The 288,358-nt window shown below is 42.8% G+C and overlaps 1 protein-coding gene across 1 annotated transcript; it reads left to right on the top strand.

Annotated features, from left to right (window-relative positions):
* The first annotated feature begins 135,296 nt into the window (after nucleotides 1–135,296).
* Nucleotides 135,297–222,129, top strand: LOC126416869 (muscarinic acetylcholine receptor M4-like). Its single transcript, XM_050084753.1, has 2 exons — nucleotides 135,297–135,431; nucleotides 221,779–222,129. Exons 1-2 carry the CDS (start codon nucleotides 135,297–135,299, stop codon nucleotides 222,127–222,129), a joined length of 486 nt encoding a protein of 161 aa, XP_049940710.1.
* Nucleotides 222,130–288,358: the final 66,229 nt, after the last annotated feature.

The following is a 288,358-nucleotide window of genomic DNA, read 5'->3' as shown; positions in this document are numbered from 1 at the left end:
GTAATTCGCAGCTTGTTTCTGGCTGTTACTTTTTGTTGCCTCTATTCAGCTGAGCATGATACGAGGAAGTAATAATGAGCAACCATAAGAACTCTATATTTCTCTTTGCCTAATTTAGTTTTTCATTCTCATGTCATTGTCCTTGCTCATCGTGAAACAATGAGATATGCGCTGCGATCTCGATACAAAACATTGTTACCATCAGTACCGCTCACTCTAAAAGAAACATGGTTTCAGAAAGGAAGTATGTTGCCATATTTTGTAACGTCTCTCCGAGTATACGCTGGAGTAATCCGTGCCGCCTCATCTGCATAGAAAGCGCCAAAGCACTTGATCGGCTCCTGAAAGCGGTACCGCAGCGTGAAAATATAGCTCACCGTATTGTTCACAGAGTGGTGAAACAAATACACAATGTTTCATTAAAGTTCAGCGCCGGAATACCGCATGAATTTTCGCTCGTATCCTCGGAAACTCACTTTCGCACGCACGCTGATTGTTTTCGAGTCGGTCATCCGCAGTGTTCGAGAGCCCATTAAGCAACTCTTCCCGCCACACAGCCGTGCTTTCCTCGTCGCTATCGCCGTGGCACGACTTTTTCGCTGAGACAATGGCTTCTCTTTTCTAAACACCCTGCCAGTACTGCGGACAATCTTCTAGCTCTCGACGGATGCTCGTATTGTTACTCAGGGGAGCTGAATGTACTATAGAGAAGTCAAGCGTAATTGAAAATCTGGTCGCGCCGTTGCGAATGCTCGTATCTTATTATTCAAATATGGAAAATCTAATCGACGGAACAAAAGTATTGCTGAATTAATAGTCAGAGTTGCTGCGATATTTTTCCTTGTCAGCCTTTGCAGGTGACGTCACTGGAAACCCCACGTCCAGTCGTATCTGTTGGACAAGAATCTACGCTAGCTCAGTAGTTCAGTCAGAAACTTTTGAAAGGTAATATTGTAGACGAATGTTGAAGATTAGATGAGTAGATTGAGTAACAAACTGAAGAGGTAATTGTTTATTTGTATTTGTTTTACGTTTAATCTAACATAATACAACGCATTTCGAACATGTTCTGTCAATCATCGCCGGCCGGGGTGGCCGAGCGGTTGTAGGCGCTACAGTCTGGAACCGCGCGACCGCTACAGTTAAGTCCCATAGTGCTCAGAGCCATTTGAACCCTTTTTTTATTTTTTTTTTATCATCAGGCGTTTATACATACATACAGAAAAATGTTACTTAAATATAAATTATCTTAAACTAAGTTAACCTAGAAGATTTTGTACATTGTTCGTTACTGTAGTCGCTTGTGTGACATTTGGAGGGGGGGGGGGGGGGGGGGGGCAGTGGATGGCCAGAAATCGATGTCAGTGACGGACGAACTGGTATCATTGGGAACTGGAATTACTCAAAAATGGGCGAGGACTGATGCGAGCACTGCTGAGCCATGATTAGCTGAGTTCGTGTGTCTCGACAAACAGGCAGGGTCCTGGTAGGTTGCTATAGCTTACCATGCATGGTGTTATTGGATTCAGTTTTGAGAACATGGTGCTCCTGCAACGTCAGTATTGACTACCGAGTGAAAGAATGTTTGGGCTAGTGTACTGGGGGAAGGAGGCGGCTTTGTGGCTGAACGGTTCTAGGCGCTTCAGTCTGGAAACGCGCGACCGCTACGGTCGCAGGTTCGAATCCTGCCTCGGGCATGGTTGTGTGTGATGCCCTTAGGTTAGTTAGGTTTAAGTAGTTCTAAGTTCTATGATGACCTCAGATGTTAAGTCCCATAGTACTCAGAGCCATTTGAACCATTTTTTTTTTTTTTTTTCGTGGGGAAACTCAAGCAATGGTTTTAGGCCATGGGACACTCAAAGTTTTGCGCCTGCACCTTGCTTCGCTAACTTCATCTTTGTACAGTAGTTATCTGGACCACCGAAATCCAAATGCTTATAATTTTTATTTATTTACAAATATTAATCTGCATGACTGTAGGCACCGAATATGAGTTACTGGAGAGAGATGAGCGGTTAAATATCTTCAAACCGTATACAGTAGATTTATCATAGATGTAGGGAAAGACCTATACGACCACGGTTCACAAACGTAGCCATTATAGCCGAAAATAAAAATGAAGAGGTGTGATCTCTCAGGTTATCTCGGTGCAATTGGTTAATGATGTATTTCAGGGTGTTCTACGAGTTGTTGTTTACATTATATGGACAATATTTCGCCGACCGATCCACTCATCTTCTTCATGTGCTGCGAGTTCTGCTGTTATATTTACTTACTACTATTACTCCAAATAGACTCCACAGTATTGTGAACCAACCCTGTCGTAAGCCCTTCACATCTGCGCTTTCCATCCGAGAAAAAGTAATGGACTTCACGGTACGTTCCCTGTCATCCCGAACCACTGGTCGAAATTAACAGTAGCTGCAGTAGTGAACTGCCGTCGCATGCATAGCCTCCTGTTAACACTGCAACTGGCAGAGATGTCGCTACCGTGAAGCATGGACTGCTGACGGCTCGCCTCGCACTATGTTCAACGATGTACTGTGGTTCTGCACTACGCCAGTCAACCATAGTCTACATCTACATATCTACATCTACATATATACTTCGCTAGCCACCAAGCGGTGTGTGGCGGAGGGCACAATTCGTTCCAAAATCATTCCTCCCCCCCCCCCCCCACCCCCCACCCCACTGATCCACCCACGGATCGCGCGAGGGAAAAACGACTGTCTGAACGCCTCAGTATGAGCTCTCATTTCCCTTATCTTTGAATGGTGACCATTACACGATTTGACAGTTGGTGGTAATAATATATGCTCTACATCCTCGGTGAAGACCGGATTTCGGAATTTAGCGAGCAGCCCCTTCTGTTTAGCGCGCAGTCTATCTGCAAGTGTGTCCCACTTCAAACTTTCTTTGAGATTTGTAACGCTGTCGCGATGGCTAAATGTACCAGTCACGAATCTTGCCGCTCTTCTTTGGACCTTCTCAATCTCTTGAATCAGACCCAACTGGTAAGGGTCCCATACAGACGAACAATACTGCAAGACTGGACGAACTAAAGTATTGTAAATTATTTCCTTTGTTGAAGGACTGCATCGCTTCAGGATTCTACCAATAAACCGCAATCTAGAGTTCGCCTTACCCGTTACTTGTGTAATCTAATCATTCCATTTGAGATCGTTTCGAATAGTCACACCCAGATACTTGACGCACGTTACCGCTTACAAAAACTGGGCATTTATTTTGTACTCGTACATTAATGGGGGATTTTCGCCTTGTTACACGCAGTAGATTACACTTACTAATATTGAGAGGAAACTGCCAGTTATTACAAATGGTTCAAATGGCTCTGAGCACTATGGGACTTAACTTCTGAGGTCATCAGTCCCCTAGAACGTAGAACTACTTAAACCTAACTAACCTAAGGACATCACACACATCCATGCCCGAGGCAGGATTCGAAACTGCGACCGTAGCGGTCGCGCGGTTCCAGACTTAAGTGCCTAGAACCGCTCGGCCACTCTGGCCGGCGACTGTTATTACACGACAAATTTATTTTATGCCAATCCTCATTGATTTGTTCACAACTTTCGTGTGATAAAACTTTCCTGTAGACCACAGCATCATTGGCAAACAGTCTCAGGCCGCTGTCAACACCATCAACCAGATCGTTTATGTAAATAATAACAATCAGATGACCTGTTACGCTGCCCTGGGGCACTCCTGACAAATGTGGCAGCTCCGTAGGGACAGGTTCCATTCTTTTTACGGAGGAACACAGTGATGTCACTCCTGGAGTCATGGTGTAGGAATTCATCGGGTATGATTTCATGTCACGGTTGGTAGTTAATTTAGGAACTCTGATGGTACCTCTCGTGTTGCTTCTCATCAGACAGTATAGTAACTCCATTTTTCAAAAGGACAGTGTTCGTCCACTCATGGCACTTGTCTCTATGAACTGTCAGCATGATGTTGAGATACTTCCCTGGACAGCATGGCCTCATAACTATCCTCGACAAAATATGTGGCCGACCAGTTCAGTCGTCAACTCCATCCCAATGCCAGTATCCAAGACATAAAGGACCACTTACACTGACGTGACAAAAGTCATGGGACAGCTCCTAATATCGTGTCGGACCTCCTAAGGCCCAGCGTAGTGCAGAAACTCGACGTGACATGGACTCGGTAAGTCGTTGGAAGCCCCCTTGTGCCATGCTGCCTCTACAGCCGTCCATAACTGCGAAAGTATTGACGGTGCACAATTTTGTGCACGAACGGACTTATCGATTATGTCCCATAAATGATCGATGGGATTCATGTCGGGCGGCCGGCGTGGCCAGGCCATACGCCCGAATTATCCAGAATGTTCTTCAAACCAATCGCGGCAATTGTCCCCTATTACATGGCTCACTGTCATCCATAAAAATTAAATCGTTTTTGGGAACACGAAGCCCATGAATAGCGACAAATGGTCACCAAGTAACCGAACATTATTTTCAGTCAACGATCATTTCAGTTGGGCCAAAGGACTCAGTCCATTCCGTGTAAACACAACCAACACCATTACCCAACCACAATCGGCTTTCACAGTGCCTTGTTAAAAACTTGGATTCTGGGCTTCAAGAAAATGCAGTCACGTTTTAGAGTTACTTAAACAGATTACTCTTCATGGCATGATTTCGCATGTCACTGTATAATGGAAGTACGTCTTTTCTGTTTTGTGTGCAGTACTGACTTGAATATGGTGATGCTGAACAAGCTATGAAATCTGATCCATACCTGGAAAAAAGATAAAAGTACCTAAGACCCTAAAATCAAATAGTAAGAAATATTCACAGCAATGTATGTCATTGCTAGATTAAACGATGCTTAACATTTAGCTTCCTTACAGTTTACAGCAGGTAGAGAGGACACTTTGAAACGTCCCCTTTGAAAAATTAAACATGACTGTCCTTAAATTGTCACACAATATTTTTTAGCGCAACGCAATCTGACTTTCAAAAATCCCTACAAAAGAGTTGCCCTGACTAACATTAACCTATACGTTTCACAAATCACTTACCTCACAAAAATCTTCGTTACTCAAGCTAATGCAATACAGCGAGGGCCACTACTGCCAGCTAAATAAAAGATTCAAACTACTGAAGGCACTAACTACTATAGGCATAGTAACAAATGAAAGATTCTGAGAGAACAAACAATGTATTTACCTTAATAGTGTTGAAAAATCATAATATACATAGCAGTTCATGACATCCAGTCTTGCAAATTTCAAAACTCCGCCATTTCTCCCCCACATCCACCACTGCTGGCGGCTCACCTCCAACTGCGCAACGCTACGCGCTGTTCACATCCAGCTGCCCAACACTACAATGGCAGACAACAATGCAAACTAGCCACAGACTGCACACAGCACAGCCAGTGATTTTCATACAGAGCGCTACATGGCGTTACCAATATAAAAACGTAAACAGCCTACTTACAACTTGTATGTGATCCACAACTGTATAACGACGATGAGTGATCAGCATTACCCATCGGCCCAGATAGTTTTCAATCTGAGATGTTATGTTTTCAGTCTGAGATGTCATGTGATTATCTTTCACTAATCACAAAACCAAGTCAAATTTATGCAACTTGACAGTACTAGCTCAGTTATCAGTATGACACAGCCCTCTCTCTAGGTTGGATGCTTAAACTGACTCTGCTGGGAACCCATTGTGTCCTCTCCTGAGGCACAGTAGCTCGTAACTGCTGTCAATGATTCTTAGTATCAGCTTTTTACCAACTGAAATCGGAACTCATCTAACCAGCCCATGGTTTTCCAGACTAGGATCAAACCGATATGGTCACGAGCCCAGGAGAGGTCCTGCAGGCGATGTCGTGCTGTTAGGAAAGGCATTCACGTCGGTCGTCTGCTCCGTAGCCCATTAACGCCAAATCTCGCCACACTAACGGGTTCTTTCATCGTACACCCCACATGAACATCTGCGCTTATTACACGCAGTGTTGCTTATCTGTTAGCACTGACAAATCTACGCAAACGCCTCTACTCCCTCCTGTCGTTAAGTGAAGGCGTTTAACTACTGAGTTGCCCATGTGTTAGGTGGCTATAATTTCGCACATTACAAGGACTCATCTACATACTTTGCCGTGATTTACAATCGGAATTAGATATCATTTGATACGTTATACATCCTATATATGAATATTTAACGAAGACTGACACTGTCACGTACACCTGGTAGATAGTTGTTAACACTTATTGCATGAAAGGTAATGGACTGTCTTTATTATCAAAGTGATGTAATGAATGATTGCCTATACTAGCAGAGGTTGGAATGCCAGTGCAAAGGAAAAGGCAGGAGTAACTCAGGCCCTGGGTGGAAAAGCCCACACAGGTGTGTTGGTCCTGCTTAACACAGGAAATAGCCCAAGATGGACGGTCGGGGCATCTGAGCGCTGAAGCACAATAGAGCGGCGGCCGGCCAGAACTGTAGCGGGGCCGGAAGGATAACCGGAAAATACATCGAAAACTCTGAAAAATCTTGGATGCGACAGAGAGGAACGAGTAAGTGTTACCTTGGAATTTACGGAGGTTGGGTTGTTTCCGAGGATTTTTACTGTGAGAAGTGTACCATTCCATGAATTCCTAACTAACAGCAATAGGTATTTCCTCGCAAACTTTCCGCACTGGGCGACAAACGTCTAAAATATGGTTGGCCGGCATTCGGAAGAGTCTGTAGAGAGGGAGAATATTCCATGTTTTCGAGAATGTGATTCGCCTTCTGCAGTTACAAGGGAGGGGAGCCGAGCTTTGCTGGGAATCCAGCGGTGGAGAGAAAGAGATCTTCCGTTTTGAGCGCCCGTATTGGTACAGACGGTCTTGCTGTCTTTGCTCTCAGGAGATTTTATAGTTAGTGAACGGTTAGGAACTATACTCCTGCGAACTTATACAATTCTTGACTTCACCTCCAGTTAGGGAGTCGTCGTTAAATATGCAGTTTTCATTGATTGAGTGCATTTCTTCTGTTTATACTCACGTTGAGACTCCGTTCTTGTGGCTGGGAGTTAGCGTTTCTCGTCTGTAGAACACAGAGAGAAGAAGACAGTATTAGGTTATGCAAGTCAGAGGTATATATATATATATATATATATATATATATATATATATATATATATATATATATATATATATAAACGCTAGGGCGGCAGAAGGCGGACCTCTGACTTGTACCATATATATATATATATTGTAGCCAGAGTTCTTCCGTCGTCAAAGACGTGTACGAGAAACATCACTCCGATGCACCGGACGCAGTACTTACGGTGATATTGCTAACTGCTTCGGATTTTAGGGCTATAAAGCTAAATGGCTGTGATCACTAAAATCTGGTGTTCTAGACACTGTGAATCAGGAAATGTTGAATTCCTTAACGATTTTCGAAACGAAATGTCCCTTGCTTTTAGCTCCAACTACGAGGCGTGTTTTTTAAGTAAGTACAGTTTTGAAATTTAAAAAAAGACGTGCTAAGATATCTCAATAATTTTATTTTTACATGAAAGCCTGTACCTTAATCTACTTTTCTACATAATTTCCATAAATATTGAGGCACTTGTCATAACGTTGTACCAGTTTTTGAATAACCTCTGCATCACCACTGTTTTGTCTTCGTCATCGTCTTGAAGACGCTGACCGCCCAAGTGTTTCTTCAAGTGCTGGAACAGATGGTAGTCACTGGGCTCTACGGAGGATCATCTAGACTTTCCCATCGAAAATATGTGATGCGAGCTTTGGTCTGATTCGCCACATGCGGACGGGCATTGTCTTGCAGCCAAGCGATGGCCTTGCTCAACTTGCCACATCTTTTGTTCTCAATTGAACGGCGCAGATTGTGCAGTGTCTTACAGAAAGCTGTTGCATTGACTGTCTCATTACGAGGCAGAAATTCCACAAGCAATACTCCTCTTATGTCCCAAAAAACTGTGCCTATGAGTTTCCGGGCAGAGATTGTTTGCTTACTTCACTTTTCTGGGTGAATCTGAATGCCCCCATTGCATGGACTGTTGCTTTTATTCTGGTGTGACGTAGGCTACCCATGTTTTATGAGCCGCAACAATTTGGCTTCAAGGCGATGACTAAGTCAAAACAGTGGTGATGCAGTGGTTAACAAGTCAGGCGGCAGACTTCTATGAGCAGGGTATTCAACAAATGTTACAACGTTATGACAAATGCCGCAATATTGACGGAAATTATGTAGAAATGTAGATTAAGGAACAGGCTTTCATGTAAAAATAAAATGATTGAGATATTTTAGCATGTCTTTTTTTTAAATTTCAAAACGGCACTTACTTAAAAAAACACGCCTCGTACCACTACGCGTTGCGCTGTTTATTCCCATGGTATCATATAATCACTTCGGAAACCTATTCACGTGAAACACCGGAGCACAAACGCCAGCTCCGCCAATGCACTGTCCTTTTACACCTTGTGTACGCGATGCTACCGCCATCTGTATATGTGCATCGCTATCCCATGACTTTTGTCACCTCATTATACTCTCTATCCATATTCTGTATTCATTAAACTGCTCGTTTCATTCACCAAGTTCTTCAGTTCTTCTTTTAGACAGTGTACAACAGTTGTGAGCTAGCTTGCCTCAGGAAAGGATGCAACGGCCGTATGACAGCCTTCCCAACCGAATCAGTGGACGCATGCAGGTCAGAGGTGGAGCATGGGAGGGGGTGGGTTACAACATAATTATAGTGATAAGCGATCTCATACTGCCAACTTCTTTGTAATTATTAAAAGGGGTGCTGAGAGTAGTAATCTGGCTTTGGTCTTATTTCTGAAGATTTTATCTACTATAGTCGGCTTATATTTTCAGAACGGTCTCCCCTCCAGAACTCAGGAATCTATAAAATCAGTTGTCACATATGTAAAGCCTATTACATAGGCCAAACAGGTCGTGCTTTCTCTGCTAGATCCAAGAGGCATCTTTTAGAGGAATATGGTTCTAACATTCATAAACTTTGCCGTCCACCTGTTGATCACAGGCCACAAATCTGTGGAAATTCATGACATCGGAATTTTGCACTGTGAAAGAAAAGGTTTTAGACTAAACGTTATGGAAGAGTTACAAATCTTCAAACATCTTTCTCTGAATGGTGGCCTCATATTAAATGAACAACTGCAGTCGCGTAATAAAAGTTTTTTCAGTGGCTTAAAGCCGTTATTAAAGATGTCTGATAGCTTATGTTGGTTATCCGCATCCCTGTTAAGCCATTAAATACTGTTTTCCTCTGCCTTGCTTTTATGATTTACATCCTGGCAATTTGTCAATCACTATTACATTGATTTCGTATAGGTGTTGTTAAACCTTTGTAAATTTGTAAGTAGTCTGTTTAGGCTTTTATGTTGGTAGCATCACCTAGCGCTCTGTATGAAAATCACTGACTGTGCTGTGTGCAGTCTGTGGCTGGTTGGTATTGTTGAAATATTCACTATTGGGGTGTTGGGCAATTGGATGTGAACAGCGCGTGGCGTTGCGCAGTTGGAGGTGAGCCGCCAACAGTGGTGGATGTATGGAGAGAAATGGCAGAGCTTTGAGAGCGGATGATCTGGACGTGTGTCCATCAGAGAGAGTAAATTTGTAAGGCTGGATGTCATGGACTGATATATATATATATATAATGACTTTTGAACACTATGAAGGTAAATAACTTGTTTGTTCTCTATCAAAATCTTATGCCTATCAGTAGTTAGTGCCTTCAGTAGTTAGAATCTATTATTTAGCTGGTAGTATTGGCGCTCGCTGTATTGCAGTAGTTCGAGTAACGAAGATTTTTGTGAGGTAAGTGATTCATGAAAGGTATAGGTTATTGTTAGTCAGGGCCATTCTTTTGTAGGGATTATTGAAAGTCAGATTGCGTTGTGCTAAAAATATTGTGTGTCAGTTTATTGATGATCAGAATGAGTAAAGAGAAAAATGTCTGTGCACCTTCAGTTTTGCTCAGCTGTTTGAAAATCAAATAACGTAAGAGGTTTATCAGCACAGTAATTCACTAATTTTTCTAAGGGGATGTCTCAAATTCTGCTACTAGATGGCGCGAGCTGTATCACGTTCACGTCGTCATTTGCTACGGTCCGCTCACGCAGCCGCTGTTACTCACTCGTGTCCTATACCACTGTAGTGCCCTTAGTGGCATATTTACATATTGTTTTAAATTTTGGCTATACCTCTTTAGTATTCAGGTGGAAAATGCTTTAATTGTGGTTTTAATGTTTTTTCTAGAGCTATGGCGCCCAAATTTCCTTTTAAACACATGTAAGTATTTTTATGCAATTTAATTTGTAGAAATTAAGTTTTTGTTCTAATGCTCACCTGCTATTAATGTACGTTCCTGTGGTATTGTTAGGTAAGAAAGCAGTTTCTTCTGAAGAAGGCGCCCTAGTTGGCGTTGAAAACTAGTTACAGAATTTTAAGTTCTGTTTGCAACCGGTTGGCTGGAAATTTATGATATTGTAATTAATTAAGGTTGCTGATCACAGCCATGTTCAAAACACTGAAATAACATTCCATATCCACCCAACCTATGAGCCGCGCTGGGCAGCAGCGCTGTCTGAGGCGTCTTGTCACGGTCTGGGCAGCCCACCCCGTCGGAGGTTCGGGTGCTCCCTCGGGCATGGGTGTGTCTGTTGTCCTTAGCGTAAGTTAGTTAAGTTGGAGTAAGTTGTTGTGACTTGGCGAGACAGCCAAGCCACTACGAGGTAGCCGAAAGGCACGCGTTTAAGCTCACGCAGGATGGCGTGAGGTCTGGAAAATGACAAGGTCTTTATAGTAGCAAAAATAGTACGTAGTTTCTGGAATACTTAACTTTAATCCATAATTGGTGAACATCGGTCTGACGGTACATGCATCACAAGATAAATAGCAATTGATAATGGCGCCTTGCTAGGTCGTAGCAAATGACGTAGCTGAAGGCTATGCTAACTATCGTCTCGGCAAATGAGATAATATAGCAAGTCCATAACCACCACTTGTGCACTCACAAAGTTTTTGGAATTGTCCTTAGAACCAGCAATGCTGTTATCCAGTCCCTTGCAGAATTATTATAGCAAATATCCTTCAACTTTCCCCGCAGAAAGAAATCCGGGGACGTCAGCTTCGGTGAACGTGCGGGCCATGGTATGGTGCTTCGAGGACCAATCCACCTGTCATGAAATATGCTATTCAATACCTCTGCAACCGCACGCGAGCACAGGACGGTGTGGCCGAGCGGTTCTAGGCGCTTCAGTCTGGAACCACGCGACCGCTACGGTCACAGTGTAAGTAGGCTGTTTAGGTTTCTTTATTGGTAACGCCACCTCTGTATGAAAATCACTGGCTGAGCCGTGTGCAGTCTGTGGCTGCTTTGCATTGTTGTAATACTCGCCATTGTAGTGTCGGGCAGCTGGGCTGTTAACAGCGCGTAGCGTTGCGCAGTTGGAGGTGAGCCGCCAGCAGTGGTGGATGTGGGGAGAGAGATGGCGGAGTTTTGTAATTTGTCATGAACTGCTATATATATTATGACTATTAAGGTAAATACATTGTTTGTTCTCTATTAATATCTTTCATTTGCTAACTATCCCTATCAGTAGTTAGTGCCTTCCGTAGTTTGAATCTTTTATTTAGCTGGCAGTAGTGGTGCTTGCTGTATTGCAGTAGTTCGAGTAACCAAGATTTTTGTGAGGTAAGTGATTTGTAAAACGTATAGGTTAATGTTAGTCAGGGCCATTCTTTTATAGGGATTTTTGAAAGTCAGATTGCGTTGCGCTAAAAATATTGTATGTCAGTTTAAGCACAGTCATGTATAAATTGTTCAAAGGGGACGTTTCAAAGGCTACCACCTAGCAAGTGTGGTGTCTGGCGGTGACACCACGTAAGTAGTGTGTAAGCTTAGCCACCGACGACCTCAGCAGTTTGGTCCCATAAAACCTTACCACACAATTTCCAAAATTTGTCCTCTCAACCTATGAATTTTCGTTTTCTTCTCCCCTTTTGGGAATCCATTATTTGTTTGGCGCCGTATAAAATAGAAGAGTACAAGCAAAAAGTAGACACCTTTAGTTAAGCTGTACTCGGTGTGCCCTGGGAAACATTACATGTACAGCACCACACTGGTTAGACAATCTGTGGCTCTCATGACTGAGCTACATTTCAACAAAACTTAGAAGATGTTAACATAATTTAGGTATTAGATTTTATTTTATTGGTGAAACATTTTTTTTACAGGACATTACTTGAGTGGAGTCAGAAACCATAAGCTAAAACAGGAACACGCTTTAAAATGTTCTTCCCCATTAAAAAAGAGTTTAATGTCCAGTCAAAGATGAAGTTTAACAGTCAGCGCACAAGTCTGGATAGGTCAAAGCTGCGGTATTCATTTTAATTAGTGTGCAAAATTTAAGGAAAATTTTAATCCGAGGAGGATTTGAACCCCGGTCTTCCCGAACGCCGTTTCTGTGTCTTAGCCATAGCTGACGGTTGATTGTCGACGACACTGTTGACGCTGCTGCAACAGTCTCAGAGACTGAACAATTGTTACGAATGCTTATCCACACCGCTTTCTTGTGAATCTGCGGCGTCAAAGAAATAAAGAAGACAATGCGACGCCGTAACTATATTAAAGAATGGCGTGTTGTGCCGGTAACTACGTAGTTCGTGCCCACAGGTCGTTTCCATTAAAAGTCGGCGTAATAAAACCGGGCACCACATAGAAGTAACGATAATAGACACCCCAGTCGAGTGAAGATGAAACGGCTCGTTCAAAAATAGAGCTCGCTTCGCAACTGGGGTTCCTCGATATCATCGGCTCCTGACCACGAAAGCTGTTAGTTCACGCACTGCGCATTACTGTATTAAATTTTTAATGTCATTGCCGCCTTTCCACAGATAGTAAGTATTTTAGGTTCTGTCATGTATCAGCTGATTGTGAATAAAGAGCAACCAGTCAAAGAGGTCCAGTTTGGGCTGTAACTATCGTATGATATAACTACAAAGAGTTTTTAATATCACTGGCGTCTTCCCTCAGATAATACGTATTTCAGCTTGCATAATATACCATATGGTTATAAATAAAGTGCAACTACTGACAGAAGTCCTGTGTGGGCTGTAACTATCGTATGGTAGCGAAATATTATATTCTAATGAGTTAATGCGGAAACGATTTACACTGGGGAAAAAAATAGTTCAAAAATGGTTCAAATGGCTCTGAGCACTATGGGATTCAACATCCATGGTCATCAGTCCCCTAGAACTTAGAACTACTTAAACCTAACTAACCTAAGGACAGCACACAACACCCAGTCATCAGGAGGCAGAGAAAATCCCTGACCCCGCCGGGAATCGAACCCGGGAACCCGGGCGTGGGAAGCGAGAACGCTACCGCACGACCACGAGCTCCGGACAAAAAAATAGTTCCAGTTTTGGCCACCTTTGTAAATCCGGCGCAGTGTATGCAAGATAGACGTATAGATATGTTTCCGTATGTAACGGATTAGGAATGAGACGTGGGCAGAAAAAGTCAAGTAAGCCGTAATGTTACTTTTATTATTATCTGCCGTTTTCACAACTTGTTCAATATGAGCACCGGTGACGTCGACGAGAGGTTGTTCATCGCCATATTTGCACCTAGCGACCAAAATTTAAACTATTTTTTTTTTCAGCGTGAATCGGTTCCAAATTAACGCATTAGCATATCTACCAAGTTTCGTTGCCATACGAAGATTAGAGCTCACACTGACCTCCATGAATATCTGCACTTTAATTGTAATCAGGCGGTATATCACAGAAGTTTTCAGTCGAATTAAGAAGAAAATATTACGAGGATCCTACCCTCTTTGGTTATGTATTTTGTTAAGACATGACCTGCTCTGCCAAGAGTATGAGCAGCGTGGGGGGGGGGGGGGGGGGGGGAGAGTGAAGCTGCCGCAATCCCTGAAGGAAAATGTCCCGGATCGGCCCCTTGGAAGTGTGCGACTAGTACCTTCCTCCAATCCCATCTTGTGCTACGTCTCTGATTACCTCGTCGTCAACGTGAAGCGAAACTTATCTTCCTTCTCCGATCTTTGCACTACTCGAAACATTTCCGCTTAACGTTTCCCGACTTCCCGCGGACCGTCAGATCGTGTCTGTAATTAACTACTCAGCTACTGCCTCATATCTGACCGATTTTGACAAAACATTCTTACAGCCAAAAAACACTGTTCACAGTCAAATAAAGTCGGAAACTAGTACGTCGCAGCGAATACTTCTAAAGGGAAGTGAACAATCTCGTTTCTTTGACGTCAAAAAAGTGTGGTACTCCTATATAGTTATCCTGCGGCATTTAATACTTAAAAATGCGGTTTCAGAGTGAAACCGTTCCTAGAAAATAACCGGGGTTGAAGTCAAAACGAAAATCTGTTGTAAGGTACGTATCTGCAACACCAGAACGTATTACTGATGTTAATAAGTGACGATATTTTACGCCAGCTGACAACAGAACATATCGTCCTAATTTGTACTTTTTATAATGCATCTGTGCTTTTTAATATCTCAAAATGATTCCTAATTGAGTGTGAATAAAAAACTACTAGTTAATTAGCAGCTGGGGTGTCTGATTTTAATAATTCTACTCACTGATCTTTATTTTATTTTCCAGATTTTTCCTTAGTTCTCTTTACTATGTGTCCAGATTAAATAATCTTGAGAGTAGGCTTGATACTGATCTACCCATAAAAGATAGCCGTTTCTGATAGGGAGGTAACATGGAGCAGCAGAAATGAGATTGACATTTTGCTTAACATAAAAGCTGAAAGTGAAACATTAGAAGAAGAAGTTCCTATCTGTGGAGGAACATTTTATAGGAACTTCTAAGAAAGAAAGAAGTCGAAAATTAGTGTCAAATATTGGTACAGAATTGAGAGAGATGTTCTTGATAGTATGTATCTGGCACACTGCAATCATAGAAAAGAAACTTAGATCAGGGGAAATCCGAAGGAGATGAAACTACAAGCATTTGAAATGTGATGCTCCGACGAGTGTTGAAACTCGTGAAATCAGATACTGTTAGATGAAGACATGCTAAAAAGAGTAGGTAATGAAAAATTCTGTGTAAAAGCAATATCAGAAATACGGCCGAATTAGTGGTACATGAGCTCCGGTATGCAGGGATAGTTATCTTGGTGCTAGATGCATTGGTAGATGTGGAACATTGTAGGAGCGGAAGAAACGAGAAATGTGCAAAACGGTTTTTTAGGGTGTTGGGCGTAATAGTTACACTAAGGTGAAAATTTTAGTATTAGATATGAGAAATATAGGACAGCATAAAAGCAGTTATGATAATCTTTATTACTGCTACCACTTTAAATCGTTACTAATCATCAATAGGCACAATAAGTTTTTCAATTCCAGTATATAGTACATGACGCTCCATCCTACTATAGCAACACCAAAAACACGAACTAGACATCAGAACTCAATACATAGCATTTAAACATTATTCGGAGGATCTGATGAGTCAGTATTTCACTGCCGTGTAATGTGTTCTGATGCTCAGGGCACATTTAACGTTATGTAGAACGGGGTAGAGCGTCTTGTACGTAGAAGGTACTATTCGTCAAACCTAGAAGGAAAGCTCCTATAATTATGTGTCCTGAAAGCAATAAGTTTCGAGACATGGGCCGATTTGCTTGTGACAAATAACGAGTGGTAGTAGCCCATCACAAGAGACGGCATAGTGAACTACCACAACACGCACCTGGGGGCAGATACAGATCCTCGAGGCAATCAGAAGTGTGGAGCATCTGGTTCGCTTACGTATGAACGTATGGACAGGAAGTGCTGCTGATAGATTCATAGGACTATATCCTTTACCATACAGATTAACGGATGCTACGCGTTACTGATTTCTGTGCGATGGATTACCAGCGCTGTCAGAGAACGGTTGTCCTTGCAGAGCGGTTCCTGTGGTATTTGTGCTCGACGGGGCATTGCACCGTTTTCTACGGCTTGTGCGACGGTACCTCACAACTACGTTTCATGGGTGGCGGATTGGTCAAGGAGGTCCGGTTGAACGGCCACGCCTTTCTCTGGACCTAAATTCGTTGGGTTTCTGGCTGTGGGGACATTTAAAGTCAGTGGTGGATGTCCAGATCATCGAAAATCTGCAGGCGTTACTGGAGAGTGTGGGCAACATATGTGACGTAGTCCGAATGGAGCCAGGTGTATTGGCGAGTTTGCGTGATTCACTGAGAAGAAGAGCTGAAAGATAGGTCAGGATGCGTGATACACACAAGCAACACTGTCTGTAGTGTCTACTCGTACGCAAAAGATGGAAATTAAAGCTTAGATTACGCCATATCTCATCGGGTATTCGTTTCCTGACCAATTTTTCTGTAGAAACATCCTCGACAGACTTCGTAACAGAAAGCATTGTCCATTGTAGGAAGTAACATTTGTTGTATCGTATAGTAAGTTTTACAGCCTACAAGGGACACTAGACTGTAGCGATATATGATACTTTTATTAAAAGCACTGCATATTGATACAGATATCAGGATAACAGGAAAACCGGTAGCATCAACCAAGATCACTAACAGCTCCTAATGGTAGTACGTCATGATGCACGATAATATCTGCAGTTGTGCGGCAGGAACTGGGACGATTATTTTTTGATGAATTCTGATTAACACCAAGGATGGGTAGTGTGTATGTTACTGGAACTTTAATGGAAGGCATGTTTACGTATACCATTAGCTGCTGTACACTTAGGTGACAATAGTCATGCGATAGCAATATGGAGATTTACAGAAGGCGGCAGTGTCGGGTGCACAAGACATAAAAGAAAAATTGTCATTTGTACTCTGGTGATTCCTGTGAATAAGTTAACGAACGTGAGCAGTGGCGTTTGCATAGAGTTGTCAGTGCTAACACACAAGCAACACTGCGTGTCTAACCGTGAAAATCAATGTAGGACGTGCGACGAACGCATCCGTTAGGACAGTGCGGTGAAATCTGACGTTAATGCGCTATGGCAGCAACGTCCGACAAGAGTGCCTTTGCTAACAGAACGACACAGCCTGCAGCACCTTTCCCGGGCACGTGACGACATCTGTTCGATCCCAGACGACTTGAGAAACCGTGACCTGCACAGATGAGTCCTGATTTTATTTGGCAAGAGCTAATGGTAGGGTTAGAGTGTGGCGCACACTTTACAAAGCCATGGATACAAGTTTTCAACAAGGCACTGTGAGCTGTATTTACGTGGAATGGAATGGGTCCTCTGCTGCAACTGAAATGATCATTGACTGGAATTGGTTATGTTTGGATGGTTGGAGGCTATTTGCATTAATGGACCTCATGTTCCCAAACAACGATGTTATCAGACTACAATTGTTCGCGAGTGGTTTGAAAAGTATTCTGAACAATTCGAGCGAAAGATTTGGCCATCCACATTGCTCGAAATGAATCCACTCGGACGTTTATGGGACATAATAGAGAGGTTATTTCGTGCACAATATATTGCACCGGCAATACTTTCGCAATTACGCCGAGCAAAAAGAGGTCGGACACCATATTAGGAGGTCTAACTTGACTTTTGTCGCCTCAGTGTAGAAGCATCAAAATAATTGTTAACACACTGTGCACATGTAACGGAGCAGCTCAGAGTATTGTCCATTTGCTTCTAGCGTGCATCATTTAAGCAAATAGCTAGAAAAGGACGATGGTCCATCAGTACACCACACTGAGTTCTTAAATTCATTCATTAAAAATACACTACTGGCCATGAAAATTGCTACACCACGAAGATGTCGTGCTACAGACGCGAAATTTAACCGACAGGAAGAAGATGCTCTGATATGCAAATGATCAGCTTTTCGGAGCATTCACACAAGGTTGGCGCCGGTGGTGACACCTACAATGTGCTGACATGAGGAAAGTTTCCAATCGATTTCTCATACACAAACAGCAGTTGACCAGCGTTGCCTGGTGAAACGTTGTTGTGATGCCTCGTGTAAGGAGGAGAAATGCGTACCATCATGTTTCCGACTTTGATAAAGGTCGTATTGTAGCCTATCGCGATTGCGGTTTATCGTATCGCGACATTGCTGCTCGCATTGGTCGAGATCCAATGACTGTTAGCGGAATATGGAATCGGTTGGTTCAAGAGGGAAATACGGAACGCCATGCCGGATTCCAATGGCCTCGTATCACTAGCAGTCGAGATGGCAGGCATCTTATCCACATGGCTGTAACGGATCGTGCAGTCACGTCTCGATCCCTGAGTCAACAGATTGGGACATTTGCAAGAGAACAACCATCTGCACGAACAGTTCGACGACGTTTGCCGCAGCATGAACTATCAGCTCGGAGACCATGGCTGAGGTTACCCTTGACGCTGCATCACAGACAGGAGCCCCTGCATTGGTGTACTCAACAACGAACCTGAGTGCATGAATGGCAAAACGTCATTTTTTCGGATGAATCCAGGTTCTATTTACAGTATTACGATGGTCGCATCCGTGTTTGGCGACATCGCGGTGAACGCACATTGGAAGCGTGTATTCGTCATCGCCATACTGGCGTATCACCCGGCGTGATGGTATAGGATGCCATTGGTTACACGTCTCTGTCACCTCTTCTACGCATTGACGGCACTTTGAACAGTGGACGTTACATTCAGATGTGTTTCGACCCGTGGGTCTACCCTTCATTCAGTCTCTGCGAAACCCTACATTTCAGCAGGATAGTGAACGATCGCATGTTGCAGGTCCTGTACGGGCCTTTCTGCATACAGAAAATGTTCGAATGCAGCCCCGGCCAGCACTTTCTCCAGATCTCTCACCAATTGAAAACTGGCTCGTCACAATAGGCCAGTCACTACTCTTGATGAACTGTGGTATCGTGTTGAAGCGGCATGGGCAGTTGTACCTGTACACGCCATCCAAGCTCTGTTTGACTCGATGCCCAGGCATATCAAGGCCGTTATTACCGACAGATCTATGCAGACAAATTGGGTGAAAATGTAATCACATGTCAGTTCTAGTATATTTGTCCAATGAATCCCGTTTATCATCTGCATTTCTACTTGGTGTAGCAATTTTAATGGCCAGTAGTGTATCACACCTGTGGAGCATCACTTTGCAAAAATATTTTAACGGAATTTCGTTGCTCTAAATGTACTTCATACACTGGACAGATTTATCAGTCAATCAGAAATTATAACACAAGTACGGGACGATGTGTCGTTGCGTCTGTAGTGCTTTTGTGAAGAGCACATATTGTTTTCTTGGAACTGCTAGCCGTAATCACACTCTCAAAGCTGTACCGCACTTTTATTTTTCTGTACCAGCGGCGTTTTCGAGTTCTATCAGACTTCCTTAAGTTACTGGACGTGACTAATCGATATTGCCCGAATCGATCGGAGCGTCTCTTAATTTAGGAAGGGGTGCCGGCAATATGGCGCGGACTCAAATAAGAAAAGCAGCGGCGCTTTTGAGGCTGGCGCGGGAACAATTAATGCTGGCTGCGGCCTCGCCGGGTCCCCTCCGCCGGTGCTGTTGTGGTCTATGCCGCCCCCACGCCGCTCACACCGGGTGAATGTCGGGGACAATAGGCCACGGGAGACGTCGAGGGTCACGACGCTCGCCGGCTCGGGCGCCGTCTCCGGGAAGGAGTTAACAAACCAGAACACCGATTCTGTATAATTACACGGGTTTTACTCAATGGCTGGAATACGACGGTGCGGAAATGCGAAGGAGGTGGGAAAAAGTCGGGTGAGGCAGAGAAGCAGTATCCGGTGAGAATACAATGCTGATCGGTGAATGCTTTGTTGGAGCTAATAATGGGCGTTTATATCGTTGCAGCAAAAATCAATCAAGTCCACTTCCTCAGCTAAAGACGGCATGATGAGGCACAATGTTAAGACGGCCGAGATGCACTCAAAACCGCTACTATTCGTAATCGCGCGAATTCTTGCTGGTCATCAGTGGTTGGTAGCAAGTACTCAGTAATAGAAGCCTACGGACTGGACATGTTCTCAGCGTGGATTGACACTGTGCGAGACTTAACCTCGCAGAATTGTTGTGCGAGACCGCGCGACGTCTGTCCCTCCCTTTCAGTTGCACAGAGAGAAATACTGCACGAACCGGGCACGTAAGGCATTTGTCAGCAGTTCGGAAGAGATAACCATTTTTTCATGCTATAATAAACGCGTTGAATGTGCTGTATTTGAAATCCCAGGGCTAGCAGGACAGAGCGCATGAAGTTATATATGTAGAAAGGGACCAAAATAAGTTACTGTCAGTTGCACTCAACATACAAACTTTATTTGTTAAAACACACAATTACACAAGCAAGAATCAAAAACTTTCAAGGTTTTAACGAAAGACCTCCTTTGATTTAACTTAGATCGGCTGAAGGCCACATCGAAAATCGAGGGTACAAGGCCTAAGCAAGGAATTGAGTACAGAAGTTGTTCTGGAGATTTCACTTCTCTAAAAAGAAAACAAAAGAAAAATTCGGAGTAGGTATTAAAATCCATGGAGAAGAAATAAAAACGTTGAGGTTCGCCGATGACATTGTAATTCTGTCAGAGACAGCAAAGGACTAGGAAGAGCAGTTGAACGGAATGGATAGTGTCTTGAAAGGAGCATATAAGATGAACATCAACAAAAGCAAAACGAGGCTAATGGAATGTAGTCGAATTAAGTCGGGTGATGCTGAGGGAGTTAGATTAGGAAATGAGACACTTAAAGTAGTAAAGGAGTGTTGCTATTTGGGGAGCAAAATAACTGATAACGGTCGAAGTAGAATGGATATAAAATGTAGACTGGCAATGGCAAGGAAAGCGTTTCTGAAGAAGAGAAATTTGTTAACATCGAGTATAAATTTAAGTGTCAGGAAGTCATTTTTGAATGTATTTGTATGGAGTGTAGCCATGTATGGTGAAACACGTATGTAACGCAGCAGCGATGGCGAGGCATTGTAGCATCTGTGACCAGAGTATGCGCTTGACCGCGCGAGTGTTGCGAGCGGTTCTCAGTCAGTCAGTAGTCGTTGCTCAGTCTGTTAGTAGCTGTAGGCCAGTGCAGTAGTAGTCCTTGAGAGTTAGTTGTCGCTAAGTAGCAGCCCAGTGCGGTTGTGTGATGTAGGCGGTCGGCAACAATGGTCAAGATGAGGAATAAGGTATACTGATAATTAATATAATCATTAGATAATGAAAAATTTTATTTATTGTAATTATTCTCCAACAAGTCTCCCAATAATAATTTTTTATTTCAAAAGCATTTTCTCAAAAGTTTAATTTTTTTTAACTAAAGATCTCGTTGCACTTCCCATTTCATTCCACTTCCTTTTGAAGAAAAATTTCACTAGAATCAAAAGAAAAAAAAAAGGGAGAAGTTATTATTTGCAATGCAGTTCCTCCAAGCGGTGCGCAACAACAAGAGCAGATATGTGACATCGATTTATTCTGAGGTAAGACTTTAATTCTGATTGTTTTACACAGGGCCAAAGACCGATATTTCGGTTTAATTGAATTTTCTTGTCACTGAATGGGCTTTAATTTTTGTGAAGAATTTAGATTTGAGTCAGATTGCGTATTTTCACATTTTTGTTGCCATTTTCAGTACATTTCATTGTGGGCAGGTTACGCATAGAGCCATGTCCATCAGCATTTCTAATTAGTATCGTTATTTTCTTTTAAAATTTTTTGTAGGGAGGTTACACTTGGCTCCCATTTCTATTAAGTATTGCTATATTTATTTTCTTTTCTTTTAAAAATTGCGGTGGGGAGGTTACACTTGGCGACACCCAGTCCAGGATCGTATTTCGTTGAGAGTCTTTTGAGCGACAGTCAGATATCTGCTCTTATTTGCTTAGATAATTAGGATTTGGCGCAACGCTTTTAATAATATTGTGACTTTCTTTCTACAGGTCAACGGCAATTTGCTGCTTTGTTGTATTTGTGTGTTGCTTTTGCATTGTGCTTATTTGTTTTGTGAAAAATTTTGACTATTGTAAAAATGCCGCGAAAGACTGTGAATAGTGTATCGCGAGGTATTACGAACGAAACTACCGATTTAAACAATTTTACCGATAGGACATGTGACACGCAGTGTAATCATGACATTCCTGCGTTCACTAACAATCAATGCATTACAACCACTAATGATGACTTTTACCTTGATAATGAACAAACGAACTCAATTGTCTCGTCTGTTAACTTGACGACAATTGATGACGCGGGACGCTCTATTGTAATGAGCGCTGCCGAGCTTAACTCACCCGATTCGGAAAACTCAAGTAAAGTACAGACAAATTTGTCTAATGAAAATGAACAGATCACACAAAGTAGGGCGTATTTATTTAATTCCGAAACAATGACTGATAATGTACATTTGACTGGTAAACCTTTTTCTAAAATACAGAATGACCAAATGGTCACACAGAACGTGATAATGGCAGATACACCGTCAAACAGTACAGAGAATAGAGCAGGTAAGGCTACTGAAGCTCAAATTATGGCATTTTTGCGGGAAAATTTCAAACAGCTTAATGAAAGATTTGATAAACAGGACAACAATTTCAAACAACTTAATGAAAAACTTGATAAACAGCACAAACAACTTAGCGAAATGATTAATGAAAGTTTCAAACTGACGAACGAAAAACAAGACGATCTTAAAGAACAGAACAAACAAGTTAGTGAGCAGATTACAGCTGTTACCGTGCAATGTCGGGACAATAAAGTACATTTACGTGAGGATACTGAGGCTTGTGCTAAAAACAGTAATAAAGAAGTTGGCACTGTTGCACAAAAATTAAATAGTACACATGTAAGCACAACAGAATTACATAAAGACGAAGTTAAAGCAGTCACTGAACAATGTTCAGCAAACGCAACAGTGATACACGAAATTAATGCAGTCACTGAAGAATGCCCTAAAAACGCAGTACAGATTCGCGACAAAATTAACTTAGAGTCAGTGGAAGTTTCACACACTCCGAATACGGAAGATGACGAGAAATTTGCACGACACAACAACCAGATTGACGAAAGTATTAAAGTAACAGAATTAAAAACTATTTCAGTCACCAATACGTCACAGAAACCGCCACGTTGCGAGCATTTGTCAGAGTCACGCAGCGCGTATAATGTGAGCAATTTACAGAGACTACGCGAATTAAAATCTGAAAAGCTACGTAACTTGAAATCCGAGATGACACAGACGAACGGATTCACACACAAACCTGAACGTGTTTTTAAATTCAATGACGAGTACGTAGATTTCGAGCAATTTGCATTTGTAAGAAAATGTAAAGAATTTAATAATGACAGCGTACAGGTACACGCTTTGCACTGTATACGACAATTTATCTTTGTACATTCACCGCTATTGCCTGTAACACAAAAGCTAAAATTTATTTGCAGTGCGTAAATGACCTCAGGGGATTCATTACGCTTTAATGAATATGTGCCGTAGCGAGCATAGGGCCCCGAGCTGTAGTAGTGCTGTTTCATCTTTAGTTTTCTGCACTGCTGCCTTTTCTTCTACTATCCTTTATATCTATCAAAACTGCTCTTTAACTATTGCTCTACCTAGAATTAAGAAAAATGACAAAGAAAACCCGATGTGACAAACTTTTACCGAATGTGACAATTTTCATTAGGCACTCCAGAATCACGAGAACTTTATTAACAGATAAAAATCGTAATCATCAGTATGTGTAAAATTAACAGCAAACGCATGTTTTGGTAACAATAGACGTTTTCCACCACTATAGCATGAAAGTCAGCCGCTTAGCATACCTAACCAACAATGCAGTCTACAAGGTCAACCAAGCTTTAATGTTCCGCCGCGTGCACATATAGTCCCAGCCCCAACAAATAGTAACGCATGGCAGCAAAGAAATAACTACGTACAGACAACACACTATTTCAACTCGTATCGCAATGCGCCGTATAGAAATTACTATCATGACCAACGTAAAAATAATGAGCACAATTTTCAGCGTACATTTAATAACAGTCGATCTTTTCAGCCGCAAGAACATCAGCAACAACAAATAATCATGAATGGAACAGACAATAGGTGTCATCCATAGCGTAACACGTCAGTAAGAAATAACAGAACAGTTCATATAGTGGATATGCCACAGCATCCTCCCGTAAATAACAGGACGAACGATAGAATTTAACCAGATACAGCACAGATTGCATACTACAGTAACGCAAACATTACTTTTGACACGCAGATTTTTGTTCACGAGAATGTTATTTGAAACATGCTTTGTTGAATGCTCTACTTTTATCGCACCCAGATCTCACCAGAAATTTTTCCATTGCCACTGACAGCGCTAACACCGCTTTAGGTGTACACATTTTCCAGGAAATAGAAGAAGATGGTTCTACAGTAATTAAAAACATCGCATTTGCAAGTCGCATTTTGTCACCTGCTGAACGAAATTATTCCGTCACAGAACTTGAAACATTATGTGTTGTATGGGCTTTCACGAGATTTAGGCACTTTCTTTACGGCAGACATACCACCGTCTACACAGACCATAGAGCGATACAATTTTTACTTTCAGCTAAATTCACTCACGACAGGTTAAGCAGATGGAAACTATATTTACAGGAATTTAATTTTACAATAGTTCACATTCCCGGTACACAAAATGTTATAGCAGACGCACTATCGCGTTCTCTCGGCAACAATCAGCAAGACGTAGCAACCAACTTCTGCAAAACAAATTTCAGTGTCATGTACATTCAGCAAGTTGCATTTGAAAACTTTATTTCATCGTCATTACAGGACATAGCACAAGAACAAAATACAGACAACGTGTGGAAAGAAATTAAACACCTTTGGCTAGATATGAATAATGTAACGATTAGGAACCACTACACTGTACGCAATGACATTCTGTTTCGCCGCTCTCATCCTGACAGCAACAATTGGTTATTATGCATTCCTGATGAACTGGTTAACAAATTAATCTGGTACACTCATTTAAGTTACGCGCATTACGGAGCACGAAAATGTTTTCTTATACTGAGACAGAACTGTTATTTTACTAACATGGAGAAACGTATACGACGAGTTTTAGCGTCCTGTAAAATTTGCCAGAAAGCTAAATCAGACACCACTTCACATATTCCTCCTTTATATCCCATTATACCTGTTAAATTAAGACATATGGCCGCAGTAGATATTTTTGGTCCGATTCCGAGAACTAACAGAGGTTTTTGCTACATTTTTGTCGCTGTTGAGCTCACTTCAAAATTTGTTACTTTCACTCCGTTACGCAAAGCTACTGCTAAAACTGTTTCGAAAGCATTTGTAAAACATTTTCTATCTCATGTAGGGCATGTAATGAAAGTAATTTCTGATAATGGATCTCAATTTCGTAGTAGTGTATGGACACGCATGTTACGAGCTAGAAACATTTCTCCGATCTATATATCCAAGTACCACGCTTCTTCGAACCCTTGTGAAAGATTAATGAAGGAAATTGGTAAGCTGTGCAGAATATACTGCCACAAAAGACATATTGATTGGGATACACACATACTCTCATTCCAAGGTGTAATTAATTCCATTCCAAATGAATCCACTATGCTATCTCCGACTGTTATACTGAAAAACGTTGAACCACCGAACAAAATTAAAGAATTAATAGACTTCCCCAAAAATCGTCGCCTACGACACCACGAAATAATTGACATTGCGCTGAACAACATCAAACGTGCCGCAGAGCGCCGGAGAAGACAGCAAAAACAGGTTTGTACACGCCGCGACTTTCACGTTGGACAGAAGATATTAGTACGTACACACTATTTATCCAGCAAATTAAAAGGTAAGTGCAGTAAATTTGAACTTCTATACGCAGGTCCGTATCGGATTCGCAGCATCCCTCACCCCAATGTTGTACACGTCGAAACTTTGAGAACCAGAAAATCGAAAGGCAATCACCATATCTCAAACATTAAACCGTTTATTGAGTGAAACCACTGTATGATTCAACACACTATGATGCCATTTACTAATGGAATTATTTCACGTGACTAATTACTGATGATTATCGTATTTTTTCTTGGCAAGTGCCCGGCAAGGTAAGGTTAGCAGGTCGCTTTTCTTGTCGTTACACATCAGACCGTGCACATTTTCCATTTTTTGTGTATATGACTGTACTCCAGTTTTGTTTGTATGCACTATGAAATAGTTAAGATATAACACACACCAGTCGACTTTGACATTTTTTTTTTGCCTTATGACATCTCAACATCGTGACTGTTTCACATTTTTTTTGCTACTGCATTGTATTATTCTGTGTACATTTTTTGCATCTGAACACTGTCAATGTCTTGGACATATTACGTTTTCTGTCATGTTATGCTGTATGGTTAATTGTGTCACCATAAACCAGTCATTATTTAGTGGGTATAAGATTTAAATGCAAGACATTAATCTTTGTTCATCAATTTCAGAAAGGAATGATGATTCTAAGAAATAAATTTAACATAAATGGGAATTTCACCTACGGAATAAACGAAAGGAGATGCAATAACTTTATGAGGAAGAGTAAATGGATCAGGATTAACAAACATTAACAAGAATATACTATACTCATCACAGAATAGCAGTCTTAACTAATTTTTTTCTTTCAGAATACAAGGTGATTGATGCAGGCTGTCAGACTGAACTACACATCTTAGTTTTAGTGATGAAATATGCTAGTGATAAGGAATAGTTATGTAATGAGTAATGAAGTGATTTTTTGCAGATGATAGTGAATACTGATGAATAATGATGAAGGATATGCTGTTATGAATAATGAAGTTTTTCTTTACAGGTGATGATAATAATGAAGTTATGATAATGTGGATAATGAAGTGATTGATAATGAAGTTTTCTTTACAGATGAGGATAATGTTGAAGTTATGTATTTATGCTACGTAGTTATTTAAGTATTTGTTGCGGTTTGCTTTGACAGCAGGTGTTACATTGCATAGTAGGATGACGGAAAGTTTTGGAAAGGACAGCTATGGAACACATTTTATACACATTTCACTACTTGTTAATTCGAAGTTCACTACTTTTCAGCATAGTGTGCGTTTCTTCTTTCAGGTCAATAATCCGTTTTTGTATTTTTTTTCAGGAGAAGTTTTTCATGACACTTACTAAACCTGTTACTTATTGTACCTGTTCTAGTACTTGCATTTTTATATTTTTTACCCATTTGTGTTTATCATTTATAAATGTGATCACATGTACTGCCTTGTTACATAATCTTGCTACAGCTGACTCATGACGAATGACGTTACCTATCCTCATTTGCAGCAATAGGTCAAAAGCAAAAAGTATTATGCCTCAGCAATTAATTATCGATCCCAACGCAATGCATTGCTACCAAAAAAATGTATTACCAGTCCCACATAATGTCACTAGTTTATGATAATTCTGAATAATACTGATCAACTCTGAATAGCATGTCACTCGAGTAATGACCTCTTAATGAGACTATATTCAAAATAATGCTTTGTCACTAGCTAATAACTGCCACTGTTTATTGTAATGCCTGTGATTACTAATGATTTGACTGTAATTAACTGATTTTTAATAATGACTTTGTAATGATGTGAATAATACTGAATGATGAACTATGTTTTATTCTATTCAATACTTGATGGCCACTGAGTGCCAATAATTAATGTCACTCCACAAATTGTTATTAATTATGCCATTAATTAACTCTTGTTTTCAATGTTCATACTTTGTATTTGGAAATGAATGTGACTGTTTCATAATGCTTTGTAATTAGGAAAAGACTAATGATTCTTAATAGATTGGAATGACACATAATTAATTAACTGTGGTACTGTTTAATAATGCTTTGTAATTAATTAAGGCTAATAATTCTTAGTATATTGAAATGACAAATGATTAATTAATTAACTGTAATTAGACAAATGATTAATTAACGACAATTGATTAATTAACTGTAATTAGACAAATGATTAATTAACGACAAATGATTAATTAACTGTAATTATACAAATGATTAATTAACTGTAATTAGACAAATGATTAATTAATGACAAATGATTAATTAACTGTAATTAGGAGAAGGTTAATGATTCTTGATTATACTCTGTAACTGAAAAGAATGCGATTATTTCATAATGCTTTGTAACCAGGAAAAGAAGGCTACTGATTCTATGTAAAACAATTAATGAACATTTTTCTGTAATACTACATACTTGGTACAGAAATGTTCAATAACTGGGCTATGAATGCCACGAACTATCAATGAAGACTGTAATTGTCAATATTATGTGACTTGATGTCCTTCACCTCATAAGCTGACTACCCTGAATTACTGCAATGTCCATTTGTCCTGTTTATCCCAGTGATCATGGAGCACTATATTTGGTTTTGCACTAATTCTACGTTGGTGTGCCTTGTAAGAGTGTGGTGTTGACACGACATGCTGTCCACCACCATGAGCGATGAAGACATTATTATGGTCCCACTGTTTGGTGTACCTAATGTACTGCCAAAATGAAAACATGGAACATTACTACGACAGTTCAGTGTCTTGGCTACACTGATAAATTCTGATGGGAAAAGAACTTCAAGTTGTGTCACTTGGTGTTGTACTACTGTGGAAAGATATGGACTTTCAGAGCAGCTGTGTGCAATCTAAAGTGCTACAACCATGATGCAATCCTTCCCTTTCCTATCCTGATTCTTGTCACATAAAGAAAAAATTTTTTTTGGTAACATCATTTATGTTCATAGGTTATACATTTTTCGATTCGCTAAACTCCAGTGTGAGTACGCTTATGTCACTGGTCGACATGATGTTTGCCATTATGTTTATTTGTTGTGAAAATACTAAAGACATTTTTCAGTGCATGTGCACTTTGGACATGAATTTTTTTTTGCCATTATGTTTATTTGTTGTGAAAATGCTAAAGACATTTTTTAGTGCATGTACACTTGTCAACATAATATTTTTTTGCCAGTCTGTTTATTTGTTCTGAATATGCTAAAGAATTTTTTTCAGTGCCTGTGCACTTTGTTATCTGTCAAATAATTTGTATATACTTTTCTGATTTGCTACTATGTTTTGTACTCACATTTTGTCTTTGTCTGATATATTTTGTACTTAGTGCGTGTGCACAACATTTACTTTATGTACTACATCTAATTATTCTTGCCAGTCTGTTTATTTGTTCTGAACATGCTAAAGAATTTTTTCAGTGCCTGTGCACTTTATCTGTCAAATAATTTGTATATACTGTTTTCTGATTTGCTACTATGTTTAGTATCCACATTTTGTCCTTGTCTGATATATTTTGTACTTAGTGCGTGTGCACAACATTTAAATATTCTGTAAGTTGTAGGATTTTGTTTATTAAAGAAAAATTTTGCCGCGCTTGGCAAGTCCAAATGACTCACCATCGCTGCCAAATTTTTCCCCCCCGAGTGGAGGGTTATGAAACACGTATGTAACGCAGCAGCGATGGCGAGGCATTGTAGCATCTGTGACCAGAGTATGCGCTTGACCGCGCGAGTGTTGCGAGCGGTTCTCAGTCAGTCAGTAGTCGTTGCTCAGTCTGTTAGTAGCTGTAGGCCAGTGCAGTAGTAGTCCTTGAGAGTTAGTTGTCGCTAAGTAGCAGCCCAGTGCGGTTGTGTGATGTAGGCGGTCGGCAACAATGGTCAAGATGAGGAATAAGGTATACTGATAATTAATATAATCATTAGATAATGAAAAATTTTATTTATTGTAATTATTCTCCAACAAGTCTCCCAATAATAATTTTTTATTTCAAAAGCATTTTCTCAAAAGTTTAATTTTTTTTAACTAAAGATCTCGTTGCACTTCCCATTTCATTCCACTTCCTTTTGAAGAAAAATTTCACTAGAATCAAAAGAAAAAAAAAAGGGAGAAGTTATTATTTGCAATGCAGTTCCTCCAAGCGGTGCGCAACAACAAGAGCAGATATGTGACATCGATTTATTCTGAGGTAAGACTTTAATTCTGATTGTTTTACACAGGGCCAAAGACCGATATTTCGGTTTAATTGAATTTTCTTGTCACTGAATGGGCTTTAATTTTTGTGAAGAATTTAGATTTGAGTCAGATTGCGTATTTTCACATTTTTGTTGCCATTTTCAGTACATTTCATTGTGGGCAGGTTACGCATAGAGCCATGTCCATCAGCATTTCTAATTAGTATCGTTATTTTCTTTTAAAATTTTTTGTAGGGAGGTTACACTTGGCTCCCATTTCTATTAAGTATTGCTATATTTATTTTCTTTTCTTTTAAAAATTGCGGTGGGGAGGTTACAATGGAAGTGAAACATGGACGATAAATAGTTTGGACAAGAAGAGCATAGAAGCTTTTGAAATGTGGAGCTACAGAAGAATGCTGAAGATTAGATGGGTAGATCACATAACTAATGAGGAAGTATTGAATAGAATTGGGGAGAAGAGGAGCTTGTGGCACAACTTGACTAGAAGAAGGGATCGGTTGGTAGGACATGTTCTGAGGCATCAAGGGATCACCAATTTAGCATTGGAGGGCAGCGTGGAGGGTAAAAATCGTAGAGGGAGACCAAGAGATGAATACACTAAGCAGATTCAGAAGGATGTAGGTTGCGGTAGGTACTGGGAGATGAAGAAGCTTGCACAGGATAGAGTAGCATGGAGAGCTGCATCAAACCAGTCTCAGGACTGAAGACCACAACAACAACAACATAAATACGCTGAAGGCTTTAGCTTAAATCTTTGCCATAGAACTCGGCTGAAGGCCACACGTTAATCAAGAACAGGCCGAGACAAAGATTTTCAATGTTTAAGCTAAATAGGCTTAAAACTCGGTTGAAGGTCGCATATTAACAAACAATTTAACGGCTTAAGGCCTAGTAAGAAGAGCTTTCAATTTGAAAAGGCTGAAGGCCTTATCTTAAAACATTTCGTGTAAAACTCGGCTGAAGGCCTCATACTAAAGAATAACAATCTTATGATTTAAGGGCAAGACAAGGATTTTGAATTTTTAATTTAAGAGAGATTAAAACTCGGCTGAAGGCCACACAGCATGCAGAAAACCATTTTACGTCTTAAGAGCTTCTAAATCTCAACTAAAGTAGGATGAAAGCTTTATCCTAAAATGCTTCACATGAAACTCGATGAAGGCCACATACGAAACCCCAACCTTCTCACGGCTTAAATCCCAGACCAAGAAATTTCCAATTTTTAATTTGAGCTGGAAAACTCGGCTGAAGGCCACATACAAACTAGAAAATATTTCTCATGGCGTAAGGCCTAGTCAAAATTTTCCAACTTTTGATTTGAAAAGGCTGAAAACTCGGCTGGAGGCCACATACCTACTTGAAAGAAATTTACGGCTTAAGGCCTACGCACAAGGAATTTTCAATTTTAATTTTGAAAGGCTGGAACTGGGCCGAAAGCCACAAACCAAACAAGAAACAATTTTTTCTATGGCTTAAGGTCTAAGAAGAAAAGCCTTGCAATTTTAATAAGCTAAAACTCTGCTGAAGGTCACACAGGGTACTTAAGACTAAAAAGGAAATCACTATGTAAAACACAAGCAGCAGCGCTCAGAAGGTTCCAAGGGTCGGCCTGGGAAGGCAACACTGACGCAAGTTTAGGTGACACAGACAGCCAGACCGGCAACCTCTTAATCGGAAGGCAACCCAACCGAAAGATAATCGACAAACCAACCAACAAGATCAGTTCTGCTCCGACCGACCAGCAAAACGAAAACAAGATGTCAATAGCACAACGTTCTGGATACTGCTACACGATTCAGACAAGTCAGAATAAACGCCCAAAACTACCAACAACACCTTAGCTGTCGAACTACACGCCGTGCTGGGCAGCATCCACACGACGACGAAAATACACTGCCGAAAACTACGTCAACGACCAGGGCAGGTCACCGGAACGTCAATGGCCAGAAGGCAGAAGATACCACTGGTACACTTCATTAATGAAGGAATGAATAAAATTAAGTTAAACACCACACAGAAAGACGGCTGCAATTCTAGCCAAGTTCAATGCACACACGTTGTTGTTCGTGGGAAATCTCACAGAAAGCGACAACCAGGATCAAACGAAGAGATGTGATAGCAGTTGAGGCTCGATAGTAGGTTTAGTGAGCACTCAACTATAGTATCCAGGATCGGTGGGCGACGAATTTTGTAACCCTCGCAAGAAGCGCCTCACAACTCCAACCGAGCGTACACGCCGGCAGCGGCTCCAGCCTGACCGCGTGTCACGGAGACTTCCTCGCTGCTCTGCCCCAACCGACCGACTCGCATACACAGCACACCCGGAAAATATATCCGCCACACCAAAGATAGTGCAGCAGTACTACACTACTGTCCATTAAAATTGCCACACCAAGAAGTAATGCAGGGTCAGGGCAGCAGTCGAACATTTTCTGTATCCAGAAAGGCACGTAAAGGACCTGCAACATGCGGTCGTGCATTATCCTGCTGAAATATAGGGTTTCGCAGGGATCGAATGAAGGGTAGAGCCACGGGTGGTAACACATCTGAAATGTAACGCTCGCTGTTCAAAGTGCAGTCAATGCGAACAAGAGGTGTAACCAGTGGCACTCCATACCATCACACCGGGTGATACGCCAGTATGGCGATGACGAATACACGATCCGTTACAGCCATGCGGATAAGATGCCTGTCATCTCGACTGCTAGTGATACGAGGCCGTTGGGATCCAGCACGGCGTTCCGTATTACCCTCCTGAACCCACCGATTCCATATTCTGCTAACAGTCATTGGATCTCGACCAACGCGACCAGCAATGTCGCGATACGATAAACCGCAATCGCGATAGGCTACAATCCGACCTTTACCAAAGTCGGAAACGTGATGGTACGCATTTCTCCTCCTTACACGAGGCATCGCAACAACGTTTCACCAAGCAACGCCGGTCAACCGCTGTTTGTGTATGAGAAATTGGTTGGAAACTTTCCTCATGTCAGCACGTTGTAGGTGTCGCCACCGGCTCCAGTCTTGTGTGAATGTTCTGGAAAGCTAACCATTTGCATATCAGAGCATCTTCTTCCTGTCTGTTAAATTTCGCGTCTGTAGCACGTCATCTTCGTGGTGTAGCAATTTTAATGGCCAGTAGTGTAGTATCGATAGACGATGCTGCTGCCACTCACGGAGAGAAGACCGCAACGTTATGGCGATAACCGAAGAAGAAATAAGACACCACTGAACTGCAAACAATGATAAAAAAACAAGGCATGACGCGAGCCAGCCACGGCTCAGTATTTTAAAAAGAAAAGAAAACAAAACGACGTCGCCGCTGGTTGTGACACGACAGAAATGATGTAGACTGAAGAAATTACTTACTTCGCTTTACTGTGTTCATGGCTACACCAATCGACAGCTTGAATAACGACGAAGATTTGTGTGTATAATTTACTAACGCTACGGCAGACAAGTCGCCCGCTCGTAGATACTTGGCAGTACTCGTGCGAACCCGGGGAGGGAAGAAGGAAGAATAGTGTCTAACATCGCGTCGTCGTAGAGGTCATTGCGTAACCAGAATGGGTTGCTCGTTTTCCTATAAACATATAAAAAATTTTGTTTTGTTTAAACAACTACGACAAAAACTGCGAAAATGTGCGCTTTGAAAAGACCACACTGTTATGGACGCATATACAGAATGTATAGCAACAGATCAACCAAGCGGATCTTCAGTTCACTAAACAGCAACAAATCCAAAAGGCTTCCGGCATAAGACGTCACGCTCATTCTGGCAACGTTGTCAAAGAGGACGGTGGGGCGGACAGAGGTTCAGGGCACTCTCTTACCTTAGGGGTGGGAAACTGCACCTAAGGGTGGAGCAATGAGCAGTCATCAACGACGTAAGGATGCAGGAGGCTAAGGAAGCCACTGCATTAAACACATAATGTATATCCACGGGACATGTCGTCTACAACTCAAAATGTATCATTATGATCCCTCCATTGGCAAAAGATTCCTGCCTAGTCCCCCATTCGGATCTCCAGCAGATGATTGGCGAGTGGGAACTGACTATGAGAAAAATATTTAATAATCAACGAAAGGTTGGGGCGTGGAATGCCAGACGTTTGAACGTCTTAGGGAAGCTAGAAAATATGAAATGGGAAATACCCTGGACAGAATGTGGGTCAGCGAGGTGAAATGGAATAAAGACAAGGATTTCTGGTCAGCAGAGTATATGATATCAGCAGCAGCCGAAAACGGCATAACGGGAGTAGGATTCGTTGTGAATAGGAAGGTAGGGCAAAGAGTGAGTTTCTGTAAACAGCTCAATGGTAGGATTGTTCTCATCAGAATCGACAGCAAACCGACACCGAAAGCGATAGTTCAGGTATACATTACGACATCGCAGCCTGAAGATGAAGAAATAGAGAAAGTATATGAGGGTACTTAGGGGGTAAGCAGTACGTCAAGCGAGATGAAAATCTAATAATCACGGGGGACTGGAATGAGCTAGTGGGGGAAGGAGTAGAAGAACGGCTTACAGGAGAACATGAGTTTGAGAGCTGGAATGAGAGAAGAGAAAGACTAACTGAGTTCTACAATAAATTTCAGTTTTACTGCGTTTTCTGTGGTGGGACGTAATACCTGAAATTTTTTATTCTCTGCGCACTGTTGACACTGTGGGCCTCGGAAAACTCAATTGCCGAACGATTTTCGAAATGGAATGTCTCATGTGGCTAGCTCCAAATCCCATTCCGTGTTTAAAGCCTGTTAGTTCCCATAGTGCGGTCACATTCACGTCGTAACCTTTTTCACATCATTCGCCTGAGTACCAAATGGCAGCCGGCCGGTTCTAGGCGCTTCATTCTGGAACCACGCGACCGCTACGGTCGCAGGTTCGAATCCTGCCTCGGGCATGGATTGGTGTTATGTCCTTAGTCAGGTTCAAGTAGTTCTAAGTTCTAGGGGACTGATGACCTCAGATGTTGTCCCATTGTGCTCAGGGCCATTTGAACCAAATGGCAGCACCGCCATTTCCTTGCCCTTTTATATCTTGTGTGCGCGATATCTGTGTACCGTCATCTCTATATGTGTGCATCGTTATCCCATGAGTTTTGTCACCTCGGTGTACGCATCATGCGGGGATTATCTGCAAGAATACCTGCATACCGCGACATGTTTCTAACGACGGCTTTTTTCTACACACTGCTGCGTGGTCTGCGAGCAACCTTTTAGGGATAAAGTGTTCTGCCAGTTTATTTGCTCGTATATACATCGCTAGCAGTAGCGTTGGAATCGTATTATCTTGAATTCGGCCAGGCCTACTCTCGATTGCAATGTATTCCTGCTCAGAATTCAAATGGTTCAAATGGCTCTGAGCAGTATGGGACTTAACATCTGAGGTCATCAGTCCCCTAGAACTTAGATCTACTTAAACCTAACTAACGTAAGGACATCACACACATCCATGCCCGAGGCAGGATTCGAACCTGCGACCGTTGCGGTCGCGCGGTTCCAGACTGAAGCGCCTAGAAACGCTCGGCCACACCGGCCGGCTGGTAAGAATTAATCAGTTAGTTGTGAAAAGAGAAATACTCACGTAGAACGTTTTCGGTACTATTAGCGTTCTCCTGAGGGCATACTCGTTTACAGTTATTGTTGAATATTGTAATGTCTGCTGCATACACACGGACTATTGCAACAAAGAGGCCGTAGAGACAGTAATGTCGAAAAATTTCTTTAACTGTCACAGCTGCCATGACCTACGTTGAGAGGCTGCGGAGAAATGCCTGAGTTGTCTGGAAGGCATTAACATTGCAGTAGTCACCACGACCGCTCACAGCATAATGTCACGAAACTTGGGTAACCAATCATAGGCTTGTTATAGAGTCATCTCAATGGCAGTTATTCCTCTTCGACAGCATGAGATTTTATTCTAATTTGCGCCAACAGTATCGAGAATATTTTATACACAGATTTCGTCCCTAGAAACTTGGCTCCCAGTGAGGTCCGTACTCCAAAAATAGGCACCCGCTACATAGAATCTTCTAACGAAACGACAGAAGTTTCCGTTAATCACAATTCAGGGCACATGTTCCGTCCCATGAGGATTCACGGATATCTGGACGCCAGGAATGGCGCTATTTAGCTGTTATTATTTTGTAAGCCCTGTTGGCCCTCGAAGTTTGGAAAAGTGATCCGTATCAAAGCTGCTGTTCCGTTATACTAGGAAAACACTGTTTCCTACCGTCAAATAGGCGCGTACGAAAGTTTGTATCCCATTTGGAGCGAAAAAGGGGAATATGTTTTTTTGCAGCAACGTAAATTTAATTGTAACCGCTGGGGGAGACGCAGCGGTGTCAGCTTTTTACGAGCAAGTAGCGCATGAATGAAAGGGTTTGGGGTTACGAGGGGTGGGGAGGGTGGAGGGGGTGGGAGTGAGGCAGGGAGAGGGGAGGCAAGGACGCGCCATACTGTTGCCGTGCGTCCGCGTCGCGTTTTTGTGATCAGGGGACTCGAACAAGTCGCTCAGGACGAGAGGACGTCGACACGTGCCGTCAGGAAAACCGCTTTCGGTTGAACCTAGCAGTGGGAAAAGTAAAGCCCGCTACGTTTCTCTTTAACTCACAACTTGTTAATATCATAGGCATTTACTGTCCCTTAGTCTCCAGCTGTGTTACACTTCTTTCAATTCTATACCAATCTTCAGTATGACAAGTGTTTGTATCATTTTTAAAGATTTGTGGACGTAGTAACTGAATGCTACTTACACTGAAGCGCCAAAGAAACTGGCATAGGCATGCGTATCCAAATACAAAGATACGTAAACAGGCAGAACACAACAAGTTCAAATGGTTCAAATGGCTCTGAGCACTATGGGACTAAACTTCTAAGGTCATCAGTCCCCTAGAACTTAGAACTACTTAAACCTAACTAACCTAAGGACATCACACACATCTATGCCTGAGGCAGGATTCGAACCTGCGACCGTAGCAGTCGTGCGGTTCCAGACTGTGGCGCCTAGAACCGCTCGGCCACGCCGGCCGGCAACACAACAAGTATCTGGCGCAGTTGTCGTATCGGTTACTGCTGCTACAGTAGCGAGTTATCAAGATTTAAGTGAGTTTGAACGTGGTGATATAGTCGGCGACTGAGCGATGAGACACAGCATCTCCGAGGTATCGATGAAATGGGAATTTCCCCGCACGACCATTTCACGAGTTTACAGTGAATGTCAGGAATCAGGTAAAACATCCAATTTCACTGCTGCCGGAAACAGATCCTGGAAGAAAACGGGACCAACGACGACAAAATATAAAAGAGTAGCTGTCATTTGTACTCAGTTGATTGGAGTGAAGCGGTTTCCAACATCATTATGGCCGCACGACGCGAATTAAGAGACTTTAAACGCGGAATGGTGATTGGAGCTACACACATTTCGAAAAACGTTAGGGAATTGAACAGTCCGAGATTCACAGCGTTATGTTCGGCCACTTGCAGACCTTTTTCAGCCATTTATGGACTTCATTTCGCTAACAACGACGGAATATTTATGGATGACAGCGCGCATGTCACCGAGTTACTACTGTTCGCGATTGGTTTAAAGAACAAACTGGAGAATTCGAGCGATTGATTTGACCACATATCGAACATTATGGGTTCAGTTCGTGCACAAAATCCTGCACCGGCAACACTTTCGCAATTATGGACGGCAATAGAGGCAGCATGGCTCAATATTTCTGCAGGGGAATTCCAAAGAGTTGTTGAGTCCATGTCACGTCATGTTGCTGCACTAATCCGGGCAGAAGGACGTCCGCCACGATATTAGCAGGTACCCCATGACTTTCATCACCTCAGCGTATGGCCGCTGCAGGTTTGGCACCCTCCGATAGGAGTAAACTGCGGTCGTAGTGTCCTGTCATATCGATACTTCGGCTAGGCGGTTAATAAAAATCACTGTCGGATACTAAACACACAGCTCTGTAACACTACTGCGTAGCAGGTACGCTTTTTGCGCCGGCTAAGGGAATTTTTGGAGATTTTACTAAAGGTGCAGTTGCCATCAGGAGACCAAGCCGGCTCTGGACGGAACAGTTAGACGCTACTGGCAAAGTGTTTCCCAGGACAGGGGTGACAGAATAACCGGCGTTAAGTAAGACGCAAGTGTAGCAGCATTAGCTAATGCAGGGACTAAGGGGAAAAACGGACTACTTTCGGGAAAGGCGATAGAAATCTCTTGGAATAGGTGATAAACTTATTTATGATTTTAAAATGTCAAAAACTAGTTGCCGCTGTCGTGAAAAATGCATTAAAAATTCATTTACGTAGATGTGTCAGTTCATGTTCCTTAACGAGAAGAAAGTGCAACTCAAATATATACGACGAGCTATGAACAGACAGGATGCAGCTCGGTGTCTGAAGCTGCCGAATACTGTTAATGTCAGTAGTGAGCGCTTCGAGATGGACGTCAGACTGTTTGGACTTACGAGTATCTCTTTCAGTAGCCCAACTTTCATGGAACAAAGTGTTTGTGTTGTATTTAGAACTATGCAGGGTGCATTGTAAAAGCGTTTTAGGAACCATTTCTGTTTTTGGTGCATTATGGTTAATGCCTAGTTACGATTCCCGGCCAAGTGGGAACTTTCCTTTTCTCGAGGACTGAGTGTTTCTGTTGTCCTCATTTACCTCTTCTTCTTCGACGCACAAGTCACCAAAGTGGCGCCAGGCTGCAGAACTATTCCTAACAGGGTCTTCTGGCCAATAATGGCGCACGATAATTTCATTTCCTTCATTAATGAAAGCACCCAAAGAATCGAACTTTGTAGTAGCATTGAACTACTGCTACGTTCTCGAGCTTATTCCACGGAGCTCTCGAAGATTCAACAGCCAAGGTTTTCTCTGTGCAACGGGACGACGAGTTACCAGATCCTCTATAGCAGGTGTCAGATTGGTGCTGACCTTCCAGTGCATGTTGAGATTCCTTATGGTGGTTACCAAGGTAACGGGCGTGCAGCCACTACAGTGACATTATAGTTACGACGACCGGCGGCAATCCCGAAATCTCTTTGAACAATTGATTCACCTGGAAAATTTTAAATTTTACATCAAACGCCCTTACGGGGAGGAGATGGCCTAAAATGTAAGAAGTTTCGACAAGCTACGTGGTAAGAGAGCAAAACTTTTAAGTTCTTTAACTTTTTTAATGAGATGTCGGGACCATGGCATAATACCCAAATTTGCCAGAGTGACACATTTTATTAAGACGACCACTGCATGGAAAATAATGGAGAAGGTGAGTCGTGCTATTGTGAAGGAGAGAAATTGTTATACGAGACGAAGTTTGGACGCCGTCTCAGAAGAACTGTCCCACCTGCACTTGAAGATTGCAGAACTTCTTTCTCCTATAGCAAGGGACTGGGTGGATGGAGTGACTTCAGCCAAGTTCGATTTGGTACATAAGGCTGCTACTTCCCGGCAGATGTTGAAATTTGATCGCTTGGTGCCACAACAGCCGACGCCACAGGAAATAACTGCACGACGCTCCGTTGTTAATTTTAGATTATGCGAAACTGTCAGTTTTGGGCAAAGGTCTTAATTTTCCACCTACACAAAGTGCAGTATCTCTTATAAGTTTCGTAAGCGGTATTGATCAAGCTGGACGTCGCCTTCCTCTGGCCGCTGCTGAAGAAATAAGAAGGGAAACTTGTCGGGCTCTCCTAAAAACTCCTCCCCAACGCAGTAATATAACCGCTGAAGAAAGTGCTCCACTACGAAACCTTCGAGAAGATTCGGAAATAGTGGTGCTGAAGGTTGGTAAAGGTAATTCCACCGTTTTGTTTCCTCGTAGGTTGTATTTGGAGAAGATGTATAGTCAACTTAGTGATACTATGTACAGGAAGATTGATCAAGACCCAACAGCACGTATGCAACGGAAGACGTGTGCATTTTTGAACTCTTCCTCGTTAGCTCCAGAGACCATCAAGCGGTTAAGACCACATGGCAGCGCACCACCAAGACTGTATGGTCTTCCTCAAGTACATAAAGAAGGTCTTCCTTTACGGCCTATAGTGAGTAATACCGACGCACCTACATATGATTTAGCCAAACATCTAGCTTCTTTGCTGAGACCATTGGTTTGCAAATGTTCATATTATATATGGAACTCTGCTGATTTTATCAACAGGCTGGGGGCTCTCCACTTAAGTAGTTCGGACCTTCTAGTGAGTTTTGATGTAGTTCCCTTTCCGCAAATGTACCTCTTTCGGATTCCTTGATGCTAATTGGTCAACAGTTTGAATCGGATATCACTGCTTTGTTTCGACATGCTCTTTTCTCACGTATTTTATGTTTGACCAGGAATATTTTGAACAGTCTGACGGTGTCGCCATGCGCAGCCCTCTGTCTCCTCTGATGGCTAACTTTTTCATGGAGGATTTTGAGGAAAGAGCACCTGAATCAGCGGTTTGTAAACCAACTATTTTTGGAGATACGTCGATGATGCTTCCATAGTGTGGCCCCACGGAGAAGAAAAGTTAATGGAGTTTCTTCATTATTTTAACTCCATCCATGAGAATATTCGATTTACTATAGAACTAGAGAAAGATGGTTGCCTTCCATTCCTGGATGTTTTGGTTAAACGGAAGAGTGACGGCTCGGTGGGACACACTGTTTATCGTAACCCCACTCACACTGATTTGTACTTGCATTCTTCAAGTTGCCATCACCCATCCCAACCCATGAGTGTGCTTACAACCCTTGTGCACAGGGCATATTCGGTGTCACATGCAGAGAATTTGCCTAAGGAACTTGCACATTTAAGGACAGTGTTCACAGACAATGGATACTCGATGCGGCAAATTAACAGGTCTTTCTCAACTAAAGCCAGGAACCGGGAAGTGGATAAAGAGGAGAACGCGCCAGCCAAGTCCCTAGCTTTTCTTCCCTGTGTTGGAAATATATCCTTCAAAATAGTGAGGATTCTTAATAATTTTCATGTGGAAGTGGTTTTTCGTCCACCTTCTAAAATTTAGGATCTGCTGGGATCGGTGAAGGATGATTTGTTACTGCCGAAGGCGGGAATTTACAAGATACAGTGTCAATGTGGTATGGCCTATGTAAGACAGACAACGCGTACAGTGGAAGAGCGTTGTAGGAACATCAACGTTGCACTCGCCTACTGCAACTCAGTAAGTCTGCAGTAGCAGAACATTGTATTTCCAGCGGACATTCAATGAAGTATGACAAAACTTCGATTTTGGCCACAGCAACAACCTTTTGGGACTCCATTATCAAAGCATCCGTTGAAATACGCATCGCGGAAAATCTAATAAACCTGCCAATGGCTAGCAGTTGAATAATGCGTGGAATCCCACCATCTCCGAAATACGAAGACTCCAGAAGACTTCGATAGCTGCGGCCAGCGACAATACCGACGGCAGCTGAGTCTTGCAGTTCCACCAGCGAAAGCGCTGCCGCTGGTAGGTGTGTTTCAAAAATGTTCAAATGTGTGTAAAATCTTATGGGACTTAACTGCTAAGGTCATCATTCCCTAAGCTTACACACTACTTAATCTAAATTATTCTAAGGACAAACACACACACCCATGCCCGAGGAGGACTCGAACCTTCACCGGGACCAGCCGCACAGTCCATGACTGCAGCGCCCCAGACCACTCGGCTAATCCCGCGCGGCAGGAGGTGTGGTCCTTCTGTCTCGCGACTGCAACGCATGGGCGGTTGTACCATCAGCGCACTATATAAGACGGAGCGGAGAACGAGGACACTACTAGCTAGGGCATAGCCACCTATGGGAAGTTAACATACACCAACAAGTGACAAACGTCGGCAAGCCCTGCATATCAGAAACGTTGACTGGAAACACCAGCTGCTATTAAAGCCGACCAACAGGCTACAGCAGGGAAACCGACGAGCTCGCCCACTGACGCACAAACAAATCGCCAACAGCACGCTACACTGTGCATCTAATATACGACCTACCGCACACAAAACGATGATAAACCTAACTGGTGTAGGTTGCTGACGCTGACCGAGAGTTCAACACCGGCACCCAGCGGCAGCCGCCGAGCAACAGCACCCCACAACGTCAGAAGTATCGACATGCATGATACCCAATACTAACAAAGCCTACCCTTGCATGACCTGTCGCAGGCAGCAAGACATCCGCTACTGCTCTTACCGCCATACCAAACTATCGCAGAGGTGTATATCCCTTGGCTCTTGCCTTGGCTCTTTCTTTCCTTTGTCCTTCAAACTGCTACCCTTCGTTCGACTTTCGACCCAATCTATCTCTAGATGAGCGCGTATTAATGGTTAATCTTAACCAGACGTAGGCAAACATCGCAGTACCCATATGCTGCGACACCTCACTTTAGTGAAAACTAACCCTTATGCAGAGATGGCAGTAGATCTTTTGAGTTGGCCATCATGGCGGTGTGGGCGTGGAGGGGCGCAAAAAAAAAAAAAAAAAAAATAAATAAATAAAAATAAAATAAAATAAAAAAAAAAATAAAAAAAAATCGTTGAATGAAGTTTACGACGACCGGCTGCAATCCAGAAATCTCTTTGAATAGCTACCATCACTTATCAACCCTAAAGTGGATGGATTGTAAATGAGAGGCATTTCACAACGCTACCACAATGATGGGACTCAAATATATGCTCGTATACACCAGATATTACTCGACAAAGCAAACGACATTCTCGTCCGTAGAGGGTAGTCACGTAAATAAATGTCGCCAGTTTTCAGTTCGAAGTAGTGAGAGAAGTGCAAAAATGGAAAGCGATTGCGGGAAATGTGGTGATGGCTGGGTACGAGGGCTTTGCTGTTACTGTTATTACATTAACTGATGAGGAGAAAGGTGCTACAGTGCTGACAGAGAAGGCCACGGAAGTGTAAACAAATAGTGACAAACAAAAGCTGAGTCAATCGATATTGTGAATTAAAGAAATGGAAACACGTTAACGAGCGGAGTAGCGAAGAAGCAGAAGCCAAGTTCATTCAATAAGTATTTTATTGATGATATGGATAAACGCGTTACTAGGAACACATTTCTGCAATATTATGAGCAATATAAGGAATTAGCATTTTTGGAGAAACTTCACGGTTTTTGTCACACAGATCTGGACTTCAAGAAAATTTTAAAAAAAGTTCGAGAAAAATTATTCCGTCTATGGAATTTGGTTTTAAGAGGTGCCTGAATAAACGAATCAGCGTCTGCGAACGAGAGGACACACTTGCAAGAAAAGCGTACTACTTTATATTCGTATGATAAAAATCAAACATCAGACATAGATCGGCAAGTGTTTTATTGGAAAGATACACAGGTTCATACACATACATTCACATCACTGGGAATAAGTGTTGCAAAGATGACAGTGTGAGAGGAGTATTCTCAGACAATAATGGCGACCAGTAACTGATTGTCCTACATGCATAAGAATTTCGTTTCGGGTTAGCTTCTCTCATATGAGTAGAAAATAAAAATTTCTATCATACAGAAATGGACAACAAAAATTTAAAAAATACTTACCACGTACAAGTATAGACACTTTTGATAACGCTCTTTGTCAGAACATGCAAGAGATTAACCACCTTCCTTTAGAAGTTAAAAAGTGAAATACAGTACTGGCTGCAGTTACTATATACATTCTGTGTCAGGTCTGACCGAAGTCAAACCTTTGATATTAATTAAGGTGCACCCGCCTTCTCCTGTTGTAAGTGAAGTTTCAGTGTCACTACTTACAACATTCACTGATTATTACGACAGCTGTTTCGGAAGATTTCCATTTTCAAGTGCCTGAGTTTACAAAGATTGAGAATTACAATGTGCTATAGTTCTCTAGGAATTTTGGACTTAATTTTTTATAAGTGAAGAATTTCGTGAGTTATTGAGGTATAATTTTCATTATGAAGAATTACGCATACAACTATGCTATAATTAATTTTATTATATCTGAATTATGTAAATAAGAGGGAGACTTATGTCTACGTTTTACTGGCATATAGCTGTTTGTGTACTTCTTGATAAGGTAAATTATGACTGCAATTTCTGTTATAGCTCACGAAATTCTTCACTTATAAAAAATTAAGTCTATAATTCCAATAGAACTATTGCACGTTGTAGTTCTCAAACTTTGCATACCCAGGTACTTGAAAACGGAAATCTTCGGAAACAGCTGTCGTAGTAATCAACAAACGTTTTAAGCAGAGATACTGGAACCTAACTTACAATGTCCTTTCAAGACGTATACTTCATTGCAGGCCAATCATCAAGAAACTTCTTACGTTGGTTCCACTGACGGAATTTTGCAGAAAATTAGTTTGCTACCAATCTACTGTCGCCAACCCATACATGCATGCTATGAAACGTATTTGGAAACGTTATGCAGAATGGAATGCGTAAGGGTAATTGATCAAGCATGTTGCTGACCGAGATGGAAAAATAACATCCAGTACTTTTGCTGCTTTGACTCTACAGTACTGGAAAGAAGCAATATGTTACTTTGGATAAAAGAGTGTGTAATTACAGGATAGATAATTTTGTGGACGAGAAAACTGAAAATACATTAAAATTTATCAACGTGGATTGGAACAAAGACTCGCCAGCATCGTTCGCTACTGTGACATCGTGAGCCGTCCGGAGTGGCCGAGCGGTTCTAGGCGCTTGAGTCGTCTGGAAGAGCGCGACCGCTACGGTCGCAGGTTCGAATCCTGCCTCGGGCACGGATGTGTGTGATGTCCTTAGGTTAGTTAGGTTTAAGTAGTTCTAAGTTCTAGGGGACTTATGACCACAGCAGTTAAGTCCCATAGAGCTCAGAGCCATTTGAACCATTTGAACGTGCAGAGTTTCCTTCTATACAGCATCTCTCTTATGATTTTTATCAGCTATCCTTTATTTCGTGACTAAATAAAGACGTGAGAGCTCTTAGGATGCGATTACGCGTACCGCCGTTCGCGCCTCGAGGCCAGCACCGGGTGACGCGGACCCCATATGCGCGGCAGTGTTTGCTGCGACCCGTCATAACGTCTGTGGCGGCCATTAACGCCATGATTCATGGTGACCCAGTCGCCCCGTAGGCGACGCCGACATCTGTTTCTACAGCGTCTTTATTTAGGACCTCATAATCAGCTGCGAAAAAGATATCGTGCGCACTCGTTTTATTAGACAGCCTTAGAGTGTAAGTATTAATGCGGCACAGTCAGCAGAGTGGATCAGATGATAAATAGCTCAGTGGGTATGGTGCGCATCTAGTCTGTGTGAAGACCCATGTCGAGTATATTGGGTATTGAGAGTGCATATCCGAAGATGACTCAGCAGCAGTCTGTGTTTCAGCTAAGATCTACGAATTCAGCCTTAAAGGCTTAGTTGGGATTCTTATACTGTGACTGCGGAATGTAAGATCTTAACTACGTCATACTTGGATGTCGACGATTATAAAGAATGACAGACACAGATAAGGAGATTTGGACATAGCGGACATTTTGACGTGGAACTCTGGCCGTAACTAGCTGTTCCATAGCAGAGAGACAAGACCGTAACTACTTTTACACTCTGCAAACCACAGCTATGTGCATGGCTGCGGGTACTTCCTACGGTACCAGTAATTAGGGCTTCTTCCAATATCATTGACGTATCGATCGCGAGAAGATGGCGTTATCGTCACTTACTAAGTAAATAACGCAAACCTAACGACCCGTAGGGAGTTGAAGTATATCCATACAGTCATCATTAGGGCCACTTCTCGAAGCTGTGCACGTAGGATTTCTCAGGACAATAAGGCGACCGTCTTCAAGTTGTAAGTAGGATGTTTAGGTTTTTATGTTGGTAACGCCACGTAGCGCTCTCTATGAAAATCACTGACTGTGATGTGTGCAGTCTGTGGCTGGTTGGCATTGTTGGGATATTCGCTATTGTAGTGTTAGGCAGTTGTATGTGAACAGCGCGTAGCGTTGTGCAGTTGGAGGTGAGCCACTAGCAGTGGTGGATGTGGAGAGAGAGATGCCAGAGTTTTGAGAGATTACTATGTGAGCACGATCTGGACGTGTGTCCGCCAGAAAATGGAAATTTGTAAAAATGTATGTCATGACTTTTGAATATTATTAAAGTAAATATATTGTTTGTTCTCTATCAACATCTTTCATTTGCTTACCATGACTATCAGTAGTTAGTGCCTTCAGTTGTTAGAATCTTTTATTTAGCTGGCAGTATTGGCGCTCGCTGTATTGCAGTAGTTCGAGTAACGAAGATTTTTGTGAGGTAAGTGATTCATGAAAGGTATAGGTGATTGTTAGTCAGGGCCATTCGTTTGTAGGGATTATTGAAAGTCAGATTGCGTTGCGCTAAAAATATTGTGTGTCAGTTTAGTGATGACCAGAATAAGTGAAGAGAAAACTGTTTGAGTACTTCTACATCTACATCTATACTCCGCAAGCCACTTGACGGTGTGTTGCGGGGGTCCCTTGAGTACCTCATATTGTTCGTGGAAAGAAAGATTGTCGGTATGCCTCTCTGTGGGCTCTAATCTCTCTGATTTTATCCTCATGGTCTCTTCGTGAGATATACGTAGGAGGGAGCAATATACAGCTTGATTCCTCGGTGAATGTATGTTCTCGAAACTTCAACAAAAGCTCGTACCGAGCTACTGAGCGTCTCTCTTGCAGAGTCTTCCACTGGAGTCTATCTATAATATCCGTAACGCTTTCGCGATTACTAAATGATGCTGTAACGAAGGGCGCTGCTCTCCGTTGGATCTTCTCTATCTGTTCTATCAACGCCATCTGGTACAGATCCCACACCGGTGAGCAGTATTCAAGCAGTGGGCGAACAAGTGTACTGTAACCTACGTCCTTTGTTTTCGGACTGCATTTTCTTAGGATTCTTCCAATAAATCTCAGTCTGGCATCTGCTTTACCGACGATTAAATTTATATGGTCATTCCATTTTAGATCACTGTTGATGCCTACTCCCAGATAATTTATGGAATTAACTGTTTCTAGTTGCTGACCTGCTATATTCTAGCTAAATGATAAAGGGGCTTTCTACCATCACATTAATTCATAATCATTCTAAGGGGACGTAACAAAGTGTCTGGCAGTTCAATTTCTTCAGCATCTCTGTGACACCCTCCCAGGGATCAAGCACGCCCCTGACCATTCGCCCTGACCATTCGTGCTGTCCTTCTCGGTACACGTTCAGTGTCCTCTGTTGGTCTTAGTGGGTACGAGTTCTACACACTTGAACAGCGCTTTAAGGTGGCTCGCACGAGAGATTTGTAATTAGTCTCCTTTGTAGACTGGTTTCATTTCCGTAGTATTCTGCCAATGAACCTAAGTAAGCCACCTACTTTACTTATAACGGCTCCTATGTTATTATGCCATTCCAGACTCGTACTAACTGGTATCCTTACAAACCTAGGTATATCTATGAGCTGACCGATTCCGGCTGGAACTCGTCGATATCATAGTCATAGGATAATATATATATATATATATATATATATATATATATATATATATATATATATATATGTATGTATATGGTTTGTGTACAGTTTCACGTCTTTGAAATTTAATGCAAGTTGCCAATTTTTCCACCTTTTCAAAATCTTATCTAGGTCTGACTCAATAACAGGGCAGCTGTACTCAGACAGTATCTTGTTATAGGCAGCTGAAACATCTCCGGAAAGTCTGAGGTTGCTATTCATATAGTCTGGAGGGTCACTAACATATAATATGACACAGATCCTCCTTTATTAATTCATTGCCTATGTGAATGATATTGTATATTTTTATAATTTTCATGTGTGGTCATACTTGCACGAGACGTCAAGAACGTAGCCAGAGATCCACAAGTACATCATGGGAATCTCGCTTCTGAATTCATGACTGTAACGATGAATATGACTTGAATACGTCATACTAAGATGTTTGCGTAAATTAGGACATTTTCCATAAGTTTTAAATGGTATCTGACTACAAAAATCTAAGCCAGTAACGTTATTTGAAAATAGGTTCTTTACATAACAGCATGAACTGCCAATAAAGGAACATTTCTTTGTTTCCAATCTGTATCATCGACAGATAACATAACACATAATTACTGCAGTATAAATAGCGTCATCTCTGATGTGGGGTCAATAATAAAGGATCTTTATAATTGTAGTTTTGTTGTTAACGCCACAGCTGTAACGGTTGCATTTTTAAGTCATCAATTCTTCAATCTGGTTTAATGCTACCCTCTGGTTTTTGCAGTCTTGTGCCAGCATTCAGCTCATAATTTTGTGTACGTGTCCCTCATATGAAGCTCCATTCGAAGAAATTTTGAAGAGTTTCAAAAACTTTAATTTTATTTTCGACTTTTAAAGATACGCACTATAAGACTGAAAGCCTTGGCTTCACTTTGCACGTGCTTATTGTTGCGACTTCCGGCCGCTGCGAAAGTAAGTCTAAGCAGCCTTAGCACTGTGGAAGTCTGCTGTTATGAGTACAATTTATTTGGCTTATTAACTGGTACAGTAGAAACAAACTGCAAGTACAAGTTCGATGACACACACACACACACACACACACACACACACACACAGGCGCACACAGCTTAAGTTGTCTACATGTACAGACCAGCACAGAGAACATTCATCGAGAGAGAAAACAAAAGGCTCTGCGCGGCAGGCGCTCGGTTATAGCCGGTCAGAGGACACGGGGTCCTGTCGAGGCCTACGAGAAAGACAGGCCGCGGCGCGTCCGTCACGAAGGTAGGACGAACTCACACGCTCAAGACGGCAGAAAAAATGCGTTTCTACACCTGTTAACTCGTAACTTGGTGTGTATGTACAAACGAGGATTGCATCTTCTACTGGAATCCATAATTATGAAAGCTTACTGTTATTAGTCCTACAATGATACAGAGTGTATAGGCCTACTAATAATTTGTTACGGCTATACTGCAGTATAATAAAATTAAAATCACGTGAAAAAGATTATGAGTTGCATAAGGCACCACATTTTGTATGAAACGAGGACTGCTGCGCGGAAGAAACGAAATTCAAAAATGGTTCAAATGCCCCTGAGCACTATGGGACTTAACTTCTGAGGTCATCAGTCCCCTAGAACTTAGAACTACTTAAACCTAACTAACCTAAGGACATCGCACACATACATGCCCGAGGAAGGACTCGAACCTGCGACCGTAGCGGTCGTGTGGTTCCAGACTGTAGCGCCTAGAACCGCTCTGCCACCCGGACGGCAGAAACTAAATGCTACAAACAAGCCTTATACTTTTTACGTCGAGAATTGATCTTGAATTTTGTTATGCGGCTAGTAATCAGTAAGACTTTATAATATCAGATTCCAGTAAAAGATGCAATTCTCGTTAGTACGTACACACCTAGCTGCGAGGTTGAGAAACTCATTTTGTCTGCTGATTAAAGCGAGCGAGCGAGTTCAGGCCTACCTTCGTGACGTACGCGCCGCGGCCTGTCATTCTCGTGGGCCTCGGGTCCCGTCATGTGACGTCACGTGAGCTCCGGAGGCGAAGCGTCTTCGCGGATTGCTTCCTGTGAAGTCACCTTGTAGATTGCGGCACCATCGGCGGTGAGAGCAGGAGGCAGGGATCGATCTCCGACTATTGTGACAGTTCCATGTCACTATCGAGGCCGTTACTACTGGCACGGAGCGGAAAATTACCTACCTATTTTTCTGTAAAAATTTCACTGTCAAACTCGATAAACGTTAAATCCATAAACAAATTCCGAACGTCGTTAAAAGAAGTATATAGTTTCACTGAATAATAAATTGTTTCAGTATCATTTGCTCGAGCCTTTGGTTGTATACACGATATCGTGTTACGAAACATTCTGATTCAACCTGTAGACAGAGTGAAATGATGAAGGGGGTCGTCTTTCAAATACACACACACTATTTAAAAGAGGATCAATTATTCAAAAACAGTCTCAATCGCATTTATTATTATTATACCGCCAACCGGTTTCAACCCGACGTATGGGTCATCTTCCGGGCGTTTACACCATTGGTCGACTGCTGGTGGTGTCACTCCTGTCTACATAGTTTCCTGCCGTCAGCTTTGCTGCCAGCGCCTGTAACTCCGACGCTCTGTAGTGCTGTTGGATGACGTTTCCGTTCAAAGGTTCCTATCCTCGATTTTTTCCCCAAGTTCTACAAGTCCTCGATGTTTCTGGGACGCCCTGTAGAGAAATATTCTATAGATTGTCAAGAATTTTCATATCAGCGCACACTCCGCTGCAGAGTGAAAATCTGATTCTAGAGACATCGCCTAGGCTGTGGCTAAGCCATGTCTCCGCAAAATCCTTTCTTTCAGCAGTGCTAGTTCTGCAAGGTTCGCAGGAGATCTTCTGTGAAGTACGGAAGGTAGGAGACGGGTACTGCCAGAATTGTAGCTGTGAGGACGGGGCGTGAGTCGTGCTTGTGTAGCTTAACCGGTAGAGCACTTGCCCGCGAAAGGCAAAGGTCCCGAGTTCGAATCTCGGTCCGGCACGCAGTTTTAATCTGTCAGGAAGTTTCATTGCTGAAGCTGTTCAACAGAAGGACAATCATGTCCAGAAAAAACAGAACACCTAGAACGGCAAGATAAAGGACCTTCATATTCACAGGATATGTTCTGGAGGAATGGTGAACATTTGAAAAATGTCGACCCGCGGGTTCAAGCTCAACATCGACATCGCGGTGTAACACAATATATTGGAAATATGTGCCTGCGGCTCTAGTTGTCAGTATAAACAGATCAGAATAACCTGAGCAGACGGGCAGGATGTCTCGCAGACGTATGTGCGAACCCTACCGTCAAGTCATTGAGTTTGAAAGAGGACGCATTATTGGCATGAGAGAATGTGATGCATCCATACGGGAAATTGCTGCTCGTGTGGGACCAAGTGTTTCGGCAGTAGAACACAACGACATGGAACAGGTCGCATCACCTAGACCACCCCCCGAGAAGAAGATCGACACCTCATCCGAATGGCATTGCAGGATAAATCTGCGTCCTCTTTTCCTCTGGCGCAACAGCTGAACAGTGTAACAAATCGTACACTATCTGAGGTGACAGTCAGTCGCCGTTTAGTATGGCATGGGTTACGGGCGTGTCGTCCACTTCTCCACCTACCTTTGACGAAGGTGCAGAAACATCAACGTCAATGGGTACAGAAATGGCATAAGATAGTATTTGCAGACGAATCCAAATTCCGTTCGTTTGAAAATGAATGTCGCATTTTGGTTCGCCGCAGAAAGCGAGAGCGGTATAAAAGTGACTGCATTCGCACAGGACATACAGCGAAAGCTCAAGGCCTTATGGTGTGGGGTACTATTGGGTACAACCGCAAATCACAGTTGGTGCGTGTCCAGAGCACCGATGAGTGTGACCTACGTGAATAACGGTCCTGCGACCCGCAGCCATATTCTTTCTGCACAACACCCCAGACGCCAAGACAATGAACGACCACATGTTGCTGCACGAAGACGTGACTTCTTGGCGCCACAGGATGTCAGCTTTTTGCCCTGGACCTCCAGATCACCAGATCTGCACCATGGGTGCAGGACCGTAACCCAGTGCCATCCACCACAGATGAACTTTGGAACCAGGTGAATGCAGCATGAAGCGCTGTACCACAGGACATTAGTTGCTCCTTGTACCCGTCAATGTCATACACATAGAACAAGTTATCAGGGCCCATGTCCGATCCTGTGCCTGCTAGGCAACAGGACACTTGCTGAACTGAGGTGATTGAAATGCTAATAATCGCTGTAGGACATAGAAACGCACATGTCCTGTGAATATGAAAGTCCTATCTCTAGTCGTTCAGGGTGTTCTGTCTTTTCTGAACGCAGGTGTATGTACCCGTAGGTGGGACATGGTTGTGGCAACAATGTTGCAAACACTGTTCTCCTCTAAACTCAACATGGTTACCGCCCGCAGGGTCAAAACAGAGGGGTGCACAGACAGCCTCTCGACCGCGATCTGCTCACCTATGGCACTGGCAAATGAATCACCAACGCTACAACCTCTCAGTATTCACGTATTATGCCGAGGTGTCATTGAACATTCTCCTTGAGGGTGTTAAGTTTTTCTCCCGGCTGTGCATTTCCAACTGTTACTAGTGCCCAGAAGTTGGGACATTTGGCGTCCCACGAAAGCTTGTTTGTTTATCAAAACACTGAGAAAATGTTATCGCGAAACTTCCCATCGCCGACTTTCACACTCACGCGAGTGAGTGCAGCATTACTCGGACGCAACGGCTTCCATTCTTACCATCGCCGCTTGAAAGATCCCTGTCAAAGGAAAATAATGACTCGTCATAGATAGAAAGTGCAGTTTTCTGGCAACAGTTTAGTAATGTTTTCAAATTTTCAGATAATTTCTCGGGTGTATTCTTTGAAGACATTGTGGCGACGCTAACAATGAATAATAGCATTCCGATGAATTCAGTTTCACAATGCGGAACTGTTTTTGGTCTAATTAACGGCAGCAATGTAAAAGACGGAATTTCTTGCACGAAAGACCTTTAACAAGCTATTTTCTAAACGTCTCGCATTTTACCTCCTGTTTTGCATGCGAAAAGGTGCAGAAAACGGGCTGGCTAACGATTGCTAATATACATCAGAAAACGCGAGTATCAGTTTTCTCCATCGCCTTGTTATGCTGCTGTAATGAAAGGGTTAGTAGGAGAAAACTACGAAATTAATGTCTCTGCTCACACCTCTACACTGATACCGTAGTAGAACTCGCCCTGCAAAGCGTATTATGTCACGATTATTTGCGTTACAAATGCGAGCGTAGTGGTCAAAGTGCGATCGCAGATTGCAGTGGGTATCTGAGATCTCGAGTTGCTGGAGGACGATTTTCCCCGACTATATCTAATTAGTCTAACCTCCAAATAAGCTGGAAATGATGCCCATTACGGTCTTCCGCCACTATCTGACGAATTCCGGTAATTACAGTTGTTAATCGCGTCCTGCGGTGCTCGTAAATCATTTCCTGATGAAGAGAACATAAATAGTGTGCGGCTTGTGTTTACTTTACCATCTAGCCCTGTCTCATCCCTGCACGTCTCGCGCGCCTACAGTGGCTCATTACAGGATCGGTTCGAGCTTTCCCGCAGATCGTACCCGAACGCCGCTCTCACCCTTAAACGCTGAGTTGGACAAATATGCGAAAGCTCAGAGCTTACTGGAAAACGTAGAACTGCTGGTTGTTGTCAGAAGATGTGTCTTATACCTCAATGAGGGTACTGCTTGAAAACGAAAAAAAAAATGGAAAGAAAGATTAGTGTTTAAAGTCACGTCGAGAGCGAGGTCATTAGAGGCGAAGCATGAGTTTGCGTTATGGAAGGATGGGAAAGGAAACTAGCCGTGCTCTTTCAAAGGAACCATACTGGCGTTTGTCTGCAGCAATTTAGCAAAATCACGGAAGACCTATATCTGGAAACCGAAAGGGGATTTAAACCGTCGTCCTCCGGAATGAGAGTCTAGTTTACTGAGCACCGCGCCACCTCGCTCGGTGGTATTGCTTGAGAGGAGAATATCGTGTATTTTTTATGTAATAATAGGACAATATGATACTGCGAGAACAGTTTAACAGAGCACCTAAAGACCTAAGTCGAAACAAGGCACTAGGGACTAAAACACATTCCCTCAAAATTATTGAGATCCTTCGAAGTAGCTGCTGACACATGTGACTATTACCATACTGTTACTTTCATAAGTCATGACTGTAATATACTGTAATGGGTTATTTACAGAAGAATAATTCGTAGAAACTGTACTCAGGAAAGAGCAGTTTGGGCTCCCTAAAATGTAGCAAAAAGTGAACCAATACTGCCGCTACAACTTATAACACGTAATACACGAGAGTAAGGCAAACCTACGCGTATAGCATTTGTGAATTTAGAGAAAGCTTTTGACAAAGTTGACTTAAATTCACTCTATGAAATTCTGAAGACAGCACCCATAAAACACAGGGAATGAAAGCTTATTTACAATTTGTACAGAAACCAGACTGCAGTTATAAGAGTCGAGGGGCACGAAACAGAAGCACTGGTTGAGAAGAGAGTGAGATATCGGTGTAGCCTTTTCGTGATGTTATTGAATCTCTACACTGATCGTGCACTAAAGCAAACCGAGGATAAATTTGGTAAGGGAGAATAAATAACAACTCTAAGGAGTTCCTATGACACTGTAATTCTCTCAGAAAAGGAAAAGTAATTGGAATAGCAGCTGAAACGAAAAACCTTGAAAAGACGCTATCAAAAGTAAAACAAGTGTAATGGAATGCAGTCGAATTAGGGGGTGCCTTGAGACTTGGACGTGTTTTGTTATGTCGGTAGCAGAATAACTGATGATGGCCGAACGAGAGTGGATATAAAACGCAGACTAGCAACAGCAACAAAATAATTTCCAAAAAAGAGTAATTTGCTAATGTTGAATATAAAATTGACTTCTAGAAAGTCGTTACAAAAGAGAAATAGTTCGTTAAACTATTCTGACAAGAAGATGATACGACCTTTTGAAACGACTCTGCAGACATATCGTGGATACCGGAGAGCGGCCAGTCAGATACTTGCCGAAGAAAAATCACCATACAGTCATGTGTTTTCATTAGTTGTTATTTTATTTACACGACAACACAAAGGAAGTATGTTACAGTAGACTTGTTCGCCCACTCTTTGAATACTGTTCACCGGTGTGGGATCAGTACTACATAGGGTTGATAGAAGAGATAGAGAAGATCGGAGAGCAGCGCGCTTCGTTACAGGATCATTTAGTAATCGCGAGAGCGTTACGGGGATGATAGATAAACTCCAGTGGAAGTCTCTGCAAAAGAGACGCTCAGTAACTCGGTACGGGTTTTTGTTGAAGTTTCGAAAGCATTCCTTCACCGAGGGGTCAAGCAGTATATTGCTCCCTCCAACGTATATCTCGCGAAGAGACCATGAGGATAAGATCAGAGAGATTAGAGCCCACACAGAGTTATACAGACAATCTTTCTTTCCATGAACAATACAGGACTGGAATAGAAGGGGGAAGCGATAGAAGTACTCAAGGTACCCTCCACCACACACCGTCAGGTGACTTGCGGAGTATGGATGTAGATGTAGATCTAGACTCGCTTCGGCATCCCCTTAATGTCCTCTTCAGGCCCCTATATCCTCTATGTATAGAGAATCAGTTACATCGATGCTTGCGTATCCGGAGCATATCAATACCTGGATTCCCTGAATTGTTTGTGGAGTGTGTACTTCGAAGACTTGATTTGACAAGTCTTCGATTCACACACTCCACAAAAGATTCACGGGCTCCAAGTATTGATGGGTTCGGATATGCAGGCATCGGCGTTTCTGATTCTTTTATTTGAAGTCCGTTGGGGTATGAAGAAGGCCTTCATGAGATGCCGAAACTGGTCGTGTAAATAAAATAAAAACTTCTGAAAACATACGGCTGTATGGTGATTTTTCCTTGGCAACTTCATGAAATGTCGTGCTACAGAAGATTGCTGAAGATTAGACGGGTAGATCGAATGAAGGGATGTGCTGAATCGAACTGGAGAAAAAGAAATTTTTGGCCCAACTTGGGATCGATTCGTAGGACGCAGTCTGAACAATCAAATACTTTCTTTGGAATGGACGGAAGTGCGGGGAGCAAAATTTCTTGAGGGAGACTGAGGGGTGAGAATAATAAGCTGGTTCATGTAGTTGTAAATTGAAGTATGATATTTGACGCCTCAACGCAAAATTAATTTGACAAATACACCTTTACCTATTCTTTACGCTCATACTTTAGGGTCATAACCTGCATTCTTCTAAGGAAACAATGGTCGCAAACGAATGTTTTGGGCCGGCCGCTGTGGAAGAGCGGTTCTAGGCGCTTCAGTCCGGAACCGCAGGTTCGAATCCTGCCTCGGGCATAGATGTGTGTGATGTCCTTAGGTTAGTTAGGTTTAAGTAGTTCCAAGTTCTAGGGGACTGATGACTTCCGATGTTAAGTCCCATAGTGCTCAGAGCCATTTGAACCATTTTTGAATATTTCGGTTGGTACAAAGACTAGAATGGACAACTCGTGTTTGTAAGCTGCTCCCACTGCATAACAAGCAACTACTCATCGCACTGACTTTGGTGACACTGCCTTGAAAAAACAAAACTGTGCAGAACAGTCTGCGATTTGTCTGCTGTTGAAATTAACATTGGTTAAGGACGTGTTACAGAGCGTGACTCGTCGTCGAAAATGGTCTCTGTGATGGACAGCTGGTTACTGCTGTACAGTGTGAGTAGACACACTAATTTCGTTGTTAGCAGTCTTGCAAGAAGCATCCCACTTGTTCTGAACCTCCAGAAATGTCTCAGTTTACCCAATTAGTCCGTGGAGGATGGTATCAGAGGAATTCAGTGCGACTGGCTGCGCTTTTCCATCTGAATTTTGCGGAGATTAAGACAATCCGTCTTTGCATTTTCTTAGTGAGTCGTCGTGTAGGATTCTTTCTACCTATTTTGCCAAGAAGCTCTCGATGTTTATGACCTTCACAGAAGCACTATCAACAGCGTCGGGTTCTCTGTAAAGTGCAATTTTACTTCACGTGATTCTAAGTGATGAACCAAGAAGCTATATTATTCAGAATAACGTCAAAAATGGTGCACAGCCTGTACCTCGTATTTACACTGGTTATATTTCATAGCCATTCGTACATATTCGTTAGCTTAAACATAATTCATCTTTTTATTAAGGGTGATGAATATCTTTCTCATATTGCTGTAAGAAAGTAGGCCTACTTATGAACTGTGGGCTTCTAATAATATCTGTGTTGGAAACAGCGATTTTTATTAGCAAATATTTATTGAACAAGATTACTTGCTTAGGGATAGAATACTCTGTTTTCCCTGCGTTCTCTCTCTTGACATAACGGGCGTTCGTATGTCTAGCCACAGCGCCTGACACCGTAGTCCACTAGCAAAGCCGTATGATCCACCGGCTCCTTCAACCAGCGTAGGAACTAAAATTTTACTTCCGTCTATGAGCGCTCTGCAGTACCGCCTCACTCACTGAATGCTACATGATATCTGCAGATGCGTCGCAAAATTGTGAAACTGGTAAATAAGGATACAAAATGTGTCTTGAACGGAATGGGTACCTTATAATCATCTGCATGTCCCGTGGAACACTGCGAGGCACAAGAATGAAATTCTGTACTTAACAGCTGCATCACGAAAATATTTTCATGAAATATGGCAGACATGGCAAACAGTAAGATATTTGGTGTAATCATCCGGTTACATTAGCATCTTTATTCCTTCCTAAAGTTGTAACTTATAACGTAAAGCTACGATATTTATTGAAAATGTTTTCTGAGTCAAGAGATAGTATACAAGAGAGAAATTTTGTAACTCTTTTTGGAAAATCTGTTGCGTGTTAAGGAGGTCCGCGTCGCCATCCAGGTGCGCACTCTATGGAAGGTGTAACCTGGACGAACTTTGTTCACGCGTCTTTCAGTTGTGTAAAATTCTGTTCCTGTTCTACTAACAAGGGAACCTCCCCATCGCACCCCCCTCAGATTTAGTTATAAGTTGGCACAGTGGATAGGCCTTGAAAAACTGAACATAGATCAATCGAGAAAACAGGAAGAAGTTGTGTGGAACTATGAAAAAAATAAGCGAAATATACAAACTGAGCAGTCCAACATATGCAACATCAAGGTTAATCTGAAGACGTAAGTGCCGTGGTCCCGTGGTTAGCTTTTGCAGCTGCGGAACGATAGGTCCTTAGTTCAAGTCCACCCTCGAGTGAAAATTTTAATTTCTTATTTTCGCAAAGTTATGATCTGTCCGTTCGTTCATTGACGTCTCTGTTCACTGTAAGAAGTTTAGTGTCTGCGTTTCACGACCGCACCGCAAAACCGTGCGATTAGTAGACGAAAGAACGTGCCTCTCCAATGGGAACCGAAAACATTTGATCGCAAGGTCATAAGTTAACCGATTCCTCCACAGGAAAACACGTCTGATATATTCTATACGGCACTGGTGACGACATGTGCGTCACATGACAGGAATATGTTGTCGACCCACCTAACTTGTACACTTCGCGAATGGGTAAAAAGATTCTTCTACCTTGCCCGATTTAGGTTTTCTTGTGGATGTGATAATCACTCCCAAAAAAGTGATGAAAATAAGAGTTTGTCACATAAACTGCAACAAATGAATGCAACAGTTTCACAGTCGCACAGTTTTCCCTGTGCTCTGTCAAAACATATGTTTTTAACGTTTTCAAGTTTTTCCGTTTAGGTGTACCGTCCCCATATTACGGCGCAGTTACCTCGCATCGGACGGACGGACGGACAGATAATAATTGTCTGAAAATAAAAAATTAAACTTTTCATTTGAGGGAAAACTTGAACCAAGGACCCCTCGTTCCGCAGCTGCTCACGCTAACCACGAGACCACGGCGCTCATGGGCTTAGACTAACCTTGGTGTTCCCTATCTTGCGCATGATCTACTCAGTTTGTATATTTTGCTTATTTTTTTCATAGTTCCACACAACTTCTTCCTGTTTTCTCGATTGATCTGTGTTCAGTTTTTCAAGGTCTATCCACTGTGCCAACTTATAACTAAATCTGAGGGGGATGCGATGGGGAGGTTCCCTTGTAAGGTACAGGATGTTTCAAAGTCTTTAGGACAACTGTCTTGAGGTGATAGATATAGTCATGGGGAACAACGTTTGCGTCCAAACGACTCTTCTGTTCATCAGTACTTCCTGGCCACGTGACGACGAGATTTCACCCTGCTAGTAGGGTGTACACACCATCCGTGCAGCCCCAGTAACTGATAGAATGGTTTTCAAAAAACCTTAAGGGTGAGTATATCTTAGCAGAGAAAGGTATTTTGGAAGCGAATCAGAAATTAAATCCACTTGGTCTGCTGCATTTCATTAGGAAAAGATGACTGGATTATAGGCAACACACATGGCATACGAACGCTGCAGACTGCCTACAGCCTGCTGTCTCTCAGGGGCATAGCCGGTCTTAAGCGACAGCTAGTGTCGGCGGGAAGTGTCAGCAAAAATTTTGTCTCCAAGGAAAATGGTTCCTCATTATGTGACCCCTAGAAGTTTGTCGAAAAGACTGTGAAACACCGTGTGCGTAAGTGCTAGTAATATTGAAATTTACACTGATTACCTTCCATTCAGAGAGCGTTAGTAAGCTATTCCAACAGGCAGCAGTTGAAGTTTTTTCTTGGACAATATACTGCTGTACTTGTTTTCTGTATTTCACCGTTTTTCTTTTATAACATGAGCACATGTGAGTGACTGTGTATTGACAGGTGGGAAGTTTCTCGTTTATTGGTAACTGCTACGTGAAACTGAGAACTATTTAATTCTCGATTATGGGACACTGCTCCACATAATTATTTCCACTCCGGGAGTGGAGCAACTGTCATAAAAAAGGACAAGATTAAAAACGCAGTTATACCGCATATGTTAGAGTCCCAGTATGGATTACTGAGACACATAATGGCAGGAGATTTTTATGTTAGGTCCCTAACAGGCAGGTTCACCTTAGCAATAAAACATTTGAACTGTTTTACGATACGTTCGGGAACTGATGGTTGGCCTGTTGCATTTCCATCCATTCAGTCAATAAAATACCTGATCCGCCACAACAGGCCGACATCGCGACTGGGAGTAATAATTATAGGAGCAAGACGTTGTCATTTGTATTGTAGGTCCATGAAAACAAGTAAACAGAAAAAAGTGGTGAAATGTATTTTTCATTGTGGTATAACTCAGTCCGTTTGTCTCTCTCTTTCTCATTTGTGCTACTGTATTTCATATTCAAAGAAAAGTGTGTGAAGTATAAACTGATGCAGAAATCATTAGGGACTGTTCAGTGGTATACTAGGACGTGTTGTAACTTTCATCGCCATTCATTCGTTATTTCGAGTGTTATAAATAAGAAGTGAATTTTTAGCACTAAAAAAAGTGAGGGCTTTGTCCTAAAGGAACTGAAGTTTAAAAAAGACTAGCACTTCTGAATTTTTGCCCGAGTTTGATTGTGGTCGAAAGATAGCGGAAGGTGGACTCGAAACGTTTGTTCCATGAGTGTAATATCACAAGATAAAACGCCCCTCATAAACCACTGCGTCGGTCAGTGCACTGAAGAATATGACCCGATCACTTGAGTCCACTGTAATCCACGTGTCCCAGCACGACAATTAGCAACTGCAATGGACTGACTGTATTTAATTTTATTCGATTCGACAACTGAGTCAGTGAACTAATATCACAGACTGTGTCATAACAAACACAGAAATTATTAAAATGAAGCAAAACGGAATAACATAATGTGTAACTACAAGGTATGAAAATATTAAGCGAAACAAAATTAATAACTGCAATAAACGTGCATTATAATAATATACTTCGCTCTACAAGCCTGAATAAATTGCCAGATAATGGGGAAAATGGTTATGTGGATGCTTAGTAAGAACCATCTCGGCATTCATCAAAAAGATTTGAGAACACGATAAAATAAAAATCACGATAAGACTTTATTCCAATAAAACCGACGTGAGGGTGCGTCGTTCCGTAAGTGAAAGGCACAAAGCCAGCATGTGGCAGTTGTGCTGTCATCAGTTACGAGCGGTGCTTCACAGTTGTTACTGTCACCGTACAGCGAGCTTGAAATCTCGGCCTGGGAACTGAAATGTCAGTTTTGCTTGATTTGCAACTGTTATTTACGCGAAATTCTAGCTCATTTCGTTCCCCATGCTTGTCCAGCTCTTAGTCAGTCTCTAATGGCCTCAACGCCATCGGTACGTTAAATCATGATCGTTCCAACTACAAGGGCTATTTTCTCTCCAATCTCCGATTAGTCACAAAATTAAGAACAAAGTGAAAACCAATGAAGTTTTGCGCAGATGTGTTGCTCAGTGTCTTTAGTTTGTCTGTCTATCACGTCACGGCAAGCTTTTCAGTACCGAGCGCACGGTGAGCACGTAAAGATTCCTTGAACAGTAGTATCTCCCGCCAAGTGTGAATTGCCTACTGAGGAGTTTCGCCTGATTTCACGCAGCACACTAACGTAACTATCATGTGTTTCCTCCTTTATGACAATTCTCGGCCACAACATGCAGGTGCAAGAAAGACACCCCTGCAGCATTTTCGATGGGAAGTGTTTCATCGCCCAACATACAGCACAGTCTTGGCCTTCTCTGATTATCATCTCTTCCTTCACGTGAGGACACAATTTTGGTACAGACGAGTTGCAGACCAGCATAGGGAATTGGCAGAAATCTTTGACGGCTGCCGTCTATGACGAGAGTATTGGAAAGCTGGCACCAAGCTATGACAAATATGTAAATTGGAGCATCGACTATTGAGAGACGTAGCTGGAAGGTGTAGTTAAAGATTGCAAACAAAACATTTCTGAATTTGACTGTAGTTTCCTTTCGGGGCTGATCGAAGGTTGGAAGAAAAAGTAACTCTCGTATCATTTGTCGACATTTTCCTTTGCACCAGTAACGACCATTTTGAGACAGCAGAGTTAATGGAAGAGAAGTTCGTCAACATGAGCTAAACCCAAATTCATTTTTTGCCATTCAGAGAAGATGATGTTGCGGGTGATGTGGGAAACGTATTAGTCGTAGACGACGAATTGTTTCCCGAGAATGCAACCACAGCTGCTGACATTTGTTGCCCATTACTCTGAAGACCTACGGCCGCAGGTAATGAACGGCAGGGAAGGCGGCAGAATGTGCTTCTGCAGCGTGCCAGGAAAAGCCCACAACTCGCTAACAGCGACTCTTCAGGAGCTTAGTTGGGAGGTGATTTCACATCTTCCACGCCTCTGCTGCGTTCAAGACTTTCACTTTCTACGTTCTTAGTTAAAAAACTCTCGGTGGAAATCCTTCGCCATTCAAGATGCAATTCCAAATGTGCTGGATGGTTTCATGGGCTCCAGATGCACGCTATGTACGAATCGAGAAACTATTCTGCTATTCGCATAGAAACTATACCAGGACACATTACTAATTAATTCGTATGCAGTGTTCATCTCAGCTTAGAAACTTATCACAGCTGCCAAATTATACGAATTTCTGAAAAAATTTCTCCTGATAGAAGTGATATTTGTAATACCCGAATTTACTACATTGCTATTTTCATGACAGATTGGGTATTACTCTTCGGTTTGCAGTGGTAAGACCTTTTTGATATACAGACAAGATAATACATAAACCATTTCTGTTACTGTTAAAAAGGGAAGAAATACAATACCTCATCTATCATAAATGACACAGAACAGTACTTCCTCAGTGACTTTCTCTCGTCATAGCCAAAATGAAAAATCTTGTGTTCTCAATACTCTTTACCCAAAGTAAACAGACATTTACAATACCTTAACAATAAACAAAGGCTACACCAAAAAGCCTACCACTGAAGAAATATTTCACGACAGAGAGACATAGCAGAGGGGCAACAAGTATAGATGAATAGACAGTTCGTTATGCTACTCAAAACATTGACAGAGTAATGAAGCAACTTTTTGACAGATCAGTTACTAATACACGACATGTACAAGTTTTTTGTCACTCCAATCACACGTGAGGAACATGCACATGATATCATCATCGACAACAGTAACTACGTATGAGTATATTAATACGTCACACAGGAGATGCGTATTTCGATAATATTCGACCGTACTCCTAAAAAAATTCATGTCACTGCATGTGGCGGGCTACTTACTAGAACCAAAGGCACTTTTAACAAAGTAAATAATCATGTAATTAACGTACCACGAAACAAAACTCTGGAAAACAACAGCAATAAATGTTGAGGCTTGTTTTCCATAGCAGCTATTATATTACTATTATTTAATTATTTGATGCTTTCAGAAACGTAATAAATGTAAAGACACTCCGATTACGACACAGATAGCTAAGATATCTCAGAACAACGAAACAAGGAGCTACTGTTGTTTTGAAAACAAAGGAAGAAAAAGTCGCGAACTATCACATTATTTCCGTATTAAGTTGTGCAATGCGGGAATGGTAATGGGACATCCCGGTCAACGATGCGATACGATCATTTCATTTTCTTTACTGACATGACATAATGACGTGGTTGACTTATATTTTAACCCTTAGATTTCCAGGTCATTTTCTTGTCACAGACTGTCCCATATGCGGTCTCAGTGATCGCTCTGTTCAAACAGCCATAAAGAATGCATTCAGCAATTTCAGTGGAACAGTTCAGATGTAGTGTAAAAGGTTACACCAACGCCATACAAAATATATATTCAAATAAATTTTGAAGTTTATTTTTACGAAAAACGCATTTAAACAGTTAACTGAACGAAACGAACATAATATTACATGACAACATTAATTCTATGAAAATTCAAATACCCTGGCATACAAATTTTACTTTTTGCTATATTTTTATAGTTTATTACATATGTAATAACAAAAACATAAAAACTCCCACAAATATTAAAAAAAATTGTCACACTGGTATTTTTTAGATGCTTAGTTTCCTTCTCATAGGTTTTCTTTGCACTCACTGGAAATTTTTACAGAGATTTCAAGACCCAAATGCGGAAAAATATTTCCATTGGCAAGAGACTTCGATGAGCAGCGGTATTTTTTCAACCTACTGTGTTTCTGCAGAACCCATAGCCAAAGATTCAGTCTCCACACTTCTGTCTTCATCACTTTGATCACTTTTTTCATTCAAGGAATTCACAGGTGGAAAAATAAATTCGTCTTCACTTTTGTACCGCTCCAGTACTGTGTTATGTTCAATTTCAATTTCGTTGTCGCTATCTGATCCAACATCACTTCCTAAACTGTCCTCAAACCATTTTACGTAAAACAGTACCTCCACAGTCAAGATCCATTGAACACGAATAGTAGACGTAGACCCGGCTACTGAATCAGTGACACAGAGTTACAGGTGCGGCCTCAGAGGGCGCTAGCACGAAAGAAGTAGTAATAGTAGCATAGGTCCACATCATATTCAAGCGGCTGCTGACAAAGGAAAGCACAGCAGTTTCTAGGAAGAGCAACTGCACAATGTTGTAATCTGCTACCCCATCACAATGCATTAGCAAAAGAGTAACAATAAACGCTTGCGGTCTGTGCGACCACGCTTGGGACGTTAACGGTTAAGAGTAACAACGCGGTGTGCAGCGTCATAAAGGTGCTTAACTGTTACGAGTTGGCGTTGAAGAGGAGAAAGTCATATTAAGCACTACAACAAAATAATAATGATCCTTACGCAAGCAGGATATGTAAATGGACAAGATAGATGTAAAAGATCTACTGTATAGCGGTAAGGCCATACAAACGCGCTGACATAGTATAAATAGTCAAACACGTGATTCGGGAACATTAGAGCAGTAAAGTACTGTTCTTGTGGATCGGGGGATGAGATATTTGTACAGCATTATTTCCTGGAAAGGTACATAATCAGCATCGTAAGTAAAATACCTGGAACACTCGACATCTTCTGTAACGGATATTATGTGGTCGTCGACTGCACACATTGCTGACTACTTACAAAACTCAACCTGCACGCTCTTGAGATCGCGAATGCATGCAAGTGCAGTGCTGCTAGCTATCGCGGTCGAAGAAGGTTTTGGCATCGAAATTTAGCATACAACTGGAACAGACGTGTCTATGTGAAATTTTTGAATGGAACAAGGATATGTGTCAGCGTTGATGACGACATATTTGTTCAAAAGGCTCTGAGCACTATGGGTCTTAACAGCTGAGGCCATCAGTCCCCTAGAACTTCGAACAACTTAAACCTAACTAACCTAAGGACATCACACACATCCATGCCCGAGGGAGGATTCGAACCTGCGACCGTAGCGGTCGCACGGTTCCAGACTGAAGCGCCTAGAACCGCTCGGCCACTCCGGCCGGTCACAGATTTGTTAAACATGGACAGCTCTCTTGGTGCTACCTGAGAGCGCCGGGCTCCACTATTCACATTCTTTGTCTCATGGGCATAGACAACAGAAGTGATATGCAGTACATACCTCCGATTACAGCCAAACACGTTAACAGGAAAACGTAAGACATAACGCTCAGAAATCCTGCCAGTGAGGTGGCGCGTGAGATGGCACTGGATGCGGAGGAATAAACTATTCCGAATTAGAAGACTGTCCAATAACAATGACCAAAATACTCGCTGATCTCCGTGCATAATCATCATACTCCCTTCTTCAGAAAACGTCATTGTTTACAGCAGATTCAGTGGCATGTACTCTAATTGTTTTGGTCGTCACGCCGCTAGGACTGATCGATATCTTGACTATATGACTTAAGTGTACTAATTTCTCTCACTACTGCAGCGATACGAATAGACAACAACTTCTGGAGTAAGCCTGCTAAATATACTACCTACACTAGGACTGACCGTCATTTCCTGTAGTATTGTTGCGTGGTATGGGACATATAATTATATGTCTATTATAATAGATAGGATTGACGGACGACACCGAAAAAGTACAAGGGATAACTCGGTTTCTGCTATCGTGAAATAGGGAAGAGTGTCCTAACTATATAGTCTAGATCTACATCTGTACTCTGCAAATCAATGAGAAATGATGACAGAGCGTAGTTCCCTTTGTACCAGTTATCAGAGTTTCCGTTCCATTCACGTATGGAGAGCCGGAAGAATGAATATATAAGCGCCACTGTGCACTCTCTAATTAAGCTAATCTTGTTTTCGCGATCTGTAGGCAACGATATGTATTCCTAGGTTCTTCACTTAAAGGTGATTCTTGAATCTTTTTAAGTAGGCTATTTCAGTATAGCTGGCGTCTATCTTCAAGCGTCTGTTAGTTGAGTTACTTCATTATCTCTGTGACGCTTTCAACTGATCGCACGAACTTATGACTGCTCATGGTTTTCTTTCTATAAGTTCAATATCCGCTGTTAATACTATTTGGTACGGGTCTCACACTCTTGAGCAATATTCTAGGATGAGTCGTACAAGTATTTTAAAAGAATCTTCTTTGAAGACTCAATTTTCCTATTACTATACCAATAATACTAAATTACGACCTGCCTTACCTACGATTGAAGACTGCGTGATCATTCAGTTCCAGATCCCTACAACTTGTTTCACTCAAGTAATTAATATGAGTTGATCGACTCCTTGTGTGACTCGATAATACTGCAGTCGTAAGATATCACGTTTCATCGTTTTATGAAGTCCACAGTTTTACATGTCGAAACATTTAAAAGAATTTGCCAATGTTACATCTTATTAAGAGCCCACTGGAAATTTGTGCTGCCTTTTTCGGACAGTACATCTTATAGGTAACATATCTGCTGCGAAAACTCTAAAATTACTATTAATACTAGCATCAATGTCGTGCGTGTACAACACGAACAGCATCGGTCCCAACACGCGTCCCTGGGGCACACATGAAGTTACTTCTACATTTATAAACGATTCTCCATTCACAACAATATCCTGCGTGCTCCATACTCAGTTCAATCACAAATTTAGTTTGCTATCCCATAAATAAAGATATGCTGCATCAGCCTGACTGCTTTGATCAATGTCATACAGAATGTGACGTCAGAAAAGTAGGAGTTGCCTTTCAGATGACCTATCTTTGCGGGAACTCATCCTGATTAACAAACAGGAGGTCGTCTGTTTGAAATACTTAATCAAGCTTGAGTTCTGAATATCTTCTAATATTCTGCAACAAATAGGTGTCATATCGTATATTCATATGGATATCGATAAGAATAACACAAAAGAGTTAATCCAGCAGTTATTGAAACAAAGGCGTTCTTCGTTGCGGCGAGACCTTTCACGAAATTTCAGTTCATAACTTTCTGCTCCGAATGTTGACTGCCACCTACATAGGGACAAATGATGATCTTCATAAAATAATGAAATGAGATTTAGGTGTTCATTTTTCTGCCTGGCTTTTCGACAGCTTTTCTTTGCAGAAGAAAATAAGTGTTAAATGTAGAGTAATGTATAACACATTGCAAAAGCTAGTTGAGCCACATCGGTACGCAATACCGGTGAAACAAATACATTGCGTAAGATATTGAAGAGGAAGGTGGTCGAGACTTAATACAGACGTCGTGTCTGTGCCTCTGACAACGAGAGAATGTTATACATGGATGAAGCCATGAAGAACTCCGAAGTCATGCGAGTAAGTGAGTCTCGTTGCAAAGGGTGAAAAGGACTAAAGGTAGTTTTTTAAATGCGGTTTTAGTGCTTCCGATTGCGGTCACATATCCGTACTTAAATGTGGATACATTGCATGAAAACGAGTAGAGGGAGGCTGCCAGAGGTATACTCGACTACCTTTCTCTCACAGAAGATCGCGGTTTACGGACTGGGCCACGCGGTACACGGCACCAGATCTCCATCTTATGGATGCTTCCCCAGCCACCTCCACAGGACAGATGTCACGACTACCCGCTAAAGCATTACATCTTGATTTACGGCGTCTATTATCTTTGGCTGAACGATATGTCGCCCCGCAAGTCACTTTTTGCCAGAGACAAAGCAAACTGAAACACGAGATCACCAACAGGTATTTCCAGTATCCTCTTATCATAAAATACTACTTACAGAATCAACGTGGATTGTTTAAGAGTTTTTACCCACGAAGAACTTCGAAGCCATGTAGTGGACTGTCAGACAATCGTGTAAAATCTGTACACTGTTTGTCCTTTACGTTATGGAATTCGTCGTATAATCAGATCAGCTGTATAAACTGCATTTTAGAATATAGTAATACATTATTGTATTATTTACCTATTTTTTCTTAAGTTATCTGAAAGAATTGTGCAGGACAGTTCCGTGCTGGTATTACAAACTTCCATGGATGATGGAGAAGGATAAATATAACAGTTTGAGATAAGAGACCCTGGTCCGGAAACGACAGAGTCGAAAATTGTTAGCGAAACTAATTCGGATAGGTTTGACCGTGGAATACATGTATCGGTACTGTTGCAGATAAAACTGTAGCGTAGGCAAATTTCAGAGGTGATAGTACGGACGAAAACGAGGAAAAAATATACACGGTGCAACAAAAACGAACGGCACAAATTGCGGGATAAATTCCTCACACACGGACGAAGAAATTATATGAACGTGGTTTCCTAGATAAAGTTAATTTTCTCCAACTTATTAATCATGGTAAATACACACGAACAGAACTTACCAGTACACCACATGCTACTCTTCCTCCCAGGAGCTGTTTAATATTCCCTCTGTGGGCACTGATACACGCATCAACCCGCCGTCGCAGTGAATCTCGGATGCGCTGATGAATTGCTGGAGTACTGCGATTGGCTTCACAGCCCTCCATAATACGGGCACAGAGGCTTTGAACTTCTTGTACTGGGGTTCCATACAAAAGCACTTTCAAATGCCCCCACAAATAAAAATCCGGTCAGTTTAGGTCCGGAGAGAGTGGAAGCCAGGCAATTAGTCCATCTATACGTATCCATCTCTTACCGAATCTGTTGTTCAGAGGCCGAAGCACACCAACACTAAAATTGGAGGTGCTCCATCATGCATGAAGTACATGTTTATTAGCACAACTAAAGGCACATTGTTAACAAATCAGGTAGAAAATTCTCTACGAAATTGTGCTAACTTTTTCTGTTGAGCGTGGATGGAAGAAAGTGAGATCCTACTAAACAGTTACCAACAATTCCGGCCCAAACACGGACATAAAAGGTGCGCAATGTAGCCAGACGTAACCAACAGTGAATGTTTCCCATGATTCTAACGTTCTGTTCTTTTGTGTTTCCCGTAATTAAGAGTTTGACAAGACAGGTCGTAACATAGAAAAAAAGCGTTGGCAGACGCATCTTCATATAACAAAATTTCTTCGTTCACGTGTGAGGAATGTGTTCTGCAATTTTTGCAGTGTATTTTTGTTACGCCCTGCGTATATACACCGAAGCGCCAAAGAAACTGGTATACGCATGCATATTCAAATACAGAGATATGCGAACAGGCAGAATGCAGCGCTGCCTTCGGCAACACCTATATAAGACAACAAGTGTCTGGCGCAGTTGTAAGATCCGTTACCGTCGCTACGATGACAGAATATCAAGATTTAAGTGAGTTTGAACGTCTTGTTATACTCGGCGCACGAACGATGGGACATAGCATCTCCGAGGTAACGATGAAGTGGGGTTTTTCCCGTACGACCATTTCACCATGAATATCATGAATCCGGAAAAACATTAAATCTCCGACATCGCTGAGGCCGGAAAAAGATCCTGCAAGAACGGGATCAACGACGACTGAAGACAATCGTTGAACGTGACGGAAGTGCAACCCCTCCGCAAATTGCGGCATATTTCAATGCTGGACCAACAAAAAGTGTCAGCGTGCGAACCATTCAACGAAACATTGTCGATATGGGCTTTCGGAGCCGAAGGTCCACTCGTGTACGCTTGATGACTGCACGACCCAAAGCTCTACGCCTCGCCTGGGCCCGACAACAGCGACATTGGACTGTTGATGACTGGAAACGTGTTGCCTGGTCAGACGACTCTCGATTCAAATTGTATCGAGCGCATGGACGTGTACGGGTGTGGGACACCCTCATGGATCCATGGACCCTCCATGTCAGCAGGGGACTGTTCAAGCTTGTGGAGGCTTTTTAATGGTGTGGGGCATGTGCAGTTAGAGTGATATGTGAACCCGTCTAGATACGACTCTGACAGGTATACGCAAGTATTCTGTGTGATCACCTGCATCCATTCATGCCCATTGACCATTCCGACAGACTGGGGCAATTCCAGCAGGACAATGCTTCACCCCCCACACGCCCAGAATTGCTGCAGAGTGGCTCCAGGAACACTCTTCTGAGTGTAAACACTTCCGCCGGCCACCAGTAACCGCAGACATGAACATTATTGAGCATATCTGGGATGCCTTGCAACATGCTGTTGAGAAGAGATCTCCGCTCCTTCAAATTCTTACGGATTTATGGACAGCCCTGCAGGATTCATGGTGTCAGTTCCCTCAAGCACTACTTCAGATATTTGTCGAGTCCATGTCACGTCGTGTTACGGCACTTCTGCGTGCTCGCAGGGGCCCTACACGATATTAGGTAGGTGTACCAGTTTCTTTGGCTCTTCAGTGTAGTAAACATGGGGTCTACAATGCGTACTTTACAAGTTAAGAGCAGTTGTTCATCTTCGATACTATGGAACACATAACTTTTAGTGCAGGCTCTTTTGTTTATAAATTTTTGGAGGAAATAGTGTAGACCAACACAGGAAAAAATTTCCATTAAATATGAGTTATAAAATGCGTAACTTAAGAGCTATGAAAACTTGTTCATCTTTTCTACCGTGAAACTCATTTCGTCTATTGAACAAGTGCTCTTAATTCTTAATATATGCATTTTAGAATCCATGTTTATTAGATCTTTTTTTCTTGTTTTGTTCCATGCTACCACCTCTGATATTTGCATTCACTACAATCTTAGCAACAATAGTACCCGTACTTCTGTTCCACTCTCGAGGGTATCAGGACGGTTTCCGCTTATGGCTTTCGACTCAGTCGTTTCCGATCCAGGCTCTCTCACTTCAAATTGTCGCGTTTGCCCTTCTACATCATCCGTGAAAGTCTGTAGCATCCTCATGGATTCTCACAGTATACGCTGCTAGATGAATCAACGTGTCGTTCATGATCTGTAATAGTTGTGTGCTCTATTTCCCTATTTCATTGCATGTAAAAAAAAATATGTACGAGGAGACTTTACAAAAAGTAAATTACACATTATTATGGCAGGCCAAGTAACTTTTATTGAAGATTGCACTATACTTCGAAATGACACAGACACGTCAAGATATTTTCCAACATAGTTGCCAAGTTTCTATACAGAACGATCGGAACGTTCTGCCAGTCGTTCCATTTCTCGACTACAGAAGGGCGCTCCTTGACCACGAATCCATTGAGAACCGCAGTGTGAACGTCGCCATAGTTGTAAAATCTGAAACTACTGCAAATCAGTTCTTCGACTGCCTGGACTTGGTCGAATGTTGTCGATAACGATGGCCCTGTTTCCCGATCAGCATCATCCACGTCTGTATGGCCTTGATGAATTTTCAGGCAGCAGTTTACTACGGCTGGAGGCCTCATTGGATTTGGTCCACACACCGCCACAATTTCACAATGAATGTGTGTGTAGTTCAGACGTTTTGCCCTCAAGAACCGTACTGTTCCGCATCTTCGGCTCTGTATTTTACGTTTTCAGTTGTCGCGCCGTTTCATTCTCACACTGTGATGCATTTGTTATCCGCACCGCAGCAGAACCGTGTCTGCAAGAAACCAGAAAAATGTTCTCTCTTCTGACAATGCGGCACTCCATCTGCGCTGTCGTCATAATGTGAGACGACATCTGCAACTTACTTTTCGCAAACTAACATCTTGCAAATTGGGACCATGAGACCTTTGTAAATGATTGGATAACGATTTATTACGTATGCATGTCTATAAAATATTCATATTACCGGTTTCGGCAAGTATTTGTCATGTTCAGATGTTAATTTGAATATTTATATATGCATCAAAGCGATCTTTGGGTAATAAATTATTAAACACACAATTACTTTCTTAATCCCTTCCGTACCAGTGCTCATTTCACTGAGTGTACACCAAATCTCATTAACATCCTTCTGTGAATAGTGCTGCGTCAGCTAATAAATTACTTAATATACTAAAATAGCCGACTTTTGGGCCAAGTTGCAACGGTCTTCCTCAGGTCAAAAAATAATTAGTTTGGGACTGGGGGAGCTTCGATATATCGCTTTTCTAATGCAGTTCCTAGACCACCGATGTCACGTTATCAGACTCGAATGCTCCAAAATATCGTTGGTATAAGGAGAGAGGGAGAGATATGTGGCAGAATATCTTTGGTTTACACGAATTGCCGGCAACTTGGTAGCACGCTGCGGATCAGCTACGAGTGTTTGGAGGCCATGTTATCCTGACTCGTCCGGTCATGCAAAGCAGTTTGTTAATAAAGACTGAAGGACGACGGTTGCAAGTATTTCGAAGCCCTTGGGTTCATGGCAAAATCCGTGGTTTTGTGCAAGGAGTCAGCGCAAACGAAACAGAGGGACCAGTATTTCCTTGCTTTTCCGATATAAAATTTGTCACCAGTATGTTAGCTCGATGAGGAGCAGATCCAGGGTTCAGTTTTGGGTGAAGCGGAACGGGTTTGTTACTGTCTCTGCTCCCTCCTCTGCCCCCTTCCCCCAAATGTAACTTGCCGTCATCCCCACTTTTAACATGCAACAGATATGTATGATTTTAATAGTAACATCACTAAAATATATAAAATATTTCAATATGATAATAATAAATTATTCCATAATATTTTATTTGAATCGATAATAACAGTAATAGTAACAATAATAATAATAAGAATAATTATTTCTTTACATCACTGATTAGTATTTTGCTATACCATAACATTAAAGAGATTGGAATTCAGAAAAATACAGCCTTAGAAAAGCAAACGTCCAAAAACTTGAAAAGTAAATGTGTCATGCAATTAGTTTAAGAACTGAAACTTCCTGGCAAATTAAAACGGTGTGCCAGACCGAGACTCGAACTCAGGACTTTGCCTTTCGCGGGCAAGTGCTCTTCCTTCCAGGAGTGCTAGTTCTGCAAGGTTTGCAGGAGAGCTTCAGTGAATTTTGAAAGGTAGGAGACGAGGTACTGCCAGAAGTGAAGCTGTGAGGACTGGTCGTGAGTCCGCGTAAGGCAAAGGTCCCGAGTTCGAGTCTCGGTCCAGCACACAGTGTTAATCTGCCATGAAGTTTCATATCAGCGCACACTCCTCTGCAGAGTGAAAATATCATTCTGGAAATTTAAAAACTGTTACAGCAAGAAACTCTCACAACCATGGTAATGTCACAATTTACAAAATATAAAATCGAAATCACAGCCTTGTCGGTTGGGGCACGTCAAAAGAGTGGAAGAAGGCAGATGGCCAAGGAGAGTACTTCCACGGCAACCTCCTGGAAGGAAAAGAAGAGGAAGACAACGAAAAGGATAGCTAAGGAGTATCCAAGAAGTGATGAAGAGATGACGAATAGAAGAGGATGACAAAGAATGTCGGGTTCGAGACATTTGGCGACGGAGCTGCAGGATGCGGCGAAGCTTACAACCACCACGAAAAGAAGAAGAAGAAGAAGAAAATTGAAATCCACACAAGGGCTACCGGTATTTCAGTGAGAGCCACAGTATTGTGATCACCAGTCTAGAAACTATGGCTGTCCAGCCATGTAAATGTGGGGGATGCAGTTCTCTTAGTGGTTTACACCTATCTTTAGGAAGTAAGTTTTTTATGTGTTTGCTATTTTTTATTTTATTTAAGGATTTTTCTTTACGGTCTTGCATAAATTTCCTGGGGTTTGAGGGCTCTAACTGTGGACTCAGTTCCGAAACTCAGTTTCCGTTCTACTTTAATCTTTCAAAATGAACTCAGGAAACTGATATACAAGTTGTGCTAAGAAAATAACGGAAATTTTGCGATTTGGCGTGTTGTTTTCTCGGGTTCGTGTGATTTTTTTCGTTGTTGTGTTGGTAAAACCGTCTGAAAAGTACGTTTATAGTGTTAGACATGCCGGATATACGGTCAGGTGTCAAAAACGTGACATTTGTTTTGGTAGTAGCGACGATTATTCATATTGTATTAAAATGGATCAAAGAATTTGTTGAATTTGTTTAAATTTTCGTACAAGAACGTAATAAAGCGCAGGAAAGTATTAAAATATCAAATGTTGGTTTTAGTGAGTCTGCTTTGGATAAAACAACAATCTGCGAGTGGTATAAGTGTCGCAGAAGACTGTGAATACACTGAAGATGACGAGTGCCTTGAACACACCTGAAAATCATAAACCGATGAAATCGTGGAAAAAGTGAAAGAAATGATTATGAACAATCGTTGAATCAGAATCAGAAGCCACTGATGATGTTGGCATATCAATTTGCTCATGCCACGACATTTTCTGGGATGTTTTGCATATCAAACGTGTGACAGTAAAATTTTTTCCATAATTGTTTCAAACAAAAACAGTGCAATGATGAGGCATTCTGTGCAGCGGAATTCTGGGCAGCACATGGAATTTAAATATGCACGTATTCTCTGTAATACTTGTAATATATATGAATGATATGCTATGTATAATATGCTATGTATGATAAATTATATTTAATATGTTATGTTCTGGACACGTATAAATAAAAAAAAGCGGCAAATGTAAGCCTCCCATGAGTCGTTAAAGGAAGTCAGCAACGATGCAAACCCATCGAAAAGCGTCATAACAGGTGATGAAACCTGCGGTTACGGATATGACATCGAAATTAAGGCTCAGTCGTCCCAATAGAAGTATTCTGGTTTACAAGAACGAAAAAAGCACGAGAAACGATGTCAAATGAGAAAGTTATGCTCACTGTATTCTTCGATTTTAATGACGTAATGCACCATGACTTTCTGCCACAAGGTAGAACGCTCAATAAGAAATAGGGCCTTCAACTTTCAAGTCCAACGCCGTTTGGGGGAAGCAATCCAGCAATAAAACGCCCAAATTTCCGACCAAACGAAGCATGGTGCTTATCTTACCATACTGCACCTGCTCGTTGCTTGGCCGTGAAGTTTTGACCAAAAACGGTAGGCTGCTGTAATGATCCCATAGTCTCCATATTCGTCAGACATTTACGAAAAACTTTTTCCTGCCAGTATTTTCGCAACGGTTCCATCAGTTAAGCATACCTAATTTTTGTTGTTTTTGTACTTTAGATGCAAGTTGTAGTTGAGACTGCGCTTTTTTTATATTCGACATTCTCTGTTCTGCTATTTGCACGATAGCACTACCTACGGATTCTGTACAAGTTCTTACCATTGTTCAGTATGGATATATTGGACACACAACATTCTAATTGACAGGCGTACACACGGAAGAGACTATACACGTCAGACACCTGGTGGGCAACTGCTCCTTTGTCCTGCTCGTTTTTCATTCCCTTTCCCTGTGAGAAAACACACGTCAATTCTTGTAGAAATTACAATGTCTGTCAATTTTGTAAAGCTATCGCACCTTATTGCAACTGTATTTGATATTTTACACTCTTCATATAATATCTCAATTTCATTTGGTTGTAAGATTTTAAAAAAACTTCTTGATTAAAGGAAATCTTTATGACGTAACAGTTAATACTGCAGATGTTGACGTCTTTGTATCTAGAATCTAGACAATGAGCTATTTCACCCACGGTATGCGACAAAATGGGCGCCTTGGCCGTCGTGTTCTGCTCAGTATGACAAAGCATAAAGTGTCGTTGAGATCGCAATTCTTTTATTTTATATATATGTAAAAACAGCTTGCTATTTATTTATTCCTCTAAACGTAGAACCGGCGAAATATAATACTCGCTCTGGTTTTAGTTCTGGTGATGCCCTGTGTGGGCCGTTATCCATAAACATTGTGAATAGTTTTTTGATTGTGTGAAATAAATGAAAAGTGTTTCTCGATACACCTATACTCGTTTGTTTACTGATGTTAAATACTTAGAAACAACGTCTAGATTGTTTTTAGTGCAAATACTGCAAACATGTTTAGTAAATTTTCGTTAGATTAGAAATACTGGCAACGACAAAGGATATTAACGAATATATGTTTTGTAAAACATTTTGGAAACAAATTATCATTTGAAAGAAGTCGATGCATAAGGGTCGGAAACTATCATTATGTTTCATTGGAACGATTCACTTCTCTATTCTGAAAATTCCTGTAAATCGAGATTCTGCCCAAAAACGAGTTCTTGTGTCATTGGTAAATTGGAATATACGGAACAAACATGTATTTTTCTTAGTTACTTACAGTTGTAATCATATTGTAGCTGAAATGAGGCAGGGCTTCATAAGTATAGTTTGTATTTCGATTAATGTTGCGATATATTTGTGGCTTAAATAAATAAATAAAAAGACAGCGCTCTCTTCCTTTTGGATTAGTTTTTGTTTCCACACTTCTGTCATCTGGGAAAATGTGTACGGTCTGTCTATTGACGTTGCAAGTGACAGATCATTAATTCAATTTTGTTTAAATAGGTAATCACGTGTATGTCTATTAAAGCAAATTCTCTACTTAGCTCCCCGAAATCGACACAAAAATCTATAATTATCATTTATTATCCATTTCGCTATACGAAAGTGAGACAACTCACTTCTTTAACACTTCTTTCTAAGAAATGGCTTTCGTCACTTGATTCACTTCGTCATCTATGCAGACCTTGATTTCGGTGTCAAGTTTCTTGTTAATCTCATTTCTGCTGCTTCTCAGTACACTCGAATTTCTTTAATTTATCTTCAAGGAATTTTCTTTGCTCATTAGGCTGTTTATTACATTCAGCAGGCACTGTAATTCTTCATTTTCACAAAATTTTATCGTGCATTTCAATTCCACTTCTGATAACTTTTATTTCTTTATGTTCTTTTTCTGAACAGTTCAGAAATTCCTGCCTTATACTTTTCCAATCAAAGTAGTTACCTTCCACGCTATTGCTCTTATCTTCCCTCTTGGAACTGTATACATTGTGAGTCATATCTACCCTTGTTTCAATGTACCATGTATCTAACAATTTTGTTGAAGATTCTAGACGTTACGCACCCCTCAACATTGTCGAACGATCTTTCTACGTGAACTAACACTGTGGAAATATTTTTTTCTTAACTCTTGTTTCCGTAGCAAATTACAACGTCACCGCAGCCAAGTTAACAGTGCAACAATTCTTGCGTTTATCTGTCATTGCTAACTTCCGGAAGTCTGATACCATGTCTCCTTTCTCACACATTCTACATACATAATCATTTGCTTGCCTCGTCCCAAAATGATATTTGCAATTCCAAAGATACGTTATCCACACCCGCTTTGTTGTTTGATCGCAAGTCTTCTAATTTACCGAGCGAGGTGGTGCTGTGGTTAACACACTGGACTCGCATTCGGGAAGACGACGGTTCGAAACTTCGTCCGGCTGTCCTGCTTTAGTTTTTCCGTGACTTTCCTAAATCGCCTCAGGCAGATGGCAGGATGGTTCCTTTGAAAGGGCACGGCCGACTTCCTTCCTCATCCTTCCCTAATGCGATGGGACCGATGACCTCGCTATCTGGTCCCCTACCCCGAATCAACCAACCAACCAACCATTTTCTAAACTTCCGTCAAACTCCTATTCTAATAACAGATTCCTTCTATCTTCTAGGTAGTCAAATTATTCACCTTAACAAATATTTCAAGCCTTCTGTGGAGACCCTTAAGTATTTCCACCTCTTCTGCGTTTAACACTGGAATTCCTTTTACAGTTTTACTCTAGACGACTTTGCTTTTCAATTCTACGATAGTTATTTAGGCATTTATATGCACTGAATATGATCTCCTGCTGCTCTAGCGCAAGGTGCAGGGCCGTACAATGCGAGACAGTGACATTAGCCAAACCTGGATCAATTCCGTGCGGCCAGTTAACAATTGTTACTACAGTACAGCATATGGTTTTAGGTTGTTTTCCTCGCTCGTTTAGGCAAATGCTGAGGAGGCCCCGCCTCAGAAAATACGATACATAAGGGGTTAAAATAAGATCACATACAGAAGAATGTTTTCATGATGCATAGAGACTCCGTGCACTAATGAACGAATGACAAGGCACTCACTTTGTTTTTCCGTTTCGGCCTGGGCATTGTTCGAAACTAAGCAGGAAAATACAAACTTCCATTATTTGCAAATCGAGACAGCGAAGCCAAAATCGAATGAAATGTGGTGGAGTTTCTCTCGGTGCGAAACAAAGAACGGCAAAATACAATATTCGCCCGGTGATTGCGAAGCGAGCAGAAATGGGCGTGTCGGATGACTAAAGATGTGGCGCCTCTTCTGCCCCGTCGTCCCAAACGGTAGCCCCTGGGCGGCCGCTTAGTGCCTCTGACACTACTAGGAAGTCACGCTCGGTAGACGAACAATGCCCGCTGCCGAGGCGGCTCCCTTGAACTTCCAACTTTTCGCCCGATCCCGCGCGCCGCTTTCGCCCAGTCACTCCGACGTATTAAGGCGCCAGGCACATAGGTAACTAAGAGAGAGAGAGAGAACGGAAAATTAGCTCGGCCACCCCGCCCGCGCGCACATCTTCACCCGTGTTGCTCTTTGCTTTTTTATGGGGGACGCATTTCTGAGCTCCCATCAGTCGCGTCCGGGCCCCCTGAAATTGGATTCTGCCGGGCGCCGACTTTTCGGGGCCTTCGTGATGGGCCGTGGAACGCAAAACGCTTTTCCGACTTAATTGTCGGGTGGGGGGGAGGGGAGGGGGATGCGAGATATATGTAAAGGGCTGCCAGCAGTAATTAATTGTAAAGAGGATAATTAGAAAATATACAAAAAATTATACATACCGCAATGGACCGGTTCCGTCTTATTAAGCGCGATACCGACAGTTGATTGGTTACCTATTCAATTCGTCGGAGCTGCACCCTGAACCCCTTCCCGCCACGCCTTCCCCCACCCCCGCTTTCCTACCTACTGTTCACGCACGTAAAAAAGACGATTCGGAATAGATTCATCGCAACCATTCGAAGGGCAGGAGACAGTGGTAGAATGGGCAGAGGGACGGTGGAGGGGGGCGAGGGGGCAAAGGAAAGAGGAGAAGCCTATTGTTAACTCGCTGAGTCCTGCTCGATGAGAAATAAATTCGTGTGTCAGTGGCGCTGGTGGGGGGGCAGCGGACGGAAAAGCGAGCGGCGCGTGAACAATTAGATAGGCGGCGCCGCGAGCGAGCAGTGACCGGTGGGAGGGGCCACGACCACCCCCCACCACCGCCGCACCGGCGCTCCCCCTCCCCTCCCCACCCCCCACCCGTACGGTGGCCACGCGGTAACTTTTAATTACGACCGCCACCTGGAACGGGGTAGGGGGGAAGTGGGTGGGAGGACGACAGAGAGGGAAAGAGAAAGACGGCGACAGAAACCGAGGACCTGCCAAGTGGTGGTCACTTTGCTGCACGGTGGACCGCGAAAGCGGTCGGCGCTCATCGCGAAGTACTTGGTTCCTCCTGACACTGCTGTCACCAACTGATCAAGGTGTTCTACCTTAATGAACTGTCCAAATATTCATTCTTCTTGTTCTTCTTCATTTCAAGGTCAGGGCTACCTATCTGTTCCGACTTAACGTTTCTAAGAGCATATTTTTCTAGCTGTTTTCACATCTGTTTTTCCTGTCGTACTGTACTTGTTTGGAATGAGCACGTGTATTCTGTCTTCTTCCATACATTTAAGATATTTGCCTCCATTTCTCACACTGTTCTTACACTTTGTCGTTCACTCGTGTTCCTTTGTAAGATTCGTTACTATTGATTGACATTAGATTGGGCGTTGATTTAACGAACCTTTTTCGACTTGCACTGACTTCCACTTAGACCTACTTTTTATTCAATGGCCAGTACTACGAGCAGACAGAGGAGTTGCGATGGGAAACCCGTGGTTACCTGTTATTGCCAATTTGTTTATGAAAGATATCGAGGAAGCCTTGGAGTCGGCGGCTTCGGTACCTGCGTGTTTCTTCTTTTTTTCTTTTTCCCAGATATGTAGACGATAGTTTTGTTGTTTGGCCCCGTGGCAGTGAAAACTTGAACGTTTTAGAACACCTAAACTCAAACCACCCGTCTATTCGGTTCACAATGGAGTGGAAAAGGATAGCGTCTTCCCTTTCTTGATAAGTTGGTCACGAAGAAGGTGAATGGTACGTTGGGAAATGCTGTTTATAGGAAGCCTAATCACACTGATTTACATCTAGAGGCTGAGAGTTGTCACCGTTTGGCTCAACGTCAAGATGTACTCATAACTTGGTTCACAGCGCCCATGTAATTGCGAAATGTGAGATATTAGCCGAGTTAGCCCATGTCGAAATCATATTTCGTCAGAGTGAATATACAGTGAAAGACAAATCATCCGCGCGTTGCACTATCGACCAACTGTGCACCGGGTCAGTGTTGATAATAACAAGCTGGCACGAAAGTCTACGGCCTTTTTCGTTTACGCAGGGAACATTTCGAACAGGATTGGCCTTATTTTGTGGAAATATGACGTGACGTGTACTTTTCGACCACCATCTAAGATCAGGGTCCATCTAGATCACGTAAAGGATGATCTTGGTTTGCTTAAGGCAAGTGCCTACTCTATTCCTTGTAGTTGTCGCATGTCACATATTTGTCAATCAGGACTGTGGATGACTGGTGTTGTGAGCGAAAGTGGCAGGCACGCTTAACAACAGCCTGGTAAATCTGCCATTGCAGAACATTGTGTTGGCGCCGGTCACCTTATGACATACAACAACAAGCACTTCCAACTATGGGGATAGCGTTACTAATGAAACTGTTATAAATAGAGATGAAGGTTTTTGTTTGAATTCTGCGTCGAATCCTACTCTCTCACTTGTCTAAAAACAGAGAGACAAAGTTAATGCTACCTCAACCGCTGATTACTAATTTCACTAACAATAATAACTACCGACGTTGCTCATCTTTGGTTTGTGATGGCGATAGTGCTTACAGTGTGTGTGTGTGTGTGTGTGTGTGTGTGTGTGTGTGTGTGTTGTGTGTGTGTTGTGTTGTGTTATCGTTATGGAGTTTCTCTGAAAACCGAGGTATCAAATTTGCTTGCACAGCGCTTACTTGCTACAGTTTTTCCTTGGAAATGGCAGGGTGTGCTCCTGCCGAAATTTCTACGATGGTCGACAACGTCACCCGGCTGCATTCCCGTAATTTATCTGAGCATTGTATACGCCGGGAGAAACTAAGGTCTCACATTCCTAACTCTTCTCGTACACTCTCATTTCTTAAGAGAACCCTCATTGAGCAAACTTTCGCGGGTCTTACAAATCTAGTTTCCGCCGATTGTATCTGTTTTTGTCTTCATTTTTCTCATTCCAATATTCGATTGAATTTTCTCACGGTGAGAAATGAGAAGCAATGATGAGTTTTACTTGTTATAAAAACTTTGCTCTCATCTTCTGGCCTTCAAAAATTTTCCAGAAGTTCGAAACCTACTCATTGCGAGCTGGAACGTCGCACCAAGCTGTCACACTAGTGGACAAAATGAAACATATTACACAAAGGATTTCCAGAAGTAAAACATCTACGGTCAAAAACACATGGCCATATCCGTATCGGTAGCGCTTACAGATGATTATTAAGTCTTAAAAATCTCAATATACCGTAAGATGCACATTAGAAGATCTATTTACGCAAGCTTTACATATTCAATTCTCTGACGATCCACTTTAGACGGTGCATACGGTGCAACTCCATTTCTGACAGTATTCTTACACTGGAGTTGTACCGCATACGCCGTCTAAAGTGTATCATCAGCGAATGGAATATATCAAGGTAACGTAAACATGTATGTTAGTTATTGTTATTTTCAAGACTTAACAATCATCTGCGAGCGCTACGTGTACGGACATGGTCATGTGCACAAGGTGCCTTTTGATTGTAAATGTTTCATTTCCGACTAACCTTTGTATAATGTATTGCATTTTGTCCACTAGTACTGCAGCTTGGCGTGAGATTCTAGCAAGCAACGAGCACGTTTTGTAGCAAGAATTTTTGAAGACCAGAAGATGACAGCAAAGTATGTCGACACCGGTTGCCGAAAATAAAGATATATTTACACGTTCTTGGCTATAGAATGTTTTGTTTTACCAAATACAGCATTCACTGTCACAGGGCAAGATAGGCGCAGCCATTGTTTGGTAAAATTTAAATTTTGTGTGTTTGGTCGCCTTGTTCTTTAAGGTTTTTTTTTTGGGTCCTGCACATCTACTGAAATTTATTGGTTTTCTTTCCAATGAAATTCCAGCGGCAGTTGCGCTTTAATGTTTAATTTAAAAACCACTTCCAGTTTCGGCCCCTTTGGCCATTATAACAGGCGTGTACCAGGCATCCTGAGAGAACACAAAACAACTCTATGGCCTTTCAGGACGCCTGATATAATCGCATACCAGTGGATAATGGCCCTGGGGCCGAAACCGGTCTTGGTTTTCAAACTGCTGCTGGGAATTTTATTCAAAATCAGCACTGCAGTCGCGAAACCTGCATCAACGTACATTGTTAACCTTATTTTAGTTGATACCGCACTGCAAGTATGTACACTGGACACAGGTTCCAGTGCCTTGTCTACGATAACAAATTTTGGTCGGACTGGTTGCTTTCCGAAGCAAGCGGTAACTTTGGTTTTAATGGTAGACTTTTTCAGATTATAGCATTGTTTTTCTAGACCATATAATCTATGAACCGAATGTTGCAAGTTAGATACCTAATTCTGTATTAAGACTATATTATCTGCAAATAGCACAGTATTCAGCTGATGGCTTCTTCTGAGTTGTATACCTCAATGTAGTTCATAATTCAATTTTCTTATGAAATCCACAACATAGATGACAAAGAGAGTCGGTGACAAGCTTCATCCTTGCTTGACGCCTTGATTTACTGTTCCACTATTTTTGAGCTGCCTGTGTTTGTGATTATTTACCTTCTTACAAAAAAATGTTCAAATGGATCTGCGCACTTTGGGACTTAACTTCTAAGGTCATCAGTCCCCTAGAACTTAGAACTACTTAAACCTAAGGAGATCACACACATCCATGCCCGAGCCAGGTCTCGAACCTGCGACCGTAACGGTCGCGTGGTTCCAGGACGTAGCGCCTAGAACCGCTCGGCCACCCCGGCCTGCTTTACCTACCTACAAGTTTTTGGTTGTCTGTACAAGTGCATGAGATATATCTTCCTTTTTCCATTATTGTCCATAGTCTGTTTCTAATGACCAAAAATGTTTTTTCGAGACTGGCAGTCACTTAAAGGCAGGCGTCTCAACTAACAACACGAAGGCCAACGTTCAAAGTATGTAAATTAATATAGTAAGGGAAAGTAAGTAAATTAGTTCTTTGTCTTTACTGAATTAGTTTACTGGCATTGCAAGTAGGCCTCTACGGCGTTAGTTGATATCTGTTCTCAAGCGTCTGCCTACGTGTCAAACAATGCCGTGACCACACAAGTTTGCTTGACTCACGAGTCAACGTCACGGAAATTCTGGCAAACCTGATCTGGTGCACCCTTGAGTTTGGACGTCACCTGCCCCCGAAGACCTATTTATAAAGCTTCAAGAGCCTCTATGAAATGAGGAATTCACAAGGAGACATCAAAAACTAAGTGATACATTATTGTGACAGGCCAAGTGTGTTTTACTGAGTGGCGCATTGCACTTCAAAGTGATACAGGTACACGACACTATTTGCAACGTAGTCACTAATTCCGTATAAGACCGCCGAGAGCGTTGTTCACGGAGCAATTCGACAACCACAGTATGAACGCACCCATCATTGGAAATCCTCTTTTCCCCCAATGTTCGGTCGGCGAAATGGAAATCGCATGGTGCGAAATCTCAGTTTCCCGTTTAGCATCACCCACGTCTCTGCGCGACTGATCGAAATGCATGTACAATTTCGCTACGGCTGGATGCGACATTGCATTTGGCCCATACATCGCCAGGATTTCACTGTGGATCTACGTGCAGTTTTGCCCACAAGAGTAGCACTTTTCAGCGTACCTCAGCGTTGGAGTACGTTTCCAGTTGCCATGCCATTTCACTCGCACACTGCGATGCACCTGTTACCCGTACCGCGACTGCACGGGACCCGCAATATGCAATCTTCTGACGATTAACCACTCTTGTACCGCAGTGCTCGTAGCGTGTGTTGACATGTGTAACGTGCTCGCTGAAGTCGTTCCAGTGTGCGAGAGCGTGCTGAAAAATAATGCCTCCAAATATTTCATGTAAGAACTGTTAAACATTTTTAAGTGAGACAAACTTTATTAACATTCTGTATATTCAGACTTCATGTTTCCGTGTTTATTTCTCAACGTAGTCACCCTGGCGTCGAAGAAATTTATCCCCAAGAGAGACCAGTTTGTTGGTACCGTCGTTGTACAAAGTTTGACACTGTTGATGGAGTCACAACATGACCTCTGCTTGCACCGATTCATCACTCTCGACGTGAAGTACTCTAAGGTATTCTTTGTTTTGGAAATAGATGAAAAAATATCATGGAGCCACGACTGGACTGTATGGAGGATCTTCGATGACAGTCAACCCAAGACGTCTGATTGATGCAGGTGTAGCAGCGCTTGTGTGTGGTGTGGCATTGTCCTCCTGAAAGAGAGGGTACTCCGTGTGCGCAGGAACTCTTTGAATTCCAAACTCAATTACAGCACGCCGTTTCTCACGCACCAACATACTTACGTTGCACACCGCGAAGCTGCACCCTACAATTCGGAGCCCTCTAGCGGCAGAGCGCTGCACGGAGAATAAAGAAGCAGAATGTTAGTAATGTTCGTTTTATTTCAAAAGTTGTAAGTTTTCACAAAAAAATTTGAAGGCATTTCTTTTTAGCGCAGCCTCGTAGATATGGCGATATGATAGCATCGCCCGTTGGAAAACAGAATTTTCCTTGTTCCCTGCAGTACAATGGCTACATTAAACCACGCTTTCTTTGCTGTATCGACTTCTTACCTGTCATAACAATGTCCCAATGTCACACAGAAAATATAGCTTTACTACCTCACGATCCTCCCATTACTACGTTTCATATGACCGTTATGTCTCCCTTTGTACGACATGATGTTCTGTGCTGCAGTCACGAATGAAATACTTGCAGAGAAAGCGTATCAAAAATATACTGCTACCGAATCATTTCAAATAATGGTTGCTGTCCCTTTTTTTCTGTCTTAGTCTACTTGCAGTGTCGATATTGCCAACCAGAGTCATAGACCGATATTAGTTCCTCGTCACCATCTTCTTGCTTTCTTTCTTCTTATTCCCTTTGTAAGTTTTGATTATTTGTTCGTATTATACAAGTAAGTTACAAAATCACTTATTGTAACTGATTGTCAATGTATCCATATACTGTATAGACAGTAACCAGCCAAATCAAATGAATATGATATAAGCAACAAAGCTATCTAAGGTATTAATGACCGATTCTGGAATTGCTAGCGGTAGTGCAAAATAGTTTTAGGCGAATTATACCAAACACTCGCTTTGTACCCAGCACTCAAAATATTTTGATACCCAACGCGACTCTGAGGCAACTGTGTGTATGTCGATTAACGGTAGTCGATTTTTGTAAAGTGTTAGAGCGGTGGCTTAGAAATAATGTAGACAGAAGCTTATTTGTGATGTGTTTATGGTCTTTATATTTCCATCTCTTCACACGTGCAGCTTAAATATTGACAATATTTATGCAGCAGAAGCATAGACGTCCGCGAGAGGGTAGGGGGCTAGTCGGCGTGCTTGCCCCCTCTCCTGGAATCTGGGACATTTCTGGAAATGGTCGTCTGATGGGCAAATTTAATGCTGATGAGGTTTCCCTCATTCATCTAGTCGAATGCTAACCCTAGACTTCTTTTTACCCAAACAGTCCACAAAATGCAGTCTTCAGAGCGCGTTTCGTTGAGCTTTTATGGCAGTCAGTATTAAAAAATTGAAGGCATGGTAATAACGCCTTACGTCCGTTAATGTGATGAGATGTGATATTTCATAATTTATAGAGGCCATAACGGTAGTATAAGCGTTTATCTTCACTCCGAAGACTAACCATCAAAGGCATTTTTGGTGGTTATTTTCTTGGATATGTTTGTACCAATCGAAAATTTTTAATTTCCCGCGCTGCCCAACATTATTTACGTGCAAGCAGAAATTTATTTTGTGAAAATTTTCTAATCTAACTCATTCGATGTAGCTCATTGAATCATATCATGATGTTATTTAAAATCATTAACTCAAAAAAATGTTATGTCCACTGTTATAACATAAAATGAAGTACTTTACACATATGAATAAAATGTTATTACCTTTCAGTTAAGAAAGTATCTGCATTCAATGACGTATTGCGTGGATAAATTAAGTTAATATACCTCTTTTCAAATTAAGTTCTTGAGGCACGACACGACTTCAGAGGTACAGAAAGAGCCATATAAAAATGGCAATTTTAGAACCTCGCTTCCTCTTGAATAAATTGCTGCGAAAGCCCACGAACAAAAGTATGGTATACAATCCGCAGCACTACTGTGCAAATAAAATAAAGCAACAACAATTTTTGGTCAACACTTTACTGACTCCAAAGGTGACCACAGGGGGTGTGTATCGGTTTGCTACTTTTATGACTTGATTGCATTTTCGTTAGATTTTCATGGTTAGCCAAGATCAGACACATTACCACTACTTCAGCGTCATAATACATTGTATGACATTCTGCACCAGCTGTATATAGTTTATGTTAAATCAACGGTTAAGAATAACTGGTAAGAAAAGTAATCGTTATTCCATCCCAGTTACTGCTGACACTACGTTCTACTTCATTTTTCGGCACTACCACAATAATTTCAAACGAAACGACCGGTTTCGGGTGGCATCGGCCATACTCATATCCAAAACACATGTCGTGGTTCAATAACACCACTGAGGAAACCTCATTGCCACCATCAGCGAAAAATAATGGCAAATTATGTCATCAAGTCTTGCTACGTAAGGTAGCATGTGGGCACGACGGGTTGAAAAGACTGGTCTCTCTCGTTCTGTCTGCGCCAGTAGCCTTAATACGCAATTTGAAACCCAAGATAGAACGAGAGGGAGAGGGGGAAAGAGAGAGAGAGAGAGAGAGAGAGAGAGACCATACCCAAATTGTTGCTATCTCACTGTAATCTTATGAGACAAGATACTCGTGAAGAAGATATTGTACTCGTATTGACACGCTGTGAAAACCTTCCCCATCAGCTTTATTGTGTTCCAGTGTCTACGATAGCAGTCAGCACTGCCAATTGATTTTTCTTGGACGGTATATTTCTTTGTGGAAGGCGTGGTGTCATTCAAGCCCTCGTGTCAAGTACCTGTAATACAATGAAGACACTTTATGCAATGCGCAAGGTACACACGCACCCGAGGTGAGGGGCCTCCACTTCAAAGTTCGTTGCACGGCCGATTACGTGAAAGCGCTGTATCACCTCAACACAGCGAGAAAGTGTTTGCCGCCATTCGCAACGACGTTATTAGGGAAAAATCCTTGCGTCGATTCCGAAGGAAGATCAACAGCCAAAGAAAGTGAAGAAACATGTTTATTCCGCAAATGGTTTTGTTTCCTTCGTGGGAGTGATTTAAGGAAATGTTGATGAACCCGTTAATAGCCTTTTTTTATGCATGAATCCCAAATGAAACATGTATTTTAATTTTCTGGACGGAAACCGTACGTATTTCTAAAGTGTACAGTTTTCGACCGTAAGAAGAGAACCGTACGTAATGTTGGCTGTTTTAAACATTTCTAGAAGAATTGTAAAACTAGGACATGAAAGAGTATATCTGTGGTAGAAGCGGTAGACACACACGCACACAAGCACACACACACACACACACACACACACACACACACACACGGACCGAGAGAAAGAGAGATATTTGTACATATATTCTTCTTGAAGTCTGAGACTATTTCGCCTGTTTCATACATCTTGCTCACCAGATCGTAGAGTTTTGTCAGGACTGGCTCTCCCAAGGCCGTCAGTATTTCCAATGGAATGTTGTCTACTCCCGGGGCCTTGTTTCGTCTCACGTCTTTCAGTGCTCTGTCAAACTCTTCGTGCAGTATCGTATCTCCCATTTCATCTTCATCTACATCCTCTTCCACTTCCATAATATTGTCCTCAAGTACATCACCTTTGCATAGACCCTCTATATACTCCTTCCACCTTTCTGCTTTCCCTTCTTTGCTTAGAACTGGGTTTCCATCTGAGCTCTTTATATTCGTACAAGTGGTTCTCTTTTCTCCAAAGGTCTCTTTAATTTTTTTGTAGGCAGTATCTATCTTAACCCTAGTGAGATAAGCCTCTACATCCTTACATTTGTCCTCTAGCCATCCCTGCTTAGCCATTTTGCACTTCCTGTCGATCTCATTTTTTAGACGTTTGTATTCCTTTTTGCCTGCTTCATTTACCGTATTTTTATATTTTCTCCTTTCATCAATTAAATTCAATATTTCTTCCGTTACCCAAGGATTTCTACTAGCCCTCGTCTTTTTACCTACTTGATCTTCTGCTGTCTTCACTACTTCATCTCTCAAAGCTACCCTTTCTTCTTCTACTGTCGTTCCCCCATTCCTGTCAATTGTTCCCTTATGCTGTCCCTGAAACTCTGTACAACCTCCGTTGGTAATAAAAACAAAATGAGTGCAAATACAAAGAAAACCTTTTCATTCGAAAAAATACGATCTTAAACTATTTTTCTCGATAGCTCTTACCATTTTGCAGTCACTAGTCATAGCGTGGCACACGTTCTTTGAGCTGGGAATCGTTATTGAATTTTTGTACACGTAACTATACAATTAGTGATGCTCTTATGTTCTTAATATTTTTTTAAATATAAACCGGATGGTTTAAATGAAGGAAAGTTGCTACCAAAGCGAAGGAGGATTTTGCGATACCAGTAACAGATGCATATAGTTCAGACAACGCGAAAGTTTTGAAGTCTTCTACACTACGACATCATATTTTTCTAGAGAGACGACCACATTCATATTACCTAAGTACACACGACAGATCTTACAGAAGCATGTGGCAACAAATGCTCCCGCACAGGTCAACCATTTACCGCAAACGACGTGGCGGTGGTTTACGGGCACGCAACTGGTACCCGATAACTGTTCCAATGGGTACAGATCAGGCGCATTTCCTGCCCAGGACATCAATGCTAGTTCATTATAATGCCCCTGAAACCATTTTAGCACGAGATAGACTGCAACACAGACTGTTATCCTCCTGGGAGAATTCAGGGGGAGACTTAGAGCATGAAACGGCGGGGGTGGTCCGCAATAATGTTCCCGTAGTTCACTGCTGCCTTCTATTACTACCACAGATCCCATGGAAGCCTAACTCAGTGTACCCCATAGCATAATTTTGCCCTGATCACGTCGTATGATGTGGAGCTTCATGTTCAACAATGGTCTTTGAACGGTGTGCTCCATAACACTTGTGATTGCACCAGAATTGTACTCTGCCATCAAATCTACCACAGATCGCTGCCTTCCCTGGATTACACAGTGGGGAATCCTGCGACCTCTACGTTTTGTGATGGGACATGGTCATCTGCTATCTCCTATGGCCTAACCCTCTGGGGTCATAATAAGGCAAACATGAAAACCATCTTCACCTTACAGAAACGAGCTGTCAGAATAATTTCAAATAGTAAAAGGCTAACACCTTCCAAACAGTTAGTTCAACACCTATATATTCTACCCTCACCAGGCCTCGATAGAAACAAATGTGTTGTTAATATAAGAATGCACATTGAAAATTATAAAACCAACTCAGATCTTCACTCGTACAATACAAGAATGTGCGATAACATCCACATAAAAAGAGTAAACAAGGCTTTAACACACAAACAAACCAGCATTCAGGGTACTATTTTGTCAACAAACTTCAAACTCAGCTAAAAGAAATAAAACATTGTCCATATTCAAGGAAGCAATATTTAAATTCTTAATGACCAACTGCTATTATAGTATAAAATAATATCTACAGTAGCCATGTAGCAAGTAAGCCGGCCGGAGTGGCCAAGCGATTCTAGGCGCTTCAGGGTGGAACCGTGCGACCGCAGGTTCCTGCATCGGGCATGGATGTGTGTGATGTCCTTAGGTTAGTCAGGTTTAAGTAGTTCTAAGTTCTAGGCGACTGATGACCTCAGCAGTTAAGTCCCATAGTGCTCAGACCCATTTTGAAGCATGTAGCAAGTAACTACATTCATTTACTATATGTTAATAGTACCATAAATCAAATGCCTGCCACAGCGTCAATGTTAATTTTTCTGAACAAAAGTGTTAAATTAATTACTTACTTCTAATGTATTTCATGTAAAAGGCCCCGAACAACAGTGTTAAATCAGTTATTTACTAGTAATGTATTTCATATAGAAGATCCTTCTCATACTTTTATATCATTACAGTAATCAAAGTTTTATTGCCCAAAAATATTATGATGATTACAATGAACCATTTTATTATGTATGAAACTGTACACCCTTATCTTATTTTTGTTATACCATGTTCTTTGACGAAATCCATACAATATACATTGCCTCTGGATGAATAAACTACTACTACTACATCCAATGCCATACGGCCTACTCCAGTTTCAGAGATCCTCGTTTTCAGCCTCTACCTCCACAACAGTCTCCCATTTCCCAAAACCTCTTATATGAATGAATATCGGCATTTGCAGCCCGTATCTTCGTTATAATGACTCTCCATTCGTCTCTCTTCCGCTTACATTCTTTCCTTACTGCGTCACGTGCCCGCAATACCATCAGGGGGTTCAACATCGCGGCGGGCGGTGGTCATAGTGTTTTCGCTCATCAGTGTACAGTTCATTGTAAACAGATTGGTCTTGTACTTGCTAATTCGGGTATATGTCATGCAGATTACAATGCACTATTATGGCATATACATTTTCGTTCGGTTTCGAGGTACAATTTTGTTTGATTTCTAATGGAATCGTTATTGGGACAGAACCTTTCAGCAAATAAGCGTGACAACATTTCGTACATAATCTCTATGTAGTTCTGTTACATACTGCTCAAACAGGGCGACCATTCATGATTTCCTTAGACAAGTTTTGTAGCATGATCCATTTGGTGCTTCACCTATCTGCAGATAGAAGCAAACGTTTCTTTTCTAAGTGCACTACAATAATTGTGAACGTGTTTCCCGCGCAAATTTTTTCCAGAGTGAAGATGTATCTCACCTGTCATGAATAATCGTATTAAGTTAAGCAAAGTCCAGTTTCTCTGAAATGAGATGTACTGCCTCAGTTACGTATTTCATATATTTTCAGTCCCACTTATTATGGAGGAGGGCAGGCTGTTCGGAGACTTTAATTACGTCCTTTTCAGCAGTTGTGTTATTCCATTCTATCCGCATCTTTACTGTTACGTCTGTGATGCTGGTGGTTTCTTATGTCCACCAATAGGTAATTTATTTGCAGGGTGTTGTTGGCGATCGTTCTGGTCATCACTCACCTGAAGCCAGCGAAAAACACCTGAAACTCTAGCCAGAACGGCCGGTGTTGATACCTTATTTCACAACAAGTATAAAAAATTAAGTCATTACAATTTGTATATTGCAAGCATCCTGCTGCCCGGAGATGGGCTCAAGCTCTAAATTGCTCTCGGCAGAATAAAGCATCGATTTCTAAGTGTACATCTACATCCGTGCCCTGGAAGTCCCTGCGAAAATGTTCCAGGGCTTACTTCTATTGCACAACGTATTACTGTTTCTTGCCACTCATTCGTGTACGCAATGCGTGAGGAAGAGTCGTTATATGGCTCTGTGCGCGCTGGAATTAGTATAAACTTTCATTCGCGGTCTCTACTGGAGCGAAACGTAGGAAGCTGTAGTGTATATCTAGATTCTTAACTTTATAAGTAGGATTTATAAGTAGTTCAGAACAGTTAGCTGGCGTCTGTCTTCAAGCGCATTCAAGCGCATGCTAGTTCACGGTCCTCGGCATTTCCCTAACTCTCTCCTTTGAATCAAACATGCTTGTGAGCATTAGTGGCGCTCTTCTTTTTATGCACTCTATATTTCCTGTTGATTCTGTTTTGTACAGATCCTACAAACTTGAGCATTGTTCCAGGAAGTCACACGAGTAATTTGTAAGCACCTTTTTTTTTTTTTTTTTTTTTTTGATAGACTGACAGCTTGTCACCAACGACCCGCCAATGAACAGCCGTCTCCCACCTGGTTGAACTACTTTTGAGCCTATTCGATCAGTCTATTACACAGCCCCACCTAGGTATTTATATGAAATGGTGATTACAGTTGTTGGCCACTGATATTGTAATCACAGAACTGAGAGCTTGAAAATTTTACATTCCAGAATATTTAAGACAGCAGCTAAATCTATATATGTATAGTGAACAACTTACCGTCTGTGGCGGAGGGTACTTTGTGCACCAATGTCACTTCTCCCTTTTCCTGATTCAGCAGCGAATGGTTGGCGGGAAAAACCATTGCTAGTAATCTTCTGTGTGATCTAGAATCTCCAATATTTTATCTTTATGCTCTTTTCACGAGATATGCGTTGGAGGGAGCGATGTATTGGTTGATCCTTCTTGGAACGTACGTCACGGAATTTTTACAGTAAACCACACCATGATGCAAAATGCCTCTCCTGCAGTGTCTGCCAGGGAACTGCCTGAACATCTCCGTGACGCTTTTGGCTTTTCTAAATGAACCTGTAACGAAACGCGTTGCTGTTGCACTCAACTGGATATCTATAAAAGTTTTCTCATATAGTACTCCGTCATAGATTGCATCATACGCTGTGAAAGTCTGAGGTTACTACTAGTATTGCCTACCATATGAAAGAGTTTATCAGTACTTCAAATAGGTCTGAAATTTGAATTAAATTTCTTGGAACGTTCGTCTGAAATACATAACTGTATGCAGCTGAATCGTGAATTGCTTGCAAACCGGTAAAGAAGAGAATCGAAGTGCTTGAAATTTGATGTTACAAAAGAACGCTGAAAATGATAAATGTGGGGTTCTCCGCGGAATCGGCGACGAAGGGACAGCATGGTAGGTCGTGGGTTAAAACATCAGCGAGGAATAATTTCCATTGTACCAGAGAGGCTGTAGACGATAAAACTGTAGAGGAAGACAAAGAATGGAATACAGCCAACTCATAATTGAGGATGTAGAGATGGAAAAAGTAGCACAGAAGAGGAAACCATAGCAGACCGCATCGAACCAGTCAGAAGACTGATGTCTCCAAAAAATGGGACGAGAAGAAGCCACCAACACAACAGCAAAGGTACACCAATAGAATTTTGTATATGTATGATAAAATCTGAGCGACATTTGGAAATGAAAAGCCGCGGACGAAAGTAGAATGCAGGACGTGGAAAAGAAATTTCTGAAAAGACAGTATATGTGTTGGAGACAAGAATCGAGCTGTAAACTCTAAGGACTGAAACTAATAAGAATTGAATGTCATTGCTGTGAGTAGTAACTGCAAAGACAAATGATGTTGGCATCACTACATCAGTGGAAGCCGAATGTTCAGCTGTCCGCACCACAGAGAAGATTAAGAAAGTGACCAAAAGGAAAGAGGCGGATGGACCTGTACGGGCAGCAATGTGTAATCTGTTACGTGTGTAATAAAGATGATGATGAAGACAATGATTCGAAGCTCGAAAGTACCAACTGTGTTGTTAATCGTGTTAGTGTTCTTCTACTGTAACATCTGTCTCTCTACTGAAGCACGCCTTACAAACAATTGTACGTTACACTATATCCTACATATATGATCGACACTTGCAGAAATGTGGCTGTTGGTCATAGTCTGTGGTTTGAGCTTGTCAAGCTTTCTCCAGCTTTTCTCATGCACACGTAAGAGCGTCAGTTTTGTGGCGAATCTTCTTCGTAGATCACGTTTGCTGCTCTTCACCTCAAAGGAAATGTGATTGTATGAACTTCAACTTTAACAAATTAGACGAACAAATAATGATGCAAGCAGTTGAAATTCACGAGTTCACTTACCTGTTTCTTGTAGTGTTCATTTTCGAGGCAGCTGTATATAAAATGCAGTTGTTTCAAAGAAAACTCTTTTTGTGCATGCTGCACATCGAAATTTTTATTTTTATTTATGCACCCAGACGCGTTTCGCCTTTTTTACAAGGCATCTTCAGTGGGTGTCAGGTAACTTCTGATTCATTGCATCGATGCAAACTGCTGTTTCTCATCTGGCAACCAGGTGGACATCTTACAGTTCACTTTCAGTTCACTGTTTACGTTACACATCCACCTGGTTGTCAGATGAGAAATTGCTTAGATGCAATGAATTAGAAGTTACCTGACACACACTGAAGATGCCTTGTAAAAAATGCGAAACGTGTCTGTGTGCATAAATAAAAATAAAAATTTCGATGTGCAGCATGCAAAAAAGGCATTTTTTTTAAACAACTACAATTCACTTACCTGTATTTTCTGTTTTTTCTTTCTATTTCTACGCTGTATTTTTTTATTTTAATTAGGACACCACAAATGTTTCCAACACCTCTTGGTTACTGCGCGCCTTATTGCCCGAAGAAGTATGGTAAACAGTGGGGACGTTATTCATTGGTTGCGATTTCGTACATTGTTAATTCATAAACAGTCACGAAACATGAAAAGTTGTCGTTGTCGAACATTCTCTTTAAATCTTTTCTCAGTCAGTGCAGTCCATTCGAAAAACCTACATTATTTCTTCTCCTTGCCATATACTAGTTGATCAATTGGACTGAAGCGCCAAAGAAACTGTTATAGGCATGAGTATTCAAATACAGAGAAATGTAAACAGACAAAATACGGCGCTGCGGTTGGCAACGCCTATGTAAGACATTTCTGGCGCAGTTAGATCGGTTACTATCTCTACAATGGCAGGCTCTCAAGATTTAAGTGAATTTGAACGTGGTGTTACAGTCGGTGCATGAGCGATGGGACACAGCATCTTCGAGGTAGCGATGGCATGGGGATTTTCATGTACTACCATTTTACGAATGCACCGTCAATATCAAGAACCAGGTAAAACATCAAATCTCCGACATCACTACGAGAGGAGAAAGATCCTGCAAGAACGACACCAATGACGAATGAAGAGAATCGTTCAACGTGAGAGAAGTGCAGCCCTTCCGCAGATAGCTGCAGGTTTCAATGCTGGGCCAACAACAAGTGTCAGCGTGCCAACCATTCAACGAAACATTATCGATATGGGCTTTCTGAGGTGAAAGCCCACTCGTGTACCTTGATGACTCCATGATATAAAGTTTTACGCCTTATCTGGGCCCGTCAACACCGACATTAGGCTGTAGATAACTGTAAACATGTTGCCTGGTCGGGCAAGTCTCATTTCAATTTCCATAGGGCGGATGGACGCGTACGGGTATGGAGACAAGCTCATGAATCCATGGACCTGTATGTCAGCAGGGGACTGTTGAAGCTGGTGGAGGCTCTGTAATGGCATGGGGCGTGTGCAGTTGGAGTGCCATGGGACCCCTGATACGACTAAACACGACTATGTCTGATCACCTGCATCTATTCATCTCCGTTGTGCATTCCCACGGACTTGGGCAATTACGGCAGGACAATGCGACACCCGACACGTCCGCAATTGCTACAGAGTGGCTCCAGGAACACACTTCTGAGTTTAAACAATTCCCCTGGCCACCAGACTCCCTAGGCATGAACATTATTGAGCGTATCTGGGATGCCGTGCAACATGCTATTCAGAAGAGGTCTCGTACTGTTACGGATTTATGTACAGCCATGCAGGTGTCAATTCCCTCCAGCACTACTTCAGCCATTAGTCGAATCCATGCCACTTCGTGTTGCTGTACTTCTGCGTGCTCGCGGGGGCCCTACACGATATTATTCGAGTGCACCAATTTCTTTGGCTCTTCAGTGTATATCTACAGTTTGCCCTCTTGACTGACAGTAGCCAAAAGGAGCGACGGTGGTCAAACTGCACAGCCCATTTGTGTCATATTGCGTAAGTGATGGTACAACAGATTAGGAGGATTACCGACAGTCATCGACGGCTGAACAGTTTTTCCGCTCATCTGAAATTTTGATATCTACACGCATCATTGGAAGTCCGCAGCTTGTAATCTAGTTGCTACCGTTGCTGTCTCTGGAATATGAGGTTCAAAAATGTTCAAATGTGTGTGAAATCTTATGGGACAACTGCTAAGGTCATCAGTCCCTAAGTTTACACACTACTTAACTTAAATTATCCTAAGGACAAACACACACACCCATTCCCGAGGGAGGACTCGAACCTCCGTCGGGACCAGCCACACAGTCCATGACTGCAGCGTTGAGGCCGCAAGGCTAATCCCGCGCGGCGGAATATGAGGTCTCAGGTTCGATTCCCGGTCGGGTTGGGGATTTTCTCTGCCTGGGGATTGGGCGTTTGTGTTGTCCTCATCATTTCATCATCATTATCATTGCGTATCATTGAAAGTCCGCAGCTCGTGTTCTAGTTGCTACCGTTGCTGCCTCTGGAATATGGGGTTCCATGTTCGATTCCCGGTCGGGTTGGGGATTTTCCCTGCCTGGTGATTGGGCGTTTGTGTTGTTCTCATCATTTCATCATCACCATCATTCCTGACGGTGTCTAGATTGGACTGTGTAAAAATTGGGACTTTGTACGGGCGCTGATGACCATGTAGTTGAGCGCCCCACAAACCAAACATCATCATCACTGTATCATTAAAATCTCTATTCTTCGACTCTGTGCGTTTTGAAAAACCTGTAACTTTTAGTTCAGTATCCGTAAACTTATTATATCATTTTAATCACATTATGCAGTAAAGTATTTCTGTTCCTTTTCCTGTGATGGTACAGTCAGATACATACAATGGTTCAAATGGCTCTGAGCACTATGGGACTCAACATCTGAGGTCATAAGTCCCCTAGAACTTAGAACTAGTTAAACCTAACTAACCTACGGACATCAAACACATCCATGCCCGAGGCAGGATTCGAACCTGCGACCGTAGCGGTCGCGTGGTTCCAGACTGAAGCGCCTAGAACCGCTCGGCCACAACGGCCGGCTACATTCAATGGCATTGCATATTTATTAATGGTATCCTGATCGATCAATTCATTTAAAACACATTTTACTTCTGCCAACATCCTTTCCAGGATTGTTCAAACTCATATCTTCATATCTATTCCCAATTAGTTACTTCATCATTTAACGAGATAATCGCTTTTTTTTTTAATTTTCCATTTCCACTGTAGACAGGTGGTACCGTAGAAATCGATCAAAGAAATCGACGGAAACAATACTGCACTAGACAATGAAGCACCAGCGAAAGGGAAGAGTGGTCAGAGTACAACACATCGACAACAACTAGGTCAATGTGTCAAAGAATGGCCTCATTTTAATAAACATAAAGTAGGAAAAGCGAAATTAATATCTCCATTAGCGAAAGTAGACAAACAACCAAAAAATTAAATCGAGTTTTTTGGAGAACACATATTAGATCGGATAAGATTAGGTTATTTTAAATTATTGTCGAAAGTATAGACACATGTGGAGCAGAAATATAGGGGATAACTGAAACAATTAAGAGTAATTTACTGTCAGTTGAGATGGGATTTTGGAGATGTTGCTGAAGGTCGATACTACGGGACAAGGTTACGTCAGAGAATGAACCTGGGGGCCACTGTGGTGGATACAATCGATGAAAAACAACTAACATTGTGTGGGAACATACGCTGTTTGAATGAAGGGAGATGGCCTAAGGAGATGATGGAATGGATTCTGACTAACAGGACAACAGCCGGCCGCGGTGGTCTCGCGGTTCTAGGCGCGCAGTCCGGAACCGTGCGCCTGCTACGGTCGCAGGTTCGAATCCTGCCTCGGGCATGGATGTGTGTGATGTCCTTAGGTTAGTTAGGTTTAAGTAGTTCTAAGTTCTAGGGGACTGATGACCACAGCTGTTAAGTCCCATAGTGCTCAGAGCCATTTTAACAGAACAACAAGAGGACTCCCGGAAACGACAGGGGAAGAGAGAGTCAGAAGTGCTTTGTCAGAGAGAAATTTGCGAGCGTAACGAACGTTTCCTCTGACGTTTCTAATCTATACGGTTGAGTACTGGGATAACTACAGTCTCTTTTTGTTATTGCTGTAGGTATATTCCTACCATAGGAATGGAATATTAGGAGCTCTATGAGATATAAGCGTGTTTTTATATTCGGTAGTAAGTCGAGATACAATTAAATAAGTTAAGTCGAAAAAGCTGGAAAAGTCTCCGCAAATTGGACTGTGAGACTTTGTATCGTAAGTGGTATTTGCTGTTAGGGAGGAATACATATATTGTCTTTTATGCAGATAGTATGTAAGTCAAAATACTATTCTGGGTAATCCATTAAGCTGTTTTATTGGTGTCATTTCATTCACATGAACGACTATGAAATTACACAATTTTATAGTCTGATGTGGTGGTGGCAATCAGCAACAAAACGGTCAAACTGATTATGCAACCCCAAACTATATTAATGAAATACGCTAAATGCCCCTAAGTTCACACTCAGGAAGATTAATCACATCAAAATAAATGTGTCTTTCCACCGAGTCTTAGCACCTGGTGTGTTGGGTACTAACAGTAAACAGTTAAAATAATGTACTTGTGTCCCAATATTTATATTAAACACTGACGTGTCGGATGACCTCTAGCGAATCCGCGAGAGTTATTTCATGGAAAGAAAAAGTCCTTGAATGTCTCACAAGGCAGCAGCGTTGAAGCGTGACAAGACACCGTCGCGTTGCGCTACACGCCTCCTCAAAACATTAAGCTGGGTAATTAACCCCAGACAGCATCCTACACGCTGTCGCACTTTCACACTTCCGCTTCTACTCGCGAATGCACCGTAACACTCGAGTTACGAAAACTGAGAAAAACAAACAATTCGATCCGTGAATTATTTAGATATTGATAACGTTTCTCCTTAGATGCAGTTCTCTAGAAAAACAGTAAATGGCCTACAAGTCGAAATATTTGGAGCAGATTTTGTATCTGCTTTTTGCCTTTCTTGCGGATCCTTTTATATATAATTTTCGATTATTCCCTTTTGAGAGAGCGATTGAACTTGGGTAGTCATGGTTTCTTCTTCTTTCTTCGTTCTTCCCAAATTCTCTTCATACGTTCCCTGTGTTCTCTCTTGCGTTCTTCCGACCATCTTTTTCCCGTTCTGTTCTCCGTATGTTCTTGTTTAAGTGTGTGTTTCTGTACGATGTTTGTAAACTGTCCCCTATTGTTTATGTTGTCTTGAGTGATCCCCAGTTCTTTAAAGTCTTCTTCTGCTTCAGCGATCAACTTTGTCTTGTTTTTGCTCTTGTTTGCTATCTCAAAGATTTGTCCTGTGAGCCTGCTTTTATTCATCCTGCTGATACGTCCATAAAATTTCATCCTTCTCTTTCTAATGGTATCTGTTGTTGTTTCTATGTCTTTGTAAATCTCTCTAGTTGGCCTCTTCACCCACATTCCTTCCCGAAACACTGGTCCATATATTTTCCTCTGAATTTTTCTTTCTTGCTTTTCAATCTCTCTGATCTTAGTATGACCATGAATCACGGTAGTTCCTGCAGCATTAAGTTCTTCTGCTAGGACTACTGTGTTGTAATGCCTTAGTTTTACATTGACAGAAATAGATTTCTTATTATAGTGATTCCAAGTGAGCTTATATGCTTTTTGTAATCTGTAGATTCTATCTTTATTGGCTATTGAATTCAGCCCTGATGGTTGGATTATCTCTCCCATATATCTGAAGTGGGCAACTTGTGCCACTTACCCGTATTGGGTAGTAATGGGGAGATTATCTACAGGTTTGTTTTACATATACTATGTTTTCTCGTAGGAGATTTGTAGCCCAGTTTTCTGTGAGATTTTGTGTAGTTCTTACAATGCAAGTTTGGCTTCCTCTCTATTGTTCGTTAGAATGGCAAGATCGTCAGCGAAAGCCAGACACTTCACCCTAATTCTCTGCTCTTTTTTAATCCCAAGCTGAATTCCTTTTATTTCCTTTTCCCATGTCCTCACATGTTAAACAGAAGGGGTGACATTCCATCACCCTGGCGAACACCAGTATGAATATGAAATGCTTCTGATGTTTCTCCCATGAATTTAACTTTTAAGATTGTACCTGTTAATGTCTGTTGAAAATTTACCATGTTTTCTTGTCAATCCTGAACTCCTCTAAGGTGTGAAATAGTGCTTGTCTATCTATTGAATCGTAAGCCCTTTTAAAATTGACAAAAGTTACCACATTATTCCTACATCTTCTCATTTATAAAATTGTTTTGCGAAACGCTGCCTGATACTCCCCTATTACCTGGTCCGCTTGTTCTTCTAGTCTGTTCAACAAGGCCTTTGAAGGAATTTTGTTTATTACAGGGAGCAGTGAAATTCCCCTGTAATTATTTGGATCGATTTTTGAACCTTTTTTTTGGAGAGGGTATTTGTTCAGTTTCCCAAATATTTTATATAATTCTTTGGGTTGCTTGTGTGAGATTATTGTCATTTAATTTCCATACTTGTGCTATGATTCCGTCTTCCCCTGGAGACTTGTTGTTCTTCAAAGAATTAATTATGTATATAAGGTTCCTCAAGAAAGCCAAGTAACCGATTTAAGTCCTGCTCCAAAAAAAAAAAAATATATATATATATATATATATATATATATATATATATATATATATATATATATATATATGAGGCGTTAGAAAAAGCCTTTGTTTCTCATTACTTTTAGTTCACTATAAAACCGTAGATGGTTCGTACGTATAGGATATTTCCATTTCTTGGTGAACCACTAATCAGCCAAAACACTGACCACCTACCCAATAACCGGTATATCCACCTTTGGTGCGGATAACATGGTTAACACCGCTTGGCATGGAAGGAATGAGGCCTTGGTAGGTCGCTGGATGAGATGGTACTACATCAGCACACACAACTCACCTATATCTCATAAATTCCGTGGAGGGTGCCGATGATCTCTGACGCCACATTCAATTTATGTATATTTGCAGTTGGGGATATTCAGCCGCCAAATAATTGTTAAAACTCATGGTGAATCTTCGGCTGTCCTTTATTTCACACAGTTCGCTCCGCTATTAATTTCGGTCAAACGACCATTCTCAAGCGTAAGCCTAGAACTAATAAATCCAATTAACAGAGATTACACAGTTTACAGCTTAAATAGTGTATCACTTACTGGCATAAATGACTGAAAAGCTATACCACAATAAGAGTAATTTGCTCTTTTGAGCCCACCATATGAACAAAGTTTTTTTTCAATAATAGCTGTGCACAATAATTTTCGTTAAGGAGCCAAGTTCACAACGACAGTTAGTATCACACTGAAAGACGTAACCAGGCAAAACATTCAAGGATACAGTCAAGGACAACGCCATGTCAAAGATAAAAACTATAGTACATGCTTATAATAGCGTATCAACTTAACAAGTGATACATTAGAATCTTTGGTTTCATGTAAACACTGTAAATTGGTGAAACAGATCATGAAACTAAATATGTACAAACTAATACATCAAGAAATGGCACAATGGCGACTTCTGTAATCTAGCAATACATCATAACTGCCGAAAAGAAATCGGCTTAAACCATAGTAAGCCCCTTATTGACATCAGATGTCGCGTCATGCACCTTGAGTCAACATCGATTAATGACGATTACTGGGTCACCACGAACTGTCAATACGACGACCACTGTTGCGACTTTCCTTGAAATGGCTGGAGAAAGAGGCTCACCGACGGTGCTCCCACCAGGAACAACACTAAAGACAGGAGTGGAAATATGTCTTTCAAGGCGATTACCACTTCTACGTACAGTATCACGACATACTAGTCTGTCTGAAGAGACTGCGAGAAAACGAACATTCCCAGACTTAATTTCGTCCTGGTCATACGGTCCATCTCCTGACATGGCGATAGAGGGCACATTTTGGTGAACAACATGACTTTCTCTGATTTCCATACCCGGTAATTTGAACAGCAGCCGTAACACTTAGGTTTGATACTCGTGGCCGCCGCGGTGGTCTAGCGGTTCAGGCGCTCAGTCCGGAACCGCGCGACTGCTACGGTCGCAGGTTCGAATCCTGCCTCGGGCATGGATGTGTGTGATGTCCTTAGGTTAATTAGGTTTAAGTAGTTCTAAGTTCTAGGGGACTGATGACCACAGATGTTAAGTCCCATTGTGCTCAGAACCATTTTGATTCTCGTGGGCATGACAAAACATCCTATTCTAAAAACTACCTAGAGCAGATTGATCGGAACCCTATTCAGAACGGAAATATATTGGATCTAATGACAACTAATGCAGTGACGGGGAAAAAAGCGCAACTCCAAAAAATAATTAATGTAGAGTAATGAAGTTTCTGGAATAAATTGTCTAGGTAACACATTTAACTGATAAACATGGCAAGTTCACTGGGTAATGTAAGCGCGAGAAATGCCATTGCAGATGTGAAATGCTGGTAGATTAATAACCGGGGTAACCGCCGGATTGTTGAATGCACTTACGTCCATTGTGTTGCACAGGAGCCGTATTTCAGTTCTCGGGGTGGAGTTCTATACCTATTGCATCTGGTCCGTCAATACAGGGACGGTTAATGCTAGTTGTGGATGACGCTGAAGCTGTCTTCCGATGACGTCGCGTAGGTACTCGATTGGAGACAGATCTGGTGATCGAGCTGGCCAAGGCAACATGCCGACACACAGTAGAGCATGTTAGGTTACAACAGCGGTATGAGGGAGAGCTTAAATCTGCTGGAAAACTCTTCCAGTAATACAGATCAAATTACCAGACTGACGTACAACTATCAAATCAGGGTGCGTGGGATAACGACGAGAGTGCTCCTACTGTCATACGAAAGCGGACCGCAGACCATAACTCCACGTGAAGGTCCTCACACACACGTTGGTTGCAGGTGCGCACCTGGTCTCTTCCTAACGAACACACGGTCATCACTGGCGCCAAGGAAGAACTACCTTTCGTCAGAAGACGCAACAGACCTCCACCGTGACCTCCAGTGAGCTCTCGCTTGACACCCAGCGCAGTTGCAAATGGCGGTGGTTGGGGGTCAATGGAAGGCACGCTACATGGCGTCTGTCTCGGAGGTGTTCTTCAAGTAACCCGTGTGTAACAGTTCGTTGTGTCACTGTTGTGCCAACTGCAGCTGAGGTTACTGTTGCAGATACAATACGACGCGCAAGAGCCATACGCCCCACACGACGGTCTTGCAATTCCGTAGTGCCACGTTGCCGTGCGAAACCCGATCTTCTAGCGACCGTACATTCCCGTGCCCACCGCCACCGGCAGTCATGTACAATGGCTACATTCCTGGCAAGTCTTTCTGCAGTACCGTAGAAGGAACATCCAGCTTCTCGTAACACTATTACACTACCTCGATCAAGCGCAGTGAGCTATTGATAATGGCGTAGTTTGAATATTTTCAAAAGATCTCTCACAAAATTCGAAGAGATTCTGTTAGTATGTACAGGCTGTTGTGGCACCAAGTTAGTGTCCAGACAGTCACAGACGAAACAAGAATTGAAAGTAGCAAAGCAAAAGCAGAAAGCTTTACTACCTCCGTAAAACGTTCCTTTACGAATGAAAACCCAGAAGTATTACCTCAATTTGACTTCCAAGCAACTGAAAAGGTGACTGAAATAGACATTACTCTCAGCGGTATAAAAAAAAATGGAAATTTGTGGTAAGTACTATGGGACCAAACTGCTGTGGTCGTCGGTCCCTCGGCTTACGCACTACTTAAACTAACTTATGCTCAGGACAACACACACATACCCAAGCCCGAGCGAGGACTCGAACCTCCGTCGGGGAGAGAGGGCGCAAACCGCGATAAGACGCCTTACACCCCACGGCTACACCACGCGGCTTGTCAGTGGTGCTCAGAAATAACTGAAATGGTTCATACTGAAGAAAACTCCACGGCATGAAGGAATCCCTATGAGATTTTATACTGAATTTGCGGCTGAGTTAGCCCTCTTTAAACCATGATATAAATAAGAACCATGAAAGAAAAAAAGGGAAACAGCATATCTAGTTCTTGGAAGAAAGCACACGTGGCATCTAACTCCAACAAGGACAGCATTACATTTGACCTCAGAATACACTAAGTGGAAACGTGAAGGGACACGTACAGCACAAAAGCGTACAGGCCGACCTCGTCTGTTGATTGACAGAGACCGCCGACAGATGAATAGGGTCGTAATGTGTAATAGGCACGGCCGGCCGCGGTGGTCTAGCGGTTCTAGGCGCTCAGTCCGGAGCCGCGCGACTGCTACGGTCGCAGGTTCGAATCCTGCCTCGGGCATGGATGTGTGTTATGTCCTTAGGTTGGTTAGGTTTAAGTAGTTGTAAGTTCTAGGGGACTGATGACCACAGATGTTAAGTCCCATAGTGCTCAGAGCCATTTGAACCATTTTGTAATAGGCAGACATCTATATAGCCAATCACACAGGAATTCCACATTACATCAGGATCCACTGCAAGTACTATGACAGTAAGGCAGGAGGTGAGAAAACTTGGATTTCATGGTCGAGCGGCTGCTCATAAGCCACAGATCACGCCGGTAAATGCCAAACGACGCCGCATTTAGTGTAAGGAGCGCAAACATTGGACGATTGAACAGAAGAAAAACGTTGTGTGGAGTGGCGAATCACGGTACACAATGTGGCGATCCGATGGCAGGGTGTGGGTATTGCGAATACCCGATGAACGTCATCTACCAGCGTGTGTAGTGCCAACAGTAAAATTCGGAAGCGGTGGTGTTACGGTGTGGTCGTGTTTTTCATGGAGGGTCCTTGCACCCCTTGTTGTTTTGCGTGGCACTATCACAGCACTGGCCTACATTGATGTTTTATGTACCATCTTCCTTCCCACTGTTGAAGAGCAGTTCGGGGCTGGCGACTGCATTTTTCAACACGATCGAGCACCTGTTCATAACGCATGGACTGTAATGGACTGTCCTGCACAAAGTCTAGACCTGAATCCTATAGTACACCTCTGGGACGGCGACTTCGTGCCAGGCCCCATCGACCGACATCGATACCTCTCCCAAGTCCAGCACTCCGTGAAGAATGGGCTGCCATTCCCCAAGAAACCTTCCAGCACCTGATTGAACGTATGCCTGCGGGAGTGGAAGCTGTCATCAAGACTAAGAATGGGCCAACACCTCATCGAATTCCAGCATTACCGATGGAGGGCGCCACGTACTTGAAAGTCGTTTTCAGCCAGGTGTCTGGATACTTTTGTCCACATAGTATACATTCACAGGTTCTAAAGCAAACGAATAACATGGGTACACAAAATTACCGTACAATATCCTTGACATTCGTTGTTTGTAGAATCTGAGAATATATTCTGAGGTCAAATATAATGAATTATCTTGAACAGAATGACCTCCTCCATACCAACCAGCATGGATCCCTAAAACATCGATCGTGTGAACCCCAAAACGGCTTTTCTCACATGACATCCTGAAAGCCATGGATAAAGGCAGACAGGTAGAAACATTGTTTCTTCACTTTTGAAAGGCATTTTACTCAGCACCACTCACACGCTAATTATCTAAAGTACGATAGTGTTGCGTATCAGTCGGCTACGGGAGCGAGGACTTCTTGGTGGACAGGACACAGAATGCTATCTTATATGGAGAGCCATCGACAGATATGAAACAAGTAACTACAGGTTGCCACAGGAAAGAATTCTGTATATTAATGACGTTGCAGGTAAAATTAATAGCAATCTCAGACTTTTCTCAGATGAGGTGGTTATTTTTAATAAAGTACTTTGTAAAAAAAATCTGCACAAATATGGAACAGATCTTTAAAAGATATTGATACAAAGAGCACATCTATCAAAGATTGATAGATTGCTTTAAATATTCATAAATGTAAAATTTCGCACTGTAAAGAACGAAAAAACGTAGTATCCTATGACCACAATATCACTGTGTCGCACTTGGAATCGCTCAGCTCATCCAAAAACCTAGGTGTGCCATTTTGTAAGGATTTGAAATGGAATGATCGCATAAGCTCAGTTGCAGACGACGCTGGTGTCAGACTGTGCAGACAACCTTAAAGTTAGGGCAACCACAGTTATGAATAGTCGTCTTGAGTATTAACAAACCATTTCAGCTGTATTTAGTCCTTTTATTATTGGATCACTGCCGGTTTCCTGTAACTAAAAGCCATGTCTTTGGGTGAACATATGACTAATGTTTCAGTGGTATGTTCACCTGAAGATGTGGTTTTTACTGATACGAAATTGGTAGTGATCAATCCGTCTTGGTGCATCAGAGCGAGTAAATGGGCGCTATTACATTTATAGTAAATAACTACAAAATACACTGTGGCCGAAGGTGAGGAAAGGTAAATTAGACGTCATTCTATTCAGTTTCATTCAGCACAATCTCATTGCCTCTGACTCCTTACGCAAACTGTCCCACTGCCACATCATATATACTTAGTTTTTACATCTTTACTAACTCCATATCCTGCTTCAGGTAACTTTAAACAACTTCTAATTAGTAATTATGAGGTATATATACTTATAACTTAGTTTTTACATCTTTACTAACTCCATATCCTGCTTCAGGTAACTTTAAACAACTTCTAATTAGTAATTATGAGGATTTTACAGAAATATATCCTTCCTGCTACCTACAGTCATATTCTACATTTTTTATTTCATTACTTTTTAAACAGTACTGTAACTTGTATGAAACACAGCCAGGCCATTCAGATCACCTGGTCTTAACCCGTGTGACTTCTGGCTGTGGGGTTATGTTAAAGAAGTGTTCATTGCTCCTATTACGAAAGGAGCTGAGTCGAAGGCACGCATTGCACATCACATTCTGAACGTGATCTCAGAGACACTCCGATCTGTTGTGGAACATGCTATTTGTCGATTACAACTTGTGACAGAAAACGCTGGGCAACATACTGAACGCGTTTTACCCCAGGGCCACGACAGTTACAAACCGATGTCATTTTGCTTTTTATGTGATTTCTGGCCTCAGGACAAAAAACCGATTTTCCACATCCGATGTTGTACGATCTTGTCGTGGTGGATGGGGTTACCTAACTGACAGTGCCAAAACTGTTGACCATCGAATTTGTGCAGTCAAGCACATTGAACAGTATGGATGGTGTATTGTGCAACTCAAACCATATCCGTCATATCGCGATTCATCTGTCACCTGTAGCCTACCCCATCTACGTTAAGAGGACTAGAGCACCATCTATTTATAAAATTTTCATTAATTTTTTGCCTGATGTTTCCCAAGAGTCCATAATATGCTGTTACAATTTGACTTAATTCTGAGCAGTGGTTCTCTGACTCTGGCGTTTTGAAATCTGAACATTAGTTATGGACATCCCATACAAGAAACTAGATATAAGTCTTTGAGTATTTTGGGGAAATTAGTGAAATTTTCGAAAGATATTGATGTTTTGATGTGAGAAGTAAGATTTGTTGGAAACTTAAATGTATTATTTGGATTATATTCAGCTGTTAAGTACAGATATTGTGAAAACATCTGAAGTTAGTGACAACTATGACCGAAATGGAAATCTTGATATTATATTTTCACAGATTGTGTCAACATTGTTTTATTGCTGTTTAGTTCTGAGATGAAAATGTATTAGATGGATAAATTTGTCAGGCCATAATAGTAAAGAGATTATAAGAACTAATGGCTACATTTGTACACATGTCAGAATTTTGAAGAATATGTTGTTATGTGAAGCATATACTGTGAGGTCTATGGCAACTATAGTCAGAACACTTACGTAATGAAGCAACTTTGATGATGTTTATGGAGTGTTGTAGAAGGTATGGGAAGTGTTGTCCGATTTTCATGGTATTAGACTGCAGTCCATGGAGTTTTTAAGAAGTTACAGAAATGTATCTTGTGATGTTTATAACTAGATTTACTGAAATAGGTCACAATGATAATGATAGGCTGATGCTGAGTTAGAGATTTCTTTTTCTCTCTATTGTAGGTTTACATATTCATTCTGGAAGTATATTTTGTGGAAATATTATACTGAGTTTGTGATACCTCTTGTGGCAATTTTGGTCTGCAGTTACAGTGATGATTTCTTGATGTACTTCCTCCTGATCTGACATTTCTGTAGTATTTGAATTTCGTTTGATAAATTCATAGTAGTGATACCATTGGGATGAAAAATTAAAATGATGTACTATGTGGAATGTTGAGCAAAATGTTGCAGCTGACTGTAAATAAGGATCATCTGTTTATAATTTTTCAAATAATAATCTGAGACATGTAAAGCAAAATTAATGTAAGACTAATAAATGGAACCAGGGGTTAATTGAAACTAAAAAAGTATTAAAACCAAATTCAAGGCTTTAGAATTGTAATTCAATTGAAGTAGACAACTTATATGAAGTCTGACTGTTACAAAGCACACTTTTGGGATAAATCTTGGAAACGTTTTGAAATTACTGAAATTTATTTGGGAAATAGGAACATTTCGTGTATTTTTCAGTGATGCTACACGATATTTCTTTAAAATTTTTTGGTCTGTAAGGAGAAAATTTATTTAAGACTTAATTACTGAGGTATAAAGCTGAGGTCATTAATTTTACTTAAACACAAACTGTCTTTAACAATTTCTGATTACTGTGTTGAAATATCAATTACAGATTTGAAATATTATCATTTCTACCTGTCATTTTTTTAAAAAATTTGAAACACAGAGTGTCTTCAAAATCTTCTGATTACAATGTTGCTGTATGAAACTTACAGGCTAAAATAGTATCATTTTTTACCTGTATGATTTCATACTACCATATTGTGAAGATTAACTGATGTTCATTCCTTCCCTCCTCAAACATTTTTGCAGATTCAAACAATTTTAGCATGTAATATGAACTGTGAATACTAGCATATCTGTTGTTAAACTACCTAGCGAGAAAATAACTAAGAACTATGGTGTAGTAAAAGTTAGATTTATGAAAATTTTCAAATGTCTTTTGGTCATAATATACTAATTTTGAAGATTTTTTTACTGCTTTTGGAAGGAATGGTAGTCGAAGTTTGATCCAAACTGCTACCAAAGATGTTTCATGAAAAAGAGAGGATAAATTATTTTGCAAGCAAGTTGTACATGACAGTTAAGCCCATAGTGCTCATAGCCATGACAGTTAAGTTATTTTTTAAAAAATAATAAGTAATTTTGGTTTTTCTAATTAAAGCTAAAATTTCCTCTTCTTCAGTACTAAAATAATACTTAAGGTCCTATTTGAAAAAATATGTGTGAAATCTCAAATATCTCTATTTTTGTAGTATTTTGTAATATATTTATAATAGTTGTTAAATACAAATTTATTGTACTCAGTAGTTCCAACACAAATTTAAAACAAAAATATTGATTTTCCATGTATAACGGTCTTCCATATTGACACTTCATGTTTTTTTCTGAAACTAGTTTATCTTATTCAATAAAAGACTGAATTAAAAGGAAAGTGGTTTTGGGAAGGAAAAGAAAAACCTAACCACAAATGGTATATATGAATGTAAAATGAACACAATCTTAAGAGAAAGAAAACAATGACTCCATTGTACAAAAGTGTGAGTGAAACTGATGAGTACAGGGGTTTTTCTATATTTTGATACTATATGAGTGTATTTGAGAATTTTCTGAGAGCATTATGCGAAAAAAAGATTGGCAAGAATATTCATTTCATTTATGTTGAATATAAAGCAATGTATCTGATTTTGAGAGTTTAGTTTGTTTCTGAAAATCAAATGTTAAGTCAAGTGATTACATCTCATTAATATGACAAAAAGGACTGAATTTTAAAAATACTTCACAGATTTTCATAAAATTCATAACAATCAATGCAATCCAAAAGTATTGTTTCTAGCAGATTTTTATGTAAACTGATTTTTGCATTAAGGAGCCCATTATCACAATTTGGACATATCGTTCTCAAGTATGTTTAATATGTATATGTTTTCTGCAAAAGCAATTTATTATCCCATAAATGATAAATGCATACCGACCTTTACACATGGGATACTATGATTTTTTTAAATTTATTTTCGTAAATATATAAAATACGTTTTAGTACTATTTTTGTTCTTAGTTTGCTTTAAACTGTTACTAGCACAAAAATCAGATGGCAGTTTTATCTCCAATTTGAAAAAAAAACTTACAGAACATTCTAGATAACAATACTTTGCCGTATAGAAATGATTGTGCCTTATAATTCGGTCTGGAACCAAGCATTCTGTGCTTCATATCTGTCTCTGTAAGCATCTGAATAGCATGTCTAGTATGTTAACTGTTTTCAACAGTGGTGCGAAACCTCTCTTGTATGTTAAAGCTCTATTTTATGTTTTGTGAAACAGGCTTCTTGTAATCAAAAAGTGTGATTAGATATCTTCAAAATAAAAATGATAAACTTAAAGTCCACCTACCATACTTCCTACTAAGATACTTAATTCTTGTGCAACTAAAAACCCAGACAATTCTTAATATAATCAAGACTAATTTGGAATCATTCGCTAGATGCTGAGGCCAAATGAAGATGCATACTTATACGATATTTTCTCTTGAGGCATTAAATAATAAGTGCAATATTACTGATATCCACTGGAAGTGATGGCATGAAGAATTTGTAGTTTACCCAAGAGTAGTTTACCCAAGAATTGTTGTTATAAGACGATATTTTTCTTGGTCAAGGATGAAATTAAAAAGCCTGAAGTAATTGAAACAATATTATGTGAAGAGATTATGGAATAACAGGAAAGAATAAAGCCCAACTTAGATCTCCACGTAGTAGCAACAAAGAAAATGTAAGTAGCAGATTGCACAACACTGCAGATCAATCAAAAGCTTAGAGGATCAGCTACAGACATGAGGGTTGAATACCATGAGAGAAATTTTAAACCTGAAGGAAGAGCTATATAGGTTACAAAAAAAAAGTAAAGGAACTCACAATTGGAAAGAAAAGTAGTGATGGTACTATGCCTATGAGGCCTCAAATTGTGACGAGATCGGCCGGCCGGTGTGGCCGTGCGGTTAAAGGCGCTTCAGTCTGGAACCGCGTGACCGCTGCGGTCGCAGGTTCGAATCCTGCCTCGGGCATGGATGTGTTTGATGTCCTTAGGTTAGTTAGGTTTAATTAGTTCTAAGTTCTAGGCGACTGATGACCTCAGAAGTTAAGTCGCATAGTGCTCAGAGCCATTTGAACCATTTTGTGACGAGATCAGATCCTTCTAAAGTTCAAGGAAGGCTACTGTGACATCAGTCAGCATCACTGAAAGCATACACAAGAACTACATGTAAAGAGAAGTTTAAATAGCAGTTCTCATCTCGAGAGAAAATAGCTGTAGGTGTCATGGGCTGGAACAATACGATTCCTGATACAAAATTGAGTGAGACTGAGGACCTGAAGATCATGGACCAACACACAATATCAATAGTAATAGAAATGTCCAAGAACTTCCACCACGACCAGAGATGGGTTTGGCTACAAACATTTCTTGTTGGTACCAAAAGTCGAGGTCTATCGTAACTCACCCAACAGTACCCATCCAAGTGCACGGTTGGAGCAGTTTCACCATTCAATATCTCCCATGTGTTACAGGCTACTGCAGCGAATTCAAGAGCAGATATTTAGAGGGTGAACCACTCCTTAGAATAAGACCTCTTGCATGTGAATTTTCTACATGTAGGAAGTTCCGTCAGGCATTCTTGCCACCATACTGGCCAGAGACTATACAGGTCAAGTAAAACATGATATAATTTCGATGGAGAACTACAATGAATCAGTTATTTATTTGTAATTTGCGCTACCAGTAACTTTTTTATTTTTTGTTTTATGTTTATTCTAACATAATACAGCTGGTTTCCAACATACTCTGTTCATCTTCAGGCGTTTATACATACATACGTAGAGAGAAATGTTACTGAAAAATAAACCATCTTAAACGAGATTAACCCAGAACTTATTGTGCATTGTTCGTTACTGTAGTGGCTGGTGTGGCATTTGGGGGGGGGGAGGGGGTTGGGGGTAGTGGATGGCCAGAAATTCATGTGAGTGATGTCTTCTGCTGGTTTTTTTTCCTTGTGGTTGACTATGCATGATATCACAGCCTGTATAGGATGCATATAGATTTGCATCAGTTGTGCGTTGCGGAAATAGCGTGAAAGGCTTTTATATGACAGTTGATCACTTAACATTTTATCGCCTTGCAGCTTTACTTGCGTCACTGGTGTTATGGCGGAGCTGTTGAATAACATTATACTATTGCACATTGTATTGCACGGTTCACAAACGTAGCCATTATGGCCGAAAATAACAATGAATCAGGATTTTATGGCTCAGGCGGTTTCTGTCAGCAGATGGTTCAGAAGATAAATTCGTATACAACCCATATAGCCTGGCAGAACTGATTAGACTCTACATAACGAAGTTGCTGCTACATCTTCAGCGCATCATCTTATCTGGGAGATGCACACATGAATCTGTCACTGGAGCTGGAGTATGACAAATGGGAAAATAATATATAAAACTACGCAAAAACACAATTATGACGAAAATCCATCACCCAGTACAGGTCGTACTATGAAAGGGTGCGACAGGTGCGGAAGTACACTTGGATATGATTATTTTCATACAAATGTTTACAATCAGAAAACTGTAGTAATTATGAGCAGAGGAGCAGTCATCGTTGGGTACACGTTCGACGGGCGTTTTGTAGGACGTGGAGGACGCATAAATTGGCCAGCCCGTTCTCCTGATCTTACACCTCTGGACTTCTTTCTGTGGGGTACGTTGAAGGAGAATGTGTACCATGATGTGTCTACAACCCCAGAGGATATGAAACAACGTATTGTGGCAGCCTTCGGCGACATTACACCGGATGTACTGCGGCGTGTACGACATTCATTACGCCAGAGATTGCAATTGTGTGCAGCAAATGATGGCCACCATATTGAACATCTATTGGCCTGACATGTCGGGACACACTCTACTCCACTCCGTCTAATCTGACAAAGCCAGTGATGAAAGAAATAGTCAAGTTTTTCTAGACTGCACAGTTTCAGAAAGCATAGAATATGGGACTTACAAAACGGAAACCACGTGTGTACGTGTGCTTCACCCCTCATGACAATGTACATGTGCGTCAGTGAAAAAGACCAATAAAAAGGTGTTAGCATGTGGACGTAATGTGCTGTTCCAGTCTCTTCTGTACCTAAGATCCATCACCGTTCCGCTTTGGATCCCTACGTAATTCGGTGCTCTCCGATACACACGATCGAACAGCGGAGGAGTGATACTCAAGCGTCAACTTTAGGTTACAATATCTCCGGATGTAATTAACATTGTACAAAGCAAGAAACGGCACTGATTACGTATTTGTTTATATGTCCAGATGTGCTAACAAAACTAACGGGGTTCCATTTAAAAAAACGTAGGTTTGTGGTAAAAAACATACTTCCGTGCATTTTTTTGTGGTTTGTATTAACCAATTACACTAGCCCATCTCCTCACGTTCGGTCTGTGGAATTGATTCGGCAGTATTTGATGTGGTTTACGTAATATATCCAGCGGTAACGTTAGGTGACTCACCCTGTATATGTGTGTGTGTGTGTGTGTGTGTGTGTGTGTGTGTGTGTGTGTGTGTGTGTGTGTGTGGTAACTGCAAATGATTGTGATATCACCTGATTTTGAAGTACATGTGTTGTGAGCGGGTCTTACTGCTTCAGACAAAATACACAGGGTGTCACAGGGGGAATGTCCAAACTTTTGGGATATTACATGAACAGTCATTCAAAGCAAAAGTCTAGAAAACATGCATATATTTGTTCTCTCACAGCTCATGGTTAAACTTGACTTTGTTATACATACAACCTTGACATGGTTTATAAGCCATTACGAAAAATACAGTTTGTCCAGATGATATAAACGTCGGTTCAGGTAACCTGAAACTAGTCATGTATTAAATAAAATGTGAATCTTACAACATTGACTGTTTCTATATCGAAAGTGTATACCAACCAGCATGTTCACAGTGTTTTATGTCTGCCTAATTGAGTCATAGTAGAAATGGCCTTGGAAATTCTGCTAACAAAAGTATTAATTTATGATAGAGTGAATGTGGGACCATAACTTCAGTTTACTGTATTTGCAGAATTTGACATTGGAAAATAATGTTGCTTTTTCTGTGGCGCAGATTGCTCAGGAACAAAATAAAGCTTCTTTATGTAAATGTATAAAGGAAACGTGGTATGATGGAGAACAGATGGCCTTATGCTAATCGGTAAAGAATGATGTGCTATACAGACATCAAAATCTGTGGTATTCTTGGCAGGTATTAGTAATTCCAGATGGGATAATAAATAGCCTTTTTTTCGTGAGTTAATCTTTGTTACAATTACTTCAGCTCACACAAGTGTTTTAACAAATAGTCGGATATGTGCTATTTCAGTAATATGTTGACAAGGGTTTTTCATGAGTTGTAAGACTTGTCAAAAGTCAAAACTGACTGTCAGGGCCTTATGCTGTGCCATTTTACCCCATTATTTCAAGAAAAGTACGAGGCTTGGACGTAGGTGACGTCTTTAGGCCAATCCCATGGACTGGCTCACGTTTTTCGTATATTTCTTTTCATATGTTTCTGTTCCCCCAGAACTAACTTCGAAATTTCTCCGTTTTGTGCCCTTATGAAAGGCTATGACAAAAATGTTTACTGTAGCTTTCATGAAATGTTTGTTACATGAAGTATTTTCCCACAAAAGTATTTTGCTTAAGTTTAGATAACAACATTGCTTAAGCATGATGAGAGGGCATAGAATTGGGTAGATCTTCATTTGACTGTACCAGCCATCGTCTAATCTGACAAAGACAGTGATGAAAGAAATAGTCAAGTTTTTCTAGACTGCGCAGTTTCAGAAAGCATAGAATATGGGACTTACATCTCAGTCCTTCTAAAATGTCTTAATTGAACTACTTCCTCTGGTTCTAATACAGAGGAATCAAGAGACTCCGTACACAATTGAGGAAATCATGCAGTAGCCAAAGGAGGACCGACTCTGTCAATAATTCATTGAAACTAGCATTGGAACACAGGACACAGTACAGTGGTATATGGGCAAGACAAATTACTTGCACGTTCTACACAAGCCAGAAAGTTCTTGTACATTCCCACTGATTATAGTGCCAGATATTTTTCAGAATTTTCAGCAGACAGCTTAATGCCGTTGAAATAGAAACAATCCAAATGCAGAAATCTTGAGGACTGCATTACATCTCCCACATGAAACCTAGGATAGAGTAACGTAATGAGAAGAGAATGAAATGGAGAAGTAACTATACTTTGATAATGATAATAAACTTTGATAATGGTAATAAATAAGGGTGAGTGTAATTAATTTTAAGTTAGATTAATTTGTAATGTATCATGTGTGTATTTTTCCTCATGTATGTGGAATGTTTGCACTTTAAGCGTTGGCATGTAAGATGATTTTTGTTTGACTGGAATCTGAGGACTTTCTAGTTGATTATGTGTGCTAATTCATTTTCTAAGTTTCAGGAATATACATATCTATGTAATTGATTGAGAGACTGGGATGTAACTTCTGTTCATATGTTTATTTTATATAATGGTGGTTAGAGATGTAGGAAGTACCAAGATGAATCCCACAGAGACATGAAGTAATAGGAATAGTGATGGGACAGTATAGTGGAAGAAACATGGAGAGAGTTGCTTGTCAAGGAAAGGTAACGAATGCAGCTATAATGAGGACAATATCTGGATTTCAAAGAAAATTTTTGCATTATGATTTTATTCTTCAGGATTGATATTTGATGTGTGCAGAGTGTAGATCTCTTTATGTATTGTTGATTAAGCTTATGAATGTTTGATGTCTTTTGGAATAGGATTAAAGTTTTTGATTTGAGAGTAACTAAGATATCCACTAGAGATGGAGTTGATATTGTGATTAATTATGTGTGGTATATGTTCATATTGTTATTGAGTTGTGGTTTAGCACATAATGATGGATATAGTGATGTGTCATTTGATAGAGCAAAGGATAAGTCACAGGGTGCAGCATTTTACACTTTATGAAACTGCAGTTGAAAGTGAACAAGCAGTGGAAACCAGATGATTTTGTGCAAAATGTAGAGCACAGGCACATCAAGTGGCATAAAAATAATAGCCTATTTTTATTTTTTATGGGTGAGAGTGTGAAATAATCAATCTATAGATCTTGTAAATAGTAGTGTTAGTTAAATGCTATTTAGTAATGATTGTAATGGACCCTTGTAGATTGGAAGATTATATAAGTATATAGCATGGTGTATATGGAATAATTTGTATATGAAATATGGTTGCCAAGTGTGAAATGAGTGTATCATGTATGCTCTTATTGCTCTATCGCATCTATCTGTAATGGATATAAAAGGGAATTGTGAATATTTTATGTTGTGGTTTTAATTGTAAAGTTTTATTTATTATATTAGGAATATTTAGGATAGGAATAACAATTCATAAATACTATTTGGAATGTATGGACGTCAAACGATCATACTTTAAATATATAAACTTGTTGTAAGTCATGGAACTCTGTTAGAAAATGTGAGATGGTGATGGGCATCTCATGGGGGCAGCAGAGGTGGCGATTTTGGGGTTATCCCTCTCTGAATAAATAAGGAATATCCAGTGGGCCTCTGGTATACATTTAACCATTGGTGTCAGCTGTGCATGAAGGACATTTCAGCACAAGGTCTAGATGCCACAGCTGCGTGCTGAGCACCAACCCACCCCATTTCTTCTGACGCCACACCTACTTGCAGAGGGCAACAAATATTTACTCCATACAGCTGAGTTAGGTTTATCTTTAGGAAACTGCTACACTACTGACACGGAGAAACACCAAAACTCATACTTGACAGTGGCAAAGCATCTGTTCAACGGAGTTCTGACAGCTTTATGGTCTGGCGGATTGAACTTACTGAGACACAAGTGACAACATAGCAGCCATGAAGCAGAGTGTTGTTATGTGTGCACATGATCCATAGTAGTAATAATTTGCCCTATCTTGCTTCTATATGAATGAGGATACAAGTTGTATGTTGTATCCCTGCAAACTCTATACAGAGTCCAACAGTAAATGCTAGTAACAGTAACAGTAATTGTGCGATCTGAGGTCGACAAATAGTCCATTTTGTGTTTTCCCCTCAGTTGAATAGTCAGGGGTCGAGCGGGCATGCAGTACGCCCAGGTTCGATTCGTGGTTGAATGTAAGATTTTCTCCCTTCGAGGACTGTGTGTTGTGTTGTCCGCATCATCATTTCATCGTCACCGACGCGCAAGTCGTCCAGTGTGGCGTCAGTTGAAAAGACTTGCAACTCGGTCACTAAACTACCTGCTTGGGGACTCACAGCCATCACTGTCATATGATCATTTCATTTTTCAGTCCATTCTTTCAGTAATGGGCAACGTAATTTTTATTATGAGAAGAAAACATCATCCTGTTGCCTATTCCGAGCAACCCTTGGCAGTAAAGTCGATGGGCATCACATCACTCGTGCCTGTCAAAATCCAGTCCAGCTCAACAGATTACAGCGTCCTTTGGTGGAAACTGTCGTTAAGTGAATGGCAAACGATGCAAGTTGAGTCTTGGAAACGTCGTAGAGCACACCGTGAGGGGCTAAGATGGTTGCTGTCATCGCAGGTGGTCTGTCTCTTTGAACTGAGGAACTGCAACAACAGGAACTGTACCAACATTCTCCCAGCCTGGCCTTACAGTCTCTTCTTGAGGAGTTTTCCTTCCCCTGCAATGGCTTGACAAAAGTCTCCTTGAACAGTGAGATGTTATGAATCACTTTAAATTTTAATTTCTTAGAGTCATAGCGAACACACTGTCCAGTCGCATTAATGCAGCATGGAATGCCTGTGAGACATTCAGGAAGGAAGTCAATGAGGTTCTGAAAGGTACCGACAGGGATGTAGAAACATGACGACGCCAGTGCTACTGTCATCTGCGGTATGTTTCTCGGTTGAGGATCCATTTCGTTTACAACATGACCAAGGTGGCGCCATAGATGTTCCATATTGGATTTAATTTGGGGAGTATGGTGGCCAGGAAATACGGTAAATTAAAACCAGTGTTCTTTGAACCGTACATGACCTCTGTAGGCTTTATGACATGTTGCGCTGTCCTGTTGGCAGATGCCGTCGTGCCGAAGGAAACAGGATCCATTGCGGGGTGGGCTTAGTCCAGATGCACACTTTTGTTGATTCATTATGTCTTCCAGAATGACGAGATCACCCAAGGAATTCCACAGAAGCTTCCCCAGACCATAAAGCTCTCTCCTCGAGCCTGAACTCTTCCGACGATTGTTGCAGGGCGTTCACTTTCAAGGGCCTCGCTTCCGATGAAGCATACAACGTGATACATCTGATAAGGCAACCTGTCACCACTCAGTGGACGACCATTTACGGTTCTGGCTTGCAGATTCCACCCTTCATCGATGATGAACCAGCAGTCAGTCATGCTCTAGGCACCTGCTGTAGACTTGCATATACAGCAACATTTGCTGAATGATTGTTGACGAGACACTGTTGGTAGCCCCTTGGTTCATCTGGACAGTCAGTTGCTCCACAGTTGCACATATTCACTCAGACACGTCTCCACAGCCGTCATTCATCACTGTCATCTATGGTCCAAGGTACACCACTGTTACCTCGCTGCCAGTTTTGGATAGCGTAATTTGGACATGCAAAGAATACTCATAACATGTCAGCATGCAAATAGTTCACAAACTTAGCAGTTTCAGAAATGCATCCAGCCTTGACTCGAAAACCAATGATCCTTCCCTGGTAGTGCTGCCATCTGCTGAGTGGTTATTGCATGTTGACACTGGTCGCAGTCAAATTAACGTAACTGGATCGTGTATAAACTATTAGAGATCAAAATTAATTTATTATTAGATGTATAAATTCATTTGAACTTTTGGCACCTATTTTTTTGCGTTTATCATTAGCTGCAAGTATTTCAGCTGACAATACATACAGGGTGACAGTTATTGAACCGTATGAAATAAAATCGTCATAACTTCTGAAAGGTTTGCATTAGGACTTCCAAACCACACGGTTGGCAGCGGGGCATGATTGGATTTAGTATGCGCATGCATGTTTTGATTTAGCGACGAAGCACACTTTCGCTGAATGGGTTCGTCAATAAGCAAAATTCGAGCAGCTGGGGGACTGAGAATCCGCATTCCGTGATCAAGAAGTCTCTTCACCTTCAACAGGCGACTGTGTGGTGTGCAGTGTCCAGTCACGGAATAATCGTTGCGATATTCCTTGATGGCACGGTGACTACCAAATGGCACATGAAGGTTTTGGATTATTTCATCCTCTTTATCCAAAGTGACCCTGATTTCGACAAGATATTGTTCATGCAACACGGAGCTCGAGCCCATCGAAGCAGGAGAGCGTTTGATGTCCTGGAGGAGAACTTTGGGGACTGTGTTCTGTCTCTGGGATACTCAGAGGCCACCGGCATGGGCCTCGATTTGCCGCCATATTCTCCGGATCTGAACACAAGCGACTTCTTTTTGTGTGGTAATACACTCCTGGAAATGGAAAAAAGAACACATTGACACCGGTGTGTCAGACCCACCATACTTGCTCCGGACACTGCGAGACGGCTGTACAAGCAATGATCACACGCACGGCACAGCGTACACACCAGGAACCGCGGTGTTGGCCGTCGAATGGCGCTAGCTGCGCAGCATTTGTGCACCGCCGCCGTCAGTGTCAGCCAGTTTGCCGTGGCATACGGAGCTCCATCGCAGTCTTTAACACTGGTAGCATGCCGCGACAGCGTGGACGTGAACCGTATGTGCAGTTGACGGACTTTGAGCGAGGTCGTATAGTGGGCATGCGGGAGGCCGGGTGGACGTACCGCCGAATTGATCAACACGTGGGGCGTGAGGTCTCCACAGTACATCGATGTTGTCGCCAGTGGTCGGCGGAAGGTGCACGTGCCCGTCGACCTGGGACCGGACCGCAGCGACGCACGGATGCACGCCAAGACCGTAGGATCCTACGCAGTGCCGTAGGGGACCGCACCGCCACTTCCCAGCAAATTAGGGACACTGTTGCTCCTGGGGTATCGGCGAGGACCATTCGCAACCGTCTCCATGAAGCTGGGCTACGGTCCCGCACACCGTTAGGCCGTCTTCCGCTCACGCCCCAACATCGTGCAGCCCGCCTCCAGTGGTGTCGCGACAGGCGTGAATGGAGGGACGAATGGAGACGTGTCGTCTTCAGCGATGAGAGTCGCTTCTGCCTTGGTGCCAATGATGGTCGTATGCGTGTTTGGCGCCGTGCAGGTGAGCGCCACAATCAGGACTGCGTACGACCGAGGCACACAGGGCCAACACCCGGCATCATGGTGTGGGGAGCGATCTCCTACACTGGCCGTACACCACTGGTGATCGTCGAGGGGACACTGAATAGTGCACGGTACATCCAAACCGTCATCGAACCCATCGTTCTACCATTCCTAGACCGGCAAGGGAACTTGCTGTTCCAACAGGACAATGCACGTCCGCATGTATCCCGTGCCACCCAACGTGCTCTAGAAGGTGTAAGTCAACTACCCTGGCCAGCAAGATCTCCGGATCTGTCCCCCATTGAGCATGTTTGGGACTGGATGAAGCGTCGTCTCACGCGGTCTGCACGTCCAGCATGAACGCTGGTCCAACTGAGGCGCCAGGTGGAAATGGCATGGCAAGCCGTTCCACAGGACTACATCCAGCATCTCTACGATCGTCTCCATGGGAGAATAGCAGCCTGCATTGCTGCGAAAGGTGGATATACACTGTACTAGTGCCGACATTGTGCATGCTGTGTTGCCTGTGTCTATGTGCCTGTGGTTCTGTCAGTGTGATCATGTGATGTATCTGACCCCAGGAATGTGTCAATAAAGTTTCCCCTTCCTGGGACAATGAATTCACGGTGTTCTTATTTCAATTTCCAGAAGTGTATTAAAGATAATGCGTACACCAATAACCCCAAAAGCACTGCTCAGCAGAAAACAGCCATTCAGGAGGTCATCGACTTCATTGATTTTTCGTCATTTAAGGGGGTCATGTGGAATTTCGCTGTTCGTCTGCGCCACATCATCGCCAATGATGGCAGGCATATCTATCATGTCGTAACCTAAATCCTAATGGGTATAGTGACGTTTACATGTTGAGTAAAGTGTATGTAAGGCGTAGTTTGTAACTAATTTAGTTTTTTTCATATAGTTGAACAACTGTCAGCCTGTAAATGATAGTCATTCTTTTTTCCACAATATTTTGTATGTTCCATTACTTACAGTTGTGTGGATGAACATATCTTGTACTTTTACACCATGACACATTTTTCTGATTAACTTGCAAATACGCTGGTAACTTCCATTTATTGATATGTTATCACGCATGTAATTCATTTTATTTTTCCTGATTTCATCTTCAGGATGAGTTACGAAACATGAATTCTTTTTATAGCACCTGGTACTTTTTATATTTGTGTTTCAATTAATTCTTTTTATGGAGAAGCATCATGATTTTTTGTTGTTGTCAAGGCACTGTTTTATGTCTTATCAGTTAATTTTTTAATACTTCATAGAAGATTACATTTCTATGAATAACATACTTCAAATTTTTTATCGAGATGATGTGTACTTTAAATCGATGCCATACTTTGATGATTTTTTTCCTTGTGTGACATTTTTTCTTCCATTTGTGATTTATTTTGTTGTGTATTTTCTTGTAATGACTGTTGACAAGCTAACACTTAGTCTCTAAGTTCAGAGCCATTTTTGCTGTTTTGAGGGGCACTGTGGAATTAGCTAAAAGAATTATTCTGGAAAATATTTGGAGCTCCTTTCCTTTTCATGAGGTGTGATGTAATGAGAGGGATCTGTCACACCCTCATCAGGTTACCTTCCATTAGAGAAGTTGGTGCTCTCAGCGACTGTAATAGGACTTTCAAATGATAGATCACAGCAGTCAGACGCCCTTTTCTTGCAGGTTTTATTCGGCAAATCTAGATCTCGGCTAGTGCCTAGACATTATCAATGCACCATTTTATAGTATCAATGCATGTTCTAATACGTCAGTCCCCTATTGTTCGGGCTTCTGTCACTTTTCTTTCAAGACTGTTGAGTACAGGAGTCTCGAAAGAAAAGTGACAGAAGCTTGAACAACAGGGGACTGACGTATTATAACACGAATTGATACTATAAAATGGTGCATTGATAATGGCTAGCCACTAGCCGAAATCTAGATTTGGCGAATAAAACCTGCAAGAAAAGAACGACTGATTGCTGTGCTCTATCATTTGAATGCCTGTCATACCTATCACGTATATTATGATGCTATTTTAAGTCATCCCTGTTATTTGTTGCCACTCGCTACCTGTGTGCAAGGGTAGTCAGCATTGCGGAAGTATGTGATTCGTGTTCTCCTCAGTTATCACATTGATGTTTGTGTATCTGTGCCTTGCCTATGTCCTTTTCATACAGTTGTTCCTGTGTGCATAATTGAGATGAGTCAATGTTAGTTTCATAAAGTTCGAAGATATCTGTAGCCTTTTACCCAATCTTACCAACTAGTGGTTATATAGGAAGTAAGGCAGAAAGACCTAACTGTAGCGTTAGAACAAGTGTTTGGTAAGGTAGACTCTGTTACGTTGGCAGGAGATACCATGGTCATCTCTGATGGCTCCCCCAAACCTTTTTGAAAAACTAGAGCAGTTGTGGTTTGTATTATGTGGGACACTCGGCTGCTGAGACTAGATAAAAACAGCAGTGCCTTACGCTCTGTGAATAGAGGTATCTGGATTTACGTACTGCAGTATCGACAGTAACTATGTCGGCCACATATTATGCAGTTTGTGGCACCCACGTCTCTGCAGAAGTTGCAACGCGTTGATGCGCCAACAACCAACGCCACATTATTTCTATCGATTGCCGTATTTCTAAGAAACACAACCCGAGGACGGTACCATTAGTTCTGCTCGCTGTATACAAATTCAAATGGTGCAGATGGCTCTAAGCACTATGGGGCTTAACATCTGAGGTCATTACTCGCCTAGACTTAGAACTACTTAAACCTAACCTAAGGACATCACACACATCCATACCCAAGGCAGGATTCGAGCCTGCGACCGTAGCAGCAGCGTGGTTCCGGACTGAAGCACCTAGAACCACTCGGCCACAACGGCTGGCGCATACAAATTAATTCAAATTAATTCATCCATGTCTCTACTTAAGACGCTGCTCATCGATTTCCGTGATCAGATCTCGGAAGGCTTATAATGAGATTAATACATAAAGTTTATGACATCACCAATGTTCAAACGACTATTGAATGATAGACATTGCTATATCATAGACTCACACTACAAATGTTACTTTTCTGTCCATGTTGTAATTAATAGTGATAATGATTTACTGATTTACTAGTGTTTTTTTATAGCTAGCCAAGCCACCCGCTAACAATTACTGATGTCATATGTAGTGTGTGATGTCTGAACTTTTATCTTCATTTCAACATTCTGGATATTAGGGGGAAGTCATAGTGGGTGATTTCATGTGTATACTTACTATTATTATGTTTTTTTAGGTATAGCTTCGTGTGTTTATCAGCTTTCCTACTGAGTAGAATACAGTTTAAAAAAACTTCATTCTCACATGCAGCTAGAAAACTGGAAATTACTTCAATGTGTAAATTGAACTGCTGAGGTATAATTGTGCAAACCACATGGTAGAATGTTTGTATTTTTCACGATTTATGCTTTGTTGGAGGTTGTCTCCTTTGTTCAGCCATAACTCCACATGACCTACTGTAGGAATGAAGGGCAGTCTTCCACTAACTTTCAGTAAATATGTACACCTTCAGCACTTACAGAATACGTGTGTAATTTTCCAACCCTAGTTTGATTTTCCCGCTTCATAGATCAGTTTTCTTTGTATGCACAGTTGGTATGTTCAGTCACACGTTACTCAAACTGTATTGAAATTACGTTATTTGCTAACCACAGAATACATCGAAACATGCAGTATAAAACAAATGCCTACATACATTGATTATTTTTCGTGGTTTACATTATGTGTAATACAACATATATTTCGTGGTTTGCTATATATTAAGGGATGAGCAATGATTTCTGTGCCAAGTATGCAGTAGGCTTGATAATGGTTATCAGTTGTGGAGTATCGCTCTTATTGATAATTCTTTGATGAATGACGAGCGTTTGGTTGCATTATTTTCTATCCTAAACCTCAGGTCACTGGAGGCTAGCTATTCAGAGTAATACATTGTGAAATTAATATATATATCCACATCTTGGAAATAAATAATATGAACGAATATTTAAAAGAAAATCATACCTTATGTGCCACAATCCCATTAAATCCTCAGTGCTTCAATAAAATAATGAGATAGGTTTTCAAGGGTAAAAGTATGTTGTACATTGTTTTTTCTGTTGTATGATTCAAATGAGATAATATTTACCATTCCAAGGAACACCATGAAGTCCAAGTCAGAGAAGTTTCTACATCGCTCCAATGTGTATACACTAATTTAGGCATTGTTTTGTGTAGCTCTACCTACCAGGGTATATTATCCTCATTGTAGAGATACCTTTTAGTATTTAGTTGCTTAATAATGTGAGCATCAGCACGTGTTTTGTGCCAAGGTTGTATGGTGGAAGAGGCATATGCTCTGCAGCGAAATAGAGCCATGAAGTGTTAAACGAAAGATAGTGTCATGTGGATGGCGGTTTTGAACTACAATGTGGTATGTATTTTTGCGTGGTTATACAAAAGCAATGGATAACCAAAACCGTACGCTTGTACTTACGATATGTATGGAATATGTTTAAAGAAATGCAGAGATAACGTCCCTGTTCACTGTAAGGAGCAGCATCGCCAGTATTGCACACCGTAAGTCGGCACTCCCCACACAGTATTGTGATATTTAACCAACAGCATTGGGGTACTGTACAGTGAACTGGACATGTAACCCATCAATCATTCTCCTTGTTCTAGTCTAATTCTTGCCGTGATTTTTTGTGTTACTTCGCCATAATTAAAGCTTACCACTTCCGCATCGGGTGACACTGCAGTAATACAGTTTATTTTCACTCTGTTATGCAGTTTAATCGCAACTCGTTTATATGCTTTGGGATCTTACATCATCTGGCACGGTCGTCCCACGACGTTTCCCCTCTTTAATACATTCATGAACGAAATGTCGTGGTAATCCACGCTGAAACCCGTCGTTGACATTCGTCTATTGACACAACTTCAAACAACAGAACGTGGGCCACGACTTGAAGCTCTTCATTAGCAGATGTAGCCAGCGGTGCGGCCACGTTACTTGTGCAACATCAGTTGGGCAAACTCTGCGACCGAGTGTAAATATCCCACAGCGAGCGAGAGAGACTCTGTCGATCGATATCTGTGCATGAGTGTGGTACAGTAACAGAACTGATTCCAGCTAATACGCAGGAATTAATTACGTAGTAGCGTCTGTTGTCTGTTTGATGAAATATTTATATTTTCTGGCTCGTTTTCACCTCAGAACCGCTGTTCTGGCATCGTACTCAGTGCTGTCTGTTGCTAGGACATATGGAGGACCATAATATCTTCTTTCAGGAAGTATAGAAATAGCGAAGTGATTCTATATGCCTGCCTACACCCAATGTGACCACAGTATTAATAAACCTGTAGCTTTCTTTGAGGAATGGCTTAGCACTTGACACGGCAATTTACACATTGCAACACGCAATAACAGTAAGTTACAATAAATTTCTTTCTATGTTAAGATATTTGAGGGCTTAGGTCCCTTGGCAAACTGTTAAATAAAAGGGTGACAGCTTAGAACTGACAATGGGAATAAATCATCAGTTTAGACGATACCCATTAGAAATTTGCTTTACTCTGACACCTAAGAGAAAAATGAGAATGGATTTAGCTGAAACACTTCAGTTTGCTGCATATCTCAGTGTTCCATTACTTAAGCAGTTCTTTATCCATATTTTTCCTGTGAACTGTCCTGAAATGTTAAAATAATATTTGAGGAAATCAGAAACAAAGGTATCAACATTAAAAGCTCCAGGAGTGTCACTGTTAAACACAGAGGGCAACCAGATCTTTGGAAAGACAACATTTAGGCACTCTGCGAGGACGAGGAACTGTCTATAAACATGAAAAAATAGATGTCGGTTGAGAGAGACACCATAGCTGCAATATGAGACTAAGAGTTAAAAAGCGCTTCGTCAGACTTGCGAGCAAACGAGACAGAAAGAATAGATAGCATTCCTTAGGAACTTCTTGGATTCGGGAAAAGTTGCAACCAAAAATTTTCCATGAAACTGTGAGACTACAGATACACTGTCGGACTTCCAGAACTGTACCATCCATGCAATCGTGAAGATGGTAAAGAGCTATCACGGAAGTAGATTAACTACTCAAGTGTCCAATTTCATGACAAAAATACTATACAGAAAAATAAAATCATTTAAGTAAAAATAAGTTGCTAATATGACAGGTTTTTAAAGTCGACTGAAAAGTGTAAATCAACATCTCCTAGACCTATACACATTCCTCAACCCATACAGATAGTTTTCAAAAATTGTGACAGTGGATTGTCAACAGGTGTGGAAATACTTTTAAGATTTATAACGAAATATTTGCGGAGCATGCAGTACATAACGGACGCATCAACAGTTCACTTCCTGAGTATTATCAGCTGCATCAGCCCCACGTTTTTCGTCATAAATGTTAAAAGGATTGTCACACTTTCAATAAATTCACTACCACGAAGTTTCAAAACAGTCTGTATGAGTTTAGGAATCTGAATGGGGCTACAAGAAATTAATTTATATTTGTTGCAAACTACTGTTAATAGAACGTGACAAGGATTTGCAACAGCTGAAAAAACCAGCATTGACTGGCCAACCAACCAAGACCTGTCAACAATAGTGATCCCTTTGTCAGCAAAGGAAAATGGTAAATGGAAATGGTGAATGGAGGTGGCATGGCAGAACAGCAAATGTAAATGAGAAATCCAAGAGTGAAAACGTAAATATGAGACAACAACGTTGTTTAATAATTACGACACGAGAGCACAACGAATACACAGCTGAAGGCAGTGCGGTGGTGTGGCTAGGTTTATTGTGTGGTTGCAAGCACTAATTGGTCAGCGAATTGTTCCATGAGGAAGTTGGCCACCACTGGACTGAGAGGACTACCCATGGCGACGCCTTCCAGCTGTTCGTAGAAATCGCCATTCCACGTGAAATAGCTCGTGGTGAGACATGCATGGAAGAGCTTTTTGATGTCTTGCGGGAACATGGAACAGATGCGCTCCAGAGCGTCACTGAGTGGCACTTTCGTAAATAACGAAACAACGTCAAAGCTGACCAGGATGTCGTTTGGTGCAAGTTTCAGTTCCTTCAGCTTCTCAATGAAATGTCCTGAGTCCTTAATGTATGTGTCGGTCTTCCCCACGTGTGGCTGGAGCAGAGAGGCCAAGTGTTTTGCCAGTTTATACGTCGGTGAGCCAGGAGCGCTAACGATCGGTCTCAGTGGAACGTTGTTCTTAAGGATCTTGGGGAACACATACAGCCGAGGTGGTAGGGCTTCTGTGTTGCGCAGGTTTCTCTGTATGTCCGCTGGCAGAGAAGACGCCTTGATCAATCGATTCGTATTCCGAGTGAGACGCTGCGTCGGATCTGCACTTAGTTTTCGGTACGTCGTCGGATCTAATAGGTCTCGGATCTTTTGCTCATAATCTTCGGTCTTCATTATGACGGTCGCATTCCCCTTATCGGCAGGCAGTACCAATATACTCTTGTCGGCGTTGAGATTCTTAATGGCTTGTACCTCTTCTTTCTTCAGGTTGCAACCTGAACAGCCTCCATGCCAACATAACATTTACCATGGAAGTAGAAAAAGACAAGAAACTGCCATTTCTAGATGTGCTGGTCACAAGGGACGGCGAAAACCTGGGGCACAGCGTGTATCGAAAACCGACACACACGGACCGATACCTGCACAAACTGTCAAACCACCACCCGAGCCAGAAAAGAGGCATGATTAGTACGCTCGTAACGAGAGCAGGACGAATATGTGAGCCACAACAACTCAAACGAGAAATGCAACACCTGGAAACTGTTCTGAGGAGCAATGGGTACTCCACAAATTACATTAGAAGTGTAACAGAGCCAAACACTCGGCGAAGTAAGGAACCAGAAGAAGAAATGTCGGGTACGGCCTTTCTGCCACACATTCCCAGAGTGACGGACAGAATCGGCCGTATATTGCGCAAACATGGCGTAAAGACGATTTTCAAACCGACAAGGAAGATCAAAGAGTATCTTAGATCGGCGAAGGAGAAAAGAGACCCACTTGCAACGTCGGGAATATACCGTATACCATGCACATGCGGAAAAGTTTATGTCGGAATGACTGGACGATCCATTAACACCAGGATCAAAGAGCATAAGCGACATTGCAGGTTGGGGCAGGTGGAGAAATCGGCCGTGGCAGAGCACGCACTGAATGAGACCGACCACGTAATACAATTCGCCGACACGGAAGTTCTGGCTGCAGAGAAGCACTATCACGCGCGCTTGTTTAGAGAAGCTGTAGAAATACAAAAACACGCGAACAGTTTCAACAAGAAAGAGGAAAGCCTTAAGGTAAACGGATCCTGGCTTCCCGTACTGCAGCGAACGACCGCCGCAGGTAGCAAGAGGAGAACCGCACCGGAAATGACCGCGGAGAAGCCCTCGGACGTTGGCGCGCCAGGTACATATAGTCTGCGGCCGCGAGCTCGGCTCCAGTTCACCACCGGCAATGGAGGGTGAAGCTTTGACAATGCCAGCCACTCGTGCTGGCGAAACGTCAGAAAAATCATTAGATGAACGTCGGCCGAAGAACCCGAGTCAGAAGCCAATAGGCAGTTTGTCAACAAGTGGCCACGAAAGCCTTAACAATTTTGTACAAGTATTTCCGTCGTTTCGGAATTATATTCTTTTATAAAAGTCAGCTTGTACGACGGGCAGTTAAATAAGTACTTTAAAACAAATAACATGGTATTTGTGTAAAGATAATATGAAAAAGGAGCCTCTTATACGTTATTAATAAGTTAGCTTCGTAAAATATAGGTTTGTTGCTGGGCTTCCGCAGTGCGTTTTGCCTATGGTAGTTAAAAATCTGTTTTATGTTAAAATTTCCCACAAACAGTATGTTTTAGTGCAAAATTGGCATGCAGAGTGAGAAGCTGGTTAAAAAAGCTTTCTAACGATACCTCTTTATCCCTGTACGATTATTATCTGTTGACAAAAAGGACTTGAGAAATAATAGACACACTGAAGCGCCAAAGAAACTGATATAGGCACGCGTATTCAAATTCAGAGAAATGAAAACAGGCAGAATACGGGGCGGCGGTCGGCAACGCCTATATAAGACAACAAGACTCTGGCGCAGTTGTTAGATCGGTTATTGCTGTTACAATAACAAGTTATCAAGATTTAAGTGATTCTGAACGTGGTATTATAGTCGGCGAACAAGCGCTGGGACACAGCATCTCCGACGTAGCGATGAAGCGGGGATTTTCTCTTACGACCTTTCACGAGTGTAACGCGAATATCAGGAATCCGGTAAAACATCAAATCTCCGACATCGTTGCGGCCGGAAGAAGATCCTGCAATATTAGGACCAACGACGACTGGAGAGAATCGTCAATGTGATAGAATTGCAACCTTTCCGCAGACAGCTACAGATTTGAGTGCTGAGAGATTAGCAAATGTCAGCGTGCAAACCTTCCAACGAAACATCATCGACATGGGCTTTCGGAGCACAAGGGGCACTCGTGTACCCTTGATGACCGCACGACACAAAGCTTTACGCCTCACCTGGGCCCGTCAACACCGACATTGGGCTGTTGGTGACTGGCAACAAGTTGTCTGGTCGGACGAGTCTCGTTTCAAATTGTATCGAGCGGATGGACGTGTACGGGTATGGAGACCACCTCATGGATCCACGGACACTGCATGTCAGCTGTTCAAGCTGGTGGAGGCTGAATGTAGTTTTGGTGATATGGAACACTTGATACGTCTAGATACGACTCTGACAGGTGACACGTTCGTAAGCATCCTGTCTGATCATCTGCATCCATTCATGTCCATTGCGCATTCCGACGTACTTGGGCGATTCCAGCAGGAGAATGCGACACTCGACACGTCCAGAATTGCTACAGAGTGATTCCAGGAACACTGTTCTGAGTTTAAACACTTCCGCTGGCCATCAGAGTCCCCAGACATGAACATTATTGAGCATATCTGGAATGCCTTGCAACGTACTGTTCAGAAGATATCTCCTGCCGCTCGTACTCTTTACGGATTTATGGCCAGCCCTGCAGGGCTCATGGTGTAAATTCCCTCCATTACTATTTCAGACATTAGTCGAATCCATGCCACGTCGTATTGCGGCACTTCTGCGTGGTCGCGTGTGCCTACTCGATATTAGGCAGGTGTACCAGTTTCTTTGTCTCTTCATGACAGTAGCCTGACGTATGTATAGGTACTAACAAAAAGTCCTTCCTGAAATGTAGATACTGTCTGACAACAAACACAGACCTGATTCTGTTACACTTGTACTCGCAACTCTATCTCCACTAAGCTGACATCGGACGTAGACGGAATCCCGAAGACTCTTTGAGACTCGAACACTGGAGCGCAAACACTGGAGCCCCAGCTTTGCAGACTGGAGGCTTATGTCGTGGTGCGTGGCGCGGGCGGCGCCGATTCAAGGGGGCATGTCCCACATGCAACTGGCGTTGCAGGAACTCCATGCCCATGCACTTGTAGCCGCCCCTCCCGGTGACTTGCATAACCGCTATCGCCAAGTTCGTATAACGCAATGATGACCCCTGAGTGTTATCGATTCCTGTTGATACAACAGCCATCACCTGCAAGAAGTATGAGCTCTCTATTAATATTGGATAACAGTTCATTCATAAACAATATGATAAACTTTGGTGCCAATATACTTCCCTGGCAAACGCCTGAAGTTACTTGTACTTTTGTTGATGACTCTGCATCCAAGATAACATTCTGCGTCCTCCTAACCAAGAACAACTTACATAAATTTTGTTTGACATTTCATACATGATCGCTATCGCATTTCTTTATAAGGAATAAGCTGCGTTGCTTACCTATATGACATTTAATGCTGGGGTCGGCTGGCTAATTCCGTCACTGAATTACCGGTGTACAGGTCGAGGAGTAGCGGAAGCAGGCTGCATCTCTCCTTTTTAAATCCTATCGTTCCTCTCTCGGTATCCCGTTCTTACCATCACAACATCAGAACTAAATTCTTCGTGCCCTTAACTTTCCTAAAGGGAAATTGACTGCCATCTAACAATTTCCAAAATTTTTTATTCAGTCACTTTCTTATCCGTCTGTTTGATACAAACATTGCTGTTGACCAAGACCTAACTTCTCAATGAGCTAGGGACACAAGATTTAAAAAAAGCTCAGAAGTAATTAGTATTTAGTTAGCGCGAACTACTGTCTTGTAATTCACTTCAGGTGTGGCGCTGATAGTTGCTTAACAGAGTCACCGGACGCTTAAAGATATCCCTGTCGTTTTCCGGCCATCCTAGTGGCCGGATAAGTGGGTTTGTTGACCCTCTTGTGTGCTTTTAGAATTTTACGGCTGCTTTCTTAAATCTTTGTAGGACTACCAGCTCTCCCGTGGCTTGGGTGTATAAGTAAAATGCTGTAAAGTTGGTGACCATGTGGAATACCCTCTGCAACACCTTATTTATCTAGCATCCGGGACCTCTGTATGTAATTTTTGGCGGCATGGCTGGGAAAAATGCTGGCGTAGCCCATTGCGAGCCGAAGAAACGTCCGATAGACAGTGAGTCCTCAGTTGTTAAGAAACTCTGGTTTTCCATTAAGGACTGGGTACAGTGCCCCAAGTGGATGTGTCCTGCTTCTAACTTCTGCCACATAAGCTGCCTGTCACGACCGACTGTGTTGGTCCAGTGTGATCGGTTTTCCGAGAAGCTGGACTGCTGGCGTGGTCGGTCTGTGGTGTTTTGTGATGATCATGCCCTGGCTCTTGTTGGTGTTAACTAGGCTACTACAACTTGACAGTCGTCTTGAAGTCTTTGGTACAGTGCTTAGCGACACCTGCTTCTTCTTATAATCACTGTGTCATCAGCGCAAACTTCTCGTCTCACTTGTGCTATGTGGGATAAGTCCGATGTGTACACTGAGTACAGTACCGGACCAAGCAATGATCCCTGCACCTCCCCGGCCTCATACGCTCACTGCGTTGGGATAACGTCGCTGACTCGAAAGTAACTATACAGGAACCAAACGCTACTGAAGGCATATGAAACATCGATGGAGGTTGCCCCACAGGACTCCACTTTTCTAAAGGCCTGAGTTGCTTCTTTTGCGACGTGTGGAAATTGATACCCGTTACAATTAACAAAAGAACAAGTGATAACCCAAAGCAGTCGCCTCCGTATCATCAAAATTGAGAATATTCCACAGCTGGTGCCACATTTCACCTATAAGTGGTACGGAAGATGGAATTAGGAAAGCAAGGTCACCACTATGTTCCAGTTAACAGTAAGGAAGCGTGCTGCATTTATGTCCCCAGATATCTTTTCGCCAATCATAATACGAGGGCTGGTATTCTGCCAATTTCAGTTTGTTAACAGAGAACACAACAAATGCTGGATGAGAAAATTCTGCCGGCTTTTACTGTACATAGGAACAGAAGGGTAGATTTTCAGCCTTCAGTTTGGCAAACCTTGCAACGTATTCCTCTCCTACGGTATACTGAGAAGTGCGGGGGACGCCGTCTAATTGGGGTCCACTTGGAGTGTAGAGGTGTCGACTTCTGGCCGGGTCCCGGCGGCTACTAGTATCTCGTTCGTTGGAGAGTTGCTGTTTTCTGCACGGCTGCAGCTTGGCACGCCTTTAGTGCCTTTCAAGTAAGTGTCCTGTTGAGCGTTGGCATTTGTCTTTGTGTTGCATAGCTCACAGTTTGCGAGTCTGTTTCAGAACTTGTGATTGCATTTTTTCGTTAACTTTTTATCGTACTGGGATCTCGAGTTGATGCTATTCGGTACATGCGTGTTTTGTCAGTTTGCCTAGTCTTTGGGAACCGATTTGCATATCAATCTACAGTCTTTCAGAGAGCATTCAAGTGTCTTCTGATCAGATACAGTTTTCATTAATATTATCAAGTTGGTGATACAGGGAAACCTAGAAATTGTTGGCATATTTCTATTTCCGTTTTTCATTAAAATGATTGTGGATAAGTACAACCTCAATTCAAATTTAGTGACTGAGACCAAATAAATTAGTATATTTGACAATAACTTTGCTCGCTCCATCATCTCCTCTCACAACATTCTGATGAGGTGACCCTTATATATACAAGCAGGTGACAAGTGGCAGTGCTCCATGGGGTCACATGCTTTTTTAGTTTACCTGTGCTAGGCATCGTTAATTCTCCAATTAATATACAAAGGTGACTTACTAATATTTTTCCCCCGCAGTCGACCCCATACTTACTATTTACATTTACGAAAATCAACATTTTTGTCTTAGACACTTTTCTGAAAATTAAACATTTATTTCATGGTAATTATTTATACATCTGTCCTTGTTATTTGTTCAAGTGATGAGGAACGAAGATAACACAGTTTTAGATGTTTTTGTTGGTGTGGTAAAGCTGAAAATATATAGCCACTGCAACGCCACTAGACATTTCTCACACCGTGCATTACTTTGCTTTCTACTTGCTTTACACACTACACAATTTCTGGAGAGTGTTTTCTCGATAGGATTGCGGGAGAGGGAGGGTGGGGGGAGCGGGTGGGAGGGGGAAGGGATAAAACTAACAAAACATGAAAACCATTGCTTGTAACTCGCAAAATATCGAAACCAATTGAGTATTTTATATACTACTAAATTGATCGATTTCTGATATTTCCAGTGGTACGTAACATATCATGCCATCTGTTAACAGAGGAGAAGAAACACTAAGAAGAAGCTATAGACACTCGGCCCGTCTCACAGCCGGCAATATAAAAACGGGCTCGAAATGTGTATAATCCAACGATTTAAATCTTTACCTTGGCTTAAATCATTATCATTGCCGTTCGTTTGATAGTAAACGTTGGTGCCGTTGGAAGTGATAATTTACATCTTACGACTACCAACTGAAATGCAGGAGGATCTGCAACGAATTGACGCATGGTGCAGGGAATGGCAATTGAATCTCAATGCAGACAAGTGTAATGTGCCGAGAATACATAGAAAGAAAGATCCTTTATCATTTAGCTGCAATATAGCAAGTCAGCAACTGGAAGCAGTTAATTGCGTAAATTATCTGGGTGTAGGAATTGGGAGTGATTTGAAATGCAGTGACCATATAAAATTAAACGTCGATAAAGCAGATGCCAGACTGAGATTCATAGGAAGAATCCTAAGGAAATGCAGTACACTTGTTCACCCACTGCTTGAATACTGCTCACCGCGGTGGAATCCGTACCAGATTGGGTTGATAGAAGAGATAGGGAGGATCCAACAGAGAGCAGCGCGCTTCGTTACAGGATCATTTAGTAATCGTGAAAGCGTTACGGAGATGATAGATAAACTCCAGTGGAAGACTCTGCAAGAGAGACGCTCAGTAGCTCGGTACGGGCTTTTGTTGAAGTTTCGATAACATACCTTCACCGAGGAGTCAAGCAGTATATTGCTCCCTTCTGCGTATATCTCGCGAAGGGACCATGAGCATAAATCAGAGAGATTAGAGCCCACACAGAGGCATACCGACAATCTTTCTCTCCACGAACAATACGAGACTGGAATAGAAGGGAGAACCGATAGAGGTACTCAAAGTACCCTCCGCCACACACCGTCAGGTGGCTTGCGGAGCATGGATGTAGATGTAGATGTAGACAGATCTGCCGTAAGGAAGAAATTTAGTCAGCTTATTCAAGTATGTAATCCGTGATCGCTCTAGTCGCACTGCGTCCTCTGGCTGGGCGTCGTTAGCAAGGGAAACGAGGCGCAGCACTGGGGAGGCGCTGCCGCGCCCCGGGCATCACGCAGACAGGGTTTCACCGGCGCCGCTCGCCACGCATAATCGCGCGTCCAGCTGTCGGGGGCCACGCGTACCAACTTCCTCCTTCCTCCCGGCAGCCGCGGTCTGTTTTCCACCCCCCCCCCCCCCCCCTGCCCTTCCCTCCCATCGACCACACGACGTTTTTTGTTTATTGCACGGTGGCCGTGCCCGATGCCTGCGAGCTTGATTGAAATCACGCATCGCGGGAACGATTCCGGCGTGATGGAGATCGTTTCGGCAGATAGGGGCGGCCGGGCGGAAGCCGTCGCGGCACCGCCGCCTCCTGGGGGCCGGACGCTGTCCACTCCACCCCCAGCGCCTCCGCCTCCGCCCCCGCCCCCGCCCGCCCCCGCCTTGGTAACGCAATTTTATTCCCCGGCAGTAATTAACGCTGGCCCGCGCGCCGTGCCGTACCCGCACATTCTTAACACGTTTACGGCGCGCGCGTCCCGGCGGACCTCGGCGCCAGCCACGCGGACCGCAGCATTTTTCTTGGCCTCGGGCGGCCGACCCCTACGCCCACGTAACTATTTTTAACGTTAGGGAGCCGCCGTCCGTCGCAAAGTCAATTTTTTCAGCGTTTCCGTTACGGACGCCTCGTTAAAATCTGCCTTAATCCGGTTTACCGCGGACGGCGGGCGACGGTGCGCTTAACGCGATAAACACCGCCTTCGAACCCTCGGAAGTAATGGTGCGTGCGCACCTTCTTCGAAAATACCGAGACTGTGCGGAAATCTGCAAATTGTGTTAACTACACGAGCCGGTCAAGGTCGTATTACTGCTTTGTAAATGTTTTACGTGATCGGTGTCCGTAGCATGGACAGGTTTGAAAAATGCCACGAAGGCCTGCTGTTTAGGTGATACTGTTAAACAAAACTGAATCCGATTGGGTATTTCCGTATCCAGCGCTCAATCTAACAAGGGGAGGCCGCCAATTGTGAAATTCAGATTCGATTCATACTGCGCATAATAAAAGCCCATGCCCAGAGGTGTAATGTGGCAAAGCACCAAGATGCACTTCTCAGCCGTCGTCGAGAAAATCGACAGTTAAAAGAAACCGTTGCGGTGAAATACTCTCGATGATTAAAAATTTTCTACAGCGTCGTGGCGCAGCGGTAAGCGCTCGGGTTCGTAATCCGAAGGTCGCCGGATCGAATCTCGCGCCAGTTTTTCCACGACAAACGACTTTCAACAACTTATTATATGCATAATTGTTGCAACTGATTATATATATATATATATATATATATATATATATAATGCCCGGCAATCAGTTGCAACAATTATGCATATAATAAGTTGTTGAAAGTCGTTTGTCGTGGAAAAACTGGCGACTTCGAACATCTTTATGTTTTCCGCAGACAAAGTTGTATTTCACAAATGTTATTAATTGTCTTCATAATGTTAACCACTTATAGTTAACGGAAGACGTATAGCGTAAGTCAAACGTTCGAATTAGAATAGAGACCCCACGAACACAAATTTGCTGTGGCAGGTATGAAATATAAACTCCGTTACTCGCGCGTTAGACCTGAAGGACAGATGTTGAATGGGCCGAAACGAGCCGCCGCAGTAACAGCGTAGTTGCCTGCTAACTTCGAAAGAAGGTAGATGCGGTCCCTAGCGCAACTTATAACATCGTCGAAAATCAGTGCGGACGGGAGAGCTTTGGTACACCCTGTTAAAAAAACGGAAAAATGGAGGCGGTACATTTGGAGAGCGATCCATATATATATATATATATATATATATATATATATATATATATATATATATATATATGAATTACAAAAAACTAATAATAAAAAAAAATTGCATGGCGCGAGATTCGATCCGGCGACCTTCGGATTATGAACCCGATCGCTTACCACTGCGCCACGACGCTGCAGAAAAATATAAATCGTAGAGAGTATTTCACCGCAACAGTTTCTTTTAACTGTCGATTTTCTCGACAACGGCTGAGAAGTGCAACTTGGTGCTTTGCCACATGACACCTCTGGCCATGAGCTTTTATTATGCGCAGTATGAATCGAATCTGAATTTCAGAATTGGCGGCCTCCCCTTGTAAGACTTCTTAAGCATTTCGATCCCCTGAGCACAGACCAGTTGTCTATACATGTCTCCCACCTAACTTTGCCACCTCATATGTTAAGTTGGAGCAAAAGTACATGCCTTTCTTTTCGTACGTCCAACGAACACCACAGATACACGTGAAGGAACTTCGTTGAAGACTGTTCGACAGAGAGCGGAAAAGCTGAAAATCTGGGGGAGCTAGCTCAGGTAAAGAAAGATGTGTGTGAATGACTTTCTCACCCAACTCATACATATTGTTCTGTGTCAGTCTAGCAGAATGTGGACGGCCGACAACGTGGAGCAGTACCACTTCACGCAGTCTTCCTGGTCGTTGTTCTTGGACTGCAACTTCGGGACGTCTCAGCTGTCGACAATAACTGTCACCTGTGATGGTGACACCACACCGTCGCTGTTACACCAGACGTATAACAATATCTTTTCAGGGTGTTTTGCTGTTTAGTGTGGGCTGAAACATTCCTTTCTTTTCTTTTGTGGGTTATCAGTCTTCTGACTGGTTTGATGCGGCCCGCCACGAACTCCTCTCCTGTGCCAACCTCTTCATCTCGGAGTAGCATCTGCAACATATGTCCTCAATTATTTGCTGGACGTATTTCAATCTCTGTTTTCCTCTACAGTTTTTGCCCTCTACAGCTCCCTCTAGTATCGAGGAAATCATTCCCTGATCTCTTATCATCATGCCCCTTCTCCTTGTCAGTTTTTTCAACAAATTCCTTTCCTCTCCAATTCTGCGCAGAACCTGCTCATCCCTTACATTATCAGTCCACCTAATTTTCAACATTCTTCTGTAGCACCATATCTCAAATGCTCCGATTCTGTTCTGTTCCGGTTTTCCACCTTGTTTCAAAACTCCACTAAGTATGTACTCCAGACTTACATTCTCAGAAATTTATTCATCAAACTAAGGCCTAAGTTTTCCTTATGTTAGCATTAAGTCACAATTTCTCGGCACTAATAATGACACAGGAAATGAATAGTCGCCGTTGTTCACGACCTTATTGGTAACGAGCAAGCGGAGATGCACTTTTTTTTCTTAGACGTGATTTCTTAACATTCCGCAATGCAGAGAAACGTCGCACGATGCTGGAATGATCGCAGTTCATCACAGCGATCGTCCTGAACGTGGAGAGTCACTAACGTCAACACGATTCTCCTTCAGAAGAGAAAGTCATTTTCTTGCTGTGTTCTGTCCAATAGCATTATCCTCATACAGAAGTTTCTGGCTGCCATCGCTGTTCTCACCCCTCTACTAAAGTCAAACGGAAGAATACGTCGGAAATGTTCCGATTTCTCCACTTGGCATTCCATTTTCAAGCGTGCACATCTCCACTCACAACCTCCAAATGACAAAATGACAGTACGTGAACTGAGAAAGCAGCAGCGAACTACAAATAAAAGTTGACAATCGATAAATAGACCCATAGCAACCCGAATACCAACATCCAAAACAAAAACGCTATGAGCCCGCATCTCGTGGTCGTGCGGTAGCGTTCTCGCTTCCCACGCCCGGGTTCCCGGGTTCGATTCCCGGCGGGGTCAGGGATTTTCTCTGCCTCGTGATGGCTGGGTGTTGTGTGATGTCCTTAGGTTAGTTAGGTTTAAGTAGTTCTAAGTTCTAGGGGACTGAGGACCATAGATGTTAAGTCCCATAGTGCTCAGAGCCATTTGAACCATTTGAAAAACGCTATGAATTACGCACGAACCTAATATACACGAAATGAAACAAAATTTGAAATATGCAGTCGGGCAGGGAGCACCTGTGTCAGGGGCTCATACAAAGGGCAGGAATGCACAATCCATAAATGTAAACAAACATCACTTTCAACAAAAACTTACTTTTTTTTATTAAAATTTTCTCGGGCTTCCGGCCGCGTCAGGTGGTTAAAATCCCACGAGCTTTCGACCGAGGTCTCCCCGGTCATTGTTAAGTGGTAAGACGTACTGGTTTGTCGCCGTGGCCGCGTCGTTATATAGCCGCACTGCTGGCTGTGACGTCACTGGTGCTCTCTTCCTCGCCATATTTGGTAATGTTTATTTGTTGTCCGCGGCTGGAAGCCCGAGAAAATTTTAATTCATATCGCCGCGAAACCATGCATTCATACATTACCTTTTTTTTTCTACCGAAATGAAAACTAGACGTACAATTAGTGATTGGTTTCACTGCTCTGAATCTTATACCTTCTGGAATGTTTAGAGTTTGAGTACTGGGAACGGTGCCACAGTTTCTTCCGTAATGCTGAAACGCGTAATGCTGGTTGCTTACACTGCCCTGAAGTCCGCTGTACGGAACCCTTCCTGTGTGCATTACAGCAGTAGCTGTGGCGTTGTTTTCTAAAGTCTGCGTGTTTCAGATGGAGTGAGGTTTAGAACAGTCACTACTTGTACTTGTAGTTTTTATTTCCACAGAAAAACATACTTGTGCCATTAAGAATCAAAATAAATTAAAAATTAAAATAATAAAAGAACATAACTTTGTGTTGAAAGTGATGTTTGAATTCCTGGCCATTGTCTGATGACATAGTTGCGGGCCTGACCAATTGTATTTTCCACATTTTGTTTCCTTTCGGAAATATATGAGGTGGCAGAGTTAGGTGGGACCCCGAGACTACTCACCTTTCTTGGGATGACCTCACCCAAATGTACAGTGTGAACCTGAGTTCCACACACAAAGCTTTCGGTGTACGTCCAGGGATGTTCCATAGCATTTCTGTATAAGAACCCATGGCAGCAGGTGGATCGTTACGAAGTATTAATTACATATTATTCGGTGTGCTGACCACACGCCCCTCCATGTCCGCAGCCAGTGACGCCTGTGGGCTGAGGGTGACACGGTGGCAGTTCGGTACCGTTGGGCCTTCATGGCGTGTTCGGGCGGAATTTCTTTAGTTTCTATTCGGTTTGTTACCGCAGTTACATTTGTTTCTGTGAAAATACTTTCACAGCTGTGAAGAAACCTGTAAAGTTTAATTGTTCTAACACGGAAGGATCCGATTTCCCGTAGGCACCTACATATAGATGGTAAATACTGTGGTGCGGTTGCCGGCGATGCGGGGGTGTTCATTGCACAAAAGCGTGTAATCAGAATAACAGCTGGAGCTCATCCAAGATCATCGTACATACACTTATTTAAAGAGCTAGAGATCTTCACTGTAGCCTCACAATATATATATTCACTTATGAAATTTGTTATTAACAATCCGAACGAATTCAAAAGTAATAGCAGTGTACATGGCTACAACACTAGGAGAAAGGATGATCTTCACTACTCAAGGTTGAATCTAACTTTGCCTCAGAAGGGGTAAATTATGCTGACACAAAAGTCTTTGGTCACTTACCTAATAGCATCAAAAGTCTGACAGATAGCCATATAGCATTTAAAAGGAAATTAAAAGAATTTCTTAATGGAAACTCCTTCTACTCATTAGATGAATTTTTGGATGTAGTAAGTGGGTAATTTTCCCAACCCCGACAACAACAACAAAAAAAAAATTAAAAATATTAAGTGTCATGTAATATTTTGTGTAATGTAATATCTTGTATGAACACTTTTTATTAACCTGACACGTTCCACTTCATTACGAAGTGTCGTATTTATGATCTATGGAACAAGTACTAATCTAATCTAATCTAATCAAACAGACAACCGGAACCAAGACCGAAACAAGAGTATACGCATCACGAAACACCGAAACTCAACTGTAGTAAACGAAACTCTTGCGGCAAGCGCCTGATTTGCCGTGCTACCACAGAGCCTCACGCGAGACATGTCGCTCGTCCAGCAACCTGCAAGTCCGAAGAGCTACGTGAGATATGTTCCTGTCACCCCAGCCCATGCTCGTACTAAGAGGCAAGTTGCATGATGCAGTAACGATGACGGAAAAAATCGCAACACCAAAAAGTAATTAATGTAGAGCAACGATATTTAAGCGATCAACATTCCAAGATCACAGGATAATGTAAACGCGAGGTAAGTTATTGCAAATATGAAATGCCGGTAGGCCAATAACCGGTGTAGCTTCCAGAATGTTGAATCCAAGCATGCAGATGTGGATGCATGTGTTGTGCGGGTTCCAGATGTCAGTTAGTGGGATGCAGTTCCATGCCTGTTGCACTTGATCGGTCAGTACTGGGACTATTGGTGCTGTATGTGAATGACCTTGAGTTGTCGCCCGATGATGTCCAGTATTTGCTGCACTGGAGACAGACCTGGTGATCGAGCAGGCCAAGACAACATGTCGACGCTCTGTGGAGCATGCTGGGTTATCACAGCGGTATGTGGACGAGTGTTGTGCTGTTGGAAAACCTCCTGAAATGCTGTTCATGAATGACAGCACAACAGGTCGAATCACCAGATTAACGTACAGTGTCGCAGTCAAGTTGCGAGAGGCAACCACGAGAGTGCGCCTGCTGTCATATGAAATCCCACTCCAGATCTTAACTCCAGGTGTAGTTCCAGTGTATCTCGCATGCACACAGGTTGGTTGCAGACCCTGAACTAGACTCATTCTAACCAACACACGGCCATTATACCGAGGCGGAACCAGCTTTCACCACAAAACACAACGCAGTTCCACCCTGCCCTCTCATGGGCTCTCGCTTGACACCACTGAAGCTGCAAATGGCGGTAGTATTGGGTCAGCGGAATGCGCGCTACATGGCGTCTGTCTCGGAGCTGGCCTTGAAGTAAACAATTTGTAACAGTTCATTGTGTCCCTGATCTAAGCAAATTGCTGCGCCATCTGGGACTGGCTCGAAGTTGTTCCGATGCCTTCCCACCCGGAACAGCCAAGTAGTAGCACACTTTCTTCCATTAAAAACATCTGCCAATATCTATTAGCTTCTTCTTAAATTTTTAAATTGCTCTGTTTTCTTTTCCTCTCCGGCCGGGATGGCCGAGCGGTTCTAGGCGTTACAGTCTGGAACCGCGCGACTGCTAAGGTCGCAGGTTCGAATCCTGCCTCGGGCATGGATGTGTGTGATGTCCTTAAGTTAGTTAGGTTTAAGTAGTGTTAAGTTCTAGGGGACTGATGACCTCAGAAGTTAAGTCCCATAATGTTCAGAGCCATTTGAACAATTTTTTTTTTCTTTTCCTCAATTTATGTTCATTTTATTCAGTACCAACTCATTATTGCCACTCTTGTTTTGCTGCTACATGCAAAATTGTAAAATGTACGACCTGCTTCTTAAAATAGACAGCAGGTCTTTCACTATGCAATAAATGAAATGAAATGTCCCTGTAGTGCCAACTGCTGCACAAAGTCCTGTTGCAGATGCAGCACGATGCACCAGAGCACACTATGATCTTCAAAAATGGCTCTGAGCACTATGGGACTCAACATCTGTGCTCATCAGTGCCCCAGAACATAGAACTACTTAAACCTAACTAACCTAAGGACACCACAAACACCCACCCGAGGCAGGATTCGAACCTGCGACCGTAGCCGTCATGCGGTTCCAGACTGAAGCGCCTAGAACCGCACGGCCTCACCGGCCGGCCACTATGATCTTCCTTTTCGATAGTTCTATGTAGTCTTCCGAACCCTGGTCTTCTTGCGACCGTACATTCCCGTGACCATCGCTGCCAGGAATCATGTTCAATGGCTACATTCCTGCCAACTCCTTCTGAAATATAACAAAAGAAACATACATCTTCTCGTAGCCCTATTATGTCGCACAGCTCCTTGGTGTTGCGTTTTTTTCCCGTTAGTATCCCTCCTAAGGGTCATTAGTCGCATTTTTGTAGTGTTTCAGCACATGAGGACACGTGCGCTAGCAACAAGTATTCCGCAGAAAATGCGCCAAGGAAATCTAATACTCTTTTAGCAGTGGCGGGGCCTGAGGATGGCAGTAATATGCCGGCGAAACTCGTCGTAAGATGCAATAAAGACATTCTCAAGATACGGCTGTGTTGGTACTTATTCTCATATATATCATCAGCTGAACTCCCCCGTCCATGCAACAGGATGGACATCCATAAATTAATAAATTCTTACTTGAATAAAAACACATAATTGTCTAGCGCAGTGGGAAAAAAATACTGTCTGCCAGACGCAAGAGTCGAACCCTTAGCCCCGTGTTCTACCCACGTAGGTCTGGAGTCACACCGACGTCAATAATTGACTTGGGTTGGGATAATGAGCTGCGAAAGACCAACGCCTTGTAGACAGGCAGGTGATATTGGCAGACCGATAGACGAGGTACGCCATCTGGCGACGTCACATGCTCATTTGCCATCCACCTTCGAGGTGTTTCCCGACATTTGCGTCTTCTACATCGCTTCGGAGGTTTTTAAACACTGTTAAGAATCACCCTGTGTACAGAACTTTTTTCATTTGACACGAAAGCATGTTGTTAACTCATCAATGAAATGTGAAAAGCAGACTCGCTTCAAAGTATATTCATACGTACGTATATATGTTAAAAGGAAAACTTCGTTTTTTACCCCACTGAACACCTGATCCTTAGTCTCTTCTTCCCCGGCCTTACCGTCACCTGCGCCACCATCTACGTCTGCCCTGACGCCCCTATTCCCTTCGACTTCCTCTCCCACATTGACCGTACCTTCTCCTCCTACGTGATCGCCGCCGACCTCAACATCCATAGTAGTTCCGCCACCCAGTTACGGCGGTGGCATCGGTTCCTCTCCACCCTCCAAGGCGACCTCGTCCCCATTTCCCAACACACATGCCCCGAATCCAACTCCATTCCCGATGTCATCCTCTCCTCCTCTAACCTCCTTGGCCACATAGCGGTGGATGTTTGGACCTCATTGGTAGCGACCATCTCCCTGTCCTCCTCACCGTTTTAGACGGTCGTCGCCCCCACCCCAACCCTCGTAATGACCCTCCCCCGAAGTACGTCCATGACTATTCCCGTGTCGACTGGAATGCCTACCGGGATACCCTCTCCACCCAGGTCGAAGGCCACCCCTTCACCTACCACCACCCTGACGATGTTACCCATGCCGCCTCCTTTCTCCAGCAGACCTTGTCTGAGGCCGTGGAGGCCCACGTCCCTCCTGTCGCCATCCACCCCCACCATCCTACCTTACTCCCACAGGCCGTCCTCCTCCTCCATGAATCCCGCTGTCTCTACCGTGCCTTCCTCCACACGCATGACCCGGACACACTACTATGCCACCGGCCACTTCAGCGACACATCCGAAACTTGTTCGCAGCTAAGAAACGCCGGGACTGGCGACAGACATGCACCCATTTAAATGCTACCCTACCTATAAACTCGTCCCAGTTCTGGTCAGCCTTCCGTCGCCTTACCGAAACTAAACCCTACCCCTACTATCCTCTTCTCCATGATGATCACCCCCTCCCTGACACCCTTAGTAAGGCCAATCACTTTGCCTCCTACCTTTCTGATGTCTTTTCCATCCCTGACGATCCCCAGTTCGATTACTCCCTCTTCCCGGATGTCTGCGATCGAACTGTCACCTCTGTCCCTCCCCTCGCACCTGGTTTCCAGTACTTGGACAACACTGCACACACGGAACTCAATGCCCCTAACACTACATAGGATCTCATTGCTACACTCCGCACGAAACCCAACACCACTCCTGGTCACGATCGTGTCACCTACCGCCACCTTCGTGAAGCTCCTGTCTCTTTCCTCTCCACCCTGGCCAGGCTCTACAATGTAGTCCTGTCCACCGGCTACTACCCTGACCTGTCGAAAACCTCCCGTTTCCTGATGTTCCTTAAACCCGGTAAACCACCGTCTGCCATCTCCTCCTATTGTCCCATCAGCCTTACCTTGGTCTTCAGCAAGATCCTGGAATCCATCCTCACCCGACGCATCCACCAGCATCTCCAACAGCTCCGCCTCCTTCCCATTATCCAGTGTGGCTTTCGGCCATCCTGCTCTTCCGATGATCTTCTCCTCCACCTCACTCATCTCCTTTCCGAACAGCTTAATTCCCGTCGCTCCGCAATCTTCCTCTCCCTGGACCTCGAACGTGCCTATGACCACGTATGGCATTTCAGTCTCCTCTTCAAGCTCCAAACCTTCGCCCTTCTCATTAACTACGTCCGTCTGATCGGCTCCTTTCTCTCCCAATGTCCTTCCTACGTCACCATCCATAACACAGATTCCTACACCTCTTTTCCCTCCGCCAGTGCGCCCCAAGGCTCCGTCCTCTCCCACCTTCTGTACCTTTTGTATACGGCGGACATGCCACCGCCGTCACCCCCCGTCCACCTTCTCCAGTTTGCCGATGACCCCGCCTTCCTTGCCCTCGCCCCCACCCTGCAGCATCCCCAACACCTTCTCCAATCCCATCTTGACCAGTTCACCGCTTGGTGCAACCAGTGATTGCTCAAGGTCAATCCCTCCAAAACCCAGGCGATCACTGTAGGCAAAACCACCCCTTCCTTCCGTCTCCTTGATTTCTATCTCACCATCTATGGCCGTCCTATCGCCCTCACCCCCACCCTTAAGTACCTTGGCGTCATCCTCGACTGTCGCCTCTCCTGGACCCCCCCATCTCCGGACAATCCAGGCCAAGGCACGCTCCTTTCCTGCCGTACATGGGGTCTGGACCCCTCCACCATCCTCCACACCTATCAATCCCTCATCCTCTGTTACGCCCGTCCAGCTTGGATCTCCGGCCCCCTACCTTTTACAAGTCCCTTCAGATCCTTGAACGCCATGCTCTCCACCTCGCCTATCGCATCTGTCTCCTCTCCCCCATGCGGATCCTGTATGACCTCATTCCATTCCCCCACCTCCTCCTTTTCCTTGAAAGGATACAGATCCTCTACACCTCCCCTATACTTGATCCTCCTCACCCGCTTGTCTCCCCCATCCTCTCCCACCCCCGCCCGCTGCCACACCTGTATTCCCATGTCCCACCTGCTCTCCATCTCTCCACCCTCCTTACCCTCTCCCAAGGTGGCTTCCGCCAGCTCCCCCTCCCTGATGATGCCCTCCTCCCCTCCATCCACCCCTCATACCAACTTTGATCCTCCCTCCCTCTTCCTGTGTTTGCTCCTTTGGGCACCAAAAATGGTTCAAATGGCTCTGAGCACTATGGGACTCAACTGCTGAGGTCATTAGTCCCCTAGAACGTAGAACTAGTTAAACCTAACTAACCTAAGGACATCACAAACATCCATGCCCGAGGCAGGATTCCAACCTGCGACTGTAGCGGTCTTGCGGTTCCAGACTGCAGCGCCTTTAACCGCACGGCCACTTCGGCTGGCTTGGGCACCCTCCCTCCCATCTCTCCCCCTTCTCTCCCTCCTCCATTTCTCCCCACTCCTCCCCCAGGCTTCCCCTCCCCTGTCTCCTCAGCCATTGGCATCTGTTCTCCCCTCTCCCCCCCTCACCCTTCTTCCCCTCTTGGCAGGTCCCCAGACTCGCACACACTAGGTGTACATTCGCGCGCCAGAGATCATCGCCATCAGTGTCTCGTGTGTGCCGTCCTGTTTAGTGTTCAGTGTTCACCGTCCCACTCTATCTTTCACCTGTGCCATCGACAGCTTCAGTGTTTGTGCGTCGTGTCAACAGTTTGTAGTGTGGATTATCGTCGAGTGTGAACGGCTCCGTGTTTGTCTTTATGTGTGTACTGTTTAATTACCCACCGTCATGCAACATATGTGTATTCTTTCTGTTGTTTCTTTGTCTATTCTTTGGCTGAAGAGCAGCTGCTGACAGCCTGCCTGTTGTACGGGGTTAAAAATAACAATAAAGAAAAAAGAACTTCATTTTTTGTCGTTTTTGACGGCTAACAGTATAAAACTTGAAGGGTAAATATCGTAATTGTTGGTTGCTAATTAGTGACTCACTGTGAAGGTCAAACAAAAATAAGAAAAACATACAAGGTTATTCAATGGGGGTGAACCACCGACAAACTTACAGCGGATGTAGTATAGACGAAAACAACAAGAAAAATATCTAGTAAACATTGGCTCTAAAATGCGTACCTTAAGAGCTATGAGCACTTGCTCATCTTCGCTACTGCGAAACATATTACATCAAATGAACAAGTGCCCTAGATCTTCATGTATGTACTTTAGGGATCTTGTTTACTAGACACATTTTTTCCTTGTTTTGATCCACTTGCTCATCTTCGCTACTGTGAAACACGTTTCATCTACTGAAAAGTGCTCGTAGCTCTTAAGGTATGCACTTTAGAGATCTTGTTCACTGGACACATTTGTTTCTTGGTTTGATCCATTCTACTTCCTCCCAGAACATGAAATGCAAAGAGACTGCAGTACAAGAGATTTGTTCCATAATATCTACATCTACATCTACATACATACTCCGCAATCCACCATACGGTGCGTGGCGGAGGGTACCTCGTACCACAACTGGCATCTTCTCTCCCTGTTCCACTCCCAAACAGAACGAGGGAAAAATGACTGCCTATGTGCCTCTGTACGAGCCCTAATCTCTCTTATCTTTGTGGTCTTTCCGCGAAATATAAGTTGGCGGCAGCAAAATTGTACTGCAGTCAGCCTCAAATGCTGTTTCTCTAAATTTCCTCAGTAGCGATTCAAGAAAAGAACGCCTCCTTTCCTCCAGAGACTCCCACCTGAGCTCCTGAAGCATTTCCGTAACACTCGCGTGATGATCAAATCTACCAGTAACAAATCTAGCTGCCCGCCTCTGAATTGCTTCTATGTCCTCCCTCAATCCGACCTCATAGGGATCCCAAACTCTCGAGCAGTACTCAAGAATAGGTCGTATTAGTGTTTTATAAGCGGTCTTCTTTACAGATGAACCACATCTTCCCAAAATTCTACCAATGAACCGAACACGACAATCCGCCTTCCCCACAACTGCCATTACATGCTTGTCCCACTTCATGTTGCTCTGCAACATTACGCCCAAATATTTAATCGACGTGACTGTGTCAAGCACTACACTGCTAATGGAGTATTCAAACATTACGGGATTCTTTTCCCTATTCATCTGCATTAATTTACATTTATCTATATTTAGAGTTAGCTGCCATTCTTTACACCAATCACAAATCCTGTCCAAGTCATATTGTATCCTCCTACAGTCACTCAACGACGACACCTTCCCGTACACCACAGCCTAATCAGCAAACAGCCGCACATTGCTATCCACCCTATCCAAAAGATTTATGTAGATAGAAAACAACAGCGGATCTATCACACATCCCTGGGGCACTCCAGATGATACCCTCACCTCCGATGAACACTCACCATCGATGACAACGGACTGGGTTCTATTACTTAAGAAGTCTTCGAGCCACTCACATATTTGGGAACCAATCCTATATGCTCGTACCTTAGTTAGGAGTCTGCAGTGGGGCACCGAGTCAAACGCTTTCCGGAAGTCAAGAAATATGGCATCCGTACGATACCCTCATCCATGTCTCGTAAGATACCATGTCAAAAAAGTCGCAGGAGCGATGCTTTCTAAAGCCGTGCTGATACATGGACAGCAACTTCTCTGTCTCAAGGAAATTCATTATATTCGAACTGAGAATATGTTCGAGAATCCTGCAACAAGCCGATGTTAAGGATATTGGTCTGTAATTTTGAGGATCCGTCCTTCTACCCTTCGTATATACAGGCGTCACCTGCGCTTTTTTCCAGTCGCTGGGGACTTTAAGTTGGGCAAGAGATTCGCGATAAAGGCAAGCTAAGTAAGGAGCCAACGCAGTAGAGTACTCTCTGTAAAACCGAATTGGAATCCCATCAGGACCTGGCGATTTATTTATTTTCAACCCATTCAGCTGCTTCACAACCCCAGGGATGTCTATCACTATGTCCTCCATACGGGAATCTGTACGGTCCTCCTGCGTAAAAGATTTCTCAGATGCTAAATTTAGAATTTCAGCTTTCGTTTTGCTGTCTTCCGTTGTCAGGCTAGACTGATCGGTGAGTGACTGGTTGAAAGCCTTCGACCCGCTTACCGATTTTGCGTAAGACCAGAATTTCCTTGGGTTTTCAGCAAGATCTTTTGCTAAGGTATGACGATGGTAGTGGTTGTATGCTTCGCGCATAGCTCTTTTTACAGCAGCACGAATCTCTACAAACTTTTGCCTGTCCTCATTCTCCCGATCTTTCTTGTACCGCGAGTGCAACTGTCTTTTCTTCTTGAGCATTCTCCGAATTGCGCTATTAAACCACGATGGGTCTTTTCCGTCCGTAACCCAGTTTTTCGGCACGTACTTCTCCAATGTGTGATTTACAATGTGTTTAAGATTTGCCCATAACTCTTCCACGTCCATCGTACCGGAAGTAAATGAAGTCGATTCATTTACTAAGTGGGATGCTAACAACTGCTTATCTGCTCTTTCTAGTAAGATAAAGGCTTGCTCATTGCTTTTAATGTATGTATTTTAGTGCCGATGTTTACTAGAAAGATTTTCTTGATGTAGTCCATACTACCACCTCTGAAAATTGGTCGGCTGAGTTCTGGTTCACCTTATTTGTTCTGTGGGACATAACTTTTGTATCACCCTGTATTGCGATCTCGACAATACCGTGGGTAAGTGCTAAAAATGCTCGCCGATTTCTGTGTGCGTCTCCTATATCGGGAACGTGACCCCAGTCAATCTCTTGTCCACTGTCCAGGAAGCCACTGTCCAAAGCGCACAGCCCCTGTCTTCCAGCAGGAAGTGCCGGACGCGGAGGGAGGCGTGGCGCCTCGCGAACTCTGCCAGTCGGTGGCCGTAATGGAATAAGTCCCTTCGCTTGCGGGGGCGGCGGCGGCGGCGGCGCGGGCCGTGGTAATCTTTGGCGGAGAAAATCTGCATCTTAATCCTTTCTGTTCGCATTCGCCCCCGGGCGCCCCGGAGCGCTTTGCTCTTCCTTCAACAGTCGGAGAACATTATCGCAGATGACATCACCCCCAACTGCGCTCTGCCCTACCCTTTCGCCGTTTCCTTCCTTTCTGTCGACAGTTTCATCCCTCACTTAATTCATTCTCTTTCTGCTCCGCGGCTCTCACTTAAATGCCGTTTACAGAGGCGCTCCCGACTCAGCCGTAACTGCCTCTTTTACTGCCACCCAAAACACTCTGCCCTAATGCCGAAAAGCTACGAGAAGAGAAATATTAGGACAGCGGCCCCACTAAATGAAGATCTATTCGACTTATTCCGTACAAACAAGGCGCGCAGGGGGCGACTTTTCCGGCAGCGCGGTTTTTCCTAATGCAGTTCCCGCCTCCATAAACCACTTTCAGTTTTCGCCTTACCCGTAATAGGTTCGGCAGGAGAGCACTGGTGGAAACTTTTCTGCGTAATGGCGAAAGGGTTTCTCAGTGGAGGTAGACATAATTATCTTCACGCCGAATGAATTTAAATGGGATGACATTCGCTTCGCAGCAAATTAATTGCGGTGAGATTGCAGAGACGGGAACTTAGCTTGTCACCACTAAAGCCTTGTGTGAAATATTATGGTGTTCTTCCGCATGAAATAGGAATGTAATCTCCACCATTCCATGAAAACATCTGTCTTTATCAGAAACCGCTGACAGTCGTAATTTCTAGCGTTGTCCACGTACATAAAAAAAAAATGGTTCAAATGGCTCTAAGCACTATGGGACTCAACTGCTGAGGTCATTAGTCCCCTAGAACTTAGAACTAGTTAAACCTAACTAACCTAAGGACATCACAAACATCCATGTCCGAGGCAGGATTCGAACCTGCGACCGTAGCGGTCTTGCGGTTCCAGACTGCAGCGCCTTTAACCGCACGGCCACTTCGGCCGGCTCCACGTACATCACGGTGACGTCATGCAGCCAGAGGTCTTGTCGATGTCACTGAGTCACGAACGATGGCAGGCGAGTGTGGGTTTGTTCTGCACACCTATGTCACGCATTCTCAGACAGCCAATGAGCGTTCATCGGTTATCTGAACGCTCTGCTGTGATTTTCGTGGCCGATGCCGGCACTAACCGTGATCGCAGCGATTTATTTACTGAATATTTATTCCATTTGTTGGGAGTTATAGCTGACAGTGGTATTATGTGACAAATTAAACCTAAGCAAACAAGAGACATAATTTGCAAGACATACGCTTTCTTCAGTGGTAAAGCACGCGTATATGCGTACCGGAACTATCGCTTGGAACCAACAACAATGCAATCCCTGTCCGTGCCTTGACTTGCAAAAAGCGCCATCGTTCGAGAATCTGGCTATGGTGGTACCCGTCGGAAGCAAAAATCTCAGCGAATTTCTCTGCCAGAAAAGAGATGAGAACGGACAACAACAAATTTAAATGAGACAGCGGTTATAATCTTAATGGTGAGTGGCAGAGAGCTCGCAACATTGACAGATTACAGTAAAATTTATCAGTTTGTATGCGACCCAACGAGCGCCACTAGGATTGCTGTCACTGATACGATCTCTGGCAGTTTGATGCCATGGTGACGTAGATCGACCAATCACGGCCATATTATGAGGCCCACACGTCGACAGTTACGATAGCCAGTTTCTCCTGACGAATACGGAGGAGATTATTGTCAAAAAAACGTCCTTGCATTCATCTCTCATTCAAGGTAAATTACCTAAATTAGAAAAAATAAAATTTGGATTTTCGGACTGGGATCTGAACCGACACACTCCAAAATTTAAATCCAGTGTCTTGGCACTGTTTCACTTGACTAGGCTCTTTAATTTGCTACGGCCCGAATACCGAGAAAATCTCATTCAATACTGCACAGATATTTTCCTTTGTCTCACACGTAGAAAATAGTGTATGACGAACTTCTGGATCAGGATATGATTAGCCGCTGTCGTCACTAATCTAAGTGTCCCTTTATGACCTCGCCGTTGAGCACCCTTAAGCTCTGCTTCTTGTCCTGAAGAGCAGGTGTAGTCTGGTGTAGTCTATTGCTTGAAGGATAGATCGTTAGCTGTAGTGGCGAAAACCCCTCGTATATGTAACTTGGCCTTTTCGTACACGGGATGTTTGTAAGAAGATCTCAGTCGCCTGAAACTTTTAGGAGTATAATACGTAGTCTGGACAATAGATTAGACACGGATATCGATTTACACTCGTTACGTACAGAGCATCGAGAAAAAAGTAAAAACTCGTTAATTTGCACATTAGCAGTGCATTATCTTTTAAAAAGTCAAATATTAACTCTGTTTTGCATATATACATTCTCTCTGCCCTCTTCTACGGACAGTTAGACTCTAAGAGAACCAAGTGTCTGCGTTTCGTGTCCACTGCGGGAAATACTAATTTGGCCACACATTCTGCGGATCTATGATTACATCATCAGCATCATATCCAGTCTGTTGTGGACACCGTTGCCTATTCCAGTTTCAAATACACTGAAATTGATCTTTCCATCTCTTCTGAAGACATGCAACAATTGTTTTCCATTGATCGACATATTTTTCTGTTCATTCAAGTCTTCGTCCATCTGACATCTTTCCAACACTTTCCTGCCATTTCTTTTGGTACACCTCTATTGCGACCATCAGTTTGGCTTTAGGAAAGGTAAAGGCACCATAGAAGCAATTCTGACGTTGCGGTGGATAATGGAAGCGAGACTAAAGTAAAATCAAGACACGCTCGTAGGATTTGTGGACCTGGAAAACGCATTCTACAATGTCAAATGATGGAGGATAATCTAAATTCTGAGAGAAAAAGTGTAAGCTATAGGGGGAGACACGTAATATACAAAAGCGAAGAGAGAATAATAAGAATTGAAGAACAAGAACAAAGTGTTCGAATTAAAAAGTGTGTAACACAGGAATGTAGTCTTTCGCCCCTTCCCCACTACCGTTGAATCTATACGTCGAAGAAACCATGATGGAAATAAGAAAAAGGTTAAGGGGTAGAATCAAAATTGAAGGTGGAAGGATATCAAAGATACGATTCGCTGATGACATTGCTATCCCCAGAGAAAGTAACGAAGAATTACATCTTATGCTGAGTGGAATTAACAGTCAAATGTGTACATAAAATGGATTGAGAGCAAATCGGAGAAAGACAAAAGTAATGAGAAGTAGCAGAGATAAGAACTGTGAGAAACTTTAGCATCGGGATTGATGGTCACGAAGTAGATAAAGTTAAGGAATTCTACTACCTAGGCAGCAAAATAATCCAAGACTAACGGAGCAAGGAGGACAAAAAGAGCAGACTTCTTTTTTTTTCAGTCATCGGTCTTCAGCAACTTGGATTCATGAGCTGTTAAGCTCACTGTGCGGTAGTTTAATAAAGCTGATAAAAGTGCTCTTAACGCCTTTTTAAGTGACAGTCTCCACTCCTTCCGATCTGATCACGTAAGCGTAGAAAAGATATGCAATGTTTTCAGAGAAATAGCATCGACAGCAGTTGGGAGATATATACCACGTAAATTAATAAGTGATGGTACTGATCCCCCATGGCACACAAAACGGGTCAGATCGCTGTTGCAGAAGCAACGAAAAAAGCATGCCAAATTCAAAAGAACGCAAAATCCGGAAGATTGGCAAAGTTTTGCAGAAGTTCAAAATATAGCGCGTGCTTCAATGTGAGATGCTTTTAGTAATGTCCACAACGAACCTCTGTCTCGGAATCTGGCAGAAAACTCAAAGAGATTCTGGTCATATATAAAGCACACCAGTGGCAAGACGCAATCAATACCTTCACTCCGCGATAACAATGGTGAAGTCACTGATGACCGTGCCACCAAAGCCGATTTATTAAACACGGCCTTCCGAAACTCCTTCACCAAAGAAGACGATGTAAATATTCCCGAATTCTAATCAAGAACAACTGCGAAGACGAAAAACATAGAAGTAGATATCCTCGGTGTCGCAAAGCAGCTTAAATCATTCAATAAAGGCATACCAGTCAGGTATGGTATACCAGTCAAGTTTCTTTCAGAGTATGCAGATGCAATAGCTCCGTATTTAGCAATCATATACAACCTCTCGCTCACAGAAAGATCCGTACCTACAGACTGGAAAGTTGCTCGTCACACCAACACCCAAAAAAGGAAATAGGAGTAATCCGCTGAATTACAAGCCCATATCAATGACGTCAATTTGCAGTAGGTTTTTGGAACATACTTTATTCCAGCGTTGTGAAGTACCTCGAAGAAAACGATTTACAGACACATAGCTCGGATTCAGAAAATATAGTTCTTGCGGAACACAACTAGCTCTTTATACTCATGAAGTTATGAGTGCTATCGACAGGAGATGTCAAATTGTCTCCATATTTTTAAATTATCAGAAGGCTTTCGACACCGTTCCTCACAAGCGTCTTCTAACAATACTGTGTACCTATGGAATATCGCCTCAGTTATGCGACTGGATTCGTGATTTCCTGTCAGAAAGGTCACAATTTGTAGTAATAGACGGAAAGTCATCGAGTAAAACAGAAGTAATATCTGGCGTTCCCCAAGCAAGTGTTATGGGCTCTCTATTGTTCCTGATCTATACTGACATAGGAAACAATCAGAGTAGCCTTCTTAATTATTTGCAGATGATGCTGTCATTTACAATCTTGTAAAGTCATCAGATGACCAAAACTAACTGCAAAATGATTTAGATATGATATCTGTGTGGAGCGAAAAGTGGCAATTGACACTGAATAAATAAAAGTGTGAAGTTATTCACATGAGTACTAAAAGAAATCCGCTAAATTTCAATTACGCGACAAGTCACACAAATCTGAAGGCTGTAAATTCAACTAAATACTTAGGGATAACAATTACAAATAACCTAAATTGAAACGATCACGTAGATAATGTTGTGGGTAGAGCAAACTAAAGACTGTGATTTATTGGCAGAACACTTGGCAGGTGCAACAGATATGCTGAAGAGACTGCTTACACTACACTTGTCCGCCCAATTCTGGAGTATTGCTGTGCGATGTGGGATCCGTATCAGGTGGGATTGACGGATGATACTGAAAAAGTTCAAAGAAGGGCGGCTCGAATTGTATTATCGCGAAACAGGGGAGATAGTGCCACAGACATCATACGTGGATTGGAGTGGCAATCACGAAAACAAAGGCGTTTATCGTTGCGACCGGATCTTCTCATGAAATTTCAATCACCAGTTTTCTCCTCCGATTGCGAAAACATTCTGTTGGCACCCACCTACATAGGGAGGAATGACCATCATGATAAAATAAGAGAAATCAGGGCTCGCATAGAAAATTTTAAGTGCTCGTTTTTCCCGCGCGCCGTCCGAGAATAGAACGGTAGAGAGACAACTTGAAGGTGGTTCATTGAACCCTCTGCCAGGCACTTAATTGTGAATAGCAAAGTAATCACGTAGATGAAGCTGTAGATGCCGATGTAGATGTACTTGTAGATAATTCTCGCGCTTGTCAGCTCTTTCCGAAAGTCAAATGGTATGTCGCCAGACCCATACATTCTACAACCAACGCGAATTGTCGTTTTGCTGCCACTTCCCCCAATGATTTTAGAAATTCTGATGGAATTTTATCCATCCCTTGTGCTTTATTTGATCTTAAGTCTTACAAACCTCTCTTAAATTCTGGATCTATCACATCAGATAAATCTTCCCCATCATAGAGGCCTTCAGTGTACTCTTTCCACCTATTCGCTCTCTCCTCTGAATTTAACAGTGGAATTCCCGTTGCGCACTTAATCTTACCACCCTTGCTTTTAATTTCACCGAATGTTGTTTTAACTTTCCTGTATGCAGAGTCAGTCCTTCAAACAATCATTTCTCTTCCGAATTCTTCACATGTTTCCTGCAGCCATTTTGTTTTAACTACCCTGCACTTCCTATTTATTTCATTACTCAGCGACTTGTATTTCTGTATTCCTGAATTTCCCTGAACTTTTTTGTATTTCCTTCTATCATCGATCAACCGAAGTATCCCTTCTGTTACCCATAGTCTCTTCGCAGTACCTGTTTTTCTTTCGAACTTCTATTCCTGCCCTTTGTGGGTTGTCCATTCCTCTCCAACTACACTGCCTACTGAGCTATTCCTTATTTCTGTATATATAGCCTTAGTGAACTTCAAGCGCATCTCGTCATTCGTTAGTACTTCCATATGCCACTTATTCTCGTATTGATTCTTCCAGACTAATCTCTTAAGCTTTAGCCTTCTCTCCATCAGTACTAAATTGTAATCGGAATCTATATCTGCTCCTGGGTACGCTATACAATCCAGCATCTGATTTCGGAATCTCTGTCTGACCAGGACGAAATGTAACTTGAATCTTCCCGTACCAGCCGGCTTTTCCCAAGATTACCTCCTCCTCTTGTGTTTCTTGGACTATTCGTTATTACTAGTTGAAGTTTGTTACAGAACTCAATTAGTATTTCTCCTCTCCCATTCTGTGTCCCAAGCCCATATCCTCCTGTAATCATTTCTTCTACTCCTACCCCTACAATTGCATTCCATCCTCCCATGACTATTAGAGTATGCGTGCGGAACGATTTAAAGTGGAATAATCATATAAAATTAATTGTTGGTAAAGCGGGTGCCAGGTTGAGATTCATTCGGAGAGTCCTTAGAAAATGTAGTCCATCAACAAAGGAGGTGGCTTACAAAACACTCGTTCGACCTATACTTGAATATTGCTCATCAGTGTGGGATCCGTACCAGATCGGATTGACGGAGGAGATAGATAAGATCCAAAGAAGAGCGGCGCGTTTCGTCACAGGGTTATTAGGTAACCGTGATAGCTGCAGCGGGCGGTTAGCAAACTCAAGTGGCAGACTCTGCAAGAGAGGCGCTCTGCATCGCGGTGTAGCTTGCTCCCCAGGTTTCGAGAGGGTGCGTTTCTGGATGAGGTATCGAATACATTGCTTCCCCCTACTTATACCTCCCGAGGAGATCACGAATGTAAAATTAGAGAGATTCGAGCGCGTACGGAGGTTTTCAGACAGTCGTTCTTTCCGCGAACCATTTGCGACTGGAACAGAAAAGGGAGGTAATGGCCGTGGCACGTGAAGTGCCCTCCGCCACACACCGTTGGGTGGCTTGCGGAGTATAAATGTAGATGTAGATGTAGATTTCCACCCCCCTTTACGTGCTGTATTACCATTTCAATATCCTCATATACTTTCTCTATCTCTTCACATTCAGCTTGCGAAGTATGCATGTATACCGGAACTATCGTTGTCAGTGTTGGTTTGGTGTCGATTCTCAAGAGAACTACTCTCTCACTGAACTGTTCAGAGTAACAGACTCTCTGCCCTACCTTCCTATTCATGACGAATTATATTACCGTTGCACCATATTCTGTTGCTTTTGATATTACCCTTTTCTCATCTAACCAGAAATCCATGTCTTCTTTCCATTTGAATTAAACCATTACATTTCCCTTTTCGGACTTTCTAGCTTCCCTACCTCGTTGAAGGTTCTGACATCCCACGACCTGACTTGCAGAACTTTATCCTTTCGTTGGTTATTCAATCTTTTTCTCATAGTCACCTCCCCCTTCGCAGTTCCCTCCCGGAGAAACGAAAAGAGGACTATTCCGGAATCTTTTACCAACGGAGAGATCAGCATGACACTTTTTCAGTTACAGGCCACAGGTCCTGTGGATACACGTTATGTTTCTTTAATGCAATGGTTTATTGCCTTCTGCATCCCGTTGATCATTCCTGATTTTTCCGTCTTTAGGGACAGTTTCCCACCACGAGGACAAATGGGTGCCTAGAACCTCTGTTCACTCCTCCGCCCTCTTTGACAAGGCCGTTGGCAGAATGGGGGTGACTTCTTATGCCGGAAGTTTGATTATTAATCAAAATTCAAGTGGTGGCGGGTTTCGAACCCGTGACCCAGGACGTTTTGATTACGAAACATAGACGCTATTCCTAGATCATGGGTGCCTAGCAGGCTAGCATTCTCATAAAGAACATTTCTGGCCAAGAGAAGTCTATCAGTATCGAACATAGGCCCTAATTGGAGGAAGAAATTTTGAGAATGAGCGTTTGGAGCGCAGCATTGTATGACAGTGAAACATGGGCTATGGAAAAACCAGAACAGAAAGAATCGAAGCATTGAAGATGTGGTGCTACAGACGAATGTTGAAAATTTTGGGGACTGATAAGATAATGAACGAGGGAGTTTTGTGCAGAATAGGAGAGGAAAGGTATCTGTGGAAGACACTGACAAAAATGATGGACAGAAAGATAGGACATCTGTTAAAGCAGCAGGGAATAACCCGCATGGTAACAGAGGGCGCTGTAGAGGGTAAAAACTGTAGAGGAAGACAGAGACTGGCATACATCGAGCAAGTAAGGTTGCAAGTGGTACTGTGAGATGAAGAGGTTGGCGCAGGAGAGAGAGACTGATGGTGGGCCGCATCAAATTAGTCAGAAAAGTAACGATTCTAACTTTACTTTTCTTCTCCCGATCTATGAGTTTTCAACCAGCTAGTGGTCTTAGGAATGTCATCTCCACTGCTTCATTCCTCCTCATTTGACTGGCACAAGTCTGCAACACATCCTTTAGAACTGATACCACCATCATATTACAAAATTTTAGTATTCTCTCTCCTAACTTCTTTGAAAACAGTGCCATTTATAGTACATACCAATTAGAGAATTTTTTGCAATTTGAATTCGTGAGCATTGGTCTTACTATATGGGATCTCACATCCCATGCATTTAAAAGTATTTGTTTGTGCTACCCGTTTACAGTCAATTATTATTTTTACTCTTATATTATCCTTCCCATATAATGCCTTTATCTTAGTTTTAACTTCAGATACTGTCATACTGTAACCATTTTCATTGGGGGAAAAGCTCAACTGCTCTTCGTAATTTATTTTCCGAGCGCGCTAAGATTATCTGATCATCTTCAAGCAGGAGTACATTTATAACTTTGTCACTTACCTTACAGCAGAGCACAGCTGCCGTATCTTTATCCGAAAATAAGATTAACTCCCAGAAACACACATTTAAATTCTTTACTCTTTGCTGATGACCAGATAATTTTGTAAAAGACAGAGGATGCTTTATACTTTGCTCTCCATCTCGGACTTGATAATCAAACTTGGTAACTAGAAAGTATCAGAAAGCGTAACCAAAGTTATGACTTTTAAATGAAAGTCCCCAGTATGTTATCAAAGAACGCTAAGCTGAAAACCAGTTGAACACGTACCTCTCTTTCATCTATTAGGATGAGATATATGTTTGTGAGAATCCTGTTTTGGCGTGTATTTATTTTTTGCAAAGAGTTTACTTGAACTGGAACTCGGTAGATAGAATCAGTTTGCTGCCTTAAACAATTCTTCGAATAAGATGAAAGAGACTAGGAAGCTGGTTCCCACGCAGGAAGTGGTAATGGCCAGATCACATGGTACGATGGTGAATCGCGAGAGTGGAGAGAGGAATACGAGGTCTGAAAACTAATCTTGCTCGGTAGTCAGTAAGTAGGGGAACCACGAGCATTCTGGTGAGAAATGTCTATTTCACTTTATTATAGTGATCAAAGCCCACTTTTGGTTTAACTGGTACTAGGAGGCACCTACGGGTTATCAAATCTTCGCTACATCAGTAACACTGTGCAGTAAACTTGTAAATTCACTAAACAAAATAATATTGCTAACTTATCGAAGACTTAAGAAGGGCTACGAAGTTTTGCGATGTAAGCAAGATCACCTAGTCTAGTCAGCCAAGGCACCGCTTTGCTCATCACTGAAGAGGCAGGTTTCGTATTGTCACACTTACGACACGGATGGTTTGAAAATGGAAACAGGTGTTCGAAACTAGTCACCATCAAGAAATGAAAAAAAAGGTCCTTCTCAATGCGGAGCTACAAACAATTATTTCAACTATAAAAACAGCTGCATACTTATTTTTACCTGCAGCATGCTGCAAGTTGGCATGCTTTGTCATAGTGGATAAATGGTATGTAGGTGGGAAAATTATATTGTCCGTGTTTTGAAATAATTTGCCAGACGAAAAAAAAAAAAAAAACACGTGTAAGCAAGATTTCGCTTCCGAAACCCATTCTGTTTGTCTTAAGATCCGTTTGTAAAAGATGTTTAGTTTGTTATCGTTAAGAATAGGTGCGATGGAAAATAACACTGCAAACGGTTAGGACAACGAAAATCGGAGGCTGCTGAGTACTGTAAGTAGGCTGTTTAGGTTTTTATGTTAGTAACGGCACGTAGCGCTCTATATGAAAATCACTGACTGTGCAGTGTGAAGTCTGTGGATGGTTTGCATTGTTGGAATATTTGCTATTCTAGTGTTGGGCAGTTGGATGTGAACAGCGCGTAGCGTTGTGCAGTTGGAGGTGAGCCACTAGCAGTGGTGGATGTGGGGAGACAGATGGCAGAATTTTGAGAGCGGACGATCTGGACGTGTGTCCATCAGAAAGAGTAAATTTGTAATATTGGATAATCATGAAGTTTTGAACATTACTAAGCTAAATACATTGTTCTCTATGAAAATCTTTTATTTGGTCACTATGCCTATCAGTAGTGTGGTGTCACCGCCAGACACCACACTTGCTAGGTGGTAACCTTTAAATCGGCCGCGGCCCGGTAGTATACGTCGGACCCTCGTGTCGCCACTATCAGTGATTGCAGACCGAGCGCCGCCACACGGCAGGTCTAGAGAGACTTCCTAGCACTCGCCCCAGTTGTACAGCCGACTTTGCTAGCGATGGTTCACTGACAAATTACGCTCTCATTTGCCGAGACGATAGTTAGCATAGCCTTCAGTTACGTCATTAGCTACGACCTAGCAAGGTGCCATTATCATTTGCGATTTATCTTGTGATGCATGTACCGTCAGACCGATGTTCACCAATTATGGATTAAAGTTAAGTATTCCAGAAGCCACGTACCTTTTTTACTAGTCTCACCTCCTTTAACTGTTCCAGACCTCACGCCAGCCTGCGTGAGCTTAAACGCGTGCCTTTCGGCTCTCTCATAGTGGCTTGGCTGTCTTGCCAAGTCACAACAAGCAGTTAGTGCCTTCAGTAGTTAGAATCTTTTATTCAGCTGGCGGTATTGGAGCACGATGTATTGCAGTAATTTCAGTAACGAAGATTTTTGTGAGGTAAGTGGTTCATGAAAGGTATATGTTATTGTTAGTAAGGGCCATTCTTTTGTAGGGATTATTGAAAGTCAGATTGCGTTGCTCTAAAAAAAATATTGGGTGTCAGTTTAGTGCCGATCAGAATAAGTAAAGAGAGAAATGTCTGAGTACGTTCAGTTTTGCTGAGCGGTTTGAAAATCAAATAACGTAAGAGGTTTATCAGCATAGTAATTCATTAATTTTTCTAAGGGGACGTTTCAGTACTGTCTTGTAGAAAACAGGATGCGTTGCATTGTTGTGGAAGAAGAAGCGGTCCACGTCTGTATAAAAGGTAATTGTTTTAAGAACGTGGCTTCGTTTCTCTTTTCGCACAATATGTAACACGTCTTATTATTTCTTTTGACGAAGACACATTTATATCTGTCGAAAAGCAGGTAAAGATTTGAATGAACTACTAGTGTGTAACTCGTTGGCTCAATGATTCCACCGTTTCGGTAAGAATAACAAGGTTCTCAGTTTCAGTAATATTTGGGATAAAGCGCTGATCGCACTGAAATCGTACTAAAACTACGCCATTGTTAACATTTCATTCCACGGCCATTAAGAAAGCATTACAATGTTTAGAGTGAAATTAATTCCACGATGCTGATTCATTACAATGTCTTCGGGGGAAAGGGGAAGCTATTTGCTCAAGCGAGTGCTTAAACACAGGCATGAACCCATTCAAATCAGCCGGTTAAATGAGGACCATTTCGCGCCCTCTGATTGCTCCGATTATTTACAGCTCCTCTCGGTCGCATCCCGAGTAAGCGACTGTTGACGACCGACCGTGGCGAAGACGGGACTGAATTAATTACGGTCGGATTCTGCAGCGGGCGGTTTGCGCCGGCTTCCTTCCTTCCGGCTGTGTGCCGGAGTGGGAATCCCCGGCCGCGCCCGGAGGGGATTCCCCGAAGTCTGGGGTCCCGGCCGCAGGCTGTTAGCGCATTCAAATCCAATTGGCCGGGGCGTGGCGGGGAGGGCGGCCGGGCGTTGTCTCAAGGCGGGCTTCTTGGTTAATCTGTTTCCGTTGCGACTCACAGCGGCGAGGGGAGTCCCTTGCCCCACGGCAGACGTCAGAGCCCGGAGGTCGGGCCGCGGATGTTCTCGAGGACGGTGCTGACAAGGACGGAGGATGCGCACGAGGCGACGGCGAATCTACAAAAGCATGGTAACCTTGCTGCGTTGAGGAAATTCTACACTATCAGTTGGTATCAAATTCAGGGTCTCTTAACATGACGATTCGTGGGGTTCTCGGGAAGGTGGGGGCACCATATAGGCAAGTCTGACGTTGTGATTGACAGTGTAAACAAGAAATAAATCAAGACACGTTAACAGGACTTGTCGATCTTGAAAAAGCGTCCGGAAACGTAAAAAGCTGCAAAATTTTCGAGATTCTGAGAAAAAGTAGGAATAAGCTATAGGGAATGACGTACACTACTGGCCATTAAAATTGCTACATCAAGAAGAAACGCAGATGATAAACGAGTATTCATTGGACAAATGTATTATACTAGAAATGACATTTGATTACGTTTTAACGCAATTTGGGTACATAGATCCTGAGAAATCAGTACCCAGAACAACCACCTCCGGCCGTAATAACGGCCTTGATGCGCCTGGGCATTGAGTCAGACAGAGCTTGGATGGCGTGTACAGGTACAGCTACCCATGCAGCTTCAACACGATACCACAGCTCTTCAAGAGTAGTGACTGGCGTATTGTGACGGGCCAGTTGCTCGGCCACCACTGATCAGACGTTTTCAATTGGTGAGAGATCTGACGAATGTGTGCTGGTCAGGGCAGCAGTCGAACATATTCTGTATCGAGAAAGGCCCGTACAGGACGTACAACATGCGGTCGTGCATTATCCTGCTGAAATGTAGCGTTTCGCAAGGATCGAATGAAGGGTCGTAACACATCTGAAATGTAACGTCCACTGTTCAAAGTGCCGTCAACGCGAACAAGAGGTGACCGAGACTTGTAACCAATGGCACCCCATACCATCACGCCGGGTGATACGCCAGTGTGGTGATGACGAATACACGCTTCCAATGTTCGTCCACCTCGATGTCGCCAAACACGGATGCGACCATCATGATGCTATAAACAGTACCTAGATTCATCGGAAAAAATGATTTTTTGCAATTCGTGCACCTAAGTTCGTCATTGAGTACAGCATCGCAGGCGCTCCTGTCTGTGATGCAGCGTCAAGGGTAACCGGAACCATGGTCTCCGAGCTGATAGTCGATGCTGCTGCAAACGTCGTCGAACTGTTCGTTGTCTTGCAAACCTCCCCATCTGTTGACTCGGGGATCGAGATGTGGCTGCACGATCCGTTACAGCCATGCGGATAAGATGCCTGTCATCTCGACTGTTAGTGATACAGGCCGTTGGGATCCAGAACGGCATTCCGTATTACCCTCCTGAACTCACCGATTCCATATTCTACTAACAGTCATTGGATCTCGACCAACGCTAGCAGAAATGTCGCGATACTACGAACCGCAATCGCCATAGGCTACAATCCGACTTTATGAAAGTCGGAAACGTGATGGTACGCATTTCTTCTCCTTACACGCAGCATCACAACAACGTTTCACCAGGCAACGCCGGTCAACTGCTGTTTGTGTATTACAAATCGGGTGGAAACTTTCCTCATGTCACCACGTTGAAGGTGTCGCCACCGGCGCCAACCTTGTGTGAATGGTCTGAAAAGCTAATCATTAGCATATCACAGCATCTTCTTCCTGTCGGTTAAATTTCGCGTCTGTATCACGTCATCTTCGTGGTGTAGCCATTTTAATGCCCAGTAGTGTATAATATACAACATGTACAAGAGCCAACAGGAAACAATAAGAATGATAACCACGAACGAATTGCTCGTATTAAGAAAGGATATAAGACAGGTATGTACTATTTCACCCTTACTGTTCAATCTAAACATCGAGGCTGCAATTACATAAATAAAAGAACGATTCAAGAATTTCTGGGTGAAAGAATACAATGTTAAGATTCGCTGATGAGAACGCAGTCCTCGGCGAAAGTAAAAAAAGAATTACAGGACGTTTTGAATGGAAAGAATGGTTTAATGACTACAGAATATGGATTGGGAGTAAACCGAAGAAACCTGAAAGAAATTAGGAGCAGTAGACCAATTTAAAACCATAATTTAGGGAGAACGAAATAGACGAAGTTAAGGAATCCTGTTACCCTGGAAGCAAAATAACACATGAGGAATGAAGCAAGGCGGACTTGAAACGCAGATTACCGCAGAGAAGGAGAAGTCTGCTGGTATCAAACATCGTTCTGATCCGACGATGAAATTTCTGTGAACGTACGTTTGGAGAATAGCATTGCATGGTAGTGAAACATGGACTGTGGGGAAACCGGCGTAGTGCTGTAAAAGGATGTTAAAAATTAAGTGGACTGATAAGTACAGAGGAGGTTCTCCGCAGAATGGGCAAAAGAAGGAATACATGGAAAACATTATCAAGAAGAACAGACAGGATTATACGAAATCTATTAAGACTCTGAACTTAGTATATATTTTACAGAAATAAATCCAAGCCCACGGAAGATGACACACATGTGTTGAAACGTATTTGAATAAAGAAAACATTGTGTTGGCCGTAAGTCAGACTTTAAAAAATCAAATTTAGTTCGGAAACGCGAAAAAAATGCCAGTAGCAGTTGCCAGCTTGAACCAAATGTACTTTTAAATCCATGCCAAACCTCTCCCACAAAGCTCTAAAACAAATACAAGAATACAACAGTACAGTCGCACAAAAATATCTTCAACATTAGGTTTTATTTCGGGTTTTGTAAAAGGCAATCTAAACAGCAAGTCACCATACCTTGAAATAGCTTATTCGTTAAAAAAAAAAAAAAAAAAAAAAAGAAAAAGAAAAGAAAAGAATCACATTCATTTCGATGACATCGTACAAGGAATCATCAACAAAGTACATAAAGGAAACTCTCTAGTACTTACAAGTGAAACATAATGCATCAGAAGAACAGAAGGATTCATAGATCAGCATCGTTAAATTGATCAGTGATACCACGATGAGGCACCAAACAAACATACAGAAACTTCTGAAAGCTCTCGAAACTACCATCACAGTTCAAGCAAAGTAAGTGACACAAAATAAACTGAATGTACCCAACCTAAATCGTCTACCAAAAATACACAAAAAATGTCTGATTAGACCGGTAATTATCTTAAAAAATGCACAATCTTAGCACCCTGTTGGACACACAGACACATTACTAGAGAAATTGTAGACTTTCACATACAAAAGAATCGAAAGAACACCAAACAACTGATAAAAAAGGATAAAACAACCCTACATCATTTGGTAACACAACGGGAAAAACAGTCAACGTTATTAAAGAGCAACTGCAGAAAATAGTGTACACAAAAAATGAGACACAGATGAAACAGATGCCATTCTAAAGATTAAAACAGAACGCAGTTACTTCACATTGAACAAGAAGTTATGTTTTAAAAAAAAGGTCTGTCAGTGGGCTCACTCATCACTGGCCTACTTGCAGAAATATTTCTAACCCACATTTGAAACAAAATACTCAGTGAAATCATTCATGCAGGGCAATACAAGGTTGTATACTGGATCCGTTAGTTGACGGCATCACTTGTTTGTTGATTTTGAAATATGCAGCTATTAGTACAGCCTTCCGCAAACAATCCAATCACCCAATAATACACAAACATCAAGTTTCAGCTGCGTTTTACGTAGATTTAACAGAACTGTAGTGGAGAAACTCAGCTATACATGTTAACTAAACAGCCTAGATAGCCTGAGACAATAGATACTGCATACAAATAACAAAGTAACTGAGTAACAAAATAAAAAAGCAAATTAAGAAAAGTGAAACAATGGATAAATTTCCATACACAACAAAGAGTGAGGAACACCAATATATAACAAACACAGGGAACTAGGAACACCTTCAAAAGAACGTAGCTAAGCACAGCAACAAAATCTTCCACAGGATGGGAAACGATCTGAAGAAACAAGGGCTGCAAATATCGTTCCGCACAAACAACACAATGTAGAAAATTCTAAATGCTAAGAACAGACAACAAACAAATTTCCCTGAGCTTGAATTTGTCACTTAATCTGCATTTCGTCCGCAGCACGTGGTCGAGCGGTAGCGTTCTCGCTTCCCGCGCCCGGGTTCCCGGGTTCGATTCCCGGCGGGGTCAGGGATTTTCTCTGCCTCGTGATGACTGGGTGTTGTGTGATGTCCTTAGGTTAGTTAGGTTTAAGTAGTTCTAAGTTCTAGTGGACTGATGACCATAGATGTTAAGTCCCATAGTGCCCAGAGCCATTTGAACCAATCTGCATTTCAAGCCAGTCTGTCTACAAGGGCTAAACATGCAGAAATTTTAAAACTGGATATTCCGAGTAACTCATATAAGAAAACCAATATCCGAACAATATTGAAACTGATCTCAACATTCTCAGAGAAATCAACAGTCTCTGTCGATGACTCACGAGAGAGGAGAACTACAATAAGCGAAAAGCAGTCGTACTAGGAAAAAGAGTCTTGAACGAAAACAGAGCACTGTGGAACAAAAAACTGTAACAGGTAAGGAATTACACAAAGACACATCCCAAATAAAACGTAACATCCAGACATCCTCGTATATCCGAAAACACCTGCTTCTGTCTGCTTCATCTTTTTTCCAGCTCTCTCACTCCCACACCGCCCCTCGTCCATCCTCCCCCCCCCCCTCTCCCACTCACACCTTCTCTCTCTATTGCTCTCTCTCTCTCTCTTTCTTTCTTATGCCCCCCCCCCCCTCCTCGCCCACGCACATATCACATATACCCACAGCAAACGTACTACAGTAGTTTTTACCGAACATTCAACACTGACCCTACAATGAACGGAAACAAAACGATGAATAAATTAGCGGTGACAATAGCCTACCATCTTTCTATGACTATGGTGGCGTAAGTGCTCAAATCCCGTTTCGTATGAATACGGATGAGAGTGTATGGGGTTCTGCCCACTCGTCGTGTGTAGGGTGCCTTCTCGGAATGCTATACCATTCAAGAAAATAACATTAGTAGTTTTATTTCAATGAAGCAAACTGATAATACTTAACTTTGGAATAAGTATGGTGTCGCAAGCGATGACCGACATGCAAAATAAATCCGAGTCCTTTGATATATGCAATGGTCGTGCAAGTTTGACACGCAGTTTGTGGATCGCTAATAACTGCTATTGTAGCACTCTCTGCAGAACAGAGTGAAATATAAAAAAGTTGTGAAACCAGTGAATCTGAACGAACTGGAAAAAGAAACCGGACCAAAGACATACAATATTTAGTACAGTGACCCACACAACCACACAAGAAAAAGTATTCTAAAAATAAGCAAATCTTTTTACGACTACTTTTCGGGTGACATGCTGTAGATACGATAGAAAGATATAAAAACAAGCTAGCCAGCAGTAAATCATTTTCGCAACTTATGCAGTTCCGGATGACCAATAGAATCAAATTGATTTAGATGCACGTGTTATAGTTTTGAAGGAAGAAACAGAAAAACAACTATGAACTTCATATGATATTGAACAGGAATAGATTGAGATAAACAGAAAATGACCCATAGGTGTCGAAACATGTCTCGGTGAACAGAACTGGAAATACATTGTGTTTTGCATAAGGTGGAGTTTAAAAATCGAAATTTTTGTATTTAATCAGGCTTGCATTTTTCGTATAGACATATACTTGTGAAAGGGCACATGTCTTTGGTAAAACAACCTTTGTACAGCTACAACTGTCGCAAATTTTGTGCGAACTAGCTGCTTGTCTGAGGTGGCCTAGAAAGCTGAAAGCCTGTACGCAAGTAAACATTATTGTCGAACATCAATAACGTGTATTTCATTTTCAATATGCCTGTGCTCTTCCGAGTACATACGGAATACTCCAAGAATGATGTTTTTGCCTTATTGTTGATTTTATACACCACCCCTCCACAACTGGTTCAAAATGGTTCAAATGGCTCTGAGCACTATGCGACTTAACTTCTGAGGTCATCAGTCGCCTAGAACTTAGAACTAATTAAACCTAACTAACCTAAGGACATCACACACATCCATGCCCGAGGCGGGATTCGAACCTGCGACCGTAGTGGTCGCCCGGTTCCAGACTGCAGCGCCTAGAACCTCACGGCCACTCCGGCCGGCTCCCCAGTTAGGGGGCAAAAGTCAGCCGCAGCGCAGTTGTTACTCTGAAACCATTCCAGTAACACATATTGAAGAAATGAGTTTTCAAAAATGCAAGTTGCACATATTTGGGGATTCATATTTATGTAACGAGGTTTCAATATGGAATGAAGTGGAACGGTGCTGTTATGACGTATTTTTGTTGATGGTGTTGGTACTGTTGCTGGTATTCCGGGTGATGCTGTCGTGCAGAGATTATCGTTGATTATAGCTGCACAGTTCCTAGTCGCTGTGGATTACTCAAATAGGGACTATGGTGTAGCAGTTTCGAACGAGGGAGATGTGTTGTATGGGATGTGGGGCTACGTGGGTGAATGTACTGCGGTTGGAGTTTTGGAATATGAGAAGTATGTAATTTACACTCCTGGAAATTGAAATAAGAACACCGTGAATTCATTGTCCCAGGAAGGGGAAACTTTATTGACACATTCCTGGGGTCAGATACATCACATGATCACACTGACAGAACCACAGGCACATAGACACAGGCAACAGAGCATGCACAATGTCGGCACTAGTACAGTGTATATCCACCTTTCGCAGCAATGCAGGCTGCTATTCTCCCATGGAGACGATCGTAGAGATGCTGGATGTAGTCCTGTGGAACGGCTTGCCATGCCATTTCCACCTGGCGCCTCAGTTGGACCAGCGTTCGTGCTGGACGTGCAGACCGCGTGAGACGACGCTTCATCCAGTCCCAAACATGCTCAATGGGGGACAGATCCGGAGATCTTGCTGGCCAGGGTAGTTGACTTACACCTTCTAGAGCACGTTGGGTGGCACGGGATACATGCGGACGTGCATTGTCCTGTTGGAACAGCAAGTTCCCTTGCCGGTCTAGGAATGGTAGAACGATGGGTTCGATGACGGTTTGGATGTACCGTGCACTATTCAGTGTCCCCTCGACGATCACCAGTGGTGTACGGCCAGTGTAGGAGATCGCTCCCCACACCATGATGCCGGGTGTTGGCCCTGTGTGCCTCGGTCGTATGCAGTCCTGATTGTGGCGCTCACCTGCACGGCGCCAAACGCGCATACGACCATCATTGGCACCAAGGCAGAAGCGACTCTCATCGCTGAAGACGACACGTCTCCATTCGTCCCTCCATTCACGCCTGTCGCGACACCACTGGAGGCGGGCTGCACGATGTTGGGGCGTGAGCGGAAGACGGCCTAACGGTGTGCGGGACCGTATCCCAGCTTCATGGAGACGGTTGCGAATGGTCCTCGCCGATACCCCAGGAGCAACAGTGTCCCTAATTTGCTGGGAAGTGGCGGTGCGGTCCCCTACGGCACTGCGTAGGATCCTACGGTCTTGGCGTGCATCCGTGCGTCGCTGCGGTCCGGTCCCAGGTCGACGGGCACGTGCACCTTCCGCCGACCACTGGCGACAACATCGATGTACTGTGGAGACCTCACGCCCCACGTGTTGAGCAATTCGGCGGTACGTCCACCCGGCCTCCCGCATGCCCACTATACGCCCTCGCTCAAAGTCCGTCAACTGCACATACGGTTCACGTCCACGCTGTCGCGGCATGCTACCAGTGTTAAAGACTGCGATGGAGCTCCGTATGCCACGGCAAACTGGCTGACACTGACGGCGGCGGTGCACAAATGCTGCGCAGCTAGCGCCATTCGACGGCCAACACCGCGGTTCCTGGTGTGTCCGCTGTGCCGTGCGTGTGATCATTGCTTGTACAGCCCTCTCGCAGTGTCCGGAGCAAGTATGGTGGGTCTGACACACCGGTGTCAATGTGTTCTTTTTCCATTTCCAGGAGTGTATTATAAGAAACAAGTGGGAGTCATGAGGCTTATTATGAAATAGAAGTGTGAAGAGCAAGCAATAGCTGAACTAATGTGTTGATTCGGCTGAATATAAAATGCCATTGGTTTTAGAAGCAATTGGACTTTACATGTAAGCGGAAAATGGGGTAGTCAGCAATGGTTATTTGGGTCATTTGTACGGGCTAATGTTCTCGAGAACAGTTTTTGGTGGTAGCCTTTACGACGCGCCTGATACTTCGCTCATTCTATTCAATGTACATTCTAAAAGGTTCTCATTAGGACACGAAAACAGGGCAGCAGTTGACAGAGAGCGACGGTCCGTTTCCACAGATAGGACAGCCTTGATGAGGCGTCAGACAGTTGAATAGCAAACAGCCGTGGTACGAATGCCACCAGAGTTGGGATAAATGCAAGCAGAGTTCATGGAAAACCGTTGGGCTGGTTACTGCGTATGCGCCAAGGTTGCCCACCGTTCACGCACCAGATTTTCTATTTTGCAAACATACAAGTACCGAGAGACAAAGATCTTAATACATTTCGTATTAACACTAGTTCGAGCTCCAATATATTTATCTTTTGTAATTCAATAGAAAAAAAGCAGGCCTTGATGGAGTATACTCTGAAACCATAGGAAGGCCGCACCACAGATAATCCCACTTTTGACGGTATTAATCAACGGCACAGTACAACATAAAAGCTTACCACCCATATGGAAGTCAACAAGTACAATGATCATTAATAAATCAGAGGACAGGGATCCAATTGACGCAAAGCCACACAGCACACAGGCTCACCTGCTTTCTAAACACGCTGGCCAATATGGAGGAGACGCGGCTGTGTGACAGACAACAACACACAGACAGCTCCTTGGCCTCAGTCCACCCCAGTATCGTTTCAGGTAAAAGAAAAAATAAATAAATAAAATTAAAAAAATAAAAAATTAAAAAATCAATAGACGACGCAATCATCGAGCATCAGAGATAATTTAATACAGGCAAGGCAAATATGCCGTAGCAATACTGACATCGTTGGCCCTTAAAACCTTTGGTGGCCTGCGCTATTCGCAAGGTTAAGAGAAATCCAAGTTCCGTCGACGCTATATAACCACCTACTTGATTATTGCAAACACATAATTGTACACTGAAGCGCCAAAGAAACTTTAGGCAGGCGTGTACAAATACAGAGATACACAAACAGGCAAACCGAGCGAGGTGGCGCAGTGGTTAGACACTGGACTCGCATTTGGGAGGACGACGGTTCCATCCCGCGTCCGGCCATCCTGATTTAGGTTTTCCGTGATTACCCTAAATCACTCCAGGCAAATGCCGGGATGGTTCCTCTGAAAGGGCACGGCCGACTTCCTTCCCCATCCTTCCCTAATCCGATGAGACCGATGACCACGCTGTCTGGTCTCCTTCCCCAAACAACCAACCAACCAACCACAAACAGGCAAAATACGGCGATGCGGTCGTGAGCCACTATATAAGACAACAAGCGCTGGCGCAGTTATTACATCGGTTACTGCTGCTACAATGGCAGCTTATCAAGATTTAACTGAATTTGAGCGTAGGGTTATTGTCGGCACACGAGCAATGGGACACAGCATCTCCCGTGCAATTATTTCACAAGTGCACCGTGAATATCAGGAATCCCGTAAAACATCAAATCTCCGACATCGCTGTGGGCGGAAAAATATCCAGCAAGAACGGGACTAACGACGACTGAAGAGAACCGTTCAACGTGACAGAAGTGCAACCCATCCGCAAATTGCTGCAGATTTCAGTGCTGGGCCATCAACAAATGTCAGCGTGCGAACCATTCATCAAAACTTCATCGATATGGGATTTCGAAGCCGAACGCCCACTCGTGTACTTTGATGACTGCATGACATAAAGTCTTACCTCTCGCTCAGGGCCGTCAACACTGACATTAGACTGTTGATGAGTGGAAACATGTTGCCTGGACGGACGAGTCACGCTTCAAATTATATCGAGCTGATGGACGTGTACGGATACTGGAAACAACCTCATTGATCTAAGGACCCTGAATGTGAGCAGGGGACTGTTGAAGCTGATGGAGGCTCTGTAATGGTGCGGACGGGAATCTGCAATTGGAAGGACATGGGGCCCCTGATACGTCTAGATACGACTCCGACATGTGACACGTACGTAAGCATCCTGTCTGATCAGCTGCATCCATGTCCAAAGTGCGTTACGACGGACTTGGGCAATTCCAGCAGGACAATGGTAGACCCCATACGTCCGGAATTGCTACAGAGTGGATCCAGGAACACTCTGCTGCTCACCGAACACCCCACACATGAACATTATTGAGTATATCGGGGATGCCTTCCGATGTGCTATTCAGAAGAGATCTCCATTCCCCCCCCCCCCCCCCCCCCGGCTCCCCCGTACTCTTACGGATTTATGGAAAGGCAAGTAGCATTTATGGTCTCATTTCCCACGAGCACTACTTCAGACATTAGTCGAGTTCATGATGCCACGCCGTGTTGCGGCAATTCTGTGTATTGGCCAGGGCTCTTCACTGTAGAATTAGAGCAGGACGCCAAAAGGCTATAAAGAAAATGGCGAATGGCTGTCTTTAGGGTACTATGTGTGTTCCCCTGAACATACTGTCTTCTTCTGCGGACAACGCACGAGCATAAGACACACAGTACACATAAATCGCCTGAACCCACAGAACGAACTACATGCCATAATACGCGACCCGGAAAGGTGGACTGAACTCAACAAACTAACGGACGGAATCTCGAAGATCCAACAAATATAATACTTGCGCAACAGACCCTACCGAAGGCAAGTCGGTCCAATCAGACGTCACGATGCCCATGGGGACACAGATATGATTAGCACCACGAGTGATGAAGAAGAAACAGATACAGACCAGGGCACCAACACAGATATTGAAGCGTCCAGCGCGGATGATCCATAGTGTCAACCAAGTCAAATTCAAAGAACAGAGTGGAACAACCGACAAGAGGTGCACAAGTCACACACAATCCTAAAAACGGATTGCACCATATATATAAATAGTTAACAGCATCTCCATGTCCAATAACAGCTTAAAGCTAGGTACCTCTTCAAGGGACCTACGCCTTCCGTTAAGAGGCAGCGCACAGTCTGTATGGAAGGATCTTAATTGTGGTCCCTCTCTTTTGAGCCCAACCCGACGGATACCTATCATAGATCGGGGAAAACCACCGCTCAGGCTGTGTTGCTGGCGGGGCCGGAAGGTGCTAACTGCCACACCACGTATCATTGTAAGTCTCATTGGCTCAGTGTGATCTGTTTGTACAACCAACCTACACAGCCTATACCTCAACCTCCACTACACTAAGAACTTCTCATCTGAAGCTTAAAGTTGGGCACCTCTTCAAGGGACCTACGCCCCCCTGGTAAGAGGCGGCGCACGTCCTGGATAGAAGGATCTTAATTGTGGTTCCTCTCCTTTGAGCCCAACCCGACGGATACCTATGGTAGATCGTGGAAAACCACCGTTCAGGTCGTGTTGTTGGCGGGGCCGGGAGGTGCTTGCGCCTGATGTACTCTACTAGGAGCCTTGTAGGCTCAACACAAACCGTTAGCGTCATTACCTTATTACTTTTACCACGAGTACCCTTTCATTAGCAACTTTGAGCCAAGCACAAAATCAGTTACCTCTCTATTGTACATCGTAAATAGTTTAGCAGGCTGGACATGGAGGTCTTAGTCTTAGTTTCTAGCTTTAACGTACCCTAATCTCTTCTAGTTAAGGTAGTTTTTAGGATGGTAGATGTTAAAGGCATGGTGAGCAACGGCCAGCGTCTTGAGGGTCATTCCAAGACCCGGGCCGCCGCCCACAACCAGGTGACGGGCAATATTATACCTATAACTTCTCTATTCAGTTCTCTTCCTTCCTTCTTTCTAAATATTTAATTTCGTTTTGTTTATTAATATTTTACTTGATTTTGTATTAGTTATAAGTTTTTCTAATGCTGCACAAAAAGAAAGATATCAAATGGATCTAAACAGAGCCCGCCTCCACGTGGCGGGACACGGGAAACGGTGTGAGTGGGGACGGGAGCCGGTGTGGTGTTACTTTCAGTCACTGCGGACCCCGGACCCAGTCACAGCGGCTAAGTGCTAATATACGACCCACCATAAGAAATTAGACGGTGGGTCATAAAATATAAGCAGCTAGTGAAAAAAAAAAGTGGTCCCCAAGGACCAAGTGAGGGCACATGGCAGAACAGATTTTGACTACTCGCAAACAGGACACATATTTTACCTTCATGTCAAACACGCATGAGAATAATACAACTTAATGCAAACAGAAGCACACTCGTCAGTGCAGAACTGCCGCGGGTAGCATTGGACTTGCAGGCGGATATTCTCTGCCTGCGAGAACCCTATGTAACAACCCAGGGAAACTTAACCAACCTACCCTGGGACGCTGTCACAATCTCAGACAGTCGAAATTACAAGGCTGCCATAGTTGTCCTCAACAAAACGTCAAACATCATAAAGATTACGCAGCTATGCAACAGCCATCTGGCCACAGCAGAAATAACCAAGGGTCGAGACACGTGGGTGGTCTCATCATTATACGCACAGTACAGTGACAACGTTGAGCCATACCTACATATTATACAAGACATTGCTGAGTATTCTAGAAAGAAGAGTCTAATTATATCTGTAGATATTAACGCCAGATCCACACTATGGCACTCGGACAGAAAGGACGACAGAGTACGGAAAGTCAACGACGTCATACAGGAGACGCAACTACACATTATAAACGAAGACGGACCTACACCTACATACAGAGGTGCAGACGGTTCTGCCAGTAAAATTGATATTACTCTGGTGAATGACAGAACATTACGACGACTGCAAAGGTGGACCATACACGACTCTCTGACCACAAGTGATCACAACATAATCGAAATAAGACTCACAACAAACAATAACCGCACCACACACAACACAACACACTTCAACTTCAAAAGAGCAAACTGGGACAGACTACAACAAATTGCTGAAAACGAAAATATATACAACATACAGGGAATCGTGGACTACAGAGCACACAAACTGACACAAATCATCCAAAAAGCACAGGAAACAGCAATACCTATGCGCACACACAGCAAACAACGGGAAACACCATGGTCAGACGAATTAACCAGACTCAAACGTGACATGGCAAGGAATCGTAAACTATACCAGAGCACATGGATACAAAGAGACAAACTACTAAGACTAGCTACATATAGGGAAGCCAAAGAACTCTTCAAAAAGACATTACTTCAGACCAGAAAACAACACTGGGAGAACTACTTGGCCACACACACACAACAGAATATCTGGGGGGAACAATACAAGATTCTGACAGAAAAAATCAAGACCCCATTGGCATTAAGCACGCTACGGCAGGATGACGGCACAATGACAGTGGGATGGAGAAACACAGCGCAATACCTGCTGAATAAACTCCTCCCGCAAGACGCCACAGACACAGACGCACAGGAACAGACAACACTCAGGCAATAACTACATGAACAGTATGACACCTGTCCCTTTGCGCACGAGGAAGTTGCGGTAGCGATAAGAGAGCTAAAAAATAAGAAAGCACCTGGACCTGACAGGATCCGTGCAGAGGTGCTTAAGAGGCTAGCACCACAGATCACCCCATACTTAACAGAACTACTAAATGACGCCTTAAGGCTAGGCCGTGTACCGACAGTCTGGAAGACCTCAAATGCAGTCATCATACGAAAATCAGCAGACAGAGACCAATCAGATCCGAAATCTTACAGACCTATATGCCTCATAAACACCATGGCAAAAATCCAAGAGAGGCTACTGTGTGACCGCTTGCGGGCACACAGAACCCTACTTGGAATGAATCCTCACCAGTTTGGATTTCGGAAAAGAAAAAGCATTGATGATGCAATAAACAGAGCTCTAGAAATTACACAAAACACAGATAAAACATACTCTTTGGCAATCATGATAGACATCACAGGAGCATTTGACAACCTGTGGTGGCCAGCACTGTTTCTGAGGTTACGCCAAATGGAAGTACCCGCAGCCCTATACAACAGTCTATTAGACTACTGCAGGGACAGAATAGTGGAATGGTGTGTGGGCAACCGGAAGGTAATAAGGAAAATTACCAAAGGATGTCCGCAGGGATCGATCTGTGGACCCATCTTCTGGGACATAATTTTTGAACCCCTCCTGCAACTGCTGGAGGAGGATATGAGGACAGACGGAGCTGTCGCTTATGCAGATGACCTAGCAAATAGCAGAGCCCAGCTAGAGGAGAAGGCGAGTGGCACACTGCAAACAATAATCCAATGGTGCAACACAAACAAGCTCAAGATAGCGGGCAACAAAACAACATACACACTTCTGAAAGTACAACTCAGACGCAATCCATCAATTAAAATGGAGAACAACAACATAAAGAGAATGACGGTAACCCGTTACTTGGGCGTATACATAGATGAGAAACTGAACTTCCATGAACACATCAGAATGACAACAGACAAGGCAGAAAAAATACTACATAAACTGGCAAGGATTAATTCAGGACAATACAGACTTCCTCTGTCAGTCACACGAACTTACAACTGCGCACTCTTCGAATCAGTGCTAAGCTTTGAGGCCAGTACATAGGCGCACAGACTCAACGTCGCCACAAACAGAACAGCGGTTAGGCGAGGGCAGAGAAGCGTCCTTCTGCGACTATCGACAGCTTTCGGCACTACATCAGTCGAAGCACTGTGTGTCGTGCTAGGAATCTTTCCGATAGATATTACAATCAAATATCGGGCCGCTCTGTACCGGTTAAAGATGGGTAGACTAGACCAGGTCAACATAATGACTGTTTCCCCGCTGAACAATAAGCGGGACCTCAAAAAATAGAAAATCGACACATGGCAACAGGAATGGGGCACAAGCGATAAGGGACGGAGAGTGTATACTTTTTTTCCGAACATAACGGAAAGGTTAAGAATGAAACATTCCGATCCTAGCCGCGGAATGGTGCATTTCTTGACTGGCCACGGACCTTATCCCGCGCACTTAAATCGCGTGAGTCTAAGAGACACGTCAACATGTACATGTGAAGGTATGGGAACCCCCGAACAAACGATCCTATTCTGCGGGAAATACAGACAGCACAGGAACACACCTGGGATACAACACCTACAGACAGAGGAACACATATACGACGCGATCAGAACACCAGAACTTTGGGACGAATTGAACGCACCAACAGACAAAATTTCTGATGAATGCCACAAAGAGTACAGGAACGAAAGAACACACAGACGATAAACCCATATGCAGCACCCAGACAGACACCATAGTGTGGAAGATGTAAACTAAGACTCAATATATAACAACTCACACGCAATAGACTCACATAAGTAGTCCTGCAATGGACAATACCGATTAGATTAATGTATGAAATTAGGTATAAACAGTGTCGACGCACCGTCGCAACTGCCATCAGCTACCACGGCATTTTAAACCTGTATATAAATAACCTCCTAGAAATAACTAGAGATATCAGTTGTTATAAATAGAATAGAATATAACTTCCTAGGCTAAGGTTAGGATACTGAGGATCAGAGGCTTGAAGATAAATGCCAAGGCGCTCATGCTCAGTACCCTAAGGTGGAGGGACTATCATCTCTTCCTTTCCTATCGTCTTTTCTCCTCTTCAGTCTAAACTATTCCTTGTATTTCCTTCTTCTAATCCAAATTTAAGTTTGTAAAATTTTGTTAAAACGGTTTTGGGAAAGCTGCCAAAGAAAAGAAAGAAAAAAAGGAAAGACCCGCCTCCACGTGGCGGGACACGGGCAACGGTACGGCCGGATGCGGGAACTGGTGTGAGTTTCATCAACTACATCAGCACACGCACACCGGTCGTCGCGGCCAAGTGGTCAAAATAGACCCACCTTAAGCACTTAGGTGGTGGGTCGTAAAATCAGGGCGGCAAGTGATAAAAAAAAAAGTCCCATATTCTGGGATATTGCTATCGAGCCGCTCTTAAACGGGTTAGATAGAGGTGACAGAGTAGATGGGGCAGTAGCATATGCTGACGACCTGCTGGTTGTGGTATTGTGAACTACAGAGCAGATTATCAGAAAATAGGACCACATACCTTCTCATGAGTGTGGGTGAGTGGAGCAAAAATAAACTCACGACCCCAACATGTTGAACAGTGTAATTAGTACCTGAATGTGTATTCATAAGAAACTCTATCACGAACGATGATGACATCCACATACAAAGGGAAGAGGCGACGAGATACCTTGGTATATACATTGACGAAAAACTAGCATTTAGCGAGCACACATGACTTATGATCAACTAAGAAACGTAATTATTCTAGAAATCGGCAAAACTGAACACTACGCAACATAAATTGCCTCTAATCTGCCAACGAAAAGAAAATATGAACACATCACAAATCCTTGCTGGAGTCATAGTAAGTTCCGCGGCAAGTGCTTGGGTGTGTCGACAGTGTCTTGTGACCTCAAAAATGCGACGCGTTTGCAGAGAAGCATATTGCTCAGGACGTCGGGGGCTTTCGGTACAACGGCGGTGGAGTCACTGTCCGTGACGGTGGGAGTCTGCCCCACTGACATCATCCATTAAAGGGCTACACCATACTGAGTGAGGAAGGGCAGACGCTACAAGATACTGGAAATAACAGGAGACGATGTCACAGGTCAGTGCCAACTAAACAGTTGGCGGAACGACACCTGACAAGGAGAATGAGACGCAACTCATAACGAACGTCATTTCTTCTCCCCCACTATCCGGGAACAGATGAGACTAAAGCATGTCGATCTAACGCGTGACGTAGTTTATTTTATCATACCCAGCATATTTATTTTCCCATACCCAGCATATCTATATTGTGTTGGTCTAAGCCAAAGCATGTATACAAGTAGACAATATTGATCCCTTGAGTATGTAACACTATATTACAACACACATACACACATAAGACCAAGGACACAGTATGGGGAGACAAATAAAACAACACGATAACTGGCGTGTAACGAACATTACACCTGACGAAGCGTCACGATCCTTATACAGACAAGAAGGACCATACGCATTGATCGTAGTGAATACATGAAACTCGACAATGGGACACATAGAAGGATACGGACACTATCACAGACACTGATTCAGATGCCGGAGCAGACACAGGTAATGATATACATATACGCACCTATACATAAGGTAACATTTACAATGATAGATTTAGAACAATCATTATTGTATCTGTATATAAACCAACTGTATAACACTTGAATAACGTATAAGGAAGAAGGTACAATCAATTTTGTCAAAGGTACAGAACAAACAACACACATACAACATGTAGAGCTGAGTCTAGTTGTAGCAACACAAACAATATAATGGCTGCGTCTTACATAACACACTCAAAGCAAGTAAAGAGCAATAATAGTTAATTTATAGTACTACATAAAGACGTCATTTACCGTTGTTACTAAAAAATCTTGAAAAGTACTTTGACAATATACTTCAACTCAAATTTTTATGTGATTCTCTAATAAACGTTCTGACAGGCATAGGCTGCATATATATATATATATATATATATATATATATATATATATATATATATATATATATTGTGATTTTTAAAATGTTAATAACTAGTTTAGACGCAATGAGTCGTCATTTTCAAATCTAATCACAAACCTGGAAAACTGCCTTTAATTGCAACCACATTTCTTTCAAATATTACGAAACATACACTAAAACCAGTGAACTGAAGCAAAGGCAGCAAAAGCGGTTCACAAGACGTCATGACAGTTTTTGGTTCATCAGTCATTTCATAACTTAATTCAGTGTAGATGAAAACTGCAATCGTATGAAAAATATTACATAATCTTCCATTATGTACTGCAACGATGCAACGATCACTTGCAAACAAAGGCTTACATGTCTGAAAATTAAAAAAATACGCACTCGTACTGTGTTCTGCTAATGAAATCTTACAAAGACGATGCGCTCCCATTTGGAGCTAAAATAAGACTAATCTGCAATCATGAGATCGCTTCAGTTGCCTAGAGGGACATCAAACCACTAGAGGCCGTAACTGTAGCAAACAAAAACAGAAGACAAAAAGGGATCTATATAAAATTTACAATATGAAGCGCTATAAGGTGCCACTGTCAAATTTCTATTAATATTTCTTTTGCTAAAACGTAAACACTAACCAGAAGGTGCTATTCATTATTTACAAGCGTTGAAGACGGTTGACAGAGTGCATGACCGTAGGAAACGGATTGTAACAGCTTACAGAAAGAATTTTCCTTACAGTGCAACATTATGGCAACCTAAATATAATCCTACGTTCACTATTATGATGTCATCTGTTACTCATTATAACATAGGTATGTACATAATAAGGAATCGTCTGGAACCGCGCGACCACAACGGTCGCGGGTTCGAATCCTGCCTCGGGCATGGATGTATGTGATGTCCTTAGGTTAGTTAGTTAGGTTTAAGTAGTTCTAAGTTATAGGGGACTGATGACCTCAGAAGTTAAGTGCCATAGTGCTCAGAGCCATTTGAACCATTTTAATAAGGTATCAATACAAATTTATCACATCTGTAATGCAATGTGGCAAGGCAAACGTACAGTCGTTATAGGGACTGAGAAAGGAAGGGTTGGGGTGGGGGTGGAAGGGGGTTTAGCAAGTGATTTATACTTGTTTTTTTGTGTTTGACCTAAGGTGCAAGAAATGTGCAGCCAGTATAGAACAGTGTCACAGTGACACTATGTTACACATCATATGAAAATGGCAACCTGAAAATTTTTTAGTGATAAAAATATATAAGGGCAAAAATTAATGTGGTAGGAGGCTCGAGATCTACGATATTGCATAATTTTGCGTCAGTATACATTGCACAGTTCTGCAATAATATACAACCATATTATCTTACTCGTAGCATACAACTACAACATTCACAAATGAGGTAGTCAACCCATATATTATAAATAACAATTGGTGAAGACAAAATATGCAGTATACAGAATTACATCTATGCTATTGCATAGGCGCATTCTAGGTAGCCAGATGTCTAATTAACTCAAAAGTTATAGGTTATTTGACAGAATGGATCTTATTATTTCCACAAATAACTAAAAATGCAAATAAACATATACTATGGTAGTAAGATTGAACTGAAGATAACACCTCAACACACGTCAGCACAGTGTCTAAATACTGAAATGTAATAAAATATTGATTCATACCACAGAACTGTATCAAAATAACATATCATAAAAACATTTACACGCAAGATACACCACCAATATCTTATACAGTAGGACAAACAAGTGACATATCACAATAACACTTGTAAGTAAGACAGAAAATCAGGTAGGACAAACAACCTGTGACAGAGAGTACAGAATGTGTAATAAGCCATTGATTCATAATACAGAACCACGTCAAAGTAAAGTCATGGAACTCAAACACTTGTAAGAAAGGCAAACAAACAATATATCTTTAAAAAATGTAGAACAGACACCAAAGAATAATTCATATGGTAGGCAGCACAGTGTCTAAACTGTTGCATAAGTGCATTGTGCATCATAGTATATGACTGTGCCAAAGTGACACCATATAACGGTAACATTCACAAACATAGTAAACAACTCATATACTTTTATGAATAACAAAAAGTGAAGATAAAAAACCATTGTCACATCAAGTAATATAATCTCCAGAATTACAGGTAACATGACAATATGCATCTTCTTATTTACACAACAACTACAACAGGAAACAACAAATACAATACCAGTGATAGTAAAACTGAAGACAAAGGCATTAGACGTGTTACAAGATATTGATTTATAATACAGAACGTGTCAAAATGCAAAATGACATCATATATACGCCAATATAAACGTAGTAGGACATGACAACTACAAAGAAATGGTAAATAGCTCGAGGTCTAAGCTACTGCATATGTGCATTATCAGTAACTTGAGGTCTGTGTTGTTGCATATAAATCAGCTTAAGTGGTTGAACAACTATCTTGTAATGTAGTATACCCTCCTAAAATTGCATGTAATGTGACAGAAAGTATCTTCCTGTTCGAGCGATTATTTATGCAGACAACTAAACATTTACACTGCAGTGATGGTAAACTGAAGACAACGCTTCAGTAACAGTGTGTACTCCACATATGATGAGTCTTACATTTTACTAACACAGTAGCACCACAAATAATCCCTGACATGCAGAAATACAATATTTACGAATTGCAGAGCATTATACAAGCATACCTGTGATAACAATAACAAGAAATAACAAAAGTTTAGTTCAGGCAACATACCTTCCATAAATTACCTATAAACAGAGAAGTTACATTATGCATTTTCCTTATTAAGTTAAATCAATGGTTGATACATGAGACTATATGACTTCGCCAAAGATAGTAAAAAATTCTTGTATTTAAGTTCAACACATTCATTTAAAACTTTGTTACGCTCTTTTTTATGCAAACTGTAAATTCATCCTACGTCCCTTTTTTTCTCTGTGTAATATATCCTTATTTTCCCTGATGCAATCTACCATGTGTTTAGTATCTTGTAAATACAATCCAAAAATAGTGTTATTTGTCTCTACATATTCTCTCTAAACCTACTTTTAAAAGCTCTACCTGTCTGTCCTGTATACATAGAATTACGGTCACAGAATTTTAATTTATATACCCGCGAACCAGCATACCTGTCTGCATTGCTGCTAATATTATATCTTAATTTATGTTTTAACAAATTATGTCTTCAAAGCTATTATAATGTTTTGTTTCCTAAAATGTCTAACAATTTCCTCACAAACTTTGCTGTATAAGTTACTGAAACGTAAGAACACTTTTCTTTATCTTTCTACGTTCAGTTAAACCTTTATTTTTATTAATATTTTATCTACAGATATTTAGTTTGCCATAATGTTGCATTGTAAGGAAACTTCTTTCTGTATGCTGTTACAATTCGTCTACTACGATCAAGCACTCTGTCCAACCGTCTTTAAAGAATGTAAGTAATGAATAGCACCTTCCGGTTTAGTGTTTACTTATTAGCAAGAGACATGTTCGTAAAAATTTGACAGTGGCGCCATCTAGCGCTTGTTATTTAAGTGGATCCCCTTTTGCCTTATGTTTTTGTATGCAACACTTATGCCCTCTAATGACCTGATATGCAACCCAGGCAACTGAAGCGATGTCACAATGCAGATTAGTCTTGTGATAGCCCCAAATGGGAGTGCATCGTCTTCGTAAGATTTTATTAGCAGAACACTGTACGATTGCGTGCTGTGTTCGAGTTTTGGGCTTGCTGCACTTTATAAGATTGCGGTGAGGCTACGGTAACTTCTTATCTCACGGCAACTTTCGCTACGATGTCAGTAAACTGAACGTATTCTTTAATTTTCAGACGTGTGAGATTTTTTTCGAAAAATGACCGCTGCATCACTGCAGAGCGTAATGCAAGAGTGTGTAGTATTTTTCATCCGAATGCAGTTTTCATCTACACTGAATTCAGGTGTGAAATAACCGATCAACCAAAAACTGTCATGACGTCTAGTGACTGCTTGTGCTACCTTTTCTTCAGTTTACCGGTTTTAGTGTATTTTTCGTAATATTTGAAAGAAGTTTGGTTGTAATTAAATGCAGTTTTCCAGGTTTGTGATTAGAGTTGAAAATGACGACTCATTGCGTCGAAACTGGTTATGCAACCTTTTAAGAGTTTCATTGTTTTAGTGACTGTGGCTTGACGGCCGTTTGTGGTTTCAAATAAACATTTAAATTTCATTTAGTCACACTCCTTGATGACAGTTGTGTCGAAATACGATACACACTGAAGCACCAAAGAAAGTGGTATAGGCATGGTTATTCAAATACAGAGATATGTAAACGCAGAATACGGCGTTGCGGTCGCCAACGACCATATAAGACAGCAAGTGTCTGACCGAGTTGTTGAATCTGTTACTGCAGCTACAATGGCAGGTTATCAAGATTTAAGTGAGTTTGACCGTGCTGTTACAGTCAAGACAGAGCAAGTGTGGAGATGTAGGTTTTCCCCTACGACCATTTCGCAAGTGTACCGTGAATATCAGGAGTCCGATAAAACATCAAATCTCCGACATCGCTGTGGCTGGAAAAAAAGATCCTACAAGAACGGGACCAACGACGACCGAAGAGAATCATTCAACGTGACAGAAGTGCAACCTTCCGCAAATTGCTGCAGATTTCAATGCTGGGCCATCAACAAGTGTCAGCGTGCGAACCATTGAACGAAACATCATCCATATGGGATTTCGGAGGCGAAGGCCCACCTCTGTACCCTTGATGACTGCACCACACAAAGTTCTATGCCTCTCCTGGGTCCGTCAACACCGACATTGGGATGTTGATTACTGGGAACATGTTGCCTGGTCGGACGAGTGTCGTTTCAAATTGTATCGAGTGGATGAACGTGTGCGGGTTCGGAGACAACCTCATGAATCCATGGACGTGCATGTCAGCAAAGGACTATTCAAACTTATGAAGGCTCTGTAATGGTGTGGGGAGTGTACAGTTGGAGTGATATGGGACTGCTGAAACGTCTAGATACGACTTTGACAGGTGACACGTACGTAAGCATCCTGTCTGATCACCCGCGTCCATTCACGTCCATTGCGCATTCTGGCGGACTTGGGCAATTCCAACAGGATAATAGGAAACCACACACGTCCGGAATTGCTACAGAGGGGACCCAGGGAACACTCTTCTGAGTTTAAAAATTTGCGCTGGCCACCAAACTCCCTAGATATGAACATTGTTGATCATATCTAGGAGGAATGAGATTTTCACTCTGCAGTGGAGTGTGCGCTGATATGAAACTTCCTGGCAGATTAAAACTGTGTGCCGGACCGAGACTCGAACTCTGGACCTCTGCCCTTCGCGAGCAAGTTCTCTACCGACTGAGCTACCCAAGCACGACTTCCGCCCCGTCCTCACAGCTTTACTTCTGCCAGTGCCTCGTCTCCTACCTTCCAAACTTCACAGAAGCTCTCCTGCGAACCTTGCAGAAGTAGTACTCCTGGAAGGTAGGGCACTAGCCCGCGAAAGGCAAAGTCCTGAGCTCGAGTCTCGGTCCGGCACACCGTTTTAATCTGCCAGGAAGTTTCAGTTCTTAAACTAATTGCATGACACACTTACTTTTCAAGTTTTTGGACGTTGCTTTTCTAAGGCTATGTTTTTCTGAATTCGTGGTGGCCCGCATCAAACGAGTCAGAAGATTGATGACTCAAAGAAGAAAAAAAATACGTGCTTAGCAATTGCCAAGCAATACCTGGTTCGCTAGTGTAGAACAGAAATATATACACACGTAAATACATATGATTTTACGCTAGTGAACATAGAACGTAAGATCACGCCATCTGTGGGCGAGAGTATGTGTTGCTGCGGTCCTCGCCCTCGGATGGCGAGTAATAGTGGATAGAGTGGTGGTTGCCCGAGAGCGAGAGGCTGAATGTCCTGAGGCACTCCCTCCTAAATAGCGTCTGTGGTGGCGTGCTGTAAATCAAAGCTCTTTTCTTCTTATTTTCCTGTCTTCTTAATGCACAGTCATTTTTACGCATTTCCGTTTCCTAATTACATCTAAGTTTACAAGTGTTTAAAACTGCAACATTGCTAAAACATTCTTACAGTAACAAAAACTTCATTTTAAGTATATGCACAATTTGATATTGTGAAAACACAGGTTATTTGTAAACGGCAGAAAATAAAATAAATAGAATTAAGAAATAAGTCCAATGCCAATCCGGAAAAAGAAGATGCCCCTTGAATTTTCCGCACTGTAGTGTAAGTGCTTGGGTCTGGTGTGATTTGATATGGTGATTTCCATTATCAATAACAGCGCAAAACGAATATTGTGAACAGAGTGGGTGTAGCAATCAATTATCTGTACAGTGCGGAATTTTTTGGCGGTGGGTGGGTGGGGGGGGGGGGGGTCAGTACAAGTGGCTGGCTCTAGTAAATATTATCAAACGGCACCCTTCCCTACTTTGCAGACCACCGCACAAGATCGACACGTCAAGTCGTTAGCCAATCAAGTAAAGAAGTTTATTTCAGTCTCTACGAGTGACGACAAGAACGACGCTGGCCCAGGGCGGGATACGACTCCGTGGTGCAAACAGCTGCTACTAGTCGGACCTGTGAATCGGAACAATGTTTATCTCTGGGAAAAGAAATGAGCAAGCGCTGGAGGTGACTGTAGATGGGGGACGGAGGGTACTATTTACGTACAAAGGAGGATCAACACGTCTGAAAGCTACTGTGAGTTACGGTGTTCAAAAATGGCTCTGAGCACTATGGGACTTAACATCTGTGGTCATCAGTCCCCTAGAACTTAGAACTACTTAAACCTAACTAACCTAAGGACATCACACACATCCATGCCCGAGGCAGGATTCGAACCTGCGACCGTAGCAGCCGCGCGGTTCCGGACTGCGCGCCTAGAACCGCTAGACCACCGCGGCTGGCGCGGTATTAGTAGAGGGGATTTTGAACTTCATTTGTGACAGGCGGTAGGTTTGTGAATAGTGGAACTATTTTCAAAGCTTAAAGCTTTTTGAAATATATGAGAGAGCGTCAGACTTTCGGAAAAATGTCATCTACACAGTTCCGAAGATTGCAAGGGCAGGTAAGTGCGAGAATTACCACTCACACATTCAGATTACTGGCAAGAATAATATACGGAAGAACGGAAAAGAAAAGTGAGGATCTAGGTGACCAACAGTTTTAATTTAGGAAAGGTACAGGGGCCAGACAGGCAGTGCTGACGTTGCGCTAAATAACAGATACAACACCTAACAAAAATCAAGATATCCTCATAGGATCTATCGACCTGAAAACAGCATTTGACAAATTAAAATGGTACAAAACATTCGAAATTCTGAGAAAAATAAGTATAAGCTATAGGAAAAGAAAAGTAATACATAAAATGTGTAGGAATCAAGAAGGAACGCTGATGAGTGGAAGACCAGGAACGATACGCTCGGATTAAAAATGGTATAAGAGAGAGAATAACTGTTTTTCCCCTTATGCACAATCTCTACAATGAAGAAGCAGTCTTTTTTTCTGCTTTTGTTCCATATAGGCGCAGGGTCAGCATGGTTATTCATGGATGTGGTACGGTTGGTTTAAGGAGTGGCTGGATGCTCTTCCTGTCACAACAGAGACCCCCCTCCCCAACGGCACCACAGGCACGTGTACCCCAAATGCGTACGAGTAGGGTTATTCATGTGAAAGTAAGCAAAAGTTTCAGCAGTTTGCGTATCATGTAACTAAGGCTAGACCTGGGTACGAGCCCGATGTTCACACAATAGAATGTGTAAAACCGCCTAAAATCGCCATCCAGACTGGCAGGCACACGGACCCTCGTCGATAAGCTGCCGGGCGAATTCGATCCAGAGCCAGCACACCTCCACTTCCCGCAAACGACGCTTTAACAGTCTTGGCTGTCAGGGCGGGTTCAGCAAGAAAGTAATGGCATCAACCAAAATCGGTTCGGGAGAGGTATTAAAATTTGGGGTGAAAGAGTATCAGTGATAGGGTTCTCTGAATACATTGCTCTCGTTAATGGGAAAGAAGGAAAATTACAGACCGTGATGAATGGAATGGGCAGTCTAATGAATACAGAATACCGCCCGAAATAAGAAGAAAAAAACTAAAGTACTGAACAGTAGCAGAAATGATATGAACTACGAATTAAACATCAAAATCTGTGACCGAAAAGTAATTTATGTGAAAGAGTTCCAACGATGGAAGCAAAATAACGTATGATGGACGTAGCAAGCAGGACACAAGCAGACTATCTCAGCCAAAGAAGGCATTCCTGACGAAAGGAAGTCTGCTAGAGTCAAACATCAGCCTCAATCTGAGGAAAAAGTTTCTGATAATTTACATTAGTAGTGCAGAATTGTAAAGACCTGAATTATGGAATGTGCGGGAAATCTAAAAGAAAACAATAGAAGCATTCGAGCTGTGGGTGCTACAGAAGGTTTGTGAAAATTGGTTGAACTGTTAAGATGAGAAATGAGGAGGTTGTGCTCAGGAACGGCGACGAGAGGTATCTGTGGAATACAGTGACGGGAAGATTTGGGGGCGGGAGGGAGGGAGTGCCTGATGATAGGACATGTTTTAACATATCAGATACTACAGGGAGCAGTGGACGGTAAAAACTGTAGGAGAGGCTTTTTTTTCATCAGCCTTCTAACTTGTTTAATCTCTACATCTCGGAGTCCTACGTCCTCAACTATTTGTTGGATATGTTCCAGTCTCTGTCTTCCTCTACAGTTTTTACCCTTCACAGCTCTCACCAGTACCACGGACGTTATTCTGTGATGTCTTAACACATATCCTACCCTCCTATCCCTTCTTCTTATCAGTATTTACAACATTTTACTTTAGTCGCCGATTCTGGGCAGAACCTCCTCATTCCTTACCTTATCAATCCACATAATTTTCAACATTCCTGTGTCGTACCACATCTCAAATCCTTCGATTATCTTCTTTTTCCGTATTCCCACAGTCTACGTTTCATTCCCACTGCTCCAGACGTACATTCTCAGAAACTTCTTCCTCAAATTAAGGCTTACGTTTGATACCAGCATATTTTTCTTGGCCAAGAATGCCCTTTTTGCCAGTGCTAGTCTGCTTTTGATTTCCTCCTAGCTCCACCGTCATGAGTTATTTTGCTGTCTAGGTAGGAGAATCCCTTAACTTCATCTATTTCGTAATCACCAATCCTGATGTAACGTTTCTCACTGTTCTCATTTCTAATACTTATCATTAGTTTCGTCTTTTTTTCGTTTTACTCTCAATCCATGTTCTGTACTCATTAGACTGTTCACTCCATTCAGCAGATCCTGTAATAGTTCTCCATTTTCACTGAGGATAGCATGTCACCAGCGAATCTTAACCTTGATATCCTTTCCGCTTGAATTTTAATTTCACTCTTGAACCTTTGTTTCATTTTTGCCATTGCTTCTTCTATGTGTAGATTGAATAACAAGGGTGAAAGGGAACATCGTTGTCTGGCACCTTTTTTAATCCGAGCACTTCGTTCTTGGTCTCTTACTCCTATTGTTCTCTCTTGTCTCTTGAGATATTGTATATTACCCGTCGTTCCCTGTAGCTTACCCCAATTTTGCTCAGAATTTCGAGCAGCCTGCACCATCTGACATGTTCGAGCGCTCTTTCTAAGTTGACAAATATCATGAACGTGTCCTGGTTTTGCTTCAGTCATGATTCGAGTCAGCCGCAACGTTGGAATTGCCTCTCTGGTGAATTTACCTTTCCTACAGCCAAACTTGTGGCGTCGATAGTTCCGATGCCACAGCATAGGTTCACGCTCGTAGGTTGACACTACGAGAGCGGACGAACTACGCCGACCACAGCGCCCTCTAGCTGACACTGTGGAGCTCAACGAGTGCCACTGTGCTTTCTTCCCAATTGATCAAGAGCAGACGACCAAGCAACTTAGCTTCTGGTTCATAGGGGGCTAACCATTACAGACTTTGCCTTTGTTACTTCAATGATAGTTTGTCCAACTACTAGTAACTGTTAGCTTTGATACATGGACAACGGCTTAGCGCCTAAGTCCTCATCTTTACCAAAAGTTACGTATATGTAATGTTCTCTATTAAATGTGCTTTTACTTTACATTCAGTACCAAAGTGCCATACCACTACTGCTCCTACTCGCCTCCTTCATTCGGCCTATTTTGCAGATCACTGGAGCAGACCCACGAGCCGCCTTCCAGGCGGAATACAAAAAATCTAATCGTCATCTGTCACATCCTCAATCTTATTTTCTATTCTTATGTACATTATTCTTATATAGGAGAAGATATAAACTGGCGTGTAAGGAACAAATAACTAACTGAGGAAATGGGTTGTCGCGTTCTCTGTGTTATTCAGTGGTTTGGTATTTAACTAATTTGTAAATGAAAATGATAATGCTATTTCATTACGGTGAGTAGTTACAAAATAATTTTTTCTCCCGGCTAAAGATTTGATTACGTTGCTAAAGAAATCCAAGTTAACGTTGTGTTAAAGTGTTGTCTGTAAGTTGTGTGTCACTAAATCACAGTTCATACAACAGATTCTATACAACTATTGATTATGATGGAAACAGTTATCTTCAGCAAAATGATCATTAAAACCACGGAATATCAGCAGCGCACAACACTGAGGTATGTTACCTGAAACAATATTCTTCGCAACTCGTGCGTAATTAATTTCGGCTCCACACGTCAGCAAGAAAAGTTTGTCATATGGATCGTGCTATGAGCACTGTTTTTAAAGAACCAAACTGATTCGAATTACTTTCATTAAAATTAGATCGGGACCACCGGTGCACATTTATTTTTACACATTTTTATTACTTACCTTCGTCATTTATGTCTGCAGAGTTGCGTAATTTGAATTGGCCGCTGAGATAATTGTTAAGATGGCGGCAGACGATTGACAGAGACTTTCTATTATTTGAGCAAATTTCCTTCTAACAGGATAAGTATTTGAATTAATGCTTATCAAACTTTACTTTTACATTGTGCACTATTTATCCTAGTTTTCATCAATCAAACCTTTGATACTTTCGTAAGAAAAACAGATAAAAACGCTATACAAATCGCTATCATCAATGGCTGCGCTCCTTCAGCGGAAAGAAATAATTAACACAAATAATGCTTATTGAGAGAGGAATTAAAGTTACAAATAATTATTCACTCATATTTATAATAATAATGAACTCTATTCTCAAGTAGTAATTAACAAATAATTACAATTTCTTTACAGACCTCAGTTTGATATGCGTCTTGCGTCCGCGACCTACAAAAGCCAACCAAAAGAAGGTAAAAACAAAGGAAGAAAATAGCAGATCATAAAAGGAATTTACAATTATCATTACCATTGTATGATACACATCGATATGTCCAATTACATCATATACATATTTATAATAATAATGAACTCTATTCTCAAGTAGTAATTAACAAATAATTACAATTTCTTTACAGACCTCAGTTTGATATGCGTCTTGCGTCCGCGACCTACAAAAGCCAACCAAAAGAAGGTAAAAACAAAGGAAGAAAATAGCAGATCATAAAAGGAATTTACAATAATCGTTACCATTGTATGATACACATCGATATGTCCAATTACATCATAAAATTATTATTATTATTATTATTATTTTCGATTATTCCCATTTAAAGAGAGCGTTTGAACTTGAATTCCTTTATGATGATTGTTTACGTTTTTTCTGAGCCCAAACTTTCTTCATGTGTTCAGTATGTTCTCTCTTTCGCTCCGCTGTCCATTTGCATCCTGGTTTCTTCTGTGTTGTGGTGTCAAATTTATGTTTTTTGATGATGTTCCTGAATTCAGTTCTATTTTCTGTATCGTTTATTGTTATGTGTGCTTGTCCGAGGTCCTCTTCAACTTTTGTTATCCATTTTGTTTTTCCCCTGCCTGAGTTGATGACTAAGAATTCGCTTTGATATTCTGTTTTCATTCATCCTGTGGATATGTCCGTAGAACTGCATTCTTCTTTTCCTTATTGTATCCGTAATCATGTCGGTGTATTTATATAATTCTGATGTTGGTCTCTTCTTCCAGATTCCTTGCTCTTGTATCGGGCCAAAAATTTTCCTGAGAATTTTCCTTTCTTGTTTCTTTCTTTGATTTTAGTTTGCCCACCTATTTGTGTTGTTTCAGATCCATACAGTGCCTCTGGAAGTACGACAGTGTTGTAGTGCCTAGATTTTGCGTTAATGGATATGGACTTCAAATGGCTCTGAGCACTATGGGACTTAACTTCTGTGGTCATCAGTCCCCAAGAACTTAGAACTACTTAAACCTAACTAACCTAAGGACATCACACACATCCATGCCCGATGCAGGATTCGAACCTGCGACCGTAGCAGTCGCGCGGTTCCGGACTGAGCGCCTTAACCACGAGACCACCACGGCCGGCGATATGGACTTTTTGTTATAATAGTTCCACGTGAGTTTATAAGCTTTCTGTAGTTTTTTTTATTCTTTCCTCATTGGTCTTTAGGTAGTATTATATAAATAATTAATATTTATCATCGTTTTGTTTTATTTCACTGTTTTTCCATATGTCGGATGGATAATGTTCATAACTGTCAGAGGCATAATTTCCTCACATCGCAATGTACCTTAAATTTATCTCGTGGATGTTACATGGGTGTAAATGCTATTCTGGAATGGCACAGGAAAGCAAGTCGTGGCGAGACGCTTCAGATCCGACAGAAGATTTTTTTTTTAATGGTTTGAACCCCTCCACGCTCGCACAAGCATGGTGACCAGCTCAAAAGGTCTACTGTCACCTTTGCATTGTTAGTAATTACATCGAGGAGATCGCAGGAGCGAGGCACTGCGATGTTATCCGTACGTCTGGGTAGGGTAACCCATTAATACGGGCTCATCTGGGTGATAGAAGTGGTCGAAAAAGCTCGACAGAGTCAAGATTGAAGGAAGAGCGGTTTTAAGGGCAGAGGGAAAAAAGTGCCAAGGCAAGTGCCAAGGGAAAAAATCCTCTGCGACAGTGTGAGGTTGGGTAGTAAGGGCAGTAGCGGTTTCTTGCTATCTGCGACAGATCGTGCAAGGTAGGGTTATGTTAGCGGTTGGGTATCATGCATCAGTACCATAGAAACAATGCCAGATTGTCATGGAATGATCAGTCCTGTCGAGGAGGTGAGCGCTGCTGCTGCTGCGCCGACGATGTCTCCTGGGCCAGCTGCTGCTGCTGCCGCTCCTGTAACATAGCCATGTCGTTGTAGGTTTGTCAGTTCGATGGGCCTCAAAGGAGCTGGCAGTGTGATATGTGTTGGGAGTTTGTTTGTGTGTCGTGTGTGGCTTCCCTGCGATTGCCAGTTCTTATGACAGAGGCTCAGCTAGCAAGCTAGTCAGTGGCTGAAGTGCAGGGGCTCGCCTCATTGTGTCGTTTGCGTAGTTACGAAGCTACCATAGATGGCTAGTCCCTAAGGAGTGTCTTTAGGCGCTTGTGTTTCCATCTATGGTTGTGATCGTAGTTGCCCAGGCGTAGGATGTGAGGATTGTTCGAGTGACTTGATCTCTTGTACAGTCGTGGAGCGAGTTTTTTGAATACCTCCTGGAGAGTCTCCAGTCGGTATTCTCGGTGAAGGTCCGCTGTCCGTGTGCATCGGGGAGCATTGCTTATGATACGTAATACCTTGTTCTGTATTTTCTGGAGGTGGTCCAGGTGTGTGGACGCTGCGTATCCCCAGACAGGAGGTGCGTATGTCATCAGCGGTCTAATCAGTGTCATGTATAATGTCCTAGACACCCTCCTATTCAGTGTACTGTTCCTGTTGAGCATAGGATAGAGTCGCTTCTAAACGACATAGTCCGCAGCTCGTGGTCGTGCGGTAGCGTTCTCGCTTCCCACGCTCGGGTTCCCGGGTTCGATTCCCGGCGGGGTCAGGGGTTTTCTCTGTCTCGTGATGACTGGGTGTTGTGTGATGTCCTTAGGTTAGTTAGGTTTAAGTAGTTCTAAGTTCTAGGGGACTGATGACCATAGATGTTAAGTCCCACAGTGCTCAGAGCCATTTGAACCATTTTTTTTCCAAACGACATTAAGTGTCAAATTATCGACAGAACGATGGGAATAGCCTTGACATGTGTACAGAAGAGCCGGTGAGCTTTTGTCTTCCGCCGGAGCACCTGCTGACGTGCGGCTTCGGCGGCGGCGGCGAAGAGCGCGTCCAAAGCGCTTTCCTCGCGGCCGGAGCTCATTAAGCGCCGGAGGTGTTTCCCGCCTTACATTAAGCACTCCCTCAGGCCTTTGGAGGCGCCGCGGACAGCGTCCCGCTGCGAGACTTCCACCCTCTGCCCCACCACCGCCGCCACCACCTCCACCACCAACACTCGGCTCGTCACCGCACTCTTGTTTCACTTGTTGCGGCGGCCGCCCGGCCGGGGCACGTACTACTCGTAAAACAAAAGATCCGTCAAGCCTGTGAAAGACGCCTCGCTCCGTCTGTGTACGCGCGAGCGCACACGAGCCGAGCAAATAGAGGTGGCGGGCGGCGGGCCCGTGGGAGTTAAGGATCTGTGTGTGTGTCTAATTACCCGGGGGGCCGAGCCGGCGTCCGGACTGATGGATTCGTGGTCTCGTCTCTACTGCAGTCCTAGTCGGCGAGGCGGGCGCAAGCCAAGACTGGAACCCAAAGTCGCGAACGTCAAGTTGCTGTGCACTACTTCTCCAAGGTTGTCCCAAAAAGGGAAAACAGCAGAAATTTTTTCAAGAAATCACTTCTTTAACATCATAAAGATGAGTTGTCACATTTCTGAGCCATAAGGCAAACACGAAACAAACAATTTTTTCGACTTCTCTGGGCACTAGAGTTCAGAAATGGACACGGTATACTCGCTTTAAACTCGCCAGGATTCCTGTGACGTGATCTCCGAACTCGCCATCTCCTTGTGCCCGTAGGCTCGACTCGTGAGCCTCCGCTACAGCCTTCTCGTATCCTGGGCCTGTTGTCGGGCACAACTAGATTGGACTCACTCAGGAAGGAGGCCGAGTACACGAAACCGCAAGTATAACCACGGACTCGCGACATTCCCGTTGCACATGCAAACTGTCTGAAAGAAATTTCCTCCAGTGTACAGTAAAATGTAATCCATTTACGCCGAAGAGTCAAATAAACTGGTGGAGCTGCCAAATATCGTGTAAGGCCCCCGCGAGCACGCAGAAATGCCGCACCACGACGTGGCACGGACTCTACTAACATAGTGCTGGAGGGTTCAAATGGTTCAAATGGCTCTGAGCACTATGGGACTTAACTTCTGAGGTCATCAGTCCCTAGAACTTAGAACCTAAGGACTTCACACACATCCATGTCCGAGGCAGGATTCGAACCTACGACCGTAGCTGTCGCGCGATTCCAGACTGTAGCGCCTAGAACCGCTCGGCCATCCCGGCCAGTGTGCTGGAGAGAATTGACACCATGAATCCTGTAGGGCTGCTCATAAATCCGTAAGAGTACGAGGGGTTTGAACAGCACGTTGCAAGTCATCCCAGATAAGCTTAATAATCTTCATGTCTGGGTAGTATGGTGACCAGCGGAAGTGTTTAAACTCAGTAGAGTGTCCCTGGAGTCACTCTGTAGCAATTCTGGACGTGTGGGATGCTGCAATATCCTGCCAGATTTGTCCAAGTCCGTGAGAATGCACAACGGACATGAATGGATGCAGGTGATCAGACAGGACGCTTACGTACGTGTCATATGTAAGAGTCGTATCTAGACGTCTCAGGGGTCCGACGTTAGTCCAACTACAGACTCCCCATTCTATTACAAAACCTCCACCAGCTTGAACATCCCCCGCTGACATGCAGGGCCCATGGGTTCATGAGGCTGTCTCCACACCCGTACACGTCCATCCGCTCGACACAATTTGAAACGATACTCGTCCGATCAGGCAACATGTTTCCAGTCATCAACACCACATGTCAGTGTTGACGGACTCAGGCGAGGCGTAAAGCGTTCTGTCGTGCCAATGGTACACGAGTGGGCCTTCGGCTCCGAAAGCCCATATCGATTATGTTTCGTTGAGAGATTCGCACGCTGACACTTTCTTTGAAGGCCCAGCATTGAAATTAGCAGCAATTTGGGGAAGGGCTGCACTCATGTCTCGTCGAACAATCTTCAGTCGTCGTTGGTGCCGTTTTCTTGCAGGATCTTTTTCCGGCAGCACCGATGTCGGAGATTTGATGTTTTGCCGGATTGCTGATATTCACAGTACAGTCGTGAAATGATCGTACGAGAAAATCCCCACTTCATCGTTATCTCGGAGGTGCTGTGTCCCATCGCTCCTGCGCCGACTGTAACAATCCCTATACCAGTTTCTTTCAAAAATGTGTGTAAAGTCCTATGGGACTTAATTGCCAAGGTTATCAGTCCCTAAGCTTACCCACTTCTTAACCTAAATTATCCTAAAGACAAACACACACACCCATACCCGAGGGAGGACTCGAACCTCCGCCGGGACCAGCCGTCTGAGGACGCTCGGCTAATCCCGCGCGGTCCAGTTTCTTTGAAGCTTCATTCTGTTTCATAGAGTCCTGATTTCGGCTTTATAGCATGTCTCCAGTACGAGGTGAAATTTGACAAAGTGATCGACCGATTAGCAGTGAATATTGTTCTGTTTACACATATATTTATACAAATAAGCCTTTCATGAAGAGTGCTGTAAATTTATTTTAATTTTTAATATTTGTTTAGAGAATGTCTAACAATTTCGTTTACACATATTTTCGAGGCCTTTTCCAGTGTGTAACGAAAATACTAGTAAGGATGAAGGGCAGTCTCTAAATGATGATTAATAATTATTAAAATAAATTACAGAAATGAATGATAAGTTACACAACCCATTGTTAATCCATAAATGCAAGTTGCCATACCCAAATAAATTGTGAAATAATGCGCATTTTTGTCAAGGGCATATGACAGTGACGTTGCTCTGTGACTAGTTTTCGTCTGATGAAGTACATATGCTTTCTCATGGTGGAGATGAAATAAACAAGAAAGCTGCCATCTTGTTTGGACTGCACGAAATTTGAGTGTTTTTTTTTTCGGAAGCGTGGACTATAACGCGAACTTGGTCCAGATATCACTCCTTAGCAACTATGTACCTTGCATCGGTTAACTTTCGTCTTACACTCTCCACAGTTTCACAAAACACAGCTTCGTTAAAAACCTTCTGATCCCGACAGTCGGTCATTTCTCCGTGTCACTGCTACCTTACAGCAGCGAGATCGTTTACTCATCTTCCATATTAACACTTGCGGAACTACAGCGGCGACGAAGGAAGCCCCTTAGCACAGATGTAACAGTGCCGCCATGATTTGCGAAGTATGCAATCTCGTACGCATACTCGGTGCGTTTCTGATCTCTACTGGGCTCCACTGTGTGAAAATGGGACTTTTCCGGCTACTAATAATCCCTGCAGTGTCACCATTATTTTTTGTTTTTCGAGAAACGTTTATGTGCCTTTCCTTATTCGGAGATCTTTATTGCTAACACCCACCTCCAGTGTTGCTCAACGCCAGAAGTACTAGACTGAGATAAATTTCTCGACGAGGGACAACCTTCCTAATCGGGGACTTGCTCCAAAAGATTCGGGAGTTGCGTAAGGGTGGTGCCACCTCATCCGAGCGAAACAGCATCAAACACTGCTATAGCACTCTGTATCCGTATGGTGTTGAACTGCTATATGTATCAGGAGCTGCAGAATACAGTTGGCCGGACCTACCCTCTTTTGACCCCGTTTCCGTTGTATTTAGTAGGTTTCGACTTCCGCTGAGTTCTTGGCCATATCCCCTCGTCCACAGATGGTCGGTACTTAGCAGATGCATACGTTTGCATTTACGTATATATGTTTGACGAGTCACCGTCGAGTACCCTTACGCATCATATCTACTGGTACAATTTTGGTAAACATTTTTGGAAAACTGATCAGTTGACAGCGTAGCAGCGAGGAGAGCTCCGCCTACCATCCTAAGGGAGCCATGGGTCTGATGATGGTTATGTAAAAAGAACCTAAACCGGTTACCTATATCATTAAAACATAAATGGTGTGATCAAGACTGAACTTTAGTCAAAATATAATATCTACTAGTATCTCACAGACCGCCCATTGCCCTGTGAACGCCACCAGGGATTCGCTGGTTTCATTCTTATGGATGAACGTCTCGCGTTCTGCCAAGTGGCTGACACTGTGTCCTCGGAAGGGACTTAGGTGCTGCTTATGCCCACTGTGGCGAAACAAGAGATGTATCACTGTGAGAGATACTGGGTGTTGTGTGCTGTCCTTAGGTTAGTTAGGTTTAAGTAGTTCTAAGTTCTAGGGGACTGATGACCATAGATGTTAAGTCCCATAGTGCTCAGAGCCATTTGAACCATTTTGGTAAGGAGGCGTGCGAGTACGCGGGACTTACCCCAATTCACTACAGCCAGCGCCCCGTCATCATAACGCGCTTGTGCGTAACATATAAAGGACTGAGTCATAATCTAACTGTGAAATCAAAAATTAAAATAATTTTCCAAACTTTGTCAGTGTACGCTTCAGTATATTAATGTTAACATTGGTAAGGGCATTGTGTAGTCTCTGAATGTTCTAATTAATCGATTGGCGACTCCATGTTGTCTTGTGCACTACGACCAGATAACAGGTATACTTGAAAAAAGAGACAGCATTGGTCGTATATTTTTTGCAATAGTAAAAAATATACGACCAATGCTGTCCCATTTTTCAAGTAGATCTAATTAATGTTTCACTAAATATACTATTTTAAGGAAAAAATAAGTGGCGCTAAATAATGAAGCTAGAAAGTTAAAAGTTATTCAAAATGGGCAAATGTATGTCACAATCAAAACTTACAAGTCTTAACTTGACCGGGGCAATATTTTGGTGAAAACTGGCGTTTTTACGAAAATTTGAATTTACAGTACTGGCCATTAAAATTGCTACACCAAGAAGAAATGCAGATGATAAACAGGTATTCATTGGACATATATATTATACTAGAACTGACATCTGATTACATTTTCACGCAATTTGGGTGTATAGATTCTGAGAAATCAGTGCCAGGAACAACCACCTCTGACCGTAATAACGGCCTTGATAAGCGTGGGCATTGTTTCAAACAGAGCTTGGATAGCGTGTACAGGTACAGCTGCAGATGCGGGCTTCAACACGATACCACAGTTCATCAAGAGTAGTGACTGGCGTATTGTGACGAGCCAGTTGCTCGGCCACCATTGAATGACCAGACGTTTTCAGTTGGTAAGATCTCTGGAGAATGTGCTATCCAGGGCAGCAGTCGAACATTTTCTGTATCCAGAAAGGCCGTACAGGACCTGCAACATGCGGTCGTGCATTATCCTACTGAAATGTAGGGTTTCACATGGATCGAATGAAGGGTAGAGCAACGGGTCGTAACACATCTGAAATGAAACATCCACTGTTCAAAGTGCCGTCAATGCGAACAAGAGGTGACCGAGACGTGTAGCCAACGGCACCCCATACCATCATGTCGGTGATACGCCAGTATGGCGATGATGAATACACGCTTCCAATGTGCGTTTACCGCGATGTAGCCAAACACGGATGCGACCATCATGATGCTGTAAACAGAACCTGAATTCATCAGAAAAAATGACGTTTTGCCATTCGTGCACCCAGGTTCGTCGTTGAGTACACCATCACAGGCGCTTCTGTCTGTGATGCTGCGTCAAGGGTAACTGCAGCCGTGGTCTCCGAGCTGATAGTCCATGCTGCTGCAAACGTCGTCGAACTGTTCATGCAGATGGTTGTTGTCTTGCAAACGTCCCTATCTGTTGACTCAGGGATCGAGACGTGGCTGCACGATCCGTTACAGCCATGCGGATAAGATGCCTGTTATATCGAGTGCTAGTGATACGAGGCTGTTGAGATCCAGCACGGCATTCCGTATTACCCTCCTGAACCCACCCGTTCCATATTCTGCTAACAGTCATTGGATCTCGACCAATGAGAGAAGCAATGTCGCGATACGATAAACCGCAATCGCGATAGGCTGCAATCCGACCTTTATCAAAGCCGGAAACGTGATGGTACGCATTTTCCTCCTTACACGAGGCATCACAACAACATTTAAGCAGGCAACGCCGGTCAACTGCTGTTTGTGTATGAGAAATCGGTTGGAAACTTTCCTCATATCAGCACGTTGTAATTGTCGCCACCGGCGCCAACCTTGTGTGAATGTTCTGCAAAGCTAATAATTTGCATATCACTGCATCTTCTTCCTGTCGGTTAAATTTCGCGTCTGTAGCACGTCGTGTCCGTGGTGTAGCAATTTTAATGGCCAGCAGTGTACTAGATATTAGACTCAGAAAGATGAAAATGCTTATGTACCTTCAGTTTCATATAAAAACATTAGCTATCTGTCTTCATTGAGCTACCTCTATTAGCTTTCAAGTTATTTATTAAAAATCGTACTTGGAAAGGAAACATTCCTATTCACAATAGATTAAGTATCATTTGTACGGGTTCCCGGGTTCGATTCCCGGCGGGGTCAGGGATTTTCTCTGCCTCGTGATGACTGGGTGTTGTGTAATGTCCTTAGGTTGGTTAGGTTTAAGTAGTTCTAAGTTCTAGGGGACTGATGACCACAGCTGGTAAGTCCCATAGTGCTCAGAGCCATTTTTTTTATCATTTGTATTTGTTACAGAAAGTTCCAGTTACAGCATTCGATTACATAGATGAAATAATACAGCTGTACCAAGTTTCAGGGCTTTAGTTTGAATAACAATCATTACAAGGAATCTTAGAGAGACAGTTCAGAAGTCAGGTTCTAGCGTCGGTGCATTTGAAAATACTAGCGAGCAGTGTTTACATCCAGACACTCTAAAACTTTTCCAATCGCTAAAGCCAACTTAACTCCACTTATATAAAAATTATGAAGACTGTAAATTGTTACATTCCAGAGATATTAATTAATACATTCTCGAGAAAGAGGCCATCTAGATGCCGTTATTTGTGCCTAGAGCGGTTGAGAGCACATGATCGGTTTGGCGGTCTACTGCGGCCATATATAGATACAGTCAATGAGGCAGTAAGAAGAGACATTTCGCACCGAGATATCAGGTTGATCACGCCGGTCAAATGTCTGTGTACGCTGTTCCTCGGATGACGTCACAGCCAAGCAGTTACCAAACGCCTTTTCCTTATAAGTAGGAAGTGAACTCGCGAGGACTGTACACCGCACTGGATCGCTTAGATTTCATGAAAGTAATTGTTTTTGGGCCGCCCATAATGTTGACAAAACCGCTTGGTAAGTAGTGAGATTATTTTCCACTTTTAAGGCGAACAATTAACTTTCGTTATTAGAAGTCAGGGCAATAGATAATTTTACCTGGAACCTTCCGTAGAGGTCACCTCTGAACTGTTAATAGTGCTGTTTCCTATAGTGATATTATTATTATAATCAGGAATATTATTATATTTTGTGAGTGTGAATTTTTCTGGATGCATCTATCATTGAAAATGAAAATTTTTATTTATAGTCTTTGTTCCTGACCCCGCCGAGGAAATAGCAAGTCGGAGTATTTTCTGTCAGTGAGCACAATGAGTAATGTGGACTTACAGACTGGAAATTATAGTCAGAGCTTTGTTTATTATTTACCCACCGCCGCACACCATGCATGGTCTGACATCTCAAACGACTACACCAGCGAGTTACCTCAGGTATATACAGGTAACGTGCTCTCTCTCTCTCTCTCTCTCTCTCTCTCTCACACACACACACACACACACACACACACACACACACTTTCTCAAATAGTAGGTTCAATAAACGCTTTTTTAGAACAGTAAGCTAACTCAAAATATTTTAGGTGCTGTTCGCTTTTGACATCCATCGTAAATAATGGTTCAATTTTTTGCTAGTATATAGACGCATATGATTCATCAACGAGGGACATTCAATAAGTAAAGAGACAAGTTGATGTAGAAATGAAACAGTCTGTAGGACGAGTTTTGTACTTTCAGTACTTTATATTCGCATCACTAAGACGAACTGAGAACAGCTGAGGGATTAAAATTATTATAACCTCAGTATTACATTTAACTATTGATGTCCACTTGAAGTTCGAGCATTAGCTGAACCACATTTAGTGATCGGTTTTTTGATTTGTGAATATGAAAAATCGGCTAAAATCGTCTCTCGAATGGTTTTACAGTGTGGTGAGAATTGTATGAACCCGGGAAATTTTTAAAATCCGTGATAGCATTATTCGCGAACACGGACTTATTACAGTTGAACATATACTAAAAACAGTTGGAGTATGTGTTGGCGCCGTTTATGACGTTATTAGTAGCAATCTGAAGTGCAGCAAAACAAGTGCGAGGTGGGACTCGAATGAGTTAACGTAACAACAGAAGGAAACAAGACTCACAGGGAGTACGTACAAACTCGAAAAACGCTATGAAGGAGAAGATGACCCTTTGCTAAACAAGATTTTAACGTCAGATGAAATCTGAATTGATCATTTGGACCAGAGTCCAGAACAAAATGAATGGAATGGAAGAATTTGTGGTAAAATGACTCAAACAATAGGACAAAAGTGTGTTAATGTTGGTGGGGATTATGTTGAGAAGTAGTAAAAGTATCATTTTGTAAAAATACAGTTTTTTTCTACAGCAGTTTATCTCTTTGCTTACTGAATGTCCTTCGTATGATACACATTGTCATCCAAAAATACAAGAAAAAATTCAACGACAATTATTGTAAGAAAAAGAACATCGTCTACAAGGCGTCGTGGAAGTCTTGTTCTCCACTTCCTTGACAGGCACAGGAGCGATAAAGACAAACTTCAGTCGACTGCGGAATTTGCTCACATGACATAAAAAAAAAAAACTGTAACAAATACTCGTAAAAGTAAAATTAATTATCTTAAATAATATTCCATTAAAACAGGGTAACTATCAGCTTTACTACACACATATAAAATTAAATATGTTAAATAATATTCCATTAAAACACGGTGTCTACATGCTTTACGACACAGATACAAAATATAGCTAAATGCAATGTTAGCTGTGAGAGCAGCAGCAAAAGACCTCATATGCAGTATCAGGGATGTCTAGTTCAAACTGGCTTTTGGGTAATCGCCGTGAAATTTTTTGCCTGTTTTCAGTAGGAGCTACTTCTGATTGATGGTTCAAAATATCTGAAGTACCTATTACTGTTTCCATTTCCGTCATCATGCCTTTTCTGGCAGCGCTACAGCGAGTTTTAAATCTGTTTTAGATTTCTCTATCTTAAAATTTGGATCTATAAATTTTAATAAGAAGTTGTATCCAAAAACGTAGACTGAACAAATGAGAGTGCCTATCCCTCTCCTTAAGCTTCCTGGCAAATTCCATTAGAACAGCACGTTATAAGCTGTGCTCAAGCACAATTTTGGACAGTATCTAATAATTAAGTACTAATTCCCCTTGACAGATTTCTTGCCAAACAGTCTAAAAATGAAAAGATCTGTTCTTTTACAGTTCCCGCCATATAGCAAGCAGTCTGGGCAGACGCTAAAGATAGAAACCAGTGTGGCGCTGCCAAATAATCATTGGCTTTTACTGGGCGTTTTATGATTTCAACTATATCTCAAATCTTCTTTATTGCTTGTAGTGTATAATGTGACACTAAAAATATTAAATGAACTTACGTTTATTTATTTTTTATGACAGGATGTGTGAAAATACAGGGATTCCCTACAGTTAATATCCAGTACAAGTGTATAGAAACTAGAATTATGAAAGTCCTATATATCGAATATATGTATCGATATTATCGATTTGAAAATGCAAGCACATAGATGTGATACAACGTTCGTTCACGGACCCGTTTTCATTCCAGTCCAGAGATGGACTGCAGTACGTAAAAAAATTGTATACGAAAGTCTTTAGAGTGTTTAGAGACTTATTTTTCTGACAGAAATGTCACAGGTTCGCTGTTTCCCTGCTATGCGTCCTTACGAGTTTTGACGATGATGAAGTTCAGGGACAGCCACATCTACATCATACTCCGCAAGCCACCTAATGATGTGTGGTGGAGGGTACTTTCGGTGCCACTATCTGATCCCTCAAATCCTGTTCCACTCGCGAATAGCGCGTGGGAAGAATTGATGTCGGGAAGCCTTTGTATTGGCTCTAATTTCTCGAATTTTCTCCTCATGGTCATCGCGCGATATGTATGCCGGGAGAAGTAATATGTTGTCCGACTCCTCCTGAAAAGTGTTGTCCCGAAATTTCAATAGTAAATCTCTCCGTGATGCACAACCTATCTTTTGCAACGTCTGCCAGCGGTGTTTGTTTAGCATCTCCGTAACGCTCTCTTGCCAGCTCAAAGATCACGTGACGAAACGCGCCGCTCTTCGTTGAATCTTTATCTTCTCTATCAGTCCTACCTGATAAGGATCCCAGATGGATGAACAATAATCAAGATTCGGGCGAACAAGCGCCTTATAAACCATTCATTTCGTGGATGAGTTACATTTCCTTAAGATTCTTCCGATGAATCTGTTCTATATGATCATTCCACTTAAGGTCGCTCTGGATAGTTTCGCCTGGTTGTTTCACGTCAGACACTGTCTCCAGCTCTTTGTCATCAATAGTGTAGCTATACAGTAGTGGATTTCTTTTCCTATGTATGCGCAATATGTTACATTTATTTACATTCAGGATTAACTGCCAGAGCCTGCACCAATCATCAATTCTCTGCAGGTCGTTCTGCAAATTCTTACAAATTTTTTATATTGTGAACAGCAACGGTCCCATTACACTTCCCTGTGGGGTCCGGAAATTACCTTTACATCTGTCGATTTCGTTCCGTTAAGAGCGACGTGTTGAGTTCTATCTGCAAGAGAGTCTTGAATCCAATCGCAACTCTGCTCCGACACTCTTTAAGCTCGTATTTTTTCCATTAAACGGCAATGCGGGACGGTGTCAAATGCTTTACTGAATTCAACCTGAGCGCCGTTGTCCACTGCGCTGTGGAATTCATGGAGGAACATAGCGAGCTGAGTTTCGCAGGATCTCTGTTTGCGGAATCCATGTTGATTTTTATAGAGTAGATGTTCATTTTCCAAAAACGTCATAATTCTTGAGCATAAAACATGTTCCATAATTTTACAACAGATTGAGGTCAGCGCTGTAGGTCTATATTTGTGTGGTTCTGTCTAACGGCCTTTTTTAAAAACGGGAATGAGCTGCGCTTTTTTCCAGTCGTTAGGTACTTTTCGTTGATCAAGCGATCTACGGTGAATTACTACTATAAGGGGAGCAAGTTCTTTTGCGTAAACTTTATAGAATCTTATAAGTATCTCATCTGGTCCTAACGCCTTTCTGCTACAAAGCGACTGTAGCTGCTTTTCAGATCCGCGATCGGTTATCTCAATATCTGCCATTTCGACGTTCGCACGGCGATTGAAAGGAGAGAAAGTGTTCCTACACGGTGAAACAATTTCCGAAGACCGAATTCAGTATTTCGGCCTTCTCACTGTTATCTTGCGTTTCGGTGCCGGAATGGTCCCTGAGAGAATGAATAGATAATTTTGACCAACTTACTGATTTTACATACAATCAAAATCTCTTAGGGTTTTTACTGAGGTCGACTGACAACATCTTACTTTCAGCATCATTGAACCTTCTCTCATTGCTCTCCTTACGCACATTTTCGATTCGTTCAGCTTTTGTTTGTCAGCTAGGTTTTTAATTCTCTTGAATCTGAGATGCAGTGCTCTTTGTCTTTAATTCTCTTGAATCTGAGATGCAGTGCTCTTTGTTTCAGTAGCGCTTTTCTAACATGGTTATTAAACCATGGTGGATCTTTCCCATCCCTTGAAAGATTACTTGGAATATGCTTTTCTAGTGCATATTGAACGACGCCTTTGAATTTTTTCCATTTCTTCTACACATCTTCGTCCTCATCACCGCATATTTGATGCTAACTGCTGAGGTATTCTGAAATTTGTATACTGTCACTATTGTTCAAACTTCCGTGTGATGAACACTAGTTTAGAGATACCCCTGAAAATGCTCAGCATTTACTTCTATGGGACAAGATGATGCGTTTGGTGTACGAGACACCGATAGAAACTCCGGAAGAGCCGCGTCCCCGTTTGGCCGAAACTGCAGTCATTATTTGCGAAACATCTCGTTGTTTCGAGCGTGTTAGAAAATCATTAACATGCAGGTGTTGCTGTGCTTAAAAGTACAAGGGTGAAATTTTTAGTAACATCTCTGAAACAATATTATCACACGACAGTTCCAGACTCCCTGGACATTACTAGTACGAAAATCCTCATGGACGATGTACCTGTTATATTTTCGTTAGTTAAAAAAGCACTTTTTATCACCACCAGAGATTTTAAAATTCTGTGACCACAGTACTTTTCAGGCGCATATTGCTGATGATATTCTTACTTCCCATCTTAATACAGCCGCCAGACAGATCATGGAAATATTGTACCAAGATGACTGCATGATCCGCCTACAGACCAGAATTTTAAAATTTTGTATACGTTGTATTGTACACCCTGTAAATGCTGGTAGCACCTGAAAGAGGCTCAAAAGCCGAAACCGGTGAAAAGCGAATTTATAATTTGGGTTCATATGGTTCAAATGGCTCTGAGCACTATGGGACTTACATACATCCATGCCCGAGGCAGGATTCGAACCTGCGAACGTAGCGGTCGCGCGGATCCACACTGAAGCGCCTAGAACCTCACGGTCACTACGGCCGGCTACCTGGTAGTACGAGAGGCGTTCAGTAAATAATGCAACACTTGTTATTTCTGAAAGCAGGTTAGTTTTTGTCAGGATTCCAACTAGTACCCACTCTTTTGGGTACAGATCCTTACGTTTCAGCATGATCTTCTTACAGTTTAACGGCCCACGCTGCCTTACAGGGGCCGGCCGGAGTGGCCGAGCGGTTCTAGGCGCTAGAGTCTCGAACCGCGTGACTACAATCGCAGGTTCGAATCCTGCCTCGGGCGTGGATGTCTGTGATGTCCTTAGATTAGTTAGGTTTAAATAGTTCTAAATTCTAGGGGACTGATGACCTAAGAAGTTAAGTCCCATGGTGCTCAGAGCCATTTTTTTGCTTGGCTGGGTGGGCTTGTATGCCCGCATGGTACCACTCTACTGGTCGATGTCAGGGCCTACGTCTTACTGCACCATCCACGCGCTGTTTCCCTTGGGAGGAGAGGAGAAATGGCCGCACTCCAAGGATTACCGTTTTGTTTCCGGTTCGGCGCGATGAAACCGGGATAATTCGCCGATACGACCATGTTCGGCAAAAAATTGTCACTATCAGACTCGTAACGCGCAAGAAATTCCGCACAGATGATACTTGATCGCTCTACATGGTCTTCTGTGAGATGACGATGAATCCAGCGGGGGCACACCTTTGAGTAGCCCAACTGGGGGAGTAGTGTGTCAGCATAAATAACAGATAAGTCTAGTTGTGCAGCGAGCTGATTGGTAGTGACCCACTATCAAGCCGAATGAGAGTATCCACACGTTTCAACATTGCTGCGAAAACAGCTGTGTACGGCCGACCGGCACGCGAGAAATCAGACAGATGTGCGCGACCTAGTTGCGATGATGACAGACGCCTCACCTAAGGATTCGCTGCCCTTTTGTTCACTGCGAAGTCTACGTAGTAGACGTTCCGCTAGCGCCAATGAATATCTAGGATGCTCTGCTTTAGCACAAAAAAACTGATGCTACGTAGAGCACCATCACTTATCGAACTTCATTGAGTTACTGAGGCGGGAGTATTTCACGTGTCCCACAACAAATTCCGCATTTATCAACGCAAACTGGCACAGAAAAAAAATGTGTTGCATTATTTATTGAACGCCCCTCCTGTATTTAAACATATAGAACAGAGAAACGAATTTTTTTTAGTACACTACTGGCCACTAAAATTGCTACGCCCCGAAGATGTGCTACAGACGCGAAATTTAACCGACAGGAAGAAGATGCTGTGATATGCAAATAATTAGCTTTTCAGAGCATTCACGCAAGGTTGGCGCCGGTGGCGACACCTACAATATGCTGACATAGGAAAGTTTTCAACCGATTTCTCATACACAAACAGCAGTTGACCGGCGTTGCCTGGTGAAACGTTGTTGTGATGCCTCGTGTAAGGAGGAGAAATGCGTACCATCACGTTTCCGACTTTGATAAAGGTCGGATAATAGCTTATGGTGACTGCGGTTTATCGTATCGCGACATTGCTTCTCGCGTTGGTCGAGATCCAGTGACTGTTAGCAGAATAAGGAATCGATGGGTTCAGGAGGGCAATACGGAACGCAGTGTTGGATCCCAACGGCATCGTATCACTAGCACTCGAGATGACAGGCATCTTATTCGCATGGCTGTAACGGATCGTGCAGCCACGTGTCGATCCCTGAGTCAACAGATGGGGACGTTTGCAAGACAATAACCATCTGCAAGAACAGTTCGACGACGTACGCAGCAGCATGGACTATCAGCTCGGAGACCACAGCATGGACTATCAGCTCAGAGACCACAGCATGGACTATCAGCTCGGAGACCATGGCTGCAGTTACCGTTGACACTGCATCACAGACAGAAGCGCCTGCGATGGTGTACTCAACGACTAACATGGGTGCTCGAATGGAAAAACATCATTTTTTTGGATGAATCCAGGTTCTGTTTACAGCATTATGATAGTCGCATCTGTGTTTGGCGACATCGCGGTGAACGCACATTGGAAGCGTGTATTCGTCATCGCCATACTGGCGTATCACTCGGCGTGATGGTATGGGGTGCCATTGGTTACACGTCTCGGTCACCTCTTGTTCGCATCGACAGCACTTTGAACAGTGGACGTTACATTTCAGATGTGTTACGACCAGTGGTTCTACCCTTCATTCGATCCCTGCGAAACCCTACATTTCAGCAGGATAATGCACGACCGCATGTTGTACGTCCTGTACGGGCCTTTCTGGATTCAGAATATGTTCGACTGCTGCCCTGGCCAGCACACATTCTCCGGATCTCTCACCAACTGAAAACGTCTGGTCAATGGTGGCCGAGCAACTGGCTCGTCACAATACGCCAGTCACTACTCTCGATGAACTGTGGTATCGTGTTGAAGCTGCATGTACACGCCATCAAAGCTCTGTGTGACTCAATGCCCAGGCGTATCAAGGCCGTTATTACGGCCAGAGGTGGTTATTCTGGGTACTGATTTCACAGAATCTATGCACCCAAATTGCGTGACATGTAATCACATGTCAGTTCTAGTGTAATATACTTGTCCAATGAATTCCCGTTTATCATCTGCATTTCTTCTTGGTGCAGTAATTTTAATGGCCAATTAGGAATATGTAGCGGATCCGGTTCTCTTCAGAGTTGCGATTATTCCCGAAATCACCTAGTGCCTCTGCTTCTTTTTTAAGTTCCTATTGGGTCGGTATGTCCATCGTAAGTCACGGCCGTGTCAATATGAGGGAACGTCGGACCCGGTGCTGCCCTCGTTGATAAATGTTCTGTCTTAGCACAGGCTACAGCGGAACATTAGACGTAGCGTGTAAGTTTCCAGACCTCCGTGGACTGTTTTCATTTGAGTGATTTATTTCCACTGCTGGCACGTCTATCACATTTGTCCCGCCGTTGATGCATTGACACGGAGGCACCGAGGAGCCCTACAAATTACAACAGCTCTCTCTCTCTCTCTTTCTCTCTCGCTATCGCCCGCTGTACAGTCGCGGCTTCTCGGAACGCGCCTGGCCGGTGCTAATGACGTAGCGCCGTGTTGTTTTTTCAACGTTTTCCCAGGCGGACGGCGCCGCGAGCTGTTGGGACAGCGGCCGCCCCCGACCCGCCGCCCACACATCATCGCGTCCCCGCCGCTTCGCCTACGACGCCCATTAGCCTCCCTACCTGCCGGTCACGTCTTGCTTAGCGGCTGCCAGCTAGCCAGCAACCTCCGGTCTTCGCAAAGGTGGTTTCCTCACTGAAAAATTCCGACACGTACGGAAAGAAACAGCGCGCTGGGGCCCATGACAAATACGGAGCCCGCAACGAACCTGTGACGTCATACTAGTTGCCTAGTCAGACATACTTCGCGAACGCTCGGCTCCATGCAGAACCTACTGGGAAATCAGTATGTCAACGAAAAAGTACCCATGAAATGTCATAATTTTGGCGTCGGCTGTTCTGAGCTTGAATGGATTTAAACCTGCTGTTAAGAATTACTATACTCGTCTGATATATTTACTCGCCACTCACCAGAGACGGCTGCTGGCTTTGTGACGTACGCTCTGCGGCGTTTCCTCCTCGTGGGCCCCGATGCGCACTTACAAACGCTTCACCAACATCTACGCTACCTGTCAGAGTAAAAGTTGCCTACCAGCAGTTATACACTACTGACCATTAAAACTGCTACTCCAAGAAGAAATGCAGATGATAAACGGTTATCGGTTGAACAAATATATTATACTAGAACTGACATGTGATTACATTTTCACGCAATTTGGGTGCATACATCCTGAGAAATCAGTACCCAGAACAACCACCTCTGGCAGTAATAACGGCCTTGATACCCCTGGGTATTGAGTCAAACAGAGCTTGGATGGCGTCTACAGGTACAGCTGCGCGTGCAGCTTCAACACGATACCAAAGTCCATCAAGAGTAGTGACTGGCCTATTGTGACGAGCCAGTTGCTAGGGCCACCATTGATTGACCAGACGTTTTCAGTTGGTAAGAGATCTGGAGAATGTGCTGGCCAGGGCAGCAGTCGAACATTTTCTGTATCCAGAAAGGCCGTACAGGACCTGCAACATGCGGTCGTGCCTTATCCTGGTGAAATGTAGGGTTTCGCAGGGATCGCATGAAGGGTAGAGCCACGGGTCGTAACACATCTGAAATGTAACGTCCACTGTTCAAAGTGCCGTCAGTGCGAACAAGAGGTGACCGAGACGTGTAACCAATGGCACCCCATATCATCACGCCGGGTGATACGCCAGTGTGGTGATCACAATTACACGCTTCCAATGTGCGTTAACCGCGATGTCGCCAGACACGGATGCGACGATCATGATGCTGTAAACAGAACCTGGATTCATCCGAAAAAATGACGTTTTGCCATTCGTGCACACATCTTTGTCGTTGAGTACACCATCGCAGGCGCTGCTGTCTGTGATTCAGCGTCAAGGGTAATCGCAGCCATGGTCTCCGAGGTCATAGTCCATGCTGCTGCAAACGTCGTCGATATGTTCGTGCAGATTGTTGTTGTGTTGCAAACGTCCCCATCTGTTGACTCAGGGATCGAGACGTGGCTGCACGATCCGTTACAGCCATGAGGATAAGGTGCCTGTCATCTCGACTGCTAGTGATACGAGGTCGTTCGGATCCAGCACGGCGTTCCGTATTACCCTCCTGAACCCACCGATTCCATATTCTGCTAACAGTCATTGGATCTCGACCAACGCGACCATCAATCTCGCGATACGATAAACAGCAATCGTGATAGGTTACAATCCGCCCTTTATCAAAGTCGGAATCGTGATGGTACGCATTTCTCCTCCTTACACGACGCATCACAACAGCGTTTCACCAGACAGTGTCGGTCAACTGCTGTCTGTGTATGAGAAATCGGTTGGAAACTTTCCTCATGTCAGCACGTTGTAGGTGTCGCCACTGGCGCCAAACTTGTGTGAATGGTCTGAAAAGCTAATCATTTGCATATCACAGCATCTTCTTCCTGTCGGTTTCGCGACTGTAGCAAGCCATCTTCGTGGTGCAGCAATTTTAATGGCCAGTAGTGCAGTTTAACCTAAGGGTGCATAGCAATCAAGACTCCGGTACTAACGCCCTTATAAAATCTCCTTTGCATAACATTTGACCGATTAGTGAACGGCAAGGCAATCTGACTACTGTTAAATGAAATATAAGGTAGTAGTAAGCTAATTTTCATAGTGCTACACAATACGCTACAGGGCCTTTAATGTGGATTAAAGGAACTCAAATCACAACCAAGTTCTACGCCGTTGTTGTAGAAAATATTCATTCATTACAGATATAACGGCTCCCGTATGCCCCAACTCTAACGAAAAGTTGCGTGAATTACTAAAATGCAAAAACCTCGATGTAATCTTGGCTGCAACAAGAAACCTACGTTGTTTAGCTGATAATTTGCATGTAAAAGAGAAAATACTTCGCTCTATCAGATGAAACTATAGTGTTCCAGAGACTTTTTCAAGTTTAAAACGTCTATGACGTACCCATAGACAATGAAGCGATGAACCAGCATTTGAAAGCAGATGTCCTGCTTACTAAGCAGATGCGTAACCATTACGTCAACGCAACCCGGGAACAGTGACTCTGTGCAACAGTACAAACTACGCCAGCACGTCCCCCCCCCCCCTCCCCACCATTCCAGACTCCCATTCACACCCATGCTCACTTGGTATTCCCCAAGATCGAACAGCATTCCAGAGATTCTCCTACTATATTGCAATAGCACCTCAGCATTGAACGAAACGAGATGTCATTGTGCTTTAATCAAATGAAACTATACAAATCGAGAGACCTATTCAAGTCTCAAAAATTCATGTTGGCTATGGCGCTGAAATGAAATGGCTCCAAGCGCTATGGGACTTAACATCTGAGGTCATCATTCCCTTAGACTCAGAACTACTTAAACCTAACTAACCCAAGGACATCACACACATCCATGTCCGAGGCAGGATTCGAACCTGCGACCGTAGCAGCAGCGCGGTTCCGGACTGAATCGCCTAGAACCACTCGGCCACAGCGGCCGGCGGCTATGGCGTGAATGGAAATTTGGATTGAGGAGGGAGTCTCGCTATGGTAGTCTGAGAAGTTGTCCAAAGCCACTGTACCAGTGTAGGTTATTGGTTAGCGCATCTACCTAGTGAACGAAAATTTGTAGCAATGCTGAGGTTCGAACCTAGGTCTCCTGCTCACTAGACAAGTACGTTAGGGTGGCGTACTAGTTAGCGCATCTACGCAATAAGTGGGAGACTCGCGTTCGAATCCCAGTCTTGGTACAAATTTTCAGCAGTCGCTTCAGTCTACATACATATGTTACTGTAAAAGTAAGATAATCGGTAAATACTAGAATTAACAGGTGAAACCTAATATTTACCGTCGCGGTATGGTAGAAGTCCGAAATTTCTGATTATATGGATAGATTTCGAACTTTTTCCAAGAGACATCGGTAAATCTTAGGATATACCAATGCAAATTGGTGAAAGCTGGATCGAAGACTTCCGCTTCCGCCGTGCAGATCCAGACAAGTTTCATTGTTGCCAGTTTTGTGTTCAGTAAGTTTCTTTGTTGGCAATTATGAGTTCTCAGTCCGCTCACCGTCGCTTAGTTTCAGTCAGAGTAGAGTAGGGTGTCCATTCGTCCCGTTTTTTCCGGGACAGTCCCGTTCTTTACCAAAATGTCCCGCTGTCCCGAAATGTTTTTGGGGGACGCTCAAATGTCCCGTTTTTTATGATTCTGCTTGGCTAGAGTATTTTACGCTACTGGTTGTTTGACTTGCTATTAACTGCTCAGTTATTTACGCTAGGAAGCGTGTGATGACTTTCAGCATACCCCAAACATGAACCGAACAAGAAACTTCCTGGTAGAATAAAACTGTGTGCCCGACCGAGACTCGAACTCGGGGCCTTTGCCTTTCGCGGGCAAGTGCTCTACCAACTGAGCTACCGAAGCACGACTCACGCCCGGTACTCACAGCTTTACTTCTGCCAGTACCTCGTCTCCTACCTTCCAAACTTTACAGAAGCTCTCCTGCGAACCTTGCAGGACTAGCACTCCTGAAAGAAAGGATATTGCGGAGACATGGCTTAGCCGCAGCCTGGGGGATGTTTCCAGAATGAGATTCTCACTCTGAAGCGGAGTGTGCGCTGATATGAAACTTCCTGGCAGATTAAAACTGTGTGCCCAACTGAGACTCGAACTCGGGGCCTTTGCCTTTCGCGGGCAAGTGCCCTACCAACTGAGCTACCGAAGCACGACTCACGCCCGGTACTCACAGCTTTACTTCTGCCAGTACCTCGTCTCCTACCTTCCAAACTTTACAGAAGCTCTCCTGCGAACCTTGCAGAACTAGCACTTCTGAAAGAAAGGATATTGCGGAGAGGTAAAGCACTTGCCCGCGAAAGGCAAAGGCCCCGAGTTCGAGTCTCGGTCGGTCACACAGTTTTAATCTACCAGGAACATTCATATCAGCGCGCACTCCGCTGTAGTTTGAAAATCTCATTCTGGAAACATCCCCCAGGCTGTGGCTAAGCCATGTCTCCGCAATATCCTTTCTTTCAGGAGTGCTAGTTCTGCAAGGTTCGCAGGAGAGCTTCTGTAAAGTTTGGAAGGTAGTAGACGTGGTACTGGCAGAAGTAAAGCTGTGAATACCGGGCGTGAGTCGTGCTTCGGTAGCTCAGTTGGTAGAGCATTTGCCCGCGAGAGGCAAAGGCCCCGAGTTCGAGTCCTGGTTGGGCACACAGTATTAATCTGCCAGGAAGTTTCAAATCAGCGCATACTCCGCTGCAGAGTGAAAATCTCATTCTGGAAACATCCCCCAGGCTGTGGCTAAGCCATGTCTCCGCAATATCCTTTCTTTCAGGAGTGCTAGTTCTGCAAGGTTCGCAGGAGAGTTTCTGTAAAGTTTGGAAGGTAGTAGACGAGGTACTGGCAGAAGTGAAGCTGTGAGTACCGGGCGTGAGTCGTGCTTCGCTAGCTCAGTTGGTAGAGCACTTGCCCGCGAAAGGCAAAGGCCCCGAGTTCGAGTCTCGGTCGGGCACACAGTTTTAATCTGCCAGGAAGTTTCATATCAGCGCACACTCCGCTGCAGAGTGAAAATCTCATTCTGGAAACATCCCCCAGGCTGTGGCTAAGCCATGTCTCCGCAATATCCTTTCTTTCAGGAGTGCTAGTTCTGCAAGGTTCGCAGGAGAGCTTCTGTTATGTTTGGAAGGTAGGAGACGAGGTACTGGCAGAAGTAAAGCTGTGAGTACCGGGCGTGAGTCGTGCTTCGGTAACTCAGTTGGTAGAGCACTTGCCCGCGAAAGGTAAAGGCCCCGAGTTCGAATCTCGGTCAGGCACACAGTTCTAATCTGCCAGGATGTTTCATATCAGCGCACACTCCGCTGCAGAGTGAAAATCTCATTATGTACCGAACAGTCAAAAAATCGCAAGTAATTTTAAACGCACTATAGGTTACGAATAACAACGAAGAATCTTCTAAATCGATCTACTGAATCCATCCTTTCGGTCCAGAGAAACTCTACACCACGAATACTTGCTCTCTGGCTGTCGTCACCACACTGTTAATGTTTTGCACAGTGTAATCTCTGTTTCATTATGCCAAAACGAAAGTGTATTTGTAACAGCAATATAAAAAGCAAGTTTTCTTTTATCACTGGTAGTGAAGAAACAGTAGAATGTACGTTGTGCAGATCAAAATTTGCTATTGGTCATGGTGGAAGCTCTGACATTGTAAATCGCATTAAGACTAAGAAACATCGCATGAGTGATCAAACGAAAAGAGCAAATAAACGCGTGAGTGACTACTATGTAAACTTAAAATCAGTAACAGAAATGGATAGGCAGTTGGCAGCACAAGAAACTACGTTTGCATACCACAGCGCAATGCATAACCATAGCTTTAAGTCAATGGACTGTACTACAACAGTTGTTAAAAACTTTTCAATCCTAAATTCACATGTGGACACACAAAATGTAATGCAATCATTTCAAATGTTATTGCACCGTATGCAGCTCAGCACGTTTTTAATGAACAGAAAAGTCCTCGATTCATTTCTGTAATGATTGATACATCGAATCATCTGGATTTGAAGTTGGTTCCTCTCCTTATCAGATATTTTCACCCTGAAAATGGCATCACGGTGAAAGTGCTCGAATTGGTTAATTTAGCTGGAGAAACTTCAGATTTACTTCAGAATTAGGTGCTGGAGATTTTAAAGAAATATGATCTTGAGGGAAAGGTGATTGCAGTTTCTGCAGACAACACTGACACCAATTTTGGTGGTAAGCAGAGGGAAGGAAAAAACAGTTTGTTCTATAAACTGCAACAGAACACAGTGAATAATATAGTAGGTTTTGGCTGTCCAGCACATGTGGTGCACAATTCCTTACAAACTGGCTCAGATTGTCTACCCATCAACTGCCAATTAATTGTAAACAAAATCTACCAGCATTTCCACACATATACAGTAAGGGTTGAATCTCTGAAGTAATTCTGTACGTTTACTGAAACTGAATACAAAGCTGTACTTGGGCACAGCAAGACAAGGTGGCTATCTCTGACACTAGCATTGGAAAGAGTTGTAGCGATATTTCCTGCTTTGAAATCATATTTCATTTCCCTTGATAAGTTTCCTGATATCCTTAAACAATCCTGTGGTATCCTTGTGTATATTGTTCTCCTACATTTTCTTGTTAGCCGGCTAAAACCTTTCTCCACAACAATTAAATGTTTTGAGAAGCAAGAAATCACAATAGTGGAAGTTTACCAAGAAATAAACAAATTATTGGGCAAATTACAATGTTGAAAATCTGAAAGATTTCTCACATCCTTTGTACATGAGACTCTAAGACAGCTGGAAGAAGAGGGTCAAATTACTGTAGAACAATTTCACATTTATGCTGACATCTTCTATGACTCTTGCATTGAGTATATTAAAGAATGGTGTTTACCATTTCTCACACCTTTTAAAGCATTTGACTGGGTTAATACTGAAAAGGAGCAGCTACAGTGGAAGGATATTCAGGACTGTTGTGCTTTTGTTAAAAGTATTGTACCAAATTTTCCTGTTGATGAAGACAAATTGCTTGATGAATTTTCATGTGCACAGAACTTCATAAAAATTGAAGAAGGAGACAAAGAAAGTGTTAGTGCAACGTGGTGTAAAATATTTGCTTATTTCAAAAATAAAAACATTAACATTGAAAACATGATTCATTTGGTGAAGTTTTGTCTGGCAATTCTTGGGTCAGATGTTGCTGTGGAACGTGTGTTTTCGTTAGTGAACTCTTTGTGGTCAGATGAGAAAAACAGAATGAAAGTTGAAACAGTGAGGGCCTTGCTCATTGTCAAAACACACTTTAATGGTGTATCGTTTACTGACTTTTATGATACAATTTCAAACGAAAATGCACTTCTTGATAAAGTACATAAAAGTGAAAAGTACGGTGATAGTGTGGCAGAATAATTGTAAAAATTGATGTGGGGTCATCTGAGTACACGTTGTAAAGATAAACTTGTATGTGTATTAAATTTAGTCAATACAATATTTATGTCCCGTTTTTTTTTCTTCATTGTCCCAGGTTTTTCTCTAATTTATTTTAAATGTCCCGTTTTTCAATGAAAATGAAATGGACACCCTAGTGTAGAGCATCGTGCGTTCGGTCATTTTTACGACTCGTTTTAGTGGTGTTTCGTATGCAGCTTTGCATCAGAATGAGTGATGTTATGCGTAACAGAGTTTACGAACTTTTAAGTGAATCATTGAGTAATAAGAAGGAAAACAATTTTGTGTAACTGCTGAGCAATATAATACTCTGTTAAGTGAACTGAAAAATGCATAAATCTTTTCCAATAAAAAATCTGTTCACTACAGACGTTTGAAGCTGTATGGTTTTCTCACCGCCGGAAGTGAAGAGAAATTTGTAGCACCATGGTCTGCTAGAAAAGAATAAATTCGTTATTACGTTCGTTTCGTTGAACTGTTTAACGTTCTACATGAGACCCACATTGCTATAGGCCATGGCAGCCGAACACGAGTGATTATGGTATTGAATCGTAAGTACAGGAATGTGACTGTTGAATCAATCCTTATTTATTTTGAGATTATGTGAACCATGTCAGAAAAAGCAAAAAACATTGAAAAGGGGTGTTATAGTGAAACCTATCATACACAGTGAAATGAATTCACGATGCTAATTTGACTTAATCGACATGCAGACAAACCCAGACAATAGGTCAGTGTGCGCTAGCTGTTGCATGGAATTTAAAGTAACTATTAAAATAACTGTTTTGCACATAGTTGGTGCTATACTTGGAAGGTATTGAACAAGTGAGTTCTGTGGAATAGTCATTATATTATTAGTGGAATTCCGTTTATCTGTTTAATGGACTAAGCTTCCCATTGCTGTAATCGCTCTTTAAGAAGTTGTTATTAAATTTTCTATACTGTTGCTTATTGCACCTGTGGGGATTTTGTTTACATTCCCGTTACCTTTGTGCGGAATCGCGATTGTCATTCATATTCACTGGAATCCATTTATTTATTCCGTTAAAAAGGAAAGATCTTTACTTAACTTGTTTCATTCTAAGTACTCATGTAAAGGCTGTACAAGGGCTTTGATTATCCCTGTTATTAGTGGCTTTTGGAAAGGTGGTTTTGCAAAAGATTTTGTAAAACTGTTTTAGGGATGTGTGGAATAAATCTTTGTGAACTATAAGCCTGAGTTTGCGTTTTCTTATGATTGCTCTTGGTGACTGTTGAAGAATTTTAAATTTCAGGTAGCTCCTGGTAGATTTCCCCCAAGGCGTCGCCTCCTGTATCAGTGAATCCGGAATTGGTTGTACCCGCCGCTGGCGGTACACTGGAACATTTTTAAAACAAAGCAAGGACAGACCACCAAAGGAAAAGAGGTTACACAAAACACTCTAATTTCAAAGTTAATACCCTTAACAGAAAGAAAACCTCAAATAAATGACATGGAAAATTATTTACTTCTTACAGTTTATGCCGGCCGGGGTGGCCGAGCGGTTCTAGGCGGTACAGTCTGGAACGGCGTGACCGCTATGGTCGCAGGTTCGAATCCTGCCTCGGGCATGGATGTGTGTGATGTCCTTAGGTTAGTTAGGTTTAAGTAGTTCCAAGTTCTAGGGCACTGATGACCTCAGAAGTTCAGTCCCATAGTGCTCAGAACCATTTGAACCATGTGAACAGTTGATAATTCAAAATTTTTACAGGCAATAACCGCTCCCCCCTTCCCCATTAACGGGCATGAAGTAAGGAGAAGTTAACGCCCTGCCAAACAAAGAATATTAAAACTATAATACAAGACAAGGTCACGACCCCTTCAAAGGGAGACCACAGTATAAATGACAAGATACTTAAGTACATTAGAAACCCACTGTGCTAGAATAACTCACGCAGGTTTCACTCTACTCACGCTTAGTACTCTCGTCACTGGGCAGTGTTCCATACTCTAAACGCAACTATTCAATATCTCTCTGCCGGAACCAAGAGAGAAATCCCTCAGCGGGGATTATCACAGCCAAACACTATTTCTGGCTGTGAACGCAAATTACAAGCAGATTTATCACCAGTGCCACTACGTAGAAAATAGCGGGTGCCCACGGTCAGTAGCAGCAAGCGACGATACTCCACATAGCGCACATAGGCATGCAGAATCAAGTCGTACTATACGGGGTGGTCCATTGATCGTGACCGGGCCAAATGTCTCAAACGAAAAAACTACAAAGAACGAAACTTGTCTAGCTTGAAGGGGGAGACCGGATGGCGCTATGGTTGGCCCGCTACATGGCGCTGCCATAGGTCAAACGGATATCAACTGCGTTTTTTTTTTTTAAATAGGAACCCCCATTTTTTATTACATTTTCGTGTAGTACGTAAAGAAATATGAATGTTTTAGTTGGACCACTTTTTCAGCCTTGTGATAGATGGCGCTGTAAGAGTCACAAACATATGGCTCATAATTTTAAACGAACAGTTGGTAACAGGTAGGTTGTTCCAGTGTAATACATGTACCTTTCTGAACTTATCATCTCTGAGAGCGCACGCTGTTACAGTGTGATTACCTGTAAATACCACATTAATGCTATAAATGCTCAAAATGATGTCCGTCAGCATCAATGCATTTGACAATACGTGTAACGACATTCCTCTCAACAACGAGTAGTTCGCCTTCCGTAATGTTCGCACAGGGATTGAGAATGCGCTGACGCATGTTGTCAGGCGTTGTCGGTGGATCACGATAGCAAATATCCGTCAACTATCCCCACAGAAAGAAATCCAGGGGCGTCAGATCCGGTGAACATGCAGGCTATGGTATGGTATTTCGACGACCAATCCACATGTCATGAAATATGTCATTCAATACCGCTTCAACCGCACGCGAGCTATGTGCCGGACATCCATCATGTTGGAAGCACATCGCCATTCTGTCATGCAATGAAATATCTTGGGGTAACATCGGTAGAACATTACGCAGGAAATCAGAATACATTGCTCAATTTAGATCCCCATTGATAAAATGGGGACCAATTATCCTTCCTCCCACAATGCCGCACGATACATTAACCCGCCAAGTTCGCTCATGTTCCACTTGTCGCAGCCATCGTGGTATTTCCGTTCCCCATTAGTGCATATTATGCCGGTTTACGTTACCGATGTTGATGAATGACGCTTCGTCGCTAAATAGAACGCATGCAAAAAATCTGTCATCGTCCCGTAATTTCTGTTGTGCCCAGTGGCAGAACTGTACAAAAAAAAAAAAAAAAAATGGTTCAAATGGCTCTGAGCACTATGGGACGTAACTTCTTTGGTCATCAGTCCCCTAGAACTTAGAACTACTTAAACCTAACTAACCTAACGACATCACACACAATCAAGCCCGAGGCAGGATTCGAACCTGCGACCGTAGCGGTCGCGCGGTTCCAGACTGCAGCGCCTAGAACCGCATGCCCACTGCGGCCGGCAGAACTGTACACGGCGTTCAAAGTCGTCGCCATGCAATTCCTGGTGCATAGAAATATGGTACGGGTGCAACCGATGTTGATGCTGCATTCTCAGCACCGACGTTTTTGAGATTCCCGATTCTCGCCCAATTTGTCTGCTACTGATGTGCGGATTAGCCGCGACAGCAGCTAAAACACCTACTTGGGCATCATCATTTGTTGCAGGTCGTGGTTGACGTTTCACATGTGGCTAAACACTTCCTGTTTCCTTGAATAACGTAACTATCCGGCGAACGGTCCGGGCACTTGGATGAAGTCGTCCAGGATACCGAGCAGCGTACATAGCACACGCCCGTTGGGCATTTTGATCACAATAGCCATACATCAACACGATATCGACCTTTTCCGCAATTGGTAAACGGTCCATTTTAATACGGGTAATGTATCACGAAGCAAATACCGTCCGCACTGGCGGAATGTTACGTAATACCACGTACTTATACGTTTGTGGCTAATACAGCGCCACCTATCACAAAGCGAAAAAAGCGATCCAACTAAAAGATTCATATTTCTTTACGTACTACACGAATATATAATAAAAATTGGGGTTCCTATTTTTTTTTTTAAAAACGCGGTTGCTATCTGTTTGACCTATGGCAACGCCATCTATCGGGCCAACCATAGCGCCTTCTGGTTTCCCCCTTCAAGCTAGACGAGTTTCGTTCTTTGTAATTTTTTCGTTTGACGCTTATTTCGTGAGATATTTGGCCCGGTCACTGTATACAGTCTTGCTAGTACATTAGAGGCCATCACCACCAGTCCTGCGCCGACACACTTCTCAAATCATAACACAGCGCAGCGAGCAACCTACGCTCCCCCGTAACGGTCACTCCAAGACTCGCCAACACAAACCCATGCCCAAGCAACGGGCAAGCACTACCAACAGGGCCCCCGGAGCGGAAAACCAAGACTCGCATCGCCGGAAGCGCCACGCTTAAATAGCGACCAGAAGAGGAAAACCAAAGAGAAAACGCGCATGCCAGAACGAACGGGACTACTGCCCGTACTAGATGAATCACTGGCGCCAGCGACTCTCCCACGGCTAATTTGGAAAAAAATATTAAACAACACTTCCACTAACTCACAGGAAACTGAAAATGGCCAAGAAATTGATGCCAGCACTGGAACAGAAGGAACGGAGGTAGGAAGTGCGGCTGCAGCAGGTGAGGAAGCACCAGAGACACAGGATTTGACGACAGGTAATAACGAGACACCGGCACCAGCTGGTGGTTGTGACGAGACGCTGACAGCTTCCAACAGTGTTAATAAAGTGAAGCGGATCCGAGAATCTGCGAAAGAAGGTCTTCTACTGCTGGCAAAGAAAATTAAAGCAGCCTCATGTAACAAAATTCCAAAACCTTCAGTTGGACAGAATATGGGAATTAAAGTACCGGATGCAGACAGGGCAAAAATGATGCAAAATCTACAACGACAGTAGTGATAAATATTCAGGATGACGAATTTTATCAGTTTGCTACCCAAGCTGGTAGACTGAAGTCATTGTACACTAGGAACCAATTTACTTTGTGAAAGGAAAATTTTATCAACGTCGAAGAAATAGCAAGAGAAAAAAATCAGTCTACAGCAAGTCTACAACAATCTTTTGTTGGAGGATAAGGGTTCAAATAGTGCAATTGCTTAGAAAGTGTTCAACTAAAAAATGCTTTTGTAAATCGTCTTCTATATTATGTAATTCGAAATGCCACAATAGTCAGCCTTTTAACAGAAATTAACGTTCATAAGGTAACATTTTTACAACATTTTTCACTAATGTGGAGTAGTGCTCATTATAATCACATTGAAATGCGAGAATGTTTAAAATATATAAATTTACAATAAATACAGATTATTTCAATAAATTGCAAGCTGATTTTTTTAATGAATACGGTTTTACCAGTTGGTATGGGTACATCCTAAGATTTACCAACGTCCCTTGGTAAAATTTCGAAATCTATGCATATAATAAGAAATTTCATACTTTTACCACAATGGTAAGTCTTAGGTTTCACCAATTAATTCTAGGATTTACTAGTCATCTTACTTTTACAGTAACAAAATGGAAATGAGCAGTCAGTCGCCGTGAGGCCTCTAGCGGGGCAGGTCCGGCCGCCTTGGTGCAGGTCTTACTACGTGATGATGAAGACAACACAGCACCCAGTCCCTGAGCGGAGAAAATCCCCGGCCCAGCCGGAAATCGAACCCGGGCCGCAGGACGGCAATCCGTCGCGCTGACCACTCAGCTATCGGGGCGGACTTTTACAGTAACATATACATCATAAATACTTGGATTGGTCAAGGCAGTATAAGTAATATTAATTTTCCTCAAGGGAGATCTTTTGCGATAATTTGTGCTCGTAGCTGCAGCTAATGTGAAAAAGATTAGATGAGCATATGTTCAGTTGAGCATGAGAAGTCGTAAGATTAAGAGATGACCCCAGGAGGAAAATAATGTTTATGGTGTTATATCTCCAAAACTATCTGTAGTAAAATGATATAAAATTTTTTCAGGTACGTTCACTGGAGTACTTGGACACACTGTCTGCAATGTGTGTTGCGAATAGAGTCGTTAGTAAAAAAGTAATAAACTGAAACGTGATTACATCCGTGATTTTGTGGGGGTATCAGGGAGAGAAAGTTTCGTGATGCTTTTAAATTATTAGCAAATTTCGCTGGAAGAAAATTCTAGAAGCACATGATCCGAGTATTTCCGCACCATCAGTTACACTGCATCAAGACAAACGCCGTTTGTAACTGTAATACTAGTCTTATTGTGTTAAATTTTTTACACAAGATTATATCTCTTAACGAGTAGATTACAACAGCATTTTAAATTTTAAAACATCGACCAGTAGTTATGCGAAATACTGAGAATAAAATACTTGCTGCGCCTGTAAACCTTTAGATAGGCAACCTGTAACTGGTATGGATTCCCGGAATAACTATTTAGTAACACAGATTACTACGAGACGTACAGTCCGTAAATTATTTGACATTACTGTAATTAGAGTCCAATGATCAATAGTTTAATTTACAGAATTAGCTCATAGGACAGCATCATCATTTATTTGCGGTAGCTCTGCGTAGTGTGAAGTTTCTAAATTTCTGCGTGAAGGTGAGACAACTTTTTAATTTTTTATTCATCGTTTTGTGTTCAATTGTTCTAGGAATATTTTTTTTTTTTTTTTTTTTTGAAGTCAGGTAGGAAATCTTGGACCTCAGTTTTAAAAATGAAATGAAATGATTTTATATTTCTAACAAATTTTCCATGTTTTTTTATTTAGGCGCCTTGTGTGGTGGTTCACTCGAGCCAAACTATAACAACTAAATTATTACTGGATTTAGCGCTCGGGATTGAATAATGCGAGCTGCCATGACATCCCCTTGACGCTTCCTCTTGAGAACATTCTGTAAACTCGGAAGAACATTTCGGTAGTGCGCTCCCTTGGCGGTCTGTGCCTTACTAGCATCAACTTGTAGCTCCACACATGGCGATCCAAGAAACACTTCACATCACCTTACCCCTCTTCGCCCTTTCTGGTGACGATGAATCCGCTGCTTGCTTCGCTCCTTCGCTACGGGGCAGGTGATATACCCACCACTTGCCTGAGGAAACCAAGTGGCTAAAGAAGTCATCTACAGGACCTAACGCAGTGGTAACATTTCCGCTGCTGCCACTGTCAAGCGGGCTTTTTAAATGGATGTGAGCCGTTAAGGAACTCAACAGTCAGCGACTTTGGTCCAAAAGTGTGGTGCAAGATTTCGAAAAATGCTCTGTGACTGGGTGTCACTTGTTACATAACCAGTCAGTGTCATCCACGAAACTTATGCAATGAAGAGAGTCCTAACCATTTAACAAGAGCCATTGTTCCCCGCCACCTTATGACACATTCTAAGACGAAGATGTCTGGTTCACTGATCCTCTGTAATTCTCCTGTGTAAAAGACCTGGATGTTTCACTACCGCTGCTCTCATTTTAGATGTAAATTATAGGCTTTGTTTGGTACAACCTGCAAACCGTAACTATCTCCGTAGTCCGGTTTGGGAGGTATGATTTCACAAATGATGTTTTGTGTTTTTAAATACGTACTAAATCACTTTCATTAAATATGGTTTGCATGGATGTACCATTTTAATACGACTTAAACGGTAATTAGAATATTATTATCATATACAGTACATCAATTGGCCTTATTTTTACTGTCCTGTGGACGAAACACCTGTACATGTCAATGATTTGTTGGAGGATATCAGCCCATTTAAAACAACAGTGAAGGTTAAAAACCATTCACATTTGTCCTTTCATTGTCTGGTTCAAATAATCCACAACACATGCCTTCATCTGAGAGAATGTAGGGTACTAATGCATTCCATACCATTCCATTACCGTCTTGAAATATCTATTCTATAACTCATCATCATAATCGGTTTGTAGATTGTGTGTGGTGCAGACAGTTCCTGTCTGTAATTGTTGTCCAAAAACCTGAGCAACTGGAATCCCTGTCTTTCTTTTCACAGATAGTGCCCAATCAGATTTCCAGTGCATATCAAAGACCATTATAATGTATTTGAAACATTTATTATCCCATAAATTTTGTCTCATATTTATAAGATCCACCTGCCATAAGCCATCGAGACCTGGAATATTAAAAGGCCTACATGGGAAGGTCCTCTACAATGGTTTATGGAGTTCTTGAACAACTGTCTGCATAATTATTTGGTGATACATTTCTGTCTACGCTCAGGAATGACAGAAATAATTTCGTTCGAATGTGCAGTATTTCCAGCTGCAGATGATATGAGCAAGTGCAGTCGTTCATCTATTTCTTTACTGTCGTCATAATACATGTGTTATGTGAACTGTTCTTAATTTTCTTATCTGAATGTCGATGATGCCACTGTCAAGTACATCTGCTAACACATGTTTAACAATATTTTTGTATTTCAAGCTGTTGGTGCATTTCGCCCCCCACTCCATTGGCTTTCTCATACACTATCATCATACATAATATCTGACCAGTGAACAGCTTCCTTTCCTTGTAGCTTTTAAGAATATTAGATTAAGTGAACAAAGTGTTCTTTCTAATTGCATGTCTCCAACATGTATTGCATTCCTGATTAAACTTATAGGTCGAGTGCCCACCGTATATGTTTTTTCCTTACTTACTCAGTACGTCCTATCTATCCAGTTATCATTTTAATGTTTAGTGTAATCACGAATAGTATCTTCTTCATTCTCTTCGTTAGCCTTCGAGAGCGTTTGAGAGATTCTGTGACAGGACTAACGTGTCTTTAAATGATACATCTGTTTTCAAATGCCCTAGCTTCAGAAATCGAAGTTTCTCTCGAATAGCATTACGTGCTTCGACGACTTCGTGTTAACTACGGCAGCATCTGTGAGAGTAGGAAACTGTTAAGTTTCTTTATAAAATAATTATTATTAGTAGGAACTCGCAAGGTCTGCTGCATCTTGATGGCGAGGTCTGACGCTGGCAGAACCAGCTGAGTTTCGCGGAGTAAAGTTAGAAAACACTCGCATCAGGGAGATCGAAGAAAACACTTGCTCCAGAGACGCTATCGAGAACACACTTCGCTTTAAGTGGCCGTAGAAGATATCTGCAGAAATAGATGTTGCCAACTCAGAGCACGTTCGAAGGGCGAGCTGAAATCAGATTTTGCAGCCGCTACTGAGTCGTCTCCCACTCACGCACAGCTTAAGAATAGTAAGCGTGTGTTGTCGATGCAGTCGCCGAGGCGAGAGGAACGCGAAGCTAGTCAATTTGCATCAGGGTTTCATTGTGCAGATTTAATATTCACAGCCAGTTATTGGCACCCATCATGGCTTTTCTATGACTCGTTCCTTAAATCACTAACCACTTCTCACAATCAACGGCTATGTTCGTGACACAGTTTAATGTTGTGCTTTTATGAATCCACGCTTAGTGCTCAGGTTATAATTTGTATTTGAAATCTATTGTCCACTTATTAAATGTTTATATACTTGATTCAATAGGTAAATCTTTTTGACTGATGTCTTATGGCAGTAGACCTCAACAATGAACACTAATCTCCTTCATTAGTTTCAGGGATCCCGAAGGTTAATATATCCATGTGTGGTGTGGTACGCATACTTTTATGGCAAATTAGGCCACCCCCAGTAATTTTCATTTAATAACGTGCTATCCTTTGCAAGACATTCTTCCATTACGGGGAACTTACCTTTCCTGTAGGTCATCGGGGATCAGATCTGCAGCATCTTAACATCTGTAGAACCTAAACAGCTCAGCCGAAACCTCTCAGTGCACATACAAATTTGCGGCACTTTTTACAGTTACTTTTTCATTTACCTTGTTTGTCAACGGCTTGTAGTAATTGCATCCTGCATTATTTGAAATACGAAGACCACCACAAAATGCACCAGACGGCAACGTGAGGAATGACGAACTTTCGGCGAACACGACGAGTTGACTTCTATGCATTACGTGCAAAGTGCTTTTGAATTCATTATGTGCCTTGAACGACCGAATGGCACCTGTTGTGACAGGGAAGCCAAAATGCCTTGCTTTGTTCTGTTACCGTCTCTTCGCCTGGATGAACACTGGGCAAAGAAAAGTGAGCGAGGGAGCCAGGTAGTCAACTACCGTCAACCACTGTCCGACATCTTATAGCTGAAGCAATGGTAAAGTAAAGGATTATTCATAAGAATCTTATGTTTTTTCAGAAGTCTGGGCGAAGAAATTACAAGACATATAGAAAACACATGAATATCAGTAGATAGAGAATCTCTGCAAGTTTCGAATCGTAATGAAGTTTAGCCGGCCGCTGTGACCGAACGGTTCTAGGAGCTTCAGTCCGGAACCGCGCTGCTGCTACGGTCGCAGGTTCGAATCCAGCCTGGGCATGGGTGTGTGTGATGTTCTTAGGTTAGTTAGGTTTAAGTAGTTCTCCGATGTTAAGTTCCATAGTGCTTAGAGCCATTTCAGCCATTTTGTAATGAGGTTTCTCGGGGCTGCAGACAAATGATTGCCACACGCACTCGACCTTCTCTGCTGATGGAGTCGGCTGGTCTGTGTCCTTCGTATCACAAAACTGATGGAATGTGATGTACCACTTTAACCTAATATTCGACTCGAAATCACCTATCAGTCACAATTCATTCACACTTAGTGATTTCAAGGACACAAAACACAGACTTCGCTCCATTACACGCCATGTTCTGGTAACCTATCTCCTAGACGAGGGACTAAAATGCGGAAGATATATCCGGCTTTCGAGTAGGGTCATTTTATGACTGTTACTCGCTACTTTGGAGACATCAAGTTGGATTCTGAAGATTTGTGACAAACGTCACTCTTCGTACGATATGTTACAATTAGTCGACAGTTAATGACACGTCAGCGGTAATATACTGTCTGAGATCCTAAGATAAACGATACAAATGCTCAGAGTTGCAGGTAGGGTTTTGTCGTTAGAGAAATGTGATTATGGAGTAGTAAATTCGCACCGCACCACATGATAATTTTTTTTCCTTCTTTGCGTTTGTAACAGATTCTGGTTCTTTTTTCACTGATACGATAGAAGTATTTTCTGTAATATTCCATGTCATTTACAAACAAAAGCGTGCTCTGTCAGCAACGAGTTCCTTAGATTTTGTGACTTCAGTCTGATTAAAAAACGAAAGATGAAACTCCTGCAAGTGAAACGACCGGCAGTGATATTTGTATTCCTGATTCTCACAAATATTTTGCCGTTTTTTCCGAATGTGTTAAGATTTCCGAAGGTGTGGTTCGTCTTTCACCACCTGCTTAATAGCTTGTTTGTCCGTCTTTGGAACTAAATACATCACTGATTTTGGGTATCAGGGGTCCGACAGTTTGCTGGTAGGTTTTTTTGAGGTATGTAGCATTAGATGTCTACGGAAGGTCACGCAATTCGTGTAAATTAAGGGCCGCTGATTTGCGTACGCGGTGACCGAGCCCGATAGCGACCAAGATGGGTTCAAAAATGGTTCAAATGGCTCTGAGCACGATGGGACTTAACTGCTGAGGTCATCAGTCCCCTAGAACTTAGAATTACGTAAACCTAAATTACCTAAGGACATCACACACATCCATGCCCGAGGCAGGATTCGAACCAGCGACCGCAGTAGTCGCGCGGTTCCAGACTGTAGCGTCTAGAACCGCTCGGCCACTCCGGCCGGCACCAAGATGGGTCCCATAGGTTTTACATCAGGCGAATTTGATCGCCGTGACATCAACAAGAGTTAACTTTAATGCTGCCCAAACCACTGTAGCACAGCCAGCCGTGGTGGTCGAGCGGTTCTAGGCGCTACAGTCTGGAACCGGGCGACCGCTACGGTCGCAGGTTCGAATCCTGCCTCGGGCATGGGTGTGCGTGATGTCCTTAGTTAGGTTTAAGTAGTTCTAAGTTCTAGCGGACTGGTGACCTCAGAAGTTAAGTCCGATAGTGCTAAGAGCCATTTGAACCCCTGTTGCACAGCCCTGGCTCTCAGACACGGACAATTATACTGCTGAAAGATAACATCGTTTTCGGGGAAGACATCAAGTTGTAAGGTGCCAGGACATGGGCACTTACACGTTAGCTTACCAACATTAGTATTAATAGTAAAGGGACTGGCAAAGGCATCCGATCATGACTCTATTGAATTATGATAAATATGATGCACTCTCGAGCATTATTCCCTGCCTATCTGCATGATTAAGTCACTAACTCAAAGCGTTGGTGAAAAGTGTCGGAAGTTAAGAATTGTGGAATATAAAGTCTGCAGCTGGCCGTAGCTCGCCGGGCCGCCGTGGGCGGCAGGTAGCGGTCATCGGTAACGCGGGACAATACGGCGCTTTTGGGGATAGCCTGGCATCCGGAGCCACCTGTACTGGGCAACATGTGGCAGAGACGGGAATTTCGTTTGCGTAGGGGCGTTATGAGCTACTCGATCATTGGGTACATATCAGAAATACCGTTGGAGGTATTTAGTTGATGACAGAGCGTTCGACATTGGCCGAAACTGAGTATTCTTCCGCCGCGTTTTCGTACGCGTGGGAGACGAGAGAATTGTGGAGAGAGAGGACTTCGCCTTCATCCATCGAGCGGTACTGACTTGGAGACGGCACCTTGGCCATCGTCTTCGAAGGGCGATATACGGTCTGTATCGCAGCACTGCACCAACGCGTGTTCCGTACAGAGTTCTGCGGTTAGAGCTCTTTGTGTGCTCCGAAGCGAGATTTTCACCGACGCGTAATCACTTCCAACAACTTACCTAATATTCTTGATCTGGTAGAAGTAAGTTCACTCGTTAGGAAGTAGGATGTTTGGTTAGTTAGTTAACTAGTTACATGATTTGTTTGATAATTAAAAGTTGTGTGGCCTCATGACCACGAAACAAGCAAAACTTATCCGAATCTGCAGAAAAAATTAATACAGTATTTGGGTCAAGATTTGTAAAACTCCAACTCCTCTCTCTTAAACCCCACTCTATAGGGAGAGAGGGAGAGTTTTAGTTTTAGCGAATCAAAATTTATGAAGTAAATAAGTATTTTTTATTTATCCGTAACCATTTTCCATGCAAAAATGAGAACATAAATTTTCTTGAATTACAGCGCTAACTACCAAGAATCAAAACAATGTTTAAGACAAAATGTACGTAGTTTTTTATGTAGAATCTGATTCTGCAATAAAAAATGAGGTTTCCCATTTGAAATTTGAAAGTTACCTCCCGCCCCACCCCCAGGGAGCTGGGTTGGCGGGCTAATTTTAGCACCAGCAGATGTCACCCTCGAAAATAATCAACTTTGGATTCTACGCGTTTTTCGTGTGAAGCTTTTTTTTGAGTTATTCTGGTCTGTCGACTTAAAATTTACACCCTGTATATAAACCCCTCCATCGGATAGTGTGTCAGGGCGCTGATGACCTCGACGTTGAGCGCCCATAAGCCCCAACACACACACACACACACACACACACACACACATACGCACACACACACCACAGCGGGCAGCGTGATTTATCGCTGCAGATCACTTGTTTCCTGTCCTACTGCCTAATGGTGCCGCTGTCTACACCGCCTCTAGCGTCGCCTGGCGTTAACTACAGAAATTTGTGGTTTATAAGGAGCTGTTCGACCATTGTTTCCAATTTCTCATAATTCCCGTTGCATAGTCATTGTGCTAACTGGACTGCTGGTAGGACTTTGGAACTCCTTCCGTTGATTTCATGAAATTTTCTTACAAATACCCCTCCTCAATCCTTGCCGACGCACTTTCGTCAGTGCATAAGGTCTGCCACGTCTTGTTTTAGCTCAGATTGTTCCTTTGTGTTTTTCACTATCACATCACCAAAGGTCGACTTGGGCAGCCTAAGAGAGGCTGAAATGTCCCCAATGGAGTTGTTGCCCAAGTAACGTCTAGTGATTAGTGTATGTTTGAAGACACTGAGCTCTTCCGACAAATCCATTCTGGTCCTATTGCTTCTCTGTCGGCAACAAAAAAATGGCTCTGAGCACTATGGGACTTAACATCTGAGGTCATCAGTCCCCTAGAAAGAAATGGCTCTGAGCACTATGCGACTTAACTTCTGAGGTCATCAGTCGCCTAGAACTAAGAACTAATTAAACCTAACTAACCTAAGGACATCACACACACCCATGCCCGAGGCAGTATTCGAACCTGCTGCCGTAGCAGCAGCATGGTTCCGGACTGAAAGACCTAGAACCACTCGGCCACAGCTGGCAACACAGTACTATGCGCTTCCTTTTATATTGTCTGGTCCACCTCTTTCCACTGGTCAGTTAAGCATTACGTATGCATGTGCAGACAGTTTTGATCATATGGTGTATAAGACATATATGAATAATCCGTCCAGCTTCGTCCCGCCACTGACATGAAATTGTTCGTTTGCTGAATACTGTCCTATGTAAACACCAACATACAATGTTCGCAGCCACAGAATAACGTGAGAAAAATTTATAAATGTATTATACAAATTTAGATGATCCCTTGACTGTTGATCCGGCTCTTACATTCAGTTGCACACTGTGTTATCAAAAGTATCTAGACACCCCCAAATACATATGTTTTTCATATTGCATTGCGATGCCACCTACTGCCAGGTACTCCATATCAGCAACCTCAGTAGTCATTAGACACCGTGAGAGAGCAGAATGGCGCGCTCCGCGGAACGTCGTCTGGTGACTCCTAAACATCCCTAGGTCCACTGTTTCTGATGTGATAGTAAAGTGTAAATGTGAACGGACACGTACAGCATAAAAGCGTACTGGCCGAAGTCGTCTGTTGACTGACAGAGGCCGCCGACAGTTGAAGAGGCTCGTAATGTATAATACGCAGACGTCTGTTTAGACCATCACACAGAATTTACAAACTGCATCAGGATCCATTGTAAGTACTATGACAGTTAGGCGGGAGGTGAGAAAACTTGGATTTCATGGTCGAGCGGCTGCTCATAAGCCACACATCGTGCCATTAACTGCCAAACGACGCCTCGCTTGGTGTAAGGAGCGTAAACATTGGACGATTGAACAGTGGAAGAACGAATCACACTACACAATGTGACGATCCATTGGCAGGGTTTGGGTATGGCGATTGCCCAGTGAACGTCATCTGACAGCGTGTGTAGTGCCAACAGTAAAGTTAGTAGTCGGTGGTGTTTTGGTGTGGTAGTGTTTTTCATGGAGGGGGCTTGCACCCTTTGTTGTTTTCCGTGGCACTATCACAGCACAAGCCTACATTGATGTTTCAAGCACCTTCCTGCTTATCACTGTTGAAGAGTAATTCGGGGATGGCGATTGCATCTTTCAACAAGATCGAGCAACTGTTCACAATGCACGGCCTGTGGCGGAGTGGTTACACGACAGTAACATCCCTGTAATGGACTGTCCTGCACAGAGCCCTGAAGTGAATCCTGTAGAACACCTTTGGGATGTTTTGGAACGCCGACTTCGTGCCAGACCTCACCGAGCGACATCGATATCTCTCCTTACTGCAGCACTCCGTGAAGAATAGGCTGCCATTCACCAAGAAACCTTCCAGCACCTGACTGAACGTATGCCTACGACAATGGAAGCTGTCATCAAGGCTAATGGTAGACCAACACCATATTGAATTCGAGCATTACCGTTGGAAGGCGCCACAAACTTGTAAGCCATTTGCAGCCAGGTGTCCGGATGCTTTTGATCAAGTAGTGTACATCTGTTGAACAAGCTTTTATGGAAATACGGAAGTACAGAGTACGTACGATAATCACTCTGAATCTCACAGCGGTAGAAAAAAGAGGGAGGGGGAGGGTTGGAGGGGGGGGGGGGGGGGAAGGAAAGCTGTCCTTAGATAAAATGATGGAAAACAATGTTTAGCTGGACTGTTATGCAAAATACTAGCTTTCATGACAAAGGAAAATTTTCTCTTGCAACAAAAGAACCATCATGTGATTCCAAATGGGATGTACGTAAATGCAAATGCAGATTGCAAGGGGGCTTTCTTTTACTATCAGCGGACCTTGTTTGACAAATCACTGTTTCTTTTACAGATCTCTTTGAACCTCGCCTTTTCCCAGACGCGTGACAGCGTGGGGACATTGGAGAGTGTAGGTAGGAGGTGTTGGAGTGAGACTGTTTCCCATTTCTGTGTCATTGTCCCTCGCACCTCTTTTCTTCCCGCTTCCATTCGCTAATAGCCTTCGACTGCTATTCTTCTGCCGCGATGACACATCGCCGAAACAAAGGCGCCTTTTATTAAGCACTGCGGTCGCAGGCAATGCAGATGTCTGTTCAGCAGGACGATGCGCCATTCGGAAATTGACATTAAAAATGGATCGCGCCGGGAATATGCATTTCTTTGCGCACAGTTAACGCTTTTGGTAAAAAGACGAAACAAAACAGCGACCAATTGGGGGCGACCTGAATGGCACGAGTTTCCTCCGCGGACGCATATGTGGCGGAAGCAGGCGGACGACTCCGGTACAGAGGACACGGTACACAGGTTGCCGCGTAAATAAAAAGGGGAAAGAAAAACGAATAAAAGAAGCGCTCAGGAACAAAGGCGTGTTTTATATGATTTCATGTGTGGCCGTGTAATTACTCCAGTATCATTAATATTTGTACCCGCGACAACGTGAATGGGTGCCCGGTGCTCTTTCTCCGTACGGCCGGAACATGAAAGTGAATCTTCCTTTTTTTTCCCTACTTTTATTTTTATATTCACCTCTTCCTCCCGCCCATCACGCCACGAGCAAACAACAACAGCAACAAATCTATCATAACTCATTTTGTAAGGTCGTGCGTGTACGTATACAAAACAAAAAAAAAAAATGAGAGAGAGGGAGAGATCCACTGGGTACTGACAACGCTGCGTGTTACAAAGGTCGCCCATCCACACACACACACACACACACACACACACACACACACACACACATAGAAATACACACGTGCTCCGAGTTGCGTGAATATGAACAGGCGTGAGGGGGCGATGTGACGACCTGACCGTATGTGTATGAGCGTGTGTGTGTGTGTGAGTGTGTGTGTGTGTGTGTGTGTGCTACATCGGGCTGCGGAGGGGGTCCAGGGGGAGGAGGGCGTGATTGTGTGCGATTGCGAGAGATGGCCTGTTATAAAATTGGAGCGGGGGGTGCGGCGAGCAGCTTGATGCCTCGATAATAGTAACAATCGACGCCATTCCGTGCGAACACTGCTTCATCGCCAGCGGAGGCACTGTGCGTCCGCGTAGTGGCTTCACCTCGGCTGCTACGTGCTGGCAGTACAGCTTCCTCGCTAACCGTGTAAAGATGCGCTCTTTGTGTGAACAAGTCCTCTGAAGCCAATTTTACGGGCGAACAGACTTATAACGTAGACGTTGCCGGCTTCTGGGATGATTCTAGCGTACTGTCCACTAAAATACAATGGGTGATTATGAAATTTGGTGAGTAGTTTCGTAAAAGAAATAAAACAGAAAAAATAAACCATTGTGTCCTTGAAAACGTTGTGACTGAATGGGGTAATATCGACGGGGGAAGTCAGTTTTTACCGTACACGTATGCTTTTTCGAATTTATGATATTTTCTGAAAGTGTACTGGAACATTACCGTTGCCAGACAATGCTAAAATATGTTACTTAACACATACTATTATAAAAAGCCCAGTCGCTGTTTAACGTTGTTACTAAAAATGTAGAAAAATACTGTACCAAAGTACTTCACATTTTAAACGATACTCTAATAAACGTTCGGACGGACATAAACCAAATGTTTTTTTTAAAATATATTTGGTATATAAATATATATTTACTATATAAACGGGAAACGTTGTTAGCAAAACTGTTGATAAGTTCTTTACCGAATTACTCTACATTTTACAAGATAGTCTAATAAACCTTCGGACTGATGTGTGCTACAGTTTTGGTAAATATGTGTCGTACCCGAACATATATTTAAAATCTATGCTACTATACAAAGAGAAATCCATGTTTAACTTTGTTATCAAAAATCTGGAAAACTTCTCGAACGGTTTACTTCAGATAACATTCTAACGGATGTATTATTAATATCTGTGTCAAATAAATATAAATATATACATATATTATACATACAGAAGAAACGTTGATAGCAAAAGTCTCGAAATGTTCGTGACCGACTGATTTAAAATTTTTCAACGAGACTCTAATAAACGTTCAGACGGCTATGGCTACATTCTATTCTATAGATGTAATATATAAATATGTGCATAATCATATATAAACACGATACGTTGTTAGTAAAAACGTCGGAAAGTCCCTGACCGATGTAGTTCCAATACTCACATGACATTCGAATAAACGTTTGGATAAACATGAGCTACATAACTTTAATATCTATAATATATAAACAAACACGTTGTATATAAAAGGGAAAAGTTGTTAATAAAATATCTCGAGAAGTTCATAACCGATTGACTTCAAATATTTACACGATACGCTAATGAACATCAGAAATATCGAAGCAGACACAACCCATATTTTTTAAACAATAAAGTGCAGCTTTCCTGTCCAACTACGAGAAAGAAAATACTGTGCAATGCTGTGTTGTGATAATGTGCACTTTTAACAAAAAACATGAATGTTGCATGTATGCCTTATCGTCTTATGATTAAACAGGGCGATTTCATCTCAATTCATACAGGTCAAGTCACATCACATTCAAAGTTTGCTAAGAAAATATATGCTGAAGTTTCATATGATATATCTCCATAATTACAATATTTTGTTTTTCTGATGATTAAATGCTACAGACCTCTGTAAATGAGAGTAATCGTGAAAATGTCGAAACTAAAGGGAATATTGAAAAATCGTAATAAGGAAACCAAAAGTGATAGAGATCTGAATTTATTTTCAATAAATACTTTGTTCCCAATAGTATGAGACATGATTAATGCATTTACAATTCTGAACTTTTTTTTTTTGAAAATTAAATTACGAAAATTTGTAGCTTTTTGAGAATCTCAAAATTGTTGTTTGAAAATATGGATAGTCAGGGGATGTTAACTGTCTTGATAAATGATAACTGTCAGCTATGAAATTAATCCATGAAATTCTTAAACTGTCAAAATATTTGTACATAAAGATGAAAGAATCTGAAATTTTTTGTTATTTAGAAATTATTTTCCCCAAAATCTCCATCCTAAATATTCTAAACATTTCATGGTACGTTTCTTGGTCATTTTATTTAGGGAATGTACAATCAAAGTTGGCAATACATGTCTGTACGGAAGTAATAAATTCTTTAGGTAGACGTAGCACTCCTTTCAAGGTCAAAAAATCATGAGCACTCAAATACTTCAATTAATGGCTGATTTTAAGTAAACATCATGCAAAACAAGTACTTCTGTTTCAATATAGTTACTTTAGAACATTATAAGTGAGTGGGAAAACAATTCATAATTTTGTTCGAAAGCGTATTGTAACAAAAATGAGATATAGAATACACTGCTGGGCATTAAGATTGCTACACCACGAAGATGACGTGCTACAGACGCGAAATTTAACCGACAGGAAGAAGATGCTGTGATATGCAAATGATTAGCTTTTCAGACCATTCACACAAGGTTGGCGCCGGTGGCGACACCTACAACGTGCTGACATGAGGAAAGTTTCCAACCGATTTCTCATACACAAACAGCAGTTGACCGGATTTGCCTGGTGAAACGTTGTTGTGATGCCTCGTGCAAGGAGGAGAAATGCGTACCATCACGTTTCCGACTTTGACAAAGGTCGGATTGTAGCCTATTGCGATTGCGGTTTATCGTATAGTGACATTGTTGCTCGCGTTGGTCGAGATCCAGTGACTGTTAGCAGAATATTGAATCGGTGGGTTCAGGAGGGTAATACGGAACGCCGTGCTGGATCCCAACGGCCTCGTAGGGCTATCAGTCGAGATGACAGGCATCTTATCTGCATGGCTGTAACGAATCGTGCAGCCACGTCTCGATCCCTGAGTCAACAGATGGGGACGTTTTCAAGAGAAAAACCATCTACACGAACAGTTCGACGACTTTTGCAGCAGCATGGACTATCAGCTCGGAGACCATGGCTGCGGTTACCCTTGACGCTGCATCACAGACAGGAGCGCCTGCGATAGTGTACTCAACGACGAATCTGGGTGCACGAATGGCAAAACGTCATTTTTTCTGATGAATCCAGGTTCTGATTACAGCATCATGATGTTTGCATCCGTGTTTTGCGACATCGCGGTGAACACAAATTGGAAGCGTGTATTTGTCATCGCCATTACTGGCGTATCACCCTGCGTGATGGTATGGGGTGCCATGGTTACACGTCTCGGTCACCCCTTGTTCGCATTGACGGCACTTTGAACAGTGGACGTTACATTTCAGATGTGTTACGACTCGTGGTTCTACCCTTAATTCGATCCCTGCGTAACCCTACATTTCAGCAGGATGATGCACGACCGCATGTTGCAGGTCCTGTACGGGCCTTTCTGGATACAGAAAATGTTCGACTGCTGCCCTGGCTAGCACATTCTCCAGATCTCTCACCAACTGAAAACGTCTGGTCAATGATGGCCGAGCAACTGGCTCGTCACAATACGCCAGTCACTACTCTTGATGAACTGCGGTATCGTGTTGAAGCTGTACGCCATCCAAGCTCTGTTTGACTCAATGCCCAGGCGTATCAAGGCCGTTATTACGGCCGGAGGTGTTTGGTTCAAATGGCTCTGAGCACTATGGGACTCAACTGCTGTGGTCATAAGTCCCCTAGAACTTAGATCTACTTAAACCTAACTAACCTAAGGACATCACACACATCCATGCCCGAGGCAGGATTCGAACCTGTGACCGTAGCGGTCGTGCGGTTCCAGACTGAAGCGCCTTTAACCGCGCGGCCACTCCGACCGGCCGGAGGTGTTTGTTCTGGATACTGATTTCTCAGGATCTATGCACCAAACTGTGTGAAAATGTAATTACATGTCAGTTCTAGTATAACATATTTGTCCATTGACTATCCGTTTATCACCTGCATTTCTTCTTGGTGTAGCTATTTTAATGGCCAGTAGTGTATTTATACCCATTTTTCATGGTATTATTCACTAATTACTATTGTCTTCTGCCATGATTTTACTTCTTCATGACATTCCATGAATTAAAATTGCCTACAGTGTAACAATCAACACTGCACTGTTGAAAAGAGGTCATTTGTTTTTTCATCTGCTTCTTATTGAAATTGTATAATCGAGGTGAATTTGTATATGGACAAGGATGATCCAACAAGAACAGTACTTGGGAAATGGAAACTGCACACTGATCCTTTGATGATGACTATATGAAAGCATTAACAGGATTATGAAGTGTCACAAAGGAGACGGTTATATCTTGCACCTCATGAGAGATACTTATTATCTGTCCCACCCACTACTGATTATCATACACACAAGAAATGAAGTGGCTCGCTATAAAGTCTTCTGATGTATACTGTGCTGTCTGCACTTCGTGGAGAACCGTTCTTGCAATGTTATGCCACTCCAGGATGCAACCCAGTAGTGACTTGATTCAATTCCTACTACAGGCTTCATCGCAGACTACATATCTCTCTTTTTTTAAGTGGAATTCCCATAATGCACTTTCATTTAGAATTAAGAGTTTCATATCTGTTAATAATGTTGATATGGCGTGTACATATCCAGCAGCATCTCTCACAGTATCAACAGTTTCATGCTGGAAATTAAATCTTGTTCCAAGATGTTTACAGAGACCTTCTACCCCATTTGATGCACTGTTTCCATTGTCTGTTACTGAAAATATCCATTTTTTGTCTTAATTCCTGGTCTACAATAATGACCAACCTCATAAAGCTGAACGTGGTTTTTAAAATGATCAGTGACAAACACATGTCTAGGAAATGCATGGCCTGTAGATGCTATGTCATCAATTATCATGCTGACAGCGTAACATGCACGTGCACTGTCATGGATAAGATCATCACTGACAATAGCAAAACAGTGTGATGTTCCAAGGAAGTGAGCAACATATGTGAATGTTAATACCTGTGATTTGTGCCAGTGGTAACTTCGAATTTTGTTGTGCAAAGCAACAGACCTGATCTCAGCAAAGTCGAAATGAAGAACTAACGTGTGAGTATTCTGGTTGTGGCTGATTTTACTTATGCTTTGGCCTGTCTCTGAATCCTCCAGACATTATGGTGAGCTGTTCCTTTCATGACTCAATGCCTAACCACTGTAACAAATTTCTCTGACTCCACTGTCAATTCACCAACTCTCCTCCCTCCCACAATGCGTAGGTTACGTCATTCTCAGTTCCCTGAAGTTATAATGCTTCAACAGTCATCACTTCAGTACCGAGATACATTTCTCACTCCTTATACCAACATTTATCTTGCGGCTCTCGACATACACACAAGCATCAGGTCCATCCCTGTTGTACTGCTTTCCTGTGACACTGCTTATGGCGAAACAAACAAGTTTCAAATTACTGCAGTAAATACTTGTGCACACTTTCTTCACTGGTTGGCATTTTATCCTTGGTCTTAAGGAACAGAATTTTGTGACACCAGTTTTTAAATTTGGGTTCTCCTTTTTCATTAGGAGGTATGCTTTTCTTATTGATCTTCTTATATGTCTTTTTACCTTTTTAAGTTTTTCACCATTTGCACTAACAGAGATAACATCAGCCTGGTTAGGACTTTGCCAGCTGCAATCTTTGTCAGCACTTAGGCAATATTCCAGAGCAACAGTAATGGTATCATATTGCAACGGATGCCCACAGTAAGAATCTGGGCGTGCCCAAATACTTTTTTCATTCTTTGTTCTACGAGCTTTTGAAATCAAATAATGTATGGAATGGGTATGTATGTCTGTATCTGCTGCTTAGAATAGCTACCTGGTATCAATGTCAGTAACTGTATCTTCTCAGTATAGGTGGCTGACGAGATTGCAGTATTTAGGTTTTGAAACCACACATCACATTTCGTGGTCAGGTTCTGCACCAAGTGCATCTACATTATACACTTCACAAAGTTTGGAGATGTTTGTGGTGTAAAACTTGTTTCAGTTTCTTCCACTTTTCTTTTTACATATTGTTTTCTTCTTATGCTTCTTACGTTTCCTGGACGTTTAAGGGGGGATATAGTATGGACTACAGCATAAATGCTAACATTCAACGCCACAACAACCTCACACCCAGGATATAAACAACGGCACTGTCTTCTTCAGTTTCACATGCGGGTGATGGTGATCGTTAAGCAGTGTTCTCACTACATTTCTTCTTATAGGGAGTGTAGCAATTCCTGCACAATGGATGTGACGCCAATACTGGTACTAGAGGACCAAGATATTTCTGCAATTCCTCTCACAGATTTCCAGCAACTGTGAAGTGTATTACGCTTTTCTTAAACACCATCTTCTTGTGTCTTTTTTCATAGTCTACGCATCTCGCTCTTTCACTACTGTTTTTCCTCACTGATATTGTATCTAACAGAAAGTTCAAACCAAACGAAAAAATCGATGCAGAACGATTTAGGTTCAAGTTCTCACTCGTTTGTTATAAACAGAAGTGCGCTGGAAACGGTGTTGCCTACATACATATTTTACTCTAGAAATTCAGTGATGCGAAATACGCAGAATGTTAAAAAATTTTTAACGCTTTACACAGAAAATTATTGCCCACAGTGTTTGCACTGACTACTAACATATTAACAATACAATATTTTGTGTAATTTTTCGAATAGGGATTATCGAGTAAATAATTCTTAAAAACGCAATTTTTTACATTTTCATTAATAAATATTTACATAATACAGACAGCTGTAGCAGAGAAGACACTTTTTATAATTACATCAGTAGTATCTGGTAATATGGCTGAAAAGGTGGCGTTCTGTGATTTTCCAAATTAGAAAAAAGCATGAATCGTAATTTGTGCAACCATAGCTTACGACTGCTATGTGCACTGGTGCTTGAAAGTCAGTGAAGAATTTCTAGATATATACTATGTAAGCATGAATCGTAATTTGTACCAGCATCTACTGTTCTACTGTTTAAAATGATATAAGGTGAACTGTTGTTTACTGTTTAAAATGATAAAAGGTGAATATCATGTTTTTTGTCACATGCTGGCAGATTTTCTGTTTACGCAGAAATAGTGATTTGTAGCAATATCTGCTACTCTTCTGCTTAAAAGCAAATTAAAAGGCGAATCTCACGTTTTTCTCGCGTGTGTAGGACACCCACTGTCGAGATATTACATGTTGAATGAGAGACTTTTTTCAAAGACACGACTGGTTTCGCAAACTATACTTGCATCATCGGGTGCTGATGAGAATGTTCAAGAATGTGCTTCTTTCCGGCTTTTAAACAGATCGCTTTTATTAATTGATTGTGTTACGACATAAGATCAAGCGCCGGCACGCCAGTCTGTGACGCTAGAGAAGAGATGGCTGTGAGAAGACGTCAGCCAATCGCACGCTGATAGGCCCCTCGCCAAGATGACAACGTGACAGCAGCGGCCCCTGTGTGAAGAGGATATAAGTACCAGGACCATTGCCAAAACTGAATAGCCGCTTCAAGACTAGCGACTTGGATAGAAGCGTCAACGCTCGTTACTTCTTTTGTACACTCTACGAAACACAGACATGGGAATTATTATGCTGAAGGGATTGCTTATTTCGTATGTCGCCTTTTCTTGCGACACACCTGTGTAATTGCGAAGTTAAGTATTATATATTTTCATTATAGAACAAACTCATTAATAGGATTTGTTAGAATTGTTTGTCTAGTGAAATGAATATGTAGGATTCCTAGACTCCACATATTTCACGACGAGCATAGAGACGTAATAAATTGTAAGTAGACACAAACGTAATCGCATTTATTTTCCATTACCTGCCATTGTCAAAATTCTAATAAGCTGTTTTGTATGTTTGTATGCAGATAAACACCTGATGATGCAAATATAGTTAGCGAATCAAATGGCGACTTTTAATAAAAATGAGGATGAAAATAACACGTCTGTCATTTATTTCCCTATAATTTTGTCGAAATGAGTCCGCAGTAGTCCATTATCGTTCAAAGAAAGTAGAGCCGTTCACACAGTATCTTAATTTTGTATCTAAAGTCACGAGAAAAACATGAGTGACAATGATTTACCGGCTTGCAAAACTATGGTATCAATGCATTTAGAAGGTAATGGCGATGGTAAGATGTGTCGAGTGGTGTCAAATATCTTGAGTTATGGCAATGGTACGAGTGGAAGGGTTTGAGAACGTTAGTAATGTAATCGGTTATTGTGGTACTTACTGCATTTCACTGTTGAAGTTAAGATGCCTCAGTTCGCAGGTATTTGTGCTTGGTGTGTTAGCAGCACTGCGCTTAGTAAGAAAATGTTTGAAATAATTAGTTTTCGCGAAACTTAAACGCGGAAATGAGTGCTCCCAGAGCACGGAAAAGTAAAGCAGACACAAAACTGCAAAAGTGAATTAGATAGTGAAGCTAAGTTTTCGTGTTAGCTACAACATAGTGAGAAAGGCGATGATTTTGCGTACTGTAAAATGTGTGTAAGTGAAATAAATATTGCTTGAGGATGGAAAACTATCTTGCTAGACATGTAGAAACGCAGAAAGATGTGCAGTGAACTGGAAGATTGGTAGGACACAGAACTTTAACTTCATTTTCATTCCAGGACTCGGTCGGAGTGGCCGAGCGGTTCTAGGCGCTTCAGTCTGGAACCGCGCGACCACTACGGTCGCAGGTTCGAATCCTGCCTCGGGCATGGATGTGTGTGGGTGTCCTTAGGTTAGTTAGGTTTGAGTAGTTCTAAGTTCTAGGGGACTGATGACGTCAGATGTTAAGTCGTATAGTGCTCAGAGCCATTTGAACCATTCCAGGACTAAGTTCAGGAGGCAGAAGTTAAACTGTGCATTTACAGGTGAACACAACGTGTCTTTCAACGTTATGGAACAGTTACGTGTATTACTGAAGACAGTATGTTCCGATTTAGAAATTGCCAAAAAGGTTACATGCAGTAGAGCCAAGGCAACTGCTGTTATGAAACATTTACAGGTGATGAAGGTAAATACGCGTTTCCAGTCATTACCGAGGAATCAACTGATGTCAGTTAGTACCAGACGTTTGTACATTGTCGCTAAAGTGGACCTAGGAGTGGAATGACGATGCTTTTTCAGGTCTCATTCCTGTAATTGAGGACATTGCTATTAATCGTTACAACAGTCTAACTGACTGCTGTAGTCTCAACAGGTTTCGCTGCCGACGGAGCTAGTTCGGGCAAGCACAACTCCCTGTCTATTCTTTTGAAAAGAGATACCCGTAGTTTGTTCTCAATGAAATGCATATGCCATTCTTAGTGCTCCTCCTGTGCTTCAGAAAAACTGCCCAGGGCCCACAGGAGCTGGTTCGAGATATATTCGACTACTTTCATACTAGTACTAAGCTCGGAGCTGTATTACAGGAGTTTCAAAACTTTGTAAGAGCCAAGCGGCACAAATTGCTATGCTCAATCCAAACGAGGTGGTTGTCCCTCCAAGCGGTAACTTCTCCAGCGTTAGTGCAATATGATGGTTTTGTTTTTTTCTTCACGCATGTTGCTTCAGAATATCGGCTACTTATGTCTGATACTACTCTGCAAAAACTACAATGTCCTTACAATAGGCTATATTTACAGTTCTTAGAATACTTTCTACCGATTTCCAATCAACTGAACAAGCAAATTCAAAGCGAAGAGCGTCAGATGCATATATTAAGAGACAGTATTTTTTCTTCACCGCTCACGTTACTTGACTACTACGTGAAACCTGAGCCCCTGCAGTCCGCAAATTTGGAAAAAATAATTATAGAGATCCTCATATCTTTCTTCCTCTTGAAGACCTGTATTCTTGTGCAAAGCTTCAGATAGCTTTGGAAAAAGTGGGAGTTTCGAATCAAGACATATAACTGGTCAAGCGAAGTTGCTTAGTTTTTTATACTCAGGCAGTCCAGTAAATTTTGTACGATTTGTCTTTTGCAGATCCTACAATTAAGTCACTAGAAATAGTGGATCCGTCAAAAATTCGAATCACTGGCCTGATTTGCAGTATATTTTCCAACGGTCGTGGTTGGTAGCGAACTTCAGCATCTTGATACTGATTGGCGTCTGCCCCAGAACAACGAAGTTGCATACAGCCCTACCGTTGGGATAGAGGAATTTTGGAAATCTGTAGTGACTGAAGTGTACGTAGACTCAAATTTTTTTGGTGCTCGATAAGTCTTCTCCACCCTAATGCTGCCGCAGGCTGCAGTTATATTGATGACGATCAAAAGCAGAATTAACTTATCTACCAAAATTCTGCGTGGGTTATTGCACATACAAAGATTGTTGAAAAACGGACGTTTTCCCTTTGAAATTACGAATTCAATGGTAAAGAGATATAACAGTCCTATATTTGCCGACAGAGTGGAATTATAAACACATTTCTCAACTTTCGATGAGAAAATTTCATGACGCACATATCGGTGAGTGATTTTTAACCTGTTATCTTACATTGTAGCTTTCTAAGGGTAATAAGCACTATTACGGACTTACCTGATGATACTGCTGTTTAATAATATAAGAGAGATATATGAAGAGATATACGCAAGACGTAAACGAAAACTTTAATGTACATGAACATAATACCAGTTAAAAACACGAATTCCATTCCCGTTTGCCAGATAAAATAAAAGTCATTTCTTCGTTTTCACTGTTTTATTTATTCTTAAAGGCATTCATATTAGATCACTACTTCTATTCAGTGGCGCATGCACTCATGCGCAAATAACATCGCACGCTCTGTAGAGATTGACTGGATAAATGAATAATCAGTAAAATAAATAAATAAAAAAATTGTGGCTGTAAAAACAATTTGGATAAATTATATCTGAAATGTCTCATACTGTAAAGCACACTACAGAAAACCATGCACAGTGGTACATTGCTTTGTGTGTACTTTCATTTTATTGTACGAATAATAATAATAATAATCCTATAAAAGTGGTACATAGAAATATCGTTGGCGAAACCACTGTAGCAGTAATTATCTAGTGCAGTGCCATTATTTTTCTATATATATAACCTTCATTGACGTATACTAGTAGAGTATTAGCAAGGATAATAGACAGTCTAGTATCTACTGCTATCTCCTGCTTTTTCGAGTCTCTTTAAGTTTAAATTGTAACACATTTCCAGGGGCAGATGCGGAAACTGATCACAATTCATTGGTTATGAATTGTTTAATAAAACTGAAGAAATAGCGGGAAGGAAGGAAATAAAGGATATGGGACCTGAATAGAGTTTCACAAGGGGCATTAGGCAACGATTGACTGAAACAGGGAAACAGAAAACAGTAGAAGACGAATGAGTAGTTTTGGTAAATGAAATAGTGAAGGCAGCAGAGGATCAAATAGGTAAAAAGACAAGGTCTAGTAAAACAGGAGGTATTGAATTTAACTGATGAAATGAGAAAATATAAAAATGCCATAAACGACGCGGGCGAGGGACTACATACGTTTAAAAAGTAAGATTGACAAGAAGTGTAAAATGGCTAAGCAAGAATGGCTAGGCGAAAAATATAAGGATTTAGTAGTATGTAAGGTGTAAATTTTAAGTTGACAAACCAGAATAACTCGAAAAATAAGCTTCACACGAAAACATTTGTAGAATCCAAAGTTGATTATTTTCGAGGGGGACATCCGCTGGTGCTAAAATTAGCCCGCCAACCCAGCCCCCTGGGGGTGGGGCGGGAGGCAACTTTCAAATTTCAAATGGGAACCCCATTTTTTATTTCAGAATCAGATTATACATAAAAAACTACGTAGATATTGTCTTAAACTTTTGTTTTGATTCTTGGTAAATCAAGAAATCCATGTTCTCATTTTTGCGTGGAAAATGGTTACAGATAAATAAATAGTACCTACTCACTTCGTAAATTTTGATTCGCTAAAGTTAAAACTCTCCCACTCTCCCCATAGGGTAGGGTTTGAGAGAGAGGAATTAGATTTTTACAAATTTTGACCCAAATATTAATTTTTTCGGTAGATTCGGATAACTTTTGTTTGTTTCGTGGTCATGAGACCACACAACTTTTAATTATCATACAAATCATGTGACTAGCTATCTAACTAACCAGACAACCTACTTACTAACGGGTGAACTAATTAACTAAAAGACTAACTGACTCACGAACCTAATTTTTTATTAGATTCGAAGTAATCACTCTCGTTTTTCGAGAAGTCTCACAATTGGGGTGTTTGCTTAATTTGAGTCTTTCATTTTCGGGTAGAAAAACGTAGAAAACGACATTCATAAATTAATTGACTTAAATCACGTTGTTCACACCTTTATTTTATTTCGGAATATCGCGACTGTTACGTCGTTTTCATTGTAAATAATCAACAATAAAACGAAACCAGTCGTTCCTTTTCAGGACCACCAAATCTCAAACGGGAATACATTCATCTTTAGTTACCGAGTGGGTTAGTCTTTTCCTCAGTTAGTCATTTACTTTGATTACTCTGTTACTCTGAGTAGGAGAAGGGATCGGTTGACAGGACATATTCCAAAACATCAAAGGATCACCAGTTTAGTATCGTAGGGAAGTGACGTGGGTAAAAATCGTAGGAGACAAGAGATGAATACAGTAAGCAGATTCAGAAGAAAATTTTGGAAAAATGGTGGTAAGGTCCTGTGGGACCAAACTGCTGCGGTCATCGGTCCCTAAGCGTACACACTACTTAATCTAACTTAATCGAAATTAAGCTAAGGACAACGCACACACACCCATGTCCGAGGGAGGACTCGAACCTCCGACAGAGAGAGCCACGCGAACCGTGACAAGACGCCCCAGATTGTGCGGCTACCCCGCGCGGCAGATTCAGAAGTGTGTGAGTCGAAGTAGTTACTTGGAGATGAAGGGGCTCGCACAGGATAGACTAGCATGGAGAGCTGCATCAAACCAGTCTTCGGACTGAAGGCAACAACAACATCTCCTGATTTCGAGGCTGTTGTATCTGGTAACACTGGTAAAAGGCTTAAGTTGCATATTTCATTCTTAGCACACTGAAGTAACTGTGAGGTACATTTATAGTTTACTTCTCAGAAGTAAATACCAACCACGCGCTGGGGCTCGGCATTCGTTACCAAAAGTCTGAATGAATCGAGGTTATGAAGTGGTAGGTTGGTGAGTGCATCTACTGAAAGCTAGCTTCAGCGTTATTCAGAATCAAAGCAGTATGGAAGCTTAGTAGAACACTGCTTGTTTGTTAATTGTATGTCGTTTGCGAGTGTGAATAATAAATAACGCCTTTCCTCACGGACAGCCACGATTTTATAGGGGAGACATTCAGTGCCTCTGTATAGAGCGCTGGAAAAGATGCTATGCGTCGTAACCGAAAGAGAAGATCGTCTTAGTAAAGTGAGTGGTAAGTTTCTGCGACTTCGAAGTACATTAATGGCTCTCATTAACAACGGAATCAACACCGCACACAGATGGTAGTACCAATGATTGTGGCTACGGAAAAAGTGATGTGCGAAATACTGTTTATAATAAAGGAAATGCACAGGTAATAGCGTAAAACTATTTTATGATTGACTCTGAATAAACATTTTTGAAAAGAAAAAGAGCTGTTGATTGCGTTCCGCAGCATTGATAAATCGTAGAAATGTCATTTCTACGAAAAATAACTGTAATAAAATCATGTCATCTATTCATGTAAAACGACGTTAGTAATGTGCCGATGTTTTTCACAGCTGCAAGCATCGTTTTATTTGAATCTTTGAAATCTCTACGTTCAGTTTATTCGCATACGCGTTGATTACATATCTGAATTTTCCCTGTGATAAATTGGGTTCGCGCAATGCTATGTAATGGAATTGCGCTAAACACGTTAATATTTCCGATGGTCAAAGAACATATTGGATTTCAATAATGACATTAATGAGCTGCGTTTGTGACACGTGGAAAATGCATTCGCTACGGCCCAAAATAACGTTATTAATTATTTTGATGTTGGGAGCCATCTGCCACATTTTCCTTCCCAATTATTGGCTGGAGGCTGCCCGTCCTCTGTTTCACGTGGGCCACTCAGCGCATAATTCTGACGTACACTATATTATGACAGGTCGGTTCAGCGGGACGGCGCTGCTGGACAAGAAGGTAACATCAGAGCAAAGGACAGGTCACGAACGAATAATACCTCATTACAAACGAGTAACGGCGATACGGATAAAGGATTAACCTCGCGGATTACCATCAACACACTCCAAAGGCTAAGACTTTTCGCTGAAAACCACTTCGTTCGGCTATCTGCTTCCCAAGTTCGTCTTTAAGTCTCCAGAGACATTATTCGTGTATCTGCCTCGGCCCCTATTATCCGTATTATCCGTGTTTGGCGTCAAAAGTACTGATAACACACTGCGACAATGGAAAAACATTTTTCGCAAATGTAGGTCTTCTTTACGTATTTCTGCCTCATGAATTCGAAAGCGATGCACAAAACAGAGCACCATTCACAGTTTTGGCACCAATCGGATACTTCGCCATAAATGATGTCACATATTAAAGTGGTATATATAGAGAGTGTATATTCTACTAAGACTTATAGCGGGAGAGTGAGTACGTAACATTTTGAATAGGAACCCAGACGTGTAACGCGTCCACGTCTGCTGACCGAAATACACTGAAGGGCCAAAGAAACTGGTACAGGCACGCGTATTCAAATGCAGAGGCACGTAAACAGGCAGAATGCGGCTCTGCAGTCGGCATCGCCTACATAAGAAAAGGGTCTGCCGCAATTGTTAGATCAGTTACTGCTGCTACAATGGCAGGTTATCAAGATTTGAGTTTGAACGTGATCTTATAGTCGGCGCACAAGCGATGGGACACAGCATCTCCAAGGCAGCGATGAACTGGGGATTTTCCTGTACGACCATTTCACGAGTGTACCGTGAATATCAAGAATCAGGTAAAATATCAAATCTCCGACAGCGCTGCATCGCGAAAAATATCCTATAAGAACGGGACCAACGACGACTGAAGTGCAACCCTTCCGCATATTGCTGCAGATTTCAGTGCTGGGCTACCAACAAGTGTCAGCGTGCGAACCACTCAAAGAAGCATGAACGATATGGGTTTTTGGAGTTCGGAGTCGAAGGCCCACTCGCGTACCCTTGACGACTGCGCGAAGAATCAGAAGATCTACACCTGGCCCGTCAACACTGACATTGGACTGTTGAGGGCTGGAAACGTGTACCTTGGTCGGACGAGTCTCGTTTCAAATTGTATCAAGCGGATGGACGTGTACGGTTATGGAGACAACCTGATGAATCCATGGACACTGTATGTTAGTGGGGACTGCAAGCTGATGGAGGCTCTGTAATAGTGTGGGACGTGTGCAGTTGGAGTGATATGGGACCACCGATACGTATAGATACGACTCCGACAGATGAAACGTACGTAAGCATCCTGTCTGATCACCTGCTTCCATTCATGTCCACTGTGTATTCCTACGGACTTGGGTAATTCCAGCAGGACAATGCGACACCCCACACATCCAGAATTGCTGCAGAGTGGCTCCAGAAATACTCTTCTGAGTTTAAAGACTTTCGCTGGCCACAAAAATCGGCAGACGTGAACATTACTGCGCATATCGCGTGAACAGAGCGAAAACAAGACTCCCTATAAATTACACCATGAGGTTTTGTCCGAATTTTCATGGCCAAACAAAGATAGAAAAGCTGGTAAACGAGGTATCAAAGTGACTAGCGTGAAGTCTAGTTTTGCATGAAAATATTTAACTGCTTGAAAGTAATCAGGGTAATTAATGAAAACTTAATTAATGAGTAGAGGAAAAATTGAAATATTTTACGAAAAGCTGCTTCCGAGCTATGTAAATGAAGTGTCAAAAATTTCATCTGTTCAAGGCCTAGCTATTTTGCTCATAAAAATATATATTGGTGCGGTAATTAAGTGTCAAAAAGGAAGGCAAACGAGAAGTAAGATCATACTTTCTGAATAAAACTTGTAAATAAAAAATGAAAGAAATCAGTCAAATATTTTATGAAATGATTTGTGTAAAAGAAATAAGTAGGTCAGAGAAACGTTCTATGTGTGTTTGAATGATGCTCGAAATAATGACAGAAAATGATCTGCGCCAAACTTTTCGGTAATATTTTTTATTTCAGACATTTAGACAAATCATTACACAAAATGTTTGACTTCCTTTTCAAAGATTTTTATGCTTCACTTTTACAGACTATTTACGTTAATTGAAACGCTTGGCCTTAACACTGACTGCTGAATTACGTTCGCAACATCAAATATACGTAAAATTTCATGGTTCATTGTAATTCATTGCGAATTAAATGTGTGTGATATACTGGGATAGGTGTGTAAACACTTAAAGATCAAGTTCTTCGGCAAGACCTTAAAAATATATTTAGCTATGCAGTGTAAACAGTTTACATAAAACTTTGTATACTGAATTGTAACTGAGTCAGTTAAAATATAATAGGAGCGTGGAATCGAACCCAGGACCTTTCCGAGGCACATAATCACAAAGCGTAACGCTATCACTACACTGTAGCTACCTGTTATCTTCGACTCCCAATCACCGTATTTATAGGTGCATTTAGGGTAGTTAGTCACGTAGTCAGTCATTCTTCCGCATTTATTGGCTGTTAAAAGTTCTTGATCATGTAAAAACATTCGTGTTTAATTTATTGATGAGGTAGTCGAATGCTCCTCAGCTCATTCAAGTGTATTCGAAGAATTTGTCTGGTGATCTTCGTAGTTGATGATATTTATGAACTTCTCCTTGGAGATTTATTCGTTTGTAAATTTCATGCACAGCATTCCTTTTCGCTTTATTTTCTTAAGTAAACCTAATTTTGTAGCCTTACTCTCCAGCTACAGTATTCTACAGTTTAGGGGCGCCGTTTTTTAGAAACAGCTCGTTGGCTCTAAGCAGCCATCTTGTAGCGCGGCATGGTCGCCCGCACGCATGAACTTTTCTCCCGGTGCTGCTGCTTGTCGCTGGAGTGTCCCGTATCCAGAACTCGCTCGCTGTCGGTCGCTTCTGTCGCTGACGTAGGACACGGCCTTACGGATTTATGGACAGCCCTGCAGGATTCATTGGTTCATCTCCCTCCAGCACTACGTCAGACATTAGTCGAGTCCATGCCACGTCGTGTTGTGGTACTTCTGCGTGCTCTAGCGGGTTCCATGCGATATTAGGCAGGTGTACCATTTTCCTTGTCTCTTCAGTGCAGAAAAGTCTTGGAGTTGCTTGACCTGGTGTGGAATAGGATGGACAGGTTGATGTGTACTACGTCCGACGATCGCCTGACGTCACTTAACGTCTGCTTTGCTGCGAGAACTATTCAATGCCTGTTCGTCTCCGAGACAGTAAACATGGTTCGGCACACGTTTTGAGGATACACAGACATACTTCTTGTGTATGACGAAGCTCGAGGTAACGGAAGAGCTGATAGTAGGCTGTATCACCATACCAAACTTTCTGCTCAAGTTACTGCAGCAAGAAAGAAAGACTGAATTGATTGTTGGCGTTAATAACGATCATCCTCCTTTATCTGCTCTGCATTGCTGCAGATGACGTGTCACTGAGCACATTCGTTCTGTGCATGCAGTACACGTGAGGCGCCTAGTTGTTTCCACTGCACTGTGTGGAATACGAAGGTTCTGTTATAGTTCACTAACCTGCTGTCTTCAAGTTGATGTCCCCAGCGCAGAAAACAGCACGCAGGTCGTAGGATCTGTATCTTGAGTCTGAAACTGACTTTTAGCGAGGTTTTGTTATGAAATAACGTATCACTTCTTTGGGATGCCACTCGCGTATTTTAAGGGGCTCCGGAACGCCCTATACTTGCAATGTTAAAATAACGCTTATAAATTACATCTTTCCTCACAAAGTATTTGAGGTAGGAAGTTGAACTTTTTACAGATTATTTATTGTAATATGGGCTACAACTTAACACAGGGATTTTACAAAATTTTAGTTCAGTTATTAAAGATGATTTTTTTCAATTGTAATGAAAATTCACAACATTTTTTTGCAATTTTTTATTTATATATTCAAAAATATACAGTTTTTTGGAAGAAGGCTGTGTTAAATTATGCAGAAGGTACTGTGTAACATTTACTGAAAGTTTGAGACAAATATGTTTGGAAGGTCCTTAGAAAACATGTAATTAGTATGAGAAAATAAAAGTTTTGGGAATCGAGCAACAAAGATTGGATTAACTTTTTAGTGCATTCCAGGTCCATAGGATGGATTATCTTCATCCTCTGCAAACTCCTCCTCCAGCTTCCTCTTGTTCCTCCTCCTGTTTACTCTTGCTTGTATTTCTAGACTCTTTACAGCCCTGTCTGCAGCCCGAAGGCGTTCCTTGTCTAAAGCGAGCATCACTCGTTGTTGTGTTTGTAGATTTTGCTACCATTTTCTTCAGTTGCAGTTACTGCAACACTGTTCCAAAAGGTGGTCATGTATGAACACTTATGACATTTCAGTTGTATTTCACTAGCAAGTCCTACGTGCTTTATTATGGAGACTTCCACACCAACTTCACTACAATGAATACATCTTACACAGTTTGAAAAAATTCCTTTGAGAACCGACATATCAAATATTTCATTCACATCCGATTCGCCCATAAAACATTCATAGTTTTCACTCATTGAACCAAGCTTCTTCTGTGAAGTATTTTCTTTCCCACTTTGACTGCTATGGGCAGGTGTACTTGAGAGGTTAGGTTCACTCATTTGGTTATCGCCTTTATTGTTTACAGTAAAAACACATACCTTTGGCTATCCAACATTTCTCCTTTTCTTAAAAGCCTTCAGAGGATTTGTAATAACTTTACTTTTACTCATTATTATACTTCAACAAAACAGAGACTCAAGAAACAGAATTAATTACGAATATTTTCGAGATAACGACAGAGTAAATAAACATGAAACAATCGACAATCACACCAGCGATATATATTGAACCATCACAGGTTAGCCACAACACATACTTTATCTCACATCACTAAAATGTACCTGATGAACACGGACGTTAATAATAACACCATGACAGCAGTTTAACAGCGCCACAGTGGGTCACACCCATGTAGAACACATTTCAAAAAAAATTTAAAAATAGTTGTAGTATTCGGAATTGAATAAATTATATATCTATTAAAAGGTAATAGTCTGCAGATTCAGAAAACGCAAAAAAGTAAAAATTGAACTTTTCATGATTTTGAGCCTTTCCGGAGCCCCTTAATATAGCCACACGAGAAGACTAAATGATCTTAATACAACACCTTCTGATACAGCAAAGTACATTATGAAACTCAATGTTTACGAAAATGTGTATTTACACTATTTGTGGTACGTGTCTCTGCCTCATGACTACCGGAGTGAATCTTTTAATACTGAATACTGGCAAACACATCCTGCCACAGACAACATCTCGACTGCCTAATCCAGAGTGACGAACAGGAACTTAAATAAAAATTGGAAACACATCCTATGACAGACAACATGTATGTTCTTCTCGACTGCCCAATGCAGAGTGACGAACAGCCCGAAACACTTCACGTGCCATACCGGAAAAGGCGTGACCCGAACGCTTCCTAAGTGCTTCGTCTGCAATATCATCAGTCTTTTGTTTTTGATTTAAATTGTTTTTAATAATTCTAAAATGACTTGATTGATAGTCTGCTGTTGAGAGATATTTATATTAAGAAGTGAAGTCATTCCAATGAGTAGTTTCACTAATAATAATAACTACACTTTAACGTTTTGGCGCCCTTGCTCCGAGCACAGCAGCCAATCACAGAGCAGTAGCATTATGCAGGCGGTCTTTCTCAAGGGATTGGTACCGAATCTAACATCTGTCACAGGTACCTCACACCACATTTCGTCATCTATATACTTCTTGCATCTCCACTGCTCTGGGAACAGATTCTTGGAGCCTAAAATGATAGCTGACTAAGCCAGAAATATTACATTATGCAGGGGTCCGTCAGTGAGGAGGCAAGACTCTGGCGCTTCACAGCAACGTCGCGTGTTAGAATTTGAAGAGGTACTGCATCACTTAGAAGAGAACCCGTCAACGAGTGCTCGACGGGTGGGACTCGTGCGATGGATGTTCGTCACAGTGTCGTCTGCGACGTTCTGCTTGAGCAACAATTACATCAATACCACTTACAAAATGTACGCGTTATGCGTCCAGTTGATTTACCACAACGCGTTGACTACTGCGCGTGGTTCCTGTACCGCTGCATCGACACACACCTTTCTCCATATCAGAGATGAATGTAAACTCACTAGGCACTGGGTTCTGAATTTGCGAAACAGCCATATGTGGTCAGACGTAAACTATCCTGTCATGCATATTCAGGGATTTCAACATCAGTACGATATTAACTTGGGCAGGTATTCTGGACGGTCATTTCATTGGGCCACACCTCCTTCCACTCAGACTAACTGGTCTTGCATACTTAATCTTTCTACAGAACGTAGGAAGATGTGCCACTGAATGTCTGCCAGGGAAAGTGGTTTCTGTGGTGTCACCGCCAGACACCACACTTGCTAGGTGGTAGCCTTTAAATCGGCCGCGGTCCGTTAGTATACGTCGGACCCGCGTGTCGCCACTGTCAGTGATCGCAGACCGAGCGCCACCACACGGCAGGTCTAGAGAGACGTACTAGCACTCGCCCCAGTTGTACAGCCGACGTTCATAGCAATGGTTCACTGACAAATACGCTCTCATTTGCCGAGACGATAGTTAGCATAGCCTTCAGCTACATTTGCTACGACCTAGCAAGGCGCCGTATTCAATTGATATTTTTTATGTGAAGCATGTATCATCAAGAGAGATGCTCTACAATTGTGGATTAAAGTTAAGTATTACTTCATCTACGTACTTTATTTGCAATTCTGAAGATATTGTCCTGTTCTAGACCTCACGCCAGTCAGCATGTAATTAAACGCATGCATTTCGGCCTCCTCTAGAAACACAGTGTTGGCTCTTCTGCCAACACTACAGTTTCACTATGATGGTGCACCATCTCACACTTACGGTTCGGAGACATCTCAACAGACGATATCGCGAAAGATGGATAGGCCAAGATAGTTCCACGGTGTGGCCGCCGCGATCGCCGGATTTAACTCAAAATGGTTCAAATGGCTCTGAGTGCTATGGGACTTAACATCTGAGATCATCAGTCCCCTAGAACTTAGAACTACTTAAACCTAACTGGCCTAAGGACATCACACACATCCATGCCCGAGGCAGGATTCGAACCTGCGACCGTAGCAGTCGCGCGGTTCCAGACTGTGGCGCCTAGAACCGCTCGGCCACCACGGCCGGCTCGGATTTAACTTCTACGGAATATTTCCTGTTGGGTCGTAAGCAAAGTCTAATTTACGACTCTCCTGTAGAGACAGATGAAGACCTGCTGGCACAAGTTCTGACAGCTTCACTAGAAATTGAAGAGAGACTAGATGGGATAGGGCGTGTGTGTAGAAACATGCTTCATAGATACAATGTCTGTAATAACGTTGCTTGTCGCCGCACTGAACCGCTGTTGTAATGCATTAGTCAACCGTTCTCAACATACAGTATGTCAGGTTCTTTTTTGTTTTGGAATAATGTAAAAACGAAATGTTTAAGTGTTCACACAGACAAATGGCGTAAGTGATAAATGGATATTTCGTTATGTTTCCTTTCGAATTGTTACTTAATAATTGTGCTGCATCAAGCCTAATTCAGTTCCTCAATCAGAAGTGGATGATTTAAACATCTGAACTGAAACCGTCTTAGAACGGAAACGGTACGTTTCCGGGCATGGTATTGTGCACTCACTGCCTTCCACAACACCCTAAAGTTTGCAACGGGAATTTCCGAACATCCTGTATACGGCGCACGAATCATGCTGCAGTAAAATACGAGGTTAAGCAACAATATATAGAAGCATGCACACGGTGATCGGATGCAGACAGGCAATGTGATACAAGACATGCACTAACCTCATTCATTCCGTCCTTTTTTTAATTCTCAAGGCACGGCCACGGTCTTGTGGGGCAGTTCCGTGTGCTCATGGTGAAGCACCCAGCAGTAGTCACTCATCATCCGAACATCCGAAGTTCCCTGGTATCGCCATTCCATGTCCTTGATATCGTGATGGAATCTTTCACCCTTACTTACGCCAACCAGATTGGGAGGGAAAAAAGTCAAGGTGCGAATTTGTAAAATGTAACTTCAAACTCACGGAACATCCCAAAATTTTGAATTTCTTCAACACGTTCTCTATCATGTCGATATACTCTGAGCTACGATAGTTTCCCACTAAATTTTGAATCAAACTTTTAAGGACAGTCGAGCCTTCTCGCTCCACGATATTCACTGAATGATGAAGGAAATCTGCATCTACCATTAATTTCAGAATATCTGGACCAGGGAAAACGTCCACTTTCAATTTAGCATCTAACAGATTGGGTATCTTGTAACATAGATACTTAAAACAGTCGACGCAGTTAGGTAATGCCCTGACAAACTACTTCATTATGCCCAGTTTGACGTGCTGATGTGGCAAGAGTGTTCTGTCTCTTTCCACTAGAGGATCACACTTCTTATATTTGTCCCCTGGAACCAGTTGCAGCCTTCGGGGCCACTCCCGGTGTTTGTCCCGAGTCTGACTGTCCCATTCACAGATGTAAATAACCGCGTGGCTAGAGCCTCCCGTCGTGTAGACCAGTCGCCTGGTACAAATCTTTTTAGTTGACACCATTTCGACGCCGACGAAAAAGACAGGTCGTGGCGCGTACGTCAGAGCACTTGATAGTGCAAGTCCTTAGGGTGCCATCAGGCATCACCGTCGGGAGCTAGTAACTATTTCGGACGAGTTTAATAATTCTTGACGGTGCGCTTAAATGCATGCAAGCTCTCGACAGCAGCGTACAAAGTTCAGACCTTTAGTGGAGTACCTTTTCAATTACATACTGATTTCCCGTAGGCCCTGCACGCACCCTACCTTTCGCTAAGTGTGGTGGACAAGCCGAGTAATATGACGTCACAAGTTCGTTTCAGGGCCAGTATATCTCATTGGCTTCGGGCGATGAGGATAAAATGATGTTGAAGACAACACAACACCAGTGTCCGAGCAGAGAAAATCTCCGACCTCGTCAGGAATCGAACGTGGGGCCCTCGCATCGCATTCTACAGCGCTGACCACTGTACTGTGAAGGAGGACAAAAAATGTCATGTGGCACCGCGGCCAGGTGCTTGTCTTTCCATTGGTCCCCACTTCGGCGACTTGCGTGTCCTTAAAACTAACGGCATCCGGTTTTCTCCAGACTGTTACCCATCCAAGTGCTACCCGAACCCAAAGTTGCATAACTTCGGTGATCGGGCGGGAACCGGTGTAGGCAACGTGGCAAGACCGTTGGTTGTTGACGGACTGAACAGGGAAACTTCGTATATCCTGATTGTTGTCGTAGAAGTGAACCCAACAGTTTCACATCACCACGCATCTCCAGTTTCTCATAATGAATGGTAGTAAGAAACATCTTCAGGTGGTCATGTGTTTCCATCGTGTACTCAGATGGCCGGCAAGTATTGAGGCACACGTGTTACCAATCTGCAGCAGAACTGCCTTCAGGGCTTTTTTAGTTGAGTCACTAAACAGTCTCCAGTCACCTGGCATGTACGGGCAGTTGGACTGGCCTGTCAAAACTTGTGTCCGCAGCTGGTGAGCCAGTGGCTAGAGTTGCTGCCTCGGCATCATGGGGTCCTCGAGCTGGGGGTTTCCTCCGCCCGGGTACTGGGTGTTTGTATTGTGCTCATCATTTCATCCTCATTCGTGAAAGTGGCGAGAATGGACTGTGTAAGTATTGGAAATTAGTACGGACGCTGGTAACCGCGCATTTGAGTGCCCAATAAACCAAACATCATCATCAAAACTTGTACATCACTGCAGAGCACTAACAAGTCGTTTTGAGCAAAATCCATTTTTGGCAAAGATTCTTTTCCTGTAAAATATTACGGACGTACCAGCTACTAAGAAACGTCTCTCATGCAGTCTTGGCTCTAGGAGCTCCGCTATATCTTTTGTCACGTACTAAATCATTTAGATCTGGCTGAATGAACAGGAGAGGGCCCTCTTATGTGTGTACTTCAAATCGAGTATCATCCGCCTGCTGAGCGGTATTTCTGTCATCACAGTCGACCGTATCTAATGGAGGCTGTGGTATAGGTATGTCCGGGCCATGTGGCGGGACGAATCGCTGAGAGAAAATTTTTCGGATCCTCAATAGTCTTCTTGTTTTTCTTGTTGAAAACAGCAGTCTTACAAGAGCAGAAGTAACAGTATTCGGTATGATTCTGTTGCTCCCACCAGAATATAGGGCTGCCAGATCGTAATGACTTATTTTTTCCTGTCGCCCACCGTCTAAATCTTCTAAGCAAACACACCACACGGTCTGTGGAGCCCATGCTTTATTGATGGCGCCTAGTTTCACTCCCAAATACGCGTGGTAGACCTTACTTGCGAAAGCAGTAATGCTTCTTCGGTCTTTTCTCATCAAACAGCACAACTATAACAAAAACTGTTGTGAGAGTGTACACAACCTCGGTAATACGTACGGCCTTCCAGAAGTACAACACGGCGACGGACAGGGAGGGTCATTTTCAATGTGGCAGTTCACTGTGTGCCACCGGGTAGGAGCAAACGGGCGCTCAGTGCCAAGGTATCAGCGTGTATGCCACTGGAGGCACAAGTGTTGAACAGTTGAAAGACTCTGAGGTTCAAATTGTGTTTGCGTGTATATGAGCATTACTGCAAATTGTACAAAAAGTGTGGGTGATATTTTTTGAGTACCATTTTCGAATTCAGGAGATCAAATTACATAAAGAACGCCTACATTTCCAAAAAATGGTTTTGTGATCTTGCAGTTTGTAGCACTTTGACACGAGTGTGTTGCGCTTCGGTATATGGTGGTGTGGGGGGGGGGGGGGGTTGGGTTGTTTGGGGGAGGAGACCAAACAGCGTGGTCATCGGTCTCATCGGATTAGGGAAGGATGGGAAAGGAAATCGGCCGTGCCCTTTCAAAGGAACCATCCCGGCATTTACCTGAAGCGATTTAGGGAAACAAAGGAAGACCTAAATCAGGATGGCCGGACGCGGAACTGAACCGTCGTCCTCTGGAATGCGAGTCCAGTGTGATAACCACTGCGCCACCTCCTTCGTTTCGGTATATGGTTCAGAAGCTTTTTGTACCTTATGTTTCTTTGACGAGCTACGTTTCTTCCTTTGCGACCTCCTGATCTGCTTTTCTCTTTGTTCACTTCGTTCCGTTAACTGTTCTTCTCATACAATTTTCCATCTTTCCTATTTGCTCCTTCTCTGTCTCAGCCATTCCCAACTCATACTTCTATAGACCAGAACATTCCAGACAGCTTTAGTCAACGCCTCCCTCTCCTTATGCCTCTATAGTGCTAGCTAAGAGATGCAAAGTACCTTTAGCAAGATCTACCAGCTTTCCAATTTGTGGACCTGACGCTGCCTACATAGCAAATTTATTTTAGCTGTGTAGCTTAGGCAGTCCTGAGGGTAATATTGCCATGTTTTGCTGACGACTATGGCTTACTACTTACTGCTCTGATTTTATATTTTACGGACAGTCAAATGAAAACGAGACTGATGGAAACAATAGGTAAACCTTCATCATTTAGTTTTGCAGCTCCTTGTGTTGGCCGTGTTTACAGTTAAAATTGTTGGATGTGAGGTCCGCCAGTTATGCAAAACACGGTTTTTTCTCAGTAACCAAACATGTTCCAGCGCCATTGTGTGCCATCATCAATGGGTTTTCGTTTTTATTTATTCTTTATATTTGGTGTGCATTTTGCTGAAGTGAAAAGTGTTTTACTAAGTTATTTGTTGAAAATACTTGTTATAGTTACGTGTACATCACAACACCTCACCATGATGCGGAGAATGAAAGTGCTGGCCACACGAAAACATGACAAGCCACCTGTAGTAATTAACACACAAGTGATTTGGAAAATTAATGCACACCAAATGTAAAGAATAAATAAAAACGAAAACCCACTGATCATGGCACAGTGGTGCCGAAACATGTTTGGGTACTGACAAAAACGGTGTTTTGCGTAACTGGTGGACCTCACATCCAACGATAATAAGTAAACCGTTTATTATCTCAATAGAAATCGCCGTAACTGTAACCACATTTATCCCACTGTGAGACTACACGGTCAGTGCCTTAATGGAAAAATGTTTGCCGTTGCCTATGGAACCATGATTGTTCTCAGGCATGAACTACTTCGACGACACGCATGTCTTTTTTCAAGGCTCTAAGAATATGGAAAGTGACTATATGGTAGAAATGAAAGGGCTTCCCATCGGAAGTTTTGCAGTGTAGTCGAAACAACCTTGGCAAAATGTTGACGGGCACTATTCTGCAACACAATAACTTCGTCCATTCTTGGAAGTTCGGTCTTGATGGCGCGCTTCAATTATTGCAAAGTGTTCTCGTAACACTGTTCATTAATTCTGGCGCCGTGCTCCAGAAAGTCAATCAGCAGCGGTCCCTTGCAGTCAAAGAAAATTATCATCATGCCTTCTCCGGAGACGAAATTTACGGTTTTGAATTTTTCGGTGGACGTGAATACATGTGCTTGCATTGTTGGCTCTGCTGCTCTAAATGATAACACCATGTTTCATCTCCCACAACAAAAGGGTTAATAAGCGATGTTCTTCACCTTGATACCGTTCCACGTGCTGCAGTGATGTTGACATTCTGTTCAAATTCTGCTCCTCCGTCAGACTGTGGACAACACACTCCGCACAGATTTTCCGGACTTCAGATGCTCTGTCATGGCGACTCAGGCTCTGAGCACTGTGGGACTTAACATCTGAGGTCATCAGTCCCCTAGAACTTAGAACTACTTAAATCTAACTAACCTAAGGACTCCACACATATCCATGCCCGAGGAAGGATTCGAACCTGCGACCCTAGCAGTCGCGCGGTGCCGGATTGAAGTGCCTAGAACCGCTCGGCCACAGCTGCTGGCTGTCATGACGGCGTGAGCGGTACAGTACTGATGCCGAACATAAGCCAATGTCTTCCACCGTCCACCGTAGATAACTTCTGAAGGCAGTATCCATTGCAGTAAAGACAGAAGTGGTAATAACACGGTAAGCCTTTCCTGGTCAACTGCTGTCTTTCAATGACACAGGACCTTCTCTAAATCGTTTATTCCATACAAACACACGCGCACATGACATACTGTGTTCACTATACACAGCAGACATTATGGCATTAATTTCACTTCCTGATACTGCTTCCGCAGTCAAAATTCGCACTACACCTCGCTGTCCCTCTTCCTCGGTCTGAATAGTAAAATGGGACGCACATACAACTCGTTGACTTCACGTCGAGCACGTCTAACAGACAAATGGCGCAGCAGTGGACGTTCGTGCTGCTCCTTCCTGATTTCCAATAGTGGGCATTTCTATACTTACATCTGCCTGCCTTACCAGCGTCCCCGCCAGCTCATTATATAGGGTGATTCTTGCTAACGATTAAGAAACCCAGAAGCGACGTAGATGATACTCAGACAAATAATGTAGTGTACGACACATGGGTCGCAAATATCGGGAAATACCCGAGAAATGGATGACAAATGTTGAACGTGTGATGTCGCCAGGTGACGTAACTTGGCGCATGTGGGGCAGTTGGTCTTTGGCGTGAAGGGATGATTGAGCATTTGAGCAAACGGTGAAAATTTCGAAGAGATTATTCTCCTCGCTGTAACGAAGTAAAAGCTGTTTCTACACTCCTGGAAATTGAAATACGAACACCGTGAATTCATTGTCCCAGGAAGGGGAAACTTTATTGACACATTCCTGGGGTCAGATACATCACATGATCACACTGACCGAACCACAGGCACATAGACACAGGCAACAGAGCATGCACAATGTCGGCACTAGTACAGTGTATATCCACCTTTCGCAGCAATGCAGGCTGCTATTCTCCCATGGAGACGATCGTAGAGATGCTGGATGTAGTCCTGTGGAACGGCTTGCCATGCCATTTCCACCTGGCGCCTCAGTTGGACCAGCGTTCGTGCTGGACGTGCAGACCGCGTGAGACGACGCTTCATCCAGTCCTAAACATGCTCAATGGGGGACAGATCCGGAGATCTTGCTGGCCAGGGTAGTTGACGTACACCTTCTAGAGCACGTTGGGTGGCACGGGATACAAGCGGACGTGCATTGTCCTGTTGGAACAGCAAGTTCCCTTGCCGGTCTAGGAATGGTAGAACGATGGGTTCGATGACGGTTTGGATGTACCGTGCACTATTCAGTGTCCCCTCGACGATCACCAGTGGTGTACGGCCAGTGTAGGAGATCGCTCCCCACACCAAGATGCCGGGTGTTGGCCCTGTGTGCCTCGGTCGTATGCAGTCCTGATTGTGGCGCTCACCTGCACGGTGCCAAATACGCATACGACCATCATTGGCACCAAGGCAGAAGCGACTCTCATCGCTGAAGACGACACGTCTCCATTCGTCCCTCCATTCACGCCTGTCGCGACACCACTGGAGGCGGGCTGCACGATGTTGGGGCGTGAGCGGAAGACGGCCTAACGGTGTGCGGGACCGTAGCCCAGCTTCATGGAGATGGTTGCGAATGGTCCTCGCCGATACCCCAGGAGCAACAGGGTCCCTAATTTGCTGGGAAGTGGCGGTGCGGTCCCCTACGGCACTGCGTAGGATCCTACGGTCTTGGCGTGCATCCGTGCGTCGCTGCGGTCCGGTCCCAGGTCGACGGGCACGTGCACCTTCCGCCGACCACTGGCGACAACATCGATGTACTGTGGAGACCTCACGCCCCACGTGTTGAGCAATTCGGCGGTACGTCCACCCGGCCTCCCGCATGCCCACTATACGCCCTCGCTCAAAGTCCGTCAACTGCACATACGGTTCACGTCCACGCTGTCGCGGCATGCTACCAGTGTTAAAGACTGCGATGGAGCTCCGTATGCCACGGCAAACTGGCTGACACTGACGGCGGCGGTGCACAAATGCAGCGCAACTAGCGCCATTCGACGGCCAACACCGCGGTTCCTGGTGTGTCCGCTGTGCCGTGCGTGTGATCATTGCTTGTACAGCCCTCTCGCAGTGTCCGGAACAAGTATGGTGGGTCTGACACACCGGTGTCAATGTGTTCTTTTTTCCATTTCCAGGAGTGTATTTTAAGTTCCTTTCCTTTTCGTCCCTTCTTTTGTTCGTTGACAGACACTATTTAGCAAAGAAAACGTAGGTCATTTACTGATAATGAAGCAATTCAGAAATTATACTAATTTACATGTGACGCAATACGGTAGGTTTTTTATTGTACTGTACTTTCTCAATAAACCAGCGGAGACGACGAGAATGGCAAAAAAAATCTTACTTCAGTGTAAACACATAATTGTCCAAGCAATGGAAAGAAATAGTCTGCCACATGCAAAATTTGAACTCGCAGCACTACGCGCTGAAGTCGCTCACGTGGGTCCAGAGCCGTACTCATGGGAACACTTCAGTTGAGTTGGGATGATCACGTGCGACAGACCGACAGCCTCTACTGCTCTACGTGCGACGAGGTAAGTCATGTGGTGACGTCACACGTTCAACACTTGTCATTCATTTTTGGGGTACATCCCGACGTCTGGGAGCCCCAAATGACTTGTATCAAATTGTCTCAGCGTTATCTTCGTCGATTCAGAGACTTTCAGACTTCTGTAAGACTCACCCTATATAGTTCTGTCCTCGCTATGTTTGACAGCGGCCGCCAGTATTTTCAGCACTTACGAATCTATTTTCGCATTAACTGATTAAAAAAGTAAATTATTGGAAATTAGGAGATGACAAAATTACGTAAAGATTTCAATATATAAATTTTGTTCTTAACCCGAGATTACTAAACCCTCGTAAAATAAAAGAGGTCATTTTGTACTTAACTTGATTTGTAAGTTACCACTGGAGATCTAACAATTGCAATTAAGTAATGTGTAACCTATAATTATGACTTCCATTCAATGAATTTGGAGCAGTAAAATTTACGATGGTTTAGTAGCAATTTAACATTTTCCCGCCTTTAGTGTTTTGGGGTTAATCAGGAGGACACTTCGGCCTGTCAGAGATAACTACAGAAGTAGTTGTTTCTAGGATACCAGGTATCAAATACACGCAAGGATCATAACTAGAGAGTTCAAAAGATAGCAGAAAACATTTTAGAAGGATAAATAAAATTGTGATTACGTAGGCTTTCCCGGAGTAATAACTGATAATATTCTTCTCGGGTGTGCAGCCGGATCAAAACGTCACCTTGACACAATATATCCGCGGTCCAACTGGCCGCCGTTTTCAGGTGAGAGTGCTGGTACACGATCTCGGCGGAACTGACTTCTCAGTGTTTTTTTTTTCTTTATTGTTGTTTTTAAACCTGTTTATAGGCACGCCAGCAGCAGCATACTACGCCGCTCTTTGGCCTCAGAGAAACACAAAAGAGACAAATGAAGACAATGTGAGATAAAAATATGGTGGACATAGAAACGGAGACAAACACTTTTTAAAATACATGGACCCGTTCACGGGCGTAGAGTCCAAGATAAAATTTGTTCAGACACTTGGACACATACATAGACGAAAATTGTCACACGTGAACATATGTGCACAAAACGAATAACACTGAACCACTTACGCACAAAACGACGGCACACACAGAAACACGAGGCGTTGATCTTCGGCGCGCGAAAGGACTTCTCAGCGCAAGCGGCAGCCCTAATATAGGCCGCAGAAGGCCCACAACGCGTGCGCGAGAAGGTGCCGTTAACTGCCCTCTAGGGCAAGTAAACATACCGCGCCACCTGTGGTGGAAACAGGCGAAATCGAGATATCACAATCAAAAATTAAAAATTATTCTGACGATCGAAACACAGACCGTTGATTTTTAATGTCTGATAACACCGGGTTCCAAGTTTTACTTAAAAGATAACCCTTGTCTCTATTAATAAGATTATCAGATAAACGAATCTCTATGGATTCTTTTAAAACACAGTCCCAATAGCGAGGTGCAGGGCAACCATTTGTGTCTCGTCATACAGCATTCTATGTCCCTCGGTGAGACAGTGCTCTGCCACTGCAGATTTCTCAGATTGAAGCGACCGTGTGTGCCGCTGGTGCTCAACACATCGGCCACGAATGGTGCGGACTGTCTGACAAATATAAGCCTTCCCACAGTGGCAGGGGATCTTGTACGCACCGGGCTTCCTCAAACCCAAGTCATCCTTAACAGAGCCAAGAAGCGCTCTTATCTTGGCTTGCGGACGAAAAATAATTGTGATATCTTTTTAGAATTTGCTGGGAGAATTTCCTCGAATATGGGAAGATAGAGCCCATGTTTACTTGAGTTCTTTGTTTCGAATAGTTCCGAATACTCATTCTGTTGTGGTGTAACAAGCTTGCTACGCCACACTGGGAAGGGAGCCGAAAGAAAGGCACGCGTACACACACGCCGACTGGCGTCAATTCTGGAACGGGATAAGTTATGACTGCTATCAAGAAAATACGTAGCTTTGGAATATACTTAACTTTATTCTGGGTTGGTTTACACGTTCTTCTTGAGACATTTATACGATAACTCTCAAACTAGGTAAGGCTAATGGCGCCTTGCTAGGTCGTAGCCATGGACTCAGCAGAAGGCTATTCTAACTGTCTCTCGGCAAATGAGAGGAAGGCTTCTTCCGTATTGTCGCTAGCAATGTCGTCCGTACAACTGGGGCCAGTGCTCGTTCGTATCTCGAGACCTGCCTTGTGGTGGCGCTAGGTCTGCGATCACACAGTGGCGACACACGGGTCCGACATGTACTAAATGGACCACGGCCGATTTAAGCTACCACCTAGCAAGTGTGGTGTCTGGCGATGACACCACATTCCTCCCCCGCAAATCGGCGAACGGTCGTGTTATAAGGCTTCCGCCCGCCGTGGGGAGGACCCCTGTTGACGTATGCGATGAGGTGGGGAGCCTAACAACAGGCGAGGCCGTGCCACCTGCACCCGGCCATTCGGTCCGAGGGGAGCTAGGAAACGCCTGAAAACCTAGTCCAGGGTGCACGTCAACATGCGGTGTATGCGCCCGTAATGAGACAGGAGGGGCCGAAGGGTCGACCTCCATTGCGTCGGGGTACCCGACGCGCGATGACATCATGTGGTCCGGAGCGGGCAAGAGTTCCAAGGCGGAGGACAGCTGGTCACGGGAAGCGATCGGCGGCGCGTGACCCAGGGAGGCGCTTGGCGGCTGCAGTGAAGCGTGCACTGCGGGCGGCGCCGGCTGGAGAACAGGCGGCGGCGGCGGCGGCGGCTGCGGCTGCGGCGGCGCGTCGCCATGAGGCAAAATGGAAGGCATCGTCGGTAACACCTGGGGATGAGGCGAGCCAGTAGATGGGTCCCCAGCGCGCTGACCGGACGGCACCGTCGCTGAAAGCAGACGGGGAGCGGCAGAACCCGTGCGACGACAGAGGCGCAGCTGATTGAGATGCCGACGCACGTCACCAGAGGCCCCCAAAACCAAATACATCACGCGGCCGAGGCAGCGAAGAACGCGCCCTGCTAGCCAACGCCGTGAACCGCAATAGTTGCGATAGAATACAACGTCGCCTGGAGCAAAAGCAGGAGTCTGCCGCTGCACAGGAACCTGATGCGGCAGATGCAGCAAAGACATCAAGGTTCGATGAGGACGACCGTGGAGCAACTCAGCCGGCGAGCGACCATCTCGGGGCTGAGAGCGATACGAGGACAAAAAGAGCAACAACGCGTCCTCCCGAGAATGCGACTCTTTCAACTTCAACATCTGTGATTTGAAAGTCCAGACCAATCGTTCAGCGGCACCGTTTGACTGAGGCGAAAACGGCGCGGATGTCAGATGTTGAATACCATTGGCCTGGCAGAATGACTGAAATTCTGCGGACATGAATTGTGGGCCATTGTCGGAAACAATAGTCTGCGGTAGACCTTCAATGCAAAAGATAGCAGACAACGCTTGGATGGTGGCAGAGGACGTCGTGGAAGACATCCGGACAACAAAAGGAAAATTACTGAAGGCATCGACCAGAACCAACCATCGAGCATTCCAGAATGGACCAGCAAAATCAATGTGCAAGCGTTGCCAAGGGGAAGTGGCTTCTGGCCATGCAAAGACTTTCCGCGGCGGTGCGGATTGTTGTTCGGCACACGCCATGCAAGAAGAACACATATTCGTAATCGCAGCATCTATTCAGAACCAAGTACAGTGCTGACGAGCAAGTTGTTTCGTTCGCACTATACCCCAATGTCCTTGGTGAAGAAGCCGTAAAACAGAGGACTGTAACGAACGTGGGACCACTACTCTGGACTGATCATTATCAGAACGCAACAACAAAACACCACGTCGAACAAAAAGTCTCTCTCTGTGAGCAAAAAATCTGCGAACCAACGGATCCTCGATCTGTGACTTTGACAAAGGCCATTGCGTAGCAACAAAACGCAAAACGGTAGCAAGGACAGGGTCAGCAGCTGTGGCTGTAGCTACACGACGAAAATCAATCGGAAACGATTCGACCACTTCATCGGTTTCCGAATCAATGAACATGCAAGCAAGTTCGGAAGAATCGAATGCTCTATCCTCAGCAACAGGCAAACGGGACAACGCATCGGCGTTTCCGTGCTTAGCAGTGGACCCATACAAGATATCGTAGCAGTACTGCGAGAGGAAAATAGACCAGCGAATGAATTTCTGCGCTGTACGTGGAGGTACAGGCTTGGTCGGATGAAAAAGCGATGTCAAAGGTTTGTGGTCTGTGGTGATGGTAAAGTGACGACCATACAAGAAATCATGGAACTTAGTAACACCAAACACGAGAGCCAAAGCTTCTTTCTCTATCTGGGAATAATTTCTTTGCGCAGACGAGAGCAATTTGGACGCAAAGGCAATAGGGCGATCATGGGAGCCAACTTTGTGCGCAAGCACAGCACCGATCCCGAAATCCGATGCATCTACCATCAACAAAAGGGGTTTCTGGGGATCGAATGGCGTGAGGCAAGTATCAGAAAGCAACGCCGATTTCAACTGGCGAAAGGCGCGTTCGCATTCCGTCGTCCAGACGAACGGAACACCTTTACGGCGTAAGCGATGAAGCGGAGCTGAAATGGAAGAGGCATTGCGCACATATTTATGATAATAGTTAATTTTACCCAACACACTCTGTAGCTGCTTCATAGTTTGTGGCGAAGGCAATTCTTGTATGGCACGGAGGTGCTCTGGACTCGGATGTATGCCTTGGGCATTAATGACATGTCCCAGGTATGGTAAGTCACGAGCAAAAAACACACATTTGTCCTTCCGCAAGCGAAGACCATTTTGTCGCAAGACCTGAAATAATGTTCGTAGGTTTGCAACATGATCTTCTTCTGTCTGTCTGGAGATCACTGTATCGTCCAGATAGTTTGCTGCAGTAGGGAGCGACGCACAAATAGTTTGTAAATATTGCTGAAACAATGCAGGGGCGGATGCACACCCGAATGGCAGTCTTTTGAATCGGTACAATCCAAGATGCGTGTTAACCACCAATACGCGCTGGGATTCGTCGTCCACCGGTATTTGCAAGTACGCATCGGCTAGGTCCAACTTTGAAAAATATTTTCCCGGACACAGTTTAGCAAAAAGATCTTCCAGGCAGGGCAAAGGAAAAGTAGCAGTCACTAGTTGTGGATTCACTGTGGCCTTGAAGTCCACGCAAAGTCTCAAGATTCCGGAAGGTTTTGGCAAAATTACTAAGGGTGAGGCCCAGAGAGAAGCTTGCACACGTTCAATTACACCCTGTGATTCGAGATCGTTTAACGTTCTTGTGACATCATCACACAATGCGTGGGGAACATTGCGCACTCTGAAAAATTTCGGTTGCGCGTTTACATTCAGTTCCAAATGTGCTTCATAGTTTTTAGCGCAACCTAAGCCCGGTGCAAAAATGTCTGCAAATTCGTCACACAGACGAGAAACACTGTCTGAAGGCACAGTTTGATTCACTGATAGGACCTGATTTACAATAGACATGTTAAACAACTGAAATAAATCTAAACCAAACAAGTTCACTGCAGTAGAAGAATGAAGAACGTAAAATGACACAAGTTTTGTTTGTCCCTTGTATGTTGCAAGAAGGCTGCACTGTCCTAACACAGGAATTTTCTGTCCTGAATATGTGGTTAGCTTAACATTTGCGGAACGCAACGGAGGTTTCCCCAGTTGTTTGTACGTGTCGTGATTGAGCAATGAAACAGCAGCTCCGGTATCGAGCTGGAATGGTATGACCTTGCCATGAAAGTCCAAATCTACAAAAAGTTTATTGTCCTGCTGACGACAAGAGCTACTGTCACGTGCAATTTGAACAGACACTGGTACAGAATCACTTGCTAATTGACGTGATTTCCGGCGACGTCGACGCACAGTTTTTGTGGGACGAACACAGTCACTGTTAGAGAAAGTGGCACTGGACGGGGTGGAAGTAACGACATGAATGTCCATGGGCGAAGGTCCACGAGCCTGAGTGTCCCTGGTTCGATTCCAGCGCGAAGCAAAGGGCCTGGAATGATTGTGATTGTCTGATCTGAGCTTTTTCTGGCAAACACTATGAACATGTCCTTTCCTATTGCAGAAAAAGCAAATAGCTTGGCGTGACGGGCAATGTTCACGCGAATGTCTAGTAGCACACCGCGGGCATGATTTCACTGCATTTGTGTGCTGGCGCGGCACACCTGGCTTAGAGCGCGGCGGCAGCTGCGTCGAAGTGCGCGAGGCCCAGTTACCGGGCCGCGCAGAGCGTCCAGCGGGCCGGTTAATGTTACACATGGCTGGCGAAGTTTCAAAAGATTCCTGAGCACAGTCAAGTGTGTCTTGTCTATCTAATATGTCTATCACTTGTTGAAGGGAGGGATTAACTAGTTTCAAAATTTGCTCCCGTATGCGAACATCAGAAACGTTCTGTGCAATTGCATCACGTACCATTGTATCTGAATAAGAAAGGCCACAGTCACAGTCAAAGGCACACTCCCTAGTAAGTCCTTGCAATGTTGCTACCCACTCCCTATTAGTTTGACCGGCCGTACGTTTTGTACGAAAAAACGTATACCGCTTTGCAACCACATTAACTGTTTCTTTGAAATAGGCATCTAAAGCAGACAAAATTTCTTCGTAGGACAGAGTTGCTACGTCGCGTCGGGGAAACAATTTCACTATCACACGGTAGGTGGACACACCAACACAAGAAAGCAAAAACGGCTGCCGCTCATTACGTTGAATTCTGTAGGCGGCTAGATGAAAGGCAAACTGGCGGGACCATTCTGGCCACGATTCGTGCGCCGCATTAAAACTGCGAAACGGTGGTGCAATTGCATTTTGTGGCTGCGGTAGCGGTGAAGCGGCGGCTGCCGCATCAGTTTGAATGGCACGTTGACCCTGGACGAGCTGTCCAAGGGCATCCAATAACGCCTGCGTCTGCTGATTCTGCAAGCGATAAAATTCGGACAGTACATCTGGCGAAGCCATGTCACAAATAAATCAGAGCAAAGCAAGTAGAAAGAACACGATCCCATCCTCGTCGCCAATCTGTTGTGGCGTAACAAGCTTGCTACGCCACACTGGGAAGGGAGCCGAAAGAAAGGCACGTGTACACACACGCCGACTGGCGTCAATTCTGGAACAGGATAAGTTATGACTGCTATCAAGAAAATACGTAGCTTTGGAATATACTTAACTTTATTCTGGGTTGGTTTACACGTTCTTCTTGAGACATTTACACGATAACTCTCAAACTAGGTAAGGCTAATGGCGCCTTGCTAGGTCGTAGCCATGGACTCAGCAGAAGGCTATTCTAACTGTCTCTCGGCAAAATGAGAGGAAGGCTTCTTCCGTATTGTCGCTAGCAATGTCGTCCATACAACTGGGGCCAGTGCTCGTCCGTATCTCGAGACCTGCCTTGTGGTGGCGCTAGGTCTGCGATCACACAGTGGCGACACATGGGTCCGATATGTACTAAATGGACCGCGGCCGATTTAAGCTACCACCTAGCAAGTGAGGTGTCTGGCGGTGACACCAGACATTCCTGTCATATCCCTGAATATTGACCATCACACCCAATATTGACTATTACTTTAGAAACACCCTGTATATACGGCAACTGACCTGTGGCGGACAGGGAAGGGGGGAACACCACGACTCATCAATGACTTGAGCACGCCAGGACACACACAACATATCTACTCTTGGGGACTATGCCCACCACTACATGCAAGTTTGTTGTCCTTGGCTTGATAGCATCTACCAGCAGGACAATGCAGCGTGTTACACAGGTCGTAGTGTACAAGCATGGTTCGGTGAGTACCAGGATGAGTTCAGCATATTCCCCTCGCCACCAGACTCCCCTTATTTGAACTGAATCGAGAATCTGTGGAACCACCTCGATCAGGCTGTTTGCGCCATGGATCCTCGACCCAGAAACCTAGCCCAGCTGGCCACGCCACTATCGATACCTTCTAGCACCTCACTGATTCTCTTCCTCCACATCCGTACTGCAAAATGTGCTTTTTCAGGCTTTTGTCAGGTTGTCACATTAACGTAACTAGTCAGTGTGTTAGTGCGTTGGTGAATGACAAATGAATATTAAAATGCTGGGGATTTACTCCCAAACATTTTAATAGTGTTTTCTCAATGTAATGCTTAATAATTTCCACAGATTTCTTTCTTCGCAGAAAAATGAGTTGTCGTCTGTATCGTATTTCGCAGTACCTAATCTTGATAAACTAAGTGCGCAGTAATAGATATGTAACACACTTTCCGACATGTATCCGCTGCATATCCAGATGCATCCATGTCTGTGGCCTCAATAATACTGGGCATCATGCTTCCCCATACTTCATCGGATTGTCCTTCAGTGTTTTGTGATAATGTCATAGGATGAAGCAAAATGTCTCTTCTCTGAACGGATGTTTACAAGCTCCTGAAATAAAGTGCGAAATATTTATATAAATGGATTAAGATCTCTAGCATACATTTTTACGAACCTCTTTGATTACTGTAGCTTTCACTGAAATTGGTAATTCGTTAGAACTTACACTTTGTCGTTCTGGTGATATGTAACTTCAGATATGGATTATTTACCAAAGAAAAATCACCAAGAAGCCATATGCTTTCAGAAATGGTTATTTTATTTGCACTTTCCTGTATTGTTGGTGAGCTGAGTCGTTGTCAAGTCCTCAAGGTACACATCCACAAAAAATTCACGGGAGCCAGGTTTGATGACTGGTTGTGCGTGCGCTGCAAGGAGTGTGTCAGAACTCTCTATTATATCGAAAACAATATGGTCAACTTGACGCTATTCTTTGCATTCTGTTAGCACTCAAAGCCGGCCATAGTGGCCGAGCGGTTCTAGGCGCTTCAGTCTGGAACCGCGGGACCACTACGTTCGCAGGTTCGAATCCTGCCTCAGGCATGGATGTGTGTGATGTCCTTAGGTTAGTTAGGTTTAAGTAGTTGTAAGTTCCGGGGGACTGATGACCACATATGTTAAGTCCCATAGTGCTCAGAGCCATTTGAACCATTTTAAGCACTCAAATATCGATAGTAACATTCTGAGGGCGAAACATGGGAGCGCGATTCTAAGCATTGTTGTGAGACGAGGTCTATCTGCGAGAGTGGAAGTAGTAGTGTCGGTCGAGAGCTCGGAGCCAGAAGACGTGTCACGCTGCCCTCACGTCGGGGATTGCAGATCTTACCACACTCAAGGCCTGATTTCATTTATATAGTCAGGAGAGATTTATATGGGTTAACTTTGCTTGAAGATGGAATTCAAGGTAAAATTCGCAAGCACAACGCTAAAGCAACTGCAGGTTTAGGCTCGTGACTGTGTGTCCGAGTTTGCAATAATCCCATATTTCGTTTGTCAGTTAAAGAAGCCTCCTTATCCTCCAAATAATAATAATTATTCTCCACACCTAATAAATAAATGCTGTGGCTATTAACTGTTAATGTAACTTTGAAATTGAAATAATTTGTTAATCTGGCACTCAGCCATTATTGATATCTATGTCATTGTAATTGTCATTGTTTGTTATTGGTCATGATGATTTCTGAAGTTTTATACAGAATTAGTTTATGAAAACCCTACTCACAAATTATTTAGTAGTTAACAGGACCGAAGCAAATACCTTTTTTATTAAATTAATTCTTAGTAAAAATAAGCTTTAGCCGTTGCTGCTGCATACTGCTTTGAATTGCTGTAGATCACATGGAAAAAGGCAGTCATCTAAAGAGGTGAGTGCAAAATGTAGGGCAAAACCAGAGGCACTGACACACCACAACATGTCATGGACTCTAATCCAGTAAATTCCTCAGATTCTGTAGCACTTGTAAATTCTAATTCAAATACGCAGTCAGATAGCTTTTCCAAGTGTAGTTTTAAGTTTTTCGTGTAACAATCTGTTGAGGGCTTAAAGGACAGTGAAACTAACACTCATACAATACGCACACAATGTTATGCAGGTTAAATTCCGTTTATTGATAGATCAGGTTGCTTATTGAGACCATTTTCACAGACAAACATAGGCATATTTGTTGTAGCTACTTTACAGCGTCGATGTATCTGATTCGCTACACTTGGAGATTGGGGACTTGAAGATGGGATTAATGAGACGCCGAAACTGGTCGTCTAAATAAAATGACAACTACTGAAAACAAATGGCTGTCTGGTAATTTTTCTTTGGCAAATATTTGACCGGCTACTGTCTTGTATCAATGATTAGATGTGGGCGGTAGATCTGTAAGACAGGAGAGCCGCTCATTTGCCTCAGAACATGTACCCAATTTCCATATCAGTCACTAATAAAAATCCCTCCGAAACATTGTTACGACCACGTTCTTTCGTATTTAGGATATATTCTATTGTACCGAGCTTCACTTTCGCAATCACCTTCATTTCAAGTTCACGCGCCGTCAACCTACTGCAGGCGACGGATCGGCGCTTTGTTATCTATAGTGTGGTAGATACAAACTAGTTCTGGGATTTTTCGTGCCTATTCGTGATCATTGCTGCTCCTGTTTTGGGGGTCCATGCTGAACCTTCATTGGAAACAGCTAAGTGGGCGGGCGTCCGCTTCTGGGCGTAGTTTGTTGAATCCCACGAGGTTGCTTGGTCACATAAAATTTTACATTTTATATCCTACGTTATAGGGTCCCTTCCATTTAAGTAACGTGGTTGTGTGCTATGGTATCTGATGTTGTTGCCTATACTCCGAATTATTTTGGTAATACCAATCACTGCAGTAACGAAGGACTACATTTTCTTCTTAAATTTTAGTGAATTGTTCTTCAGGTTGATCATAGTTTTTGAGTAAATAATTTTTAACTCACTTCACTAAATGTGTAATAGGCCATAAGTGCCGTGGTTTATGAATGTTTAAATTCTGAAATAACTTACTCTCACCTACACTACTGACCATTAAAATTGCTGCACCACGAAGATGACTTGCTACAGACGGGAAATTTAACCGACAGGAAGAAGATGCTGTGATATGCAAATGATTAGCTTTTCAGAGCATTCACACAAGGTTGGCGCCGGTGGCGACACCTACAACGTGCTGTCATGAGAAAAGTTTTCAACCGATTTCTCATACACAAACAGCAGTTGACCGGCGTTGCCTGGTGAATCGTTGTTGTGATGCCTCGTTTAAGGAGGAGAAATGCATATCTTCACGTTTCCGACTTTGACAAAGGTCGGATTGTACCCTATCGCGATTGTGGTTTATCGTATCGCGACATTGCTGCTCTCGTTGGTCGAGATCCAATGACTGTTAGAAGAATATGGAATCGGTGGGTTCAGGAGGGTAATACGGAACGCCGTGCTGGATGCCAACGGCCTCGTATCACTAGCAGTCGAGATGACACGCATCTTATCCGAATGGCTGTAACGGATCGTGCAGCCACGTCTCGATCCCTGAGTCAACAGATGGGGACGTTTGCAAGGCAACAACCATCTGCACGAACAGTTCGACGACTTTTGCAGCAGCATGGACTATCAGCTCTGAGACCATGGCTGCGGTTACCCTTGACGCTGCATCACAGACAGGAGCGCCTGCGATGGTGTACTCAACGACGAACCTGGATCCACGAATGGCAAAACGTCATTTTTTCGGATGAATCCAGGTTGTGTTTACAGCATCATGATGGTCGCATCCCTGTTTGGCGACATCGCGGTGAACGCACATTGGAACCGTGTATTCGTCATCGCCATACTGGCGTATCACCCGGCGTGATGGTATGGGGTGCCGTTGGTTACAGGTCTGGGTCACCTATTGTTCGCACCGACGGCACTTTGAACTGTGTACATCTCAGATGTGTTACTACCCTTGGCTCTACCCTTCATTCTATCCCTGCGAAACCCTACATTTCAGCAGGATAATGCACGACCACATATTGCAGGTCCTGTACGGGCCTTTCTGAATACAGAAAATGTTCGACTGCCGCCCTGGCCAGCACATTCTCCAGATCTCTCACCAATTGAAAATGTCTGGTCAATGGTGGTCGAGCAACTGGCTCGTCACAATACGCCAGTCACTACTCTTGATGAACTGTTTGACTCAATGCCCAGGCGTATGAAGGCCGTTATTACGGCCAGAGGTGGTTGTTCTGGATACTGATTTCTCAGGATCTATGCACCCAAATTGAGTGAAAATGTAATCACATGTCAGTTCTAGTATATTTGTCCTATGAATACCCTTTTATCATCCGCATTTCTTCTTGGAGTAGCAATTTTAATGGCCAGTAGTGTAAATGTTAATTTTAAATGTGCCAAATAAACGTTCAGTGCAACTGTCGATGGTGACTGGCTGATGCGTCACTTGGTCCAGTCCTACCACCCCACAGCCTATTGTGCTGAGCTGTGTCGTTGCGTAAAATTTGAATTCCATGCTGTGCCGACACATCATATAGTAGACAACAAGGCAGTTCTAGGATGAGATGCTTGAAAGATGGAAGGCGCGTGTAGTAGCGGCCCCAGTCCAAAGTGGTTGTATCGACATCTGCCAGACTTAATTGGAACAACGTGCACCGAGCAATTTGGGCGAGTATAAACGCCAGATGCTGACCTCTCCACCTGACAAACTGGACACTTGGCCAGAATAGTACGCTGCCGCTTTCATGGAACAGCAACGCCAGGGATCCGGTAGTCCATGCGATGCTGTGTTATCAACTATGTACTTCTGTGTCTTGCACCTCTGACATATTCATAGCAGGACCATGGCCCATGAGAAAGGCGGTGATGCGTACGTTACAGCATGGACGATGCAGGACTTACGAGTGCCAGCGGCCGTTTCCGGCGGGAGCGACTAACTACTTCAGATGTGCTTAATAAATTTCCACTTCACTTTTTAAATACATCCAAACTCTCGAAAGCGCAAGACAAAGACCTTTAGTGATTATCTTTCCAGTTATATGATGAATTCCAGTGGGCCCTGCACGGAGGCCGTTTGCGAAGTGTGGCGGACAAGCCTACTTGTGTGACATCACAGTTTCAATCCGGGCCAATATTTCTTATGGACCCCGTGAGGGTTAGCCACATCGGGCCGCCCACGCTTCAGCTGAGTAACACGAGCCTCCCTTCGACGTAGCAGCAACAATAGAGTGGCATGCTAAAATGATGTCATCTAAGTACACCAGGCAAGAGATGCCAATGACTGTAAACAAATAGTAACAGAGTTGGTTTTCCATCTACGAACTGCCTGTTCCTGCTGCTCCTGCATCCTTCTGCTGCTCCTGCACAAAGAACGGCCACCCATACAAAGCCATTCCAGCAATCCCGTTATAATTTGCATCGGAAGTGTGTGTCATCCTGCTACACCTGTGACATAATAAAATACTAAGGGGGAGGCCACTGTGATCGTGGCCAAAACGTCAGTTTTATTCATACAGTGACAATTACAGAGTGTTCCAAACTAATCATTGCAACTTCAATCACGTAAATATCATAAATACTTACCAGAAGCAAGGTGAAGTTTGCACCGTAACGTCCACAAATAACTTTTTTTGTCGGTTAGCTATTGTTGGAAATGCCCCTCTCTCTCAGATGGCACAATGCTTGGAATAGATCATATACCAGGCTCTACGGAAATCTGGCTCGACACGTTACAGTAGCACTTCCGACCATCAGACAGCGAAACACAAGGTTCAAGGAATCTGAAGGTTTCATGAGCAGGACAAGTTCTGGGCTTCCAAGCACGAGTATCGCAGTTGTGGAACAGGCATTTATCCGGAGCCCAACCAAATCCATTGGTCAGGTATTTCGACAGCAGCAGGTACCAAAAAATGGTTCAACTGGCTCTGAGCACTATGGGACTTAACTTCTGAGGTCATCAGTCCCCTAGAACTCAGAACTACTTAAACCTAACTAACCTGACATCACGCACATCCATGCGCGAGGCAGGATTCGAACCTGCGACCGTGGCGGTCGCGCGGTTCCAGACTGTAGCGCCTAGAACCGCTCGGCCACAGCGGCCGGCAGCAGGTAGCACCAACCAGAGTGCAGCAGGTGTTACACAAGAGACTGGAGCTGCAACGTGCTGCTGTTGCATGCGCTTCAACCCGGTAACACGTCAAAGCACAAAGCATTTGCGATTGACATTCTGGGTGCATCGAACATGGCCCAGACTATATGAAAAAGGAGATATTCACCGGCGAAGCTTGCGTCCACGTGACCAGGAAGGTAAACAGACACAATGAGAAGGAAGGATTTTAAAGGCGCTTAGTGCCGAAGTTATCAGAGAGAGACAATGGGAGGTAACAGAAGATCGCTCAGGTATCCTGCATGCTATGGACGGTGCAGTCTCTTAAACAGCTACTATAACTTTGGAGTGTGTGAACATTTGCAGCAAACAACGCCTTTCTGCCTATTCCCATTCCTGGAATATACGTGATACAAGTTGTAAATATCAAGTACAAGGTGATTTTGTTCACCACATATAAACTCAAGGGATTCATCGATGAGAGGATACGGAACAAATAATAAACTTATGTCATGCATGGTTTTCTTGTTAGAGACCATTTATACGGTCATACTTTGTTACAGAGACTGCGGTGTAATACGCGCTCCACCATGCAGCCACAATTACAGTATGCATGGTTTCCTCCTCGAGGGTGGTATTGTTCCTCACACCTCATACCCCAGCGCCCTCTCCTTCCATAGTAATTGATAATGTTGTGTCCGATTCACTTCTCCTGTTGGCTCATCTTGTAGCGGGTGTGATACAGCGTTGTACACAATGGCTCGGTATTCGAATAGAGAACTTGCCGACATGGTGTTTACTTGCGGAAAGGCAAATGGCAACGGGCGGCGGACAGCAATGTTGTATCAGGAGACCTGTCCCCGCCGACAATAACCATAGAATTCAGTGTTTGCAACAGTGTTTCGCCGTTTGTGTGAGACCGGGTCGTTTCAGGAAGTAGGAAATCATGAAGAACGTACTATAAATGTTTGGACACCAGACTTGGAGGAAAATGTGATTGGCACTGTACAAGTCGACAGCCGTGTCAGTACCAGGCAGTTGGCTCGCCAGTACAGGTTAAGCCAGGCGACCATGTGGCACATTCTCCATGACAGTTGTTTCTACCGTTATCATGTACAGCGTGTGCAGGGCTTACTAGCGACAGACTTTCCACTTCGGGAGCAGTTTTGTCACTGGTTCCTTCACCAGGTAACCACGATTCCGGGATTTTTGTCATTCATCCTAGTCACAGATGAGGACACCTTGCGCGGCGTGTTAACTTCCATAACATATATGCTTTCTCTGATAATTACTTTGAACAATTAGCCCACACCAATTGTAAATGGTGGCGAAAACACACTTGACCTCTTAGCCACAAAGAATCCTGATCTAATAGACAGCGTCATGACGGATACAGGGATTAGTGAACACAAGGTCATTGTAGCGAGGCTCAAAACCACATCAACCAAAACCACTAAAAATAAACGCAAAATATATCTGTTTAAAACAGCAGATAAGAATTCGCTTGATGCCTTCCTAAGAGAGGGTTTCCATTCCTTCCGAGCTAATTATGTAAGTGCAGACCAGATATGGACCGAGCGAGGTGGCGCAGTGGTTAGCATATTGGACTCGCATTCGGGAGGGCGACGGTTCAATCCCGTCTCCAGCCATCCTGATTTAGGTTTTCCGTGATTTCCCTAAATCGCTTCAGGTAAATGCCGCGATGGTTCCTTTGAAAGGGAGCGGCCGATTTCCTTCCCAATCCTTCCCTAACCCGAGCATGAGCTCCGTCTCTAATGACCTCGTTGTCGACGGGACGTTAAACACTAACCACCAACACCACCACCAGATATGGCTCAAATTCAAAGCTACAGTATCAAATGGTTCAAATGGCTCTGAGCACTTTGGGACTTAACATCTATGGTCATCAGTCCCCTAGAACTTAGAACTACTTAAACCTAACTAACCTAAGGACATCACACAACACCCAGCCATCACGAGGCAGAGAAAATCCCTGACCCCGCCGGGAATCGAACCGGGGAACCCGGGCGTGGGAAGCGAGAACGCTACAGTATCGACAGCAATAGATAGATTCATAAGAGACGGGACTGATCCACCATGGTACACAAAACACGTCAGAACACTGATGCAGATGCAACGAAAAAAGCATGCCAAATTCAGAAGAACGCAAAATCCACAAGACTCGCTAAGTTTCACGGAAGCTCGAAATTTAGTGAGGACGTCAATGCGCGATGTTTTTAATAGTTGCCACAATGAAATATTGTCTCAAAATGTGGTAGAAAACCCAAAGAGGTTCTGGTCGTATGTAAAGTACACCAGTGGCAAAAAACAATCAATACCGTCACTGCGCGATAGCGATGGAAATGTTACCGATGATGGTGCCACTAAAGTGGAGTTACTGAATACAGTTTCCGTAATTCCTTCACGAAAGAAGACGAAGTAAATATTCCAGAATTCGAAACCAGAACAGCTGTCAGCATGCGAGTGACATAAATGCAGGTATCTTAGGTGTTGCGAAACAAATCACTTACGAAAGACAAGTCTTCTGGCCCATGGTATACCAGTCAGGTTCCTCTCAGAGTATGCAGACACAATAGCGCCTTTCTTGGCTATCATGTACAACTGCTCACTTGACGAAAGGTCTGTTCCTAAAAACCGGAAAGTAGCACAGGTCACACCAATATTCAAGAAAGGAAATTGGAGTAACCCATTGAATTACAGACCCACATCACTGACCTCAATTTGCAGTACGATTTTGGAGCATATACTGTACTCGAACATTATGAATCACCTTGAAGAAAATGACTTATTGATACATAACCAACAAGGATTAAGAAAATATCGTTCTTGTGCAACACAGCTAGCTCTTTATTCCCGTGAAGTAATGAGTGCTGTCGACAAGGGATCTCGTATCGATTCCATATTCCTAGATTTCCAGAACGCTTTTGATACCGTTCCTCACAAGCGACTACTAATCAAATTGAGTGCGTATGGAGTACCGTCTCAGCTGTGTGACTGGATCCGTGATTTCCTCTCAGAGAGGTCACAGTTTGTAGTGATAGACAGTAAATCATTGAGCAGAACAGAAGTGATATCTGGTGTTCCGCAAGGTAGTGTCATAGTCCCTCTGCTGTTCCTGAGTTACATAAATGATCTAGGTGATAATCTGAGCAGCTCCCTTATATTTTTTGCAGATGACGCTGTAATTTACCGTTTAGTAAAACTATCAGACGATCAATTCCAATTACAAAATGATCTAGAGAGAATTTCTGTATGGTGCGAAAAGTGGCAATTAGCACTAAACAAAGAAAAGTGCGAGGTCATCCACATGGGTGCTAAAAGAAATCCGATAAATTTTGGGTATACGATAATTTGCACAAATCTAAGGGCTGTCAATCCGAAAAAATACCTAGGAATTACAACTGCGAGCAACTTAAATTGGAAAGACCATATACATAATATTGTGGGGAAGGTGAAACAAGAAATCTCTTTGTTGGCAGAACGCTTAGAAGGTGCGACAAACCCACTAAAGAGACAGCCTACATTTCACTTGTTCGTCCTCTGCTGGAATATTACTGCGTGGTGTGGGATCCTTACCAGGTAGGATTGACGGAGGACATCGAAAAAGTGCAAGGAAGGGCAGCTCGTTTCGTGTTATCGCGCAATAGGGGTGAGAGTGTCACTGATATGATACGCGAGTTGGGGTGGCAGTCACTGAAACAAAGGCGGTTTTCTTTGCGGCGAGATCTATTTACGAAATTTAAATCGCCAACTTTCTCTTCCGAATGCGTTAATATTTTGTTGACACCCACCTACGTAGGGAGAAATGACCATCATAATAAAACAAGAGAAATCAGAGCTCGAACGGAAAGATTTATGTGTTCCTTTCTCCCACGCGCCGTTCGAGAGTGGAATGGTAGAGAAGTGGCATGAAAATGGTTCGATGAACCCTCTGCCAGGCACTTAAGTGTGAATTGCAGAGTAACCATGTAGATGTTAATGTAGAACAGCCATCAGGGATGGTATGCGGAACCCCCATGGTATGGAGACAGCAAGTCATCAGCATCGGTGCAACAGGAATGTGTGGTTCGTGATAATTGGCAACCTTATTTTGGGATCAGAGTTCCTTCCACGTCGCTTAGCAATCCCGAAGTATCAGCGTTTCTTGCGGATGACTTTGCCTTCCTTGCCACTGGTGATTCGAAGGGTTATGTGGCTCCTAGATGGTGGAGCTCCAGCCCACTTGGCCGTTAGCGTCCGGACAGATCTGAATCGTGCCTTCCCTGGTCGACAGATCGGACAAGGGGGCACAGTTACATGGCCTGCTCATTCACCGGATCTCAACCCCTGCGATTTCTGTTTACTGGACCATCTCAAAAGTATCGTGTATGCGGAGCCCATTACGGATGTTGAGACATTGGAGCAGCGTATTCGTGCTGCCACTGACACTGTTTGGATGCAGCCTAGCCGATGTGAACGTGTGAGAGACAACGTGCTACGGCGCGTACACGCATGCGTTGAGGCACATGGAAACCATTTTCAGCACAGACTGTGATTGTGGCTGCATCATACAGGGCGTATTAGACCGCAGTCTATGTGACAATCTATGTTTGAATTAATGGCCTCTAGCATGGAAATCATGCATTTCCGGATGTAACTTTATTAGACTTTTTTGTTCCGTGTCCTGTCATCGATCAATCCCGACATTTTGTACACGGTGGAAAAAAAAAATCACCCTGTATGTGACGTCACAACACGTTCATACAGCCACAAAAACTTTAATGTTGAAACTTATTTCATTATTTTAGAGTAAAACCGGAACCATTATAGGATCATTTTGTCGTCCGTCTGTGTCTCTGTCATTCCGTCCATTTAAACCTCTTTTTCTAAGAAACGGCTAGAGGTGAAACGATGAAATTTATGTACTATGTTCTACGGTCTTTTGGCAGTGTGAAAAATTTAAGCTCCTAAGTCCATGCTATCAAAAGATACGACTATTTATGTCCATATTTCGAAACTCACTCATCAAAACCGATAGATCGGGTGTGGCATATCGCTCAGCTCGCTGGAAATTTCCCCCACAGCTATACCAAAATGTCTGAGCCCGAGGAAGGGGGAGGGGGTGGGAAACTGTGAATGTCAGTGCAGTTACACTGCATACGACTCGGTTTCTCATTTCACGTTTCTCGATGACACAGTTCACAAAAAATTCAAATTTTTAGTATTATTTAATTATTTTCGACTTGCTGGCGAAGTAATATAATTTTTATTTGGTACAGATGATTGGCATACAGTCAGACGCAGACAAAAGATTTTCGTGTTCAGGTTGTCATGCACTCATAACATATTTAGTTTCATAATCGAAAATTGGTTCAAATGGTTCAAATGGCTCTGACCACTATGGGACTTAACATCTGTGGTCATCAGTCCCCTAGAACTTAGAACTACTTAAACCTAACTAACCTAAGGACAGCACACAACACCCAGTCATCACGAGGCAGAGAAAATCCCTGATCCCGCCGGGGAAAATTGGTCTTCCTCACAAATATGTAGATCGAAATATTGAAGCACTTTTGCAACGTCATTATGGAGACGTGGAATCTCTTCCTGAGAAATGAAATGTACATACCTGGACAGTTTTAATGTGAAAATATTTGTCACTATGACGGGAATTGTCTTGCAAATCAAACAGCTATATCTGTGGATGTACATGGGTGCTTTGAACTGAAACGACAAAAGGTCTGGAAAAGAGCTGGAAAGCAAATGTTGGGTCAGCGTTCCCAAAACTTTTAGGAAAGAGTCCTTGTAATTCTGTCAAGGACGCAATGAATTCTTCAAATACACAGTGAGCTTACGGAACTCGATTGCGTTTGTCAGAATGTGTCCCTTCCATAACGTGATTTTCTTTTTAAATGCGTCCCCATCAAATCAGAAAGGAGCTGTTTCACTTTGCTAGTGTGCAGTCCAGTTAAAATGCGATGTGTGTGTAGCGGGATTTTGAATTTCGCCGGGCTGCACTCGTTCCCTCAGATATAAATTACACCGTCGCAGCTGTATGAGCGCTCGTCGGCAGAGAAAATATTTATAAGAAAATGAAAGAACAAAAATTATAACTCTTGTTGTTTTCTACCCGCTCTTGTCTCTTGAGTGCGGAAGCTTAACTTCACTTATTCACTTATTCGCTATTTTTGGTATGATTCAGACGTAAAAACTTATTCGTTAGTCTTGGTCTGATTAAGACGTAAAAACTTATTGATGTGCAGACATATTGTATTGTGGAAGCCTGTATGAAATTTGGAGGATTGAAGCAGCCGTAAAATACATTGCATTCAATATCAAGATGGTTTTAATTCGTAGACATTAGTAATTCCTGGACGATGAAATTTACTGCAAGATTTTGGAGCAGCTACGACTTTTTCACGCACAAATGAAGCAGGAGATTGTTGGAGAACAAGACCTGGACTCCGCACGATAGAAGACATATTAACTTGGTAATGAATGAACTCGTATCTACGCCATTCCCCCCTGTTAATCACATTTTGTTATTCTCTGTTCTCTTTCAAATAATTTTTGTAGTGGAAATTGGTTTGAATTTTGCTCAGAAACGCCACAAGGATCACCCCAACAATAGCTTTTCCGAATCACGAAGTCCAATAGCTTTTCTGTAATATGAAGTGCGATTTGCATTTCATTCTTTCCCTTTTTCACGGTCATTAAAGATTTTAAAACCCCCTTTTTATTCACCATTTCGTCCCACATTTTCAAACTTTTCTTTTCTTTTCTTCTCTTTTTCTTTTTTATTAACCACTACATCTGCAGTCCATTCCGATTGTTCTAGTAGTTCACCCCTTTTTCCTTCATAAGTAAATTCGACAACAGTGAGTTTCAAATCGAAAAATCGTTCCAGGCGTGACCCTCCAATTAAGGAACTACTTTGCAGTAATATATAAAGTCTCCATATTCTTCGTGCAATTCCATCGAAAACTGTAGCAACTGACAGTGGAAGAATGCGTGGCCCTTCATACCACCGTTTTTTTCACACGCTACATGACTGCAAATTCAGCACAAAAGTGCTGCTTGGTATACGGAACAATGAAGGCTGTCTGTTGATCGTCGTAATTTTTTGCTTTTTCAATGTAAACTAAATCTTTAAAATCTTTATGCACGGTATTGTAATAGCGATTCATAGCAAATTTGGAGTACCCATCAATTAAGTGAGTGCGTGAGACAAAATGAGAATTCTCATTCATCTTCTCCATCATTCCTTTTAATTTTTAAAGGTTTGTGACGGCTGCCTCTTTTTGTGTAAACAGCCGCTGGACCTGTGACAGAGCTTTATCTCGCGAATAAACAGAGAAGGGTAGACGGCACTGACACCACGATTCTGCCGAATTGAAGGGAGTTGTATTGACCAAAAAATGCCGCACAGAAAAACTAACTGAAATGTCGCGGCGTACCACCGAGTATTTCCGAGAAGGAACGAGCAAAGCCGAGACAGGTCTTCCACGCGTTCTGCACGCCCAGCCCGCGTGTAATTCAGCACGCTGTGGTCGGCCCTGCAATAGATGAACTATCTGTATACATGATTAAGCTCTTCAGAGTGCAAGTCCTGCACTTGTCCGCTTTTCCATTTTTCAGAAACGTACATAATTTATTTCTCAAGTTGTTGTGACACAGTAACAAATGAAAAATGCTTGGAAAGGAAGTGACGAAGCTTCAGCGTAGTTGCCTCTGTGTCGTCTACGATCCCTTTGACAGCAGCCATGTCACACAGCTCGATATTCTCCAACCACTATTCCCTCCTCCCCCCTCCCCCCCCCCCTTGCCATACACAATACAGAGGGTGCTTTGGCAACATAACGGTTATCGCAGACCGCGCCAATTACTGGCGAGCAAATTTTCAATGCTTTCAACATTGCACCCGATAATCTGCGACGGACTATTGTATCGACAGGCAGCGGTTATCGGTAGTCCGAGGACGATGGGCAAGCGGGAACCCGTAGGTCAGTAACTAGCGGAGAGAGGAGGGAGTGTGCGCGGCGCGGCGCAGGGCCCGACACGTGCTGCGAAGACAGAGAGGGCGGGCAGAGATTAAGTCCGGTGGCGCGGCGCGCTAACGGCAGAGATGAGTTTAGCGCGGCTCGCTGTGATGGCCGACGCGCGCGCAGTATTGCTCGTTAGGGCCAATCTGCGCCGCCGCCGGGCCCTCTTTTAGTAATTACGGCCCCTCCACCTCCCCGCGGCCACTGGCCATTGTTACCGTCGGCCACATTGTTGCCGCTGATAACCGCCGACGCGGACACCGCTCTTCGGCCCATCAGCAACAACGTGGTCGCCGTAAGTGGGAAGAACCCCACGCTAGGTGACCGCGAACAAAGCTCTCGGATTGAGAGTTGATAAACGGCACACGGAAGGCTCTTCGCCTGTGCTTTACTTTGCTGTTGTACAAATTTCGGACAAGGAGCCAATACGCTGTATCATAGCTAACGCTGCCGAATGTCCCCATTTTTAGGAGTGTTTGACGGTCTCGCGTGAGTCTTAGCAGACGTGGCAAATGTAGAGCAACCCAATCTGCATTTTTCATGATAATATGCAGGGTGGTCCATTGATAGTGACTGGGCCAAATATCTCACAAAATAAGCATCAAACGAACAAACTACAAAGAACGAAACTCGTCTAGCTTGAAGGGGAAAACCAGATAGCGCTATGGTTGGCCCGCTAGATGGCGCTGCCATAGGTCAAACGGATATCAACTGCGTTTTTTTTAATAGAAACCACCATTTATATTACATTTTCGTGTAGTACGTAAAGAAATATTAATGTTTGAGATAAACCACTTTTTTCGCTTTGTGATAGATGGCACTGTAATAGTCACAAGCGTATAAGTACGTGGTATCACGTAACATTCCGCCAGTGCGGACGGTATTTGCTTCGTGATACATTACCCGTGCTAAATTGCGGAAAAGGTCGATATTTTGTTGATGTATGGCTATTGTGATCAAAATGCCCAACGGGTGTGTGCTATGTATGCTGCTCGCTATCCTGGACGACATCATCCAAGTGTCCGGACCGTTCGCCGGATAGTTATCTTATTTAAAGAAACAAGAAGTGTTCAGCCACACGTGAAACGTCAACCACCATCTGCAACAAATGACGATGCTGAAGTACGTGTTTTAGCTGCTGTCGCGGCTAATACGCACATCAGTAGCAGACAAATTGGGCGAGAATCGGGAATCACAAAAACGTCTGTGTTGAGAATGCTACATCAACATCGATTGCACGCGTACCATTTTTCTATGCACCAGATATTGCATGGCGACGACATTGAACGTCGTGTACAGTTCTGTCGCTGGGCACAAGAGAAATTACGGGACGATGACAGATTCTATCTAGCGACGAAGCGTCATTCACCAACAGCGGTAACGTAAACCGGCATAATATGCACTATTGGGCAACGGAAAATCCACGATGGCTGCAACAAGTGGAACATCAGCGACCTTGGCGGGTTAATGTATGGTGCGGCATTATGGGAGGAAGGATAATTTGCCCCCAATTTATCGATGACAATCTAAATGGTGCAATGTATGCTGATTTCCTACGTAATGTTCTACCGATGTTACTACAAGATGTTTCACTGCATATCAGAATCGCGATATACTTCCAACAGGATGGATGTCCGGCACATAGCTCGCGTGCGGAAAAAATGGCTCTGAGAAATATGGGACTTAACATCTGAGGTCATCAGTCCCCTAGAACTTAGAACTAATTAAACCTAAGGACATCACACACAACCATGCCCGAGGCAGGATTCGAACCTGTGACCGTAGCGGTCGCGTGGTTCCAGACTGAAGCGCCTAGAACCGCTCGGTCACACCGGCCTGCGCTCGCGTGCGGTTGCAGAGGTATTGAATAGCATATTTCATGACAGGTAGATTGGTCCTCGAAGCACCATACCATAGCCCGCACGTTCATCGAAGCTGACGTCCCCGGATTTCTTTCTGTGGAGAAAGTTGAAGGATATTTGGCATCGTGATCAACCGACAACGCCTGACAACATGCGTCAGAGCATTGTCGAAGTATGTGCGAACATTTCGAAAGGCGAACTACTCGCTGTTGAGAGGAATGTCGTTACACGTATTGCGAAATGCATTGAGGTTGACGGACATCATTTTGAGCATTTATTGCATTAATGTGGTATTTACAGGTAATCACGCTGTAACAGCATGCGTTCTCAGAAATGATAAGTTCACAAAGGTACATCGAAATAAAATGTTCACATATACCTACGTTCTGTATTTTAATTTAAAAAACCTACCTGTTACCAGATGTTTGTCTAAAATTGTGAGCCATATGTTTGTGACTATTACAGCGGCATCTATCACAAAGCGAAAAAAGTGGTCCAACTAAAACATTCATATTTCTTTACGTACTACACGAATATGTTATAAAAAATGGGGTTT

This window comes from Schistocerca serialis, chromosome 8, assembly GCF_023864345.2.
Source record: "Schistocerca serialis cubense isolate TAMUIC-IGC-003099 chromosome 8, iqSchSeri2.2, whole genome shotgun sequence".
NCBI classification, from domain to species: Eukaryota; Metazoa; Arthropoda; class Insecta; order Orthoptera; family Acrididae; genus Schistocerca; species Schistocerca serialis.
Note: the sequence above shows the minus strand (reverse complement) of the source record. Positions and strands in the feature narration are given on the sequence as shown.

Excerpts from the sequence above, each read along its gene's own strand:
- LOC126416869 (XM_050084753.1), top strand. The coding sequence starts at position 135,297 with ATGGAGATCGTTTCGGCAGATAGGGGCGGCCGGGCGGAAGCCGTCGCG. Across the intron at positions 135,432-221,778 it reads CCCCGCCCGCCCCCGCCTTG|GAAACTGAAAATGGCCAAGA; the intron begins GTAACGCAATTT and ends ACTAACTCACAG.